Source organism: Mytilus trossulus, unplaced genomic scaffold (assembly GCF_036588685.1).
Source record: "Mytilus trossulus isolate FHL-02 unplaced genomic scaffold, PNRI_Mtr1.1.1.hap1 h1tg000024l__unscaffolded, whole genome shotgun sequence".
In the NCBI taxonomy this organism is placed as follows: Eukaryota; Metazoa; Mollusca; class Bivalvia; order Mytilida; family Mytilidae; genus Mytilus; species Mytilus trossulus.
In genome coordinates, this window is record NW_026963290.1 from 5,847,811 (window position 1) to 6,136,168 (window position 288,358).

Genomic DNA, 288,358 nt, shown 5'->3' on the forward strand with positions numbered 1-288,358 from the left:
GCTAAAGTGTGCAATAGTTGTGTACTAGTAAGATCGTACATAGCGTGTACTATGTTTTGCAAGCGAAACACAGTCTCCGAGATTTTATATTTAAGCTTTTAATGGTTTATTTCCTAGGTGTACCAGAGACACCAGGTAATTTTAGTAAGATAACAAATTCAGCATCTAGTATAACGATTATCTGGGATCCAAATTCTGGTGGCGAACATTCACAAACATTTTACATACAATATAGAGTCCAGGGATCTTTATCGTGGACTACAGAATTAGCTGGTGAAGAAGGTATAAATGAACAAAAGAGACCAAGAACATATGAAGTAAAGTATTTACAGGAAAAACAAGCATATGAGATGAGAATGTTTTCTAAGAATACAGCAGGAAAAAGAAGTAACTACACAGAAGTAATGATTGCCTTTACAGACAGTTCAGGTACACAATTTATGTTCAACATCAAGCGACATTTGCAGATTTTCAAAGAATCTATTAATGATTTTTAAATGGTATTACACGCTTATATTATAACGGGCCACGTCGACGAATATAAGAGGAAATGATACTTTTTCAAAATAAATCCAAACGAAGTAGTCAGTCTCATTCTAACCTCTTGGCTTAATTAGTTTCCATACACGTGAGAAAAATCTTCCCTGCAAAATTTAAAAAAATTTATCGTAAAAGCCTTGCGTAACGAAAAAGATTGGACAAGGACCCTGATTAAGGTAAAATGCATAAATATGTAAAAAAGAAATAAAAATATGTATTGATAATATTATAGTAAAAAATCGTTATTTGTTTTTATTTTATAAATAAACAAAAGGAACATTAAAGTGATATGTATATTAATGTATATACATGCATTTACTATCAAAATTATGTAATAAAAGTTTGGTTTTGTTATTAAATTACAATGATGAATAAGTATTTGATTTGAAGTCATAAAATGTATTTGATTGCAAAAAATACAGAATATTTACACATATTTTAATAGTGAAAAAAATAGTTTTGTCATCTTACTCATAGGATTAAGCATTTTTGTTGTAGAATAGAACCAATTAATTAGTGGTAAACATTTATACTGTTGTCAGGTCATTAAAGATTGCATAATTTAGCGTTAATATTGATTCGCTTAAAAGGTCTTTGCGTCGGAACTAAACACATTTATTCAAAAACCAGTTGTTGGCATGACACGCCTTATGCTCTTCTCATATATTTTATAATGGTATGATAACGTGAAGGATTGTGCCTGATGCTCATATGATGAAATCATAATCCTTCATTCGGTTTAATTGAAGTCTGGCGCTGGCATGTCAGTCAACTGATAGTAGTCTGTTTTTATTTATGTATTATTGTCATTTTGTTTATTTCTTTGGTTACTTCTTCTGACATCAGACTCGGACTTCTCTTGAACTGAATTTTAATGTGCGTATTGTTATGCATTTACTTTTCTACATTGGCTAGCGCTATAGGGGGAGGGTTGGAATCTCACAAACATGTTTAACCCCGCCGCATTTTGCGCCTGTTCCAAGTCAGGAGCCTCTGGATTTGTTAGGCTTGTATCATTTTAGTTTTAGTTTCTTGTGTACAATTTGGCAATTAGTATGGCGTTCATTATCACTGAACTAGTATATATTTGTTTAGGGGCCAGCTGAAGGACGCCTCCGGGTGCAGGAATTTCCCACAACATTGGAGACCTGTTGGTGACCTTCTGCTGTTGTTTTTGTCTACGGTCGGGTTGTTATCTCTTTGACACATTCCCCATTTCCATTCTCAATTTTATGTTTGATTTTAAAAACAATTGACGCGCACACGCATTTGTTCCGTTATTCTTTTCAAATGTATTGACAAATGCAGTATTTCACCATCATAAAAACATCAATATCGACGTACTTTGTTATTTTGTTATTTATTCATTACAGAAGTTTTGACAAGTACTGTTATTGGTGGAGTAGTAGGTGCGGTTGTTACAATAGGGATTGTATGTGCTTCTGTTATGGGAATCGTGTTCTTTAAAAGGAGAAAAGGTTTGCACTAATTCAAAGTTAGTTTAAGCTATGAAATAATTAAAGCAAATGCTAATTTATCCTGAACTACTCCAAAGACGGTGCACTTTCAAGTAAACAAAACAGTTGTCTTGGTCTTTATTTACGTATAAATTTTTCTTAAAACACTTTTTGGATAAAATTACTATACAAACATACATTTTTTTATATATCCCGTAACATGAATTTACTCTCGAAAAGAGGATAAGGAAATAGTTAAAGGCATTTATGTTTACCCATACGGTTTTGTATTATACGACTTTAAAACGACATCATTCATTAGATATCACAAATGACATCACAATCTATTGAATGTGGAATTCTATAAAAACATACGTTTACATGTGCATGTATAATTCATCCATAAAATGTTTTGTTAAGCCATTTTTCTATTTTTTCGATATGATTTATTTCTGAAGTACAATGGGCTTTGGACTAGTTTTGGAAGATGTGAGTCCAGTTAGATTTCAATACTTTGTGTGGGTTATTTATGCTTCATGGCCCACGAATCAAGCCCTTTTCGACATATGCGTCAGTTTTGTTTTTACTTTTTGCTGTCCTAGGTTAGAAAAAAAGTTGGGCGCCCACAAACATGTTAAGTTCTGCCATTTTTTAAATTACCTATCTAGGTCAACAACCAGTAAATCAGTGGTTGTCGTTGGTTACTGACTTTCATACATTGAAAAACGACAGTAACGTCTAGTTGCTGTGTATTCAATATATGTTTGTTTCCACTAATGTCAGTTTATGAAAGTTTATTGAAAAATTTCCAGACAACTGCTTGATTTCAAAACAACGTAGGGGCATAACCTGAAAAAAATATCAGAAAGAGTAACAATTTCGTACTCGACAAAAACTGGAAGGCATACAAACAACAAATAAAATGACATACAATGCCGACAATATTTAAACTCTATTTTATAATTTTCAAAGTATTTATTGGTAAACATAAGTTATAAAGATCCGTTTTCTTTTAATTTCGAGGCAGGATCAAACGGAAAAGTAAGATAAATATTTTGTTTATAAACTCTTAACAGTAGAAAATATAGGACCCAAAACAATATTAGTTTAAAAGGTAAAATTTGTTTTCCAAAAAGTTTATACGTACTGCTTCAATTGTGCTTGTAAAAGAGGGACGATAGATACCAGAGGGACAGTTAAACTCATAAATCGAAAATAAACCGCCATGACTAAAAATAAAAAGACAAACACACAAACAATAGTACACATGACATAACATAGAACACTAAAGAAATGTAAACTTTTCAGTGGTGTTGCAGAATTTCAAAAGAGAGGTAAAAATCATACCTATATATCTATCACATAAAAATTCGAAAAACGTCATACGAATAGATATTACAGAAACATACTTTACAAGAAATAGAAAACATGAACATCAAATACTGATATTTTGTTTCGATTCTATTCGTTTATTACTTTTTCATAAATCACGCCGTTATTGTTTGACATTTTGTCATGACAGGTCCGTTCATAGCTTACTAAGTAGGATTGAATTGTTTAAGACCGTACGATGGACATTCACTATATTTCAGTCTGATGGATATTTGTCTCAGTGGCTATAATATCCACATCTTTTTATGTTTTATATATCTTTTAAAATAATTTATAAAATTGAGAATGGAATTTAGACTACACTTATACAATAATCTATTCCCATGATTAATATTATTTCTTTTTCTTTAAGAAATGATCAATCTCATGAAAATACTGGATTCCAGGAAAAACAAAAGGAGAATGAGTACGAAGAAGTTGGAAATAAATGTGGTAAGTATTTGTATACAAAACTCCGCAATAATTGACACAAGACTGATGGAATCAAGTGGTAAATAAAAACTGCTCGATACATAATAGAGATTATAATATGTGGTATGAGTTTTATTGAGACAACACATTTTGTTAAAAGTAATCATTTATAGCTCATACGGTCATAAATACGAAGCCTTGGCTTACACCGAATAGCAAGTTATAAAGAGACCCAATATGAATAGTGTAAAACAATTATCAACAGGATATCCAATGTCCTAATCTACTAGTGTATAAAAAATGAGAGACAATTCCTTCAAGACAATACTTTATCTATCACGTGCTAATTTATTCATTGATGTTTATGTTTTAGATGTGCAACAAAAACAGTGAGTATATATAAGATTTGAATGAGAATTAAAATATTATATCACACAATGATAATATCTTATCTACCCCTCTCCCTATATCGTCAACTTTCATATGTTTATATGTTTGGTTCGCGTTTCGAAGCTTAATCATTCCACATCTGATGTTAAATATTCAGCGGACAAAGTACAATTCATTTCCCAATTTTGCATCCTCGCAAACAATTCTTTGTGATGCGTCTCTTCAAGAAAAAGGACCACGCTTTTTACACATATAGATATGTTTCTGAATATACAGTTCCTATTGTGGTTTTGGTTGGGATTCGTGTTGTTATGTTGTTTCTTGTGTACAATTATATGTCTGTTTGTATTTTTCCTTTTAAGCCATGGCGCTGTCCGTTTTTTTTTATCTATGAGTTTGAATATCCATCTTTTATCTTGCGCCCGTCTTTTGTTTAAGTTGTAGCATGTCTTATATATATATATCACTGCACATATATATTCATAAAAGACAGTATAAGAACCTTACAAAATGGCTTTTATTGTTTTATTATTTGATTCAATAAATGTAAAGATGAATCTATATTGTTGACTTATATTGTTTTCTTATTATAAACTTTATACATATTCAGTCATTTTAGTGCAAACAAAATATATCAAAAGTATTGATATATTACAAAATATGATAACAAAATTACTAAAATATCAAATTATGAATTTCATAATTACATGTAACTGTCACAAAGCAATTATTTCGATTTATAAAGTTAAAAAAACACATGATATCCTAACAAGAACCAATATGAAGGTGGCATTAACACATGTTTGTTTTCGCTTACAAGTGTTCAAAACAGGTATCTCTTAATTATGTTTACTTTAAATCTTGCACCGAGCGGATATACACGTTTTATTTGTGTATTAATTCTGTAAAATTCTGTTTTGAGGTTAAAAATATCAGTCCATAAACTTGACAACAGATCTGTCAAATAAAATACTACGGCGATCATTTTAAATTCAACAACATTTACATGATTTATATGTGATATAAAATATAATTTATATATAATCTATCAAAATTGAAAACAAAACTCCTGTTTATAGTTGATAGCCAGTTCTTCCGACGGTTAACTGGTTAACCGATTCATGGTTACCAACGGATATACATTTTGTGTAGACCAAATGTGCATCTGGTGTATAAAATCATAAAGTGGTATTTTGATTCATTTACAATCACTTATTGGAGTGGTATAACCCCCAAGAGAATCACCCGACTATTAGTCAAATCCTCTTGTCATAAATTGGAACGTTACTTATTAGCCCTTAGTAGACGAAACGGGTTTTTAACAAACATAATTATAAGCATAGTAACTTTGATAAAAAAAAGTTTGTTATCCAAACCTGGACGATGTGAAAGGGAACGCCGTTTTTTTTAACTTTATGTTAAAATGAATTATGATTTTACTATATAACAGATTAAGTAAAACATACGAATCACTTGGTATCAAAGACACGCTGAACGTTTATGATGATTTAGAGAATCCTAAAGGTGAGTTTGAAGACAGTCTATAAAGCTTAAACGAAAGGAAAACAAAAACATCTAACGTGAATATGATTATAGAAATTTGTAAATAGTTGTGGAAATTGCAGCTGCAAAAACATAAAAAAAAATAACGAAATTGTTTTGCTACTGACTTATAACATTTGCTGCTTGCAAGCAAATGTTGTATAGCAGTTCTTATTAGGGATATCAACTAAGTTAAAATTTACTAATCGAGTACTCTTGTACTTCCTCGTAAAAACATCTACAAAATAGATACACAATAGTATACCTATTTTATGTATCGTGGGTCCTTCTTTGTCCTACGGACGTAAAACTCTCAACATTATTACCTATAATTAGATAAAGTTCCAGTTTATTACATAATCATTAGCTCATTTACAACTTGTAATAATTAACCAGCAATAATATAGTCAATTAATTGGAAAACATCGTCAGAATTACAGTATTTGGGAACGGTAACAAACAGTTTTCTTATTTTAAAACATACTTGCTCTCACGGTACAAAGAAGGAGGTGTGTGTGTGTTTGTGTGTATGTGTGTGTGTGTGTTTGTGTGTATGTGTGTGTGTGTGGGGGGGGGGAGAGACTGAGGTTAATTTAAAATGTAAGTCATAAACTCTGTAAGATCCTCTCTTACATAGCATACCTCTGCTGAGGGATTTTAATTTCATATGACAATTAAACGCAAACTGTCAAAACTTAATTATATTTTGATTGATATTCAATATCCCGGAAAGCACTCTCAATAATATTTTATGCTTAAGCTTAAGAGAACAACCATAGGACACTGGTTAGATGAGTATTATTTTGGTATTGGATACCCGGTACGTCTAAGCGATATCAATCGGTTCCTAAATTGGACTTGGAAATTATCCCGTTCCGTTCTTGGGTTGCTGTCTTCTTGATTTGTATACTGACACACCATTGTATACGTGATCAAATAGTAATGTGTTTACATATGATATACAATTATAGCCTTTGTATGAGGTTGGTACAAGGACATATTGATATGAAACAACTATATTGACTGAGGGCGAAACCCGAGGTCGATATACTTTTTTTGGTTGATATGTCCTGTATTGACCTCATGTATGCACTATAATTGTTATATTATTGATTTCCAACCATATTTGTATAAATTGTAGTTTGACTTAGTTGAAAAATTATTAATATATTGTCAATAAAAACATATTAGTTGTTTATCAATTATTTTTTGTTTGTTTTTTAACATCTTATGTGTTCGAAGATTTTTTCTTAATCAATCATAGATATTTTTTAATAAAACATTTAAAAATATCATTATGATCATTAAACTCATTACATGATATCCAAAGTATATCGGTTTTTTGAATATTCTAAAAATAACCGTGCACTACGCTTTTTGCTATCCGCCGTTTTCTGTCTACCTTCGAAAATATAGTTTAACATGTGACTATCCCTTAATTAACTAATCAAATTAGTTAAACTATATACGAATTAATAATATCAACTCTTTATACTTTTAGGTCTCATACCATCCAAATCGTAAGTTTCACGATTTTATGTATAAATCTGGACATGAATGATCACATAAATTAACACAAATCGTACTTTCCTGTACACATATATGAAGATATTGCAGATGTTTTTTACTTATTTTTTGATAATCTATTTGTGTGTATCCTGAGTGAAATTAGACGACGTGAAAACATATGTAAACACATGTTTTGATATTTGATATTTACTGAAAAAGCAAAATGTACGAAAACGTCATCATGCGACGTCATCAAAACCTCATCTTTTTAAATTAGCAAATACAATAAATTATAAGTATCAATTTCGTAAAATATGAAGAGTAAGCATGAACTAATATCCAATTGTTCAAAATATTTGAAGAAATTAAACAAAAGTTCGGTTATGAGACTTTTGATGATGTGAATTTAAGCATGGATGCAATTTGGGTACTCCTCATTACAGAATCATGGATAGTTTGGAGGTTGATTCAAACCCATTTTTTTTACGACTCAATATGGATTAAAATTTAAATCGGTGTACCTATACAATAAAGAAGGATAGGGCTACAAAATAAGCACATTAATGACATTTATTTCTTGATCATTAAAAAAACCTAGGTGAAAAAACTGTCAAAATAGGTGCAATTTGGGAACCGTCACGTTACATACAGAGTAATGTTGTTTTTTTGTTATTGATACTGACTTTATCAGCAAGAATGTCAAGCGAGCCTACTTGTGCGAGCTGATATTCGCGTTAATGAAGTCAGTATTCTAAATTTGGCCCAACAATGTTAGATCTTCAAACTGCGATGAAAATCTTTTTGAATTCGATTTTGTGTCCTATACAACTTAACCAACAAGGATACATGCAATCGAACTACCGTTTATCGATTAATACCTAAATAATTACATAAGTTGTTTGTTTCATTACAATAGGTTTTTTTTTATCGGATAACATCAATCTCGAGTCATTCTGAAATTAACATTCATATCAAAATAAACTTTACCATTCATGATGACGCGTTTCCACAATATAGTGCACAGATAAATAAAAAAAAAAAGTTTTTTCAACTTTTCGTGATCATAGCGAAAAAGCGTTATAAAAAGTTTGATTGCTTCTTTTGTAATTTGAGGGTTGTGAAAGCGTTGACAGTCAACTTACAAGAATAAGCATTCAATTAAATTTAATTCTTAAGAACAACGATCACCGCATATGTGCAACTTAGACTTCTTAGCCTCCAATATCAACATGGATTGCATGAACTAGGCACCTAACTTATTACTGTGTGATTAGTATGTGAATAACAAACATGAACGACGCTGATAGAAAGAGAGTTCAGTGTAGTTTCACAGATAAACATAGAAAAGATAAAAAGTCCTGTATTTGTATATGATATAAGAAAAATAGACAAATACAATTGATGATCATAATCAAATCAAACTGATAATGTATATAGAACAACTCAAATCATGTCAGACAACCAACATGAGAAGAAATTTTGCAAGTGTAATCCAATAATATTTTATAGTTTACCTGAAGAACTTGTTTTCCTGCAGTGCATAACAATATATTTTGAGGTAGATTGATTCGGCCATTAAAATAATTGAATCAATTTTTTGTTTGCGTAATAATTCTTTATCTCATTGAATCATTTAGATTCATGTTGAATGAAACTAGCTAAATAAGACTAAAAAACCTAGTTGTTGGCAAGACACAGACGCTTATTTGTCATGCGTAAACGTTGGTAAAACACTTCGACGTCAACCTCTCATGTGAAGCGTAGCCAAAACTTAGCCTGTGTGTGTGTAAAAACTAAAGCTAACACGTCACTCCTCTCATCCAGCACCATAACATAAATCTATATGTTACTAATATGAAGTTTATTAGTAGTTTTTTCATACATTTTTTTCTTTTCCCTCTTTTTCATATCTAGCTCGTTGGGCCTCTACGAAGCATTAGGTAACCAAGATAAATCTAGCATGTATACTGCACTACAAAACCAGAAAGGTACTTATGAAATTATTACAAGAACGACTGTCAAAGTATATGAAATAGAATATGTTGAAATATAATACTTGCTACGTTTCATTTATTACAATTTACATGTCTTTTTTTGTTGTGTCATTATAATTTGAATTGTTTTGAAAACGTTACTAAAATAATGTTGTTAAAACAAAATCAATTTTGCCTGTTGTTCTGTTTCATTGTGAATTAAACAAAAAAAGTAATGTAAAGATGTTGTTACTCTATATAGTTGAAATAGATGAGATGCCTTCTTTATCATTTTAGAACAGACACAACTTAGCAAGTAAGTATGTTTGTTTATTACTTACATTGTACATGCAAATGTCATAAACACAACATTTGTTTTTTTATTCTGAAAAACCAATACATTTATTTTAATGTTGGGCTTGGTTTCATTTTGTCGGCATACATATATGTATATATACATCAAATTAGTTATAAAAATGACATAATAGTATTAATTTATTCACATGAATTGTATCAACTTGCTACACAAGCATCAATTGTCATACTCTCTTCCAGTCGCATTAAAACAAGTATATGTATGTGTAAGCTTTTTCCATCCAAATCCATTTCACATATAATTCATTTCTTTCTGTCTATTAGTTAGGGACACTTTTAATGCATGAACAAAGTTAAAACATAACAGCCTTTTTTAACTTATTTCCTGTATCACTTTTCTACAATTCCTTTACATTTTGACAGTATATATGCATAAGTCATTTGATACAATTCAAAGAAAATAATAACATGAATAGAAAATTATGAAAGGTAAATGGAAATGTGTTGAAATAATTTAGAATTTAAATATTATATCGGGAAAACGTCAATGACCAGGCAAGGAGTCGCACGAAAAAACACACCACCAGATAAGCAAAAGGTATTTATTAGCCATTAACTGTAAATAGAAGCATAACAGTTCTGAATCGTCCCTTGTATAATAGGTTGGGAATAATTTCAATACGTTGATCGAATAATTTTCGGAAAGAAGCAATATAACAAAATATATATTTAATAGAGTTTAATAATTTTAATCACAAACGAACGTTATTTTATTTGTTGTAGACCACAAGTAGCGACAAATACACAAAATGCATCAAATAATCCTAAGAAAAATATTGAACCATATACCAATCAAGGCAAGTGTCTTATAAAATAGTAATTGAGAGACGAATTTATCCTAGTATCTTTAATTTGAGATCCCTAACAGATATTCCGGCTTATAATTGGAAAGCAAATACATGTCTTTCATCAAAATGGAATTTTTTAGGACAGATGGATGTATGTATGCAACAGTTGTGTCAAAAAGCAAGGAGAATGCCATCTAACCCGCTTATATTTCTAACGTTTAGAATAAGTGTAACGATCTTTATATTAAAAAAAACACATATCATAAATATTTTGTTTGTTTTCTTAAATTGAAATTTTAAAGGATTTATTATTATTATTGCGATACTGAAAGAATATATACACAAACCATTACTGTTATAAAGATACATAGACAAATGAATACAGTAATTACCATTGATGATAGTTAAAACAAATCTGACAAATGTTCATAATTATTCAGTAACATTGCATTAAAAGTCGTAGTCTACGTTAGCTTTTTGATTTTCAATTTCAATTGTAAAAACGATAGATCTAGTTATATTCCTTTGCCGTTTTCAATCCTAATTATATAAAAATATTGTTAAACGTATTCAACAGATTTTTTCCACGATTTCAAATTAATAATTTTATTTTGTGGCAATTCTAAAAGCTAAATCTGATACTAAAATTAAAATAGCATTGCACGAGTTAACTTATTTTTGATTTCTTTGATTATTTCAGGACCAATAGAAAATGTTTATGACAATGCAGGATTCTGATGGAAATAAAGAAACAGTTCAGTGAATGTTCCCACCTATATATTCCATTACTGTTATGTTATGTTATAAGTAACTAAAAATCATTCCATATTTTTCTTTAGTAAATACGGCCTGTTGAATATGCAAGCTTTCGCACAAATTAGATATAGTCTTACGTTAACATGGGTTTCCTCTGTATCTACATGCAATATGAATAACATAATTCCTAATGCAAAAAGCAAATTATTTTTCCTTTTATGTCCAAAATGACGGTATGAAAACACAAAAGATATAAACGTGTTTGGAGTCAATCGAAAACAAAAATAAACAGAATCAGGAACTTTACTTACATTTGGCAAAATTATACTAGTATTGTTAGTTCATTAATTTTTGTTTAAATTTTTGAACTAACGTCATAAAGTAAAACTACAATTATATTCTCACCTGAAGTTACCAATTTTAAACTATATATAAAATCATAAGTTATCTTAAAAAGCTTTCTATTTGTTTTCCCTATTGACAATATGGCATGACCTTGGATTTATCTTTAATCTTGTTGAAGGATACCAATTCAATTCCAGTATCTGAAGCGTCTATCATCCAGGGAATGGATTAAATAGTTTTCAAAAAGGATGCAGGAAATTGGATCATTTCTTTACAAGAAATGCACAAAACAAACCAAACGAGGAGCGAAAAAAAATATGTTTATAATTTTGAACGCCAGTCTACTTGAGACTCGTCAGTTACGCACGAATCAATTGAGCAAATTGGAAAATAAAATACGAAGTTTGAGTACATTGACAAAATAAAATTACATTTTTTTGGCAAAATATAGCTATGGTGATCTATTCCTGGGGTAGAAAGTTTTTGGAACATTTCAACGTGAATTTACAGTGAATTTATATGATGATCCACATTAACACAGGCAGAAGTGCTGACAACAACACTTTGGTTAAGCCCCTTTATTCTCCCCCTATACATTAAAAAAGTGATTTTAATTGAGCATTTAAAAATCATTTTTGTTTTATTAATAATTGAACATGTTATATAATTTATACATTTAACATGTTTTAGTGCAGATATTGTATATTCATATCATTTGTGGCGTCATAAACATCAACATTTGCATATCTTGCATACAATGGCAATTCCCTGCCTATGTATGAGCAACAGCGTTAACCATAACGATATTCTACCATCATTTAAATTTGTTATTAGAATGGATTTTGTAGCAAAACCATAAAGGACGACTCAGAGTGCGTTGAAGACCCATTGGTGGCCTTCGGCTGTTGTCTGCTCTATGGTCGGGTTGTTGTCTCTTTGACATATTCCTATTTCCTTTCTCAATTTTATTATTGTGTTATTTGAGGATAAGATATTTGAAAATTTCAAATTTGTAATTTTGAGAAAAATTACTACATGTAAAGTTAAATAAAAAAACTACTTTATAACTTTATTACTCTTTACGAAAACAGCAGCAACTTTTAAGATCTTTGAGACTTTGAAATCATATTTACCAACCAAAATTAACACAACGTTTTACAACTTAACTGAATATATTGCATCACACGAGTGGCCGAATAATCCAAATTAAAGATATATCAATCTGATGACTCGACGACAAACTGTCAATGCCATGGCAAAAACAAAAAAGAAATAACAGTACAAACATTCATATACAAAACACAGCAAAAGAAACTAAAGACTGAAACGTGAGTGACAAAAAACACATTCTTAAGTCAAAAACGAAATGACAATGACATGATGACAATGCGAAAACCAATCGAATGAAAAATAGAAAACACTGAGCAACATGGACCTCACCGAAACCCGAGGCAGTCACTGTTTCTCAGTAAAGACTGACAGATTCAGATCCACATGTGACACCCGTCGTATCATTTGATATTGTTACAACAATCGATAGAACACATAAACGAATAACCTGATTATAATAGAAATAAGAAGATGTGGTATAAATACAAACTGTGAAAGTATCAAGGCATTTGTTTTAGTTCTCAAGACGCATGTTTTATTTACATAATACTCATAAATTGCAAATTGTTTTGGGGAAGTCGACAGTTCAAATCCAATACGGAGATAAACTCACGTAGAAAATGTAGAATAAAAGTCCAAAAGATCGTGCTAATGCTTTATTTAAAAAAAAAAAAGACAACAGACGACGACGGATGCCATGCGATGGCATTAGCTCACATGGGGCTCTTAGGGCCCCGGGTAGCTAAAACGAAAAATGAGAAACACCTATAAACAACCTTAAGAAATTGCAACCACTGAACAACAGGAAACCCCTAATAGATACGTGCAAATGCAGCGGGTTTAAAAGTGTTAACAAACAAACATTTGGAAATTAGATCTAACGGCAGGTATCTATAAGTTTTAATTAAAAAATGTCGATTATCAGTAGACATTCTATGTATTGGTTCGAGGTGTACTTTTATGATAATCATTCATCATGTTTATCGTAAGATATTACATTTTAACAATGCTGAAAGGTTGGGAATTGATATAAACATGATGAACGTTTTTGTTATCAAAGAAAATCACTAAGTTAAATCCTACAAATGTGTACTCTATTTTAATGTTATTTGGCTAAATGTGGTCAAACGCGTTTACAGTGCCAGCAATATATACAATAACTTGCCTGACATTTGAATCTCAGATGAAACAAAGTGATGAAAAAAAAGAAAAAAAAACAAATATTGGAGGGGAAACAAAAGAAAAGGTGATATGGAATAAAACCGTGGAGGATAAGACTGTATTTAATCTTGTTTTAAATGGAATGATATATTTTTGGAAATAGATATATACTGCACTTCCTTTGACATCCTGATACGATAGATCATTCATAGAAATATTTTTAATATCAATTTCTGAAATTGTTTAATCTATACTATTAAACGAGAAGACCTCATTTATGGTGTCGCTTCTCTTCCTACCACAATAAATCAATCATCATGCCTCTGTGTCCTATAGGTAACATGCATAGTCGCATTTGTCATCCATTCTTATGACTATTCAGATTGAGTTATTTTGGGAGAAAAACGACAAAAAAGGAGTCCGGATATGATTCCGTCATCAGACTAAATTCTAGTCATGGATAAGACTTCCGGTTTGAAACATGCACAAAAACAACCTATCGTATGATAGATTACAAAAATGAAAAATAAATAAGCCAATTAGGGCGTTCTCCATATCATGGTGTTTAGATCGCAAGAACCACAACTACTATACCTCCTTATACAGGACAATTGTTTTTCGCGTTTATCTACATGTAAACTACGATTATACTACTTTAATATATAGAGACTCTCTGTATTCTGTCTACTGTTTTCTTTGAAATGTTTACCATTTAAGGGGTCATACCAGTTGCATATAAAATAAGTAAAACATGTGACACAAGTACAACCCAGAGGCGGATTTAGGGGGGCGGCCCCCCTTTTTTGGGAAAAAATTGGTTGCTTATATAGGGAATCACTGAAGCATGACAGGAGCGGGCCCCCTCTTAGGTCAGTCAGTGGGCCCCCTCTTATGAAAATTCCTGGATCCGCCACTGAACCAATCGTATGATAGATAATAAAAATGAAAAACAAATAAGCGATTCAGAGCATTCTCTATATCATGGTGGTTAGATCGAAAGAATTACACCTATTAAACCTCCTAGAGAGGACAATTATTTTTCGCGTTTATCAACATGTAAACTACGATTGTAATACTTTAATATATAGAGACTCTGTATTCGACCTCGACCAAAAACTTTAACGTGAAGCGGGAGAGACGAGCGGACGGACGCACGGATGCACAGACTCGAAACATAATGCCCATGAAAGAGGCATACAAATTTATTGTTGAAAAGGAAAAAAGTGATTTGGCAAAAATGAAAGTAAGATAGAGATTAGAGGGAGGCATGACCTTATCGATACGTCGGGATTTGTGAATGATCCTTACGAGATCCGGGAATATATATTTTTTCGATTTCGGGATATGAATTTCTTTCAATTCTTCATTTCGGGATTTCATTGTTTATAGCCTGGACCCCTCCGACCACCCCTCAAATTAGGCTCAGTTGGTCTTAGTCATTTATACAAGATTCATATCATACCATTAGCATGTTAATAAGGCTCTCAAAAGAAAAAGTACCGATGGATTGTTCTAGAAGCATATTTTATTAGATTAAAAATGGTCTACATATAAGCAGTTACATTTATTTTATGTTTTAAACAATGCAAATTTTTTATTTGATTTGACTTTTACCAAAAGAAGCATTGTAGCAAAGGAAAAGAATAATTGCGGTCTGAGGCCAGAAACACGAAAATAATTGAATTTAACAGAAAGGAAACAAATATCGGACTTTAGGAAGAAGGCTTTTGATATCTTTTTATATTCTCCATACATAATATCTTTTACAAAGAATCATCCTACAACAGTTCAAAAGCTGTATAAGCCCGCGATTCCGCGGGTGTGTTCTAGTATATATAAAATTTCGAGATGACTTAAGAATATATCAATATTTATTTAAAATAGTAATGGTAATAGTTACCCAGATTTTAGATATGTATATGTATTCTATACACCAAATTACATACAATTTTTAATTCCTTATTGATTTTCTTATCAGTATCGATTCCTACTCGGTACGACATTCTTTAATTAAACCAATCGTCTGGATACAAGTATATTGATTTGATTATGTACTTCCTTTTTTGGGGGATTGTCAAATTAATGAAATTGATCTGCTTAATTTTTCAAACTGTATTGAACTTTTGAAGATTATGACGATACACTATGCAGATAAACTATTGTGAAAGGAAACAATATTGCCTTTATAATTCGCGGATCATTCTGAAATAAATTACCTAAACGCTAGAACATATCTTTTAAATAAAGGCAACAGTAGTATATTGATGTTCAAACGTCATAAATCGAGAGAGAGAAAAACAAAACAGGATGTTATACAAAAACCGAAGGGAACAGATCAACTATTAGAGGAAAACAAAGGAACACCGAAGTGCAACTAACATGGCAAATGTTACACAATAAACTGACTTGTTCTGTTTATCTAGACTCAAACTGTTTCTTTCTGTTCATTTTTATTTCATAAAATGTATAATAATCGTGGCAGCACATGGCGTATCTATATGAATCCTATATAACTACAAAAAAGTTCTTCAATTGTAGCAACATAGATCATCTAGATAGTCTAGATAATTTTATAATTCAGAAGTTAAAGAATTAAAATAAGAATTTCCTCTTGCCTTATTTTAAATACTGTTCAGCATAATATTTTTTTTGTCAAACAAACACTTCCAAGCTGTTGTCTGCCAATACGAATGATTTGTTTTATTTGAAATACCCTTGCAATCTTTTCCTGTACTGTTCACGAGGCTCAAAATCAACCGAAATGCTTGTTTTCACTCAGCCATATTCATTATACGTATGTTATTTAAAAATTGACTACCTCACACGTCTGACGTTTTTGACTTTTATGAATTGCAGTAACAACAAAGTCATGTAGCAACTGTTTTTTTTTAAGTTATACTCATATCGTATCAAACTTTGATATGAAAAACTGGTTTAGAATACCCATCAGGCAAGTTGACCTTAAATGCATTTGACTATTATTGTACGTTCGTTTTGTTTGTGTAGCTCTTCGACAGTTTTGATTCTTATACATCTTACCTTTCAAATGTTCAATGTTTCACGAATACTGTAAATTCAGATATTATTGCGAGGTTTTTATTATTGCAAAAAATGCGAAAGAGTTGTAAATGCAATGATTTTAACTCGCATTTTGAAATATTTTATCTAAATTAAACAGGATTTTTCTCAAAATCGTAAAAAAATCAAATCGTATTTGAGTCTAAAATGACAAAATCGCAATAATAAATGCATGCAATAATTTCTGAATTAACAGTAGTAAAGTGAGTCTATGCAGACAAGCGCTTCGGATGCATACAATTTATAAAATGGTGTTTTCGTTTTCTATCGTTTATACGAAACGAACTCGTAATTCTTTGTTTATTCCGTTACATTATTCATAGCATTGTTGTTCTGCTAAAGATATTTACAGTAAAGGCGGAAATGAGATCAACTATTGCAATGTAACAGCATCTGACTATTGGTCAAGAACGAATGACGACTATGTCTTCGCATTTTTGAAATACTAAGGCTCTACTACCTCAGGCATAGATTACCTTAACTGTTTTTTGCAAAACTTTTAGGAATTTTAGTCATCAATGCTCTTCAACTTCGTTCTTTATTTGGCCTTTTAACTTTTTTGGATTCGAGCGTCACTGATGAGTCTTATGTAGACGGAACGCGCGTCTGGCGTATATACAAAGTTTAGTCCTGGTATCTTTGATGAGTTTATTCAGAGTTTCATTGTCTAAAACATATATTCTAAACATGTTCACCCACTGAAAGGGAACTGAATATATATTTACATACAACTGTTCAAAAATCATATTTCTGAACTTTCGTTGATTAGGAAAGTTTTGGAAAAACTGGTTTAACCTCCCTCAGCCAAATTGGCAAATGAATGGTTTGGCTATGACTATTGTATATCTTTTGGTTATTTTGCTTGTCAAGTCTTTCCGGTAAGTTACATATATCTATACGGGAATCTTTCCGGTAAGTTACCTATATCTATATGGGAATCGCATGAGTTGAGCCGCGTCGGATAGAAATCGACCTTATGCAATTCGACGGCTAACGGGGTAAAGGTATGATAAAGATGATAAAAGTTTAGTAGATACCAGGTTGTTGCGGTATGGAGAGTAAGAAAAAATATAATAAAACATGATAATGATATTCACTGGCAACGCGATTATACGTACAGTAATGTCTTAGATTAGAATAATGATGTTGTTTTATAACGTTATATGTAACAAGGCAAATGTTAGAATATTACAACCTACAGAAAAAGTACCTATAGCAAAAAAATTTAATAAACAAAACTAAATACAAATATTTTAATTTGATCAGATATATGGCTCACATATGTACTGCAAAAATATTTGAGAAAATGCATAAAACGTTATTACAATAAGCATACATAGTAACACCATTTTTCCATGTTTCTATTTAAAAAGTAAAACAAAAGCCAATTCATATAAAAATATTACAAAAACAGTTATACATTCTAACTTAGGTGGTCAGAATTTTCCGTTGTAACATTGCTGTAAGATTTGAAAAGAAACAATTTGAATATTGCCTGCATATCATTTCGTTTTTTATTATGCACATTTTAAACAATTTTGCATAGTTTGCCCCAAAGAACTAGGTAAAATCACAAAATATTAAAACAAATTGAGTTAAATGTCAGAACAAAATACACAAGATAACCTTTGGTGTTTTTTAATGCTTTTACGAGTGGGAGTTGCACTTTGTTCGACAAAAATCAGCACATACTTATTTTCTTAAACTTTATTCATGAAATATAAAAAAAATAAAGTAACATATATCACCTAGAATATAATATTTCTAAACTCATAATACATTAAAGGATATAAGCTTAATAAATCATCTTTACTATACCGTCATACAAAAAATAAAAAGTAAAATAACAAAATACTGAACTCAAAGGAAATTAAAAAAAACCGGAAAGTCCCTTATAATAAAAGTTTAGCCAACTTATTCAAAGATAGTTTATAAACATTGATACGTGGGCTCTGCACATTAATTTCTTTCGTATGAATTATTGAGTAAAACATTACGATTTTTAAGTATCTGCATTTTAAATTTGATATTCCTGTTCAAATATATCTTAATCAAGCACCTCATCAAATCGTCATGTTATACCTCGGATTACTGAATCATAGGAGCATTTTCTGATAATGGTGAATGTTAATATTGATAAATAATTACATGTTTAATAAAAAAAAATACGTATATATTGTATTTGTATCATGTACATAATAAAGCATGCATACACGGAGTCATTTCATAGATCCAGACATGTGTTTCATTGAAGATTTATATGTAATTGCGAGTCATATGAATCTACATGTATCAAATATGCACATGTTATACTTTCGTTTGACACACATTTTTACTCACATGTAGAATATTGGTCTGGTTGACGTAAATGGACGGAGGAGATACAGTAGCTGAACTTTGGTTACTATATCACAATGTTGATTTATCTATTATAAAGAGTAACTATAATCAAAATTATAATTTCAACAGAAGGTTTGTCAAATTCTTAGCTGTATCAATATATCAAAAATATCTATTTTTCGATTAACCTTTTTGTGCTGTATTTACCATTTAAACAATGGTTTCTTCTTAAAAGTTACTCTCATCTGTCTTACTCTTGCATGTCATCTACCAAGAGTAGTATTGTCTGAATAAATAGTTGTTCGGTCTTCTAAATACATATTTTAGAAAAATATATATTTGTAAAGCGTAAAAAAATCACATATTTAAACAGCACGCTCTGAAGTATATATAAAAAAATCAAGCTTAACAAACAAAACAACACCACATGCATTTGCATTGAAATAATATTATGATCTTTATATGTCGCAATAATACGATATCTTAATTTTTGAACTCAGAAAAAAATTGCAGAGAAAAGCTGAAAAAGCCTCAACTTGATATGTGTTAATTGGCTATCCTAAAAATATATTTCACTGCAAGATATTTTGACATGTGGGCTGATAATTACTCCTATCTTACCATTCCCATTAAAGATATTTACTACTCTTACATTCTTTCTTTTGTAAGATTTTGAAAATTCTTTTGTGTTATACCATGTAAAGCCGTAATAAAAAATATGCCTACTACCACCTCATTTTCTGTTCATGATTAATTTACAAAGAGTTTTAAAAAAAGCAATCTAAAAATCTTATAAAATTCTCGTTATTTTGTCAATGATTTTTAAAGAAAACAGGTGATAATGTTAAAAGTATGATAAATCTAAAGAATATATTTTCCCGCCAAACTTTAAGTTGATTTTTCTCCCCCCCCCCCTCCCAAAAAAAAAAAGAACACAGGCGGCTTTTATTTTTCAGTTTTTTGTTTAGTTTCGTTATTTAAAAAGCATTAATTTATAAAAGTGTTTTGTAAATTTTTTTTAAGAGAAATCATCCTTAAAAATGCGGTCATATGAATAAAACTGTTTTTAAATATCAATCATTGTTATGAAACTAAAATTGCTGAAAATATCAAACAGAATGCTGTACTCTATCATTCATGTATAAAATATCCTTCATCTGTTGTGAATATATATGTACAGTATAATCATAATGCCTCCTGAGAAAGATTCTCCATTCTTGAATCAAATTATCAGGCGATCCATAATTATGAGCCGCAAGACAGCTGTCAAGGTTATCACTGGCGAAGGTCAATGCAAAACGGTCACTATGAGAGAGATTGATATTGAGTAAATAAACAACTATACCAATGTAAACATCGTCCACGTACAAATATCTTACGTATGCTAATGAGTTCTGTATAATCATAGCTGTTTTCATCGATAATAGCATTGCACCGCCACTAATATATGGTGGATAATGAAGGAAGGGATATTCAGGTTTTGTCATATACCATTGTGATTCAACATATCGGAAAACTCTTGCATTTTCAACCTTAAAGCCTACGAACAAATCATTTTCTAATGTGGCATTGACTTTAAGAAATTCTGTAACTGAATTTACATTAACGAAATAGTCATCATCGACAAATAGTACATATTTTGTTCCCGGACATGTCCGTACAGCCCAATTAAATGCCATAATTGTTTTAAGGGTGTTATTTCTATAGGCGTCGATAAAGTTTTCCTGTACTAAGTCATGGTATTTGTCATTTTCTCTTCTAACTAAATCTTCTATCGTTGAAGAGTATCCTAATAAAAATACGAGCTTTAATGAATTAATGGAAAAGTTTCCCCAGGTTGATCGTATGCCCATTCGATAACTAAAATGCGTTACATCAGACTTAACTAAAATCAAAAGTTCTGGATCTTCTGAATTACCATTTGCTTTACATATTTTTATTGGAGAATGTAAATAGTTGTATTCGTGAGGATTAATTTGTGTAACGTTGTGGAATGTACTAAGGAGACTCTCATAAGTGTATTCTTCAAACTCCGGAACACTTCTTGTATTTCTAGGCATGTCGCCTGCAGTTCTTGCTAAAATTAATACTGCTGTTCCAATCAACAAGAGTACTGGAATGGCCAAGCGACGCCGAGGTACTATGTAGCTCAAGATTTTTTCCATTCGACCCCTTTCTTTCATTCTTCTATAATGACGTGTAACGTTTCCTCAACATATACTTCGAGTAGATTTTATGAACAAATGACGTATTTCGATTTTAACCTGAAATAGAAATCGACATTTACTACCCTACAATATAAAATATGAAAATTAATTATCAAACAAATTTAAGTGATGTGCTTAGGGGTTCCAATTTTTTACTGCTCATCAACAACGAGTAAGATTAAACTAAGACTTTGAAAAGAGAGCATGCGTGTAACACCTAAGTACATGAGACCAAAACATCAGATTACCTAAAAATAAATATTTGAGGTGGTTTTATACAAGTGTTTCGATTTACCTTTAAAAATGCAAGCCCTGCCGTTAAATTGTACATTTTTACTTGTAAGACAAAAAGAAAAATATGTCATTGAATGTATTCCGTTTTGAAAATTGCGGACATCATTTGTCTCGTCCTGTAAAGCTCTTATTTCGTGATCGGTGTAGACAACTATTTTTTCCGGTTTATCAGCTCTCCAAAAGTTTGTTTTCAAAAAGTTAGCCTCTATAATCAACGAAGAAACATTTTATTGTTGACACACGCAACTTATACATCAGCATAGATAGCGTTAATTTCTCAACCATAAATACAGAATTTGATCTAAAACGGTTAATTTAATCTGCACAACATATGAAATGCCCAAAACGATAAATTATTCAGTCATGTTTAGTCCTTTTGTTAAACACATTACTGTTAAGATTAATAATTTGCGGTCGATTTAATACTGTTCAATACTTTTGTTTTCTTACAATTTTGTATGATGTTGAATTTTACAGGTCCAAAACAAATACTGAGCCGCCTGAACATAGACATAAAAATATTGATTGCCCGTTGCGAATATATTGACAGTACTGAATGCACCACACTAAAATTATGAAAATTCCTTAATAATTTAATGTTCAGACTTCTAGAATTATATTGAGCATAATTACTAATTAGGATCAAAATTACTCTATCATTGTTTCTACTATTGAGTCGATATAGGTAACACGAACTAAATAATTAGTACTTTGTAATTGGGTTGAACATACGGATTTTGTGTCATTGGAATTTGCCGTTCCAATTGCCCTCAAACTAGCATGAGTAATTTTTAAAATTCGGATAATTTTGATGTACTTTAACCTACAGTTTCATTGAACATACATTTGTTGTCAAAATTTGCATCCCATGTATAATGATAGTTTCCTTTACATTAATTTTACTGCTTAAAAGCGATCGCATGTAAACCCTGTATATTAAGTGGGGTCAGTAACCGTGGTTTATTTCAATATAAGGTGTAATTAGTAGTGTTACGTCCATTTAGTAAAACAAAAACACGACGCTGAGGAAAAATCTAAAACGTATCACTCGGAAAACAAACGAAGAAATAGGTGAATAACGATTGAAATATATTCAGAAAACATATTCAGAGTTAACATATTCTATAATTGGCACTTGTGTTATATAGACCAATGAAAGTATGTCCTTTATATTGAAGACTTGATCAATTTCAAAGGCTACTCGTTTTAATGCCACATGTTAAGATAGTCGGTAGGATAAATTATCTACAAGGTGTTAAAGTGACATAATATGATATAAAAATGAGGTCAGTTGATTTCGAAAGGTCTCACCCTCAACGAAATTTACTGACCCCATATATATCGCTTTAGAGTCAACAGATTATTGTGTTACTTTGATTAAAAGGAAAGTTCAAAGCGAATTTATCAAGGGATATCCCACTTCATGTAAGAGGTCATATTCATAGATGTCTATAATGAATTTTAACTATTGATGTATTTTACCTTCTTTTTACAAGAGGGAATTAAGCATATACGGAACCCTTGGTTGCGACTATTTTTACAAAGGAAAGTATAACATGTTAATGTATGCTATTTTACATAGCTTTTTTTTTTCACAAATCACTAAACAGAAAATACCAGTCACAGTATGTACCATAACAATTCATCAGAGTTCGTATTAGATGTCTGCATAGTAAATAAAAAATATATCACTATTTTACGTTCAATTGCGAATCAAGAATTATGAAAATAGTGGGTAACCATGGATAATTTTATAAATCAATCATAAATGCAGGAGCGACCCAACATTCCTCCCAATAAAAAAAAATCAATGAACATTTCTATAAATGTCCTCCTCTTACATAATACGTTGAGACCAATTAAAATGATATGTAAACTAAAGTAAATCAATAATTAGCGAGTTGGTTGACCTGTATGGAATAACCGTTTCTCAAATGATATCGGATATATTCCCTAAGTCGTAACTACAATCCCCTTTCCTTTCATGTATGTGACCTACCGAATTGGACTATTTAACCGATTGTTTATCACATAAGCAACACGACGGGTGCCACATGTGGGGCAGGATCTGCTTACCCTTCCGGAGCACCTGTTTGTCTTTTCATTTTTAGCCATGGTGTTGTCAGTTTATTTAAGATTTATGAGTTTGACTGTCCCTTTGGTACCTTTCGTCCCTTTTTTTTTTACCTTGGTTCCCTTTTTGTTGACAACTATGTTATCGTTTTAAGTGAAAATATTTAACTCTACATATTAAAACAAATCAAAATTCAAGATCTCTGCTCTTTAGAATTTCATCAATGGAACCTTAAATAAATCATAATAAACTTGTAATGGTAGGCATTGACATTATAAATACCATATCCTATTTTAGTTTACAAACTCTATTTTTAAAATGTTACGCTTCGAATGGTATGTGATGTAATGACATGCATTTAAAAAGAAAAACAACAATTTTTTAAAAATCTTTTAAAAAAAGTATTTTTTGACAAATTTTATTATAATTCTATTACAACAAATTTAAATTTCATTTTCTGAAAGAGAGCAATTAACTGTTTGTATTGTAGTAAATTCAATTTTGTATTTGTATCCGAACACGGTGTTGGAGATTACTACGCGTTAATATTTTATATATTTGTGCATTTAATAATTAAAATTCGTCATCGAATACAACTTGTAATTATGCAGATTTTATGAGAAGATTGATATAGTTTAATAGCTATTACAACAAATATGTCATAATGATGGAGATTGTTGGTAAAGTTTTGACTGGAAAGATATAAAAAAGTTTGATTCAAACAATATCACCAATAGGTTTAGAAATATTGTAGCTTTCTGTTGGTTTTTATTATCATTTATTAAGGCATATGTTTGTATAAATATTGAGTCAGTCAGAGTGACTTTGCATCAGAAATAAATACATTTATTCTAAAACTAGTTGTTGGCATGATACGTTTATGTTCTGTTCATATATGTTTTGATGGTATGACATTAAACCCCCAACAGGAGGGTTTGTGCTTGATTTCATATGAGGAAGACAGAATCTTTAAGTCAGTATTTTATTGAGGTGTGAACTATAGATCTTGCATGAAAGTTACAACAAGTAGCCCTTTGTTGATTTATGTATTATCATCATTTTGCTTTGTTTATTTTGTTAACTTATTCTGACATCGGACTCGGACTTTTTTTCACTGAATTTACTGTGCGTATTGCTATGTGTTTGTTTTTTCAACATTTGGGTAAAGCGGGAAGGTTTAGATCTCACAAATTATGTTCAACCCCGCCGCATTTTTACGTCTGTCCCAAGTGAGAAGCCTCTGGTTTTTGTTAGTTTTTTTTAGTTCATTTCTATGTTTATTGATTTTGAGTATGACGTCCATTTTCACAAGTTCAAATTTTGGAGTAGATACAAGATGAAGTCCTCTCCCGGTTGGGGATTCGTTTGGTGTGTTGAAGACCCATTGATAAACTTCGGATGTTGTATACATTTTTGTCGGGTTGGTGTCTCTTTGACACATTCCACATTTCCATTCTCAATTTCATTACACAGTTATAACTGCTGTATCACAACCATTCCCACGTTAATCAAGTAAGTTTATTTTCTAATGCTCATTTTTGTTGGCAATTAATATATTATCGTCCCGTAAAATGGTCTAATATCGGTAAATGGACATTGTCCATCAACTCTTATCATCTAAGATTACAAACCTTAAAAGCTAAAAGTATAATATATTTTTTTTGTTATCTATGTTGAATATGATAAATAATAGGAAATAGTGTGACCATAAACCGTAATGACTGGACATACATCATGTTCGGCAACTATATGAAACAACTGTTCTTTCAGGAACAAGAATACTTTAACTGATTATATTTTGAACAGCGGTATACTACTGTTGCCATTATTTATAGCAGTTTAATCGATGAGCAACACGACGGGTGCCACATGTTGAGCAGGATCTGCTTACCCTTTCGGAGCACCTGAGATCACCCATACTTTTTGGTAGGGTTCGTGTTGTTTATTCTTGTTGTGTCATGTGTACTATTGTTTGTCTGTTTGTCTTTTTCATTTTTAGCCATGGCGTTGTCAGTTCATTTCAGATTTATGAGTTTGACTGTCCCTTAGGTATCTTTCGTCCCTTTCAATCCAACTAATAGTTTTATCTTTTTTGTGATTTTACCACTTTCTTTTTAGTTTCATGATATTGAAAAATGAAAACTCTTTCGATATTCACATTTTATGTTTGAAGATAATGAACAATGAAAACGAATAACAAAAACATTTTCGAAAATTTGTATATCTAACTTATATATCTCAAAACTTAAAACAAATGGTCACAGATTTACACCAATAGGACAAAGGTAGAACCTGTAAGCCTACTCGCTTCATTGGTATTCTCTCAAAATCAATTTTTAAAAGCAAAATATCACAAAAAAAATAATATTACATACGAACGAAATTGTGCCCTTCGGTTATTTATCTTCATCATTGGGATTGGTATGATATATTTAAGTTCTTGGTTTAGTGCTATTATAATAAAATAAACCTATTTGTGTATGTATTTTTTTTATATTTTATGTTACTTCTAATGTCAAATATCGGTTAATCAATCAATAGAAGAACTATGATATCTTTATCTTTTTATCTATTACAATATAAAATTAAATCTTATAATATTTTGGTCATTAACACATAGTTGCTCACTACACAGACGACGTATGTAATATGACACTTGAAAGGCAGATTTAAGCAATGTAATTGGTTGAGAAGTTTTAATTATGTGCTAAGTATGAACTGAGGAAATAGCTTATAAAGGCAGAGAAGTATGTCATGTTCATAAGCGTTACACTGAAGATCTTCCTGAATTTTTTTATTACGTGTATCAGGAAGAAATAACACATCTATTTATTTGTCTGTTTTTTTTTACTTGTGTGTTTGTTAGTGCTGTATTTTTGTTACGTAGTGATGTCAGTTTAGCAATGGTACATTTGTGTTAACATAGCCAAATTAAAATACCTGTACTAAGTCAGGAATATTGCAGTTGTTATCAAATTGTTCGTTTCTTTGTTTTTTGCGTCGGCGTTCGTTTTTGTTGAACTTTAAGGGTTTCTGACGTTCTATTGTTTTCGTCTTATAGTTGAAGTGTTCCCTCGATTTTAGTTTTAAGCCCGGATTTGTGATTTTCGAAAAATGAAATACAACTGTTGCCTTTATTTATGTGCATACAATTTTCCTTTGTTGCATCTACTACAAACGATGTTTTATTAGTTAACAAAAAGCAACCAACCACTTAGTTTACGTGTTTACTGAAACATGCATGCTGACCAGAGTTTTGCACATTAAACTAATGCAGGGGCCAGCTGACGCTCACCTCCGAATTGCGGGATTTCAACGCTTTGTTGTATAACCATTGTTGGCATTCAGCTGTTTTCTGCTATTTAGTCGGGTTGTTGTCTCTTTTACACATTCCCCATTTCCATTCTCAATTTTAATAATTGCAAAATAATAGTTTCACTTAGCTTTAAAATAAAAACTATAAACAAAAAGGAGCATGCCCTTTTCTAAGTTTTATGATTTCATCACCGCTATGAAATACCCCTATGACAAAGTGTAAAAACAATTAAACTGAGAAAATAAAAATTCTGAATTTGTACAACAATTAAGGGAAACAACTGGTTGACAGATCACCGAGTTAAGCTATATTGATTTCACATATTTTACTAATCGTTATATATAAATACCTGCTTTTTGAAAAGTTATCCAGTTCTAAACATAATTAACTTCCGGAAACAGAATCATTGCCCACTTATCTAAAGCAAGTCCCTAAAAAACAATTATCATACGTCTATCATTTACGTCCTCATCTTAATATCAATTTAAAATCTCAATAGGCAAATTTTAAATTGATATTCTTTTAAACTAATAGAAGGAAGTTCAACTGTACAAAAACGTATAAATTATGTGAGCATACATATATACAGGAAATAGATTACAAATGTGATAATCAATATAAAAAAGCTTATCATGTACTTCATTTTTATAAACAATGGTTAATGACATGACTGATTGATAACCTTTATGGCTATTCACTAGTATTATTCTTACAAATACAGTTGATACAAATCCGGAAAATGTTTATACATGCTTACACTTTTCAACACTTGAAGTTTAATAGGATTTATTCGAATACTTAAATATGACCGTTTGGGGGTTATTCACACGTCTATTAATTTCATGTAAAATTGAAAATTCTTGTTTTAGTCTTTTTCAATAAGAGTATTTGAAACTTTAAAATCCGTACAATGACTTTGAAACTTAAAAAATGACATATTCATTTTTTAAAGCATGTCTTCATGACAATAACACTATTATTATCGATAATGTTTTTAACTGCAAACATTTTACTACTCGGAAATAGTAACTGCTGAAAAAATTCAAATACATATAAACGATAAGATAAAATATATACAAGAAAAGAAAGATAATTTAAAAAAAATTTAAACACACTCACGCTTTAAAACATCAATAATTTCTAAAATAAAAACTGTACCTTTCAACAGTTATCATTGTCCTCTGCACCTAATATTAGGCTTTAAGTGTTCCTGACGAAGGATAATCGTACAGATTTCATATGTCAATATGAACATATATTTATTAGCAGATGCATTTATACAACTAATATACCTTGAAATCAATATTTATTTTCCCACTCTTTTGTTGGTTATTAGCTTTTCTGTGGATTTAATTTAATCTATGAATAAAGGCAACAGTAGAATACCAATGTTCAAAAGTCATAAACATGTTGTTTATCGCATCACCTTATAAATTGAAAATTTAATATATCGTGAAATTATTTGTATATTACTTTTGAACTTGAGTTTACAAAATCTAAATCGTTAAGTGTCTATGCGTCAAATTAATAAGTGTATACATATAACATGCACTTAGGAACAGTAAGTATTTGTGAGCTATTTATTTGATCTAAATTGATTTCTCCATTTTGAATTGCATACATTGAAAGCGTTAATTTCGGATATATAACGTTGATGTAAAAAAATAAGTAGATAAGATATGATTGCAAATGAGATAACTATCAACCAGCGTTCAAAATGGTATTTACATAATAGTTATTGAAAAACTGGTCATTATCGTGATGTATGGACTGCACACAGGACAATGGTATTGACTGAGACAGTGATAATGTCTGAGCAAAAGGCGAGGTCATTATCACTGTCGCAGTCAATACCACCGTCCTACGGGCTATCCATATATCACGATAATGACCAGTTTTTCAATAACTATAATGTTTATTCCATTGAGAAACCATGTTTTAAAAAGAATTCATAAATTCAAATTGTTTAAAGTAACATCAAGATAATGTACGATTTCTTACGAAAAGAGTGAAGACTGGTCAAAGTTTTAGATGACTATATAAGTCACTTCAATATTTGAAATGCAAAACAAAGTGTACTATAATTGCATCAGTAGAAAAACGGTCCATGATAAGAGTTGGTTTCACTAGCAGACGTATCTTCCATTTTCCTAACTGTAAACTCAAACACGTTTGAATTGCAAACTGCGTTTTAGTACAGAACGTCACTCAAACAAACCAACCACGCCCTACCGGTCATTATCATGTAAAAGTATGTTAACGACCGGGCCTTTTTGTACTGTTAATGACCGATGGAACTTATTACTGAAGAATGAAGAATGGCATGTGGCCTCTTTTCATCCAATGAGATAAGATTATTCTTAACCGATATGAAATAAACACAATTATAAGTCAACATCCGCTTAATCAATGAACAGTTTTGATTATATCAAACATAAAAGACATCGAGTCTTCAATTAAATCAACAGGAACCATTTTAAGAGTATGCCGACGCTGATGATACGTTTATCAACTTGGCCAAACGTAAAAAGAAGGATAAAGATTAACTTCATAATTGTTTATGAAATTGCAGTTATATCAAAATTTTGAATTATTCTACATTTTACACTACTATTCCGATGTTAATTTGAAAGATCGACTACATTGTATCAATTAATGCAGCCTTTTCTGCATAAGTTTTGAAGCGTAAATACACGCTCTTTTGTTTTACAATCTCATTTCGTGAAGAACCACCACAAGGATGCCATTTTCAAATGTGTGCCCCGCCATGACATCATTAGGCTTATGGAGGTAAAACGTCATTTAAAACACCTCACCTTGGTTTCTTTTAATGTAAGCACTGAACTGTACATATTATATAAGTTCTGAAGATGCGTTACGTTATCGTTTGTAGTGAAAAATATTTCAATATACATTTTTAATCTCATCTCTATAGATGATCATAAATGGAGTCTAAAATATGTCCCTTATAAATTAAACGTATCTATTCATATATGAAAACAACTTATTATTAACTGTTCCGCACGCATCGCATACTATTTGAAGAGACATGCATCTAAGTTACAAAAAAACAAAATAAAAACCAAAGGAATTCTCTAAGCTTTCTTAGATAATTTTATACTGTTAATTCGACAGGTTTAAATTTTATTTTCTCAAATAGCTGCTTAGAACTGTTTGTATTGTACAGTAAATGAATATCCAAATACTATGTTAAAAACTGATAAGCACTAATGAAATATAATACATTCGTATCTTATAAATAAGTGTCAACCATGTCATAAATAGAACTGTCTCATCATCATACCGGCATTTGCAATTATCCGTTAGCCCTAATAGCATTAAAGCTCTTTTTATGGAAGAATGCTCTGGATAAAAATCCAACAAGAGGCTGTCAGAGCGACAGGAAACATGATTTTATTTATTTATTTGTGTCGTGACATTCTCAATATCACAAAGACCATAACCCCTGAACGATAACCTTGAACGAGTTTGACCTTGACCTAAATTTTGTCATCAGTAACAGCTTATTAAAATTTGTAAAGCTTTTGTCGAAAAGATTCAAAGTTAAAGCACTTACACGACTTTCAAGACATTTTTTCAACTTTAAAAAACCATGACTCTAAATGGTTAAATTACAAATAGTCAGTACTGAATTTATTGAACTCCATTTTTCTTCAGTAACAAGAAATTAAAATTTTAAAAAATATATGGTTAAACGGTTCAGGAGTTAAAGCACCGACACGACTTAAAAGACCATTTCTCAATCTTTGAAGAACCATAACTTTAAAACGGTGAAGTGAAAATCGTCAATATCGAACTTGACCTCAATTTTGTCTTCAGTAACACTATAATAACATTTGAAAAACTTTAAAAGGGGGACGAAAGATACCAGAAGGACAGACAAACTGATAAATCGAAAATAAACTGACAATGCCATGGCTAAGAATGAAAAAAACAACAACAGATAAACAAAAGACACAACATAGAAAACTAAAGAATAAGTAACACGAACTCCACCAAAAACTAAAGGTGATCTCAGGTGCCCCGAAAGGGTAATGAGCGGTTCATGAGTGAATATGTATGGCGGCTGATGCATGCATAGCAAGAGACGGGTACCTTGTCGGCGCAACCGGTATCTCCCATTTTTTAGATTGTGTGATCGCCACATGTTTTGCTTGTTACATTGATTTGTCCCTTTGTAATCAAGTACTAATAAATTTGCGGGATTTGAACATCGGTAAATCAGCATCAAACTTCAAGATTAGTTTTTTTTAATTATGTGTAACTGTAAATTCTTGAAGAGTTTAATTTCAAGTAAAGACACGTGTTCCTTCAATTTGTGTTAGCTCCAACATTTTGCTTGTGTCCACATTTTCAAATGATACTGCAAATTTCAGATATTCTTTGAAATCAAGATATGAAATTTAATTTACCTCTTTTTTACTTTCAAAACGTGATAAGACACTTCAATGGTTTGACTCTTCTGTCGTCATATTGATTGAAGTGTGTAAGCCATGTGTAAGAGAATAATTTGTATGGATGGTATTATTTTTGTAATTTTAGTAACATTTTGTTTTTGTTTACTGTTATACTAACAATGCTTACGTTTTTGAAATATGTACTTATATGTAGACGAATGTAAATTTTAATCTTACTGTGTACATTTATGTTTAAATACACGTGAAGATGAAAGGTGTACACTTAAGTAACCAGTTATCCCGCCCATGAAACAATCAAATACCTGTTTTTTCTATCTGATAATAAATAAAACATTCTTACTATCATTCGAGGCAAATAAATGTTTTGTGTTTATTATTTAATTGAATGATGAACGCGAGGTGAAAATATTTTTTTTAACGTCGAGCTGGATTGTGTCATTATCGGACAACGTCGTCCATTGATAAATAAACAACGTCGAAAGCAACTACCGGAAGTCCCCTCGACTAATCATATCAACGTATTCCCTTATATGCAAATCATATAAGAATTTTTCTCTTTCAATTTTTTTCACAGATTATCTAGACCATAACATTTAAAGTGATCGCTTTGCCTATCATATCAGATTTTATATAGTTTCCGTCTTTTGTCCTTATGTGTTGTAAAATTAATTCTGCGCAGTTATACACCTCAAAATCACCATGTTTTGTACAAGGTGTTCTGAAAATAAAGTCCAAACAAGAACAAAAAAAACATCTGATTTCTAGATGTTAAATGTACCCCACAGTTTGTTCAAGTTCTATTTTTTTTAACCTATAGTATGTAAAAATGTGCAGTCTTGTTATTTTTCTAATGGCCATATGTGATCTTAACATTTTCATTTTCTTATCTTTCGCCATTGCAAATAGGCAAACAACTCTGTATTTTACATTGAGTCAACGCGTCATTGAGGATAAATTTGGATGAGACATCAAGTGTCAATCATGAATCCTGACTAAATCCGGCCTACAAAGATCAATAAAAGTGAAGTGATATTTGTATTACAATAAATATAATTGTGGAAAAATAATTAAATGATATTCTATGTTTTATTTGCCATAAAAGCTAAAATAGTCTTTTCGACACGACTTTTGACACGACACCTCTCCTAGCTTAAAGTTAGCGTTTCATCACTCCTTTATAGTAAATGAAACTTGGACTTTTATTTTTTTTATTGCAGAATCTTATATTCAATTCTGTATGTTTAAAAATGTATTATAGAAAACGATATGTCTGAAAGTTATCATTCAAAATATTTCTGTTAGTACATAGACTCGATCTATTATCTGATATGATTTCATCATCATAATGTTTGGATTAATTCACCTAATATACAAATTCAAAGTGCTCTTATACTTGATTTCATGTTGAAATTACTTTTAAGATCTTGATGATATCTTTCAAGTATACTAATTTTCATTGAAAATCAAACAATCCACGCATTTATTTTTTAGAAATGATTTGATCTATAATGGTCATTTTCTAATTCATTTACTCATTGAATATCTATGAAGTGAGGAATGGACTTATAACATATCGATATTGAAATATACCACCTGTGAAATGTTGTCATCATATGTTAAATACGTTGATGTATATAACATAAGATCAAATAACTTCACTTTTAAAGTTCTTATTACATATCCTATCAGTTTCATTCCATATGTGAAGGGTCCGTCTGTGATATTATCATTGATATAAATATTAAATATTGATTTCAGTTGACTAAAAGAGGGACGAAAGACACCAAAGGGACAGTCAAACTCGTAAATCTAAAACAAACTGACAACGCCATGGCTAAAAATGAAAAAGACAAACAGAAAAACAATAGTACACATGACACAACATAGAAAACTAAAGAATAAACAACACGAACCCCACCAAAAACTAGGGGTGATCTCAGGTGCTCCGGAAGGGTAAGCAGATCCTGCTCCACATGCGGCACCCGTCGTGTTGCTTATGTGATTACAAATCCGGTAAATAGTCTAATTCGGTAGGTCAAATTCATGAAAGGGAAGGGGATTGTAGTTACGACGTAAGGAATATATCCGATATCATTTGTGAAACGGTTATTCCATAACGGTCAACCAACTCGTGATGGCGTCCGTAAAATTTACGAAGGGATGATTTCAACTTCACACTGTCTAGATATGCATTTAGTATGATACATGGTTAATAATATTCCCCATATATTGAAAACTGAAGATTTAATAATACGCCTGTACCAAGTCAGGAATATGACAGTTAGTGTCCATTCGTTTTTTTATATATTCTGTCATTTGATTTTGCAATGTGATTAGGGACTTTTCGATTGTATTTTCCCCGTAGTTCAGTATTTTTGTGATTTTGCATTTTATGACATCATATGACATAAAAACAAAATATTAAGCGCTATATAACAAAGCTCTATCTTTAATGCACACGGAGGCCACCAACAATATTTCATTTCTTGTATACACAAAAAGCAGACATCTGAAAATTGTCTTTTTGTTAATTGCTTAAATTGACCTGTTTATCTTTCCGGTTCTTGTTGTCAGGGGTTAAATGACGATTAGGTTTTACCCATTTCTATTGTACCTGTATGGATATTTGATTTTGTAAATATAGATGTAGTTGTATGTGTCTGCTATCAATACAACTGTAAAGAAAACACAAAACCGTTACTCAAAGGTAAACAACAATAAATACAGAATAAACAGATGTACTGAGGTAGAAATTGTTGATATAAAAGACCTGAGACTGAGGAAAAACTCTGAATTTGAACGTAAACCGTGTTTTATTCATTTATGTGATGAGCTGCATTAATGAAATTTCAATTGAATTTATATACAGTAGTTCGGTAATATGTGTTGCTTTTAGATAACAATTACTTTAGCCTATTCCTAATTCATATATCAAAGCTACAATTGGTTTCAAATTGTCTAAAAATAGTTTATACGGAATTTTTGATCTTTTAAGTTTTAATTGGCTTCATTTCAGAACTATTGTGGTTATCTCATCAACGCTGTAGTAAATGTTGCTTCCTGAAGCCTTCAGAGTAGTATCTAACAGTTTCTTACTGAAACCATATCACCGTAAAACAGTTAAGAACAGTTTTACACAAGAACCGATCCGAACAGATCTTATCAAGACTTAGTACAGAATTAATTATAACCAGTTTTAATCTAATTATAATACATTTCTATGACAGATAATTCTGGCTGCTCCTAAAAGAGAAGTAAATTATATCGAAGGGACATTCAAGAGGACCTGATTGTACAGTTGCACATCTCTAGTACGAATTCAATTTATCGGCAAATGTAGATTCTCTATTCTAGTCTTTTCGTTTCTATAGTCCAATATGATTTATGTATTTGTGAGGTCTGAAACGTTTATCTCGGTAGAATTGACAAATGCTATTCGAGAGACACATTCAAGGTTCACTTATATCAATGCATAGCTACCATACAATAAATCTAAATACAATCGGCTAGGATACAATTTAACACTCGAAACTGCCACTAGATAATACCTTTAATTTTATTCAATATTGATTCAAAATTATTACATAATCTTTACAACAAACTAAAAATATATCAAGAGAAATACTAGTTGCCCTATTGAAGGGTTTTGAATATTGATATGGCATATCTATGAATTGATCACGCCAAAAGATTTAGCCTTCCGTTTATAAATTGAAGCAGTTTGTTTTGATAATCTTTCACATTAACCTTAAAATTAGACAAATTCACTAAGGAAGCATTGCATCTTTATTGTTACTTAGCCCCCTAAAACTGTACTACAGTGCACAAACTCTTGTTAATATAACATATTAACAGGAAAGAGCAAGGATAGGGAAATTAAAAAAGATATGATAACGTCTTACATTCTTAGCAGACTGACAATTTAAACATCATAACCAGGAAGTGTATATATGATGTTAATTCAATTTCTAAATTAAAAGACACAGGAGGTCGCAAAGGGTAAATAAAAAATCTTTTAGAAAATGTTTTTTAAGTGTTAGACTGGTCTGAGAGAAGAATACATTTTAAAGATATATGTAATAACATACCATTGTTAAACAAAACTAGGAGCTTATATATGCAATACTAATTTATAAATCGGTTGAGTAGACAGTTCAAGGCATCACACAAAAACTGACGGAGGATAAACTCTAAATGCGAGACCAGATGCGTCGTAGGATATGTGACTATTATACCCGCAGTGTAAATCCTTAATCGGCCAAAATGTCACATTGGGGAATAAGAAAAAAATCGGGGAAATCACGTATTAGACCTCAGGTGCCTACAGACATTTTGGTTGTGAGTTGAGACACAGACATATAAAACCTTTGTAGACACCCTATCTATAAAATACGAATACAGCCAAATATCTTATGTAGAGTTGATTTTAGTGTGTCTTTCGCATGACTCAACCAAAAATAATGAAGTGGAAGGCATGAAAAATACCGTATAATATTGCTATGAACCAGTTACAGCGGGAGTTTTTTTTAGCAATAAAAACAGGTTCAACCCATCATTTGTTTTCTTTAAAAGTCCTATACCAAGTCAGGAATCGGGCAGTTGTCATAAAAAAGGTTCGTTTTTATGTACTTTTGTGTTTGCTCTTTAGTGTTTCTGTTGTTCTTTTGTTTTCCTCTCATTTCTAATGTGTTTCCCTCAGTTTTAGTTTGTAACACGGATTTGTTTTCTCTCAATCGGTTAATGACTTTTGAACAGCGGTTTACTACTGTTGTCTTTATTTAAGGCATCAATTTAGATATATAAACTCAATATCATCTACCAGATGATATGCGACTGTAGAGGTATCGGAATTTAAGAACAGGGAAGTTGAAGTCACAACTTTATCGTATACTCTAGTTTGAAATTGTCCATCTGTGTCAACTTCGGAGAAAAAATCAAGATATAAAGGAGACATTTTGGTTTCGGTATTTATATCCTCGATCACAAGTGTATTGTCTGTAATGTAAAGTAAAGTGTACAAGTGTCAATATATGCATGGGTATGTGAATGTATCAAATAAACGCTTATCAAAGCTACTAGGCAAATAAACGTGTACTCAAGACGAGTATTTTTGTCAACAAAACTTGACATCAGTGAGGCTAGAATAACACAAGTTAAAAGATCAAATGAATTACGAATTTGAAGAGTATCAAAAGTGAAAAATTGAACAATCACGATGCTGACTAAAGAAATAGTTTTTCGCGTTGCCAGCATATTATATTTAACAGTGTTTTTATAATAAAAGTAAAAATCAATTTAAACACGAAAGGCATTCGATCAAGAATCGCATTTTTTAAGGTTGTTTTACAAATATACCGGCTGTCTTCTACTTGATAGTTTATAACTGTTTATGAAAAAGAATTTCAAATGGTTATCATCGAGATAGTTTTTATATTTTTTTGGCAAAACTGTGAAAACAGGGTAATATGTAGGAACATAAATGTTAAGATCATCTATTAATGTTTAGCTGATTAAATGTGTCTGCATCTTACGAGACATATCTTCCCATGCTTTAGAAAATTATTTGGCTAAAATTGTATCGGTGGTATTCTACATCATTACATATAAATGCGACTGAACTCGTGAATGTTTCATTTTCAAGAGAAGACACTCACCACGTCAGCGCATTGAAAAAGGGCTCGCTCCTTTCAGAGTTCATGTTGTTTTCTCTTCGTTTGTTTAATGCTATGAACTTTTTTGAACATATGTAAGCAAAAATGATTCATTTATTTAAACGAGATAATAAAAAATTACAAAACATCTTTCGAGGCGAATCGAATTCATCGTCTGTGTTTTCTCCTTCATTATATAATTATTGATACGAGTAAATATATACATTTTGTAGTGATACACTGTTAGACAATTGTCATTACGCTGTGAGTAATTTCTGCTTTTAAAATAATAACTAAAACTCATAATTGTCAATACTGATATTTACTATTGAGTTACCAAAATTGTGTATTTTAAGAACCATGGACAACAGTATCTGAGAAATGCACTCTTAAGGATTGTCAGTGAAATTAAATCAGCACTCTGTCATCAAGGTTAGTTTCAAACGTAAACTTCGTGGATCTTATTTAATGGAAGATGTATTAAATGTTTAATACAATGTTGGTTGATGTGACATGCGCAGAATTAAGAAAATATATCACAGTCAAGAACATTGATGTCATGTAACGATAAACATGTCACAATGCTGTCGATCATTACACTTACGTTTTTGCGTTGCATGATTAAAACACTTACACTTTTGTAATAAAATATAAGATAACTCGTACTTATTTCAAAACATGCCTGTAAAAAAATAACAACAGTGTTTGATAGTATATATATTAATGGAGTCTTTTTAAGATTTAATTTATATCTGCACTATGTTTTCTCGAGATATTTCTCAAGACTACATTTTTGTGCACATGATCAACGTCAATACTATCGCGTTTGGTTGTCAGTGTTTCTTGGTGTTTCCTATTTCAGGTAAAGGAAGGTTTGTGGAACTTGAAGATGTCCACATAGTAGTCATTATATGAACTCTATTACCTCTCAAGGATTTAGCTTATTCAGGTGAAACAACATTATTTACAAATGAAAAAATTATATTTACTAGAATAAAATCTTGAAGACAAGACGACATATATTTTGTTATAGTAAATTGAGAATAAAAAACATACATTGATATGAATGTTGCAACAAGAAATGTATCGCAACGGAACGAAGAAGGTGCAACTATAGGTTTATATTTGGCCTAAAATTTAATGTCTATTACCTCTGATACTGCATAAGAGATTCGAATATTTCTACGCCCCTGTGACTGAATATTGACACGCCCCTGGACCATGTTCATCAAAATTGTAAAATATAATATAAAAAAAAATGTTGTTTGATTGCCAATGAAACAGCTCTCCACAAGAGACCAAAATTACACAGAAATTAACAACTATATTTCACCGTACGGCCTTCAACGATGAGTTAAGCCCATATCGCATAGCTGGCTATAAAAGCCCTGACATGACAATGTCAAACAATTCAAACGAGAAAACTAACGGCCTTATTTGTATACAAAAATGGATAAGATCGTTTAACCTGTTTTGATAAGGTGTAAGAGAATTTATTAACTAATAATTGAAATGTAATTTTTCAGTCAGTAGTAATTTTTTCACCAATCTACAAAATTTAATGTTCTAATCTCATGGCTTGAGCTTTACGAATAAAAGGTCTACTTTACAAATGTATATTGAATTTATCTTTTCTCCGTATTTATTTAACCTTGACTTAGAAGTAATCGATTGGTTAATAAGGAACAACCACATATTTGAATGCCCTACTGGTAACCATGGATTAGACGATCAGGGTTATAAAATAGATTTTGTTTGTTTTTACCCCTATACTGCAACGTTTTCCCCAATTTCATTTCATTTGCATATTTCTTGTTTATCATTCTGTAATTCGGTTAGAGAATTTCAAAAAATGTTTTGTTAGTGTAATAACAGTCATCTTTGTGCAATTGGTTTTCAAAATAGTATTACCCACGTCAGTTTAACTGGTACAGTACGTAGACAAACGTACTCGGTACTTTCATCGTTGTCACAATTTAAAATACAATTATACAGTCATCACCATTCTTATTTTCTGTAGTTTTTAATAATGAAAATTTTACAAAAATGAGGAGATGTTGTATGATTGTCAAAGAGACAGTTACAGTTTTGTATCAACGAAAGTTCAAATTAAAGGCATTCTAACGGTATTTTCCAATGAGAAAAACCCGAACTGTATCGTGTGCTATAAAAGGCTTCGACATGAAAAATATTAAAGTTCAATTAAAAGCATAATTTAAAAAGAAATAAAAATATGAGAGACAAGAACCATCTACAACTACTGAACTACAGGATCCTTACATGGGACAGGCACATAAAGAATGAGACAGAGCTAAACATGTTTTTGGGGCGCTCATCCTTCCTATAACCTTACCTGGTACAGTGGTGTAACAGCGCAACAAAAGAACGAACTATGAAATTAGTTGAAAAAGGAGTTAACTCGTCTGAAAGATATACAAAGAAAAACATCAAACAAAAAATGCAGATAGTATATCGATCGATCCCTCATCCCAGTTAAAAAAAGGAGCACCAAATAAAAAATCTTAAGAACTCGCAATTACTGATAGCTAGTTCAAATCCAATAACACTGACTTATACAAAAAAACATGTATCTAGGACATAAATATTATCATACATCCAACATCGAATGGATTTAGTGTAACGACGTCATCAACAGCCAGAGAAAAACACGCAATGAAATAGTATTTGATTCCGAAAATTAAAATAAACCAGAAAACGGATGGCACATAAGATAACTTAACAGGACTAACTACATGTATATACTTACATGCGATAGTTGTATTCTCTAAAGTTTAAATTTAATAACAATCAATATGATAAAATACCGCTTTTTAAATACAAAACGTAGTTACGTCTTCGGGATCGGTCTTACATTTTTCAGCACTTTTACTTATCCGGGTTTTAACTGAAGGCAGAATGTAATCTATATAACCTATTAATTCTAAACCTGACAGAGCTTCACCTTAAATGTAAACAATATTCCAATCATTTACATCAAATTCTTATCATATCTCAAACCCACAAATGTCAGACTTATTGCTTTAATTTTTTTAAATAGAATATTAGTCAATACCAGTCAAATATGACGACATAATGAATTAAAGGCTTTCGGATTCTTAATTAACAAATGTACGGACCAGAATCAGGGATGATGACGAAACGCTGTCGCCATATTTTTATTAATCTAAAACTTGTTCAAGGGAATATTCCGTTTTGATAATCCGAGATAACTTCCACCACACAAGATTAAGCTCTATTGAAAAGTAAATAAAGTTTTACAGCCCCATATCATGTTGGATTATAGAAGGAAGAAAACGGACAATAACAACTCTATGACCCGGCGGGGTTACCCCTTATATCAATTATCGAAACGAAAGGTTTAAAGAATTTAAACTGAATCTAAACATTTCCGAATGCTATAAAATAAACGTGATATATTCTCTATTAGTTGTTCTTAAATTATCTTTTATGTTCGGTTTCGTTTGATATATACTATACATGTATGTTTGCACCAAGAGCTCTACCGGTTCTATGAGTAAAATATGGCTACTTTAACAATCTGATGTCATTTCTGATGGGAAATTCGAAATGATTTACATTTTATTTATTAAAGCATATATCTATATGAGTAAGATATGGTCTGAGTGCATAGAAGACAACTCTATAATATATATGACTATGGTAAGGAGACAATAAATCTTTATAAACCATATCATAACCCGGGCGTATAGCCATTTGCTACACAAACATCAATAAATTGAACGTATCACGTACATTTGTACATGTAAATGTATTCTCCACAAACATCTAATTATTGCTCTGAACATTTATATTTAAAGAATGTAAGAAATCTAATATAATTGTGCTCTGTCTGAAATAGATATTGAAAAATAAAATGCATTCAATTTCCCTTTTCACAATTAGCCACATTAAAAATTTAGATGTGAGATATTTGTCTAAATGCAGTTTTCTGTTTTGTATGTTTAACTTATCTTAATTCCAATTGATTAAAACTTGAAATTATCTGTATAAGGTTATGGTTTTTTGTTTGAGTCAGAAGTTTATTTGTTCGCGCACGCGAATATTTTTATTTAGTTTTTTCAACGCTACTAATCATATCATTTTGTTCAAAATTTAACACTATAAGGTAGGAGAGAATCTGGATAAAAAAATATTATTATTTTTATGATTTATAGCGCGAATAAACAATTCTGACTCAAACAAAAAACCATACCCCCTCCCTTTAAAGTTAAATGCTTACTCCCGAATATGGTATCACAAATCCATTTGGCTACAAACTCGATTTTGTTTTCAAATTAACCTATAACTGGTATCATTGATAGATAACATTGTAAATAAACTAACTAGTAAATAAATATGTAAAGAGAAATCCTACCTGATACCAAGTAATGAAGTATACCAATATGTTGATAATTTTAGAAGTATTCAGGTTAATTCCTTATAGTTTGTTCACGCATGTCAAAGAAAAAACATGTTCTTAAAATAATACAATTTGTTATCTTGAGCAGAGAGTCTTGTTTTGGCAACATTAAATGGTTAACTTCAAGTTTGTCTCAGATAACATATCACATTCGATGACATTTAATAAATTTGAATTTAATATGAAACAGATTTGGAGTTTATTGATAAAAATGGACTTTCCGCGATGGTTAAAGGTTAAAAGTGAATGGGTCTTATATATATATTTACTATGTGCTTTTTAGTCGAAATGTGCCCGTGATACAAATGTTGCTTTGGGGTAGAACACATTTTTTTCTTGAAATATGTACTGTTTATAGTGTAAACGATCAAACGAAAAAATAATAATAGAGTTGTTTGGTCGTTGTGCTTTTTTACCTGTAAAACCAGAGACATAATACAATGTATTATTATGTCTCTGGTAAAACGATAGGATATTTGCGCTTCAAAACTATGGACATTTGCGCTTTAAATTTTGATTGACCTGTATTAAATTGACCGGACATTTGCGCTTTTTACCTATTGTTGTCAACCTGTAATTTTAATGAGAAGTAAATTACGTAGTTATATTTAATTAATATTTGTCATAATATTACGACAAATGGTCCAGAATTCTTTCATGCCATTATAATGAACAGTTCTACTCACTCATCCTGCTATTGTTGTAATCTTTTTGAAGAGTAGCATGTAACAACAGTCGGTGAAGTATGCTCTTCAACTTCGTACTCTATTTGACCTTTTTTTTTTACATTTTTTGGATTCGAGCGTCCTGATGAATCTATTGTAGACGAAACGCGCGTCTGGCGTATATACTAAATTTAGTCCTGGTATCTATGATGAGTTTATTTACATTAAGATTCGATATATTGATGAACATGCACCCCAGAATTGAGAAAGCGAACTTGATTATTTATTTGATATATTTCCAAAATACCAATCAGAACAGATAACAAGAGCTTAATTTGTTCAGTCCTTCTGCTTCAGATAGCAAGCGGAAACTGACCTGTGATGACTGTACGTGTTTATTATATGTCTTTATAATGCTCACTTTTACTAGTTTGAGCTGTATATAAACTCTTATACATGTATCAATGTGCTATGAAATGTGCTGTGATTTTTAAACTTTTAACTCTGCCAGGTCAAACCTGTCGGTCCCAAGCTCAGATAAAAGAGGAGGATAGTCATAAAAACCAAATATTGCAAAAGCGCAAATGTCCTTTGAAAAGGCGCAAACGTCCCGCGCCGGTTTGGTCTTTTCAATCTCTTTTCCTTGATATACCTTAAGAAGGCAAACAAAGGGAGCGATGGGATAGGAAGTGTATTAAGTGATTTTGTGTTGTTGATCACTTTAAAGCCCCTGAAGTTAACAAAACCTGCAGAAAACATAACAACCCCGAATATATCTCATTATTCTGAAAATCTATCCCCCTGGTCAGATCCTTATCTGTCGTTGTTTTGAAGAAAAAAAGACAAATATTGCATTTACACCTTATAAATATTGTTATTTCTATTTAAGGTCATATCGGCCATGTATGTTGGCTAGTGGAGTCATCGGACACATTTTTAAAATAATCAAACTCATTATTTATTAAGTTATTTCAAATTTGGCCCATGGTTTGAAAGAAGATGATCTTTGTAAAAGTTAACATGCGATGGACGACGACAGACGACGGACGCTTAAAGATGACATAGGCTATTTATAACACTAGGTTTACTTGAAAATTATGTTCGCTTTTATTCCACAATACATGTATATGAAAAATAAGATCAGTATAATCGACATGAATTTGCTGTTTCATCAACTGAGTCTGTTACAGAATAAGACTCGTTGTGGCATCTGGTTTGACAAGTCAATAAAAAAAAAAAACACGAATAAACTTAAAGATGTTTTTTATGCAAAATTAAATTAATGTAAATTATATACATGTATAGTAAAAGCATAAACAATCTGAAAAACAAATACACATGTATGTCAATAATACAAGGGGTGATATAAGCATAAATTATATTATTAACTCACGTGAACCAAGATCTGTGTATTACAAATAAAACATGCGAATCAATAAATTGATTCATAATAATTCTTAATAAGACTAAGGATATAACATTAATAATCTCTAGTTCGATTTTTCATTCTTGTACCATATTTCCAGCTAGAATAAATACAACAAAAATATAAAGAATATAAAACCATTTTCTCTAAATCGTTATTATTAGAAGTTAAAGAAATGATACAATAAACAACGCATGCCACATGTGGAGCATGATCTGCCTACCTTTCCAGAGCACCTGCGATCACCCCTAGTTTTTGGTGGGGTTCGTATTGATCAGTCTTTAGTTTTCTATGTTGTTCCTAAGTAGTATAAATAATATGTCGTATATACTTTCGAAAAACACGTTCTGCATTGAACATATATTTCAGCTAGGCCTCAATCCATATGTTGTGCGCACAATATATAATTTTGTGCACACACAATATTTTATTTTATTTTATTTTTTGGGTTTTAACGCCACTTTTAAGCACCGTTTTGGTTCTATTTCGTGGCGGAAAGTTTTTTTTGTTTGTTAAGGAAGCCGAAGTTTCCAGATAAAACTACCGACCTTCGATAGGGAAGTGTGCGCACAATATATTTTTTTCCATGTTTTTGAATGATATTTCCTAAACAAAATATTTACTACGTGATAAAGGATTGATCGATCGGTACTAATTAGTACTCACAAACAAAAGTTTGAAAAGACAAAAAAAAAAAACAATACAAAAAAACTGATTTAAGTAAAGTGAAAAACTTCTGTTACACGATCTGAAAAAAAATTCATATATAATACATGTATGCAATCGCAAGTGAATAATTTAAATAAACAATGATTTTGACTTGCACATTAGATAAACTCGCCTTAGAATGTTTAACATCGTCTGGCAAATGAAAAAGGAGGTGTGTTTAAAATATTTCAAATTTTAGTAATGAATTTGTTTAGTTTACCTTTAATTGATTGGGTTTCGAAATTCAAATATCATAGACTTGAGTGAATATCAACAATCGATCACAAGATAGCTACATAGATATAAGAAGATGTGGTATGCGCGCCAATGAGACAACTCTCCATCCATTTCACAATTTATAAAATTCAATTATTATAGATAAAAATACGATCTGCAACACAGAGCCTTGGATCATACCGAGCATGCAGCAAGCGATAAAGGGCCCAACAAATTACTAGTGTAATGTAGTAATGTAGTAACTATAAATTGAAAACCAAATTTCAAAACTTCAAGGCCAATATATCTCAGCTACTAAAAAGACATGTGGTTGGGTATCAAAATGAATTTTGCTTAAAAATAATTTACAAGTTACCTACGGGCTAGGCAATGTAATCTGCATAGGAATTGCACTTTTCAAACGCACAACATTCAATTTGGATAACATTCGTTCCGACAGGACGTGGCAGTATTTATAAACACATTATGTGCATTTTTATGACGCCATGTAAGTTTTGGTCTTGCTGATGGGATAAGTCCAAATGACCATATTAATTGTATTTGGTTAATTGATTGATTGCTTGATTGATTGATTGAATGTTTGCTTAAACTTCGTTACCAAAAGTTAAAGCTTATTCAAGACGAGGGAAAATAATCAATTTAAACTATAAACAAAAGGTTCTTAAACGTGGATCGGAATGAAGAACGAAAATTCAGTGGTGTTTTAGATAGAAGACATGTTGCCATGCACTTAGCCATTAATAAACCTTAAATGGCTGTTGCAAGGGATTTTTCTTAACTAGAAGAAAGAATGTCACTCGTCTTACACGGGTCATCGAGTTTGAGGTCCCCGTTTCTGCCGGACAAACATAGGTCTACATACAAACGCCCTTCTTTAGCAATATCTATTTTAGAGACGATCCTAGGTGACATGTTCCAATAAATATATAGAACAAGACTAATGTATATTAACAATATAATTTTTATATACATACACTTTATAGATATAAGTCAATCGAGTCGTTCATTCGTTTAAAAAAAAAAAAGTAGATAGTCAGTAATAGTCACTACGACGACCATCAATCAATCATACATGTATGTCTGTGAAATTATTGTTTTCATTCGACTACCCAATCCTGTCTGCATTCATTTCGTTAAAGAGTTGCAGTGTTTGTGGTTTTAAAATTCAATTCGCAGAGAACATGGTATAAGTTGTTCCAGTTGATGCAGCTTTTGAAGTTTCGGGGAATGTGAATATGTGTTCGAAAGTCTGAATAGCATCACTTAGGTCAGCTATGACTTACAAGTCTACGAATTAGTGGTAAGGATAGCTCGGGGAGATCATTGATAGATAATATAGAAAATAGATTAGACATGATTGTCAATGAGACAACTCTCCACAGGAGACTGAAATGACACAGTAATAAACAAGTAAAGGTCACAATAGGGCCTTAAACAATGAGCATAGCCCATACCACATAGTCAGCTATAGAACGCCCTGAAATGACAATTTAAAACGATTCAAACGAGAAAACTAACGGCCTCATTTCTATACAAAAAATGAACGAAAAACAAATATGTAAAACATATTAAACAAACGACATCCATTGAATTACAGAGTCCTGACCTGCGACAGGTACATACATTGAAATTGTGGAGGGATTACACACTATAGCGAGATTCCAACCCACCCATAACCTGGGCCAATGGTGTAAAACATAAGAACGAATTATAAAAATCAGTTGAAAAAGGCTTAACTCATCAGATAGATAAAAATACAAATACAAGGGAACGTGGCCGGGTAAGAATATTATTCTGTGTCCCGCCAAGTTTGTGTTAAAACATGTTACTATTTGTACTATTGAACTGGTTAGTTTAGATGACATTACTGTATTTTCTAGTAAAGTTTCGATTGATAAAATGACAAGCAATCCGGGCTATAGTAGAAAGTGATAGATAGGAATTCTCTGTCTACTGTTTACTCGAGTATAGAAATGTTTGATCTTTTGAACTTCTTTATACAGATAACGGGTGATCTCTATGAATGATTTAGAAATGTGGAATGTAAGGATTATCATTTCATACATATCTGACAATTCAATCTGGGGGTAGGGATATCGATATCAAGGAGTGTGTGTTTTGTCTTTATACAAACATTACTAGACATTACTAGAACAACTAAATATATATTACAGGCTCAGTTGTATTAGATAAATCTACATACTTGATCTTGCTTGAATTTTTGTAACGTCCTGTCCAAGTTTCCTAAAAGAACTGATTTAGAGAATTCGTCTGATTGTGTGTCCATATTGAAGTTGAAACGTTTGCTCCAGCTGTGAAGAGTAATGTAACGAAAACGACCACAAACGCCATGGCAAATGTGAAAGATTCCTTTTCATATGTATGTTTCTATGATTATTATGACACTTTGAAACATTTTATCATTACAAGTAACAGTATTTGCATTCAAATGATAACAATGTTATGGTAACTTTTGTTTTTAAGTACCCGATAAAAGGGTTATATTAAAATACAAGTACATTTATTTATAGAAAGTAATACTACTATCACATGAACGATCATGCTTTTCACTTGCATTTTTCCTTTAGTATGTATACCAATCGCATGATTTCGTATTATATTTTACCATTTAAAAAAAAAATGAAAATAGTGTCCTCCAGGTTTCATGAATAATATACATAACTGTTTAGATTAACTTGAATTTAAGAACATTTTTAGAAAGAACCTGGGACTATTAAACTGTTAATATAATAGTTCAAGAAGGAACATGATTGTAAGTTTTGTCAGTAGCTACACAAAAAAGAAGATGTAGTATGATTGCTAACAAGACAACTCTTCACAAGAGACCAAATGACACAGAAATTGACATAAATGCAATATGGCACTAAAACAAAAAGGCGTGAACCTTATTCATCAGGGGTCGGTATAACACGAAAAACGTACGCCTATGATTGATCGTATGACATGAACAACTTAGACTATTAACGAACATTCTTAGCTGCCAAATGCATGTTCACCGATTTGACTGAAATTCTAATATATTATTTATAACAATGTTAAACATTTTACCAATTTATCAAAAGTATAAAATAAACTATTTATAAGACATGGTCTCAATAAGATGTAGGTTGTTTCGTGAGAATTTTTGCCAAGACGCCATCTAATTAACTTTCGAGTTGACCTTCTATGACCATACAAGCGATGTAAACATAAACATAGATATAAAAAGAATAAACAACCCGTGCAATAAAATTTTCAAAGTTCTGTTAAATTTTGTTTTATAAATTATAAATTTATTTTTATCTTCGTTTTTACCTTTATAACTGGAATTTGTTTGTGTGGATCGAACTAGTCAATCAAAATATTTACGTTTGCTTCACTTTCAATTCTATAAATAACCATACACGGGCAAGGCATGCGTATTCTATCTCTTTATACGGGAGTTTTTCTCTTGCAAGTGAATAATTCATTATCAATGTTTATTAGCTTTATTTGACAAAATTGAACCATTTCAGCTGATAAAGGCAAATTATTATTTCACTATTTCACTTTCATTAATGATTGAACAAAAAAAAATCATACTTTAGATTTTTTATATATCTCGTAGGTAGTGCCCCTTAAAAAAATGTAAAATATAAAAAAAAAGTTCAATTGTGAAATCGACTTCAGAGTGGTTTACAAAACCCCTATAACGTCCGGTTGTCATGTACTTTAAGGAGAATTCCACTCTCTCAGGACGTTAATTGAACCCTTACAAGGTTCCTGAGATGGATGGCTGGAGTTTTGAAAAATCTTTCAACTAGAATAGAAGAGGGTATTCGTTCATGAAGCAGATAGCCATTATTAATTACATGTATAATAAACAATTAATCGTATTTCCTTGAAGCACAAGTTTTTCAGCTATGTAAATAATAGTGTAATTTATTTATTTTATCCCTTTGGAGGCTAGCTTTTTGTAATATTACTTTAATTTGTACATTTTACGGATTAATATACTTGGTCATACCGACCGCAGTTTGCATAAATTTAAATGACCAATGTAAACCTTCAGAAGCCAATACCGGTTCTAGTTTTCAGCATGTACAAATGGTAGCATAATTATGAATTTTGATTCAATTTGTATACCGATTTCAGCTTAAAAATGTAAGTAACTTATTTTATAATCATTATGATTGGGTCCGTTTTACATTTTGTGCTTATCTTTTAATAAATTAAAATTGAATTTTGTATAAAACAATATTTACATGGTTGTCAAGCAATTATACAGACTGATTGGTTTGCAAATCATAATAATCACTATTCACTTAGTTATGATCCTTATATCCTGATATCAATTTTTCATATATTTTTTGTTCACTGATAAAGAACGGAAATTTACCACCGTAAAATATAACATACGGTTCAAAGTTAATCTGCAAGTAAACATGTAAATTCAAACAATATTGAATTTTGTATAAATAGCTCACAGGTAGTTCCAATTTCTGACCTAATACAAAAACTATATATATATATTTCAATCAATATTGATGTTTAAAGGGTTCTCGGTATGATATAGTTGTAGATATACTTCGACTGAGTTTTGCGGATTTCCATATTTATGTTAAGTCTTTTTTCGTGCGATTTATTAGGACGGTAATTTATATTCTTACTGAAAAAATTCTCTACACGTACGGTCTTATATTGAATGTTTGAATATAATGCATTATACTTTCATAAAATCATCTGAACAATCATGAAAGAATTATCCACGTTTATTCTATTCTCATAATAGTAGATATATATACTGTATATTTTACAGTAAATTGTATACTATATTTGAGTTGTGTTGTTATAGAAAATAATGTAATATTATAATTATTATCAACAAATGATTAAAATTACTGATTTTTTTTTATGTTTCTACATTGTTCTCTAATTCATCAGACACGTTGCTTTAACATAATACTGTATAACTTGCCATACGCTGTTATTTTATATGTATTAAGCATAATATCTTATTTATTCGGGACAACAATTTTTGAGAGCATTGGAATATAATTGCAAAACAAAACAACAAAATTGGATATGTATGTCCCGCCAAAATAATTCGGATGTATATGATTCGTTTATCTACGTCCTACATTGGACGTTCGTCTCTGGGAACAAAAATATTATTATAATGATGGTATATTTTAACTTATTATAAGCCGACAGGTTATAAAAACCTTGGCAAAGTTGGAGTACGTTCTGCTTCTTGGATGTAAAAGTACGCAACCACGTCCGGTCAAAATGATTACTTTACATCCGATGCCTCGTGTACAGTGAAAGAGCTATGCCACGCTTCTGCACGTTAAGAATCACGGAAACAACTCTTTGAAGGGTACGAAGGTGGTCTGTTGCAAGGCATAATTTCCCCTAAAACTTGAAAGAACCAGAGCTGTAAACTGTGTTATATTGACGTGTTGATATAAGTATTATGTTGCAAATAGGAAACACAACACATTTTCACTCTGCGTGGCTGAAGTATCTCCAGTTTTGTCACGGTAGTATATATAGCAGATAATTCAACGAGTGTAACCTCTATCTATCATATATAGTGTATATAAGACACTTTACGACTGCCACGGGCTCATAACTGCAGTTGGAATCCGTGTAACTGAGAGCATTTTTTCAAACCTGGATTTTTAATTTGAATATAATCCTGATACACTAATTTCTATATCATAAAGCATGTGAAGCACGGTTTGTTTACCTTTTTGCAGCACCTTATATCACGCAGCAGATTTTCATGGTGTTCTTAATGCCCAATCGTGGTTATTATGCCCCAACTACGATAGGAGAGGGGGATTATGTTTTCTGGTTTGTGCGTCCGTTCGTCCGTCCGTTCGTTCGTTCGTCCGTCTGTCCCTCTCCATGTTAAAGTTTTTGGTCAAGATAGTTTTTGATGATGCTGAAGTCCAATCAGCCTGAAACTTAGTAGACATGTTCTTATGATATGATCTTTCTAATTTTAAAGCCAAATTAGACTTTTGTTATCAATTTCACGGTCCACTGAACATACACAATGAAAGTGCGAGTTTCAGGTTAAAGTTTTTGGTCAAGGTAGTTTTTGATGAAGTTGAAGTCAAATAAACTTGATACTTAGTACACATGTTCCATATGGTATGCTATTTCTTATTTTAATGGCAAATTAGATTGTTTACCCAATTTCACGGTCCATTGAACATGGAAAATGATAGTGCGAGTGGGGCATCCGTGTACTTTGGACACATTCTTGTTTTTATTGTGTTTTTATTATGTTTTGTAAACTGTTTATTTTTTTTCCCGATCTTTTGTCTGTCTTAAATCTACTTGCGAGTTTGAATATTCCTTTCTTATCTTCCGCCTCTTGTTTTACAAAAATTATACATAGATATAGGAAGATGTGGTATGAGAGCCAATGAGACAACTCTCCGTCCATATGACAAGTTATCAAAGTAGACCATTATAGGTCAAGGTAAGGCCTTCAACACGGAGCATTGGCTCACACCGAACAGCAAGCTATAAAGGACCTCAAAAATTACTAGTGTAAAACCATCCAAATAATTATATAAAAAATATTTTACTTTTTTGAATTAATTTAACATTTTTTATGACAGAGATATGTTCGCCCTCTGCAAGTCTAGAAGACTTAATCATAATTATTCTACCCTTTGAATATACAAGATGTCGAAACTTCCCATGAAAAACAAGAACTTGTCAACCTAGCAAGCTGTATGATATCGGGGATGCATTTTACCTCTTCCATGAATATCAAAATGAGGAGTCGCGTGATCGATAATATATCTTTTTAACATAAAAAGCAAGTTGACAACCTGAACGCAATCATTACCGTTAGGTTTTATATACCGCATCTGTGGGCATTATGTTTCTCATTCTGCGCGTTCGATTGTTCGTTCGTCCATTCGTCCGTCTGTCCCACCCTCTGTCCCGCTTCGGCTAAAAGGTTTTGGTCAAGTAAGTTTTCGTTGAAGTTGAAGTACTTGAAAACTGAGTTACATATTCCCTATGATATAATCTGTCTAATTTTAATGCCAAATTAATTTTTCCACGGCACACTGAACATAGAAAATGATAGTACAAGGGGGGTATCCGTGTAGTATGGACACAATTTTTTGTCATTCTGTTATGGTTATCTAGATATGCAGCCGCATCTTGCATTTCAACCAACATTTTCTTTATTGCAATTAAAGAAATGTTGGTCAATATACCCAGCATTCTGAAAGAAAAAATGGCCAAATATGAGTACGGCTAGGGTCATATCTATTCCTCGACCAGAACATCATTAGTAAAATTGAGAGTGGAAACGGGTCATGTGCCAAAGAGCCAACGTTTCCAAGGAGCAGAAAACACCCAGAGGAAGGTTTAATATGGCTCTTAAAAATTTATACTAGATCAGCGAAAATGTATCTTTGGACAATGTGGAATTAAAGTTACACAGCAATACGCATAGTTAAACTCAGTTTAAAGAAGTGTTTCGAAAAAATCAAATCAATCGCTTCAATGTTTTGTTAACAGTTAATCTATAATCATGACCATTTTAAAAACGATGCATGGCACACTGAATTCGAAGTGCCGACTACTGAAAGTGTGATACACAGTTCAGCTGGTCTTTACATCACTTCACGGATCAGTGCTCAATGTACTGCTTTCGTATTAAATTCATTTTTCAAGACACTGTATAATTACACGAATATAAGTTACATATTTTGCTACATGTATACGGAATAATTGATATTCAAGATGCAGAAGTCCGTTTGACCTTATCATGAATAATTGTTATTCTAATCCTTGACCTCATATGTATATATCATTGATAACATTATATAAGACAATGCGATATGGTATGATTGCCAATGAGATAACCATCCAACAGTCTAGTCTAAATGAAGCAGAGGTAATCAAATACATGTCACAATACGGCCTTCAACAACTAGCAAAATCCATACCATATAGACAGCCACTAAAGACTCCAAAATGACAAAATCTGGAACAGTTCCCACTAAATATTTAACGTCCTTATTTGATTTAAACGAAAAACAAAAATTAAAGACAGCCACAATCAATTTATTACAGGCTTTTGACTTGGGATGAGGCATATAAAATGTGGCGAATTAAAATAAATGTTGGGGAGATCTGAACCTTAACACTCATTTTAACATCAGACAGCGGTGTAACAGCACAACACATAGAATAGACAGTACACATCAGTTAGAAATTGCCGACTCATCAGGTCGGCACGAAGGACTTAAACACAATTGACATTAAGACAAAATACACAAAGAGCCGACATTTTAGTGATCACATTAAAATTGACTCCAAATAATAAAATTGATAATGGAAATTTGGAATGTACATGTATCAAAGAGACAACAACCGAATTAAAGCCATCAATGCGTCTGCAATGCAGTAGAAACTTTCGCACCCGGAGGCGTGTGTCAACTGAGCCCTAAATAAAAATGTATACGAATTCAGTGACATAATGAACTTTGAAATATACACGTCAAGAAACTGAAATAAAAATTTATACAATGCTTACAAAAACCAGAGACTACTAACTTGGGACAGACGGAAAAATGAGGCGGGGTTAAACATGTTTTTGAGATTTCAACCCTACCCATACACCTCTAGCCAATGTAGAAAAAAACACACAACACTACGCACAGATAAACTCAATTCAAAAGAAGTCCGAGTCCGATGTTAGAATAGGTTACAAAAGAAACTACACAAAATGACAATGATACATATATTTTCAAAGGACAACTAGTAGTTACTGACTTGCCAGCTCCAGACCTCAATTAAACTAATTGAAAGATTATGTCTTCATCATATGAATATCAAGTACAATACCTCTCGTTAGGAGTTTTGTATTTTACCATCATAAAATATACATGTATGGAAAGAACATAACCCGTATTTCCGATGCAAAGACCCTAACAGTGAATCCATATTAAAGCCAAAATACTCAATCTTTAATGAATTGACAACAGTATCGTAACTATAATATCCCTAATAAATAAGTCTGTTTAAAGGTTTTGTTAGCTTTTGATGTGAATGCCGACACCTTTGTGCTTTGAAACGAATATAACCATCAAAATTTGGATCGTAAAAGTTGAGATAAATAAACACCATAGGATGGTGACAAGGGAACGTCACCATCTAAAAATGGATAATTAACGGTAGGAAATGAAAAATCTTCTTTTTTATCATCAATTTTGGTTTTGAGTTTCCGGTTAATGATATAGATATCGAGCTCGAGGAAAGGACAGTGTTCATTATTAGTAATAGCTTTATTTAAAGTTAATTTAACAGGATACATTTCTTCAGTATACATACGTTTACTGAAGTCGTCATTATTGAGAGCCAATACATTATACAAATATCTAAAAGTATTGTTAAATGTTTGTATCAATTGTTGTTTCGATGGATCTTTGATAATTTTTGTCATATTTTTTTACTCATAACAATACAGAAACAGGTCCGCAAAAAGTTTACACTTCATCTTAATGATATATTTTGCAGTTTAGGTTGTCTAGCCCAGACGACCTACAATGTACATTTTGTTGTACGTTACGGGACCAACCTAATGTATGAATTGTTATTTGTTTCTCTTCCTTAATAGTTAAAAGGATGAAATATTGCAGGTGGTCAGTTGCTAGGCATATTTTATATCTCAATCCAACATAACTCCAAGTCCCAGTTGCATTCAAACATTTCTCTCCAATTACAGTCCAAACGGAGATTGTTTTTACTACCATTGGAAACGGGTCATGTTGCTGTTAATAAAATGCATCGTAACATGCCACATACGTTTTACAGAGAGAGTTGTTGTAAGGCTTTGTTGATGCTCAGAGAGTATAACAATCTCCTTTCGTGAGTTATCGGGTTTAACGTCCAAAATTCGGGCTTACGTGACAACATTTTCATACGCCATACGCCATACGTGTATAAAAGTTTAGGGATCAGACGTAGATTAGAACATATTCGTAACACAGTCAAACCGTTTGCTTTTTTTTTTAACATCTTTAGGATTTAAACGTGTTTTGAAATTTCTAGATTGCACCTGTAGTTGTTACATTTAATGAACAACAATATCAACGACCATAAGTCTGGGTTGCGTTCAATTTATCGTAGCAGCAACATATATATCTACATAGGGCTAAGTCGCTAGCTACACGTTCAGTAGTACAAAATCTACGTAGCCCTACATGTATGCTGTTGCTTCGATATTGAACGCAACCAACTACTGTAACAAATAAATCGGATTTTGAAAGGTGTTACAATATATATTATTTTGTTTATGAGATGTTAGTTTCACTAGCCTCTATTTTTTTCACTGCAGATAAAATTAATATTAAAATTATTAATGTTTTAAGCGGTAAATATGAATTCAAATAGTATAGGCTCTGGTGAATATATTTATCTCTTTTCAGAACCATAAAACCCTTTGTTAAACTGATGACGTAAACATGGGAAGTGGTTCTAGTAAAAGAGTAAGTATTTGTTTTCTATTTCTTGGCTTTGAATTATAATATAACTTCCTTATCCAACGATGCTGAGTGAGATAGATCTGTCTACATAGATTAATAAAAATAGCTTAGGAATTAGTCATGTGAACAATTATCGATAGACCAACTAAAACGTTAATCGTATAAGAGATAAAATATCCAGGGTTGCGTTAAATGTCGCAACGGCTACATAGGTCTACGTAAATTTATGACTATTGAACATGTAGCTAACTTAGCTGCTACATAGATAAAATAATGAATAGCAGCTAGGCTAGCTACATGTACATGCACCCGTTCAGTAGACAAAAATCTACGTAGCACAACGTAGCTGCTATGCTATTGAGCGCAACCATAGTAAACAAGTAGAAATAATACTTTAAAAAACAGTAATACAGTACTCCAGAAGTATTGTGTAAAAAATAACAATTGTTAAAGATATAACTGTGCGCTAAAATTAAATGTTAATATTTTGTTTAAATGATGATTGTACTAGGCAACACCTACAATCCTTAAAGGATACAGATCTGAGTCTGCAAAGCAAACAGTTTCTACGGAGAAGAGGACAGATGAACAAGTGTCTAACGGTGCAGAGGACAAGAAAACAGTATCGCCCCAAATTGCCTCAAATGAAAAGAAGACATCTGATGTGCGGACCAGCGAGTCAGTCATAGTGAATTCAAAAAATACGAATGGAGAAGATAGTAAGTCGGTAACGAATGGTATCGACGATAAATTGGTACAAACTACACCTGATGTACAGAACAATGATAACACAGTTGACGATTCAGGTTAGTGTCTGGGACGTCTATAGTCGAATGAATTATCAAGTTATGCAAGTGTTTCATATTTTCGTTTTTTTTTTCTTCAAATTATTATCTTACAAAAGTAAAAGCTTTTAAATATTACAAACGGACTGTTCCGAATAAAATTATCCGTGTTCATGGTATATCAATATAGCTATAGGAGAGGGAACGATAAGGCCGGTTTTTTGCTGCTTCTTCATTCCGAATATGAAGTAAATCATTTAATAAATTTCTTTCATATGAATGTCAATTAATATTTTTACATATATTTGAGTCTCATACACTCACCTTAGTCTAAGCTTCATAGTTTATGCATTCAATGCATACTACACACTACAAATTGATCATAGTTAATGCAATATGCCTTATCGTTATTTAGTCCAATCCGTGAAAAACAGCCATTCACACAACTTCCTGTTTGGGTCATGCCGCCGAAAATAGATGTCATCAGTAGTGATCTTGAGCTGAGGGAGTAAAAACTTTAGAAAGCGACCATTGAGAAACTTTGATAGAGTATGATCCACTTTTTCGAAATCAAAATTTAAGAAAAAAAAATTGTTTGAAGTATTTACGGTAGTTTGAACAGGTATCATTAAAGAGTATCATGCATGGTGCATTGTTTAAACAGGGTCCCCTATAGCTTCAACTGGATGAAAATGTTCTGTAATTATAGAACTTATCCGGAATGGAATAAATAGCCATTAGGTGTATTTTCGAGAGCGTGATCTATAACTTTTGCACTTTGTTAAATTGTTTACCATTTTTTTTTAAAACTTTATTATTGAATAGTGACATAATTTAAAGAGACTGTTGCATCTATAAATTTCCGCTGTGATTCAAATCTACCATAGTTCAGCTGTTCCTTTAATGTCATGATTGTAAAGCTTTCTTCGGTCAGGAGTTAAATGCATATGACATATACAGCAAATGGAAATTAGATGCTGACAATCTAGAATCACCCATTTAACATACACTTGGTTTTCCCGTTTGAATGGTTTTACAATAGTAATTTTGGGGCCCTTTATAGCTTGTTGTTCGGTGTGAGCCAAGGCTCCGTGTTGAAGGCCGTACTTTAACCTATAATGGTTTAATTTTTAAATTTTTTATTTGTTATTTGGATGGAGAGTTGTCTCATTGGCACTCACACCACATCTTCCTATATCTACTAAAAGTAAAATTGAAAAATGGCTTGCTAAATTCTGAAATTTTATCCAATATTTATATACCGTTCGAACCTGAGAAGGTTATATTAGCTAACTTTTTATTTAACAAAATACAATAGGGATCGTGAAGCTTTTTATCTTAGAATGAAATGCATATACCAAATTCAGCAATTGAACATTAAATATGGACAATCTTAAATCACCCAATGAACACCCACAAAAACTAAAATGATTGAAAAATGGCTTGCTAAATTCAGAAAATTAATCCGATGACATATTACTTATATACCGTTTAAATAAATCATAAAAATATATTGTATACTTTGATTCCAATTACGATTAACCACAATTGGAGCAAAAACACAAAATGTGGAGTAATTTTGAGGAAACTTGTTTGCAGACATTTTTTTTATGTTTTAAAAACAAGTTTTTTTTGGTTTTTTTTCAAAATTATTTAAATTAATTTGTGTGAGAAGTTTCCTTGAGTTACTTTGAAGTAAAAATATATTCGAATATGTATATTCTTTTTGGGTTTTTGATATTGTGGAAAGTGAAAATGAGGGTTAGCAGCCAGTTTCTGATGATTTACTTTCTTTGATATTCCATATGATCTATTAACGTAAGGGTTTATATTAAGATTGTTACCTTTTACAGAATTTATCAGGACGATTTATGGTCATTGCAGTTCCGCATGGCCTGTTAATTGCTACGGAAAACTTGACTTTAACGTCAATGCATACCACGGAGGTTGCACAGCTCTATGTTTTGTGTCATGCGCATTTAGTGGTAAAGCAGAGCAATCAAATGTAGAACTAAGACTTATACGATCTGGTTTTGACTGTAATCATGTGGAAGCCAAATCTATTGCTAAAATGCATGCTGGTCATTTTGGAGCTAATAACACACACATGGTTGATGAAGACGGAATGTTTATTGCAGATTGCATGTTTGGAGAAAATGATATTATGCTGTTAACAAACGATTCTCGTTATGGAAACCTTAGAAATGGAGTCTTTATGGAAATGGTAGAGGGTGAGGATCAAATAGCACTTCCGGTGAACGTTAATGGAGGAGAAAGTCCACGTGGATGTGGATTGTCACTTGTCTTATGTAGTGGAAAGAATGAAGAAAAAAGCATAAGTGCATTATACCTAATACGATTAGGTACGAGTGGTAACAACTTCCAGGCAAAAGTCCTATCAGGAGAAGACACATTTAAGTTCGGAGTAAAGGACGATGGACATCTGACCGTGTCTGGACCAAAAGCTAGTAAATTTGCAGTATTTCATAACAGAAACAATTTAATATCACATCCGGGTTATACGTATGTTAGTCAGACTCAATATACTGAAGGAATAGATGGAGGCATGTTGATGGTAAACCTTACAGGACATGCTACATTGATAATTTTATGTTCCAATAGTAACGGGACTGAAGAATCGACAGCATCTTCAATATACCACTTATCTGTCAACGATGGAAATATCAATTCTACAAAAGAGATCTCTGGTTGTCATGGGCCGTCTTATAAAAAGTCAGATTTATGGACCTTTGAAATAGCTTCTGGACAACTACTTGTTACTGGACCTACAGGTCCTTGCAAATATGGTGTACTATCCAATATTAAAACTGAAGCAGCAGATTTGTTACGGTCAATTAAACAAGACAATTGTTTAGCTACAGGGGAGCAGACTAAAACATCAGGACACGTGCAGGTAACCATAGACAACATTAAAGGAAATGTCAACAAATCATCGGAACTATGCATTATGATGAATCACAAGATTATTCGAACCATTCCTGTCAATGAATTAGAAATTAAGGCTGATCAGTATACATTTTCAGACCAATGGAAAGAAGAAGAAAAGGTGGTTGGATATCACATGATAAGAGTGTTTGCAGTAAGAAAACATTTAAAATGTAAGTTCTGTCGATAATGCGGTCATGTATCAAACTTGATTCCAAATGAACGTTCCCAATTTCCATTCTCAATTCTATGTATTAAATAAAAAAAAAGATTATTTCACTAAATTATAAGGGTACTGTTTACGGCTTCCTAGCACTACAGTAATGCCATATACATTGTACGTGTACCTAGCTGCAAATTTAAATGAAAACAGAAAAAAATTGCACGATCGAGAGATACATGTAAGAAAAAGAGATAATTAACCCTTTTTATCCTATTGAGAGACAAATCCATGAATGCAGTATTATTCAAATACAGTGTGTAATGTATCCGCGTATTTGTAAGCCATCCGCAATTCATCTTTTATTCGAAGGCATCGTACTTTTCTCTCTTTTTATGAAACAAGTGTTTAAAATTCGATGAAATGCGCATTTATAATTCATTTTTTTTAAATTTTCGATGGACAAAATCATTAGATATATTGGTTTCTACACCGAATTTTTATGCACAGCATACAATATATGTTTTATTGTTAACATATTTAATACTGTGTACCCATAGTAAAGACTCTATATTCGTCGTTTGTTTAGCTGGTGAAGACGTATACATTGAATTGTCTGGATCGCCATGTTCTTTAACCAGACAGAAACCAGGAGTTATTTATGCCCTTAATTGTGCAGGACCTGCATACCAAGATCTCAATGACATTGTATACTCCAGCGAGCACAAACAGTTTGCTAACTTCAGTTCTGACTTTATTAAAGGTCAGTATACTTTTTATTTTAAAACATAATGTGACGCATAACATTAGTTGTCTTTTTTGTGTATTTATAGTATTAAGCTCATTTATAAACAGATGAGTAGGTACGATAGAATTATGAAAAACGCTCAAAAAGAACAGTTATACCTTTTGGTCATGTTAATCTTCAAGTGTTTTGGTTCTTATTCATTCTTTGATATAAACTATTTGACTTTGATGTTCCCAATGAAGGTTAGTACAGAAAAGCGATTCGAACGCATGCAATATATAATAATATTGTCAGCAGCGTAATGATTTTTATCTTTCTAACATAAAACTACGTCTATGTCAATGTGTATATTTTGAAAGTACTAGAAGTTTCCGAATCAAGATATACTCCACGAAACATAAACTGATAACGTGAATAAAGTTTTCAATTTTAAAAATTGATACATCCTGCCATTGTGTTTTGGTCGTATTTTGTATAATTGTTTATGTGCTTTTTCTCTAGAGTGTCTAAATAAAGGCAACAGTAGTATACCGCTGTTCGAAACTCATAAATCCATGGACAAAAAACAAAATCGGGGCAACAAACCAAAACCGAGGGAAACGCATTACATATAAGAGGAGAACAACGACACAACACCGAAACGCAACAGCACACAGAAACGGACCAAGCAACAGACAATACACCACGAGAATACATCTCATTTGGTGTTTCTTTGTTGGCACAGATGTTGTTTTTATAGAGATGAAAGTGATATCACAATATTGACCCCGTATCGCAGCTTTCAAATGTTTGGCTATTATGTCATTTTTGTTGTGATCACATATTGTTAAATTTGACGCGACTGTTATACAGGCGAGAAGTTACCTGTTACTATAGAAACCATTTTCTACATACTGAATGTCTGTACCAATTCAGGGTTGTGAAATTTCTTTTCCATTCATTTGATGTGTTTGAGATTTTGATTTTGCCAGCTGTAATGATTTCCATTTTGAGATTTCCTCAGAGTTGAGTAGTTTTCTTATTTTACTTTTTTGAAATATTCATTACACAACACTGTCCTTTGCAGCCAATGCTGCTTATTCGAATTCAGTTTTATGTATAAAGATACAACAATTTTAAAAGTTGTTATCAATTTGTTGGTTTCTATTAGTGCTAGCGTTTGTTTTTGCCGCACTTCGGTGTTCCTGTTGTTTATTTGTTTTCCTCTTATAATTGATGTGTTTCCCTCGGTTGTGGTATGTTACCCAAGATCTCTTTTCTTGCAATCAATTTATGACTTTTGAACTTCGGTATACCTCTGTTGTCATTATTTGTTTTTTTGCCATTTAGACAGTAGGAAAAGACGTAAATATAACTTTTATGTCGTAAAACTTACTTTGATTTTAAGTTGAACCCATGAATACAAGGATTAGAATACTTTTATATAAAGGCTCAATGCAAAAATACTTACAAAATGATAAAAAGTTTATAAGATTCACAATAGCATAAACTGTTACAGGTATTAGAAGTAAAGCAAGGGGAGGATTTAAAAAGACAGCAAAACTACCTGCCTCAATGTTAAAGTCACATGACGGCTTTCTGTATGCGATTACCAGGTTAACGTTTACTCAAGATGAACATGATCAACGATTTCATTATCAGGTATGGTTTTGTCCTGCGTACATGTATATTACCACTGACTACACACAAGAAGTTGTTATTTCAGTGAGAAATACATTTCAGTTTCGACTATTGAATTAAAATGTATAAGTTTGAGTTTGTTTTTCTACGATTATCATTTCTTAACAACTCGGTAAATAAACTCATCATAGATACCAGGATCAAAATTTTATGTTAACGCCAGACGCCAGTGTCGTCTAAAAAAGAATAATCAGTGACGCTCGAATCAAAAAATGTTTAAAAGGCAAAATAGAGAACGAAGTTGAAGAGCATTAAGGACCAAAAAATTCCGAAAAAGATTTGCCAGATACAGCTCAGGTTGTCTATTCCTGATCAGGTAGAAAAGCCTTAGTATTTAAAAAATTCAATATTTTGTTTACAGTAAATTTATGATTATGAACATATTAATGATAACTCAAGTCAACACAGGAGTGTTGACTACTCGTTATTACGTGCTTGTCGTCGTGCACATGAAGTTGTTGATTCGACCACCGTCCTGGTTCAGCCAAGCTTGTTTGGTTCGGGTCCTGTTTGGTTTATTTGCTTAGCAATGCACATCAGGTGCAGTGACATTGTTACCGTTAAACTTATTTATGTTTAAATTTAAATTAGTACCTTTGTTAGGTGTATCCTCGTACTCATTTGAATTCGTATAATCATGCATCGGATATGGTTAGTGTATTATCGTGAACGTCTAGAGGTTATAGAAAAGTCCATTTATCAACACTTTGATTAAAACTGAAATGAAAACATCTTTTTTCCATGTATCATTTTTATGTAATAACTCAAATCTTGCACTTACCTTTGGAGGCTGGTGAATAGCCATAGCACTGTATCCTTTTTAAAGGTACTGTATCCCTTTAAAGGATATTTTTGTGTGGACAAGGCGCGTTTTTGGCGTATTTAATTTTAAACCTGATGCTTTTTGTTATCTATTAATCATGTTTTTCTTTGTCTAATATGTTCTCCTATTTATTTGTTTTGTAGTCCTGTAATATTATGTTGTCATCTCAATGTTATATTTAACTTTGCCATTAAAGTGCGAGGTTTGGCATGCCACAAAACCATGGCCATTGTTATATTATTGTTCGTTTATGTGTGTGTTGCATTTTAACGTTAGTCGTTTGTGTTTTCTCTTATTTTTGAGATATTGAGATAAGACGTGGCACGGTACTTGTCTATCCCAAATTCATGTATTTGGTTTTCATGTTATATTTGTTATTCTCGTGGTGTTTTGTCTGATGCTTGGTCCGTTTCTGTGTGTGTTACGTTTCGGTGTTATGTCGTTGTTCTCTTAAATTTAATGTGTTTCCCTCGGTTTTAGTTTGATACCCCGATTTTGTTTTTTGTCCATGGATTTATGAGTTTTGAACAGCGGTATACTACTGTTGCCTTTATGTAGTCTTATTGTGTTAAAGTATGTTATACAGATAACACAAATCTTGCCGACCGATTTGCTCCATCTATATCTCAGATGACAATAGATTATGTTCCGTTTGTCCTAATATCAGCCCGTTCTCGTTTTTAAAATCATGACAATACAAAATGTGCGAACTAACCAGCTTTTTAAATAATTAAATTCAACTGTTGAGAGTGGGGAATGTCTGTAATTGCAACAGAGATTTTAAAGTTTTAATCTTTAGCATTATACTCCAAATATACACAGAAAAAGTCCTATAAAATATAACTTGAGGAAGAAATTTAAAATTCCTATGGAGATTCGCATTGGAAAGGGAGATAACTCTTGCAAAAACGGCAGAAATATCAATAAAAATTGATACAAAATAATAACTTAACCGCTTCTATTCATCAGAATGTATTGATTCTTGATTTTATAGCGGTCTTTAAAGTAAAATAAACAACTCTTAAGCTGTTTTAATATGTTTTATCAAGCTGTAATCTAGATTAGGTAATTCATTAGTTGACCATTTATTGAATTTTTCAACATGTCAAGGTAAAGAATCTCTTATTTAATAAAAATAATTAAGAATATATTTATCTTTTTGTGGTTTAAAGTTTCTTAAGATAAGTATGTTACTGAAAAAGTATAATATACAGATATAAACAATACCAAATTTTCACATTATTTTTACAAAATGGTTACAAAGCTTCAAATTTGTAATTTCTTTAATGAAAAATTGCACAAAAAAATAAAACTTCCCACAACACTTCGGTTTTGTACACTTCATGATCAGGAGATTATATAATTTAGTCAAATACAAACTTATAACCCCATCAAAGTATCATACTTTACATAAATTTAAAGAAAAACAACCAAAAACTGACTTATTTTTGCAAGAGTTATCTCCCCTCGCAATGTAAATTTCAATAGGAAATTAAAAATGCTGATTTTGAGTTTTCCTCAAGTTAGATTTTATAGGGCTTTTTTCTGTATATATAAAGGGTATAATACTATAGATTAGAACTACAACATTCTCTGATGCTTTTAGTTTTAGGTTAAATCTTAGTTTAACTTAATAATGTGCGATGTTTTGTTACTGTTGTTTTCTAAAAATATTAAAAACATGGGATATATATATATACATATTTTATAAACCCAAACAAGAAAAACATTTTTTAAGCTAAAAACAAACCATTTTCATCGACTTGCAATTTTCACTCGATTGGTATATAATGCTGTGGCATAAACAAATGGAATATATTTACTTTTTTGCCAGACACTTGTATGCAAATTTGTCCGCCATTACGTAAAATCACACAGGTTCCCAAAAACTTTGACATCATAATTCAAATGATTCGACGTCACAATTTAAAAGTGATTGTTGCTTGACGTCAAAAGGTGTTTCGGAGTCGATCTAATGTCATTCGGAGGCAAGATACAGCTAAATACCAAAAGTGTAAATACGTTTGTTGTCCGTTTAATGTCTATACAAGTTTTATATACATTATTGTGTACTTTATTGTCAGATAAAAGACTTGCCGAATGGTAAATTCAAACTACGTTTACACTTGGCAACTATTCCCAAAGAGTTACAGCTAAATGGTAAATCAGTTGGTGAAACTCTTCAAAAGGTAAGCTACTTTTCATGTTTTTACAAAAAAACTTTGATATTTAAAAAATGATTTTTTTGGGGGGTATAAATGAATTAAAGATATTTGGAAATATCACTTTTAATATTCAGAATAGTTTAATCTTCAGTTTTCAATTTTAATCAACACTTATTGCATTTCCAAAATATTTCGAAAATCGTTTGCTCTATGGTATGGTTGTTGTCTCTTTGACACATTCCACATTTCCCATTCTCAATTTTATTGGTCAAATTCTCTAGATGGAATTGGAACTTTCAAAACAAAACAGACAACTTAGCAAAGATATGTTATAAAACGAAATGGATGATGTTATTTGTAATAATGTACCAATTTTTTTGTTTAATTTTATTTGTCGTTTACAGAAAATCGTGAGCTCACAAAAGCCAGGTGATCTGAAAGGACCAACGTGTTACTGCGTTGATATCGATGTAGAAATAATAAACAACAGCTTAGAAGTTTATAGCAAGAGTAATGATGTATATAAGCATATGGGTAAGAGCACCGTATTACACAAAATTGAAAAAAGTAAAATATTAATAGCATACATTTTTTCTCAAAAATTTATTTTCAATAATTCGCTCAACTTTATTTTGACATTATATCTAACATTTTAAAGAATTCAAAGGAACAGCATATGTTTTATAGATCTCGTAGGTGCCTTCGCACTACTTGACAAAACGTATAAGGATGAAGTTATATCTGAGACAACAATAAAAGATGAAGAAGTAGAGAAACAAAAGCTTGCAGACCAAGTTTTACCTATTGATACAGTAACAACAAGAAAAGAAATGACTGTGGTTGGCTGGTCACCGAATCTTCTGCAGAATGCGAGTGGCGAGGTATGTCTTATAATTACATATGTAACTATGTTTGCTCTTTCACGTTGCTATCACGAATGTGTCAGTACTATAATAAACAAGGCGATGGCTTGAAATATTGGGTAAGTTGTAATATTATTATCCCTCTTTGGTTGTGACATATATATTTCTTGTGTGACTTGTGAGTCTATAATGTTCTTTAATGAGAACTATTTAGATACTATAGGTGAAATAAAATTATTTATTATAAGGACATATCGTCACTGGGCTTCTAAAATGTCGTATATGACTTTTTTGGCTAAAAATACTTTTTGACACCAATGGTCTGGGCGGGAGGAAATATTTGGTATCACAAAATAGCATACAGTTAGACCAATCAAAATGTGTGAAATAAGACATATTACAAAATTGCCAATGTCAATTGTTTGTAAAGTTTGCTTCCGAAATGTTGTATGAAAACTTGAAAATCGTTGCAGAATGGCTTTGGCAAAAAATCGTTGTACATTTCTTTATTTCTGTGAAAATAATTTAAGTTCTTGGATAATCCAGAAATGTCAACGTTTTTATTTCACTGCTATTTACAAAAATGTTCAAGTTCACATACGACATTTTGGAAGCATGCATTTTGCCAAAATTTTCAAAGCCTGTTTGTGAGAATTTTTTTTCCTGAAAAATTTGTTATGTTACAACATTTTAGAAGCAGCCCAGCGACGATATGGGAGTCTTCAGTCTTCACAGATTGTAGAAAAAACCCGATTGGCCTAGAATTCTAACTAAATAGGCAACCAACATGTGTATGAGGTAGGATTTGAATTTATTTTGAAGACTTTCGTTTCATTTGAAGAACAACATTATGTGATTTTCTCTTAACATCATCAATAGTTTTTAAAAAAGGCGTTTCATTTTCAAACTGTAAATTATATAATAAGTAAAAGGAGTGGATGATTGAAAGTAAGTTCAAACCATTAGAAAACTGTTTTAACCAACAAAAACTTTGCTATATGACCACATTCAATTGTTATAGTGCACTAAAAGCCACTAAAAATAGACCAAGCTATGTAGTGGTACACCTTATTAAAATTCACGATAGGTTTTAAAATAACAATGAATTACAAACAAATACTAATTATAAAGTTTAAAAAAAACCTTGATTCCCTCACATTTATTGATACGCAAATTGAATAGTCAATAGATGCACAACTTACCCATATTTAATGTTCAATTATATGCTTGCTGTTTAAATTAGCGAGCACGTTGTTATATTTGTTTATTTGTTTTGTACAGAGTGGAGACATGAAGCACTGGAACACACAAGGTAATATGAAAGTTTCCGATAGTGGAGGGTTTGGTACTGAAGCCTGCTTTGTCACTGGACACATGTGGTGTTCAAAGTACCAGGAAGTAAACTTATTGGAAAATTTTAGTGCAGAGTATCTCGATAAAGCACCAGACATACAGGTAAGATGAATGTTATTTTTTATGGTATGGTTAAAACATAAAACATATTTAGTACTGTATGAAGCACATGTAAAACATGATCTAAGAATTGCTTCTCTATTCAAGCACTACGAATTAGATAAACGTCCGTACACTTCAGAAAAAAGCAGACTTTGGAATTGATACGTTATCTTAATTTTAGTCATCTTTCGGAAAAAGGGCATTATACTTGAAAAAATGTGTAGGGCCTGATTTAAAAAGAGCTCAGCTTTCGTAGCTACATACAAGGTCAACGCAAAGATCTTTTACAAGTCCCAATCATAACGTTGTCTTTCCAGAGGTCCATCGCTTTTACAGAAACATGATTCCCCACATGAATTCTAAAGCTGGTTAATTAATATCATAACAAAAAATTTGTCTAGTTAGAAAGTTTCTAGTGTGCTCTCATTTCATTCTAAAATAACGTCAGGACATTCGAAATTAGTTATACTTACTTAATTGTTAATTGTTAAGCATGTTAATGATTTTAGAATGATCAGATTATGACTATTTCCTCTTAACCATAAAAATGATACATGAAATATAACTCACAGGTTCCATCGTCCATTTTAAATTTATTATAAGTTAGTCTAATATGTCCCATAATAATCAAGGTTACAATTGGTTCGAACGTCAGGATGTCTCTATGTACATGGTATAGTAAACCAAAAAGGCAAATATTTAGACATTCAAATCTAAAGTCTTTGCTATCAAACAAATGAAACAACAAAAGGAAAACAGTATTGTTTGTGTAAACCTAATTCATCGTTCTTAAATATTTTGTTTGTACTGTAAACACAAGACTGCTTGCTGCCTTCTTTATATTCATTACGATATTTAGAGTATATGTTATGATAAGCATGAACAAGAAACACATCAATGACTACGGAAAATGGGATAGAACATTTTTATAAGATATAAACTCCTTATTAACGTTACATGTTATCTAATAAAAAATAATTTTATGTTGTTAAAAACGACATGCAAACAGTTATTATAGAAGCGTAAGCATCAGTTTATAAATTTGTATTTAGGTATTTGAAATGTACAGACAAGGGCATTGTGGCGGAGGATTCTATTGCTTAACGGCACAACTGATGTCTGAAAATGGAAAGGTGACTTTCATATTTAGGTTATTTAGGTTGAATATAGACTGAATCTGAGAGATACTTAAACAAGTGATGAAAGATACCAAATGAATACTTTAAACCAACTTATTTTCGCGGATACTTTATTTCACGTTTTACCCTTTGTAAACTATTTCGCGGCTATTTAATTTCGCGATTTTCTAATTTCTGGATAGACTTTGATAAGGAAAGATCTAAGTTTTACATATTCGCGACGATTTATGTTCGCGTTCATTTTCTTCTCGCGAAAGTCGCGAAAATAAATCGCTCGCGAAAATAAGTTGGTTTACAGTATTCAAAACTCTCCAGTCAATGATGTACGGTGAACGAAAAGAGAAACATGTATAAAACAAATACATAGGAAAAACTTATCAGCACCAACCCAACCAAATTATGGGGGTTATGTAATTCCTATACGAAATCAATTCCCTTTCATGATTTAATATGCAAGGTAGAAAAACCTTCATGTTTGAATTCTGATGTACCCGTGCAGATTGTTAATTGCTAAAGGTGTCTCAAAAGCTACTTAGAAAACTATAAATATGCATCTTTTATACAATCAAATTTATTTCTCGAAGTTTCAACTATTGTACAATTAGCTTTCGAAAACCATTTTAAACTGAGAAGGATATATTTTTCGTCTACCTTTCAATTTACTATAAATACCGATTATACTATGATGTACGTGTACGTTACTGTGTTTTACTGTTATAGGTATTGAAGGAGTATACGACTGGAGAGATTGGTTCCATTAATATTGCGAATGCTCCATGGAATGAAGCCTCTGTTCTATTTTCTGATTATGGACCTGGAGTTAGGATTGTGGCATTTACATCCAAAGGTAAGAACTGTTAATGTATTACTTATTTCTCCCTTAGTGTTAATATGGGAACTTTCATTATTGGTTTCTGTCGTCTTATTTAGACTTTCAAAAATTTACTGAAACCAATTGGTGTTTCAAACCAAATTTATATATAGTATAATCTCATGGGATCGTAGTTCAAAATTAGTTTATGACGTTGTCGCTGAGTTTCGAATATTTCAAAAACATTGAAAGTGGAAAGTTAAAACTAGCAAACTGGATCCGCTTTCCTTTTCTCAATTGCAGTGATCAGTAGTATTATATAAATCATCTAGAGAATAATGTTATAACTGGTTTACATTCAACCTTTATTGAATATGACTGTTGGAATTATAAACACCTCAAAATACATTGTTTTTCTTTTTGTAGTCTGTTCGTAGTAATATAAATGGTAATTTGTTAATTCCCACCAGAAACAGTTGCCCCCGGGTCACTCTGACCTATGTGTTTCTCTATACATAGTGATTAAACAATTGTAAAAGTAAATTAAAAAAAGATACAGATCGCATAGAAGATTCGTGTCAAATGACATATATTTACACTATGAAACTTTGATTGAAAATTGCTGTTCATTGGAAAGAAGATTTGGTTTCACGCATAAACATGATGAGACTATGTATTGAGACTGCTTTTAAAAATGAAACATCCGTACGTTTGATATCTAAAATCCTAAATGAATACAACAGAATTAACAGTTTATAAATTTATGGAACACTTCTTTCTTTATAAACACCAAAATTATAAATAGAAGGAGTAAGTACAAAGTAAAGAACAAAATAAGATTTCAATTAATAAAACAAATTAAAAACCAAGCCAAGCTTGTCTAATTCTAAAATCAATAGCAAAATTCACTCAAATAAGATATTCACAATAGAGGCTGCATATAATTATAAGAAAATGACTGTTTCAAGTCAGGAATATGTCAGTTGTTATAAATCTGTTTGATGCGTTTGAGCTTTTGATTTTGCCACTTGATTATGGACTTTCCGTTTTGAATTTTCCTCGGGGATAAGTATTTTTTTATTTATCTTTTTATATATGCAGTTATAATGACACTATTACATCCAGTTACAATGGTCAATTGCAACTACAAATCCTCAATAATTGCATATGGTGCCAAATTTTTATAATTTTTCTATCCAAACACGTTTGCGAGTGATTATCTCTTCCCTTGACCAAGCATTATTCTACTTTGGAAATTTGACCACAAATTCTAAAAGGGTCAATAATTGTTCAATTCAGTCGATTAAAATATATCTGAATCATTTAAACAAAGTCCTGTTGATCGGTCGTATTATAATAATTGTTTGGACATTTGAATGGTCTTCAGTCGATGAAATATTATCTTTTATTGGTCCATTTTCTCAGAACAGTCTTATAGTAACATATTGATACAGTTTCAAAGTAAAACATTGATACAATTTCGATGTACAAAACCGATGTAATTTGAAAAAAACGGCTTTGCATGTGAATGCAAAACCTGAAAAGCATTTGTAAGTTTACTCAATGATTGTTAAAAAAGGGTAACGTATGCAGGCTATTGTATTGTTTTGTACTTACAAGTTAACATTGTTTCAGTTATTCATCTTATTCATTATCCTATAGGAAAAGATGATAAATTTTGGGCCGGTCATTATGGCCCATTTATGTCTGCAGCACAAATTCGAGTAAGAAGAGAGAGCAATCCAGCTAAAGACGATAGCTTTACAGACATACTCCAGGTACATTTTAATTGTTGTAAAATTCCCATGATTGCATGACATAATATGTCAAAAAGTAATGAAATATTTGTTAATAACTAGTAGCCAAGAAAAAACCTCAAATTATTATTGATTTGATATGTAGAAATAGTGTGTTAATTTCTGGCTATGATCAAATAATGTCACAAGTTGTGTTCAAAAGAACAATATAGAAAATGACACATGTGACAATGCTTACGTCTGATACAACTATCATTACAGGAAAGATATATTATGTAATAAATTGCAATTTGACTTGTGGACTTCTACAATGAACAAAATAATTAATGTAACATGTGTAAAGTAAGGTATAAATATGTGTCAAAACAAATTAAAGAAAAAAAACCTTGGACAGTACAACAATCAACATAAAATGAGATTACTGAAGTACTGACTAGTGAACTGTTGATACCAACCGTGGTGAAGTCATATTTATTATATTTATCTATTCTAGGGCGACAATTCTGCTAATCGGCCAGTCATAGACAAACTTGTCACAACTATTTTAACAGACAATCAGGACTTGTTGGAAAATTTTGCTGAGGAAGAAAGTATGTTCTCGATAAAATTCTAAAGTTATTTGTACGGGCCACTTGTAGTCACGTATTATTCTACTTGGGAGATTTGACCCGAAATTTTGAAAGGGTCATCTATATTTAATAGTTAAAGTTTGTTCTTTGGAGATTTGATTTTTTTTGTACACTTTTACCTTAGAATAAATTAAATGTTGTTACATTCAACAATTCAGGTTATAGTAATACTTCAAGAATTTCACGCTTTTTGAATTTACTTATTTTTTAAATGTATATAGTGATAAAGTGTCGACAGGGTTTAAAAAAAAAGATGACGATTAAGGCGCTTCTTTGCCGTGAATACTCTTAAGCTTTATTTTTTTCCGCAGAAATGCCTGTTGACAAGGCTTTTGACAACCAAACAAAGGTAACAGTTAATCACGATTTTGTGCCATCAAAACAATGGCAGAGGCAAAGACAAACGCGCAAAAAGAGAGAAATAAGAGTTTTTGTGTCAAGTACATTTAGAGATTTTAAGGATGAAAGAGAAGAAATAATCAAAAAAGCATTCAGAGAGGTAAGTAGAATCAGGTATTCTGAATTAAACTCCCCCTTCCCCCAAATATAATTCTTATAAACCAAAAGGATTTTATATTATCTTACCTCCTATACATTTATAGGAAAATGATTGGTAAATAGCGACCTCGTGGAGACCGTGTATATTCAATATTAGGTTAGTAGGGAGAAGGGGATTATTTCAATACACGGGTAGTAGTGGATTTACAACTTAGGCATTGTTTGATTATTAAAAAGTATTGAAAGATCTGGTTAATATTGTTATATCAAGGTTGTTGATAATAGATATTTGTCGTTTACAGTTAGTTTTTTTAGTGCAGACCAATTGAAGAAGGTTCTAAAAATTGAACACTTGAACACTTTTTATACAAAAATAAAAAGATGTGTTATGATAGCAAAAAAGACAACTTTTGTCTAAATTCAACAAATAAAGATAGTCGGTAAGATAAATTCGTTACATAGTGTGCTAGTGATCTAATATAAGTTATCATGCTTTGACCCAACTAACATGGTTATTTAGACGGTGTCGAGAATTGTTGAACGGTGAGGGCTAAATAATCATGCTAGTTGGGAGTAGTATAGTACTTGAACGACTCCAGCGCACCCCCTCCAAAAAAAAAAAAAAATTTGACCCCCAAAAAATTACCCTCATTTCAAGTAAAAGAGCCCTAAATTTTCATAAAAAAGCAAAAAAACACCCCAAAAAACACCAAATTTTCTTACTCCCAAAAAATTTTTTTTTTTACTTTGGAAAAAAACGTTATTAAAAACACCCAAAAAACAACTAAAAAATTCCAAAAAAAATAAATAAAAAAAACCGGGAGAACAGGCGAAGAAAGAATTCTGTGGGATTTAAGAGAAAAATAAAATCAATTTTTACTTTTAAAAATGAAAGAAAAGCAAGCGAGCGGAGCGAGATACACTCCGGTTATCCTTAAAAAATGGAAGCGAACTGTTCCCCTTAAAAAATGGAAGCGAACGATTCCCTTTATGAATTACCAAAATATCCCCATTGTGCTATTATATGTGGACAAACAGGATGTGGAAAAACAGAGTTTGTTCTTGATTTATTAGAAGGAGAATATAGTGGAGTTTTCAAATATATAGTCATACTTTGTCCAACCATCCAATGGAACAAAGCATACAAAAATCGTGAATGGATTGATGATGTTAGAAAACCAAAAACAAAAAATCTAATAATTGTTAATCCTATTGTTGAAGTGAGAGAAGCGAACGGTTCCCTTAATGAAGAAGAGAAGCTACAAGAACTACTAAGAATGTTCTTTAAAAAATATGCTGGTCATCCAACATTATATATTATTGATGACTGCAGTGCAACAAAAGAACTAACAAAGAAAAAAGATATGCTGTCCGAGCTTGCATTTTCAGGAAGACATGCGGAACAATCAGTGTGGGTCATTTCACAGAGATACAACTCTGTTTTAAAAGATTTAAGAGAACAAACAAAATGGTTATGCATGTTCTACACAAAAGATAGAGATAGTTTTGATAATTGTCTAAGAGAAAATGATGTTATTCCTACTTTGGAAGAAAGACAAAGAATAAAGGAAGAACTTAAAAAAAAGAAACATCGTAAATTAATATTAAAGACAGATCAACCTACTGATTATTGGTTACTTAATTGATTTTTTTAGCAATTCTCAAGTAATGCTTAAGTAATGCTTAAGTAATGCTTAAGTAATGCTTAAGTAATTCTTAAGTAATTTAACCAAAATAAGTAATTCTTAAGTAATTTAACCAAAATAAGCAAAATAATACTTAAGTAATGCTTAAGTAATTCTTAAGTAATTTAACCAAAATAAGTAATTCTTAAGTAATTTAACCAAAATAAGCAATAAAAAAAAGCAATGCTGTTGGAAATACTAACAATTGCAACAAACACTGCAGTCTTATCATTAGTTGGATATGTTGTATTTAATTTTTTTAAAGTTAAAAATAAATTATATCCGTTTTTTGAAACGTATAAAATGAATGCTGAAGAATTATTAAGCGAGCAAATTGTGGAAAACATAAATATTGATGATGAAGCGAGCGAAGTGAACGGTTCCCTTCAAGAAAAAAAACGCGAAAGATTATCATCCGTTGTTGCTGGTGGGAGTAGTAAACAATATCTGGGTAAAGAATTACAACTGTCAGATATTGATAAAATGACAACAGAACAAATAAACAAACTATACTGTAAATATGAAGCAAAATTGGGAGCTAGTATGACCAAGACATTAGGAAACTCTTTTATAAATTTATATGTCATGGGTGTATCAAAGTTTTTCAAAGTTGTTAATCCACCAATTTTAATACAAGACTTAGAGGAAGATCCTTTTATCAATAATGCTTTAACTAATACATGTTGTGAACTGTACTATAGATATGGAATGTATCTTGCTCCTTTTACTGCAATATTAACAACAGCAAGACATATTGAACCACTCGCTTCGCTCGATTTCCGAAAAAAAGATGAAAATAATGACATAAAAAATGATGAATGAAAATCCTGAACAAAAAGAAGTATTTAAAAAACCCAAACCAAAAGACCCAAAAAGAGTAGCTGCTGGTAAGAAAGGTGCAGAAGTAAGAATAAGAAATGCAGAATTGAGAAAAAAAGAAGTGGAAAAATTAAAAAAAGAAAATTCAAAAATCAAACAAATAACAAAAGATTCTGATACAGAAACAGATTATGAATCAAACGAACATATCCCTTCAGTCAAGAAACACTCCAGTTCCCTAGTTGATTATAAATTTGTACTTTTTTCTATAAGTATTGTTGGATTGGGATTGTTTTTTTACAACCAAAGTAAGAAACCAGAAAGAATGATTAAAGAAATAACAAAACCAGAAAAACAAAAGAAAGAAATTGATCCTTTTGAATTTAATTAAATTTAGTACATTAAAATGACAACTCAAAAAGACGGAAAACAAATAGCAAATATGTTATATCATGCTGGAGTGGAAACATTGTTAACAGTTGGATATGCAGAAATAGGTAAAAAGGTATTAAGGAGGCCAGCACCAAAAGTGGATTTTAATATGAATGATGTTGTAATGTTATCCATTGATATATTACTTGCGATAGCAACAAAAGATATGTTGATTAAGCAAGGTATTATACCTGCTGATATTATGAAGTAATTTTTGTTTTTATAAAATGGCAAGTGCTTTAACAATGATGCTTGGTGGGGCAATAACAAATGCTTTTGCATTTTCAGGGAGTAATTATTTATTTTCACATATGGGTAGTAATGCAAATGAAGAGAAAATAAGACATGATAAAGCTATAGAAAAATTAGAAAAAGCACAATCCGAATGGAATAAAAAAAGAATACAAAGATTAGATTTTATAAATGAACAATTACAAAAGGAACATCATGCGGTTCAGACTTTTGATGATGTTGACCAGGCAATGAAACTATACTATCGTGTCACGAATAAAAAATTAACTTCATTATCACCTAAACCTACATTAAGTGATTTTTATACTCCATCAGAAGACCAGAAAAATAGAGAGATTGCATTTGTTGTTGGTGGTATGACATTAACTGGTTTTATTGTTTGGAAATTAAAATAAATTAAAATCCAAAAGGTTGAGTATCTATTCCATTATCTAAAATATATCTTTTGTCGTCGAATGAAGACATACTTATTTTATTTACTTCATTAACAAACATTTTGTGTTTGCTCGAGTTCATTGTACACATTTTATTCATTTTGGTTTTATTATTGAACAAACAATCTTTATAATCATCAAATTTAATATCTTTATTTATTGTAGTTTTTCCAATTCCTTTTAATTTTTTTTCTTCACTTAAACACATTGTGTCTGTTAATGTAAAAGAATATGCTTTACTTTTTAAATAAACTATTTCATTCATAATTTTCCCATTAAGTTCATCTTTAAATTTACCAATTACTTTTTTATTTTTTTCTGAATATAAAGGGTGATCTTTTGGATAACCAGACGTATCAAGTTCATCTATCATTTCTTCCATGTCTTTAAAAATATCTTTGGTTTTTACACTCAAAATCATACTATCAGTATCACTTGCAACTAATTCATTCTTTTCCCATAATTCATTAACAACATCATAATAAAAGCTATACATCAATTGTTTTGAGTAATCCAATATAGCCTGTCCTAAATAAATAGGTTTATTAAATTTAACAGAAGAAACATTATTTTCAATTGCAACAAAGTTATCATTAAATATTATTGAGTCTTTAAAATTTGGTTTTTTTATATATTTTTTTACTTCTTCCCTGTCTGTCAATAATTTTATTTCACTTCTTCCTCTGATATTTTCTAATGTTTTACCATAGAAACTATTGTTCATCAGTTTCCAAAGATCTTTTTCAAAATCTGATTTTGCTTTAGTTCTTTGTTCTGTATTGAAATTTATGTATTTTGCTAACCAATTTGATTCTTTAAATGAAATTGTTCTGTAAACTTTTGTTACCTTTATTCCAAGTTTTATATATTCTTTTAAAATGCTATCGTGAATTATATATTTTTTTTTATCTCTCAATGTTAAAAATAATTTTTCTTCATTACCTAATGGTTTGTCTCCCAATAGATTTAATTGGTAATCAGATAATTCTTCTTTTTTTATTTTCATCTTTTCTGGTGCTAAAGGATATTTATATGTTTTCTTTTTACATTTTTCTGTGTATTTTAAATCACATTCAATTAAACATCCTCTTCCTTTTGGAATTTCTTTATAATATTTTAAATCTTTTTCCCATTTAAAATCTCCTGTAGGAAGTTTTTGTGACATAGCCCATCCATATAAATTATTTGCATCTAGATACAACAAATAATTTTTTTCAAAAAATTTATTTAAATCTTTTCCTTCTTTTAATCTTTTTAAACACTCTTTTTTTTCATGTTCATCTATTATTCTATAATCTTTATCATAATTTGAAGTATATTTGTTGAAGGCTTTTACATGTCTAGGACCTAATACTCCAGAAAATCCTCCTCTTATTCCTTTCTCAAACATTTGTAACATATCAACATCAGTTAATAATTCTAGTTTTACTCCAGTAAATTTTAATCCACATTGCCATGTTAAACCTGGAGCAGAATAACAATAACATGGGTCTATTTCATGATATTTTATAAAGAAATTTCTAAATTTTTCGAATGCATCGGCTAAGATAAGAACATCAGTTTTTAGATATAAATTATGATAGTCTAATAAAGTTTTACAATTATAATGTTCCCAGACTCTTTGTGCATGTTTGTACTCTTCTTTTGTAATTGTTTCTTTTTTTAATTTAGAATAAAATTTTTCTATTTCAGGAAGTTTTTTATCTTCAAATTTTTTTATAGAATCTATGTATTCATATGGATAGAATCCTTTTTGTTTTAAATGAGCTATATTACCTTTAAACTCTTTTTCTAAAATAGGAAACTCATCCATTGATTTGGCAATATCTGATAAGCCTTTTAACATAAATCTATATGAATCTAGGAATCTTAATTTTTTATAATTTGATCCATAATCTATAGAAATATAATTTTCTGAGTTTTTAGAAAGAAGTTTTACTTTATTATATTCATCTTCATATTTCATTAACTCTTCTATTAAAAAGTGGAAATCATAATTCGATCCATTATGAAAGAACACGGGTATTAATTTTGTTGCTTTACCTTCTTTTGTGTTACACGATTGACACGCTGCTCCTCTATATTTACCTGAAAGATGATTATGTTCTCTTACTTTTTCGCTTTCTTTAAATTCTTCTCCACAAATATAACATCCGGTTGCTTCTTGAAATTCATCTTCTTCATGATTATTTAATATTGGTTTTTTTCTTTTCGTTAAGGTAAATCTTATAAGTTATTTCTTTGTATATCTTCATTACTTTTTCCACATATTTTTCTACTGCATCATCACCAACATAAGAAAAGTATTGTGGTTTATATATTTCTGGATAATCAGAATGAACATAAATACCATAACTATTTATTTCTTGTTTACTTATTGGTTTTATATAAGATTTATTAGGATCTGGAGTACAGGATTGTATAGGAATATTATATGCTTCGAAATCAGAGTAGATAACAAATGGTAATTTATTTTTAAAATGATGATTATTGAATTTAAGAATATTTTTTCCTGGTTTTGGCATTATGGTTTTACAATGTTTGTTATCATAACATATTTTTTTATGTTTTATTAGTGTTTCTTCTCTTTGAAATCCTTGCAAACAGTTTCTACATATAAACGATTTATTTCTATTCTTATCACACATAAAACTATTTAAATTTTTAATTAGACAATAATGAGTATTTTCGTTACTTTCAATGTATAAGAGATCAATTACGTTTTTACTTTCTACATTTGATATATAAACTGGATGTAAAGATTGTTTATTTGTTTGATCCTCTAAAGCAAATACATTTATACTTAGATTGTTTTGTTTCTCTACTTTTGGGATATCTTTTATTGAAACAGGATATTCAATTCCTTTCATGTTAATTTCATTTTCATATTCTTTATATTTTGTTACTCTTTGTTTGTCTTTATTGGCTGGAAATAAACTTGCTAATATTGACCAAAGAAAACACTTATTATCCTTTTTATTTTGGACATTAATAATATTACTTGATTTAAATTGAAGGGGAAAATAAGACGAAGCTCTTTGATATTCATATTTATATAGTTTTACTTTTACACTTTTGATACCATCGAAAACAAAACCAGATCCTCTTTCTTGAAATTTATCTACCCAAGCTTTAAATTTATCTAACAAATTATTGTAAAATGTAGATAAATTGTTTTGTGTTAGGACAACTTCAACAGGATGAGAGTAATGACTTTCTATTCTATCAAATGCCATAGGAGTTGTAAATTCACTTGTTATTATTATCTTTATTTTTAAAGGAAATTGATTAATAACTATTTTATCTTTTAATAAGTTTATGTATTTAGTTGCATTGATTTCTTCTATATCATCAATAGTAGTTTCAGTAATAAGATCTTTAAAGGATTTTTTAGATCCCATTTTGTAATATTTAATTTTCAATTATATTATTTTCTTGGATATAAATTCCAATAAAAAGGATTTCTTTCCATAAATTCTTTAAAAGCTTTTTTATATTTTTCTTTGTTATTTTGATAATGATTTTGTTTTGAAGGTTTTAAACATTCTTTACATGCAGATTTAACTCCCAGTGGTTTGTCTTTTGCTTTGTAATATTCACTTAGTAACTTGTATTCATTACATTTTGAACAATGTTTTCTTTCATCCATTTTTTAAGAAAACATTTTAGTTACTTCAAAATGTCTAAAACAAATCTAACAAATAAATTAGCAGATGAACTACATCATAGAGTTGTAAAATCTTTTCCTAAAAGACGTGTTTATGTTAATTCAATAGATCAAACATGGGCAGTTGATTTGATAGATATACAACAATATTCAAAACAAAATAAACACTATAAATATTTATTAGCAGTTATAGATGTTTTTAGTAAATATGGTTGGTTGATTCCATTGAAAAATAAAACAGGAGTAGCAGTGAGTGAAGCATTTAAAACATTATTTAAAGAAAGAAAACCAATATATATTTGGTCAGATAAAGGATCCGAATTTTATAATCGACAAGTAAAAGAATTGTTAAAAGATAATAACATAAAGTTATATTCAACTGAGAATGAAGAAAAATCCAGTGTAGTGGAACGATGGATAGGAACAATGAAACAACATATGTATAAATACTTTACTGCTAATGAAACTTTAAAATATTATGATATATTAGATAAATTAGTTAAAAATTATAATAATACAGTACATTCTTCAATTAAAATGACACCTGTTGAAGCAAGTAAATTAAAAAATGAATTAACAGTGTATAAAAATTTATATCCAGAAAAAGAAGAGAAAATTAAAAAACCTAAATTCGAAGTAGGTACTAGAGTAAGAATAACAAAAAAGAAGGGTAAATTTGAAAAGGGTTATACTACTCGTTGGACTAAAGAAATATTTGTAATTGAAAAAGTTTTAAATACAATTCCTTTTACTTATAAAATAATTGATTTAAAAGGCGACGAAATAACAGGTGCTTTCTATGAACAAGAATTACTTTTGACTAAGTTTTAGATCTCTAGGTAGATTTAAAATCCATTGAATAAATCCATTAAATCTTAAATGTCTGTTTTGCATAGCAAACAGTAATTACTGGTTTGAATAGTTGAAACGTTGTGAATTTGATATTTAAATCTAACTACAGTCAATTGTAATATTATATATATTAATAAAAGAACAAATTCAATAATATCGACAAAATGTAAGAAACATACTTGAATTCGTTTGTTAAATCATGCATCAAACTAATTAACTGCGTCAGTAAAAGTTAAATAGTTGTAAACAAAATTCTCAGGTAAAATTTACAATAACCTGTAGTTAAGTAAGTATTTACTGCATCTAAGGAGTTGTTTACTGCATCTAAGGAGTTGTTTACTGTAACTAAGTAAGTGTTCATTGTAACTAAGGAGATGTTTACTGTATCCAAGCAAACTGTTTATATTTAATTCAATAGGATATGACTTTTAAATAAACTAAATCGATCATTGTAAATATTTACAGGTAACAAAGTGCGGTTTTTAATTAAATTTGCCATTTAATATTGCTACAGTAACTTCAAAATGGAATCTGAATTGAGAAGATGTTATTTAATTAAAGTGTCGGATGAATTAGAAAAACTTGAAACATTATTAGTGAAACGTAATAATACGATAAATATACAAGATATGGATATAAACAGCATAAAAAAGGAAATTGAATATTTAACCGAGAGAATAAATAAAACTAAGGAAGATTTTGGTGACAGAAACAAGAGACGGATTTGGCTTCGATTAACAAGACAAAAAGTTAGTGCAAAGACTAAGCTTAAAAAATTCATAACAAAAAGAACCTGTGAGAATGAAGAAAAGACTATATTGGAAATAAAGAGAAGTGATTTAATTTCTGAACAGATTAGGATAACAGAACTTGTTCGTCAAGACAGTAATTCCTAGTAATTAACTTCTTTAAATCTTCCATCTTCAAAATTAATTTGTGCATCTTGTATAACAAACAGATAAACATTTATTAATTTATTTGCTCCTGCTGTTTTAGTTATTTGGATAGTAATACCTTCAGAAGCATTTTCAATTCTTCTACCTGAACCGTGTAATGAGTTGTCATCTGTTGAACGTAAATCTAACCATAATGCATAATTAGTTGTAAGATATTTTTCTAATGTTGTATAGGATAAATTTAAATCCTTTAAAACTTCTTCTGTTGTTTTATTTCTTTTTGAATTTAAAGCAAAGAATTTATTTATTTCATCCCATTGTTGATATGCTTTCATTCCTTGACTGTATAGTTGATTTGGAACACCTTCTATTGTCATTTCTACTTTTGTTATGTTAGGATTATAATAAGTTTCGGTACTTGTTCTTTCAGGATCTTCGAACAACATTAGAATTCCTTTCATACTTCTAGCTGGAACATTTAAATTTATATTCCACAATGTATCAGATTTGTTTTTGGTTATTTTTCTATGTCTTAGTATTCTATCGTACAAAATAACCATCTTACCATTAACTTGTTGTCTTATCTGTCTTGCTAATTCTGCATCAGTAACCATATCAAATTCTAAACAAATGTTTTTGATTGTATAACTTGCAGATGTATCTGTTGATTTAATAACATTGCTATAATTATTAAATGTAAGTTCATATTCAAGTCTATCACCAAGACCTGCTTGATAAAAAGGCATATGAGTTTCTAATAGTTCAAAATCAAGTGGGATACAAAATCTTGCACCATATGCAGTTGCAATTGCTTCATCCCCTATGTTTGATGCTTTATCATCCGTACCAACTCTGTGTTTTAACATGTTTGTTTCACCAATTCCTTGGTATGCCATATTTAAACGTTCAGATGTAGATTTCCATAAATCTACATAACAATGATAAATATCACTATCATCAATTGACATAATTTCATTTCCACTTATACGAATTGTTGTTTTTTTAACTATTGTTCTTCCTATGTTTTGATATATAGTTGCATTGTCGTCTGTAGATGTGAGTTCTATTTCAAATGCCAATCTGGTTGTTCCAGGAACAATAACATCATTATTGCTTAGATTGGGGAATCTCACTAATAGCTGTTGATTTTGATCAATAGTTGAAGGATTATTTGTTATTGATACACTTTGACGAATACCTTTCACACCACGGGGTTCTCTTATTTTTCTGTAAGGATTTAATTTGTTTCCGTATGCCGACATTTTTAAGGATTAAATTTGTTATAAAAATAATTCAATTACCACTGATACTAGAGTATTGATACATGTAGAATTATCACTCTCACTAACAAACCCTATAATATCTCCAGCCTTAACTTCAAAAGGTGTATAAAAGTTATGATAACTGTGTGTGTCACCATTACTTAAACTTATTCCGTAACTATATGTCTTATAATTATTAACAGTTATCATAACATCTATATTATCTGAGTTTGTTCTTAAACTTACTAAACTAATACCCAATATTTGTCCTGGAAAGTTCATTACATAATAACCACCACCACCATCACCAAAATTAAACTTTTGTCTTGCATGTATTGAACCATCAATTCCAGCATTTATACTTATTAATTTTTTGTCTGGTTTATTTTTAATATTACTAACTATATTTTCAACATTTAAAACTCTGATGGTTAGGGCAGCGACACTCCGGCGTAAATTTCTATCCTTAGTATCCCTTGTTCGAAGTTCACTCTTCATATTTAATATTTCCTTTTTTATTTCCGATGTATCTACGTTTTTTTTTTTGACACCAAGTATGCTCATTTTATTAAATAAATTATATAACTTCTAAAACACAATTAATTGGTAAATGATTAATTATCTTGTTATTATTTTCATCTCTTATTTCTAATTTCAATTCTGTTATAACATCATTTACTAAACACTTATATTCCGGTTGCTCAAATCTCGCTGTTATAACTTCACCAAACTCTTTATTCTCGACTGGAATAACAGCCAATAATGTACTTGGCTTACCATCAAGATAATTATGAGAAGTGCTAACTTGTTCCAAATGGATATATAATGATTTATGGATAGCAAAATCCACAAATTTGTTTCCATAATGTAATTCATTAGGTTCGAATTTACGTTTATTATTAAATCCTAACATATTTCCCAAACCCTTACTTATCTTTAACTCAGTAGTAGTGTTTAATGAAGCGATACCATTTGCTTCATTTACGGATAATACAATATTTTCTTTTTGAAATTCATCCACTATTTGTTGAAAACTATAATAACCATTCATAATCCTTTGCTGTTCCTCTCCGGTTTTTGTTATAAACCCATGATAAACATTATACCAACCTATGCTGTATCTTATAAATTTCAAACCAATACGTTTATTTCCATTTTTGTTATTTATGTATTGTTCTAAGTTTATTGTATTATCAATATTTGAAATAGTATGAAACATTTTTAATATAAAAAAATGATAACAAAAGAATTTAAATATAATCCTAATGTTTCATATAATCCAGGTATTAAATATTCTGAAAAAGATCATCAATTAAAAACAAATCTTGTAAATCAAACAATATTTGTAAATCAAAAAGAGAACTTTAAAACATCTTTTCCTGATTTATTTCAAAACTATCAAAACCCATCAATACACACTAACGAACCATGGAATGCCTGGATTCATTCTTCATTTGATTGGTGGCAATGTCAGTTAAATTTTGCAGTATGGTGTGCAAGTACAGGATGTGGGATTTCTTATAATGATCATATACAAAATACTTCAAATCTTACAAAGTCTTTTTATATGTTTCATTTATATTATTGTATTGCCAGAATTTTAAAAGAACTTAAATCACCTTTACCAACAGATTCTTCTTTCTGTTATTACAAGAACCCATATGACAAAGCTGCATATCAGAAATTATGTGATGAATTTAATATTTCTCCAAATACAAATTGGAGACAAAAACTAGAATCATCATGTCAAGGATTAGGAAGTTTTGAGCAATATTATAAACCAAGTGGAGAATATAGACAAAGAAATAAAATTAAAGGACCTTTCTTTAGTACTCATGATACTATTAAGCATGAAAAAGATATAAGTATGGCTTGGACTACTTTTATTTTAGATAATGGGAATGGATTTACACAATCTGGTGTTGAACGTATTAATGAAAGTATTAAAATTTATGTATGGGCTTTGTTAGGTGCACAATCACAAACAAAAACAGAAATTTTAAAAGTAGGAACAGGATTTGATGCACAAAAACAATTCTTAGCAAATGTACAAGATGTAATAAATAGTCCTATCGATTTACCCACCCAAATATCGAATTACGAAAATGTTTTAAAATACGCAAGAAGTAAAGTTGATTATGCTTATGGACTTGGTTTATATATGTCTCCCAGTGATATGGTTTTACAAATTGGAAGTATTGTTGGTTATAATAATAAAATTATAATTGCAACAGAAAATCAAACACTTGGGTTAAATGATGATTTAAATAATAAAAATTTTGATCATGTTGATTTTAAACCAAAAGAACCTGTAAAACCACAAGAACCTATAAAACCTGAAAAGCCTAAAGAACCAAAAATAGATCCAATAAAAAAAACTGAACATGAAGATCATGAAGATAATAAACAAGCAATAATATTTGTAAGTATTGTAATAGGATTTACAGCACTTTATTTTTTCAAATAATCTCTAGCAGCAGTAAACAATAAACTAACAACTAAAATAAGCAATGCCCATAAGTTGTTTGCAAACCAATTTACTACGTCTTTTGTTGCAGACAATAACCAAGAAACAATAGAACCTATAATACCTGGTAATGCAGCTGCTAATTTTCCTGCAAGAAAAGATAATAATTTTCCAAGATTTTTTAATTGTTTTTTTTATCCAGTCTTGTACACCACCACCTTTTGATGGAGGAGAAGGAGCAGGAGAAGGAGAACCAGTAAATGCTTCAACAATAACACCAATAATCATTCCAAAAGCAGTTAAAACACTAACTATTGTTATTCCTTGTTCTCTGAATAATGTTCTTATTCTTTCACCTAATGTTTTGTCTTCGTTTAACATTTTATGTATTGTTTGTTTAAATCTGTTTACTTGACTACGTAGTTTTTCTTTATTAATATTAATTACTTCTAGTCTTGCACTTCTCTCAGATTCCAACTCTCTTATTCGACTACTTATTCTATTTATTTGAAATTCATCATTGTCTTCTTTAGCTTGTTCTAATTTGGCGTTTTCTTTTGCTAAGTCTTTATTTGTTTCATTCAATTTTGCTAATTCATTTGCAATCTCTTCTTTTACTGATGTCATTGCACTGATTATACCATCCATCTCTCTTTTTGTCATATCTGTTTGTGTTTCTTCATTTATGAAAGATGTTCCTTGTTCAATAAATGAAGTTTCTATTTCTTTCACATGTGTTTCTTCATTACTTGCTATTTCTAATAATTCTTGTCCTTCTTGTTGTGTAGATATTTCTTGTAATGGAATTTCTATATTATCGAGTTCACGAATTGGTGCTTTTATCTTTTTTTGAAAATCTTGAAACACTGATCTACCTTCTTTTAAATAATCAGATATTTTATAATCATCTACACCTAAAACATCCCTGACAAAATTAACACCGTATTCTTTTTGAAGAGTACTAAATTTATAAAACTTTAATACTCCTTTTTGGTAATATGTTAATGCAATATCATTACCTTTTTCATCTTTTACATATAAGATTTGTCTTTCATTATGATCTTCCCTAACAAAAAAACCTACTTCATTACGTGTAGTTTCACCATTTTTTTTATAAAATTGTTTAATCATTTTTTTTGTAGTTTCTTTTTTACGAATTTTAGCTTCATTTTCTGATAAATCTCTTGATTTTTCAAATTCCTTATTTATATTATTTTGAAACTCTTCATCATCTTGAAAAGACGTTTCTTCTTCTTCTTCTTCATCATAATCATTATTTTTAAACTCAGGATTATCAAACTCATAACCTCCTTCAGCCATTTTATTCATCTAAAATATTAGATAATAAACAATAAAAAGAACCTGTTAAAAACAACTTAAGATAAAAATAATTAAATTTTTTATTTAACATTATTTTTACATTTTTTACTAATTTTTCTTTTGTTTCTTCATCCATTTATTTAATTAAAAATTGATTCATAGTTTGGTGGATTTCCCACGTTCACATAGTGGTGATTTTCAACTAAAGTTATTTTGTTTATAAAAATTATAGATTTTCCATTTTTTTTTTTATTTCATTTCTTACTCTATTTTCTGTTTCTTCTATAATTTTTCTTCTTTCATCTTCTGGTAAACTTTTTGAAGTTTTTAAATTTGCCATTTTTAAATTTTTTTTCATCTCATTAAATTTTTCTAGTTCTTCTAAAATAAGTTTAAATTCTTCTTCACTTATTTTATTGTCAGTTAAAGATCTAGAAATTAAATCTTTAATACTATTTAATTTACACTCTGCTAAAGTTTTTATTTCATAATGTTTTTTAGCTTTTGAAGTAAGCTTTCTTCTTATTAATTTTATTACACCCCCAACACTACCGCATGCGACTGCTGTAATCTGTAATGGTAATAAAATAGGAATAGCAATACCTATACCTGCAGAAATAACTGATGCTGAAATTAAAGTTGTATCTATTCCATCTGTAAAGTTTACTCCTCTTTTATATTTTTTATATAAAGAATTTCTTTTGTCTCTTTCATTTTTTAAAGAATTTTCTATTTCTGAAATTTTTTGTAATCTATAGTTTTGTCCATCTTCTATAGGTAATTCTGGATATAAATTAGGAGCTGTAGGTTGTTTCATTTTTTAAAGTAAAAATTGATTTTTTTATTTTTCTCTTAAATCCCACAGAATTCTTTCTCTGTCAGTTCTCCCGGTTTTTTTATTTATTTTTTTTTGGAATTTTTTTGTTGTTTTTTGGGTGTTTTTAATAACGTTTTTTTCCAAAGTAAAAAAAAAATTTTTTTGGGAGTAAGAAAATTTGGTGTTTTTTGGGGTGTTTTTTTGCTTTTTTATGAAAATTTAGGGCTCTTTTACTTGAAATGAGGGTAATTTTTTGGGGGTCAAATTTTTTTTTTTTTTTTGGAGGGGGTGCGCTGGAGTCGTTCAAGTACTATACTACTGTTGGGTCAAAGCATGATAACATTTTTGTGCGGTTATGCTAACCGTATTAGGTATATAATTAATTAAACGTTTAATACACAAGTGTCCTAGATTTCACTACGCAATATATACATGTTAACTCCGCCCACTGATCACGACCTCTCTCTTAATGTGTATCGTGTAACCTGATGATCTATTGATTTTCCATGTAGTGCATAGTTCATGTGTTTTTATTCAACTTAAGAGTTTGAGCACATTGGCTAAAGGTCACCATATTACAACGCGATTTTTGATTGGCTACAGGCACATGTTTTGTAAGAAGGTTTCTTCTATTGGGACAATTTGATTGGGATGTGTAAGGCGAACATGCTTATTTAGCTGATGGCAAGGCAGCCAGTAGAATTCAAGTTTACAACTGCATAACCGCACAATATGATATATACAGGTTAAGTAAATTCCATATGGAATTTACTGACCCTTTATATATCATATTAGGTCACTAGCACACTATGTAACTAATAATATCAAGACGCTTCGTGCTAGAAATTATCAGTGAATGCCATTTTTAGTTGCGTTATATCGCTATCTCAATATTTGTCCAAACATGTTAAGAAATTTGAAATTGTTAATACATGGACGACTTCATAATATAAATTGTCACATTGATCATCTATTGGAGTAAAATCATGATAACTAAATGAAGAATGATTGCCTTAAAACTAAGTGTTGAGAGTTATAATAATAGATCGATTTTTTTCTGCATCGGTAAAGTCCACTTACTTCTACAACCTCATATTTTTATCTTATGTAAACTAATATCAAGAATATAAAATCCTATGAAATATGAAAATAAAACTATCTCTTAAATTTGGTTTTAGATAAACCGAATGTGTACAGATCGTGGAGTTTTCTTCACATATGTAGATCTTAGATGGGGTATTACAAAAGAACAAACGAGTCATGGACAAACGATATCAATCTGTTTACAAGAGGTATTTATACATTTTTTCTGTCATATCTTATTCATAAAAGAGGATATGTTATACAGTTTCATCTCATAAAGACACAACTTAGGATGTTACAAGTATAAAAAGATGTGGTTACAACGATATTTGAATTCTGTGGATGAATTGAAGTGAATGTACATAATTTTAAAATCATTTAAATCTCAATGAATTGGGGCATATAAAGATTGAAAATATAACGCCAAGCTCTATGTTTTGACCTTTGAATTTTTTTTAGCGCATATCAACTTTCTGTTCTAGGGTATTTTTTTTACGAAACTTCAAAGCAAAGGTTGAAGACTTTTATTCCAAAGGGGAGTTTGTATAGGAAATTTCATTGTGCAACTTATAAAAGAAGAAACTGTATGAGTAATACCTAATTTCTTTATTTTTTTCTTTAAACATGTTGCCTTCTTTTTTTTTTCCTTTATTCCGTCTATTTTTACATAAAGAATGTAATGTATAAGTGAAGATTCACAAATAAGCCAACACAAACAAAGTTGTCTATCTTCTTTATGAAGAATTATTGCCCTTGAATGAGTATGTTAAGTATTTTAGTGTTTTGGGACAAAAGCTAGCATGTAGCTTAGGTAGATAGAGACAATCTGAAAGTAGAAAAAATATCGGCAATACTAGATCAAACAAAATTTTGTCATAAATCATTGTCTTTTCTGCAATATTAAAAAGTGGACATTGTAAAACATATTGACAAATCCAGCTGAGTGACACAATCTCTTTTAGAGCATATATTCGCCGTTTCAGAATGTAATGCATTCTGGATAATGATTTCAAAAGCGTACACCAAAGAGTCGTGATGGGATAAAGACGTACTAAACAATTGAAATACAACTAATAATATGACCTTATTTTCATTTTCGGATATGAATAATAAAATTACCCATAGTTCTTTATGTTCCAAAATAGTATATTCTCTAATCGACCTAGATATGAAGGATACTACATATACAGTTAAGTCGGCCTCATATCTTTACTTGCATCTTGCAATTGACAATGCGGGTCTGTTGAAAACGTAACTTTATGACAAAAGAGATGATTTCAGCTTCCCAATTGTGAATTTTACATTTCAATGTAGCAACATTTCAGCAGCGCCTGCACACGGTGTATATATCTCCCGATTGATACGATATTCCCGGGCTTGAATTTCCTATCAAGATTTTCTTGCGGACGCCATCACGAATTGGTTTACCGTTATGAAATAACTGCAATACCATTCCCTTTTCACGAATGTAACCTACTGAAGTAGACTGTTTACCGAATGTGTATTAACATTATAAACAGGACAGGGGCAACATGTGGAGTAGGATCTGCACACCCTTCTGGAGAACATGAAAAATCATCCGCTGATTTTGTTGGGGTTCGTGTTGCTTAGTCTTTAGTTTTCAATGTTGTGTCTTCTGTACTATTATTTATCTGTTTGTCTTTCTGTTTTTAGCCATGGCATTGTCAGTTTATTTTCAATCTATTAGTTTGAATGTACCTCTGGTATCTTTCATCCCACTCTTCTTAACTTGTCCATATTTTGCAAAAAACATTTTTATGTTTTAGATTGAGAGATGTCGTCCGTACTTTATCTGTCTCATGGGTGACAGGTTTGGATGGTGTCAAACAGAAGACAAACCAGATGATGTTCTGAATATGTCATATGATTATGCAATTGAAAACAATCCAAAACTTAAATGGATTGATAAATATAGATATGATACAAGCGTTACCCAAGTAAGCAATAGATTATTAAGGAGGATCGAGGGTAAAAACATTTCAGAAAAAAATACACATTAATTTTTCATTAATTTGTTTTATTTATAACCCTTAATCATTAAAAAAAATTCAAATCGTGTTGTCCCCAGATGACTTTTAAAATGTTAATATCATTGAAAAGGGTCCAAATTATCTCCCCTTTTGCAAATATGCCATTTTTGACATTAAAATTGAAAGATATTTTTTAACTCAACGTTGTGAACTATATTTTTTATTATAATTTTCAAATAAGCTGTACTTAAATTAATTTTTTGTAAAATTTAGCGATTTCTGTAATAAAGTTCTTTTTTTTATTATCTCTATTTTTCTTATTAGCAAATGATTAGTTCAACAAAAAAAAGTATTTAGACTGTCGAGCCCCCTTAACATGTAGTAAACAACTTATATAGTCAGCTGCCGCTTACAGTATTTAAAGTAGCACACTATTATATACAAAGCTGATATGGTATAAGTATATATTACATAATACAAGTTCATAACACATATTTGTAGTTTACCATTCCAAATTAAATTGATAAATAGTTCACCCCTGCATTCTTTTAAGTCTTTTCTAGATTTTAGCTCGTCCTCCTTTATTTCAAATTAACTTTTGATTTTTAAATATTTTTGAACAACCGAATCATTGACGAAACATTTGTTGTCTACTAAATATCTTTCCTGCGATTTGTTTATGGTACTTTACTATATGTTATTCGATATAATCCATCTCTAATACGGGTTTTTTCTTAGAAACACAGTAACACATATATAGTGCTGTTTGTTTATATTATTTAACAAAACTGTATATGCATTAGTTGTGAGCATAAAAATGATTCAATTCTTAGAATTTTAAACAATCTTAACTTAACTATTTGTGCAGTTGGAGGTGTTCCATGGAGTTTTGAACGACCCAGATTTGGTGAAAGATAAATGTTTCTTTTATCTTCGAGACCCTCCTTCAAAAGAAGATTTTTCAGAGGATGAGTATAAGGTAAACGTCATTTGTGCCTTGTTATATATTAACTTGATAACAGCAAGTGATCACAAAATGCTTCAATATTTTATGTTGATAAATAAAATGCTTATTATAAGTACAGTTTTTGTGTAGAATATAGGTATTTGCTAATGCCCGCTTCACACTGTCCCGATTTTTGTCGAGCCTTCGACTTTTGTCGAAAAAGCGAGACTAAACGATCCTACATTCCGTCGTCGTCGGTGTCGTCGTCGTCGGCGGCGGCGTCCACAAATATTCACTCTGTGGTTAAAGTTTTTGAAATTTTAATAACTTTCTTAAACTATACTGGATTTCTACCAAACTTGGACAGAAGCTTATTTATGATCATAAGATAGTATCCAGAAGTAAATGTTGTAAAAAAATAACTCTATTTATTCTGTATTTTGCTTTTAAATGGACTTGGATTTTCTTCCAGTTAGCATTACATACAGTCTGCAGTTAAAGTTTTCAAAACATTTATAAGATTTATTAACTATCCTTGATTTTTACCAAACTCGGACAGAAGCTTCTTACAATAAAAAGATAGTATCAAGAGGAATACTTTTATTGATTTTTTTCCTCATTTTTGTTGAGCTTGCGATTTACAGCAAAAGTAGGAGACACTGGGTTCTGCGGAACCCTTTCAAATTTTTATATACGATGGACACCCGAATGCGAAAATTGTAAGTTCGTATGAAGTTGGTCCCGATCTCGTTAAAATATAAAAAAAAGTGACGGAATCCAGTTCGATGAAAAACGAAGTCTATACGATGGTGCCGAAATTATATACAATAGCAAAAGATGGACATACGAAGGTTAACCGAAGACGGGTATGTAAGCTTCATATCTCAGCCGAAGCCTACACGATGGATTACGAAGATTACACGATGGATAACGATAGCTACACAATGGATTACGATGATGGCGCGATGGGCATACGATGTCTAAAAGACGTCGTGTACAGCTTACGATGCATTTAAATTATATGCCAAAGGCATTACGCGTTTTAAATTGTTTGATCAATATTAAAAATATATTATATTGTACGTTTCATTTCTGGTTTAATCATAAGACGGAAGACCATGATCTTGAAGGTTAAACCTTGACTCTGAGTCTCTTCGTATAATGCAACCCAAATCAGGGAGAGGGAGAGGAAGAGGAAAAGGGAGGGTATTAGTATAGCAGGAAAGTACACGACCAAAATAAAAATAGATATAGAAAGAGAAAGTTCGGAATCGGATACCCATAGCCAAGAGTAAAAGAGACAAAGAACTGGAAGTCCGATCGAAACTGAACAAGAAATCCATAAACAGGACCAAGAGCCCCAAGAAGACGGAACAACAAGCGTCGACGCCTCACCTTACTAATAGCAGACAATATGATTCTTCTTCTTTTTTCCAGGAGAATATCATAATAATATAGATGTGAGGAAAGCAACAAATGCGGCAAAATATGACATTTAGAAAACAAAATGAATATGGAGTAAACATTCGTGTGACAATACATAAAAAATCAGAATAATGAAGAAAAAGTTGGTTTCCCTATATCCATGTACCTGCAGTGTTGGGTTGGTGATTTTCATTATGTTACTTGATATGAAAAATTGCCAAAAAACAATATTTTATTTGTAAAAGTAAATCCTGAGCCTGTCATAACTGCTCTTCTTGTTGCATTGGAATTTGTGAACGTCTTTATTAACTGTCGTATTAGACTGACCAGTGCATATCGCGCATCGCACTTAAAATGTATTTTAGCGCGAAAATTAACTTACATTTAGCTGGATTTATTGCCGTCGTAGTTCCATCTTGTCGCCTTCGTACTTTTATTCGAATGCAACACGACGGGATTACGAGGTCTTTACGAAGTAGTGTTGCCATCGTAAGACATTCGGGTAGCTTCATGATTCATTCGTGTCATCATCGTAATGTCTAAACTGCCCGATGGAAACAATTGAAACACGAATGCAATACGATGTTCAAAGATGCATTCCCGGTAACATTACGATAATGAGGATGGTGATACGAACTCAATGCGAAACCTCAACATCGATCGCACCTTTGGGGATTTTTTAACATGTTAAAAAATTTAGAACTCTTCCAGAAGTTGTCGCCGAAGGCTAGAAAAAGTGGCCGATGGTTCTACGATGGTTAAAGATGGCACTACGAATAGCCCAATCAGGATACGATCAGTCCCGATTTTGAAAATTTCCATTATCGTGTTGCCATCGGCCTAAAAATCGGGACAGTATGACGCGGACATTAGAAATTTTTACTTTTTTTAAATTAAAAAAAAAAATATATTGATAAAGGTTGATGCTAGGGTTAGAAAAGCTGAATGTTTTGTTTGAAGATTTTAGTATATAAAGACATATGTGTGTTCACTGTTCTTGTTTTGCAATCAATTTCTTTTGAATGTTTACATATAATATTTTTAGCGACTGATATCTGAATCGGATTGGCATCGTACCCATCAAGATTGGTTGAAAGAACAAGTGACTAAGCACAAAGATTTAAATGTGAGAACATTCAAGAAACCATTGGAAGTGTCTGAATATATTAAAAAAGTAAGTTTTGAAGATTATTAACATAATCCACTGAAAAATTCGTATAGATAAAAAATTGGAATACCAGTACTGTAGTTAAAGATCTGTCGCCAAAAAATCTCAAATAGGCGGTGTCAACTTTCAAACTTCAGTACAATTTTTCTTCTTAATATGACTTCTCATTTGTAAAACATGATATTTGTAGGATTTAGAAAAATGCCTTGATGACGATTTCCCAAAAGGAACCGAGCTTTCCAAACTAGAACAACAGAGAGAGGCTCATGCAGCATTTTCATCGGCAAGATGTAGAGTTTATATTGGAAGTCAAGATTACTTTACAGAAATTAACAACAATAGAAGTCAAAATCAAACTACACCTTTTGTACTGCTGGGAGAGTCTGGTGAGTATCATTACAATATGTTTATTTTTCATCAATTTGATTGATCAGTTCCTACTTCCGATTTTTAAAATCAGTAAAAGTTTGTTACTAATTAGATGTCAATTAGCCAACAAAAATAAATTTCAGATGTTAATTAAGTAAAATTGCAAGGAAACATCTTTCCATATATTTTTTTGTAATGTAGGAATCAGTTGGTTAGGAATTTCCTATATAAATTCCTATCAAACTGCAGGAAGTAACATTTCAAAATTGAGTTTCATACTAGATTAGCAATTAGGGTTTAGCATTTAAATATTTCTGATGGACCTAAAGTGTAAAGAGTTACATATGAGTCAATTTTGTAATGACTTATTTCAATAAATGTTATTTGAAGAATAACACGACGGGTGTAATAAGTGTAACAGGACTATCCGACCCTTCCTGAGTTATTAATCAACAATGCCAACTTTAAAAATAGTCTCAAATGAATCAAGTAAAAAATTTGTATTTAATTTTTTTATGCCAAGAAACATAGATACTAAGGCTAAAATGCAACATATGAGTAAAATGCATTTATTTGCTTTTGAAAATATGACAGATTCAATGAATATTTAAATGGCATTTTTAAGCCACTCATTTATATATAATGAAAAGCAAAAATAATCATTGATGAAAGATGTAAGAAAAAAAATAACAAGTGAGCGATACGGGCTCTTGTATGTAATTACAATTAGTATTTAAATAAAAAAAAAACACATTAGCCTAACGAATACTTTTTAAATGAGTACTATTTAAATTCATCTTAAGGTTGTGGTAAATCAGCTTTGGTCGCTAACTGGGTCAAGCAGGTTGAAGAAGCAGAGCCGGCAACATTCATTTTTGTCCATTTTATTGGCAGCTCAGCTGACAGTGCCAATTATATTAAGTTGATTCGAAGGTAAATTTAATTGTATGCAAGTCATGCATAATGTAGAACGTTTTAATACTTATTCATTTGTGCACAAGAAAGTTTGTTACTATCATAGTTTAATAATAGCTGTTATAGTAATATTATAGTAAGTACATTATTAAAACATATGTGAGATTGAGGTATTAAAACATGAATCTATGCATACAAAAATGTATATAGTGTTGTTTTGATTGTATAGCTGATCGAATAAGTATAGAAGTAATATTATAAAACATATATAATTATTTTGGTCAATCAGTCGTAAATAACACAGTATTTCAAAGGAAAAACACCAATACGACCATTGAAAAATATTTCATATAGTTAGTCATTACATGACATTACAGTTTACTTTATGTTATTGAGACTTACAACTATAGGCATGAAATTTGAGATTTGTTAATTTTCTGCCTTATTTTCAAATACTTGTGAGTTCGTATAAAATGTGATATGTTATTTAAAAAGAGTCATTTTAAAATCTTTTTTATTAAAAACAAATATGTTTAATCATCCGGGTCCGGTAAAATTCATATTTTTAAATATAGTTACTATTGGAACTCAAATCTAATTATATGTGCTTGCAGGCTATTTGGAGAAATAAAAGTTTTCTTCAACTTTGACATGCAGATTCCGTCATCTGATTCTATCCTTATTCATGAGATTGGCAAGTGGCTTAGAATGGCTGGGTCATTGACAAAAGTTGTCATTGTATTTGATGCTTTAAATCAGCTTGACTCTGGCGAAGGAGGTAAAACATTATCAAATAAGAACAATAATCTGCATTTACCAATATGTAGATGCATATGATATATTTCTTGTGTGTACTCATGTCGTTAGCCGCACAAGATTCCAAATAAATATATAGTTGTTGAGTCCGTCTAATAAATATATTTGCATTACTTTTCGCAGATTAAACTACATAATCTACCCTTCTTTGATTAACATACATGCGTGGAACTTTGAGAGGATTTTATTTTTGTCTGTCAGACAAATACTTAATTTTTGCCGATACTATTTATTTTATATATGCTGAATGAATTTTAACTTTTCGCTGTACATTTCTCTAGTTCTACTGTATACAATGACTTCATATTTGATCAACAGTTTGGAAGATATAACATGTGAAGTATTTTGGAATCTATGAAATCTCTACTCATACTGCTTGTTTTCTGATAGTTTGTGCTACAAATTGGGTCAATGTAGCATAACATTGTTAACACGTGAATTTTTGTTTTCGTCAAAAATTTTAAAAATCCCTTTTCTCGTTTAACTCAGTAAATGCATGTATCAGTGTTACAAAAGTAAAAAAAATCGCAAATTCATCCAATATATATTTCAAAATGATGTCGTTATCATCTTATATAGAGTTAGAGGGAACGGAGCATGATCTTGATTGGATACCGTCAGAAATACCACCAAATGTTTTTGTTTTGTTGTCTACACTTCCAGGAAGGGTAAGTCAACATTTCAGGATAATAGTGTTTTTCAAACGCTTTCTACTTAAATGTTACCGTTATTTGCATTGCAGTTTCTCATGTTTAACAATAAAATCCATTTTTTTGGCTTCTTTTACTTGAATAAAGTACGTTTTGTTTTGTAAGAACAATTAAAACATGCTGAATATCTAAAATAGCAATATCATTCAGGTACTGGTAAGTGATATGAGTTGATTTCTGTTTAATGAAATATAGTCGATATTTAAATTTATTCAATTGTGTCCATTTATCGGTATAAATAACCCAGTTTCCTATTAAAGGGGACAATTTAAACTTGTAAAAACACACAAAACCTATCCATAAACTTTACTGTCAAAACGTACATTTTGGAACTTAAAGCTTTCATTAACTCATATTTTCATTGAGAATAATTTTTTTACAAAATTAATGTGTTTTTATATTTATTTATTCTACTTCACAGGATATCTAGCGTTTATATTTTGACATGCAATTGTGGTAAAAATAGTAATTGAGAGTACCTTTACTCCTACTTTTTGTTTTAGCTCACCTGGCCCAAAGGGCCAAGTGAACTTTTCACATTACGTGGCGTCCGGCGTCCGTCGAAGTCTGTCGTCTTCCGTCGTCGTTAACTTTTACAAAAATTTTCTCCTCTGAAACTACTGGGCCAAATTAATCAAACTTGGCCACAATCATCATCTAGTTTAAAAAAATGTGTCCGGTGACCCGGCCAACCAATCAAGATGGCCGCCATGGCTAAAAATAGAACATAGGGGTAAAATGCAGTTTTTGGCTTATACCTCAAAAACCAAAGCATTTAGAGCAAATCTGACTGGAAAAATGTTTATTGGCCGGGTCACGCCACACCTTTTTTAAACTAGATACCCCAATGATGATTGAAGTCAAGTCAAGTTTGGTTACATTAAGCCCAGTAGTTTCAGAGGAGAAGATTTTGTAAAAAACCAAAGCATTTAGAGCAAATCTGAATGAAGTTAAATTGTTTATCAGGTTAAGATCTATCTGCCCTAAAATTTTCAGATGAATCGGACAACCAGTTGTTGGGTTGCTGCCCCTGAATTGGTAATTTTAAGGAAATTTTGCTGTTTTTGGTTATTATCTTGAATATTATTATAGATAGAGATAAACTGTAAACAATAATAATGTTCAGCAAAGTCAGATTCACAAATAAGTCAACATGACCGAAATGGTCAATTGACCCCCTAAGGAGTAATTGTCCTTTACAGTCAATTTTTAACAATTTTCCACTGAAACTACTGGGTCAAGTTCATTATAGATAGAGATCATTGTAAGCAGCAAGAAAGTTCAGGCAAGTAAGATGTACAAACACATCACCATCACCAAAACACAATTTTGTCATGAATCCATCTGCGTCCTTTGTTTAATATTCACATAGACCAAGGTGAGCGACACAGGCTCTTTAGAGCCTCTAGTTTAGTAATATGAAATTACATGACTTATTGTGTTTTCTGGGGAACTAGAATGATTAAGAAAAACAGATTAATGGCGACAAATATACTCCCTGATATTAACATGGATAATTTCTTTTACATACACAGGCAATGGCAGCTTGTAATCAAGCTGGATGGCCAAGCATGAAAGTATTACCATTACAAGACTCACAGAAACTGCAGATAGTTACCGAGTACCTGGAAGGAATTTATGGTAAAACTCTAAACCAGCAACAAAAAGAAATGATTGTTTCCGTCAAACAGACATCAAATCCATTATATCTAAAATCGCTACTAGACGAGGTGAGTTTTGATTGTCTCATAATTTGAGGAATCCACAACTATGTCACTTTAACTTTAAACATGAAACTTTGAATTTTAGAAATACTTAGGCTTTTGTACCTCAGGCATAGATTACCTTAGCTTTATTTTGCAAAACATTAGGAGTTTTGGTTCTCAATGCTCTTCTTCTTCGAACTATATTTGACTTTTTTAACATTTTTGTATTTTAGCGTCACTGACGAGTCTTTGTAGACGAAATACGCGTCTGATGCAATAATAACATTTCAATCGTAGTATCTAGTTTATTAATTAACATTTATCAGTCATAGTTGTTTGGAATCCTGTATTTACAAAGTGAGTTTACATATTATCTATTTGCCCTTAATTGGTAAACTTATAAGGCCAGATAACTTACAGAATAATTATCAAAGGTACCAGACTTATAATTTGATATGCCAGACACGAATTTCGTCTACTTAAGACACATCAAAGACGCTCAGATAAAAAAAAGTAAGAAATCCAAACAAGTTTAAAGTTGAAGAACAGTGGGAACCTCGTCTAATGCTTAATGCCTTGAACAGGATAGTTATGAATATTTATATAATTTTTATTGATTTGTTAATCATGCAACACTATCTAAGGCACACTTCATCAATTCAAGTTTTGAAAACTGTCTACACTTATATTTACCCCTAATGCATATGTCAAGGAGAGATTACCAACATATGTGAGCATTTCAATAATGATTATCATAATTTATATAATCAAGAATGGCACAAACGCACCCCAGTTGTTGGTGGGTTTCGTGTTTCTTAGTCTTTAGTTTTCTATGTTGTGTCTTCTGTACTATCATTTGTCAGTGTAACTTTTTGTTTTTAGCCATGGCAATGAAAATTTATTTTCAATCTGTGAGTTTGACTGTCCTTCTGGTATCTTTCGTCCCTCTTTTCGCAGATGATGTAATTAATAATATCGTTATATTCTTGGCCTGTTTATCATTGCTTATCTGTTGTATGTCAGGAAACATTTAATTTTAACAAATCCGTTATAAAACACACAATTACATAGAATATATTTTAGGTTCGTATGTATGGCTCATTTCGAACACTCACAGAGAAAATCCAAGAATATTTGTCTGCAGATACTCCACAAGACTTGTTCGCCAAAATTTTGGACCGACTTGAGGAAGACTTTGAGAAGGGAGATAATGCAAGGTAAAGCTTCAAACTATATATTAATGGTGTTCTCTTGTCCATCGAAATATACAAAATCTTCATTGGCAGAAAATAAATTCATTGGTTATTTCTTTGTCTTTTCCCTTGAAAGATCAAGTTGGGATATTTCGTTCAAATGAAAGTCCATACATGAATGAAGTTAAGTATTTTTTTTATTATCATTTTATTTGATTGACCCATCTTGTTGTCGAATATCAGATTCGGTTTTGTTTGAAGACAGTCGTTATTGCGCTTTTTTTTTAGATTGCTGTATAGTTGATTCTCTTTTTATTCACATCTTTTATATTTGCTGTTTTGTTGTTTGTTTCAGCTACGCATAATTCACATAACACATAATTTATCTATATATCAAATTCAGGCATACCATATTCAACTATATCAGGATCGATAACTGTCGATAAATATTGGCGGATATTCTATGTTGACATGTATGCAATCACAAATGTTTGTACTCTAGTTAGAAATCCATATCGGTTTTTTTTTTATGTCTGGATTTTGCTTCAATTGAATTCAAAAAATAAATGACAAAAAGCGGATGCAATGAAGACTCGTTTTCTATAAGATAATAAAAAATTATTAACAATAAAATTTGAATTTAAGTATTTTGTTTTTCAAAAAAATTGTCGTGTAGCATTAATAAAAAAATTTAAGGAAAAAAGTCAACATATCGTGGAATTTTTTTATAATATTATATTTTTTTTTATCAATGTTTTTTTTATGGTATTTATTTCTTCAGATGTGTACACGGGTAAGAAAATGTATTCAATAGTAACTTACAGAAAACGTTTGTATATAACAAAATATACACTCTTGAAATAAGTGTGTACACTGGATTGTAATGTCACCTGGTTGCTTTTGATTTGACACGATTCCTGTGCAATACCTTACACTTTGATGTTATGTAACATTATAACCTTAATCTGATTTTCTCTGTTCGTCAACGGACATTTCCTTTAAAAGTACCGAGCATTTATCCATATAGCTGGGCATTATATTTTCTCTTTCTCTACTGTAAGGCCTCATTTTTTTCTTGCAAGTCGCTATCACATTTTTTCTAAAAAGAATTTATACGTTTTTTTCAATATTGAAATAAATCATATAGAAAAAGAAGATAAAAAAGGTAAAAATATGAAAAGTAGTTTTATAAATTTCAGTTTTAACTATTTTCCGGGAACAATATATCTGTCAAAATGTATGTTCCTGCTAAAGTATTAGATATTTTCTAGGAACAGTATAGCTGTTAAAATAATGTTCCTACTTTTATTCATTTCACACTTCAATTAATATTTTTTGCAATCAAACACATGCGCCATAATAATTGTGAAAAATGCCGAACCAATATTTTTTTTTAAATCGATGTAGAACAAAATTTACACTCAAAATTTAACATTTTTGTTTAAAATAGAATACTTCGCAAGATATATTTTTTAACATGCTAAATGGAGTTGAATTAACTTTTTTTTCAACTTATACATTGGAAGTACAAGTAGACGGGGTTCACTAGATTTAACATTGATCTAAGGAGGAAATATTTGGAAAAAGGCAATATTTAAAAATGTCCAAGGACGTAATTAAATCAATGAAAAAACTCTCATAACCAACATTGTTTTGTAGAATTATGTTCGAATACCAAATATAGAAATGCAAAAGAATGAAAACGGGTTAGAAATAAATAAGTAAATTGAACTTATGGAAGCACCTATGCATTTAATATTGGACAATACAACACAAAATAGCGACTTTTCTACGTCGTCTTAGAAACGTGATTTCTTACTAAGTTGGATATGAACACGTCTATAATATGAAGACAATTTAATTTTCTTTGCGGAAAATCGACCTATCAAATTAAACTATCTCTCAATCAGCTCCGAGGGAATAACTCTCATTCACGTTTTCAGCTCGCAGAAACTGCGACGTCATAAACCGCTATTGGTGTAATGCGCATAAACAATATAGTGATTTTTCTTTCATGTGGGACTCGTGGTGCTAAATATTTAGTCTATAATGTAGATAATTGTCAACTGATTCGTCTGTTCATTGTTTGGGTATTTCTAAAAAGGCGGTTTTTTTCTGTTTTTCTTCGTCTAAGGCGTTTTGATTTTCCCTTGTTATCTGAAATATTATTTTAGTTTTTTTTCTGTTAAAGACTATCGTTTTACTTATACATTTAAAGAAACATCATTACCATATGTTTATTTCCTTTTACAGGAAGCACCTTGTGCGTGATACGACAACAGCTTTATGGTGCGCAAATAAGGGAATGTCTGAGTCTGAAATAGTTGAGCTCTTGGATGTATGTATACATTGACGAATAAAACAAATGCTTAGATTAAATTGTTTTAAGTGAATTTTAATTACTTGATGCTATCTGAAATTGTGCGTTTGTGCTTATTCACCATTGATGTAATTGTGTGTTGTAAAAATTGGTTAATCCTACTTAAAATGGTAAATGTAAAAAAAAAACTGTTTTCGCTCGCTTATAAATTATTTTTTAAAAACTCGCAAAATGATAACAAAGTTACGTTGTTAATGATTCTGTAGAAACAATCAGAAAGTAGCAGCAACGTTTGTAATATTGAGATCAATATTTTGTCCTTTAAACAATTTTCATCATTTTTGTTTTGGTTTTAATTTTATATATATAAAAAAAAGAATGATAGGAACTGTAAAAATACAAAAATTACCAGCAAGACAAGGTCTTCAAATAAGTCAATATAGCTGAAGTTTGTCACTATTCTCCTACTTGAAATTTTGGCCGTAAGATGATGCTTAATTCCATTTTTTTCGTTATTGCTCTTTATCTTGAAAAATAATATATATTTATTGAAACGTTAAAAGCAAATTATTGACAAGACAATATCAACAAATAAATCGCATTCCCAAAATCGTCAGTTAATCCCTTATAGAATAGAAGAAAATGCTTTTAAATGACAATATTTACTTATTGTTTTCTGTTATTTATAATTTTATACTTTCAGGTAACAAGCGCTGTGTGGTCACCATTCTACCTATCACTTTATGAAAATCTGGTCAATCGGAATGGACTGCTGAATTTCTTCCATGACCATCTTCGACAAGCCGTCGAAAAGAAATACTTGTCTGATGCTGAAGCAAAACGGAATGGTTACCTACGTTTAGCTAATTTCTTTGTTTCAAAAGAAACCAGTAATAGGACAGTACGTATTTTATGAATAGATGTCGTATATATATATATATGTAAAATCACTGGTCATAATCAGGGATTTTATAAAATCACTAATTAGTTCAGTGATTTTACAAATTCCCTGAAATGTCAGTGATTTTACAAAATCCCTTATTTTACAAATTCCCTGTAACATATATATGACTTGTATGTTTTTATTTTGGTTTTGTTAAAATGTGCATTTGGTTAGTCGTGGCTACAATTATCAGTATATACTAAATTTTGTTTCTACCTTTTAGAAATATAATTTAAGTATATTTTTTTAATCATTTGAAGGAAAATAATATTTTCATTGATTTCCTTAATGTCTTTCCAACAATTGTCAATATGTAGCAATTTTACCTGACCATATCGGGAAATAGGTATTTAGTCGGATCTTAACACGTACGTGTGATTTGTTTAAACCGGTTTTCGATGAATATTCGAAGAAATGTCAAAATGTTTAGGACTTAATTAAATCCGTATTTCGGTAAGATTGTGCAAGCATACGATTTTTATTGCGTCTTACACTTTGTGAAGCGAATAATCTGTAACTACTTTATTCAAATATTCTGTAAAAACGTCAATTTTGAGCTATGAAAGTCAAGTGGCTAGAGAATTTTTCCTGAGGAAATTTTAAAAAAGTGCAAAAAAATATTTTTACAGTGGGTTAGCTTTCATTAGTCTTCACTATCTATAGATTAACAACTTCTGGTTATATTTATAATTCAGAATCATCATTGAAGGTGGAGCGCGATTGCGCAGTTAATTAATTATATTGATATGCCATCTGTATGATGAGTGACATTCCGTAGTATTATGTGCCAATTCGAAAAAGTTATACGAGAATTGTCTCCCCTTAACACGGTTCATTTTTTTTATAATTATGTTTAGGTTTCTGATATAATTTTGAATAATTACAAAATGAATCAATGCAATATATTTCAGTTTTTGTTATTGATGTATCAAAACAATTGATGTACGAATATAATTTCATAAATTTGAAACGTTTAAAATTTTTACATACCAATATAAAGAACTTTTTATCATTTTTAAAAAAGACTATGAATAAAAATTGCATGAATTGACTTCCTTTCATGATGGATTAATTGGGAAATGAGCCAGAGTTATCTGTTCGTGATGACAGAGAGGGACCAGCAAGCAAATTTTGATTGCAGCTAATTCATTGTTAAAACAATGTTCCGCTATAAACGAATGTTATTTTATACAAATATAAGGACTTAGTTAGCTAAATCTACAAATTTTATTTGAAATTATGAATTTGTATTGCAATAGATTAATATGCTACAATATGCAATACACTACTGTGTCTTCATTTGTTTTTCTGTGTTCTAATTTCGGGAAAATAAGAAAAATTTGGATAGTCCAGCTGAGTATTTGATCTCGTGGTGTGCCGTGTATGCATACAAGCCCCTTTAAAAATTGTACATTTATGATTTTTGCCGTTTACCCATATCTATACTATACCAAAAAGATTGGTATACCACGAATAATAAAGAATACACTATATCTATAAAATTTTCTATCAGGTAGAAGAACTACCGTTCCTTTTAACAAGAGCCAATGAATTAGAAAGACTTAAAACTACAGTATCGGGTCTAGATGTATTCCATAGGCTCTCAGACAATGAAGATGGCATTTTTGAGTTGGTCAAAGCATGGAAGACGGTAAATATTGAACTTAATTAAAAAAATTGAACATCAGTTAGTATTTATAGTAACATTGCTTCATAATTAATACGATTTGATTTGAAACACCTGATCACGAGTGCTTGATATTTTAAGAAGGTTGTTTTTCCAATGTGAACTAATTGGACAAACGTTTTGTACTAATATGAAACAGATTTCTGGCAAAATTACTTACGAATATCAAGGAAGAGACATATTGAGGATGTAAGGTCATTCAATTTCGTATATTCCAGTGAGAGTTTGAATCTCATGTACTCTATAAATCTTAGATTAAAGACCTAATCTAACTTTTTATTACAAATATCTTAGTCATTTTCGTGATATTGATATAATTGATTGAATTCAACTAAACATATGGCAAATGTAAGAATTACATTATTTTTTTTGTCAACTTCACATTTCTTGTTGTCAAATATCCTCTTTCAATTTTTTTGCAATTTGCATCTCAATATCTAAGAATATGGATCACACGTGTGTATGTTCTCATTATACAAAATTCATTTTAAGACTAAGTAGCAGACGCACAAACTGCCGTCCAGGTTATAATTAAAACAATTACTGACATCTACCCATTACAAGTTTTGCGGTCACCATAAAGATTTGTCTGAGTTTATATCTTCAGCTGGCATGCTTTCCCAGTCTGAACTCTTCAGAAACAAGAACAGTAGTCTATAGATTTCAAGCTGTGTGCAATCCATATGTTGTTTTAATTTGAGAGAACAAGTATTTGCATGGCGAGTAATGCGTAGCTTGAAATCCTTGTCCAGTGGATCTAATGTTAACTAAAAATGTGTAATGGAAGCTTCTTGATGCGTTCAAACTGATATTTTACACTGTATTGATCCTACCGATCATATCTATTTGTAGCTTGGTGGATTTTCATTGTCAGGAGAGGCATACATGTCTGCATTAGCAAAGGTTCCAAAGAGTGTAATAATGGAAAATGTTCCATACTACTGCAAACTGTACAGGTAATTTATTGAAACTCACCATTGAGATACACAATTAGATTCAAATTCATTTGATTCAAATTTGATAAGCTCTTATATATCATAAGATGAATCGATATATGTACAATCACAATTAATGAAACTGCCTTCATTAGTGCTTAAATTTGCAAGTTAAGAATACTAAATGCGTTTAAAGAAACGTTGAAGTTTAAAATCGCCAATTCTCAACTCTATAACTTTTTTTATATCATTTAAAATGGTATTTTGATAACATATGAATTGTTTCAGATACATTAAAGATCTACCTATATCAGTGGGCATGATAAAGACCATGGTAAATTCAACAAATTATACTATCATAACGGTTGGTTACCGCTTTTTCAGTATTTTTCCCATTGGCTTGACACCTGGAGATATAATTCAGGAGCGTAGCAACATTTATATTCAAATCAATATGTCCCTGTGTTGAGGCATAGAGCTAAATAATCATATTTGTATCAATTTATTATTTACAATTTATCTTATATTCATATTAATATATTGTCAGAAATCTTGGAAAGTTTTTCCTAAAACTAGGATTAATGGAAGCAGCCAAAACAGTATACAAGACTCTAATAAAACAACTTGAGATGAACTTTGGGGAATCACATGGAACTATTGTATACGACCCATTTAGTCAGAGTTGGGAATATCGCTGTAAACATCCTGATGTCATTACAGTAAGTTCAGCGTTGTCGAGAGTCGACATTTACAATTGTGATCTTTTATTTACCTTTATTAGTTATATAACTCAGTAAGAAATCCTTAACCATGTAAATGGAAAGTCAGAAATCAAACGGCAATATCAAATTCCCAAACACATTAAACGAATGGACAGTAGCTGTCACACGCCTCACCTGGCACAGGCATTTGACTGTGTGAAAATTGACAGATAATACCTGGTTCCATAGCTTCCCAAACCCTTCACCTGCATGACAGTTGCTCAAAGAGGTTCTTCGCCTGTTTATTGTTTTGACGCTCTTTAATTCTACGAGTTTCTTTTTTTTTGTCTATAATACCATCCACCAACGTGTGTCCTTTGTTCTTATCTTGAAAGTTAATGTCGAATTAAGTTTAAGACACTGTGAAATAGCAGTCATATGTGTTTGTTCTTTCAGGGATTACATGATCTAGGAACTGTATATCGTCAACTAGGAGAAAATGACAAGGCTGTTACAGTGTACAATGATGCAATAAATCGACAAAATAGAATTCGGTCTCCAAGTCAGAAGCTGCAGGTATGATTAATTCATATTTGTTTTTAACTGAGAGGGAAATATGGGTTATGCAAATAAGAGATAGCAATGTAAGGTACAGAATTTATTGCCTATACTTATTGTCTGCAACACACAAAACGTAAATGTTACTAATGAGACTGTTGAAAGTACAATTAAATAAATGCCAAGACAGATTTATTTATAAAAAAAAATGAAAACAACACGTATAATAATTCCATGCGTGCGAAGCGCAGCATGTAGCATGATATCCATAAAAGTGTTAAAATGAATAAATTTGGTTTGACATATAATTTCAAAAATAACTGTTGGTATCAAAAAAAGTTTTAGAACCCTCTTTTGTGTTTCTTATGAGATATGTCCTTCATACACATGTGATTTCAACAAATATGAACCTATGTTTTACTAGTTATATTTCTGAAATACGTTTTTGCAACAGAAGCATATAATTTTTTATAAAACCAACAAGGATAGAATATTTTATTATAGTGTGAGTATGCAATTCCTTTGTTTTAATATCTTTTAGTTGTGTGAAGGACTCCTTGGCTTGTCGACCGTTTACATCCAGAAGGAAGACATGTTTGAAGCTAAGATATTGATGACAAGAGCGTTGGAATTAGCAACATTTGTTCTGGGAAAGAAGCATCATTTTGTAGCTGCTATTTTGACAAAGGCAAGACACAATTAATTGCCAGATATTTATTCAACCTAATTGCACGGACATATTCAATAAATATTGAATAACCAGATTTTTGAGTTTTGGACATTCTTGGTTAGCTCATATTGTCCGGTGAATATATTTCATATGGTTTATTTTAGTTGTGTATTTTGCAATGTAATTAAGATTTTAAAACAAATTGTATTATAAGTATATAAACTGATCAATTTCGGATTGTTTAATGTCCATTTATACTTAAAAATTTCCAATTCACCACAAGTCACTTTGAGATCATTGGCTTAATCATACTGTTGCTATTTCTTTTCAGCTTGGACAGTTGTCATACAAACAAGGTCGTGTAGATGAGGCACTTGCCTATTACATGCAGGATTTGAAAGTTACGAGGAGTGAAGTTGGTACCAATCATCCCCGCACGGCTGTTGTATTAAACGAGATCGGACTGGTTTATGATGATAAGAATGACGTCATGGCAGGACAATTATATGAAGCAGCTTTGTCCATTATTCTAGAAACATACGGCAATAACTATTTAGGAACCGGATCCATTCGGTTTGTAATCATTTGTTTACATAGATATTTTTAACGAATAATCTTAAATATTTGAAAATTTGATCAATTTTAACCATCACTTAGTATTTAACTTATAATATTTCTAGAAAGAGGGAAGCTATTGTAAACAGGTTCGTACTGTAAGATTGCAATCATCTTTTTAAAGTATTGATGACACCTATTACGACTTAGTTGACAGTTATGGAATGACTGTGTCATAGATGATTCAGGACATGTACCGATATCCTTATTCGAGCTTGAATCTTGTTCTCGTTTCTTGATTGTGACTACTTAATCAAAGTACTGTGGATTCATTATTATTCGTTGGATACCAAATTTCGTGGTTTTCGTGGGTACTGGTGAACAACGAAGTTCAATTTTCAACGAATAACAATGTTTCTATAGGCTTGTATGCAGACTTCGGCAAAACCACGAAATTAAATATCCACGAACTAGCATTTTTCCCCTAATCCACGAAAATTGGTACTCACGAAAATAAATGAATCCACAGTAAACATCGAATTTGTAATGGCTATATGCTAAAAGTGGAACATAATTTGCCTTTTCTTACGGAGCCCATGATATCACACTGATTGTAAGTTGAGCTTGAGTTGCTTCTTAATGGTAAAAGTTAATAAGACTTAAGACTCGATAAAGGCCGTACGACGTCCTCTGGTTGCATTAATCCATTTATTTATTTTTTATAAATTGTCTCACTGTCGTATCAATATAAATGTAGGCGCTTATGTAGTATGATTTTGTTTCAGTTACAATCTAGGAGCTTTCTATTTTGGAACCAATCATTTTGAAAAGGCACGATTTCAGTTCACAGAGTCATACAAGATCCATGAAATGTTCCTAGGAGACAATCATCCCGATACAGTTGCTGTGAAAGAAGCACTGAATACTGTGTCGTCGATGACAAAAACGAAATAGGATTGGATGCAATAAGCTTGACATTGTATAACTCTTAGAGCATATATTTGGAAAAGAATACAGCTATATGTATGAAAGGAATAATACCAAAGACTTTTTTAATTTTATATTTAATCATTAACTAAAGACAATTCAAATAACAAATATTCCAGTTTTCAGTTAAAGAAATTTTGAATTTATGTAATATGTGAAATGTAAAATGTAAAATACTCAAAGAATTTTTTTTCGCTAATACAGTGTGGAAAATAAGAAGATCTACGAATTATTTTCTTGTGTCTGTTTACATTGATGAAACTTTTTTAAAATACTTAAGCATGTAGCATTATTAAAACTATTGTATTCTATTTCAAATGCTTCAGTTCGTCATATGTATCCTAGGCTTTATCATTGCTAAATTACTGTTTAAAATTGCAAGACATATTTTTTCCTACTCCTGCTTTCTTATACGAGGTTCTGGATTGGAGGAATGGTCTTAATTTATCTTTATTCTTTACATTTTTGGTTTACCATTTTTTGTTTCTGTTCTTTATTCATTTCGACAAATAATTATTATTCATTATATTTGATATTTTCTATTTCTAATTATTGTTGACAATTATTCTGTATGTTTTGTCCTTTTCCCCTATATTGTATAACCCCATCGAGACCATATGGAACAACACAAACCTACGCTGCAATCATTTAAACAGAGTTAAATTATATGCTGTGAAAGAAACCATGTTAAGATTGATGCAAAGTAGTATTATATAATTATTATATCATGTTGTTAGTTAAATATAGTTTACTCTTATTATATTTTTTATTCAATTTTAATTCTGTTATAATTTATCTTACAAATGTATTTCCTTTATTTACAAATTGGGAAGCAACCACATATCCTACACATATATGTAATTACGTTTTTTAAATTTTAATCTCCAGTGTTCTGATATTTTGCATAATATGATATTCATTTTATCGTTGTTTGAAATATTTTGAAATGAGCAATGTTCGCCTATGTATGGCAATTTTTGTTCTAACAGTTAATTCTGTTAGATAAGTGTGATATTTAATATGCACGATGGTGACGACATAAAACCTATGGGACCTCTTGTTCTTTATGTTAAACCATGGTGATTGTATCTCTGGAACGATATATATAGCAAAGAAAATTCGCTTGATAAATCATTTTGCTTGTGTTAGGTACTTTGTTTTTTTTAGGAACATTTCGTTTATAGTATCGAAGATTAATGTAGGAAACACATTTTACCTATCTTTTATAAATGAGATTCAGATCTTTTCATTCTAATATTGCTGTATGGACATAATGAGGAATGGACTGAACAAAAAATGATTTTCTAGCAATGCAATTTCAAACAATGAAATGGATTATTTCATAATGAGATATGTTATCATTAACTTTAGTGAATTTGATATGTGATTATTTGGATATTTTTATTACCCGAACGAAAGCATATTATCATTGCTGTGAAGCAGTAGATTTATGCGTTAAAGAATGACCATTTACTTTTAAGGGGGTTATTGTTTTTTTCCTGAAAATATGTTCTGATCTCCAATTTGATGAAGAACAAAAATAACGTCAAGCAGATGACAAAAAAATATTCTTAATTAACTTTTCCCAAATTTGATAGTGTTATATTTTGAAAAAGAATTAATATAATTAATAGCATTGAAAAACTTTGAAAAAAAATGTTTGAGAAATTTTGTTTTGACTTTGAAAAACAAATACAATAGTTACACCCGTAGCACGGAATCTCCAAGAGCGGATTTGATACAATCATACTATCATACTGAAACTTCAACAGTTACAATTCAAGCAGAACGTCGACTTTTAACAGAGCTCACACTGTATACCGAACAAAGCAATTTGCTAAAAAGTCAAAAATTGTGACATCTTCTGCGGGATATGAATCAGTGCAGTGCATGACGATGTAAAACTTGTTAGAGTAGCATTACGCATATATATATATATCGGAGTTTCTGATATTTTGTATTATTTTTTTTATTAAGCTATGATACTCATATTTATGGTTATTCTAATTGAGAATTATAAGATATAAGTTTGTTTTCATTCTATTTTTGTTTTAGTTTTCTGTTTTTTTTTGTATTCTTTCAATAAATACTCTACAAATACATGTGTAGTAATTCCGCCTTTTCAGTATATTTAGTGTTATGAAGGTAAAGTAACTAATGACAACATCTCAGTATGTGTTTTTGCGTTATGTGAACGAAGTTGACTGTCCCTTTGGTATCTTTCGTCCCTCTTTTATAAGTTTTACATGTTTACATAAGTATCTCTGTCTGTCTTTCGAAAATTGTTGTTGTAAAGTGTAGTGTTTCTGGTCTTTATATAAAAAATTTTGAAGGAATTGTTTATAACAATGTTAAGTCACTATTAATGACGTTAAAAATCGGTTTGTTTTGGAATTGGAGATCAGCAAAGGTACAGTCAGGAGGTATATCGTCAATAACAAATGCAAGCAATGTTTGTTCTTGAAAATTGTGGTCACATTGGTAAGATCCTGCAACAAATGTTTGTTATTGAAAATTGTGGTCACATTTGCTCGTTATGGGTATAAGAGATGATGAGTAATCTGATCTTGAAAGTAAGATGGGATTTTCTAGTAAACTGAATTATAATGAATATTATATTAACTCATCATAGATACCAGGCCTTGCGGTCATAAAGATTTCGAGCACGATTTTTGTACTCAGACTCAAGAATCAACCAATCAAAATGCTGGATTTCATGTTTCGAGCATGATTTTTGTGCTCCGAGCACTGAGCAATGACTTATGCCTTCAAGGCCAGGACTAGATTTATAGTATTTACACTAGACCCGATTTTCGTCTTCATACGAGTCAGAAGTGACGCTCGAATCCAAAACAAAGTTTAAAAAGCCAAATTAAGTACGAAGATAAAGAGCATTGAGGAACTAAATTCCTAAATCTTTTGCCAAATACATCTATAGTAATCTATTCCTGATGCAGAAAAGCCATAGTATTTTAAAAATTCAAACGTTTTGTAAACATCTAATTTATAAATATTACCATATCAATGATGATTCATATCAGAACAGTAGTGCTGACTACTTGGTTGGTGGTACCATCGGGGAATTAAAAATCCACCAGCAATAGTATCTCGACTCAGTGGTTGTAAATAATCTTATCATATACTGAACTACTTTAAAAATGCATCACTCTTTTTGTTGATTTTTTTACCAAATCTTGTTTGATTCTCTCATAACTACTTTTCATGCTTATCTTACTTCTTTCTCTTTACAAAAAAAATAAAAATCTGACTTACCTGTGGTTATTGAACATACCAAAATTTTGAAGTCGCACGAAATTCTTAAAGCGAACTTTTGGACCCATGAACGATTGTTTCAGTTTGTTTTTCTTTGTAAAACAGTTCTTTCAATCCTTTGCCTCACTTAAATCAGTTTAAAATGTTGCATCTCCATATTGCCAAGACTGAGGAATAACAAACTGAATTAGCCCTTATGAAAACTGCAAACATGAAAACATAAACGTGCTCCAACCATACTGTATGACTTCAGACAACGATACAAGTAGACAATATTTTTTGATGGCCATCAATGAATAGATCAACGTGTAGTGACAATGAAACGTCAACAGAATTTGATTACCCAACGTCATTTGCCAGACATGTTTACGCGGCCGCAACGTCAACTGCTAATCAAATTGCCGTGTGCCATTGCGTACAGATTCATGCCATAAATGTTTCCCATCAACTGAAATTGCCAAATAAACGACTGAAGGAAAACCTTTAAAGCCCTCAAGTTCCAACCGCATAATTGCCAAAACCATTTAATGGGTTGAACAAATGCAAAATCAGAAGGTGTAAAACAGAACCAAAAATATGTAAAACAGAATTTGTTGACCTTTCTGACAATCATTTTGGCGTTTGTAACAGGCAGTCATTGCTTTTGACGGTGACACATTCATTCAACAATAACAAAAAATTAATCTAGTGTTGCGTTTCAAAAGTCGGTCAGTATAGATACGAGGACTTAATTTACTTGTATTGCCCTGGAGTTTATGGTATCGAGACATTTGTAAGAAAAAGAAAACGGCAGAAGGTCAGGAACAGAAATATCACTGCAAGAAGGTAATGTATAATTGCGATGACCAAGACTGCGTCTATAATCGAGGAATTGAAAATGTTCACCACGTTCGACGCAAATTTACCGATCTAAGTATATAACATTGTTGGGCTGATGTTTAGACGAATCATATAATATATATATGTGTGTGTTCCTGAATCCAGCAGTCTTACTTTTGTCTAAGACAAGTACATGTAACAAGATGAGGATTATATATTTGTTCGATGATTATTGTTTCATGGACACTAATTTCTATGGTGTATACATATTGGTTAGATAATACTTGGGCATGTGTTATGAATAATTAAATATTGACCGATGCACACCCCAGAGATTTTGGTTCACTCATAGGAAACTTACACAGTTTAACCCTTAAATGTATGTCAATCTCTTTCATTGGAACGTTAACAGTTTTAGGCGATGTTTTTTAAAGATTATATTACTAGTAGCATGTTGCACCAAAAATATTCATAGTTAAGAACAAAACTGACTCCAATAAAACTAATTATGAAGGAAAAAAGGTCAGTTGCTAAAAAGTTCATTATAAATAAAACAGGTATATGCGATGCCGACTACTAAATAGCTATTGGCTCTCTCGTTTACAAAATGAAACGATATACGGCAGATATAGGCATAGCACGTGACAGGTGTTCATGTATAAGTAATAAATTCATCATGATCATATTAATTTATGGTAAGCCAGTAATATGCAATGATTGAATTTTAAATAAAAAACATTAAAAAAAAAAAAAAAGGAAATGAGGTTTTGTTGCCAATGAAACAACAATCCATCGCAATATAAACGAAGTATGTAAGCAATTATATGCAACCGTACGACATTTAAGAATAACAAAAACCCATACCTTATAGTCAATAATTCAATATAGAAAGCAAACGACAAATAGCTAAAATAGGACAAATATGAATCAACTACAACCACTGAAATACAAGCTTCTGACTTGGAACAGTCACAAAAAGAAAGTGGCGTGGTTAAGCATGTTTGAAGGCGCAACCCCATTCCTATCCTTGGATAGTAGTGTAACAGTACAACATAAGAACAATCTATTACAATCAGTTGAAAAGGGCTTGTCTCATCAGTTTGAAACAAGGCAGAAACATATCTAGTCATGCTCCGGTTCCCCTCTTCCTACCCTTTCATCCACCAAGTCTGACTCTGGTTATCTGAATTTTTTGTCTGAGTCAAACAATTTGTTTTTAACCGCTATCAATCAATGAAAAATCTGCCTTCAGATTACTTTTTGTCATCTGCTTGACCACAATAATCTTTTTTATATTATTAATTGCTCATCGAAATATTATTTTACGAAAAAAATATAACCCAATCTGTTATATACTGAGCCAAAAAAGTTTAGCAACAAAATTGTAAAATTTTATTTTATTAATAAGTCATAACAACATATAATTTTGATAATACCAAAATGGAATTATATGACATGAAAGAAGCAACATGAATGTTTATCACTCATATTTATTAGGATTTTCTTTGTATGGAACGCGGGAGTGTCAATATGCAAAAATGAGTTTAGTGTTATGAAGGATTGGCAGGCACACCAGCAGCTGCCCTTAGTCAATGCACTACCTTTTTGGCCGGAAAAAACTTGTCACATGTTGACGTAAAGCGAAGGTAGCACTCCTCCCTTAACGAGAGTTTTTTTGGTATACGAGATAACGATCTATCCTGTGCAGTTTTAATTTGTCGATTTCTGTTTGTTAGTCTCTAAACTGTTGCCTTATGCACATCAAATCGATCCACGATGTCGATCAGCAAGACTCATTCCGGCATCAACAATTCCAAAAGCTGTCTGACGGTCATTTTCGGGGATGCCTGGTTGACGCCCCGTGCATTTTTGTCAAATTTGTGTATGTTTTTCTTACCAATGGTGTGTTTCTGAACGTTAGTGAAAAAGAAATTTTTAATATCGTTATAAAAGTACAGGTACAGATGGTAACACATCAATTACACATGCAAAGCTGAAATGGCGCGAAATCAATCACCAGGAAAAAAAGGTACGACTGTTTTAAATTTCAGATAAAACTAAGGATTATATCAATAATTTTTGAATAATTTTTTTTCCAGAAACAACCAAAAAAAATAAATTAAAAAAAGTGTTGCTAAACTTTTTTACTCAGTATATTAATTTTTTTTACCTGTGAAAACGGACTCGGAACGGACGCGTAAAAATTTGGATTTGGATGTTATTGGATATATGGTGTAACAATGTACGTATATATATACATATATATGCAAAATACAACATAATCGTTTACCAAATTTATAACATGTATTTATTGCCTCTGTTATTAATGATAAATCATCACTGAACAAATTGCATTTTAATCAAACCTCATCTTCTTCAAACGATAAGTTTTATGTTGACTTGTTTACATTTGGTAGTCATATACATATCTGTAACTGTGCACTTATTTTTCAGTATTTTAAAAGAATATTTTTTTCTCTATATTTAGAAGTTACCAGTTTTACTATCAATTTGTTTACGAATTATATAGCATAGTAATAGTACACAAAACAAAATATCTCAAAACAAAAAGGTTAAATTCTATGACGATTATTGATTTTATATACCCGTTTAAATATAGTATTGCAATTCACTACTGATCATAAAAAGTACTTACAGGTAAGTTTCAATCAATATAACGGTAAATATATTTACAAAAATAAACAATTGCAAAAGCAAATCTATGATCAATTCAAGCTTTTCATTATTAAGCACAGTATGAGCAGTTGATTGTCAAAGTCTATACCTACACTTATACATTTTGTAAATACCCAAGTAAAAGGTTTTTTTTATTCCGAATGTATTAAATATTGATTAAATTCTTGAATTGTATGATCAAATAACTCAGAAATATTATACGTTAACTGACAATTCAAGGACATTATTATAAAAGAAGAAAAATACTGAAGTATTTCAATTTCAGTTCATGTGATGTTTGAATCAAATCTATAATTTTTAAAAGAAGGCCCGGCCTAATACATACAATTTCCCAATACAATAATTGGTTTTTAGATATTACACTAAATTATTTATCAGTTTGTGTCAAATGTGATATTATATAAATAACACATAGCTGAGAGGGTGATAGAGTAGATTGGTACCCCGAGAAAACATTGTCAACCGCGGCGAAGTTACGGGCATTAGAAAAAACAAAACAAAAGTCAAACAAGATGTTTTATTTTATTTATTTTAACAGTCGATAATAAAATCTGAGCCAAAACGTAGAACTTAAGCATTGTTTTTAATTCCTTCGTGTAAATTCAATTCATTGTTCTTTGAATTATCGATTTCTGATTGGTCTAGACGAGAGGGTAACATTAAAAAAAAATCACCCGCTCAGCTATGTGATAGAGTAAATTGACACCCTCGTCTTAGCCAATCAAAAAATGGCATTTTAACGTGAAGTATAATAAATGGGAATAGTCACCCGCATTTTCGCTCGTAGAGTGATACTTAACTCTTGTGTGTATTCACATGTTATGCTTGAAATGGAAAATACAAAAAAATCTCGAAAAGATGTGAAAATTCATAAACTGAATTACCAACAAGCTATAATGTATTTGTCCATGAAAACCTTGACAAAATGGCAATTTGTCCAATATTTATAAATTTATGCCGTTTTCTAGAAAAATACTCCAATAAGATATACACAATTGAGGGATTGATACTGATGTGGAAGGTTGCTGCCAACCTATTCAATGTGAGGAGCTTTCCCTAACCACTTGTCCGATTTCCATGGATACGCCACTGGCGGTATGAAGACCATGGTGACTGGGTAATAAAAATATTGTCAATAAGGGTTTTCTGCTGACTGGCAGTGAACCACTTGACAAAGGCGGGCCTCCATTTTTGCCTTACGGAATGTATAACAACGTCCGGTCTGAATGGGAACTTTAAATCCGGTCCATAGTGTAGAGAGAGTGTAACGCTCACTTCAAGTTACAAACGCTTGAAAACACCTCGGTGGGTCTGTAGGTGGCCTGTTGCAATTAAAAAGGTTTGAATACGTCTCTATCAAATAAACCCTCATTTTTCGGTGGCAGTCCTTTGAATTTCCCCGATATTCATCCTGGTCGCCCTTTATTGCAGGACCTACCTATTGTATTTTTTGTTAATGAATAAGCTAGAAATATTTAAAACAACCACTAATCAATATATCAATATATATGCATGATATTAACATATAGAAGTATTTCATATCATAATTGTATTTCTTGTATTCTTTACAGATACACGTAACTCTTCTTCATGGTTCGTTTCAAGTATAAATATCGAGAGATAAAACAATGGCTCAACGACTGTCGTCCAAGTCAAAAAAGGTAAAATATTTTTTTTTTAAATTGAGCATTCAAGTTTAAGGAAGCAATTGTGTAAATCTTAATTATACACTTATAAGTATCGTAAATTGACCAATTTGATTGCAATAGTGTGCATAAGTAAAATCGTGCAAACTTACGTACGAAAACTTTTCATGGAACTACAATTTATTATTTTTCAATATAAAACTTGTTTGGTCATGAATTGTCTTAAAGCATTATGCGACGGATCAGTTTATATATTAATGAATTTTATTACATTAAATAAATATAATACATGTATTACTATTATATATTGCAACTGTAGATTACATGTAACTTAAAATGTAACTAACATGAACTATTCAAGTTTTACTCATGAGCATCTAAAGTATTAGGTCTATATATAGATATAGGAAGATGTGGTGTGAGTGCCAATGAGACAACTCTCCATCCAAATAACAATTTAAAAAGTAAACCATATGTCCGCTTTTGAAAAAATCTAAATACGAATGAATGAAGAAAACGAATGCATGGTCACATTGGAAGCTTGTGAAGGGTAACTGTACTATGATCAAATATATAAAAAGCAAAGCCTTTGTTATGATCACATATACATAAAGCCATGGTAAATAAAATGGTAAAAAAAAAATACCAGTTCGATGGACGTTGACTAGATTGTATGCAGTTCTAGGCAGCTTTACAGGCGGTATAAATTAGCTATTGAAAGTTGGTATTCGGATAACAAAAACATTCTTAAAACATTTCTTCAGTCAATGATATCTTATTTCCGAAATTGTTTAATATAACAAAAGAAGATGTGGTATGATTGCTAATGAGTCAACTCTCAACAAGAGACCAAAATGATCATTATTGAACATTGTTTAAACATTCTGTAGTTGTCGTCTGTTTATTATTTGGTTCATAAGTGTTTTTCGGTTTTCGTTTTTATATTATAGATTAGACCGTTGGTTTCCCCGTTTGAATGGTTTTACACTAGTTATTTGTGGGGCCCTTTATAGGTTGCTGTTCGATGTGAGCCAAGACTCTGTGTTGAAGGCCGTACTTTGACCTAGTATAATGGTTTACTTTTATAAATTGTTACTTGAATGGAGAGTTGTTTCATTGGCACTCATACCACACCTTCCTTTATCTATTGAATATACATTCTACATAAAATTAAATGTTAAATAATAAGGTGGAAAACGGCTGTGTGTGATTTGTATTCATAGTCTTATTATTATAATTCCTCAAGGAACTTTAAGATCAGTTGTTTTATAGTGTCCGGGTTTGTATCAACTATTTGCCACTGGACGCCAACACAACAATATTATATCAAATCAGTCAGTCAATACCTTTTTTAAATAGTGAACTCTTACACAATAACAGTTACTCTACTTAACCCTAGATTTATATTGTTTCATTTCATATGTTTTCTTTATTTTATCATTGATACAATTTTGAAGGCTGGACCTAACATCATACGGGGATTTCGCCGAGAACTTACGTATTTTGAGGTCCCTGTGAGAAGTGACATCCCAAAGTCATCATATGCTGACCGAGGGGCCATTAAAGAAGTATTTAATGAAGTAGACGAAGAAGCTATTGCACAGTTAGCAAGTGAGAGAGAAAATTCAACGAATCATGATGGACAGAAGGATAGTACAGTTAGCGATGGTAGGCTTTAAACATATGATTTTTTATGAGAAGTTATAATATTGGCCACAAACTAGTGTTTATAGTTACTGAGAGTACTCTCAGATCTGTACTCTGTACCTTAAGTGTTTTGTTAGTTGTATTTGTGCTTTGCATCAATATATATTATGCTAGTATACCACTGTCCATGGTTGTGAGAGGATTACGTGCCTTACAAACATGTTTAATACTCAGATATTCTGTCTTTGTCTGTAATTCAGTGATTGTCGTTTGTTGTTGTACATAATATTTGTATTTCTTTTATTATTCGTACATACATTGGATCGTTAGTTTTTTTTTATAAGTATCAGACGCTTGTCATGTCTGGGCATTTATAGTTTTCTATATATATGCGGTATGAATTTGGCTCATTGTCGAAGGCCGTACAGATACTTACAGTTGTATATGAGGCCTTGCAATTTTATTTTTACAAAAAAATGAATATATGTTTTTACGGTAGATAATGATATTGAATTATCTTTTGATTTTTTTAATTCTTAATTTTGACTGTATTCTCTTTCATCAGATTTTGTGGAGACGATATACGGCCATTGCTCTTCCAAGATACCGATTCGAAGCTATGGAAAACTTAATTACAACGTGAATGCCTACTATGGTGGATGTACTGCCCTCTACTTTGTGTCGAATGCATCCGGAAACAATAAGAATGAAACATGCGTAGAGCTGTTATTGGTGAGATCAGGGTTTGACTGTAACCATGTTGAAGTAAGTCCTATTGCATCGTCTCAGGATGGTTACTTTAACCCTGCTAACAGTCATTATGTAGACGAGGAGGGAACATTTATTGGTGACTGTCAATACGGCAACAATTATCTAATGTTGTTGACCAATGACTGTTGCTATGGTAATCTCAGAAATGGAATTTACATAGAGAGTCAAAACAAAAAGGTTCTTCTTCAGCTGCCTATACCAGTGTGTGAGGAAGACAGCTGTGGACTTACATTAATACTCTGTAGTGGTTCCGATGGTGTGAAATGCTACAATGCTGTCTACATTCTCCGCACTGGAGTAAGCAATACAAAGTTCGAATCAAAGCTTGTATCAGGGGAAGATAAATTCATATTTGACATCGGAGAAAGTCACATAGTAACTGTTCATGGGCCACCTAACAGTCGGTATGGTATATTCCATAATGCAAATAATCCTACCTCAAAACAGAATCACGTCCTGGTAACGCAGACACAGTGTTTGACAGGCAAACAAACTTTACTGACTAGATTACCCGAACAATGTACTCTCGTCGTTCTTTGCTCAAACAGCTACGGAGTAGAAGATTGTACTATTTCTTCTGTGTACTTTCTGGCGATCAACAATCAAAAACTTGAAGATGTTCAAGAGGTTGCAGGTAGTTTTGGAACGGATTGCAAAAAATCAAATGTATGGAAATTCGAAATCGAAGATGGAGAATTAATGGTTATTGGACCAAACGAACCATGCAAATATTCTGTTTTGTCAAATGTCAAAGCAAGTAAGGTAGATCTTATTTCATGTATTACTCAAGATGGTTGCTTAGCAACGGTTGAACCAACAAGGACAACAGGCAATGTGAAGGTCACCATGGAAGAAGTAGTCGGTCACGTGAATAAATCGTCAACCATTCGTATTATGTTGGACCACAACTTCGTACATACGATTTCTATCGACGAATTGACGTATAGAGATGGCGAATACACATTTTCCTATCAATGGCAGGAGAATGAAAAATATGTCGGATATCATAAAGTCAGAATATTTGTCATACGAAAGAATTTAAACAGTAAGATTATATTCTTTAACTTTATAAGTTAGCTTCCATATACATTTTCATTGGCGACCGTTTGCTTTTATAAAGTCGCCCTATTATATGTATAGAAATATTTTGTCATTTAGTGAGAGACGTACTACACTTAATATATATGTAAAATACTCACAAGTAGAGTTGTCGCGTACCTCGTTATTTTGGTTTAAGATCGTGTCAACTAAATTTTTAAGATTGATAGCTTTTGCTTCTCCGGCTACGAGTGTAGTATTTAGGATCAAGATCAAATACTGGTCGGTTCCATACGGTCAAAATAACGTGTTCTGCAGTGAGAACACAACTTGATTTAATCTAATAAGCAAGCACTTGAACATCAAAGGTCGTCGTGTCGATGTAGCTTACCATTGAAAGTTTAATATGTTATCGTCCTGAACATGATTGCAAGATTTGCCACTGGACGTTTTATATTTATATCGGTTGACAAATGTCTCCTTAAATGATTATAGAAGGGTTAGATTGCTACAGATCAAGTGATTTAGTGTCATTGGTTTAATCCTTTTATCGCATTCATGAATAATTGATGATAACGTTCAGAAAGCATCAACACTGTTTATCTATTAAGGCTGACTAGGTTAATAAAATCATGAGTATTTACTAATTATTAGGAAATCTATAATTATATCTTTATTATCAACTTTCCCCACGAAAAAGAAATCTGCTGATAAAGATAGAAGAGATGTAATAGATATTTTTCTATTTAGCTGACGAAGATGTGTTTATTGAGTTACCTGGTTCACCCTGTTCCTTAACCAGACAAAAACCAGGAGTTGTTTATGCATTAAACTGCGCAGGTCCAGCATATCAAGATCTCAATGATATCGTGTATTCAAGTGAACACCTTCAGTTTGCTAACTTCGACAACAAATTTCTTTCTGGTAAGATTAGTTAAAGAAAATCAATAAAGTTTTTGATAGTGACGATTTGATAAAATCCCAGAAGATACGACTAAATTGAGCAGATGCTCAGCTTTGTGCCCAAACTGCCTAGTTTTGTTTGCGTATAAAAGTGTCAAAAGTCAAAGAGAAGAAACCAAAGTCAAATAAAACCGACAAGTCGTAGTTTAAAAAAAAACATACAACTTAAAGGGTTATAACAACACTTCATGCACTGTGACATATTAAAAATTTAGCTAAACCTAAGACTACTTTAGCAGTCTCAGGCAAAACTAACCCCACCAAATAAACGCAAATGAACTTACAATATGTGTTGTCCCGATAGGAACAGTTCCTGCTTCACTTAGTGTCAGCCTCAAGTTTACCCACCTGTTAAAATACGTTGATTAGACATATTCTAATCATTAGACATAATCTGACGTAAGGCTCGCACAGTAGCGGATTGATAATGACATGTGTCTAATATGAAAAGAGCATGCAATTAAATTGACATTTTTGTTTTAGATTTCATCTTTTTTTCAATTCCATGTTAACATGGTAAACGTAATACTATCAAGTGTATGTGCCTTTTTTATCAGTTGTAATTTTGCATTTGCAAACCAATGATACAATAACACACCAAAGATCAAAGGACAATGATTCAAACAATTACTAAATGGTCACCACACGACCTTGAACAATCAGCAAAAATTATACGTACATTTATTTAGCTATATAAGACACCGATTTGACCAAATGACACTTTTAAAGGAAAAAGAAACACTGATTTATTCTTGAACGACAAACCAAAAATGAATATAGTAGACAATAAACAGTAGCCACTCCTGAATTAAAGAAATGCAGGTCTGAAACTATCACATACAAATTGATACAGGGTTAACATGTTTTTATGAACTCTAACGCTCCCTAATGATAAACAATTGGGAACATAAGAGGAAATTGTACATATTGGAAAGGGCCTGTCTAAACAGATCAGCACGATCGAAGCATACACAAAAGAAACACCTTACCGATCTTTGAATACTGACAGATACAGATAATTGCCAAAAGTCTAGTTCTCCTGAGCTTTTAGAATGTAAATGTTAAAACGACTATTTGATATTCATATTATTATACGTTTAATTATATGGTCTAATAGTATTCGTATTCTTTAAGCTATGCCGTATTCCACGATGCCTATTTTCAAATGCATCCACTCGTTTATCGAAATTCGCGGTTACAAATGTGCATGCTTAAACAAGTAGATTGAACTACCTTTATTTCATAGGTATGCAGAGTAAAGCTGTTGGTTCTGTAAAGACACAGACAATACTACCCACTTCAATGTTGAACTCACATGACGGCTTTTTGTATTCAGTGTCACGATCAGCATACACGGAACTTAAATCTGAACAACGGTTTAAGTATAAGGTAAGGTGGATTTTATTAGATTTTATCCGGGTTATCTGACGGGAGTAGTTTTTAATTTGTGATATGCAGGGTGAGCGGATAGAAGACTGTTTCCGTACAACACCTAGAGAATTCAAACACTTAAACTGTTCTTTTTAACCATAGATAATATGTTTTTCCTGAAGCCTTATTGAAGTTATGTTATTAAATGATAAAAAATATTGAAATTACTCTTTATGTCTGAGTGTGTGATTACTTTTTAAGCATACAACACATCTTTTCAACTTGTAATATTAATAACTTTAAATAAAGGCTACAATGATACTGTTTTTTGTTCAATCACTACATTTCGTTTTTTTTGTTATGAAGAAACAAATCAATAAACTTCTTTATAATAGTTTGAGCAAAACTAGTATAATGTTTCTTTTGTTGTTTTGTATGATTTATGTATTGCATAGCGAATGTCTTCCTTTACCGGTGCTTTGGATTGTTGCATGGGCTTTTATATGAAGTCTTGTAATAGTGTGAAAATGACTGTTTCTGTGATATAGTATAGACTCATGACGATAGAGAGATTGATGAATTGTTTCAAGTTTGTCTGTTAATGAAAACGTTGTTCCCTTTAATCCCGCCTTTAATGTATTTTGGTCATTAAAATCAATTGGTGGATGTTTCAAACTCACACGAAAAGTAAGAGAGACCAAAAACAGATTATATCTCTAAGCATATTTATAAGTTTTGAATATAAATTTATATTCCACCTCCTCATGTAATTGTGTTCATACCAAACAGAGCTAAGTTAATATTTGCTGTCATTTATAATAGGAATTAAGGGCCGAATATCCCATGCAAAATCTTATAGAATAGTACTATCCAATTATCATGTATGAAATACACATCTATGACTATCTTTGCCGAGGTTCTATTTAATTCAATTGAATCTTGCCTTTTAACGATAAATGATTTACTTTTTAGTTTTCTCTCTCACTTATATTTTTTGTCTGTGTTGATCTACAAATTCTTATTGCTAACATTTTCTGTTTCAAATAGGTAAATGGTATAACGAATGGAAGCTACAAATTCTTATTACTAACGTTTTCTGTTTCAAATAGGTAAATGGTATAACGAATGGAAGCTACAAATTCTTATTAATAACGTTTTCTGTTTCAAATAGGTAAATGGTATAACGAATGGAAGCTACAAATTCTTATTACTAACATTTTCTGTTTCAAATAGGTAAATGGTATAACGAATGGAAGCTACAAATTCTTATTACTAACATTTTCTGTTTCAAATAGGTAAATGGTATAACGAATGGAAGCTACAAATTCTTATTACTAACATTTTCTGTTTCAAATAGGTAAATGGTATAACGAATGGAAGCTACAAATTCTTATTACTAACATTTTCTGTTTCAAATAAGTAAATGGTATAACGAATGGAAGCTACAAATTCTTATTACTAACGTTGTATGTTTCAAATAGGTAAATGGTATACCCAATGGAAGCTACAAATTACGCTTGCATTTAGTTGATGTACCAGAAGACATGACTTTTAATGGCAGACCAATAAGCAAAGACATCCAAGAGGTTTGGTCATATTAATTATAATTTTAATGAAAGTATTTAATCCACGATGAAAGTCACAGTAATATAAAATTTGTCTATATAAAAAAAACAAAATTCCACTGATTCCGGTAAGGAAAAAACTCTATGTAATGAGTTAAATGTGCTTGCATAATTTTTCTTACTCTAAAACAATCATTATTTATAAACCACAGGCTATAAAAATGCTTAATCAGTACAAAGAAAACCCCTTTGAAAAGCGAACAAATATATCTAACGTCACATTCCCCAGAGGATAGATAATTTTATTATTTGAGAATTTGTCACTAAATATTAGGGAGGAAACTTATAATTTAACTCTTTTTAAACTTTAACATTGAACACTCTTTATTATGAATTATACATTTCCAAGAGAAACTTCCAAAAAAGGTTCATCATAAAAGGTCCATCATCCACATTATCAATCTGGTAGTACATAGTGGTAAGAAAACCAAACCAATGTAGGCCATTCGACAAGCTTGCCTGGACAAACCTATATATGAAACTTTGAAGCCAAATACTTGACTATGTGAACACTGTGTCTTGCAGCTAATTACAATATGTGAACATTGTTTTATTCTTTCTTGTAGAAAATAGAAGCAATGAAGAAGCCAGGAGATTTTGTTGGCCCAACTTGTTACTGTGTTGATATAAACGTTGATATCAATAGTAACTTTTTACAAATTGAAAGTGAAAGTAAAGACGTCCACAGACATGCTGGTTTGTTTTTGTTTTTGTATTCAGTGAATTCATGTTCATACATTCATAAATTTGACAAAATATTGTAAAAATATTTAGAGAGGAAAATTTGATTTTCGGTTAACTTTCCTACTTCTTAAATAAGGCCATTATTTGTCCCTTTTGAACTTTTGGGATTTCAACGTTCTTCAATTTCTTAATATATTTTGCCTACCGAATGAAGTTAACATAAATGTGAATGTGATTTACTAAAATACTATTATATTTTTTTTCTTTGTATTTCAGACCAGATTTGTGCTTTCGCTTTACTTGACATGACATATAGTGATAAAATCGTTACTGAATCACAAAGGAAACAAGAATATATAGAAAGACAAAAAGTAATAGACAAAATTCCACCATTGACGACTATCAACACCCGAAAGAATATGAGTATCGTTGGATGGTCTCAAAATCTACTTCATAATCCTACTGGAGAGGTATGGTTAATGGGTACTCTACTCGGCAAAAAAAAATCAGAAGTCCTCGCTTCTGTAATTACATAAAATTTACTGTTCCTCAATTGTTAAAACTATTCAATACACATAGGCTTTTTTTACCACCAGCCATTGACGGACAAAGCAGACCTTGGTTTCAATTGAATGATATTTTTTTTCAATGATATCCAACTTTTTTTATTGATTTTGCCTTGGGGACGACATCATAAGTCAATGTAGGATAACAAACTTAATTCATTTAGTTTTTTTCACTGACAGCCCCCCCCCCCCCCCTAACCCCCTCTTAACTTTATTTGGGAAAAATTAATTGACCGATAATGATATATATGAAATCGATGTCAATTGAACAAAACTTGCTGCAATATTGACCCCCCACCCAAAACTATTTGAATTTCGTTTTTCATCCTTCATTGATTATTTTTATGTCGTCCCTTAGTGACTTACCGTTTTGAATTTTCCTCAGAGTTCGGTATATTTGTAAATTTACTATTTGTTTTAATTATATCCCAATTGACGGCTCTTACGTAGACGAAACTCGATTAAATTATAGACAATTTATTTTAAATGTTTTTAATCTATGTTTTCTTCATTTTTCGGTAACACTGAGTTTTGAATTGTCCTTTTGTCCAGATTCGTACGCCATATCGGGTCATTTCTCTTGTTTTGGGGGTTTTCATTCATTTGAAATATTTTGTCATTTTGTGTTTTTTAAGAATGGAGATTTGACGTTTTGGAAGACAGAGGGAGATATAAAAGTTTGTGATGGTGGTTATGATACAGATACATGTTTTGTTACATCACATATATGGGGTTGTAAATATCAAGAAGTCAATCTTCTCGATTATTTCACTGAGGAGTACTTGGACACATCACCTGGCATTATGGTATCGTATACTATAAAGTTACTATAATATTGTTCTTATATGATTAGAGTTCATTATTTTGGAAGAGAGAAAAAAAACATATTCTTTAGAGCGAAGTGTATCATTGCCTAATAGTCATTTCAGATACTTGCAATGACCAAAAGAATGTTAGCGCAATTGACGGTATACTTGTTTCTATTAGTAGAGGTTAATAGTGTGTACATATGTGTAGACGAGCCTTAGTACAATTGTTGTCAGCGTCATCAAAAACCATTATGAAAAGAATAATAGATCAAACCGTCCGAAATAAAGAAATAAATCAACTTATTCGAAATACAGGAACAGATCGACCGGTCCGAAATACAAAACTAGATCAACCCATTTAAAATACAGGAATAGATCAACCCATTCGAAATACAGAAAATTAGATCAACCCATGTGTAATATAGGAATATATCAACCCATGTGAAATACAGGAATAGATCAACCCATTTGAAATACAGGAAATTAGATCAACCCATCTGAAATACAGGAATAGATCAACCCATTTGAAATACATAAATAGATCAACCCATCTGTAATATAGGAATAGATCAACCCTTGTGAAATACAGGAATAGATCAACCCATTTGAAATACAGGAATATATCAACCCATCTAAAATACAGGAATAGATCAACCCGTTTGAAATACAAGAATAGATAAACCCTTCTTAAATACAGGAATATTTCAACCCATCAGAAATACAGGAATAGTTTAACCCATCAGAAATACAGGATTAAATCAACATATTTGAAATTCATGAATATATCAATCCATCCGAAATACAAATTCGTTTTTGGCAGTTGTATAAGACTTTTCAAGTTTAAATCTTGGATATTTTGATATTTTAATGTTTTCTTCCTTCGTTAAAATTCGTTTTCTTGCAACATATCATTTTAAAATGCATGACTTCATCAGAGAATAGCAAATAGTAGTTTTTTATTTTTATTTTTATTTTTGTTTACTTGACTTCAAATATCATGTTTGCTTCAAAAGAGTTACTGTTCTTATAAGGTTCTGGAAGATTACAAAGAAGGAGATTTTGGTGGTGGTAATTACTGCTTTACTGCACAGTTGCTGTCTGCTGATCGAAAGGTGAGAGTTATTAAATGTACTATCAAATTGAATAATGAAAGGTTTTTTTCTAAATCATATGTTCTTTAATATTTTCCTTTAGTTATTAGAAATGCAAAATTTGAAATATATTCTAACTTATTCCTTAGTTCAATTTATTTTAATCTTAAATTAAATATACCGTTACATGATTAAAACTAATTGAAAAACACGTTTAATAATTTCTTTCGTCCGAAGCGCTTTTCTGTCAGGAATTAAAATGATTAAATTTGTTTCAAGAAATTATTATTTGTATTTGAAAGTTATGCAGAATGAATAGCAATATTTGTATATGTTTAGGTGTTGAAAGAATATACAACGGGAGAGGTAGGACCTTTATATTACCTCCACAGTGAATGGGAAGAGGCAAACATCATATTTTCAGACTATGGTTCTGGTGTTCGTTTTGTTGCATTCTCTTCAAAAGGTAAGAGCTTTTTGAATATTTAATGTATTTGATTTCGTTAAAAAATGTGATCACAAATATAAGGTATGCTTAATATATCTGCATAGGTTTGTTGAATACTGATTTATATTTTGACACGTGATTCTGGCAACTGCATTAACAATTGATTCCTTGTGATAAACTATGAAAAACTATTTGACATTTTTCTATAATTCATTGTACATGTCCCTCTTTTCTCTCCCTCTTTTATATATGAACTAATTTTTGGATGCTGTTTTGAGGAAGTAGTGTTTGAAAATGAAGCTGTTCATGACTTGCGTTTTTCATATTTGACAGTAATTGGTAATTCTGATAAAACATAAAACAAAGAACCCCTGTAAAATTACCAAAAAAAAACCCAACGTCATTGTACAGAAATTTGATTTTTGGAGGTGCAAGATTGTGATTGTTTTAATACAGCATTATAATCAACAATTAAGATTATATGACAAACTGTCGATATTAATATTAAAAAAAAAATAATAGACATATATACGCGATGGCAAACACATATTTCTTTGGTTGGGTATGAACTATTTTGTTTTATTCAACGAGTTTGCCATTTATGGACAGATAACTAAGTTAACGAAATATTTTATATCAAATGATGTTTTTAGTAACTTCTTCTAGCCTGAATTACTTACGGTACAACATTGTACAAATCTCAATAGTAGTTATGTTTTCGTGTTCACCTGAAATCTTTCATACTTGATTTATATCATTTCATTTGACTTAAAAGTAAACAATATCCACACGGACTATTTATTATGGTTCATTTCTGTTTATCATAATTTCGAGAGGCGGTGGCCCAGTGGTCTAAATTTCTGTTGTTTTAACTGACTATATGTATCTGTCTGTTTATGATACCAGATACTGCTTGGAGAAATTTTCATTGTACATAATTGAATTAAATTTTATATAGAGAAAAAGTAGTTCTACAATTGTAATTATTAGCCAGTCAACACTGAGGTTATCAGTTCGAACACTGCTTGTGCAGGCTCTAGGACTAGGATTGTCAGTTATTTTATCGAAGGCTGGTTGTTTTCTCTGGTCACTCCAGCTTCCACGAAAAACAAAACTAGCCGCCACGAAATAGCCAAAAAGTGGATCGTTAAGTGTGTAAAAACAACAATCAACCATAATCTCGTGTGTTACTTGTTCTCGTGAGGATTATCACAAAAATTGATTTACAGTTACTGCTGTATTTGTATTTTTTTATTGAAAACTTTCAATATAATATTGCACAGGTAAAGATAGCAAATCGAGGGCTGGATTTTTTGGGCCCTATATATCTGGAGCCGAAGTGCGTGTCAAAAAGAAGTATACACAGGCAGAACATGATAGCTATGCAGATATTCCACAGGTTTGTACTTTTAATTGATATACTATTCTCCTTTTCAAATACACATATTAGGGATTTAGAATAATGAAAAAAAATATCTTTTGATAATTATTGCGCAGCACTTTAAAATTTACAAGTTTGAAACCCTAATACAACTTAGAAATTGTTGTGCAGGCATATGACCAATAATTTTGTTGAGATAGTTATCAAAGGTACCAGATGTATAATTTTATATGCCATACACGCATGTTTCGTCTACGTAAGATGCTCAGTGACGCTCAGATCAAACCAGTTATTAAGCCAAACAAGCACAGAATTAAAGAGCATTTAAGACCCAAAATTCCAAAAACATTGTGCCAAATACGGCTAAGGTAATCCATTACTGGGATAAGAACATCCTTAGTTTTTTCGAAAATGTTCCAAGTTTTGTAACAGGAAATTTATAAAAAAAAAACCGACCATTTAATTGATATTTATGTCAACATCGAAGTGCTGAATACTGGGCTTGTGATACCCTAGGGGACTAAACGTCCAACAGTAGTGCCAATAGACTAAATGTGAAGTTCTGTGAAGTATCTGATAAATGAATAGAGCAACATTTATTCTTTTTATATTGCTTACAGATGGACAAGGCAGTCAGCAAATCAGCTGCTGAGAGGTTGGTCTCAAAAGTTCTAACGGATAATGCTGCCTTAATGGAACAATTCATTAAAGAAGGTAAATATGCATAAAATATTATTGTTTGATAAAGATTCTCGCACTCTTTAAATATCACAACATGGGATAAAAAAAACTATTCTGATTCATGCACATATCAATTGATGAGGCAATGATGAGGACCAAAGATATAAAAATTGAAATAGGTAAGACATTTCAATAAGTACGAAGTTTCTGGAGTTTAACGTTGTTTTAATCTAGTAAACCAATGTGAACTTTACACTCATCGACAAACAGAAGATAGAAACTGATGCAAAGAAGGCACATTTGTCTCATGCTGTGCATGAAACATCCTCCATGCCAATCCTGACGCACTATAATTTCCCCTAAATGTCCCTAAATTGGATTAAAGACACACGATTTTAGGAGTTATTAAATTTTCTAAATGCTATCATTTATTTTTGACAAACTTATCCGATCGCAATGTTGTTTTTTTGGCAAAAATCAAAACATCGCACCAATATCAAAATTAAGAGATCTGTCTGAACTAGATAACTATTGATCTTTGATTTGACGTGTATTCATTTAGATGACGTCACAGATTTGCCAAAAGTAAAATCTTTCAAGGCATTAGAAGACGAAATAGGACAAGAATCAAAATGGGCAACCCTAAAAAGATTTTTGACGAAACAGAAGTTAGAAAAGAAGAGAGAAATTCGTGTTTTTGTTTCCAGTACATTTAAAGACTTTGCCAAAGAGAGAGATGAAATAATAAAAACGGCCTTCAGTGAGGTAAATTTTAATACCTAGAGTTGTATGAATGAACATAACTGTAACAATGTAAGCGTTAATGAAAAACTATTTCAGCTTCCCAATTGTAAACTTTCCATTTCTATATGTAGCAATATTCTAGCAGCGCCTGCATACATGAGTATATATCTGCCACTTGATACGATATTCCCGGGTTTGTGTTACCTATCATGATTTACTTGATAGAGGATTTCTTCTACCAAAGTAGCTGTTAAAATAAAAAATCCTTTCTAATTTTATGGACGCCATCACGAGCAAATTGACCGTTATGGAATATCCATTTCACGGATGTTAGCAAAACTGTCACTTTTCCCCGAACATGACCACCAGTTACAGGTTTTTTACCGGGTTCGTACTAACAAAGACTTTACGATGTGAGCCACAAGTGTAGCAGGGTTGGCTCATCCAGTAATTCTTCTGGAACTCATGAGATCACCGTTAGTTTTTGGTGGAATTCGTGTTACTCAGGAAGGGTTGAGATCTCATAAACATGTTTAACCCCGCCGCAAATTTGCGCCTGTCCCAAGTCAGGAGCCTCTGGCCTTTGTTAGTCTTGTATGATTTTTAATTTAAGTTTCTTGTGTATAATTCGGAGTTTAGTAAGACGTCCATTATCACTGTACTAGTTTACATATTGTTTAAGGGGCCAGCTGAAGGACACCTACGGGTGTGGGAGTTTCTTGCTACATTGAAGACCCATTGGTGGCCTTCTGCTGTTGTCTGCTCTATGGTCGGGTTGATGTCGCTTTCTCAATTTTATTTATTTTATATGTTGCATTTTGTAAATTATTGTTTTCATGTTTTATCTATGATGTTGTCAGTTTTAGACTGAAAAGTTTGACGTCACCAGTAATCTATTTTATAAATAAATTTTTATAAAAACACTGTTGCTCTTTTTGAATTTGACAATAAGCAACAGCATATACATACAAGTAATGCACAACATGTATGTTAACATAGTGACATTACTCTGATGAGAACCCAGAAGATAGCAAAAAAAAAACAAATATGATAAGAAAAGAAAAAAATATCGCTAAAACGAAAAATGACGAAAAGACATACAACAATATATAAATCACTAAAAGCAGAAAAAGTAGCAACACAGACCCAATCCAAATCGGGGTCAATCTCATGTGCTCCGGTAGGGCAATCATAGTCTGCATTACAAGGTGCACCCTTGTTGTTGTTCATTACTTGTTTTTTTCGGGAATGAGTCGCATAAAGGGATGTAATAATCGAGAAAAGTAGACATAATGATGACTACTACAATTGGAGTTGTTATGAGTGACTCAGAATTCAACTGCTTGAAGCAAAAAATGTAATTATGATAATAGCACTATATAAGATATAAGAACACTACATTGTGTTCATAATACAAACGGAAGGTATTGAGAGCCACCAAATGTGATAATATCTAAAAAAAAAATTGGTTAGCATTGCTGTGTAACTGTTGTAATCATTTTGCAGATACGCCGTTTTTGTACGGAAAGAGGAGTATTCTTCACATATGTAGATCTTAGATGGGGAATAACGTCAGAACAAACTAGCGATGGCAAAACAATAGCAATTTGTTTACAGGAGGTAAACTCATTTGAAATAATCTTAATAACAAACAATTTGAATAGAAGCTACTACAGTATTTAAAAAGTCATCATAAAATGCTTCCATTTTGTTCCAATAATAGCATTAAAACACATTTTCTCTAAAAAAATTTGGTGAAAAATTAAAAAAAACAAAACATTTATTATGTTAATTCAATTATTTGGTTTTAAACTTCCTTTATCTTTATATTTTCAAAACTGATATTTGCGAAATACACTAAAAATAATCCATGCAATGTATTGTAATGATTAAACGCCGAAATACTTAGCATTGGAATCAAATCTTAAAAAGTCAAGAACCACAGTGTGGTTATGAATCATTTTAGAAACAGTATTTTGTCATTACACTCATTTTTCTAAATTGATTTTTCGAATATTAAGTAATCACATTAAGTTTATATTAAAGAAAACTGCAAGATCTGACATTTTGTACACCATGGGTTTATTAAATTCACATGAAAAGTAAAACATTAGTTTAAAGTAAGAAGCATTTATTTTTGTATAAATACAGATTGATAGATGTAGACCCTTCTTCATCTGTCTGATGGGAGAGAGGTATGGATGGTCTCAAAGGAAGGAAGCTCCAGATGAAGTTTTGAATTCGACATTTGACTACGCAATAGAAAGCTACCCAAATCTTAAATGGATAGATGAGTTTAGATATGGATCAAGCGTCACACAGGTATATTCTTTGTTCTGATTATTCATAACGGGTTCTTAAGTAATTACAATACAGCACTTCTAATGTGTTGTCAAAACAAGGGTGTAGACAACAAGCCACAGTTTGTCCCTAAAAATTATAACAGCAACAAACTAATTATGTTACCATTAAAAAAACTGTGTTATTTGTGTCATCACAGTATGCCAATAGTCATAGTAATGTTAACGATGACACTTTCCATTATATCTCATACTTTTTATTGAAGTTCCTGATACTGCATCAAAACCTTTAGTCTTATAAAGACATCAAAATAAACCTATTTAATTTGAAAAATACACGTTCGTAAAGTACTGTGTAAGATAATCGGTTAGAAAATAGTACATGTGATTTATTGATATGAATTATATTGTTCTTACCTTTCAGTTAGAAGTATTACAGGGAGTTCTGAATAATCCAAATGTGTCAAAAGATAAATGTTTCTTCTACATGAGGGAGCCTCCATCAAAGGAAAAAGTCTCAAGTCTGGAATATAAGGTTTTAAAATATTTATACCAATTTGGCATTAACTTAATTGTTGTGTGTTGTTTTTATCTCTAGGATTACATTTTATATACAAAAATATATTGATACCATAACAAAATGGAAAAGATGGGAATGTGGGAAGAAAATTTGCAATACAAGAAGCCAATACACAGTTAAAAAAAATATATTACAAATTTAAAGGTTATTGCTGATCACTTTGTCAAATGTCTAATGTTGATATTTCACACTCTCACTGAAATCTTCAATTGATATTAATAAGTATGTCTAGAGAATCAATTGAAATCTTAATACAAACAACTCGTAAAAGTTGACGTTAAGGCTTATGAAATTACCAAAACATGTTGTTTTTATCTTGAAAAAATGTTAATAATCTAACTGTTGACACAATTTAAATATTTTTCAGAATCTTTCCTCTGAATCGGAATGGCATCACCAGCAACAAGAAAGGTTAAAAACCCAAGTTAAGGAACATCCACTGGGGCTTAACATTACTACATTTAAATCTGCCATAGAAGTTGCCAACATTATTAAAAGGGTAAACAGTTTCTTGTGTTGTATATTTTATATTGTTAGTTTCTGAATAAAAGGCACATTTTACTTGACTAGTTCCGAACAGAGTTCCACAATATGAATATATTTTAGAAGAAACTCACATATTATGTAAATGCTTGCATTGGATAACAGTCCAAACTGTTGTTTATTCTTTGTTGAAAATAAAGGATGGTGTAATGTCATCATTTCAAGAATTTAACCTTCATTTAGGATAAAGGTTCTCTCATACATCTAAAATATTCAGTATGCCATAAAAAAAACATATGCTTAAGTTTGGTTTATATATTCGTTCTTGCATTGTTTCAAATAAGAAGTTCAATATCTTCTAATATTTTAATCCATGACCTTTATACAACACATATTTTAGGATCTAGAACAATGCATCAACATTGATTTCCCTAAAGGTACAGAATTAACGCAATTAGAACGCATGCGAGAGGCTCATAATGCGTTTGGTGAAGCTCGACAACGTGTGTACATAGGACGACAAGATTATTTCAAAAACATTACCGAAGCAAGAGACAAAGGGATAACAAAACCATTTATTATACTGGGGGAATCAGGTATGAATTAAAGTCAGCTCATTAGATGTTAGTTCTTTATGTTTTTATTACTTTTTTACTTTTTTTATACTATACTTTTATTTACAGGATTTGAAATAAAGCACTATTTTAATGTTTATCTGATAGTTAAATACCTTACGTACTGAACTTTAAAATGACTGTAGATGGCTGTAAAACTTCAGTCAACAATCAAACAATAGGTCCCACAGATGAATTACAAAAGCTACCAGAAGCGGCTGTAATCGTTTCAGTTCCAAGCCTTAAACATTTGGATCACAATAATGACTTATATTGTTTGGGATGAGATTTGTATAGGTGGTAAACTATTACAACCTCATTTGGTGATATTTGTTTACTTTGAATTAAGGAAGTGGAAAGTCTTCACTGATTGCTAACTGGGCTAAAAAGATTGAAGATGCAGAAGCTACAACCTTTGTATTTGTGCATTTCATAGGAAGCTCTGCGGATAGCTCAGATTACATCAAGCTCATTAGAAGGTAGTAATATTTACTAAATATGTGCTGTATTTCAATACTGTTGATAACTCGATTCTTAAGACCCTATATGTACCAGTTGTTATTCCAATTTTCTGATCCTTCACATAGCAATCTCGTTTTCAACAATACATTGTAGGTCAAAATAGCTAAACGATTCAACTGCTTTGCTTACAATGTTCTACTAGTAAATACATAGTTAATTGATTCTGTAAAATAAAGTTGACGTTTGATTAGCAATATCGATATTATTGTTCCATGAGATTTTCAATAGCTCAATAGGCAGGCCTTCGACTCTTACAAGGTATCAAACACAATTAAAGACATGTAAAATTTCAAATATGAACAAAACTTGATATATTTTATAAACCTGAATGGCTCAGTTTTATTATAAAACAAGTGCAGTGAACATTCTTGTAAAAGAAAATCTTTTTTACATTAGCAAAATCGTATTGAATGTACTGCTGTTGAAATATTGTCTCCCTTATTCGCCGATTTAATGTTGACTTTTAATGACACCTCGTTTTACCCATGTTTACTTTTTTGTAGATTGTTTGAAGAAATGAATATATTCTATGATTTTGATATGCAAATTCCAACATCCGATTCTTTGCTTATCAATGATATTGGAAAGTGGCTAAGGATGGCAGGGTCTAGAACAAAGGTCGTTATTGTTTTGGACGCACTTAATCAGCTGGATGATGGCACTGGGGAAGACGGTATATACTTTTTGATTATAAGTTTTCAAAGAATTATTCTTTAGCCTTCAAGAATATTTCATGCAATGGTTGAGATGCATAGAAATCTAAGGATGTATTGTCATCTCAACACACAACGATATTGCATTATATTATTATATTATTATATTGATTATATTTCGCTGCAAACGTACGACTCAAACTTCGTATGTAGTGGGTGTCTGAATAGTGTGTATATGGTACTAGTATATTGTCGGAAGTTATATTGATCTTACAAATTTGCATTCTTTTCGTTTATTTTTCTACTTATATTTGTCACTAGCAAAACAATTGATGAAGGTTGTTTTGCACAATTTTTTCTTGATTTTAAAAGGCTTAAACTTTATAAAAAAAAACCAAAAAAAACACCAAAAAACAAGGCACATACGATAATACATACAGTCTGTCATCTGAATGCATCGGTCCAATACCTTACAAATTTCACATTGAATTACTATTACTTGTTTGAAACTATTCTAATAATAATTACTATTCAAGATACGTGTGATATTATTATTAATATATGACTCTGCAGCCTTAAATTTCAGGTTCAGAACATGATTTAATGTGGATACCAGATGAATTACCATCAAATGTTTTCATGCTGTGTTCAACTCTTCCAGGAAGGGTAAACCAAATAACATAATTTCATAATTTCATAATTTCATAATTTCATATTTTCATAATTTCATAGTGTCATAATGTCATAATGTCATAATGTCATATTGTCATAATGTCATAATGTCATAATGATTGATATCTAGTCTTAAAATGCATTGAAATATTTAATAGTCAAATAATTTTTCCTTTATAATTTAAAGTAGAAAATCATATTTATTAAGTCTAAATTGAAAACTACGTTCAAACCTATGATTGCGTTGGATAAAAACCGCAATTTTAATACGTGTGCATGTAAAACAAATTTCGTTGTAGAAGGGTCTAAACACATCACAAACAACATTTTCCAGAAGACCAAAAAAGTGAAAAAGTATATTTAAACAAAACTCATTTGACTAACAGGTCGAACAACTGATGTTCTTTAACCCTGCTGACTGCCATTGGCGATTGCCAAAATAAAATTGATCACAAGATGTAACAAAATGGATCTTAATATTTTAATACTAAACAGTTTTTTTTTACTTGTGGCCACGATGTTATGCCACAAACATAAGGTGTCAATATATTTTTAGTACACCAGATCCGGATTTCGACAATAAAATGTCTCTTCAGTGTATTAAGGATCGAAACAGTATTACCATATATATATACGATTAGAATACTTTTGTACACTGTATCAATTAATTTTCCAAGACTGTATCTTTTTTTAAGGATGGCCATACAAATATATTATGTGAAAAGCTGTGCAGCCAATAAATGTTAACTATCAATTTCAAACTATTTTAGGCAATGCAATCTTGTTTACGTAACAAATGGCCAAATATGAAAGTAGAACCACTGCAGGAATCACAAAAGATGCAAATAATTACAGACTACTTGCAAGGTGTTTATGGGAAAACTCTTAACAGTGAACAGAAAATAATGCTGGTGAATGCTCAACAGACGTCTAATCCTTTGTACCTCAAATCGCTGCTTGATGAGGTAGAGTAATCTTCTCTTCAGAGACTAGTGCTAATGTTCTGGTACATGTATACACACTCCGTCTCACACCTTCTGGAATTCATGTGATTCCCTATTTATTTGTTTGTGTTACCTTGAATAAAAAAGTAAAATCACAAAAATACTGAGATTCGAGGAAAATTCCCTAATCAAATAGCAATACCAAAAAGCTGCAACACATTAAACGAAGGTATAACGACTGTCATATCTTCTTACACTATTTATAAGATTTGAACATTGGTAAACTACTGTTGCCAGATTTTATACCATGTTCTTGGTTTTTGTAATTGAATTTTGAATTTGCATATTATAGTGATGAGCCTGTCCAAAGGCAAATACTGACACTGGTTAACATTTTATCAGACTTTAAAATTGAGAATCGAAACAGGGAATGTTTCAACGAGACAACAACCCGACCATAAAAAAGACAACATATATATAGAAATGTCTTTTATAGAATTGTATATTCCATAAATCCAAGAATAAAAAATGTTTTTTTATAATTCAGTAAAGTTTATCAGATCGTTGACACATAGCTAATAACGCTATGTTATAAAGCAGATCTTTTACAATGATACACTTCTATAGCATTTTCCATTAATTTAAAAATACATTTGTGTGTAGTTACAGTTAGTATCTATAAGTTAGATGATGTTTACACACAGTTTCCAGAAATATATGAATACAATACATCAATCATGACAATAGTGACTTGATACAAGACACTACAATAATGACGTCTACACACCAAACTTTGGAAACATTTACCATAGTATGGCTGTACTAGATATATCAAAAATCCAGTTCCCATGACGGAAACACAGTTGTTTTTATTATTGAGTCATACATCTTGTAGAGAAATGACTGCATCATTTAATCTTTATAAATTATGCACGATGGACAGGCAAACATAGTGTTTTCATATTTCTGTAAGTTTATTTAATAAAAATGTTTTTATTTCAATATTCCAACATTGAATATTATTTTTAAAACTATTTTGTCTGCAGATACGTATATTTGGATCATTTCGCCAATTAACAGACAAAATTAAGGAATATCTGTCTGCTAGAAATCCACAAGAATTGTTTGCGAAGATTCTGGAGAGATTGGAACATGATTTTGAAACAGGGACAAATCCAAGGTTTACTTTTTTGCAAATCTATATATTTGGTATTTACTTGCTTATAGCATCCGTTGTAAATCAAGCACTCAACGATTATTCTGTCGCACTTTTTAATCTATTTTCCACAAGTAGACTACTCATACCTTTCTACTCTTTTTAACAAAGTCTTTGAAGGTTGATAATTAAAACCTTTCAATTATTGACACACTAACACCAGCCTGAGGTATACTGTGCTGTATTAAAATGACATAAGCTTTCAATGAATGACTATTTGTCCTGCAGTCATATTATTTAGCCAGTTTTGTCTTTATACGTCTTATTGCTAATCCCGGCTGACCCGCCCGCTTGAACTTTTGACGTCAACAACAATCAATTTTCCTTTGTGGAGTCAGATATTTTGTTTTTTGATGTCAACATTTTACGGGAACCTGTGTGGTGTCCAGTAATGGCGGACAAATAGCGATAAGAAGTATTAGAATGAAAATTAAAGTTGTTTCATAAATTCAATTTTATTATTAAAGCATTGTATTATACAACGGGATTATATTCTTTACATTTCTAATTTTCTATTTTTGTCTTTATTATGCATAAAATTTACAAATATTAAATTTCTATTACAACAAATTTAATTCCTAAAAACAAGTTGAAATTATAAATGAATGTTTTGTTTCATCTGTAATAAATTTATATAATTTTAAGTTTAATAAATATTCATTGACGCAACCTTTTATAATTACTAAACAATCTTTACTTAATGCAATAATAAAGATATTTTTCCTGGTAATACTAGTATTTCACAACAAACTAACAGTCATTTATAGTCTTCAATTCCACCGATTACATTAATACCTTGAAATTGAAAAAGAAAAAAAACACATTTAAACAAAAATGTGACATTCATAAACAAGCATAAATACTGTGATATCATGAACTCCCCGAGGGTTATAATAGACATGTTAGATAAATAACTATTGTTGACAATTGAGAGTCGAGAGTCTATTGTTGAGACATTTAAATTAGGGACCATTTAAAAAAAAAAAAAATTATTATTGATTTACACGTTACAACAACAACTTTATCATTGCTATCTAAGCGCGTATCCAGCCAATTTAACAAGAGGAATCCATAACCCGGAACACCACGAAACGTTCACATAATTAAATGATTTTTAACAGAACGTAAAAAAGAGGGAGTGCCTACTGCTAGAATACCCCCATTTGGGGTCCGCCAATGCTACTTCACTCGATGATAATATTTTCCAGTTCGGAGAAAAAAACTCAAAGTACATATAATGAATTTGAACGTCTGTATATCTGTATATTTTTTTGACATAGCGACATATTAACAAAAACATTTGCATCAGCGTTCTCGTCTTTGGTTGCGTTTTCATTTATCAAATCAGCGACAGCTTCAACTGCGAGAATATTTGAGTCAATTTACTGCAACTTGTTGTTGGTCTTCTCGAAATGTTTCTCATTTCCAGCCGGTTTAAAAAAAAAAAATCATTTCTAAACAAAACAAAACGTATTTTTTTGGTAAATTACTTGATAACTTTTAATATTAAAAATTGTGTTAAAAAAGTGTATAGGTTGGTCACAGAAGAGTTGAAAAGAAATTATGGAATTAACCCAAAAACTAATGAATGAAAAGGAAACAAGATAAACAAAAAAGAAGAGATTTGATCTTAAGCTTTCAGTTATGTGTTGATTATAATTAGTCATTGTTTTATTTTGTCCTCGTGTCAAATTTTAAAATCCTTACTTTAAAATGTTTCATTTGAGTTAACGTAATGAATCATAATAAAATATGTTATCAATAGAAAACAAATCAATACGTCTTTTGATAAGCACCTTTTAAATGTATATGGTCTCTCGAGGCTCGTTTGTTGTTTGTAAAAAGTATTCATTTATCTAACACGTCTTATAAGAATACATGGATACCAAGTGTGAACCCCTATAAGACAACCTGTAGTTTTATTTATTCAACAGCAGCTGGGTTCATTCAAACTCAAATAAAATAGAAACGGCATCTTGAAAATTTCTTTAATGTCTCGTTATGAGATGTTGATAAAAGAAACTATCCACATTTTATCGTCACGTTATTTCATGAATGATCTGTGAATTCGAATTAATTCTTATTTCAGATATGATCTGTGACTTCGAATTCAATCTTATTTCAGAAATGATCTGTGACTTCGAATTCAATCTTATTTCAGAAATGATCTGTGACTTCGAGTTGAATCTTATTCTAGAAATGATCATTGACTTCGAATTGAATCTTATTTCAAAATTGATCAGTGACGTCGAATTGAATCTTTTTTTCAAAAATGATCCGCGATTTCGAGTTGAATCTTATTTCAAAACACCAGCTTTCTTACCTTATGTCAACTTATAATTTTCATTAGAAACTGTTCATCATCTTTATTATATTGTGTACAACAAAATATATGATGCTCTTCTATGGCACACATTGAAATATGTTTGATAAACAAATTTGTCTCATTATACAAATATGCACCTTGAAAGATTTAATTTATGTTTTATATTTCGTACTGTTACGAGATCTTAAAAGAGAGGGCATCTGAATGTTTCTAAGAACTAAAACGGTTCTTTTTTTCTTCTTTTTGTAGTGATACTTTCATCATAACACTAAAATATAACATTGCTTGCACTATCATAACGCTCTTTGTCATGTTATTTGTTATGTTTTTGTTTTTGTTTTTGTTTTTTCTGTCTTTTTTGTCTTATCGTTTTTGTGTATGTTTTATTTCCATTTTTTATCTTTTTTAGCTGAAAGAATGTTATGAGGGGTATTTTTTTGGTTTGCATACACATACTTACATTATTTATTTATTTTTATTTGCACCAGTCATAATGAATAGCTATATAAAAATTTCAGAAATTATAAAAAAATCTATAATATATTTGTTCTATCGAGAGTGATTAAAAGAGACCGAAGAATAAGTTATGTTTGTAATGTCAAATGCAATACAGGCTAATCTTGAAAAATACCTGGTCGGTTTATATGTCAGTTAATATGTATAAAGAATAATTTAAGTACTGAAGTTGCAAAAACTAACTTCTTATAATTTTAGTTAGATTGATTTTATACAATCCTTTAGTTGTAAATGTTCTTTGTCATAGGAAATATCTTGTTAGAGATGCAACTACTGCATTATGGTGTTCTAATAGAGGAATGTCAGAATCTGAATTAATAGAATTATTAGATGTAAGTATATTTATGCATTGATATTTTAACCTAATCAAATCTATAAATTATGATGGTTGCATTCTAGTTACTCGATATGCACATTTTGCAATACAGTGAATGATTATACATCAATTAATTATCAATTTCGTCCTAAAAGAGGTACACAAATTATCAGAGGAACAGTCAAATTCATAGATTAGAAATAATGTGACAACGGCATGGCTATAAATAAAAAGACATTCAGACAAATAATAACACAGAAGACACAACATAGAAAACTAAAGACTTAGCAACACGAACCCAACCAAAAACTGGGGGTGATCTCAGGTGTTTCGGAAGGGTAAGCAGATCCTGCTCCACATGTGGCACCAGTCGTGTTGCTTGTGTTATTACAAATTCGGTACATAGTCTAATTCGGTAGATCACATTTGTGAAAAAGGCAGGGTATTGTAGTTACGACATAAGGAACATATCCGATATCACCTGTGAAAGGGTAATTCAATAACGGACAACTAACTCGTGATGGCGTCCGTAAAATTTACGAAGCGATGATTTCCTTTGGAACTTTTTTTACATAGAAATGGAAAGTGGATAACGGAGAAGCTGATATTATCTCTTTTGTCTTCAAGTTTTTTTTTCAAACGTCCCTCATTGTCAATTTCTAGATGTAATTCAATATATGAGGCAGACTTTACTGTATCTCTAGTTTTCTACATTTTTTTATATTATTTTATCAACTCGCCATAAGCAATGGTAGAGATATTCCTACTTACAATGGTAACACTGATCTGAAAATTGCAGTCTGTAATTGAAAAAAAAAACACGAAATGTTTTATTATTTAATATATTTATTTAGTTATGAATCAAGTCTTTCGTCGGTTAATGTTTTGAAGATGAGGGGCAGCAATATTTAATCAAAATGAGTTTTCATACAAATGGGAATTAATCAAAATTTCATTGATCTTGTTCACTTCACAGATCTTGCTTTTGTGTTAGGGTTCTATTTATAAGATCTTCAAAAACAATTGTGTTTATGCCCCACCTACGATAGTAGAGGGGCATTATGTTTTCTGGTCTGTGCCTCCGTTCGTTCGTCCGTTCGTTCGTCCCGCTTCAGGTTAAAGTTTTTGGTCGAGGTAGTTTTTGACGAAGTTGAAGTCCAATCAATTTGAAACTTAGTACACATGTTCCCTATGATATGATATTTCTAATTGTAATGTTAAATTAGAGTATTGACCCCAATTCCATGGTCCACTGAACAAAGAAAAAGATAGTGTGAAGCTCAGGTTAAAGTTTTTGGTCAAGGTAGTTTTTGATGAGGTTGAAGTCCAATCAACTTGAAACTTAGTACACATGTTCCCTATGATATGATCTTTCTAATTTTAATGTCAAATTAAAGTATTGACCTCAATTTCATGGTCCACTGAACAAAGAAAAAGATAGTGTGAAGCTCAGGTTAAAGTTTTTGTTCAAGGTAGTTTTTGATGAAGTTTCGGATATATATCAATTAATGGCAATAATTGTATTGTATTGTGATTTGTTTTGACACTTCGATTTCAGATCCCTAGTGCAATTTGGTCACCATTTTATTTGTCTCTGTATGAAAATCTAGTAAATCGCAATGGAATCCTTAATTTCTTCCACGACCATCTTCGGCAAGCTGTGGCAAAGAAATATCATTCAACGAAGGAAGATAAAATTGAAGGTTACTCACGATTAGCTGACTACTTTAGTTCAAAGGAAACGAGCAATCGTACGGTATGTACACAAATTAGAGAGAACTCGTCCTTTTGGGTGTCTAAAGGTAAACGATGTGACAGTCATGATTGAACTCAAATTATGTGTATATTGAGGTTTTTAAATATTAACAAAAACAATTAAAAGGTAGATATTTGACTAATTTGCCTACAGTTTTTTCTCACATCATGTTTAACTGCTGATATATAGTATATTCTAATCTTCCTCAATACAGAAGAGGTTCGTGTCAGAGACTGGACAAGTCTGGTAATTAAAGAAAGGAGAATACTATATAAGTTTGATCAACTTGTTTTTCATCCCTTTTGCACATTTACGCAAATAAAATATGTCTAAACGATAGATTACAGAAAGACAACTTACGAATGATTTTTTTTCTTTGTTGACATATTTCTTTGTTTTATTATGATTAACACAATGTTAACGGCTGTGCCTTTTTTTGTCATTTTACATACTATGTGTGTTTGGTTTGTTAACACATCGTTGTCAATACGATGGAATTTTATTCGACTCGCATACAAGAAAGAGGTTAGGTTAGCTATAAAACCAAGTTTCATCTACCATTTTCACATATGAAAATGTCTGTACAAGTTTAGGAATATGACATTTATTATTCATTTCTTTGATGTGTTTGAGCTTTTGATTTCACCATGTCTATGTTTTACACAGGTTGAAGAGATGCCGTTTTTGTTGTTGAAAGCAAAGAAGATGGATCGATTGAAAGCAACCGTTTCTGACTTTGATGTGTTTTATAGACTAGCTGATGATGAAGATGGAATTTTTGAATTGATAAAAGCTTGGCGAAAGGTGGATTTCTATTCATTATGATGTTTATTTTTTTAATTGTATTACAAGCACTGTACCTTTTTCTGTGCTTGATCGTGTTGTGGTATTTATACTTTGCTTTTTAATTTCGTACATGGGTACTATTTTTTACCTACAAGATGATATGGTTACCTCCACTCAATAAATCAGTAAAGGATCAGTTTTTCTTAATGTTTACATTAACTATTTTATAACGTCGAAATGTTATCCAATTATGTTAATTTACTTTAAAATGTCAGCGCATCACTCTTAACTGGTTGGTTTATCAAACATATTCATAAAAGGTGTTCGAACATTTCCACCTTTTATGTGTTTTCATATTGTCTACGATCAACAAACAAATCAAGCGTAGCAATGTGAAAGATGTTATTTCAATCAATTTGCAACATATTTCATATACATTTGTTTATCAACGGGTTTTTTTTTGTTTTGTATTTTCATGATTTAACCGTCTTAAAGGGGCACTAGTTGCGAGATATAAGAAAAACCTAATATATTATTTTCTTTGGCTCAATCAGTAATGGAATACACATAATGAAATAATAATTCCTTTCTAGAAGCCATGCACTAAGGTTCAATTTTGTCAAAATAAACAAACAAACATTGATTATGAATTATTCACTTGCAAGTGAATAATTTGACCTCATTGAATTCGTCTTCATGTGAACTTTAATTTAACCCCTTAGCTTGAGACAAATAACCATTCTCATATAGGTAATAACAATGATAAACATGTATTTTTAATCTGTAATATGAAATTAAATAGACCTAGAAAAATTCGACAGCACGTGTTTGCTTAATCTATTTATGTCTATATTTATGTTTACATCGCTTATATGGTCATCAGATGACTATAGAGGTCAACTCGATAAATATTTAGATGGTGTCTACACTCAAACACACACGAAACAAAGCTTCGTATTTTCATCCCTGTGACTTTGTTATTGTTTTATTTAGACTTTTAATATTTTGGATAAATGTTTAACATTGTTATAAATCAAAAATATGAGAATTTGATTAGAATCGGTGAACCTGAATTTGACAGCTAGTGTCCCTTTCAAAACACGTATTTTGCGTTATCATGGTATATTCCGTTCCTTTGTGTGTTAAAATCATTTTTTTTTCTAAACGTTTAAACATTTGAATATACGACTAAAAATCATGTGACGCAAGTAATATTTTTTTTTATACAGCTTGGAGGATATTCATTAGCAGAAGAAGCGTACATGTCCGAATTGTTAAAAATACCAAAGACAACTATAAGGGATGATATGAAGTACTATTGTAAACTTTTCAGGTACTTACATTATAATCAAACTAGTAGGTTTTGGGTTAAACTATATAAGATTGAAAAAAAACAGACATTGCTCCACATAATAAACTTTTGACATTAAGTATTAACATGATGTGATGATGTGTTCCCTGACTCTATGAAAAAAATGTATCATTTTGTAAACTATAGTAAAGTATCTACTGATGTTGTACTGTGGAAGCTATTTATTTTTTATTATATTTTTTATTTTGTTTTCCAATAATTAAACCGACAATGAACAGCGTGAAACGATTAGGTCATATGTTAAAGAATATATTTTAACCGAGAAGTGATTGAAGAGACTGAAAGAACATAGTTCGCACATAATTGCAATTTTTTTATGTATATAAACCATTTGCAAATAGTTCTCGCATTCATTTAACGATCATGAGAAATACATTGATCTGCTTCGGTAGAAAAAAACAACTTCTTGATTCGTAACATTTTGCTTTATAATTTTAAACAAGTCTACTCGGAAACTTTTTCCAAACACTTGGATTGACTCATGCAGCAAAGAAGGTCTATAAGACTTTAGTAAAACAATTGGAGCTAAGCTACGACGAAACGCACGACACCATTGTGTACAGTGCTTATGGCCAGAGTTGGAAATATCGCTGTAATCATCCAGAAGTGATAAAGGTATTTCTTTTTTCTTTGATTCTGTCATGAAACTTGGGTAACTGAACCTGCTAATCAGATAGCATAGATCAAAGAAGAAAATTGTATGACATCATATTCGAAAAAAATTGATTGGTGACGAAATTTTTTTGGAATTTTGGATCCTCAATGCTCTTCAACTTTGTACTTGTTTTACAAATATTTTGATATGAGCTTCACTGATGAGTCTTATATAGACGAAACGCGCGTCTGGCGTACTAAATTATCATCCTGGTACCTTTGAGAACTATTTAAAGATATATGTTTATGGAATACGAATTAGAAAAGTTTCAAATTAGTACTTATTTATCAAAGTGATAAAATAAAACAATCAAACTGAATACAATCAAACTGTTAATTGTGCAATTTATCATACTATTGTAACGGCCTTGATATTCTTTTCGTTTAACTCCTTTTTTTAACTTCAATTTATGCCCTATGCAGTTATCTGTTATATGGACTTCGGTTCTATTAATTTAACTTAGAGAACTGTAATAGATAGTAACAGTAACTTTGCAAATATATTACTACGGTTTAATTATTAATTAAAGGAGATATTGGTTAAAAGCAATAGACCACTTTCGAGTTCATCCGTCACCGGAAAAAAACTCGTCAATTATACGCGCCTTTATCATCGTCATTTGTGCGTTTAGGGGCGTCGTCACTTCCTTCCAATGTTGAGCGAGTGGTTGGAAAACTATAATTCTATATTGTACGAATTATTCGGCAAATTGAATTCTCAAAATTGACAATCAACACTGCTGTCATTGGGGAAATGTCAGTAAGTACCTACAGAGCAACCATTATTTCTAGTTTATCCTGCACAAAGACGATCACTAAGACGCTTGATGAACGTAAGTAGTGCAGGGATACAGGCGAGCCCCTCTATCTGGTAAATGACGTCATAAAGGCGTGTATAATTGACGAGTTTTTGCCGGTGACGGATGAACTCGAAAGTGGTCTATTAGACAACAACCAAACCACAAAACATTAGAAGAAATCTATTATACAATATACTTGTATCGACAGTAGACATATTTTTAGAAACTTAACAGCATTACAATATTTTATTCAAAGTTCCGCTTCGTGAAATATGAAATTACGAATAAAAATATAGCCTTTTAGCAGAATAAATCTTTTATCAAATATTTATTCAGTCATTGTAGTCTATACTTTGTACTTATTTTGGTTTTCTAACTATTTTGATCTGAGCGTCACTGGTGAGTCATTTGTAGACGAAATGCGCGTCTGGCGTATTAAATTATAATCCTAGTACCTTTGATAACTATATTCTCTTTTGAAGATGTCCACACATAACTATATTCTCTTTTGAAGATGTCTACACATAACTATATTCTCTTTTGAAGATGTCCACACATAACTATATTCTCTTTTGAAGATGTCTACACATAACTATATTCTCTTTTGAAGATGTCTACACATAACTATTTTCTCTTTTGAAGATGTCCACACATTTTTTTTAAAGTCATATCATACGGGAAATACCTTGCATAACTAGTAAAATGTAAATCTATGACCCCTAGAAATGACACTTTAAATATGATTTTGGGATAAATTCGTAACTACATGTATTTTAATTTTTTTTTAACAGGCATTACAGAATTTAGGAACGGTATACACACAGCTTGGGAGATATGATAAGGCCATATCTGTTTACAAAGATGCAATATGTCGTCAAAATAAAATCGAAACACCAAGTCAAAAGATACAGGTACGATTTACGTCATTTTTAAATACGTTATCTATGAATGCTGCAGCATTGAATGATTGACTGATTGATTTTTGGTGTTTTGTCGCCACTTTTAAACACAGCATTTAGGCTACTTCGTGGCGACCAGTTTTTATTGGTGGAGGAAGCCGACGTGCCCGGACAAAACCACGACCTTCGATAGGAAAACTGACAATCCTAGTCAATTAAGATTGGAGTCGAGTGCACCCGCACGAACAGGGTTCGAACTCACAACATCGGTGTTGACTGGCTAGTGATTTCAGTAATCATACTTAGGCCACTCGTCCATCAAGATTGTTATAACAACTTAAGCAGTGATATTGCCTAATAATTATTGTTTTTTTCATAATACATTTTTATTTTTTTTTTGCTTGATAGGTTTGTGATGGATTGCTTGGTTTGGCAACATTGTACTTTTATAAAGACAACATGTTGGAGGCAAAAAAGCTGACGACAAGAGCATTAGAATTAGCAACAAATGTGATTGGAAGGAAACACCATTTTGTTTCAGATATTTACACAAAGGTAATGCTATATTTCTGTTTTCTCATATAAGAAATTATTTCCTTTTAATTGTAACCAGGTACAACTGAAGTCAACAGTTTGTCCGATCCAAATATATCCGAAAGGTACACGGAAAACTTGCTGAAGGTCGATTGGAGTTCAACATGATTATCACCGTTTTACTTATGAATTCATATTTTTGAGAAAAAAATGTGACTTGCCTTTTACTGATGTTATATCTTATGATTTGAATATCTATTAAAAAAATGTGTCTTTTTTTATTATTTTAATAGTTATGCAATCAGTTTAAAAAAATGAACTGCTGTGTTATTTCAAGAAAAGTATACTTATATTATAGTCATATGAAACCTCAAATTAAAAAAAAAAGGTGATGCATGTTTTTTTTTAAAAATAACATGGATAGTTTTCATTATAAAACTTATGTACATATACGTTTTCTGGACAAAATTCATTAGTTTTTTCATATTTAGAAGAAGTTATTTTTTTAATTGCTAGCTTCCAGAAAGCAATTCGCCGACATATTTTCCATATGCAAAATTACCTTAGTTGAACCTTTTTGTAAAATCTGGTGATCGCAATACGCATGGATCTGTCACTGAAATAAACTATTATCTGATTACACATGTCAAACACGGGCTCAATATCCATGCCTTTTTGTTGATTGTTTACTATAAGGCGACAATCGGTAAACTTCGAAGTCAAAACACGGATTTAATGAGCTGCCATATTTGTTAAATCATAACAGACAAAGAGAAGAAAAAAACACGATTATACGATATATTTGCGTAAAAAATGATAAAATCGTGCACATAAGACTAAGTTTATGATATATACATGCATTGGTTCAAGAATTAGATAAACATTATTTTTCACCAGTCACTCGTTTCATATAACTTTAACTAACCTTGTCTGAAAGCAGTGAAATCGTGCATATATATATATGTCTTGGAATATTTTTTTCACATTTGCCCTTGCCAACCCTTCAAAAGTTTTGAACCATGTCGTATTTTTTGTTGATTTGCTTGATTTTGACGGTCTAAGTGGTCACTAAAACATTCTAACGAGACCTTTCATTATTATTTGTCTGAAACTTAAAATAACTTATTTTTGGCAATTAAATGTTTTGTTTACATTTTCATCCGTCGCATTGTGTGTTTGATTTATTTCAGGTGTGTGTCTTTTTGAATGACCTGTTGCTTTTTTTGTATATATAGTCTCCGTCGCCCACTGTAAATAAATATCTTGACATCAAAAATGTGTGTAATGTAAAACAAAACTGTCTGTGCAGTATGATTATATATTTCCAGCTTGGACAGTTAAATTACGAGCAGCATCGCTTAGATGAAGCTTTGCCATACTATGTGCAAGATCTGAAAGTAACTCGTAGTGAAGTTGGGACAAATCATCCTTACACAGCTAATGTCTTAAATGAGATTGGACTGGTCTATGATGACAAAAATCACCAAATTGCTGGAGAGCTATTTGAAGAAGCTTTGCGGATTTTCCTGGACGCATATGGGAACAATTACCTTGTCACTGGAGTTATCAGGTTCTAAACTATTTTGTAGTTATATTTTGATTTAAAAAGTTAGGATTTATATCCATGTACTATATGCATTTAGTCTGATTCCTAGATTTTCTTATGAAACCTATAAGTCATATGCAGATGAAGGTATTGGTTATGCAAGATAAACCTCAGCTTTAATATATTGTGTTGACATTGGAATTAACCGATATCTGGCTTTAAACATATGAAATGTAAACAAAGAAACAGTAGCAACCCTCCATCAAGAAAATTATGATAGGAAATGCAAAACTATTTTGAATATCGTATCAACCTTAGGTACACTATACATACTCGATATGCAGGCGTACTGGAATGTTGCTATGTGAAAAACTAAGACACAAACGGGACATGCAAACGCATAGTTAAACGAGAACAGACAACGCAATGGTAAAAAAGAAAGACAACAAAAAGACAACCATTTAGTCAGGTACTTTATATCGAAACATATTGATTAAAAATCAAATCAAAACAAAACAAGATACTACTGATGATTTTGTTTGTTAGATGTTTGTAACATTTTTATTCTTTTCTAGGTTCAATCTTGGAGCATTCTACTATGGTGATAACCATTTTGCAAAAGCTAAATATCAGTTTGAAGAAGCATACAGAATACATGTAATGTTCCTTGGAGAAAATCATCCAGATACCATACGTGTGAAAGGAGCCCTTGATTTAGTGAAATAAAAATGATCTGGATTATTAATTAGATTTTACATTTACATATATACATAAAGTGCTAGCTATAGGTAATTCATATTTGTACATTGGCAAAGGTAGACTGATATTCATAAGGGTAAAACAGTTTTGATATTAAATTCGTGCATTATGATCATCTACCGGGGTAATATTTAATCATCATGATCATCATATGTTTTTGCATTCCAACAACTGGCCCAAAGCAATATATTTTATCTAATCCCGGTACATATATCATCTTGAAGCCATATACATATAGCTTTTAAATTTAACATGTATTCATGTTTGTACAAAAATATGCACATTCTCTAAAATTGAATGTTGATTATATGATTTATAACTGAAAAAACAACAAAACACAATCAATCATATATATATATGTATAAATACAACGAAAGAAATTGTTCTTTTAAAATGTTACTGTATCTCCTTTGATTATTAATCTTTTAATGTCGTGCAGTATATGTTGGACAAATGTAGGCATAATATTTCTTATATTTTAGTGTTTACTTTTAGACAAGCTAGTTAATGCCTGATTAAATAGATAAAGACAAAGTTAATTTCCTCATTTGTGATGTGATGTAATCCTTCTATTTAATAAAGAGGTAGGACATAAGGTTGAAATATTGAAAACCCTTCTGTAACAAATGTGCTTATAAATACTATAGGATTCATCACATACGCTTTAATTTATTATCTTTTTAAAATAGCTATGTATGTTTTGGGTAAATAACAAAAACTTCGAATTCTACCTCATATTCATTTTTGTACAATGTTTTTAGAATGATTTTCATTCAAAACTTTTTTAGCACAATCATTTTTTTTACACTTTAATCATGTTTATATGTTTATACTTATAGTCTATTATCTGTTATGCTGTCAGAATAAACTATGGCTATTTTAGTTTAAGATATATTTGAAAATGATAATTGAAAAAAATTTGTTTCAAATAATTGCATGGCAGTGAAAATAAGGCAACTAGTTTTTAAATATTCATAGTTTTTCCTTTTTATTTATTTAAATGATGTATTTAATATTTTACTTTTTTATAGACATGCACTTTTGATAGTACTACTTCTACTTGAAACGGGTTATTATAAGAAGTATATTTATGTATCTGATATATTTATTGACAGAAGACAACTAGTTACAAATAAAAAAATATATTTTTTACAATATTCTTGTATGATATACTGCCTTGACTTTGCCATCTTGTAACAGACAGTTGTTTTGATGGTTGCAAGGTATCAAATTTGTTTATATTTCTTAATATAAAAAAAAAAACAAAAATTTTTTTTTTCGCATGCACTGAGGCTTCCTCCATCAATAAAAACTGGCCGCCAAGAAATAGCCTAAATGTGGTGCTTAATAACATTACGGTACCAATTTTCCTGCACCAGATGCGCATTTGGACAATACATGTCTCTTCAGTGATGCTTGTGGCCAAAATATAAAAGGTGAAGAGCTATAATCCAAAAGGTCAAAAAGTATATCCAAATCCGTGGAAGGAATCAGAGCTTTGCATAAGGGAGATACATTCCTTAATTTATAATAATTTCTAACATTTTGTAACAGCAAATTAAAAAGTGGCGTGAAAATACCAAAAATCAAATCAAATCTAAAAAAATAATAAAGGACATCACTTGGTAAAACAATAAAACAAAACAGTATGTCTACTAGGGTAGTAAGACCCAGTCTACATTAAATACTTGATAATTAAAGAGCTAAAGACCTTGAGAAACTTAAAAAGAAGCCAAATTAATTTACAGTCAACTTTGTCTAAGAGATTGTTTGGAAAGGCTTCAAATCATTATCCTTCCATTGTTTATAATACAACTGAGTGGGATTTATAAATAGGTGTTGAAATGCCAAATGAAACACTACATGTGCTATTAGTGGATAGACACAAGTTCACTGTTGTGTAGGTATTGTTGGCTTCACATGTATTTCAGTTTCTATGTAGTATTTTACAAACTTGTTTGTTGAACTTTTTTCTGGATTTGGGTTTATTGAAAACCAACTTGTTAAATACTTCCATATCAACATAGAACACTTTACAAAATAGACAATGAAAAAGCTTGGTTACGAAATGGAAGGCAAATTCATCCATTTAGCCACAGTGACAGATATACTGTAATGTATCTTTCTATCAACCAGTAACTCTTTATTTTATCTCAATCTACACATTTATCAAATACAAAGCTTAATGAGGAAAAAATAACAATTGTGATTTCTACTATATTTTTTATTTCTTTTCACGTAGGTACATTTTCTTCAGTTTTCTTTTCAACATTAGTATCTACTGAAAATATAGATTCTGTTGTTTGTCCTATATTTTCTGAAACATCAGATTCCTGTGTACCTTCTTCAACATTTGACTTTCTCTCGCTGGCTACATTTTGCAATCTAAGTTCTGCATGAATGGTTTCTGTCAAATTTTCTGGCAACTGGTGTAATTTGTACTGAAATATAATCAAAATATCATTAATTTCAATAATGTTTTATATTATAGGGTTATTGCATGAATATTGGGGAATATTGTCCTGAGAAGAATTTTATATTGCACAAGCTGGCTTTCTTTAATATTAGAAAAAATAATTAAATCTAATGCTTTTGAGATTTAATATGCATCTTCCACCAGTAAGTTTGAATGAAACCACTAAACAACTTTTCTAAGACTAAGTTAAAAGACATTAGTAGTATATCATCATCGAAGGTGTCCAGTGATCTAAAGAATTGACTTTAAAATTTATGGGAAAAAAGAGGCAGATCTTTTCAAAATAATGGTGTTGTTGAAAAAAAATCAGAAAAAGGTCTGAACTGCACAATGAAAAATGTCAAGAAGGCAGAATCACAGCTCAATGAACACAAGGACCCAGATAAAAAAAAGGTAGGTGTTCACCCTATCCAGCTGAAACACTGATTCGTTCCATACACCAACCATATATGATCTATTGCATACAGTATGAGAGAAAGGGACATAACCAATGAAGCCATAGGTCGTGATTAGATGAACCCTTGTAGACATTACAATCACCCCATAGATAAAATTTCTTATAGTATCTGAGAAAAAGAACAGACTACAAAAAAATAACTGTGACCAATGAACTATGAAAATAAGTTCCAAGGTCAGACACACCTTCTTTAAGATGGACATGAAAACCTTCAAGTTATTCACTACATAGAAAATAGTTGACCTATTACTTATGTTATCTGCCATCCAGCTGGTAAACAAAAATTAAACCTTAATCACTGATCTATGAAATAAGTCCAAGGTCAGGTGAATCCTGCCTGATTTAAAGAAAGACCATGCAAGAATCAAATATACATATATAGATAATCTATAACCCATAATTAGTGAAGAATTCACATAACAAAAATGTATTGCTAAGCCTTATATACAGCATTTAGTAAATAGTTACACCAAGAATTTCTGCCAGATTAGTATCCCTTTGTCCCCACAGGTGTGACAAAAAGACTTGATGCTAAAAGATCCGTTTTCTTACCTTTGTTACCTTCATAGCACAGCCTTCAGGAAGATTTCTCTGGATATATTCTATGAAAACACTAGCTGTTGATCCAGTCAGCTTTCTAGCCTACAAAAATATACAATCATTTTAAAAGTCCGTATATTTGATTTTTTGAAAGAAAGAAAATAATTACATAGTGGTTTTAGTTAAAATGTGTTTTTAGAACAGTTTTCTTAATTTTTTATGTTATCTTTTAAAGCATTAAAATGTATCAATTGAGTGCAGTAACTGTGTGAGATTTACTCCTATAAAAAGTTAAATATTCACTTTAAATAACATTGTAACATGCAAATGATTATTCCTTTATAGCATGAAAAAAAAACATGCTTTCTCTGATCATCAGTAAAACTTCCAGATTACATGAGCTTAAACAGCTGATAGTACAAGTACAATATAGACCAATCTCCCCAAATTAAAGAAATGCAGATGACATACCCCAAGTGATATGTCAAACAGCAAATCACCAGGTGGGCTAAAGATAATATTTATAAATTATCGTTGATTATCTCAACGAGATTGATTTTCAAACTTGAGCTGGTACAGTGAAAGTGAGAAAAGCAATCGAGTTGAGATGACCAATGATAATCTGTTTATCGCTATTTTACCTATGACTACATTGTCAATTTCAATGTCAATTTTGTTAGCAATGCCACATGGCCTCCTTAGTTTCTAGCGATAATTTTTCCATCTCAAGCGAGAAGCATGATATGAAAATTATCACAAAATTGATCAAAGGAAAAATGCACAAAAAAGCGATAAACTCTATCCTATCAAAGCTCAGTCTTTTAATCCTGATCTGTCACATACAAACAACACACAGAAAACAAACCTCAAAAACTTTGTAATGTGTTCTTATTTCATACTGCACTTTTGCTCTCTTGCTTGCAAACACTGCTTTGTTTAGTGTGCGTCTATGAAAATGGGTTTCTGGCTGCTTTTGTCTAAATAAAAGTAAAACATACATCATGTACATGAAATCAACAAATTGCTCTTGAAAGAAGCACTGCAAATATATGTCGCTCACCTTGGTCTAAGTGCATATTAGAACAAAAGACACAGATGGATTAATGACAAAATTGTGTTTTGGTGATGGTGATGTGTTTGTAGATCTGAACATTCTTGCTACTTACAATTATCTCTATCTATAATGAACTTGGCCCATTAGTTACAGAGGAAATTATTTAGTTAAAAATTTACAAAAAATTTACAAAATTGTTAAAAATTGTTAAAAATTGACTGTGAAGGGCAATAACCCCTTGGGAGATCAACTGACCATTTTGGTCATGTTGACATATTTGTAGATCTTACTTTGCTGAACATAATTGCTGTTTACAGTTTATCTCTTTAGCATGTTTAGTTATCTATAATAATATTCAAGATAATAACTGAAAAACTGCAAAATTTCCTTAAAAATTACCAATTCAGGGGCAGAGACCCAACAACCAGAATTCCGATTCATCTGAAAATTTCAAGGCAGATAGATCTTGCCTTGATAAACTATTTTACCCCATGCCTGATTTGCTCTTAATTCTTTGGTTTCAGTAATAAGCCAAAATCTACATTTTACCCCTATGGTCTATATGTAGCCATGGCGGCTATCTTGGTTTGTTTGCTGGGTCACCACACACATTTTTTAAACTAAATAGCTCAATGATGATTGTGACCAAGTATGGTTAAATATGGCCCAGTAATTTCAGAGGAGAAGATTTTTGTAAAAGATTAAAAAAAAATTACGAAAAATTTGAAAAAATGACTATGAAGAGCAATAACTCCTTTAAAAGCGTCCACTGACCATTTTGGTCATGTTGACTTATTTGTAGATCTTACTTTGCTGAATATTATTGCTGTTTACAGTTTATCTCTATCTATAATAATATTCAAGTTAATAACCAAAAACAACAAAATTTCCTTAAAATTGCCAATTCAGGGGCAGCAACCTCACAAGGTGTTGTCCAATTCATCTGAAAATTTCAGGGCAGATAGATCTTGACTTGATAAACAATTTAACTACTGTCAGATTTGCTCTAAATGCCGGACACAATTTTTTAACTAGATACCCTAATAATGATTTTGGCCATGTTGGTTAGATTTGGCCAAGTAGTTTCTGAGGAGAAGATTTTTGTAAAAGATTACAGACACTGGACAGCTTGGCATTGACAGCTATTATTCTGTCACACTAATTACAGTTTTAAACAGCCATAAATCTGGAATAAGCAGGAAAATTTAAGCAGTGTTAAATTTTCTAGTTTTTTTTCAGTAGCTATAAAAAACTAGAGGCTCTTAAGAGCCTGTCGCTCACCTTGGTCTATGTGAATATGTGTTTTGGTGATGCTAATGTGTTTGTTCATCTTACTTTACTGAAAATTCTTGCTGTTTACAGTTTATCTCTATCTATAATAATATTCAAGATAATAACCAAAAACAGCCAAATTTCCTTAAAATTACCAATTCAGGGGCAGCAACCCAACAACGGTAATTTTGATTCATCTGAAAATTATAGGGCAGATAGATCTTGACCTGATAAACAATTTAATCCCTTGTCAGGTTTGCTCAAAATGCTTTGGTTTTTGAGTTAATAGCCAAAACTGCATTTTACCCCTATGTTCTATTTTTAGCCATGGCGGCCATCTTTGTTGGATGGCCGGGTCAATGGACACATTTTTTAAACTTGATACCACAATGTTGATTGTTTCCAAGTTTGGATTAATTTAGCCCAGTAGTTTCAGAGGAAAAGATTTTTGTAAAAGATTACTAAGATTTACGTAAAATGGTTAAAAATGGACTATACAGGGCAATAACTCTTAAAGGGGTCGACTGACCATTTCGGTCATGTTGACTTATTTGTAAATCTTACTTTGCTGAACATTATTGCTGTTTACAGTTTATCTCTATCTATAATAATATTCAAGATAATAACCAAACACAGTAAAATTTCCTTAAAATTACCAATTTAGGGACAGCAACCCAACAACAGGTTGTCCGATTCATCTGAAAATTTCAGGGCAGATAGATCTTGACCTGATAAACAGTTTTACCCACGTCAGATTTGCTCTAAATGCTTTGGTTTCAGAGTTATAAGCCAAAAACTGCATTTTACCCCTATGTTCTATTTTTAGCCATGGCGGCCATCTTGGTTGGTAAGCGGGGTCATCGGACACAATTTTTGAACTAGATACCCCAATGATGATTGTGGCCAAGTTTGATTTAATTTGGCCCAGTAATTTCAGAGGAGAAGATTTTTGTAAAAGCTAACGATGGACGACGACGACGGATGCCAAGTGATGAGAAAAGCTCACTTGGCCCTTTGAGCAAGGTGAGCTAAAAAAGCATAAAAAGACTTTCAAAACACTAAATATTTTATAAATGGCAATATTTATACTTACGGCACATTATATTTTATATCTAATTCTGTTGCAGCTGCAACTAGAAACTTGGTGTAGCTGTTTAAAACTTCTTTATCATGACCTTTGACCTCAACCGTAATTTGTCTATACAGATCATCAAGTTCTTCCTCTACTGCCTATAAAATATCTTACAAATATTATCTATGACAGAAATAGCCAATGAAAACTAGACTGTGGATTCATTTATTATTTTGTGGATACCAATTTTCATGGTTTTAGGAAAAGTAACAGAAGTGTGGATATCTAATTGCATGCTTTTTGTAAAGTGTGTGGCACACTCATTTCTTTAGAAAATTTGTAATTCAATGAGCATTTATATTTTTGGGTTCTCCTGTACTTATGTAATCTATTAAAATTGGTATCCAAAGAATATTAATAAATTGGATTTATTAATATTCGTAGGATACCAATATTGTCAAAAGAAAGTTGTACAGTAATTGCAAGGTCAACTGCATTGTATTTAAATTCTCTCTCAGAAACAGTGAATGAAAAACACATAGATTATCCACAGTAGTTATATTACAATAATCATATAATGATAGATTAGCGGTGATCATCTCAATGAGATTAATTTTCTCCCTTGAGCCAGGACGTCAAAAGTGAGAAAGGCAATCAAGTTGAGATGAACAATGATAATCTTTTTATCGCTATTTTATCTATGACGACGTTGTCAGTTTCGTGTCAATTTCATATCAACGCCATGTGCATGCATGCTTAGTTTCTAGCGATAATTTTCCATCTCATGCGAGTAGCATGATATGAAATTTATCACAAAAAAAGATCAAAAGAAAAATGCAAAAAATAGCGACAATTATAGTATAACTAATCGCCATATTTGTATATCAAAAATAAGACAAGGCGTGACCGAACGACGCATGGATTAAACGAGTGTGCAGCACCAGTTTAATCCATAGCAGCGTTCGGTCACAAGTTGTCTTATTTTTGATATTCAAATACGGCGATTAGTTATACTTTTTATTACATTGGCTAATGGCTTTTTTTTATGAAATTTTTGTAGAAAATGTAAGGAACTATATGTTTTTCCTACACATTCACAATTTGTTTTGATCCCACGTTATCGACGTCTTGACAACACCTATTGTTGTATGACATCAGAGAGTGAAATAACCACGTTTATTTCACTTGTGAAATTATCGGTTTTCATCTAACTGGGAAATCAATGTAATTTATTGCAACCAATGTAATAATAACATCTACGTCATTGGGTCTTTGGTGGATATTTGTCTCATTGGCGATCATACCTAATCTCAAAACTTTCATAAATGTTCTAGCTAAACATGGTAAAAGATGATATAATGGGTGCTTTATTATTCTCATTAATTACAACTGATTAAGGACTTGTATTGAATTTCAATATTCAAAGTTTCTTTTTTCTACTTAAACATTTTAACCTTTATCATGTTTATTGCTGGAACCTTCAAACTTTAAAAACTAAAAGCATCATGAAATTTAAAGCAAATGCTGCAATAAACCGGAAAAAAATTAAACATTTTCTTTTATAAACATCAACATGATGTTCTGTTTACAAATCAATTTAACACTACTATAATATTGTTAAAGGTAAAAAAAATCCCTTAAAGGGGCACTAGCTGTCAAATTCATTGTAACCGATTTGACTCAAATTCTCATATTTGGTTTATAACAATGTAAAACATTTTTCCAAACTATCAAAAGTCTAAAATAAACAGTTTACAGAGCATGGGGTAGATAATATATAGGTTCGTTTCGTGTGTATTTTAGTCCAGACGCCATCTAATTAACTATCGATTTGACCTAAGATGACCATATAAGCGATGTAAACAAAAATAAAGATACGAATAGATTAAAACAACACGTGCAATTGCATATTTATAGGTCTGTTTGATTTGATTTTATAGATTAAAAATAGATGTTTCTAATTGTTTTTAACCATATAAGAATGATTTTATGTGCATCGAATTAGTAATCAAATGATTTACCGTAGTTTCACTTTCATTGTTGACATTCTTTTTATTTAAATAACCAGTACACGTACAATGCAGGCGTTGTCAATCTCTAGCTAGGGGTTAACTTGAAGTTCCCATGAATACCGGTTAGAATGATGATGACGTTTTCACTTGCAAGCGAATCAGTCAAAAATTATGTTTGATCGCTTATTTCAACAAAATTAAAGGAAATTGATTGCTAAGACAAATTATTATTCCATTATTCCAATTTGATTAATGATTGATCTAAAAAAAATCATACTTTATTTTTTTATATATATCGTAGCTAGTGCCCCTTTAAATAGATTAGCAAAATGTATACTAACACATTTTCTTATTTGTCTATTCATTCTTACCAAACCATATACATATATATATAGATATCTATTTAAATGTGTTTTGTTTTGATAAACATTATAAATGCTCAAAGTGAAGTTATTTTTATGTTCAATATTTCAATAGATTACTGGCGTGTTTCACTGACGTGTACAACACATTTCCTTTTATTCATACATTGTATGTGTCATTTCTTTTACTGTTGAAGGCCATATGATGTCCTGTAGATGCCTTTCTTATTTTCCTTGGTTTGTTGGGCAGCAGTCTTGTTGATTCACAACCAACATCTCTTTTATTTCTATCATGATTCTTACCTGTGTTTGAGTAAAGGTTGTAAAATGACTTTTCCGAACTATCCGTGGTAAATTACATCTGAAAAATTAAAATTCTAATGTTCTTTTACATGTTTAATGTAGTTAGATTTCAACATTTTCAAGGGTTCCTGATATTTACAGAAAAGCTAGTCCAAAAAATGGTACATTGATTTTGTTTTAAATGGAAATGCTGCTATTTCATATAATTTACTTCAAACATAAATTATATTATACATGTTATAAACATGAGAACTATTTTGAAATGCAAAATGATTGAAATTTTTTATTAAAAAAAAAACATAAAATCAACTGAATTTCAAAGTGAGAAAATGATAAGTCAGTATCCTAGTGTTATCGGTTCTCGATAGTGTAACACATTTTTGCTTTATTATGGCCAGTTCTTTAAATAAATGTGGTCAAAGCTAATTGTGTTAATTAAGTAGATTTTATTCATTTCCTATTATCCTCACGATTTTCTCTTGCATAAATCAAAACATCTGTTGTGTTCAATTTTGACAGTGTGTCCTCTAAGTCATCAGTTCTCCATAGAAGTGAAAAATATAGTATGGTAAACATGTTTGATATTAATAGAAGATTTAAAATTATGCAAATTGAAGAAAAGTATCAATTTTACTATCTTTTGTTTGAGAAACATATTTTTTTATGAATTTTACCCTATTTGATCAATTAAGGCATCTTTAACCAATAGCCTAAGAGTTATCATTCAAGGACAAAAATATGCATTGAATATAAATTTTTAATATATTTTAAATTATTGAACCAATTCTTATAATTTCGATAATTGAAATGAATTAAACTTCATAAGATATAGCCCAAAGGGCATTCAATAGATTTTTTTCCATAGCGACTTTACACCACATCTTACAATTGTGTATCATGTGTATTACACATGTGGACTTGACCTTCTTTTCAAGCTAAGTTTTGTTAACATTTGAAAACGTCGATTTATGAACTTACATGACTAAGGGGATGAAGTTGGGGTTGTTTTGGGAATACTTGAAAAGTAGTAGGTTAAAATTGGAAAATATTATTTTTCCTGTTGTAAAATGTCTGAAAACTTGAAATGTTGAAATTAATGTATTAGGTGTAATACCACTATTGATTTTCCCCTATTAGTCTTTGTTAAATTTGCACTTTTCAAAAAATTGTGCAGAATTTATCTTTGTTTCAAATAAAGAAATACTTGGCATGAGTAAAGTTTTATCCTGTCCAGTTCTATAGAAAAAGTTTCACATAACATTTCATTGCATATAAGAAAATAACCATCATTGGAAGTTAACCAATCAAATTTCTCCCGTACAAGGTTTAGTCACCATGTAACCTCAAGATTACAATTTTTTTTATAGAAATCACAAATAAAAAATAGTGGTGTTTTGAAATACCCAAGACATATGTTTATGACACAGAAATATTTTTACTGCAATAAAATTACCTACAACGGTAATTCAAGGGAATATTTTTTTAGACCTACTTTGGTATGCAACCGGATGTGACGTACCATGATTTGGTGGTATTACACCTGCATGCTTGTAGCGAGTTTTTATTCTGTCCTTGAAATACCGACAAATATAAAGCATGTCATGCATGTGCGATTTAGCAAACTACTTTTATTTTAAACATGCGCATTGCTATCGAGAACTGATAACTATCGAGAACAGATGACTACACGATACATATACTTTAATACAAGTTATAAACCATGTTGACTCGAAAAGATTTACTATATATTTTCTTCCTTTTTACTCACATTAAAGCATCATGTAGTCTTGGATGGAACATGTGAATTGACGACTTCCTGTCTAAACTTGAACTGTTTCCTGCACAACATGCTTGCCTTTGAATCTAAAATAATTTAAAAAAGCTACAAACATCATGATCATTGTCCACATTCTCACTATCTTTTGTGCACTTTCGTATCAACTACCTGTGGGGCCTCTGAGGCCAAGACTTAGTGGTGTGATTAGTCGAACTACTGTATCACTAGCCAGTCAACACTGGGGTTGTGAGTTCAAATCCTGCATGGGGCAAGTGCATTCAACTCCATTATTAATTGACTAGGATTGTTAAAGTCTGAATTAACAAAACCAGGGTTTGAACCCACAACATTCCTGCACTCATGGGCCAACAAGCTACCACATGACCATATGTCTGTGGTGGTGTATATACAAAGTACATGAAGTATAAGTTAATAATGATTACATAAATACATACATACTGGCATATATACAAATGTATCCTTTCAAAACATCTCGGATAAGTGCCCCTGTGCACATACTAGTCACGTGCAGGGCTGCCACAGGGGTTAAGAAATCCACTAGACTGACGCCCAGGACTACAAGATTTAGACCTCGGGCAACACAAACTTGTAACCTAATATGTCAGACGGACTAGTAACAAAAAAATCTTGGCGTTTCTAAAATAGAACATGTGTAGAAAGGGGAAACTCCTACATCACTTTTCTATCTTTAATAGCAAATCAGATTCGACTATACGTCTTCCAGGATTCTCAGAATTTGAACGGATTTTGTACAAGTTTTAAAATAGAATAAATATTAAACTCTGATGTGTCAGTACAGGTGGGGGGAGGGTTCATGAAAAGTTTGCAGAACTGCAACTGTCATATATAATTTTGCACCTGCCAAACGTCTATGGGTCCCTGTGTGAGGGGCCTTTCAAGACGTCATAACTGTGCTGAGTATACACTTTTGTACATGTTGATCTCAGGCGCTTGTTTCAATTCATTGGAAGACCCACTATCAACATGTAAATATTTGTTGACAGTGGGCGGGTTGGTCTTCAAAGTGCCTGTGATGTTGCAGTAGTAGACAAATGGTAAAGCTGTAGCACATGCACTTGTTTCTATCCATTGGAAGCCCTACTATCAACGTATATTTACGAGTATACGTTGATAGTAGGGCTTCCAATGGATAGACACAAGTGCCTGTGAGCTGTAGAGGTCAATTATTTGTATAACCAAAAAATAGAAACATTTCAACACTCAAGATAATTAAAAAAAGTTTTTTCCGTTAAATGAAAACCTTTAAAATGCTCCTATTGCTGGAAATTCTACAAATCTTTTCTAAACACTTGTACATGATTTTTTTCGCAAATAAATAAGGGCGACAACCGTGTATTTTTTTTTTAAAGAAATGTCAGACCAATATCGGAGCATCTACAATAATCCGGACTGACATTTTTGTTCATTGATTTGATGACTTTGATCGTTGCATAGTTTGAAACTGCAAGCCTTTAAAGAAATAAAGCGATTACTTATATGAATTGAAGTCGAAAACGTATTTTGGGGGTTTGCTATTACTTTCTAATATTTCGCTTTTTTTGGTATAAAATGCACATAAATATACTATAATCAAGGATTTGTATAGTAACTATACAAATTCCTTGGCTATAATTAAGTTGTATTATAGAGATAATATACCGTGGGGCAGTGTCCGCCGTGAATAGTAATAATATATTGGAATTGATAGCGGTATAGAGGACAAATAGACCTACATTTTTCTTCTAGTTATTGGACTATAGATCGTTTTTAGTCTTTTATTTGAGCAGAGACACATAATACAATGTTGTCTCTGATTTTTAAGTAAGAATGTTTTATGTTATTGCTTGGAACATTTTGATGTCGAGACTTTTCTAGTGTTAATTATTTTGTCACGAATCTTTTGCATGTTTTGGGGACAATTTCTCGGGCTACGGGGTGTAATTTCGAAATTTATTTACACACATGACTTGATTGATTGATTGGTGTTAAACGTCACTTAGGGGGCTACCATTTGATTTTTAGGGGGGGGAGGGCTAGGATGAAAAATGTTGTCCTGCATTTTTTTAGTTGTAATCTCTGTCCTGCCTTTTTATTTTTCTCTCTATCCGGTCCTGCTTTTTTTTTTCAAGTAGTTTATCCTGACTTTTTTTACATAAATTGTCATCCCGGCTTTTTTTTTCTTGGCAAGTGTCTCAACCTGCCTTTTTTTACTCAAAAATCCTGTCCTGCCTATTTTTTTCAAATTTCATTCTAGCCGCCGTTTTTAACACTATAAAATTAAAATTACCTTATGAAAACCACAATGGTGAATTATTGGTTAGTTCTGTCAGAGACGTATTATATGTCTCTGGTTCTGTTCACTGAGTGTTTTCATTAACGACATATATGTATTAAATTTTGTATAAAATAACACATTTATGATTATGTTCATAATGACACTACACTATAACGGTTATTATGATACAGAATGATAACGTTATTAAAATAGTTGGCCTTTTGATTTTTCTCTTTATTCGTGCATCTGACATATATTATAAAATAATACAAAAAGTGCGTCTAACATACTTTGTTTGAAAGTGTGATGATGTGATCATTTGAAAGAAGAGGATGGCGCTATTTCCATCTTTCGAACGACACTTTGGACCTTAAAGAATGCTTACCCCAAAAATGTTTAACCCACCCGTTAATTAATCTGATCTAGAATCTAATAGCTATTTACAAGACCAGAATCTATAACCTAGCAATATAGAACGAACTAGATAATGGGTCGAAAGGTGGATGACCCCAAATTAAATGCGTATTTTATTAAATTTGACTTTTTCCGTATGAGGACGAAATTTTCGGTCTTTAAGATTGCTTACCTAAATTTTTTTTACATACACGTTGTCACGTACTATCCACTAACTATTTAGTTTTGCAGCGTGTATAATTCCTTTCAGAATGCTTACCCTAGAAATTCTTTACCCTCCTGCTGTAGTACAATTCAAAAGCTATTTACTTGAGCGAAATCTATTAATCCTAGCGATATAGAATTGACAATCGAGGCAATGGGTCAAAAGGTGGGTAACCTAAATGCGCATTTTATTTAATTTGACTTTTTGCCGTGTTACGGACAAAATTGTCGGCATTGAAGGATGCTTACCCCAGATATTCTGTATTTACACTTTGTAGTACTCGGTGAACCAGTGCATTACGTTTGCTCGCATTACCATTACATTTGAGCGCAAAAATCATTACATTTGCGCGCATAATGCCATTTATTCGACGGGTAAACGCAGGTAAATTTGTTAATTTATTCAATCATTTACAAGTAGAAGTATTAATTCCATTATTCTAAGTCTCTTGCTCACTATAGAGAAAGTGTTCAAAACATATACCAGTAGCAAATATAAAAAGTAAAATAAAAGAACTGATAAAGCATGGTTTTAGTATGTCGGCCGTAGTCGGCACGTGCCTAAAATTTGAAGCCAATTGCTTTTGGAAAATGAAAGTCTGTTCATTTTTCCAACCTGGTATTCTATGATTTGCTCCATCAAATGATCTGGGTTTTTTTCTTTTTTATTTCTATGCACTATTACTGGTGTCAAGTATATTTACTAATTTAAAAGCAATCACTATTGTGTGTTACAATTTTCACTCTGAATTATTCGCAATGAAGTTACATGTATGCATTAATCTATAACGGGATTAAAACTATTACTTTATAGTATCAGTTTGTTATACAATTCAATATGTTAGTGATTTGAATTATCAAATATTTTCAAAATTGATGATCTATAGTCATATCAATTATGAAAATTAACAAAGCACATTCAGGTTTATATTTTCATATTACCTGTTTATTTTACTTGAGTTTACCTGTAAAATAAATGCGCGCAAATGTAAGCAAAAGATGCGCGCAAACGTAACAAAATTTAATCCCCAAATTCGCGCAAACGAAATACGCCCGTAGTACTATACCCACTAACTATTCATTAATGATTATGGAAGCGTCGATAGTCCTTAGCCATGACGACCTACCGAGACAATGGTCGGAATGTTGGTGTCACCAATGCGTTTTTTTTTTTTTATCGAATTTGGCTTTATTTCTATATGTTTCGGACGAAATGCTTGGCCTTGAAAAATGCTTACCACAGAAATTATTTATCCTCCCGTTGTAGTACAGTAACAACTGATTATTTACGGCAACGTCTTTATCACTAACCATAAAGAACTACCTAGAAAATAGGTCGAAAAATATAGGTGTCCCAAATGCGTATTTGGTCGAATTTGGCTTTATTTCTATGTTTCAGACGACATTTCGCGCCTTTTAGAAAGCATTCCATAGAAATTCTTTAACCTCTTGTTGTAGTACTATTCAATAGCTATCTATTTGGGCAGAGTTTATCTTCCTTATCAATACAGAACTACAAATCGCGAGGTAGTGAGTAATGAAGTTTGAAATAGAAGTTGGATTGCCATGAAACAATTTATTTTACAGTTGTTTCATTAGTGTCAAGCTATCCGGCATTTTTCATCCTGCAATTCTCTTTATATAAGATATCCTGTAATTCTCTTTAGAAATAGAATAAATTTCATGATGACGATAAAAAAAAAGTAAAGTTAAAGCATTGTGAATGGAAACATTTTACGACCATTCTGATAAATTGCTGCAAACATGGGATCCAAATAAAAGCTCACGACTGTGCTGTGCATACACGATTATAATGTGTTTATGTCTGTGCTGTGTTATTCTTTATTTTTTAAGCACTGGCTATGGTTACATGGAAATGTAACAATGATACAAATACAATTGTTACATTACTAATTGCCAGAATGGAAAGTTGTGTAAGGAACCGATTAATTACGAATGTAACAATAATTATTGAGGCTACGGTTTCATTGAGTTATTGTTACCTGAAAAACAGCAATGTATGTACGCTAAATTAATTAAACTTAAATCTAAAGTTTTATTGACTGCTTGTTAGTTGCTTTCATCTGCTGTGCTGATCATTCAAGCTTTTGCTATAACTATTTGAAGATATCCTTTTTTATGCATACTATCAAATTATTTTGATCAAATTTTGTGTCATCTATGATATCTCACCATGCACTGTATGTTTAAAATTAAAGTTTGTTTTTGTATGTGTGCATATATTTTGTTATTCAATGGATTTGAAAAGCTCACTATAGCTTCGCTCTTTAGTTTGCCTTTTGATTTTTTCATTTGACGTGCATCTGACATACAAAAAAATGTAAGTACATCTGACATACAAAATTATAAACCTGGTATATATATAGGTGTGAAATTTTTTTTGAAAGTGTGATGGTGTAATCAATGTTTCAAGGTGTGATGAATGTTGGAAGCCAAGGTGAAATTTGTTTGAAGGTGTTATCAACCACCATGGAGAAAAGTACAGATTTTTATTAAAACAAAACAAAAAAATAATGTATTTATAAGAAAGGGGAGAGATAAAAAATTACCTTGTCCCCAAGAATATATATGATCAACAAATGGGATAAATTGTTAATCAGGAAATGGTGCTTCACAGTTTCAACAGCTAAATTTGCCCCTCTTAGGCAGTCAGTGGACTCCCTCTTATGAAATTTCTGGATCTGTCACTGCTGTATGCTACAAAAGTTACCTCTCACAAACTGTATGAACCTTGATTGAAGCCAACTATTGATGGTTATGCACAAGGCACATTTTATACTTTCATATATCTATAAACGTTTTCGCTAAATTTATGCTGTGGCGAGACATACAAATACATAGAAAATGAATATATTTTGTAGCAGCACTAGAGTGCATTGTAAGAGGAAATTAAGAGGCGTTTTTGTTTGTTGTGTTGTGTCATGTTATGATGTTAGCCAACGCTGTTGGCTTTACTTTGACCTTGAATTTTTCACTTTTTTTAAAAAACATTGTTTGTAGGATGCAGAGTTGTCTAACTGGCATTTATGCCGCATCTTCTTATTTCTGTATAATATAATATAAACTTTTTTCCAAGGTTTAGATCTGAAAAAGCAATAATTGATGTTTTATCTTTTTATTACGCAGATTATAACAGAATTTTGTTTCTCTTTAAACAATTACAATACAAGCATAACCACAAAACATATATATCTCCAATTATGTGATTATAACAGTCAACTGATGATAGCAATAATATAAGAATTAAATAAAATGGAATTTATGCTGAACTGTGAAGTTGTCTGTATCAACTGTGTTTAAATTTCTCAATTTTAAATGCTAGTTTTTGATTTTGATACCTCTTTTACAAATATCAAATAAAACACTTCAGTCTGAAACTTTTCAACTACAAAGCTATAACATAATGAACATGATAAAATCCTTCACTGCATTTACTTGATTGTCTTTTTTCATTAAAAAAAACCTAATAATTAAATGTCATGTTATTTATCTAAAATCTCAATTCTATTTGAACATTGAACATGATGATAGATATATATGGAAATTATTTTATAAACGGCCTATGGACAAAAAAATAATTTCATACATGTTGTAAGGAGAACATGTCATAAATAGTAGCCTTTCTCAAAGTATTAACTAACCCATTCATCAATCACAGAGGTTATAAATACTTTTTTTCCTCTGTTGGATTAAAATGTAAACTTTGTCCAAACATTGTTGTCTATCGTGAATACTTTATGGAGACAGATATATCATTGCATTGTTTGAAATCACATTTTATCACACGGTATATAGCTGAGAAAACAGTTCATTTTTTTAAGTGTGGAGCATGCACAATGTATGTCCTTCAATCATATTCTTTTATTCCATTGTTTACAAGGAGTCAACTCTATAAGTAACATAATAAACTCCATATAATTTGAGACTTGAAAAGAAGGTGACTACTGTTTGTACAAATTCAAATTCTGTTAAACATATTCATAGAGAGTCTGATAACAACAAAAACCTTAATTTTACAAATAAAAACAAGCATATCAAACAATAAGTAATTATCCTGTCAGATAAAATTTTGAGTGAAAAAATGTGTGATTAAAACCTGATATTCCCGAATTTCCAGTTAATTCTTGTAATAATTCATTCTAATCACTATGATAAAAAAGATTTGTTATCTCAAACTTCAGTTATAAAATTGTCATACTTCAAGATTTTATTTGTAAATGTAAATCTTCACAATATCCAATCAACGAGTCTAATGGACAATCCATGAACAGTCCCATATCTGAACATATATGCTTGAGAAAGCCTTTAATTAACAGGATTGTTATTCCAAGTCTGACAATAAAATACAAAATATACATCAAATTAGAATTTGAATTTACAAATGAAATCACAGACATTTGAGCAACACACTTCTCATAGAAAGTGTGTTTCATTTTACAGTCATAACGCTGATCATGTGACATCAGGGTATCATGTGATCATATCAAGTACCAAGCTGTTGAGTTGTAAGGATCCATCAAGGGAGAGGGACAGAAACCTCTCTGCAGCCTTAGCACTCACACTCCTCAAAGATGGTAAACGTAACAATATTTTACTGTAACGACGTGGATCATTTGGATACTGAGTTGCAGTGTAGCGTCGCAATGATTCCAAGATTTTACCTTGCATTGCAAGAATCTTTGGCTTATCTTTAAGCCCTGCAGCATCTGTAATATAAATAAGATCATCCTGTTATCATATAGAATGGTATACATACCTCAATGTTGACTGTTTTACCCCTATTTTTGTCATTTTCACCTTTTATATCTGTTTGTTTTGTTCACACAATGTTGTCAATGTAATGGAATTTTAAGCTACATACAAGTTAGAGGTTAAGCTAGCTATAAAACCAGGTTTAATCCACACACTGTACCTAGTCAGGAGTGTCCATTTGTTTGAAGTGTTTTGAGTTTTTGATTTTGCCATTTAGTTATCTACTTTCCGTTTAGGGTTTTTCTCAGTGAGTGAGTTCCGTGTTGTTTGGGGTTTTTTTCTCACTTTTAATGCCTAATAAAGTACTCTGCTTTGAAAAACCTCAAAAAGCAATATACCATCTATCAGTAAATTACAGAAATTAAGGTTTGACAATCCTAAATATCTAGAAAAACTTTATCTATCAATAAAAATCAAAAAGTAAAAAATTGTTTCTCAATAAAATACAGACAAAAAAAAATGAGATTATTTTATTTGGTTTTTGGACCCAGGCGATTTTCCTTGAATATTGATCACAAAGGGATAGTTGAGGTTAAAAACTCAAGAATCATAAAAAGGTCTTTCAGTTCATTGTCAGATACATTAAGGTAATGAATGAATGGTCTTAGGTTCAATAAAATTAAACCTACCTGGATATGTAAGAACAATTGCATTCAAACAACAAAATTCTGTTAAGTCAATATCTATTTCTTTTAAACGAGATGCAAATTCTGTTGTGGCATTCACCAATTCCTTGCCAAAACCAACACCCTGGGCTAATTCTGTAGGAACTATCAAACCCTCTGCAAACTTTATACAGTTTGACGTCTCCATTGACCTATAAATGGATAAATTCATAAAGTTAAGGTGGTACCTAACACTTCAGGGAGATAACTACGTTGTGTTGTAAAAGGAATATTAAGCTTCTCAATGATCAAAATTGGTGTTTGTCAAACTGGTATATGGCCTCAGATCACAATTAATTCCCTTTGTTCATGGTCTAGGAATATAGTTCCCAATTATTATATAGGGTATTTATTCCCAAGTAATCTGTCTACTGTTTTCTTTGAAATGTTTACTATTTAAGTGGTCCTATCAGTTGCATATATATTGAAATAAGTAAAACATGTTGAAAAAAATTATTGTTGAATGTGATTTGGCCAAAATGAAAGTAGGGTAAAAAATAGCCTCCGTCATTTATTCAAGATTCAAATCCTACCATTGGCATATTAATAGGGCCCTCAAAAGAAAAAGCACTGATGGATTGTCCAGGGACATTCATATTTTATTAGAATAATAATGGTCTATAAGCAGTTAAATTTATTTCATGTTTGTGGCGGTGCAAATTTTTTAATTCAATTTGACTTTAACTAAAAAATGCATTGTAGCCAAGGGGAAGAATAATTGTGTTCTGATCATGAGGCCATATAACCAGTGTAATTTTTCTGACAAAACGGTTGGTGAAATTTTTGAAATTTTTGTATTTTTGTTAAAGGGTCAAAGTAAATATTTATGAAAATTAAACGAGCCAAATTAATTTTAGTTAAAGTGTTGGGTACCACCTTAATTGACATTGTAAAATATTTCTTTTGTTCATACACTTTAATGAAGTAAACAATTGTATGTCTGAAGTCTGTTACACATTCTTCATGAGCTATTTTTAAAGTCTGTTACATAAATTGCATGAGCTTTTTCTGAAGTCTGTTATACATTCTTCATGAGCTATTTTTAAAGTCTGTTACATAAATTGCATGAGCTTTTTCTGAAGTCTGTTATACATTCTTCATGAGCTATTTTTAAAGTCTGTTACATAAATTGCATGAGCTTTTTCTGAAGTCTGTTATACATTCTTCATGAGCTATTTTTAAAGTCTGTTACATAAATTGCATAAGCTTTTTCTGAAGTCTGTTATACATTCTTCATGAGCTATTTTTAAAGTCTGTTACATAAATTGCATGAGCTTTTTCTGAAGTCTGTTATACATTCTTCATGAGCTATTTTTAAAGTCTGTTACATAAATTGCATGAGCTTTTTCTGAAGTCTGTTATACATTCTTCATGAGCTATTTTTAAAGTCTGTTACATAAATTGCATGAGCTTTTTCTGAAGTCTGTTATACATTCTTCATGAGCTATTTTTAAAGTCTGTTACATAAATTGCATGAGCTTTTTCTGAAGTCTGTTAAATATTTCATGAGCAACTTTACCTCTGTAACAGTTTTATGGAGAACAAAAATAAGTGATTCTAGTAAGCTTGTGCTTGATCTCTCAAAAACATTTTTAGGAATATGTGTGGCATTCTGATATTACATAAAATATTTGCAATAAAATACCTGTATGACAGTCTCAATACATTAAGCTCCATGAAGGCTGCTTTTAACAATGACATTTGATCATCAATACATAGTGCTTTAAAACCTAAAAGAAAATTGTCATATTTATGTCGTTTATTTAACATTAAAAAGTCTATTTTATAATAAATGCATACTCAGATCAGGGGAAATTGTGAATTGTGTTACCTTTTTTAATTGGTAGAGTTATGGTTCTTGTCTCAAAGAAAGAAAAAAAAAAGGTGCATTCCAGCACTGTGAAAGTGAAAAAAACATTCAAATTTTATAAATTTGTGGAGAATTGTCAGTTGTATGGTATTTAATGGAAACAGAACATGAGGAAATCATGAATTCACCTCCTACTGCAGAATCTTTGACATCCCTCAACACTCTGTCGCTCCCAAAGGTTGGTTGGTATGGCAATGAATGGCTTTCTACTTTACTTCTAAAAATCACAGAAGAAGCATGCACCACTAGGCTTAAATAATTTTCAATTGGATGTCATGCTTTTTCGTTCTTTACAAAACCTTTTAAGAACTGACCTGGAACTTTCTTGGCCCAGTCAATGATAAACTTTAACTCTGCATAACCATGCTGCATTATCTGATTGATGTCAATATATTCAGAATCCAAGTTACCTGAAAATAAAAACAAACACAATTTAATAAATAGTTCTCAACAATGTTTGGCTAAATTTGGCCCAATGGTTTCAAGAGAAGATTTTTGTAAAAGTTAAGGACAACAGACACAAAGTGTTTAGAAAATCTCACTTAACTTTTCAGGTCAGGTGAGCTAAAAAGACAAGATTCCCTATTTCCATTCTTAATTTTATAAAATCACTAAATGTTCATAGATTTGGAACAACTTGGGCATGTTGAACATTAACTGATATTAAAAATAAACTAGATACCAATGAGATGGGAGCCATCTCTGTGGCCCCGCTGTCAATAATGTGGGGTAAATAAGTTGTATGGATAATCTGATATGAAGCATTATTTGAAGTTATTACATAGTCTCATGTGTGATTTTATTCTAAGATTTTAAGTTAAAACTGATAAATATTCTCAACACACTTTCATAGTATAATAGTGATATGACTGCATGATGTGAACTCATTGTTGACTACTCTAAGGTGACTTCTGGATATATGGATTGATGTTTGAACAATATGTTTAAAGGTGCTGCCCAATTGATATTTGTCACATACTTTTAGAATTATGCCTTCAATATATTATGACCCACCAAGTTTAAAGTATGAAATAATAACGGTTCTCGAGAGGTAGAGCAGACACAGTTTGTTAAGAACAACGAACGGATGGGATGACCGACGGACTGACCTTTGACCTAGGATGCATACATTATGACACATTCTCTGGTGTTGGTTAATATATATGTTAAGTTGAAAATGTTTGTCAGGTATAAAGTATGAAATAATAACAGCTGTCCTCTCAAAATATAGTGTGGATCAAATTTGTTAGCGATGGACAGACCAACAGACAGACAGACAGACCTTTGACCTAGGAAGTTGTACATACATCATGACACACCCTCTGGTGTTGGTAAAAATGGATGTCAAGTATAATATTTGAAATCATAACGGTTCTCAAGATATAGAGCAGACACGATCTTCACCACAGGACATGGGGTTGTCAACTGAAACCAAAGTTTTTTTGACCTTGACCTTTGACCTAGGAAGTTGTACATACATCATGACACACCCTCTGGTGTTGGTTAAAATGGATGTCAAGTATAAACTTTAAAATCATAACGGTTCTCAAGATATTGAGCGGACACGATCTTCACCACAGGACACAGGGTTGTCAACTGAAACCAAAGTTTTTTTACCTTGACCTTTGTGCCCGCTCCATATCTAGAGAACCATTATGATTTCATACTTTATACTTTACATGTTTATTAACCACCACCAGAGGGGGTGTCATGATGTATGTACAACTTCCTAGGTCAAAGGTCAAGGTCAAAAAAACTTTGGTTTCAGTTGACAACCCCAAGTCCTGTGGTGAAGATCATTTCCGCTCCAAAATAATTAGATGGCGTCTAGACTCAAATACACCAAAAAAAAGTGTTACGGACAGACAGACTGATCACTATAGGGGGAACAGCCTAAGGCGGGGCCCTAATAACTCAATTCATTTTATTAAAGGGGCACTAGCTGTCAAATTCGTGTAAACCCATTCTAAACAAATTCTCATATTTGATTTATAACAATGTAAAACATTTATCCAAACTATTAAAAGTCTAAATAAAACAATAAACAAAGCACTGGCTTCAAAGTACTTAATAGCTTTTTTTCTTGTGTATTTAGAGTCTAGACGCCATCTAATTATTTATCGAGTTGACCTCTATAGTCATCCAATGACTATTTAAGCGATGTAAAACATAAATTAAGATATAAATAGATTAAGCAACCACATGCTGTTGAATTATTCTAGGTCTAAATGTTTATTATTGTTTTTACCTGTATTAGAATGTTTAATTGTGGATCGAAATCAGTCAATCAAATGATTGACCTTTGTTTCACTTTCAATGTTGGCATTCTCTTTCTTTGAATAACTATACACATACAATTCACATGTTATCCATCTCAAGCTTAGAGGTTATATTAAAGTTCACATGAAAACGGATTCAATGAGGTTGAATTATTCACTTGCAAGTGAATAAGTCATAATCAATATTTTTTTGCTTATTTTGACAAAATTGAACCCTATTGGCTACTAAAAATGAAATATTCTTTCACTATTTGTATTTCATTACTGATTGAGCCAAAAAAATAATATATTAGGTTTTCCATATATCTCGTAGCTAGTGCCCCTTTAAATTATGGTAATATACTAAAATGAACTGAAGGAAGAAGAATTAGTGTGTCTGCAATATCTGACACCTATTCATCATGTTCATAGGTAAGGTTAACCATAAAAAAAAAGAATTTAATAGGCTAATATCATGATAAATCAGCCATAACAATGACTACATATAGTATGCATTTACAAAGGCATACTTTTGTTTAAAATTTACATAAAATCAACATTTTTGTACGAATTCATTATATAATTATACAAATTCAAGAAAAAAAATGTAGATTTCAATAAGATTTTGATATATTAAACATCGAACATAGAGTGCATTATCCGTAGTTTGTTTGTTATAACACAAGAACTATTGATCATGTATATCTACATTGTAATTATATCAAAGAGCTGCCTCTTTGTTTCTGTGGTTTTATCGTGGAATTTCAAAAGACTTGGTCCATTTTCACAAAATTCTCTATTTTTGACATTTATAACAGAAACCAGACCATTGCAGACAGAAATTTCAAATTTAAAGATAAAGTATCTGCATATAAGATAGAAAGAACTCAAGCATGTCTTCTACTTTCTTAAAAATAAAATTTTCTATAATAAGATTATGCAGTGCTGACTGATAAGCATATTTATGTCTCACATTTACGCCTTTTGGTCACATGCAGGACATAAACTTGGTGATAGATTTTGTCTCTGCTATAAAATACATGATAAAATACATGATAAACAGGTATCCATGTAGCAAACTGATACACAATATAAATTCAGAAATTAATGTGTTTGTTTTATTATTGCGAAAAATGCGGCATGTTTATATTCGCAATAATCATGATAATTTAAACTTGTATTTAGATATTATTTTTATATGATTTTTTTCTCAATATTTCAACAACAAAAATCGTATTTTTGTCTCAAATGACAAAATTGCAATAATAAATGTAGGCAATAATTTCTGAATTTACATTAAAACTAAATTTATGTTCACCAAGCAATATTATGCATGTAAACAAGTGCCAGAAGATTTCTTATCTTATTACCACTTTCAAATTTAGGGGTTAGATCAGGTTTAGCTTGTACCAGTCCTACAATTAGGTTATCTTCTTCTGGTTCTATACTCTCTGGTATAATGTTAATGGTACCATCTGGATTAATCAAACCTGGAATATCTTCTAATCGTTGTCTCTTGTTCCTGTTCTTACCACCAGGGGATCTGTCATCACGAACAGCTGTATACAAATTTTTCATTTTAACAACAAATTTGTCAAAGAATTTCTATGAGAGATAAATACAAAACAGACAACATGGAGAAGTTGACAATAGACAAATTGTCAAAAATGTATTACTACAAACAGAATAAAATTAGATATATGTCCTGGCTTGCAACCTTCATAAGTAAAAAGCTTCATAAGTAAAAATAAATGAAAAAGTACAGTATCAATTTATAAATAATTGTCTAGCCAATAATGTGTTTATCTAACTTCTGTGGTCCAATTTAAGCAGAAATGGTGTGCTACTGTGTATGAATCACCTAAATGTCTCAATTATAGAATTTTTAAAAGAAAGCATTGTTTTGAAAAATATTTAATAGAACTTCCTACAGATTTAAGGAAATCTTTATGTAATTTTAGATGTGTTAATAATAAACTGCCAGTTGAAAAGGGCAGGTTTTGGGGAATAGCAAGAGATGATAGAATTTGTGATATTTGTGACTGTAACTCATTAGGTGATGAATTTCATTATTTATTCCAATGTTCTTATTTCAAAAACGAGAGGAAAATGTTATTGCCAAAAGAATTCACTACAAATCCAAATGTTGATAAATTTCATGCTTTGTTTAACTCAGACAATTATAATGTAATATTCAAAGCTGCAAAATTTTGTAAAATCATACTTTCTTTAGTAAAATGATTGTAGTTACTGTTTATATAATATGTTCGTCTTCCATATATTTGGAAATGTATATCATGTATATATGTTAACTTGTTCATTTAATCAACCTATTTTGTTATATTGTGTTAAATTGTATTCAATTGTATTTGTTCACATACCCTGGTTAAGGGTCTTGAGAAATAAAAACTTGAAACTTGAAACTTGTGGTCACCATATCATGGTCACTAGTAAATGAATTTTTTACTTTCGTTTGTGGTTTGCTGTCTCTTTTTTTATTTTATTAAATTTTACAATGTCATCAAAACTCTCAACCATTACCTTGTTCATTTTTGTGTACTTAATATTGTATTGTTACATTTATACATATTTCTTACATTTAAATTTCTTAAACCATAATACTGCAAGATTTATCTCCCCTCAAGGACACACATAGTATAAACCAACTTATTTTTGCAACTTTCGTGGGTAGAAAACCAACGCAAATATAAATCGTTGCAAATATGTAAAACTTGGATCTTTCCATATTAAAGTACATCAAATAAATCAAGTAATTGCAAAATTAAATAGCCGCGAAGTGGTCTTCACAGTTTAAAACGCGAAATAAAGTATCCGCGAAAATTAGTTGGTTTACAGTAATTGAACAGTATTCATATCATCATACCTTCTTTCTTCATACCAGCCTCCAAACATTTCTGAAATCGGCAAGCTTGACAGTTGTTACGTGTGAACTTGCTCACATTACAATTCCCTGATCCTTTACATGTGTATGACAAAAACTTTTGAACGGTTCTCTTGAAAAAGCCTTTACAACCTTCACAGGAGAATACAGAGTAGTGGTATCCTGATCCTTTATCTCCACACACCAGACATGGGGCTATAGGCTCTTGGAACTGTGAGCTCTGTCCAGAGTCTGAAGAATGGAGATCTACTGTTGTAGAAACCTTCAAAACAAGTTGCATACATTGTACATAGTTTACATAGTAGAAGAATCTATAGCTAGTAATCTTAATTCAAATTCAGTTTTCTAATCCCCTCATATTGTTCATTGCAATGGGCAGCCTCAGATCAGTGGCCAATGTCCTCATTGGTTTATCTACAGTAATCACCAGTCTGTCAACACTAAGATTGAGAGTTTGAACCCCGCTCATGGCAGGTGGGTTCGACACTCATCTTTATGGTCTTAATGGACTAAGATTACACATTATTTATCTTGCCAAAGGTTGTGGATCTCTCCAACTTCCTTTCCACAAGAAAACTGACCACTCCTATATAGTTCTGAAAATCGTGTTAAGCAATCAAACAATCTTTTTAAAATATACATTTTGTACATGTAACTCATACATTGTACTATGTTTGACTTTCTCACTATGCAGGCTATAACCAAATGTATCAAAGAACCAAGCATGAAAAACACAAAGCACTCCATTTCTGACTTCTGACATTTTGTCTGAAGAAAAAATATTTAATTTTGATATAATATCAACTCAGTGATCAGGTGGTCTTATAATCATGATAAAAGGTGCTATGATGTCTCAACATAATGACTAAATTGACAGTGTTACAGTTAATTTCAGGATGTCTGTTACTCTTGTTTCTGACTTTATGACAGATTTTCAGAACCATCCTTTATCATGTTCATTATCAATGAAGTCCCAAAAAATAATTTACCTGCTAATCCTTACTTTTTATCACATATAGTTTTAATGTTATTTAAGAAAATCTTCTAAAATCCTTCTTATTTTTCAGAGTTTTTGAAAGATCAAAGGTGCAAAGGTTAAGTGCATTTATAATCTAGACAAGGTCATCTCCCACCAAAATTTAAATTGATTATGTCTCAAGAACAAAGGACAAGATCCGTTACTTTTTTTCTACTTTTAAGATCCAATATTTATCAAGAACTGAAAAAAATATATTAAATAATTTCATGCGTTCGAAAAGCTTATCTGGATTTACGTTTAATGGGATCACTCAAATTCAAATATACATGTATATATATATATATATCAACTATCATTTTAAAACAGTCTGTCTTTCAAAAAGCTTGCTCTGTTGAAAAGAGAGTTGAACATCCTTAACCATGTTAACCATGTTACAAAAACAAGGCTATATTTCTCATAAGAATTACTATTTAATCACATCAATTTGCAGTCAATATAATAACATCTTAGTACATTAAGTACCTGTGGTGTTGGTGATATTTGCTGTCCCATCATTTGTTCTCCTATGTACAGGGTACCAGGATTATCGTGTGAATCTCCCATATCTGAAACAGATAACTGTTCCATTTTGGTGGCAGATAATTGTGAAGGCTGCACTATTATGGATGCTGTCATTTGTGAATTTCCCATCGTAGATGATGACATATCTGTATGATACAGATCTTGAGCAACAGATTGTTCATCTGAAAACATCTGTGATGGTCTGTCAACTAAAAACAGAAGAAAAACAAGTTACTATTCATGTTATTTAAGGTAAAAGAGATAATAAAAACAATAATACTATGGTCCATATTAATCAAGGTTGACATTACTAATATTGACCGTGATGGCAGTAAATACATTTGAACCAGTAAATTCTGGCAAATAAAAAGCTGTTGTTATATTAGCACATGTACTTTAATGTTCACACCTAGAAATATCAGGTGAAAGGCCATAAGACACCTGTTATTTCATTTACCTGCAGTTTTATTTACATATATATTATACGGTATACCTGTTGAAATCAAACCTTTTAGCAGAAAAAAATCTTGATTTAAAAATGTTGAAATAGTTAATATATAAAATTAATAAAAAATATCAAATTCATTTAGGTATATATATACATGTTTAAGCTGAAATATATGCAAAATGAAATAATTCTTTTTATCAAGTTTTACATCAACAAATAGTAAAAAAAAAAAAACCATGAAAATTCAATCACCCAGTATTTACCAAAATTTACCACTTGACAATGCTTGTAGGATTGTTGGGGCAATATTTGGTATTCATCTGAGAGAGAAATATCACAAAAATTACTAGCATTATGATGTAAATTTTACTGCAAAGCAGGATTGATGACATAATCTAAATGTGCTAGCTGACAATGTGCGTACTTTCAGGCAGAATCTTAGTCTGTGACCTTACCCCATAAATCAGATTGACCTTTCTATTTGTATTTGTTCACCATTATTCACTCTTACCAGCGTCTGTTTGCCCATATTAATATTGTGTGTTGTTGTATACTTTGTGCATTGTGATGGTTTAATGGTATATTTTTTTATACTGCACTCGTTCTATTTGAGCAGTCAAAATGTGTTGACTGTATATTTCTATGTCATATACTGTCACTGACCATATACAATTGTGGGGTTATCCAGACACTTCCTTGATAGAAATCAACATAAAAGGTAATTTAAATAGTGTAAATAAGTGGACTGTATTAAATAAAACTCTGATGACTGTTTTTTTACCATCTACCATGTCTACTGTGGCAAGGAAAGAAAACATTCATGAACATCCATAACAGTTTTCCAGCAAGGTCCTTTTCACAGGGAGGTCCCCCTGTCCTTTCCCCCCCGAGTGCTGCCCTCTGCCATTTTTTTTACGCCATGTGCCCTTTTTAAGACGCCCTGCCCTTTTTCTTAAGTCCATGCCTTTATTGCCGTAATATTTTGATCAAAATATAACTATTCTACCTATCTTGACTTCATAGTTATGACAAGTTTATGACCCTCAGATAATTTACCTTTACAGCAGGTGACACATTATTGAGCTGTAATTAGTTGCGAATACAGATAATCCACTTATTGTCATCCAATGGGTCATTACTCCATTATTTAAACTTCATATAATTGACCATTGTAATAATTTTTCTCATTAAATTCTGCCAGTCAGCATTCATTTTTTTTTATCATGTTTATTGACCTTTCATCATGTTCATATCCTTTTCATGCTTTTAAACTAGTCATTGTAGTTTTAATCAAGAAGAGAGTCATGAAAGTAAAATTAATGCTAGACTTTTCCTTTCATTAAATATTTATATTCAAATTAAATTAATTAAAACTGTAATCCATGATCACAAATTTAATGCTTTGTTTTATATACTTGTTGAAAGCCGTCATATGTCATGTATGTACTTTTTGGACTGAAATTCAGAAAATCCCTTTAACAAGAAACAGTTATATATTTCATTGTTATTTATAGCAACATGTATCATGCATATGGCTATATACATGTACAGTATGAATTCAATTTTGATTAACTGCTCAGATTGTTTCATTAAAAATGAATACTTTCTTGGGGTGAAACTGACAATTCTTTAATACTATACATCTAGGGGTGGGTAAAATTGAAGGGGGTAGGGTGGGGGCATTTATATATGTTTTTTTTTTAATATCACAAATACAAGTTTACCAGTCTGAAAAACATGGTTAAATGGATTTTAACACTGAAAAACTCAATGTAGTTTATTAATTCCTTTATTATTTCTATCATAATCAGAAGCAAGCTCTACATCCGTACATGTACATGTAAATTTATATATAAGACATTTCAAACATATTTTATTGGCTTTATAAGAACATTCAAGACTATTAATAAGTTTGTAAGTACAAATGTATTTACCTGTAGTAAAAACTTCCTGTTAGGGCCATAAAAAAAAATAGGTTTGTTTGCCCAAATGCTACATGTATGTACCTACCCAGAAAAAAGCTGCTTTTTTTTTTAATCAGATAGGTATGAAGACTAATAAACACCCGATAATTCAATTTTTCTTTTTGAACAAAAAAAAAAAATGACTACCCACTGTCTCAACCTTTGGGTAAGGTTTGGGCAAACCAAAATATTTTTAATTGTGGCCTAGGGCCTTAAAATTTCTTCAAGGCCCTTGGAAAAAAGTTTTGGGGTCCAGGTTGGCCCCTGGAGAAAATATTGGATATTTTTCCTGACTGTATTGTAGATTTAAGTGTAGTATTTTAATTGACATGCACAATTCATATCACTAGAATTAAATAAACATAATTCTACAAAATGACGCTGCACTCTGCATCGCAACTTAACCTTTGTACATGTTTGAACCACCATGAATAAACAAAAATTATAGATTAGGGAATACAGAGCTTGTAATATACATTGTACATCCTTCGTCACTTTAATCATGTTAATACTTATAGCTAAAATAAGGTTGATTTTCACCTCAAGTAAAAGTACATGTAACTAAACCCCTCAAAACTCCTAGCTAAAACCCCTGCAGTTTACCTTAAGACACCGTTTGACATGCCCTTTTTGAAATATCAATCCTCGTGCTAAAGTGCCCTTTTCATGATTGGTTCCCTGCCCTTTTGAAATCCTAGCCGGAACACTGCATAAACATGATAAAGGTTTTTAACCTTTTAAAACATAAAATGGACATCTATTTATCTAGGAGCTGCCTAGTCCAAATAATTATGACGTCTTGAAAGGCTATTATATTTTTTTTCTTTGATGCCTTACATCGATGTAAGGCGTCAATTGCAAAGAAAAAAAATATAATAGCCTTTCGAGACGTCATAATTATTTGGACTAGGAGCTGCCATGCTTTTAAACTTTTCGAGTGGTACAGCTTTGTCTGTACACAGAGAAATGTTATGGTGTAAACGCAGGTGTTGGCAATGATTTGTATAGTAAGACTATACAAATCCTTGGTGTTGGTGAACCCAAGTATTTGTACTGAATACATTTATGGAAAATCAGAGTAAGATTTTGTTTCTGGCTAATATTTTACATAATTTCTTTTCACAATGCAAGACATTCTTGGAATGAACATATGTCAAATCATGCATAACAAAGCTTAAAGCTATCTGACAGATATATGTATAACCTGATTGAAAATAATTCGTCAACAACAACAAAAGTATTTGGTTTTGGTTTAACCGGAAGTGTGTTTCCAATAACCCTGAAGTGTTGATTTTATTATCAACGGTAACCTCGTTTCTCGTGTCCTCATATTCATTGACATTATCGTACGCAACGACAAAATCACACACCCAACCAGTTAAAGAAAGTTCTGAGTTACAATATATATCAAAAGTTTATGTTGTTCATATCGTTCCCTCTTCTACATTAAGTATATAGATTCTAGTAAAGATTAATATTAACTTATATCATATATAATAATTTATGTTTCCCCGAATTAAATTTTCAAATTTGACAAAATGAAGCTTTAACCAGGGGCGGATCCAGACATTTAAAAAAGGGGGAGTTCCTAACCAGGACAAAAAGGGGGGTGGGGGGGGGTGTGTCCAACTAGATTTCCCCATTCAAATGCATTTAAAATTGATCGTCAAAAAAGATGGGTTCCAACCCCCGGCTCCCCTCTGGATCCGCGCCTAGGTATAACTATGCTCTTTAAAAAAATATAATAGAAAGGATGGGTCACCTTGCTATTTTTCAAGCTATGAGCTGAAAATTGCCTACCTTTGCTTAGAATGATCACGCCAAAGCACATTTTGTGCTTCTAAATAAACCAATGAGCCGTATATAATTTTGAAATAAATTGTGGAAAGATAATTTTTAAAATATGCTTTAAGAAAAATAGAAATACAAATGTTGTCACTGAATTTGTTTTCTTGCTACACATATTTTTTTTTATTTCCCTAGTACCCGGTGTTATTCCCGGCAGTATATTTTTTTTACTAAAAGAGTTATCTCCCCTTAAATGTCTTAGCTGAAAAAAAAATAATTCAAACACAAATGTTTGGTATTTGTTTAAATATTTTGGATAATACAATAAATCAGCAAGTTTTCTTTATATAAATAAACAGTCTAACTAATGATATTGCACATCTGTCTACAAATTTGCAGATGTGGGCAAATAACTAGACTGATTGTGAACTGCGTTAGTACAATCCAAGATGGCTGTATACCATGAATCTACATTAAGATATATTGACTCATAAAGTTCATAAAACTTAAATTACTTAAATCGTATATCATGGTAAAGGTCATTAACTGATACAGGTTAAGCATCAAAATGACACCAGCTAAACTGTTACTGACTGCAATCAAAAATGAACAATTTTAAGCAATATTCAGTTTTTGACAGCGAAAAGGCCCTCATACAATCATGGCATTGCCGGCTGAAATGTAAACCATCACGTATGTATCCTGACAAAATTGGATAGTTTCGAAGTGGATACTTTTATTTATCATGCTAGCGAACAATTGTAGCGAACAATAGGAGGGCATAACTAAAGACAAAAATTTCACATAACATCTGATTTTGAACACAAACCACTCTGGTTATTTCCCTAAACGACGTGCCAATATCTCTTCTACAACACATGTACAGTAGTCGTTGCCAGTCACACTCTCTATAAATGGATCCAAAATTAACTAAAATTGGCCTACCCCCTCCCCCTAATCTCATTTTGTCATTTTTTTCAATTGAAGAACATGAGGTCAAAACGGTATATTATTCGTTAAAGGTCTCTATAAATGTTCGTTAGATCAGATACAAACCTGATTGTCTAATGCAATGTTGTTTTGAGTTATACTTTCTAATTGTTTGCTGGCGTGAATTGTTCGCTACAATTGTTTCGCGCTAGCTTGAGTCAAGTTTGTATTAATCAAAGTGTCTCGCACATGGTCACTAGTCAAAATTGTTTCTACGAACTTCTTTAATGTTTAAACGAAGTTTATCAGCGATTGTTGACGACAACAGCCATAAGTAAAGTTTCACCTCTTAATCGAATCGATCATTGCTATACAAATGATTGATGAATTTGTAAAGTCCTTCATGTAAACCTCCATAATTATAAAAAAAGAAATATAAAAATTGACACATTTAATATCCTTTTCTCTTTTGTCATTAGCTAGTCCATTCTCTTCCAGTGGAAAAGCGAATATTTCGCCACTAACTCGAAATTATTCAGGAAAAAGAATAAAACTCGGAAATAACTCTTTAAATCAGACAAAATTTAAGTTACATAACACAAATGTACAAGTCAATAATTTGCTTTAAGGCCTTTCCTATTTTTATATTTGCGAGTTGTTTAGCTTATTTTTGTTTCGTGTAAACTCTGAATAGGCGGATTCAGGAGGTGGTTTTGTGGACCGGCCCCCCTTTTGCGGAAAAAAGTTGGGTTTATTAATCACTGAAACATGATTTGAGTGGCCCCTCAGGTCAGTCAATAGCCCCCTTATGCCTTATCATATTTATCAACAACTAATGAAAGTAAGATACAGGGAAGCCCATCTTATTGCTGTAATATGTCAAAATCGGACATCTAAGATTTAGTATAAGGACCTGTTTTTAGATGGATTATTTAAGGACGGATATAGGGGCTTGACAGGGTTGCCAAGAAAGATGGTGTCTGTCACAGCGTAGGTCTCTCATTGACGGATATAGGGACTTGATAGGGTTGCCAAGAAAGATGGTGTCTGTCACTATAGCGTAGGTCTCTTATTGATGTCATTTCAATGCATAGTTATAAATGTTTCCTTATCTATCTTATGTATGATGTGTTTATCTATAATTTCTTGTTTAATCGATATACATTTTTGTACATTTAATTAATTCTATTATGACTAACACTTGTGTAAAAAGTAAAATCTCAAAAATACTGAAAACAGAGGAAAATCAATTCGGAAAGTCCATAATCACATGGCAAAATCAAAAAACAAAACGCATCAAAAACGAATGGACAAGAACTGTCATATTCCTGACTTGGCACAGGCATTTTCAAATGTAGAAAATGGTGGATTAAACCTGGTTCTATAGCGCTAACCCTCTCACTTTAATAACAGTTGTGTTAATAACTTTGTGTAGTATATGTGCTACCTGATATTTTAGTTTGAAAATATACATTGTAAAGAAGATCTATACGTGCTTAAGGGTTTTGCAAACCCCTGCTTCACTGGTTTACTTTTCATGTGGTGCAGTAAGTATTTAAGATTGAGAATAGGAATGGGGAATATGTCAAAGGGACAACAAACCGACCAAAGGGCAGACTGGAACATGGCTAACCGAAGGCCCCTAAAGAAATTTTGTACTTGTTCTTCAGGGATAATGGACGTCATAATAAACTCCAACACATATAAATGAACTAAAATTCAAAATCATACAACTTAATTGAAGACTAACAAAGTCCACAGGCTACTGACACTGCTGACTTGGGACACATCATATCGACGCATGCGACGCACATACCATATCGAGACACCCAATCTCGCTCCTTTTTGAGTTCATGCGATTATCCATCTTTCTTACTTTGATTTTTCTTAATTCTTGATGGATGTATGAGATTTGATCGTTTGCCTTAATTATGTCAAAATTAAATAAAATATGAAATACGCATTAAAAAAGTTTTTGTTTTCAAATATTTTATAGGATTTAAAATCTTCCAACATGCATTCAAAATGAAATGCATGTGCATTATTTATCAATATGTATTAGATACAATACATAGGTAACAACGAAACAGGCAGGTAACAACCGTTGCCAGATAGTTATCTACGCAAGTAGTCAGTCAGGTCAAGGTCCGAGGCGATAGCATAGATATAGAAAAAAATATCACGAAAGGTAAAAAACACACAGTCGGTTTAACAGGCGCAAACGTTTTTTTTGTAGACTGAAATTATAGTAATATATCATCATTTTTTTTTAAGTCAATCAATTTTGATATAAAGTACTTAACGCTTTTTAAGATGAGATATTCACATAATTATGCTGTTTGAATTTGAATTTGTGTTGAAAATTTAAAAAACTTTCGGAATGCCTCTTTCAACTGTTTGCAAAAATAATTTTCACAAAATGAAATTATATGTCATTTCATTTCAAAAGTTTTAAGAATAATTCAACATTTAAGGAATAACGGTAATATTTTTCTGTCTATGAAGAAATAACGCGCGTAGCGCCGGGGTTATTATACAGTGTGCATCACAAGTTACATTTTAAACCGTAGAAAACCATGAAAAAACGTTGTTGATGTCACGGTCACATGACAAAATTATGTCTATGGGCTGATAACAAACTATGATAACGTCAGCCAATCAGAGAGAGTGTTACGTCCAAAATTAAATTATTCTATAATATACAATTGTTTCTATGAGTGGTCGAAACAGCAATTATACTTCACTCAGAATAATCGTTAAAACAACAACAAGGGTATGATTTATGCCATATCAGAATTGATTGCTCATTTTGAGGACGTTTAAGACATACAAATGTGCAGTAACATAATTCAGATTTTGTAATAAGTAGAACATGATAATAAGACAAAAGTTGACTGCATGGCATTTTATTTCATGCAGTACTGTATATTATATTTATCTAACATTTTGACAGTAGAAAATACAATACATTACCCTACCGCTTTGTCAATTTCTCTCTGCTAATAGTACGATTTATAATATTATAGTGCTACTTTTACTAAAAGCGACTATTATATTTATATAATTTCACACGTCCTAGATATTTGTGATATTTACTTTCTATGTTTGGGAAAATATGTCTGGATGTGACGTAATATATTACGTCAAAATGATCGAGTTCAATATTATATAAATGTTATAAATACTAATTAACAAGATGGCAGTTTACTCATCCAATCGAAGTTATGTTTGCTATTCTTTTCAACACTATTGGTTATGTATATATCCTATCGTGGTTTCAGTTTCTTTTTGGCTGTCGCATTGGAAATTATAGTGTTTCTTTTCAAATAAACAAAGACATGGGCATACATTGAAAAAGCATATTTTGAAAATATCAAGATCAATGTTTATGTAAATCAGGGAATATTATATATCAAAGGTTTATAAACTATAAGCTCCTTCCGATTGATTTTTATATATAATACTGAAGAGATGTGATATGGTTTTGATTACTAATATGAAAATTAGCCACGGAAGATTAGAACGACAACAAAACTATGTTCTGAAACCATAATATAGTTAGCTACATGTAAAAAGACATATGCAAATTGACAAAAATGTAAAACGAGTAAACCAAAAATCTGATAAATATAAAAAAAAAAGAAAAACGAAAAACAAGAATGGATGACAGAGCCAACAACAAACAATCTAAATTCAAGAATGGATGACAGAACCAACAACAAACAATATAAAAACAAGAATGGATGACAAAACCAACAACAAACAATCTAAAAGAAGAATTGATGTCAGAACCAAAAACAAATAATCTAAAAACAAGACTGTATGTCAGAATAAACAACAAACAATCTAAAAACAAGTCAGAATGGATGTCAGAACCAACAACAAATAATCTAAAAACAAGAATGGATGTCAGAACCAACAACAAACAATCTAAAAGCAAGAATGGATGTCAGAACCAACAAAAAACAATCTAAAAGCAAGAATGGATGTCAGAACCAACAACAAACAATCTAAAAACAAGAATGGATGTCAGAACCAACAACAAATAATCTAAAAACAAGACTGTATGTCAGAATAAACAACAAACAATCTAAAAACAAGTCAGAATGGATGTCAGAACCAACAACAAATAATCTAAAAACAAGAATGGATGTCAGAACCAACAACAAACAATCTAAAAGCAAGAATGGATGTCAGAACCAACAAAAAACAATCTAAAAGCAAGAATGGATGTCAGAACCAACAAAAAACAATCTAAAAACAAGAATGGATGACAAAACCAACAACAAACAATCTAAAAACAAGAATGGATGTCAGAACCAACAACAAATAATCTAAAAACAAGACTGTATGTCAGAATAAACAACAAACAATCTAAAAACAAGTCAGAATGGATGTCAGAACCAACAATAAATAATCTAAAAACAAGAATGGATGTCAGAACCAACAACAAACAATCTAAAAGCAAGAATGGATGTCAGAACCAACAAAAAACAATCTAAAAGCAAGAATGGATGTCAAAACCAGCAATTCTGACGGGGTTAAACCATGTTTGACATGATAGCTCAACCATCCACACCACATTAGTCAGTCATGAAACAGCACAACTGCAAAAGATAGAAAAAACAAGTAAAAAGCAGTCAGACAAGATATTTCTTGCAGCATTGTCCCTTGTTTTAGGTGACGGGTTAAAATTCACTGACATGGATCCCTATAGGAACGTTTACTTCAAAGGTTGTCGTTGGGTGCAGTCTACTGCAATTAATATATTCATTTCATTAATTGTTTGTAGTATTAATCATTCAGTTGATTTTTCTCCTGAATTGTTTCACATTTGTTATACTGTGACATATTAAAGCTTATTATACGATGTAGGCTTTTTCAGTTGACGACCGAACGGGACACAAAGACAATGTTCACAATTTTGTAATTTGGTCGAATCTGTATGCATAGTTGTCTCGTTGTCAATCACGACAATACCCCACCTCCACATTTTCTTTTAATCAAAATATATTGTCTTGAATATTTATCATATGTATTTAAACAAAACATGATGTATGTTTGTGATGTATATTACACACGTTTGTTTTTGTCAATATCTATATACCATGTATGTTGCAAATCATCGTAATAATCCAATAGCCAGATTTTCATATCTATTTTCAAAATTTTGATGCTTTTGATTGATATGTCTAAAAATTATTGCGTTGTCAATATCGATTGCAATATGTCAGGTGAATACGCTAAATATTTAATAATTACAATCTTAATTTGTATTTGATTTTTGTCTTTTCTTTCCATTTTCATTAATAGTTATCCCACAAGGACGCGGTGTGTCAGTGTAAGATCACCTCGATGGCCGGAGGCAAGAGGGTGACCTAACACTGACACACCAACACCGAATAATTATACATCCCTGCTGTTTTAGATTAAACGAAAAACGATTCACAATTCATAAAATCTAGCTAAGAACGTCACACAATCATTATAAAATACTGTATATACATGTATTACTGTATGATGTGTACCCTTTATGACCCCCGAACACGATGAGTAGATATCAAACAATATCAACTCGCCCCACTAGCCAATCGGCAAACACTTTATCGACACTTTATAATAAATCTCCCCACTCTTGTTTACCGACTCGCCCCACTTTTGAAAAAGCGTAAAATCAAATTGAACAATCAGTCTGACAACTCAATTATTAACGAAAAAGGTTTAAACCCCACTGCACAAAGGTCTGCTAACTCGCCCCACTTATAAAAAATTTTTTTGCTTCCTTGAAGTATGTTAATTTACTGTTAGTTCGTATCCAGTCGTCCTGGTGTAGTGGTATTTGTCGTGGTTTGATATACTAAAGGGTTATGCTCGAATCCCAGCATATACACTAGAGTTTATTTCGACGTGAATTTTTATATAGACAGATATTGTTTCAGAAAAAGGGAGAAGGTTTGGGCCCATTAAAACGTTTAATCCCGCTGCAAATGTTTGCACCTGTCCTAAGTCAGGAATCTGATGTACAGTAGTTGTCGTTTGTTTATGTAATATATACGTGTTTCTCGTTTCTCGTTTTGTTTATATAGATTAGACCGTTGGTTTTCCCGTTTGAATGGTTTTACACTAGTTATTTTGGGGCCCTTTATAGCTTGTTGTTCGGTGTGAGCCAAGGCTCCGTGTTGAAGGCCGTACTTTAACCTATAATGGTTTAATTTTTGAATTGTTGTTTGGATGGAGAGTTGTCTCATTGGCACTCACACCACATCTTCCTATATCTAGATAGATAGTCTTTTCCATATAATTAATTATAAGTTTTATAGTGGATTTGACATTCCCGCCAAAATGTTACAGAACAAAGGTAAGCATGCATAACAAAGAAACTCAAACAGGGTGATCTGCTAGGGGTGATCCGGCTTAGATCACCCCTGTTATAACAAAGGAGCTGGGATGTAATAACAAAGAAACTCAAGCTGGGATGATCTAGTAGGGGTGATCCGGCTCAGATCACCCCTGTTAGAACAAAGGAGCTGGGATGTAATTATAACTTTTACATATGAAAATATGAATAGCAGAAACTAATTACCGAGTGTTAATATGACGTTTTAATTTACACATTTAAATGTGTTTTGTACGAACATATTCGCATACACTAGAATTAATATTAGGTTTAGCAATTTTCTCATAATATAATGTTTTTATTTAATAAACCAAATCTAACATGATTTCTTATAATAATGAGGAACAGACAAAACAAAACGTACCAGTACAATATTTCAACTTTACTACGAACAACAACAGCGTTGGTCCAAGGACACAGTTTGAATATAGTCCCTAATGTGAACAGTGTATAACTTGCATTTCTTATTTGATTCACTTTCCCAATTTATTTCTTAATATTTAATGAATGAAATATTAAGAAGGGGGTTGTAATTACATGTTATAAACATTTTGGTACTGAATCTTTTTGGTAAGTAGGGATTTGGTCAGGTTAAAAAAAAGTAAAATTTTATTACGTCGAAAGCTGTCAAACTGAATTTTAGACCCCCTTAACACAGAATTGTCAATATTTTGAGTTAGAGCTGGTAGGAGTTTCTATAAATTTTATATTATTTGTCCCACTAGTAGCACACTACACTATTTTTTTTTTTGAGAAAGAACAGGTGCGATTTTTTTAATTTGAATTTATTGTCTAAAAGAAATGTACTACGAAATAACTGTGTACTCGGGACAGTTAATGCATGTGGCTATAAATATACCTCTAATCCCCTTGCATTTTCGCAATATACTAGTACCATTTCGTTTCGCTTCGAAGAATCCAGATATCCCCAAGTTTTCGAAATTCCAATAGGGAATTCCTGTGCACCATTTACTGCAGACTTGCCCCTGTATTGTAATTAGTTACAATTAGTAAATAAAATCAGCAAAGACCCATCGAAACAACATCTGTACAAAACTTTATTAATACTTTAAGACATTTGGATGATATAATGGTTCTCAATAGTGACGACTTCAGTTTATACATTAAAGATATTTATCCTCTTGAACTAACTTTAAAAAAAAGCTAATACTAGCATGGAACACTGCCCTATCCGGGATCTTGATATCTATATCATGAACGGCAACCTTTATACCAAAATTTATGGGAAAAGAAACGATTTTTGTATTGCCTAATGCAGATTCTCTTGTCACCGTCTTATGGTGTTTATATATATTACAACAGGGTTTTCGATACCACAAAATAGTCAAAACAGACTTATTAAGAAGCGATATAGTTAGATATTAAATACTAAACTCGTTCAAAGGGTATCTACACGTCTCAATCTTCAAAATCGGTTATTTAAAAATACTACCATCGCTAACATTTTTAACAACACTTCTATCGATAAGTGCCATGCCAAAAAATGACTTATATGTCCCCGTCTTTCCACTAAAAATACGGTAAGTCGATGTTAAATGGTGGCACATTTTATACAAATGTTGAAACTGATATAACTTGAAAAACAAACAATATTATTTTTTACTCACATGAAACAAACCGGGATGTGGTATTCAGTACGTAGGTGAAACTGGACGATATTTATTTAAACGCACTCAAGAACATCTGTATCGTTTTAAAATACCCAACAAAATTCAAAAGTATCATTTATCAACACCTTAAGAAGCACAATCATGAAGGCCGTACTTTAACCTATAATGGTTTACTTTTTAAATTGTTATTTGGATGGAGAGTTGTCTCATTGGCACTCACACCACATCTTCCTATATCTATTAAATATTTAGCAGTTCAACCTTTAGAAGCACTAAATAAGCAGCCTGGTGAACCTCATTCAAAGTTTGTACGATCACGGAAAATAATTGAATTAAAATGGATTAAAAAATTACAGGTAGTCTACCATCTCTGTCTTAATGATAATATCATGGGAATTGGTAATATATCAAGAACCGATTCCGTTAACATTTTGGATGTAATTTCTAAAACTTTTCGTAAAAACTGTTCTCACGGTGGTAGAAGAAATCGCAATCAAAAAAAAATTCGGACGAATCATACCAATATTTCGGACCTAATTTCTATTTCAAAAAATCAACGGCAGACATTATCTATTAACAAAGCTCTGTTCATAACCGGTTAATAAGTAAAATAAAATTTTGAAGGATTGCAACACAATTTCATATAACAGTCCTAATTATGAAATTGTTCAAATTATAATTGCATATTGTTATTCTAAACTGTTTCCCAACATTGATCGCCCTGAAGATCATAAAAAATATTTAAGAATGTCAATAAAGGTTTTGATTTTGTAAATATTGCCGGTATATTTAACGGCCATTCTGTTAAAGAACAAAAACCTGGATATTATGATAATACTGAACTCTCTCTTATTTGTTGTATTTACAAGAAGTCTACCCGAAAATTTGTGTTTAATTATAGACAATTGTGTAAAGATGATAATATCAGTGAAAATACATATACTTCATGTAATTGTTACAGTAGTAATTGCGAATACATTTATGGGCCCATTTCCCATGTTATAACAGGAGATCTTAACATCGTTCAAGACCGAGAGTTAAAATCATTCTTCAGTAAAGGACCTAAATATCGTCCCCCGTCAATTATTATATGGAATGAGTGTCGTAATATCATCCACGACTCACTCCGTAGTTACTGTTTAAAATGGATGAAACGGGAAAAAGCTGACAAAAACAATCTGTGTACTATTTTTTATACAGTAATGAACATAGTTGATATATACGTATTCAACATTATAAAGGAACATTTTACTATAACAATAACAATAACCACAATAAACCTATTTCTCGTATCAAACATAAACTAAAAGAACTAGCCAATGGATTTGTTTTGTCCCGGCCGATAAGCTGCAAATAATATTATTATTGTTTGACGTAAATTTTACATTGAGGTTCTGAAAAAGGAAATCACCAATTCACCAACATTCTAACTGACTTCATTTTCTCAAAACGACATCTTAAACATAAATTTTTTGCTACCGTTTTACAAGCAGAATCAAATACAATGAAAGTCCCAACTATGTATTGGCTTCCGAAACTACACAAAACACCTTACAAATATAGATTTATTTCGTCTTCAAGCCATTGTTCCACTATGAAATTGTCGATTGTTCTTACCAATACACTTGGTACAATCAAAACCCTGATAATAAATTGTTCAAATAAGGCCTTCGAAAATAATGGAATTAATTACTTTTGGAGTGTCAAGAACCCGTTGGAAGTACTTGATAAATTGCATGCTTATATGGGTGATTTTGAATCTGTTCAAAGCTTTGATTTTTTACCCTGTATACCACATTGCCTCACATTCTCATTAAAAAAAAATTCACACACCTAATTAAATGGGCATTTAAAAAGTCAGAATGTGAAAATATATCATCAAACTCTTTTAGGTCATTTTTTAGTAGCAATAAAAAAAAAAAACTATGTCAATTGGACATGCTTTGATACTATATCTGCCCTTGAATTTTTACTAGATAACATTTTTGTTCGCTTTGGAGATTCCGTATATCGTCAGGTTATCGGAATTCCAATGGGGACTTACTGTGCACCACTTATTGCGGACCTGTTTTTGTATTGCTATGAGTTACAATTTATGAAAAAATTCAGCATAGACCCATCAAACCAACATCTGATAAACAAATTTATTAATGTTTTTAGATTATTTGGATGATATTTTGGCTCTCAATAATGATGACTTCAGTATGTATACTAAAGAAATTTATTCTGTTGAACTTACTTTAAATAAAGGTAATACTAACAATGACCACCGCCCTTTCCTCGATCTTGATATCTTTATCACTAACGAAAAGCTTAATACTAAAATTTATGATAAAAGAGATAATTTTTCATTTCCTATCGTTAATTATCCATTTTTAGATGGTGACGTTCCATTGTCACCATCTTACGGTGTTTATATATCTCAACTTGTACGATTCACTCGTGCATGTAACAATATTTTACTTTTTAACGAGAGAAATTTATGTATTACTGAAAAATTATTACACCTAGTCAAAACTTTTACTAAATTTTATCATCGGTATAAGGACATCATTCGTAAAAATAGCTCAACAAGCAGACTTCTTATACGTTCAGGTATTTCACATCTATTTTGTTTATGGAAATATTCTTTATAAAGCACAAAAATGTCTGTATTCACCTCAGAAACTAACGAAACCTTTAAATAGACTTATTAGGAAGGGATATAGTAGCTTGTAGTTGTATTGCTGAAAGGATAAAGTCAGTTCTAAATAGAATTATTGATTGTGATCACACAGGCTTTACTACGGGTAGATTTATTGCGGAGAACTGTAGATTTATATATGATATTTTACAATTTACAGAAGAAAATGATATCCCTGGTTTATTATTACTCATTGATTGTGAGAAGACCTTTGACTTTATATCTTGGGCCTTTTTTTTAAACACTGAAGTATTTTTTAATTTTGGAGACTCTATTATGAACTGGATAAAAACATTTTATAACGATATTACATCTACTGTCTACCAGAACTGCTGTCTGTCAGACTTTTCCGTGTGGAGAGAGGCTGTAGACATGGTGATCCTTTGTCTCCTTCCTTTTCTTGTTATGTGCTGAAATATTAGGCATTTTAGTGAGAAACAGTGATGAGATCAAGGGTATTACTATAGACGATACTATTTTAAATCAAGGAATTTTACCTACAAATTTTGTAGCAGAAAAAAACGAAGTTGTAGAAAATTGGGAAAAAAATACAATTGTGTGTTACCAATGTTTCAAAAAACACTAGGTTATGTTTGTTTCAATATAGAATTATTCATTAGGTACACATGCTTTACTATATAAAATGAAGCTTGTTAATTGTAAATTCTGTACATTTTGCAAGGAAGAGCCTGAAACTATAGCACATTTACTTTGGGGTTGTTATATTGTAGCCGACATTTGGCATAATCTAAATTCATGGATTTTCGATAAGGTTCTTATCAAAACTCCACCTAATTTGAAAATTGTGATTTTTGGCATTTTATTAAGAATAAAGTTATCTTACTGACGAAGTACTGTAAGATGCAAGATATAAAACTTATATAAAAGGTCTTCACAATTACATTATAGAAAACTTGATTTTAGAGAAACATAATAATTCTTCAAAATACTTAAGTGTGGATGAGCACAATTTGTACTGGAACCCCTGGGCTAAGGTCATTGATTAAATAAAAACATGTAATGAATTTGAGCATTTGAAATTATTTGTATACTGTTATACCATATCATATGTATGTTCATGTTTTTTTCTTGCACTACTATTACTATATGAATGAAAATGTTATTACTATACTTAATCCATGGATTTCTAATAGTTAGTTCATAGAATGCTTATTATGCTCATTTATTTCATTTGCTTGCCTATTTTGCACAAGATAACTATATGTTGATACTTGTAAATTCGTGAAGAAAATAAATATATAAAAAAGAAGGGATATAGTTACGATACTGTTGTCAGGTCATTAAAGATTGTTTATTTTGGCGTTATAATATTGATTCACTTATAGGGTCTTTGCATCGGAATTAAACACATTTATTAAAAAAACAGTTGTTGGCATGACACGGGTTATGTTCGTCTAATATATGTTATGATGGTATGATACTAAACCATTAACAGGAAGGATTGTGTCTGATATTCATATGATAAAATCATAATCTTTCAATCAGTTTAATTGAAGTCTGGAGCTGACATGTCAGTTAACTGCTGGTATTAGTCTGTTGTTATTTATGCACTATTGTCATTTTGTTTATTTTCTTTGGTTACATCATCTGACATCAGACTCGGACTTCTCTTGAACTGGATTTTAATGTACGTATCGTTATGCGTTTACTTTTCTACATTGGATAGAAGTATATGGGGAGTGTTGAGACCTCATAAACATAGTTAACCCCGCCGCATTTTTTGCGCCTGTCCCAAGTCAGGAGCCAGTAGCCTTTGTTTGTCTTGGATTATTTTAATATTAGTTTTTTGTGTACAAAAGTTAAGTTAAGTATGGAGTTTATTATCACTGATCAGAACTAGTATACTTGTATATTTGTTTCGGGGCCAGCTGAAGGACGCCTCCGGATGCGGGAATTTCTCGCTACATTGAAGACCTGTTGGTAACCTTCTGCTGTTGTTTTTTCTATGGTCGGGTTGTTGTCTCTTTGACATATTCCCCATTTCCATTCTCAGTTTTATTTACGATACAGTTAACTGGTTATTAAAGATGTCATATTTTGGCTTGATATTGATTCACTTTCACAGTAGGGTATTTGTATTGTAAATGAACAAACTTATTCCAAAAACCAGTTGATGATACGGGTTATGTTCTTCCCATATATTAAAAGATGGTATGCCACTAAATCTCTAACGGAAGGAATTGTGCTTGGTAAGATGCCATGAGGGATGTTATGTTTGATTTACAGCGATGTACTTTTAAAATGACGCTTGGTTAGTAGTCAGGACTCCTGCGTAGACATGAATGATTATCATTGTAATGGTCATAATTAAAAATAAACTGTTTCCAAAACTTTTCTACGCCAGGAAAAGATTAACGTAGCTGTATTTGGCAAAACCTTTAGGAATTTTAGGTCCTCAATGCTCATCAACTTCCTACTTTAGTTGGCCTTTTTTTAATATTTGTAGACGAAACGCACGTCTGGCGCAAATATACAATTTCGATCCTTGTATCTGTGTTGAGCTTACTGAGAAAATCAGTATGAACTTTTTGAAGATTTTGATTTCATTTTACTATACTTATGTGTGTAGTTGTAAATAACTTCACGCTTAACCGGTTCGAAGATGGGATATACAGTTCTTATTTGTTTTGGACGTTTAAAGTCCAAACATGCTACTGTTTTACACACTCCAATGAGAGATCTATAGGCAATCCAAATGCAGACAAAGAGATTTTTGTTCTTCTACATTCGATTGTTTATAATATGCTGATAATTACAAAATTTATATACTAATATATTAGAACAGTTCTCATTATATCCTTTTTTGATTAACTTTTCACACATTTCTGTGATATGTACTGGTCACTGTTATTGAATCTCAGGCAATTCGATTGGATATAATTGTTTTTTTTTATTTAGTTATTTAAAAAAAAATGTCTACATTTCTCCTTTATGTCAGAACATGATATATTTTTATGTAAAAAATTATTTTTGTAAAGACAAAAAATAAATTCTCCTGTTTCAAAATGACAAAAAAGGCTGTTTTTCGATTACTGTTTCTAATTTATTATATAAAATGAATAAATCGGTAGGATTCAATGATTAATTTACTAAGTTAATATATGAGAAAACAAAGTTTCTATCATGCTTTAACTTAATAAGGCAATTAATTATTTGATAAATTACAAAATATGAAATGCTTAACCTTTTGAAAGTTAATTCAATACTGTTACGAGAACCCGTGTAGAGTGACTTGATTGCCCTTCAAACACTTAAATCAGTAAATAAAATAATCTTTTTATCCTTTATATTAAGGATTGCCTATTTAGTAATGGTAATTTCCTGTTTAGTTGTGCTGTTTATAAAATGAAAATTAGGTCGGTTTTGGTCATCTTTTATATGTTATATATATATACAAAAAGACATTGAACAGGATGTTTAAGTTTGTAATGATTATTTATATATTAACACACACTTTGTAGTGCCACATAAAGATAATGAAAGAGAAGTTGGAGTGTACAGTTTACATCTTAGATACTTCTTTTCTTTTGGTTCCTATGTTTCTTTGTTTTTTTTTCAATTGACGGCGTGATATGACGAGGATCGTGTGATATAATGAACTTACCACCATTTGCCAATCTCCGCCATCATATGTGTCTGTATGAAAATAAGTTAAACATTGGTAAATATGTGTTGTCTCCCCCATGAATGTTGATTACTAAAATGGCTTCCATTTCACGATGTTATGAAATTCGGTTGTACAAAGCTTATCACTTCGGTCTTGTTTAGCAAATACGTCTTAATTTCTGAATAAAAAGTATATTATTTTTTATGTACAGCCCGTAACAGAGAAGTGATCGAATTGATGTTTCTTTACCGTCAAAATTAGCTACGTTATCGACAAACTTAATTGAGTGTAGTGACCGAACTATTGGTACTTAAACGTTAAAAAGATTTACAATGCTGACAAAATTTCATGTGCAGATAATAAAGTTTAATACCGATAAAATTGAAAATAATTCTAATAATATGAAACAAAATATGTCATGCACCATTTCGATTAGGTGAAAAGTGGTCATTTCTTCAAAGTCAGAACATATAAAAAAAAAGATTTATGGACGGACGTTTTGCTAGTATCATTTCCTTTACAATTTTACCGAAAACTAATAGAAATATACTGGTAAACAATTAAAAAGGTGTTTGATAGGAATGAAGTCCTTTATATTTTCGGACTACAATGTATACCGTATGTATGATGGATTTGAATTCAATCAATAACTTTCAAATGTTTTCTCATATGTATACACAAAAGGGAGTACTGGTATTTGTGCTTCTGTTAGAATATGTCTTCGTCCGTTTCACATGCCAAACTTTTTTTCTAGTACAGTTTAAACAGGAAAATTTGTTGAGAATTTCTTTCAATATGTCAAAATAAAGAGGAAAACTATTTCTTGCAGAGAATATTTTTTTGTAAAAATCAGTAAAAATAAATTTCTCCAAAATATACTATGGCCAGTACCTGACAGTTTTTAGCAGTGTACAAATGAAAATCGTCTGGAAAACTGCGCTTCCTGTCATTTTGGGGGATCATGCAACATTTCACCTATTACCCATAAACAACATAGGTTCTCAATTACTAAAAAAGTTCTAAAAGATAGTTTCAAATCAGAGTAAACATATTAACTTCCTTATATACAGTCGAATTTGTCTATAGGTTACACAAACCTGATTCTTAAAACGTTTGTATCAGGGAAATCATTTTCTTTGACTTTAAAACATGTAGGGGAAACGGATTTCCTAACCATTTACATATAATATTCCTTATTTCTGATTTTTTGTTCGATAACGTAAATTATACGACTTTTTTTTATGACTACGTGAACTTGTGCGATTTATTTTTGCTGGTCTTTAAGAAGACAATTTACAATTTTGCAGTGAACGGAGGCACTTATACATGACCTTATAATTCTGTTTGGAAACAAACATAAATTCCCAATATATAAATATACGTGTATGTACAACTCGTCTAAACATCAACCCAACAATGTTAGATCTGTAAATTTGCTTTCGCAAATTTTTGGTTCTTCCCTCGCCGGGATTCGAACCCATGCTACTGTGATATCGTGACACCAAATCGCCTGCACTGCAGCCGTCCCGCTAGACCACACGACCACCTGGGCTCTAAAAAAAAAGCTTTCGATGGCTATGTGTAACCTTTCCACGTCAGTTTTAATCTAGCGGCGTACTACAGTACATGATATATAAGGCATGAAGATGTTATTGTGACAGATCAGCTTAATTATCTATAGTAAATGATCCTGCAAATTAATGTAAGATACAGTCACAGAAAATAAATATATTCATAAGTACGGCTGAGTCAGTGACAACCCTACAACATATGTATCCATCGGATCGCCATCAATGATGGTGATACATGGCTGTGTACATAATGTATATACAACTCGTCTAAACATCAACCCAACAATGTTAGATCTGCAAATTTTTGGTTCTTCCCTCGCCGGGATTCGAACCCATGCTACTGTGATGTCGTGACACCAAATCGCCTGCACTGCAGCCGTCCCGCTAGACCACACGACCACCTGGGCTCTCGTGTATATACGTGTATGAATATACATGTATTATATGTCGTGTACACGATTGGATTTTGAAGATATAACTACCGCACAGAAAAAGTATCATGGATTTCATATTTAAGGTTTTGAATTCTACACTTGTTGAAAACCTGTGGAGACCTCTACAGTTCCTTAAAACATCAATTATTTTTTTGTAAATTGAGTGCCGTCTCCCTGAACATGCTAACACTTAAGTCATATCTTTTCATTTTCATATTTTTCCCTGTTTGTCTCTGTTGTCTTGATTGTTGGAACGATTAGTGGTATCTAACAATATTTACGAAAATTTTCTGAGAATTATGAATATTTCTTCTCTGTCAGATATGGATCATTACCAATGATAAAATGAAATGCCCTACATCGCATCTTATAGAGGTTTAAATTTCAAATATTCGTCAATAACTTAAGAACAGATGAACCGGGCCAAGCTTAGTAACTTACCGACTACTGTAACATTGACGCACTCGTCGAACTGTTTAAAAGATTTGTGTGTATGACCAAAAATTTATATACAACTTCATTTATAAATTAATCTGAATTTCATAGCGCTTGTCACAATAATGAAAGTTATAAAAAAATCTGTAACCAGCAGATCTATACTTCTATAAAGAAAGTATTCTTGTTAAAAAGTGTATTTATTACAAAATGGTCCTAACTATAGAATAGATAGTTTACCACAGAATTCTTAAACGGAAGAGATTAAAAAATAAATTTACCTTTAAATAAACACTGAAATAATTTTAATACCTCGAAGTTGTAGAGAATAAACCAACAATCTCAATCTTTAAAAGTGTCTTCATTGCACTAACCGATGAGTTCATGTTTACAGTAGAAACAATGGATGTGACTCCAATAAATTCATTATCATTGTAGTCATGAATATTTATCGCTTATATTTTATAAAATTTTATCGAGGTCGCACCAACTATTTCTACAGCTTAGATCAGTTACATGTAACATGATCTCGTCGATTCGCACGACGAAGCCATTGTTTATGACAGAACACACATTCTAGATTATGTATTTTTGTTTCCGTCAGTTCGAAAGTATTTGATCATTTCAACTCCTTTGTATTTCATAATATGTGTCATGAACAAAGACATATGTTCGATCATGAAAGTATTATATTGACAATAAAAGATCACGTCATAAGATCAGTTTCTGTAAACTACACACGTGAGGGCGGCATCGCAGATACCCCACAAAGGAGTTATCACATACTTGACATACTTAGTCGGAACCTTTTATTTTCCTAAAGAAATCAGTGGGGTGCGAATGTGCTAATTTTTCGTAGGAGTTCCTGTCAATATAATACTTCCATGGTTCGATTGAATAATGATTTCCTCGTAACAAATGATAGAAATTCCCGTATTTGATCCTTTACCGTTAAAATGAAAAAAATGCCAATGACAGAGGTTGATTATAAAAAACTGTTTTACTGTGTTTAAAAAACTTCGACTTAAACAATGAAAACTTACACGTTGGACATGAAATATTTTGTCGATGAAGAAAATTAAATTATGTCACTTCTGAAATAAGTTCGATAACGTAACTTATTCTGACGGTAAAGAAACGCGAATTCGATCACTACTCTGTTACGGGCTGTAACACTTAACCAGCTGTCTAGTTGTTATGAATAAGGAGACGACCTTTACTTATTTGTAGGAAAGGCCATGATGTTTTTTAAAAAAGGGAATAAATTACCACTCTTGCAAATGACTATTAAAAATCTTTCAATACATCGAATTTAAAAAACAAAATCATGATCCACAAAATAATTTCTTAAAACCCCACAAATTTGTTGAACCAGTAGTGAGATATTGAGATTGTCATGAGGATAAGGATACAACTTAAAAACGATGATGCTAGACATCCACTTTAAGTGTCAAATGTAGCAACCTTTATTATTATAAAACAAGCTAACGTTTCCCCTTAAAAGCGTAATTTCATCTGAAGTGTTCCGTCCAATAGTTGCTTACTGGTAAGCCCATAATTGTAAAGCACAACGACCAAAAAGTCCGCTCTACATTTGGCTGTAAATACTTATAGCCAAATTCGTTTAATATTAAAATAGTTATAAAGCTGACGTCTAAAGTATCAAAAATATAAAAACTTATTTTTTTTTCATATTATGCCACTCGTATATAACCATTTTGTATTTTTGATATGGTTTCTACTATAACCCTCTGAATTTCGAAAATACTAAATACAACTTTAGAAAATGTACTGACACCAGATTACTTAGCATTGCTAAATATTAATTATGTTGCACACTACATCTTACGATCTCTAACTAATAATGATCTTTTGGTTCAAATACCAACTACAATTATTTTAGATAAAAAATCTTTTCATTATTCTGCAACCAAGGTATGGAATAATTTACCACTGACAAATAAGAAAATTGGTGGAATTATTCAACAACATTGTTATAATCATTTTCTTGATAATTCGAATAATTTGGTTTTTTTCTTTAATCACAACTTTATTTTTTTTGCCATTTGAATGTTTGAATGATTGAATTGTATATATATATATACAGCTCGTCTAAACATTAACCCAACAATGTAAGATTTGTAAATTTGCTTTCGCAGATTTTTTGTTCTTCCCTCGCCGGGATTCGAACCCATGCTACTCTATATATACTAGTAATACATATTGTATTTTTAATGTATGCATGTTAAATGTTTTATTAATTATTATTTAGATTTTATTGCATTAGTTACTTTCTATCGAGCAAAACCAGTGACCAAGTAGAACATAATTATAACACTTGATATTTGACTGGGATATACACAAATAATATTTATTTAACGGTCCTTTAAATATACATTCTATGATGTTGAATTATGATGTATTTTTGTGTATTTTAAATGTGAAATTGATCGACTTAAATTTGATCAGGAAGTTATAAAATCATTCAGGTTTCAGAACATTTTGTACATAAATTCTATGGATTTTGTTTTTCGCTTTATGGTTGTTTCACTGTTCCCTTTATACAGTAAGTTATCTATTATTGCATACATAAACGTATATATATCCATTCACAAATAAACGTATATATATCCATTCACAAATTGTAGGTCGTGGGCAGAATAGTATTTTGAAAGAGCAGTGTTTGCTGTGGGCGATTTTTTTTAAGGAAGTGGATTTTTGTTTACCGTAATTTGTTATGTTCTGATAATTTTAGTCCGCAGTGAAGTATCGGCGTTTCACTGGTACTTTTTTCTCTATATCATAACCGTTCATAATTGTGTCCAATATTTCTTTACACAATTACCCAAGCATTATACAAATATGTACGTCAACTGAAACGCCACAGTATCATAAGTTAGGAACAAATGCACTATCAAATAACAGCAATGACAATTTCGTCGAATGAATTTAAGGAATGACTGTAATATTTTTTCTGTCTATGAAGAAATAACATAAAAAATGTGGCGCACATTGAACAAACCGCGTAGTGGGTTATTATTAAGTGCGCACCACATTTTTTACGTTATTTTGAATAGACAGTTTTTTTTACAGTCATCTCTTATAATTATATTCTGAATTCAAATTAAACCGGCGTAATTCATGAACTGATGAACAAAATAACGTCAGCCAATCAGAAGAAGCGCTACATCAAAAATTCAATAATTGTTAAACATGTAATTACTAATTACGATGGTACAGACACGATTATAGTGGAATAACTAGCGAGTAATGACAACCGAGCACAATCTAACCAATACCACAAGAAAGTGAAATTTTTTTTTAAATACGATCATCACTCATACATAATTGTGATAGTCATTTCGAATCAAGTATACTGTTTTTTTTCGTTTTTTTCGTTTAAGTTGAAACATAAGATGATGCAGTACGATTGTCAATGACAATACATGTGTTCACTTGGAAAGACAGAGTTTTCAAACATAATGGAGTCTAAAATCAAAATACATTATAAATTGACGTGGTAAAAAAAAAATGTTTGAATCAAATAATTAATTTAAACATATTCATTTATAGTGGATTGGGAAACAAGTTTTGCAACTTATAATTATCCCTTTCAACTTTGAGGGTGCGAGTGCTGCCTTGTAGCGGCATTAGCCTACTCTTTTTCGAAATCTACAAGGGTGTCTTTAACGAGCAAGAGATATGGCTCTCTCTTAACACGGGTCAGCCATTTATCGTCCTCTTCCGACGGACTATCATCGTTTCCTCAAGACCATACTCGCACATGGTGTCAAGGGAGAGCCTACAAGTAAGTCCCTGAAATTTTCATCCCAGACGGGAATCGAACCAGAAACCTTTGTGTTAGTAGTCCGATGCACTAACCACTACACCACGGATCAAATAATTGCAATGATATGTTTTTAAATATTGTTAATTCCTAGTATTTCTGATTTCATATTATCTGTTACCTATAGGTGTCAGATCACCAATTAAAAATCACTATTTGTTCAACCAAATTTTGCAATTTTCGAAGCTTTCTAAATATTTCACCTTAAGTTTAACTTCATAGAAACCAGGTATATCCTGCATTGAAATGTATCAGCTTTCTACATGCCAATTTTCAACATACTTTTAAATCCGTTAAGAAGAAAACATCTGAAAATAACCCCTTATTTCTGGAAATCTTAGATAAGTATATAAGCACATTTATCCTCACTTTTTTAAGCAAACTGATAAATTTTGGCTCAGAATGGTTTAAATATATTTCTCTTTCACTAAATGTTTCACCTCTGCAAATTTTCGAGATTAGGTACACAAGGACAACGAAAAGCACTACTTCGTGTCAGAGAAGTGCTTCTTTTACATACATTCTAAATTAAAGGGAATTATTGGTGGTCTGACACTTAAAATCAATATTAATTCCAATTGCATTATATCAGATATGATATAATTATAAATAGTGTATCAAGTATTACAATATCTTCTTTAATATATCTGCTTATAACAGGCATGGAACAGTCAACCAGTGTTTCATTTTATGGGAGGCCAAATTCGACTATCATACTAAATAGTACTTTCACAAAGCAGCTAAATCCTATCGAATGGAGATTCAATGGTTTGATTTACACTAGTGATTTTTTTTTTAATCGGAATTTACCTGAAGAGACAAGAGTCCGACTAAAAATTGTCAACAACTATGATTTACGTATATCTAATATACAAACGGAAGATGAAGGCAACTATGTCTGCAGCACAAACAGCGGAGGTGTATTAAAAACTCATTATGTCAATCTTACCATTTTCAGTAAGTAAAAATTACTTACTAGAGTAAACTATAGTGTTCTATAAAAAGGTCAAAGATATGACCCGCTATCGTTTACATATATGCTAATAACAATATTACTATCAAATACTAGTATGGCTCAGTTAGTTCAAAATAAAATAGTATTGACAAATTCACAATTTATTCAGATATTTATAGCGATTTTGATAGTCCCAAAAATAAATATGTAAGACACGTCTAGATAATATGGATATAAGTATCTTACGGACTTAAAAGAGAGGCGAAAGATACCAGAGGGACAGTCAAACATATAAATCGAAAATAAACTGACAAAGCCTGGCTAAAAATGAAAAAAGACAAACAGACAAACATGAACAAATAGAACACATGACACAACATCGAAAACTAGAAAATAAGCAACACGAACCCCATCAAAAACTAGGGGTGATCTCAAGTGCTCCGCAAGGGTTAATGATCACGAACAAATATTGATTCACAATTATTTATAGTGGACTATTTTTGTAGATCTCGTTGGATTAATGATATAATTTTATATAAAAGTTTTAACAAAATGCAAATAATTTTGAAGTATTGTATGCAAAACTTGGTAATACAAAAAGAAAATATGTACCCAAGTTGGAAAGTTAACGTATATCTTAGAGTACTGAGATGTCCAAAACACATTATCGTATTAGTATGCAATGTTCAAGATTCAAAGTAAGAAACACTAATAAATTATAATTAGAGAGTCGAAAGATAATTCAAGGAGTATATGAAAAATATTATTGTTTTAGTTTTTTACACTTGAACAATTTTTGTTGAAAATCACTTTAATATGATTTACCTTGAATTAAACAGGGGAAGTATTAATCGCCCAGGGTTAAACGATAGTCTCTTATTATGAAACAAAAGTAAAATCACAAAAAAACTGAACTTAGAGGAAAATCAATTCGGAAAGTCCATAATCAAATGGCAAAATCATATAACAATTCGCATCAAAAACGAATGGACAAAAACTGTTATATTCCTGACTTGGTACAGACATTTTCAAATGTAGAAAATGGTGGATTAAACCTGGGTTTATAGCTCCAATTCTCTCACTTTGATGACAGTCTCATCAAATTCCGTTATATTTTCATTGATGCGGTAACTAAACAGTCACAATAAATACAATAGTCAAAATATGGATACATCAGTCATCATTGTATTTAATATTTTTAAAGGAACAGTTTAACAGAACACAAAAACATCTATTTACAAACACCTTATAGTGTTTTGATGATAATGATATATTCATAAATTTGATTAAACTGCCGAGTTCCCGTTATGTACTTAATATATGATATCACTAGACTAGAATTCAAAATTTTAGACTGATATTTGATAACATTCCTTTATTTCTAAAAAATGTATTTCACTGTTCATATGATGATTTTGAAAAATATCTTTAACAAGGGGTAACAGCAAATAGACCTGGAAATATTTTTTTATCGTTCTATTATAGAGCAGCCCACACAATTAGCATTTCAAAATGCCTCCGCATTTAACAGAATAATAGGTACAGAGGGACAAGATCTGCTCATCAAATGCATAGCCGTTGGAGGACAACCTGCTCCTATGTTATCTCTTGTGGTACTTGGAACACCCGTTAAAACTGACGTCCAAAAATTGAAATACCTTTTGCGAAATACACCTAGAATTTATGATAGAACAAATGTTTCTTGTGAAGCAAACAGTGATGCTTTAGATATACCAATGACAACTACTGCCCTTATAGATCTAAATCGTAGGTATCAATGTGTTTCTATATTAGGCTTTCTTAATATTTTCGATCATTGTCGAACACATTTATTGATAACAAATATATTAATATTAGCATTGACTACGGAAGTAGGTAACTTTTTATATGTTTTTTTTATAAACAACTTGCATTTCTTTGCATTGCACACAATTTCAAATACACGTTTGACTTGTTAACTTGACGATTTGTGAAAAAAATATTGTTTGATAAACTTGAGATAGGTTACTATCAAATGCGTTGTTACCACTTCAAAGGTTCAATACAATTATTTTAGACATTGACCATATTTTGGGGAATCATTTTTCGATATTAAACTGTAATATTCTGTTAACAATTATTTTGCAAATTTAAAAGCAGATTTTTCTTAATGTTCGTTTCCTTCCTTGAATAAATTTACCTTTTCATCAGTGATAAGTAACTATTGATCATCTTCTTATAGAGAATGCTACATAAATCGTGTAGAATTTTTTCTCCATACATATAAAAATTGCACTCTTAAATTTCAGGCACACGAACATAAGTTTTACATCATAAAATTGAGAATGGAAATGGGGAATGTGTCAAAGAGACAACAACCCGACCAAATAAAAAAACAACAGCAGAAGGTCACCAACAGGTCTTCAATGTAGCGAGAAATTCCCGCAACCGGAGGCGTCCTTCAGCTGGCCCCTAAACAAATATATACTAGTTCAGTGATAATGAACGCCATACTAATTTCCAAATTGTACCCAATAAACAATAATATAGTTACTCTTACTTTACGCAACATTACAAAGAGCTACAAATGGTTAGATTGGAACCCCTGAACCCTTTTATATGCATCTAAAAATGCAAACGAACATAAGTTTTACATAAATATAGTTACTCTTACTTTTCTTTAGAAAAACACAACATTACTAAAAACTAAACTACAGATGGTTAGATTGGAACCCCTAAACCCTTATATATTCATCTAAAAATGCTATTGTGTTATCTAAAAACCAAAACAACTACAATCCTTTGAATAAGTTATAAGACACGTATCAAACTGAAAGATAATAAACACCATCGATATGCAAAAAACCTAGGTATAAGCACATATCAGCACAGATGAACATGAGTATCGATTTTTGTTTAAAGTCTATAATCGTTCTATAATCAATCTTATACTTCAGTAATGCCTTTGATGCCAGTTTTCAGTGCACCACTTGTAAATACAATGGAAATGGCTCCATTTTCTATAACTTGTACATCAAGCGGAAGCCGCCCTGCTGCCACCATTTGGTGGATGGTAGGCCAAACCGATGTAACTAATTTAGCATCATCACAAGGAAAACAATGGGTCGATGAAACGTTCACGGTGACCTCCACGCTAAATTATACGGTGGATAGAAAATTCAACTTACAATCGATAAAATGTACAGCAAACAACACCATTGGTGGAATTTCAAACCTTATAAATTTATTCGTAAGATGTGAGTTATCTAAAACTACAGTTCTGTGATAAAATAGGAAATGTACAGGCTTAACACACCATCTACATTTGGTTTATTATAATAAAGTATCGTAATTTCAAAATTTACGTCTTTGTATATATACAAAAAATAAATTGATGCATCTACAAGCAGTAATATTAAACTTGTTTCGAATTATTCTATTACACTAGCGTTTTACACATCTTTACAAGTAGAAATGGGTTATAGCAATTCATTCGAATTAATAACTTGTTTATCCGCAAACTCTTCAATGGATATTTGCGTATGTTATAGACTATAGGAAACAATTTTAAAAACGGTATATTTATGTATTTAAACACTTCTCATTATATTGGCATACAGATATTTAAAAGCGTTGTGAGCGATTCTTTAAATTTGAATTGCATGTCTTACAGTTCCGCCAGATGTTTCTGTTTCTAATGTGACCTATGAAATGACAGATCCAACAAGAACAATAAATTGTACAGCTGATGGTTATCCTGATACATACACATTTTATAAATGGCAGCATAGGTCTTTGTATGGGCATATTATTCGGGAACTGGACGGTGATACTATATTAACACTGCCTGTAGTTCCTACAATACTTAGATACCAAGACAATGGTGAATATGTATGTACAGTTAGTAATGGTATTCAAGGACCGGATGGTGTAGAAAAGCGACAAGGAGCGGCAGAAATTATTGCTTATGGTATTCTATGCTTAGTTTTAATACAGTTTTTATTGTTATGCCTTGTAAAGTGTCGGTATTAAAAATGCCATCAACTGTTCGCCAATGATTGCAAACTGACGCTTGTACTCATTTAAAGAATAATTTATTTCATTAAAAGCGGGATACTAGGATTTATTAATTACAATCAATGTATAAAGTTTTTCTGTTACCAACAACCTCTTCATTTGAGTTAAAAGAGAGGCAAACCATACATTATAATTCACAACCCTAGTACCTCTGAGAAATATTAAAACATGGAAACCAGCGACAGTTCTGACAACGTTAGTATACAAAACACAACATACAAAACTAACAAATCATTTAACTAAGTCCACTATTGTTTATGTTCTAAGGGAATAAGAAAGGCAAGAAATTGTCCCTCTGGTAAATTGAACTGTACTCTATCTTAAAACATTGAGTAAGCTTACTTAAATCTCGTGAACCTATTACTGTGCTTTTACAATTTATATCGGATTTGACGTCGAATTGATAATGAAAATGTATGCTAGGCAAATAATGTGTAACTTGTAAACACATCTAATGTTCATTCTTTTGCAGTTCCTGCAGTTCGAAAGTGGTGTAATCCCCTTATTTATATATACATTTTACCTGACCTAATAAATCGGTAAATGACTTCATATTTAGTTTTCAGATTCGTAATTTATCATAAATCAATTTTTTGCGCCTGTCCCAAGTCAGAAGCCTCTGGTCTTTCTTAGTCTTGTATGATATTTGATTTTAGTTCATTTATATATTTCTGACTCAAATATGACGTCCACTATCAGTGAACTAGTACACATTTTTCTTTAGTGGCAACATGAAGCACGACTCAGGGTGTGTTTCCCTTCTTTTTTATTTTGTAACCAGGTTTTGTTTTTTCTCATCGACTTATGACTTTCAAACAGCTGTATACTACTGTTGCTTTTAATTTATTCGTTGTTGTGAAGACCCATCGGTGGCCTTCAGCTGTTTTCCGCTCTTTGGTAGGGTTGTTGTGTCTGAAGTCCTAGGATTTAGTTAATTTTTCCGGATTTTTTTTTATTTCAGCTACTTTCATTACATCTATTCTTTATCACTGATAGGCTATCACAACGAGAAGATTAACAACCATTCCAATGCTGCATAATGTTTTGATAGTTATATTCTTTTTATTCGAGTGTCACTGATGAGTCTTTGAGACCTTATTTTTTTTAATTATATAGCACAACCAGTATTTACTGCAGACAACGATGAAAGAAATATACAGTATGGGGAGATTGGAAAAACTGTTGACCTAGTTATTCACGTGTTTAGTGTTCCTAAGTACATATACACTGCTTGGTTCAATAATGGAAAACAGATCCAAACGTCAACTAAATTTTTTGTTTCGGAATCCTCTGCCGAGGTGGAAGATGTTTTCCATGGAAAGACTGTTAAAGTGGAAGGTTATAAATTAACTCTTACAATACATGGTTTAACAAACGAGGACTTCACTAATTATACGTTAATTTTAGAAAATGGTATTGGAAAACCAGTTGAACAAACGGTGGTTTTGGAACGATCAAGTGAGACATTATTTATTTATGAAATTAAATAAGTGTTTATGAGTAAAGATTAATGCACTTTATATTATAATAACTATAAGGGAAAACTTATTCAAAACGAATACAGAGAACAACTGGTATATTTATATATATATATATATATATATATATATTTTTGGGGGTAAAAGAGAGAACGCCAAAAATGAAAATACTTCTGGTATAAATACAACTGTACTTTAAAAAAAAAAGGCGATAAAGATATGTGTTTGCTTCAATAGACTTACTGATTAAGGTTTCGAAAAAGGATTACTTCGTGTAATTCCTGCATTTTGCTACTATTCGGTACTCATATATTCATGGCTCTCAAAATATTTGGTCTCGAGAAATGTAGAAAAGCGCATCGCATTTGTAAAGTATTTTCTTATAATAATGTTTTGAATGTTTTGTGTATGTCCTCTTTTCTACAATTGAAAGAGTTTAAGCGTTGCTTGTCGTGATTAAACTTTATGTAAAATAATATATTAATCGTTAGTTTAAATATATGTATGTATAGTGGGTTGCAATTGGGAAACAAGTTATTACAAATTATATTACTTTTTATTCCATTTGGCGGGTGAAAGTGCTGCCTTATAGTGGTATTGTCCTATTTTTTCTCTGAAATCTACAAGGGTGTCTTCTACATGCGAGATACATTGCTCTCTCTAAAAAATTACATTTTGAAAATGTTAACTTTCGGAATTTGAGAGATCTCGAAAGTACAACCCATTTATAAATGTTTTAAAGAATACGTACGGTATTCCCAAATTACTGGTTGGGTGCGTCCACTACAAATTTCAGACAATTGATGACCCAAATTATGCTTTTGTAAATCATCTTATTATATACGATATTTCTTTTGAATATATAGTTTAGAGCTGACGAACAAAACACAACGGTATATCATTTGATGCATGCAGGAATTATTTAGATACATGTGACAAATTATTGCATGTTGTTTTATATCATACAAATGAAATAAATACGTGCATGTACCGTACACATCTCTTTTAAACGTTCTGCTGTCATATAAGTAGAGTATCGTTATAGCATCAAGATACTGAGTTTATAATGCAACACATTGTCAGATCATCGTTAATTTAGGATATAGCATAGATGTTATTACGTAGACATTGAAGTTGTGCTTTATTTTATATTTTTTAAGCTCCACTTAAAACAGAACATGTGTCATCAGGAATAATTATTGGTGCTGTGTGTGGAAGTCTGGTATCAATACTTGTTTTAATGGTGGTTTTGGTTTTTATTATCATTAAGAAACGAAAAGGTAAGTGTCTAAGGCATGTCAAACTTTTCTTTTTTTTCTTTAAATATACATTTCGTATATAAAATTCATGAAACGATTCATAGCTTGATAATCATCATTTTTTCCTTAAGTTCTTCGCATATGGTTTAAATATACAATTAATCGAGAGTAACATAACAATAAATTGAAGTCACAATACTTTATCAAAATGACGAAGTTCGTAATGATATACTAAAACATCTTAGAAACATTAGACAAAATATAAAAAGGCACGCTTCAAAGTGACAGCAAGTAACAGAGAAACCAAACTGAAGCAACCGGTATCGCTAGTAAAGAACAAGCTATGCATACATTTCCGGACAATTATGAGACAACTCTCCAAAAGAGACCAAATGACGTCTAGCGTCTCACGTACTCAATTATGTAGGCATCCTTGGCATTATAGTTTTTGATTGTAGCTGTTTACCCATGATATAATTTAGAAACTAGCGTCGGGCGCACACAATATATATTTTATCTTTGATCTTTGTGCTTTGTTGCCATGATATTGTCAGATATTTTTCTTGACTTATGAGATTTAATGCCCCTTGAGCATCTTTGACTTATCTTATGTAGTGCTATTTTATATAAAATACACAGAGTATAGATATCAGCACTAAATGTTTTATGCAAGACGCACGTTTAGTCTCCTATCGATTCATCAGTGACGCTCAAATCAGATATCTGAAATAAAGAAGTTACCTGTTTTCGTTTTGATTTCTTCTGAAGGCTATGCATAAGAATACGAATATATCTTTTTTTTTATTTTAGGACATCAACATGGTGAAACGTAAGTTTGTTTTCATTTTTATTATAATCACACTTTCTATATACATATCACAGGTTACAACTACATATATATTAAACATTGATATCGATTATTATCATATACTTAGACTAAATAACATATGATTTTTACTGTTTGATAATAGCATTTAATTAACGTAAATTCCATATTTTTCGAATTGGTGCTTCGCGGGCTGATATGAAAAGTTTATCACACGCTTAGAGTGTTATCACATGCCTTTCCGTAACGTTATCGCATGGCATTCCGGTGAAACTCTGCAAACTCCGGAAAATACACCTCAATGCTACGTTTTCACTGAAAAACATTACAAAGTAGTGTACAACACAATTATTTGGATATTAGAAAGTATATTTTGTAAAATAATAAAAAAAACAAACCAAAAAACAACAATCAAATTATTAATTAAATACCTTTTTTAAAAGTTTCAAACATAATTCGTTAGAAATTTACTTTTAAAAAAAAGTTGACTTTTCCAAACAGTGTTCATTATGTATATTTTTGACTTATTTTTTTTGTTGTTTCGACAAAATCTAAATGTTTTTCTTCTCTGCTGAGGCATATGATAGAAAGATTTCATATCGAATGTTCTAAGTTTGGGATCCGACGTCCGTGAACTTTTCACTTCTTGAACTTCTATTTGGGAACCACGTAAAAGGATCAATATATGAATCTGTGATGTTTCTCCATCGTTGAAGCATATGATAAAAAGATCATAACATGTCATTTTTCATATCGCATGTATTATCAGCCCTCGGTCAATATCAGCCATCAAGCCATGCGGCTCTTGGGCTGATATTGAACCTAGGGCTGATAATACATGCGATATGAAAAATGCCATGTAATAATCTGATACTATCAATTGGTAAAACGTAAAACACAAATAAATAATTAATACAAAATCTTATTATAAGGCAAAAGTCTACCAGTTTTAGTTTTAAACCACAAATAACATATACCGAAACATTAATGTTTCAATTGTTTTTAAAACATGCAGTGCCTTATTTACTTTAACATTTCTTTTAACGATTTCGTCACAGCTACGTATAATAAAACATTTATAAATTAGAAGAAATTTTATAATTTAAGATATAAACTTAACATTAACTTTTTTAAAAGTGAATCTGTTGTATGTCATAAGTTATTTTATTCTTTGTCAAATCGTGCATCGTTATTAAGATGTGGTATAAAACACAAAACACAAAAGTCTATTAAAATAATGTTTGTACATATTTAGCACAGTGACTTTTGAAAAGTCTGATTCTGATGATCACACACACGGTTATGAAGAAGTACAAAACAGTAGCGGTTTACAAAATGGTATGAATAAAATAAACAAATGTATGAAATATTTATCATTTTGCAATTGTCGAATATTGTATTATCAATAAATTCTCAAAAGAGCATAAACAGCAAATCTGTAAATAGCAGAGATGGGTCTGATCACTTTCAATGTAATTGATTAAATTACAATTACTTTATCATTTGTACGATTTTAAATTAATGATTACATCATTTCTGAAAGTGTCTGATTGAATTAATGATAACATTGACGAAGTAATCATGATTACATCTGATTACAATGAATTAAAAAAAAAACATTTTGAATGATGTTAATGAATTTACGTTTAATTCAACTATAGCCCTTTTTAGAAAGTTTTTTGTTTCAATTTTTTTTAAATGATAACCTCAAACTTCATCTATCTAATAAACCACAAAAGTTCACTACATACACAGATACATACATGAATATTGTGTCACCCTTTTCTCTTTATAATAATTGATCTCTGACTTATTTTGACTTCAATTCAATTGAATATATGGCTATATAAAGAGTTTGATATTTGTCTTTTGACCTCTTCCAGACTTTATTTGTATTTCAAGGTGCAGTTTATGGAAGTTAAAATATGGATAAAATAAAGTTACCAGATAAAGACTATGTAAAATTTTAATAGAATTATTTAAACAAATTGTAAACAAAATACAAGTACTATAAATCAATGCACTTTACATGTCCAATCAAAGTACATACAAAATTTACTTATTTTAAACAAGATTCTTTTAATTTATTCCAATTAGATAAACTTTAACATGTCTGATTAATCTTTTATCTTATATATTGTCCTACAGCTATACTTAATTGGAAATTGCAATAAAAAAAACCTTAGTTGGTTTCCTACCTGTCAATTCAGAATTGACAAAAATCACAATATTAACAAAAGATTATAATTCAGGGTTACAGAAAAGTATAATATTACTTAAATATAATATTTGTTTTTATCAAATATATATATATTGTGAAAATATGTACAATATCTTTTACTATGGCCAGAGACTTAAAATTGTATTTTATGTCTCTTCTAAGGCTAATGATGACTTTTCAATACTGTAATAGTTTATTGTTTATTGTCAGAAGTATACAGATCAATTAACATGCTTTTAAAGTAAACCAAACTATCCTAACTTGTAGAATATTCATCAAATAAGAATAACAAAAGGGTTCTTTTATTTACCATAAACACAGTTCAAGATTTTTTCATTGTAATCAGAATGTAATCATAAAGTAATCAGGATTACAAGGCATTTTGAAAAGTAATTGATTAAATTAAATAATGTAATCAGATTTTTTGCTGATTAATGATTACAATGATTACTTGAAAAATTGTAATCAATTACAGATGATTTACGATTACAATTACAATTACCCAAAGTCTGGTAAATAGTAAACCGTCAAATCACACGTAGTCATAGATTACACTCTCATCAATTTTGTACACAAAACTGTATATGTATTATCTAGTGGTTTATATCGAAGAGGAATTGGTACTTTAAAATTGTATTCAGTATAAGAACACTTATCAACTAAACAAAGACAGTTGCTATAAAAGATGATGATGATGATGAAGACTTATTTTACTCATTATGTATCTTTAACAACCTTTTGAGTGACAACTCTTTAATATTCCTGACGTACAATAATGGCTAAATGTAGATTGCCTGTCAATTGAATTTAGTTTTGCATTGAAATATTTCTTTTGTCTTTTAACAGCTTCAAACAAAAACAGAGATCAAAGGTATGACATTTTTAATAGATTTCCTCCCTTCTTTAAATGGATGAATAATTTTTCTGTTGCTCAATATAAAAGTATATTCTTAAAACAGATAATGGAAATTACCAATGATATTGAAAAAGTATATTCCATTAATGTCCGACCACTTAATAACGAAAAACTTTGGTCCAGATTGTATAACTTCGTTTAGATGAGCTACGTGATGTGGATTTATCATTTTGTTTTGTGAATCTTCGTTTTCCTATCGAAACTTTATGTGGAAAAAGTACATTACACATTTACAAACTGTACAACCAAGGCACAAAATGTACTTCCATATCCTTGAGCAAAGACAAAAAGCTATTGGCTATTGGTCCAAATGGAATCACTACTATACATAGCTAGGTAAGGTAGTCACGTATTTTGGAATAATAATATGTAGACAAACAAATATTTCTTCTAATGTGCTTTAATGAGTAGCTTTTAAATTTGATAATAGTAAGTTTATTTTTAGTTATCTTTTTCACAAATTGAGGAATCTGAAAATACATACGAAATGTGGTTTACATTTCATTTTGTATTAATTTTTGTTTCAGGCCGACTACAAATTATGAAGCACTTGGTCTGCAAGATGTTCCAAATGCTTATGACAATTTTAGCAATGAAGGTGAGATCAATGGTATTTAAATCTTTTTTTCTAAAAATTATTGATAAAAAACTTGCTCTGTATATTCAGAAGAAATATATTGGTCATCCCCAAATAATCAATGTATATGATTCTGCACTTCTTCAATATAAAAAGGTATTTGATTCAAATGCTCTATATATGAAATTGAAAGAAATAACTATATTTTGAACTGCGCGTTCTTATCTATATTTACTGCTACTTTATTATCTGAGATCAAAAGTGAATTTTGGACAACCGAACATTCTTTTTTATTCATATTTCTTGCCAGTTCAACATATTTCATAGCCTTGATAAGTTTTTCCTCGTTGATAATATATTGATTTTATTTGATTGTTCAGATGAGTCAGTACTAAATAACTAAACAATACGGATTATCAGGTACGTTAGTAACACTGACCTTTTCTATTAGAGTTACCATATCTGTTTTATGTTCCTTGTAATGTTGTGATTTTAATTGTTTTGTATTTTACAGCGCAATATGCAAACAAAGACCTAAGGTATAGTACTATTTTATCGAAACATTTTATATCATTCTTTTTTGTGCGTATTCTTTTTTAAAGGGTGTACTTCTGTAGACCGAACTTATGTTGTCTTATCTACACTTTTCCCACCTTTAAGCATTCTCTATCGTTATTTGGCATATAGATACGAAGATAATGAACAGTTAAATATTAGAACGGTGTGCGAATATACGAAATTTATCGAGGCTAAATAAATAAAAAAGGAACCAAAGTCAACAGATAAACGCAGAGCATTAAGAATAATCTATGTGAGTAGGGTTTCTGAATTCCAAAATTAGACTTGAAAACTGTAGATAAATTAAATGAATTTGTATTCAGTTTCTGATATTCACGATATTCTGTAAACATAGAAGCATATGTTGTACTACATAATGACAAACATGTTTGTTTATTTATTTTTACAGCTCTTCAAAAAATTATGAAAAACTGGGTTTGAAAGATGCTCATAATGTTTATGAAGATTTGACTGATAAAGGTGATGTCACATTTATCTTTATAAAAATTATCAATACAAAAGATATTAATTCTAAACAGAAAAATATATATATATATATATATATTTTTTGTTTATTGTTGAAAATAAAACAATTAATGAGATAAGTTTGATTGATGAGAGGATAAATGAATGTTTAACGTCTGGTGGCGAATATAATACGTATTATGGACAATAATATGATTATGAGATATTATATACATAACCAAAGCTGAATGGGTGATAGAGCATACTGTTATAGCGATGATACATTGTCAACTGAGGAGGAGGCGAGTTTGTAAATGTTTTTTCGAGGGATACCATGCAATCTCCTCTATCACTCTCTCACCTATGTGTAATTAAATTTATCACCCGAAATGTTCTATTATCATTGTCTTTTACTGTAAAATTTTATATTGAAACTACTTAACGATTATGACACTCACTTAATAACGGAACAGCTATTACAAAAAAAAAAACAGATTGGAAGCAAGACATTTTCATTTTTTTTACAGTCTACGTACTTAACGTTGTCTTGAGGCCAAAATAAATGCCCTGATGATTGTCTTTAATTTATTGATGTAAATTAACTTTATTGTCCTTTGAATTATCGATTTTTGATTGGTCTGCATTACAAGGTACTATTAAGAGAATTGTTTCCCGCTTAGCAAAGGAACAGAGAAAATTATATCCCTTGTATAATTAAAAAAAAAATCTGTCAGTTTGACGTTAAACATTTTAGTTTATATTAACCAGGCTCCGTGTTGAAGACTGTACTTTTACCCATGATGGTTAACTTGTTTAAATTCTGACTTGTTTAAAGAGATGTCTCATTGTCACTAATACCACATATTCTTATATGTTTTTGTACTAAACCGAAACACTGAGCCGCAGTTTTAACCTTCAATGTCACACTAACCGAGGCGAGCACGCTACCACGAGACCAGCGACGAAATTAGAAGAATTAGAGACGAAAATGTATCTTAATTTTATCACAGGCTAAGTTCCTTTCAATTTCTTTTGTGATCTATCACTTTTCGAATAATTATCCTGCGCGCCGGCAATTGAATTGCCTAATTTCTGTGATCTAATAGATATTAAGGAACACGACGTATGTAAATATGGGCATATTCAGTTTAAGTAACACCTTAATTGGATACAATACGTTATTTATTTTACTTTACAGCGTCACAGGAAATGGAAGGTTCAAGGTAATTTCTAATTTCTTTAAACAATTAATAAAATAATTAAAAGGCCTGCTTTAGACCAATTTAACATTGGAGTGAATAAAGATAAAGATGTTTTATTATTTGCTTCTTCCTTACATTCATACACTATTCCCCCTTTTCTCTTTTAGTAAACTGAATTTCTTTTGTTTTTGAATATCAATGTGATAATCTTGCCATATCTACGGATATGAACGTAGATAACGAATATATCCCCAATCTAAGTCCAAATTTGATAAATGTGAGCACAAACGTTAACGTAAAAGCAACGTTGTTTTTATCATTTCAAAAATAAAAAAAAAAAAATTTGACACATTTTCAAAGATATATTAGAAGCTATATATGTTAGATAACTACAGAGTCAAATATAAGGCGTTTTAAATCCAGAGACCGAGAAACTGACAATTATGTGGTATTCAAATGATGCATTTCCTAAATTTACTTCAAAAGATTGACTAATTAAGATAAATTCGTAAGTGGATTTATCTACTAACTGATATCCTGGATAATTTACAGACCTCAATATTTGGAAAACCATCGACAATGCACATGACATTTCGCGAGGTAAAGGGACGCAACGTCCGAGTATATTGGTTAAAAACATCTGAGGCTATGGGTATAATAACGACGCATTTTAGCCAATCAAAATCCGACAAATATATTAAGTCAAGACTATTCAATACTAACAGAAAGATATTATAAGTATTCGCTAGATATCAAAGGTACGAGGATTATAATTTAGTACGCAAGACGCGAGTTTCGTCTACATAAGACTCATCAGTGACACTTACAAAATATTAATAAAGCCAAACAAGTACAAAGTTGAAGAGCACTGAGGATATAAAATTCCAAAAAGAAGGTATACCATTTATTTAAAATTCTCTATTCTATAGTCTTTTGAAAAATGTAACAGCACATCAAAACATTATGATGCACTTGACAGATTGAATACATCGTAACTTTAAACAGCTCTTTAAAAATTAAAATTGTAGCTGGAAATTTCATGTTAGATCAAATATCAATTTCAATAGCCGTATTGAGGCCAAAAATCAAACACACCGACAATTATTGTGTACTCTTAGTTGCCGAATAATTTTTGTACAACTATTAGGCATAATGGGAACAAGACATTCTCAAACATCGAAAGAACTTTTACTTAAGATTGAGAATTCTACAAAAACTAGGAGGTCTGCCTCTTATTTTGACTTTTCCGCGACGATGACACATATGAGAGACTTCAAACTAAAATATATGCAAATTTGATGATTGCAGTAACAAACAATTGTACGGCCTTCACATGTTCCAAATGATTTTAAAAGAGGGACGAAAGATACTAGAGTGACAGTCAAACTCATCAATCGAAATAAACTGACAACGCCATGCCAAAAAAGAAAAGGACAAACAGACAAACAATAGTACACATGACACAACATAGAAAAATAAAGAGTAAACAACACGAACCTAAAAAACTAGGGTTGACCTCAGATGCTCCGGAAGGGTAAGCAGATCGTGTTCCACATGTGACAATCGTCGTGTTGCTTATGTTATAACACATCCGGTATATAGTCTAATTCGATAGGTCACATTCATGAAAGGGAAGAGGATTGTAGTTACGACGTAAGGAACATAAAATTATCCGATATGATTTGTGAAACGGTTATTCCATTATGGTCAACGATTCCATTATGGTCAACGATTCCATAACGGTCAACGATTCTTTACGTTCGTGCATGTTCACACTATATATTGGATCACTGTTATTTGTAAAAACTACCAACATCGACTATTAAAAGATATACGGTTCCACCAAATAAGCGGTACAACGACATGTTACGTCTGTATCCCACCTTATTATCGACATATTTTGCAGTCATATAACTTAATACAGTAAAAAAGTCGTATGGTATGCACTTTTACCTACAGCTAGTGTGTCACATTCCCGAATGTGATTTTGACTGAGAAAGAACTTATGCATATGTTGTGTACAAGTTCTTATTTTGTACAATTTTTTTTCTTCTAATTTGTAATATATGAACGTCTTTTTCTAAAAAAAAATGTATCATTCAATAGTACTGCTTGATTAGTTCATATCGTTATTTTGAGGTTATTTTTTTCAATCAGAAACTTTGCAAACGCTTATATTTGTAAAATTTCATATTTTGTATCGTGAAAGATCGTGTACAGCGTCTTGATGATCGTGAAAAGGATCTCAAAAGATTTTTTGCCACTTATTCGTTATTGTTAAAAGTCCATGAAAGCAATCAAATCTTTCTTTCAGCAAGTGATAATTTATATTTGTAATTTGTACATCAAAAGATTGGATTTACATGACTTAATTCGCTTCACTTTTGTTTGTGAAATGATTGATGGTTCAATGTCATTGGGTCTGATGATTTTATAATACTACACCAACAAGTTTTCTTATAAAATAAAAGTCCGTCTGTCTGGTCTGCATACATTTATTTTGTTTTTAAAGTTTAGATTGTCTCAACTGATTTCTGTTAAGTGTTAGGCACAGTTTTAAAACAAAGATCCTTGTTGAAAAAAAAACATTGATAAAAAAACGGCAAAAAACCAACTGACATATTCCTGACTTTAGCATACACAGCTACTTTTGCATAGGTACTATTTCTGTACTAAAAATTTGTAGTACTGGAAATCTACTTTTAAAATTCAGTACTATTTTGTTACTCTAAAATTATTGTAATATTTAGGTACCTGTATTTTACAGTACTTTATTTGTACTTGAAATTTAGGTACTACAGATTTTTGGTTACTACCGTTACATTCTCAGCATTTTGAAAGTTTTTCTATTTCAAATCTCTGATTTTCAACCATAGAATATAGTATTATTTCTGTACCAAAATATTTAGTACAAATAAAGTACTGTAAATTACAAGTACCTAAATATTACAATTGTTTTAAAGTAAAGAAATAGTACTAAATATTAAAAGTAAATTTCCTGAACTGCATTTTTTTTAGTACAGAAATAGTATCTATGCAAAAGCAGCTGTGTAGTTATATTCCTAACCAAATGGGGTGTTTAATCTTCTGGGATATTTATTTTGTCTTAAAGTCTAACTGAAGCAGTTAAATACACATATTTATTCACAGACACGGTTCCTGAGCTCGCTATATGAAACAGTTAAAATGTCTGTAACACATCCCAAGAAAAATCAATGTACAAGTTATAAGTGAATTTTTATCCTATTTTGTACAAATTGTAATTTGTACAATCACTTTGTTTACAAATTACAATTCGTACACAGTCAAAATACAAATTATAATTTGTACAATATTTTTGTACAAAATATAATTTGTACTAAATGATAACTTGTACATAACAAATATATAGAAGATTATGCTGTCGACGAACTCTCTGTCCTTTTATATTTCATGCGATACTCTAATTTTATTTGTTTCACTGATTTTCTTCTCATTGTATGAGATTTCTGCTTAAATTAACAGCCCTGGAGCACATTATAAAGATCTTGGTCGAAAGAACGCAGCATATGTATATGATGATTTGAAAGGTGACGGTCGAACGATTTTGGGGTATATTTAAATCATATAGTCATGACAGACATAAATTTAAACTGCTGATGCATATTTTGAAGTTATAATTTGGTAATTGAAAAATGGTACCAAAAAGGATAACAAATAGTGAATTGGTCTTGTCTTGGTATTGTAAATGTAATTCTTAATTGTTTTGAATGCTATGTTTTTCGAGTGAGGTTTAGAAAGCACTTTAAACAGGCGAATGTTTATGTTTTTTAAATTGTTTTCTCCAATAAAAAAAAACCAACACGTTTAAAAATTTAATTCGTCCGAAGCACTTTTCTGGATTTACCTTCATCAGGAACGCTCAAAGCCAAAGATATAAAATCCGAAGATGTATAAAGTACCGAAACCGTTGAAGAGCTATACGTCAAAAATGCCTAAAAAGACAGTCAAATTCATCTGAAGCCAGCAATAAATTTTGGTTGCTTCATTCTTATTATTTTTCATTACAGATTGTGGAGGAACCACAGCTAATAGGTAATAGTTGTAATTCATTTCTGTGAAAGAAGATTTAATGGATTGGTTTTGCAAAAAAACATTCAGTATAAACCAAAACAAAAATCCTACCAATTGTTCACATTTATATTAAAAACACCAAGTTACTTGATAAATGTAATAAAGGAAAGTTTCATTTTAATTGACCAAACAAGTACATTGGGATTATATAAAGATATCTAATATCTAAGTGAACACATCTTAATATTTCATTTTAGCCAGACACAACATTATGAGGATCTTGGTGTGAAAAACAACCCCACTGTTTACGATGATTTAATAAATGAGGGTGAGTCATCTATTATAAAAAAAAACCATGAATGTCTAAGGCAATTTTATTCTATGGGTGATAAAATAACACATATATGCAAAAGATCAAAGCACATCATGTTATTATTAGAACGTATTGTATAAAGAATCAGAAAAGACGTTTATATTGTACAATATTAATTGCATTGAGGTAAGTCTGCAGTTTAATAATAAAAACTTTAGGAACTGCAATAATTCCTATCAATTATCTATTTGGATTACAATTAATGTAATATTATAAGTGCTAACCACTAGAAATAATTTATGCTTTGCAAATCATTTGTTTTTCTTTTTTTGTTAATTATTTCAAACCGTTTATATTCAGCTGCTGATTAGTTGTTTTTCCAAGAGAGTACAACTCAGTACGTAGTTTCTAAAATGATTGATAACATACCTTTCATTAATTTTCCGTTGATAAATTTTTAATTATATGGAAACTGCAGTTGCAGTTACCTCAGAGAAAGTTGTTCTCAGGAGTGGCTGGTTGTTAATATACAGAAAATAAGGTCAAAAGGAATATGTGTCATGTTGACGGCGAATTAATCTTTTTTTTCAAATTGACTCAAAATTTGGCAAAGACAGTTTAAGATTGTTGTTTGATATGTTATATATTTCAGACGCTGAAAATAAAGTGTATGAAAACGAATCAAAACAATGGACACAGGGAAACTGATTAACTGAATATCATGATGAGATGAAAATTAAATACTGACAATTTTCTAAAGGCACTATTTGTCAATTGACAACCAGCTAATGGATTCGTATCATATTACATGACAATTCGTCATATTTTCGTTTAGGACATAGTATATGATATCGTTATACAACTTCGTTTCAAAATAGGAAATAACAGAAAAGATGTTAAGGACACTTTTCATCTTGGCTTTAAAAGAGTATTCTTTAATATTTTCTCATTCAGAGTGGTTCTATCAAAACGATAATAAAATGTGTACGACCAGCAGCAATACATTTCATATGTTTATGCTTAAAAACTTGCAATTTTCAGCTCACCTGACCCAAAGGGCCAAGTGAGCTTTTCTCATCACTTGGCGTCCGTCGTCCGACGTCGTCCGTCGTTAGCTTTTACAAAAATCTTCTCCTCTGAAACTACTGGGCCAAATTATACCAAACTTGGCCACAATCATCATTGGGGTATCTAGTCTAAAAAATGTGTCCGGTGACCCGGCCAACCATTGAAGATGGCTAAAAAAAGAACATAGGGGTGAAATGCAGTTAAAAGATACAGTTCTGTTGTTTCCATTTTGGTCAGGGTCATTCCTAAATCTCCTGGGCAGGGGACATTGCCTGGCAAAATGACCAACTTGATCACAATTATAACATCTCTTGTCTTTCAGAGGCCTGGAATCAAATTGCCTCTGTACAAAATCTTGCTGCTGGATCTGACGAATGGGCTTTCGGTTAACCTGGTTGAAACCTTTGGAGAAATTAAAGTCTTCGTTAGGGTAGCGACAAGTTTCTTGGTAGTGTACAGTAAAATACACGGCTTCTTCTATGGAGCTGGGCTCTTTATTCAGTTCCACATGTATCCTGGCACTCTCATCTAGAAGCCCTAAAAGGAAAGTTCTTAGTAAGTCTTCTTGTCTGGTCCTTTTGTCTCTGTGGGGGTAACCTTTGTCATAAAGCATTTTCAATTCAGCAGCAAAATTCTGTACTGACTCATCATTATGCTGGCGTCTACCATAGAACCTAGAAATGTAAATTTTAGTCGTATCTATCTCTCCAAATCTATTTTCCAGTTCTTTAACCAGTCTTCTGTAGGATTGAGTAACTTTGCTAGGCAACTGGTCATAGACAAAGTCACCGGCTGTCCCCTGCAATCTGGGTAATAATTCGGCCAACTTCTCTTTCTTGGACCAGCTGAACAGGTTGGCAACAGCTTCAAACCTGTTGAACCAAACCTTCCACTTTTCTTTTCCTGTAAAAAAGTGTAGTCTGTTACCATTCTGTTGTTTACTTTTGGAGACCCTGGGGCTCCTATCTTCATCACTGCTGGAGTCACTGTCACTATAACTACTACTGGACGTGCTTATATGACCGTTTCGATTACTTCTTCCTGGGGACTTTATAGCTGATTGGAAAGAGGACCTGCCTCTGTGGCTCTTCCGCGTCAGTTGCCTTACTGAAGATCCTGTTTGACCCTGCAAACTAGAAATTATTGTTTCAGTCATGTTTCTCATGACCTGCATGTTTTCTGTCATCATACCTCTCATGACACTGGTGAGACCTTCCAGGAGCTCCATACTTTCAGTTCTCTTGGATCGGTCTGGGCTCTCCGGCACACCGTGTAGGGTAGGGGGGGGGGGTGACCTAGCTTCTCTAAGTGTTGTGGACTGCAACCTAAGATTTCTAGCTGTTCTCGTTTTCTTTCTCAAATTCAGCACAGGAGCACTCTGGCTTGTGGTTGGTCTTTGAATGATTGTGGTATCTTCTGTACACTCGTCAGATGACTCAAAATCTTCACTGTACTCAGTATTTATCTCTGTGTCATAGGTGACTTCACCACTGTGGTCTCTGGTTGATCTTGTTTTCACCATCTCTGTTTATTCGTATTACTATTTCTAGGTATGGGTTCGTATCACTGGATACTCGTGTAACTGTTGAGTATCCCACCGCTGCCACCAATGTAATAACTGGCCAAACGGGTGTATTTTACTTTGCTGCCACCACCTGTGTTCACAGGTACACAGGGAACCTCAATAGACTAGAATAACTAGTCTAAAACAGAGAATGGTTTAAACACGGGTGTACTTTATATTTTATCAGACCAACAGGGTTGAAATACTTCTGACACGTTAACTTCACTTTATATTTAACAAGAAACTCAAATAGCGAGAACAATAGGGGTAAAGAATATTCAAATACGTAATAGTCTGTGTATCTAAACGCACTTACTATCGTGTAGTTTATAGAACAGCATGACACTGTAAAATAGAGGCTGCACCTCTATAAACTGGAATCGCATATAAACACTCAAGAAGCGGAAACTTCCAGGACAGTACCATCAGACTATTCCACAAATGAATATTATCTATCTGATAATCAAATAGTCTCTTGTCTCGTTCTAACAAGAAGATCTATTCTCTCATGAGACAGTGTAATGACAACAACCAGAAACCAGTTGGACAACTATGGCGTATTATGTGTTTTCAGGAAGGAAAAGTAAGATAATTATGAGCATAAAGATGTTTTATCAGTTAATTCATGAATTGTTCAGTTAACAATATTACACAGTTTTCAATCGACTATTAAATATGCTATAACATTAACATATATTATATCTATGCCTTCTAATAAATTATACATTAAAAATAACCGTACTTTGTTATATCTAATACTATGACTTCAGCCTCCTGGAGTAAGCACAGGAAGACAACTTCAATCGTTGAGATTGAGATTATTTAAAAAGCAGTTTAATTATTCTAGTTTCTTACAATTCCTAACCTAACAAATATTCTCTCTGAATGCTGGAAAACTCAGCAAACAGGATACTTAACAAAATGTCCTTAACACAATGGGAGTGGGAATGGGGAAGGCATGTAACTTTAATCCTTTTACCTTAAAGAAACAGGTTAGCCAAAAAATCTAGCCTGAATAAATAGACCAGCTATTTATATGTACGTGTACAATTATATTAAATCCATTTTTGATTCTGATCTAAGTCTTAGAATACAAAGACTTATAATGAACAGAAAACGTCCAACATGTTCTAAACTGCAGTAAAACTGCTTAAACTACATGAAAATCATTATAGAAATATGATAAATTTCAGCTATCAATTGACCGAAAATCTGGCAACATATCTGTAGGTCTGACAAAGTAGAAAGAGCCCCTGACAAACGGGTGCAAGCTTTATATACATCACGGGGCTATCGGGGTAACGAACGGTTCTTAACGGGGAAAAGAACTGTGAACGGGCCTGACAAGAACGAAAATAATCCCCGCTTGCTAGAATTAAGTACATGAAAACGTAAACAACATGTTAACGGAACATAAAAATCATCTTAGTATCATTTACAATCACAAACAATATCGTTTTAATACAATAATCCTGGAATAATCAATCTACGGCGCTGTAGTATTCATACACTGTTTTACGCTAGTGGTACATAAAGTTCACTGAGGTTACACACAGGTCACCTCATTTGCATAATCAATACACTAAAATCATTGTGCCGGAAATGGCGACTGAAGTGAAAGTGAAAGTTTACTACAAAAGTTATCTCGTTTATACAACAATAAAAATGGTTTTACACTTGGAAAACGGATTACATAGAACACTGAAAACATAATGAATTGAATTAAAAAGGTGAGAACCGGTGTCAAACTTTAAAATAGCCAAACATCGAATCATAGGCGATAACAGGTGCTCGACATGAAAATACACATGTTTTCCAAGGAATTTCGCTTGGCCAAGTCATTACAATAACCCTTTAAAGTAAATTTTTGTCCATTTTTCGTAAATCTTAGTAATCTTTTACAAAAATCTTCTCCTCTGAAACTACTGGGCCAAATTAAACCAAACTTGGCCACAATCATCATTTGGGTATCTAGTTAAAAAATGTGTCCGGTGACCCAGCCAACCATCCAAGATGGCTGCCATGGCTAAAAATAGAACATATGGGTAAAATGCAGTTTTTGGCTTTTAACTCAAAAACCAAAGCATTTACAGCAATCTGACATGGGGTAAAATTGTTTATCAGGTCATGATCTATCTGCCCTGAAATTTTCAGATGAATCGGACAACCCGTTGTTGGGTTGCTGCCCCTGATTTGGTAGTTTTAAGGAAATTTTGCTGTTTTTGGTTATTATCTTGAATATTATAATAGATAGAGATAAACTGTAAACAGCATTAATGTTCAGCAAAGTAAGATTTAAAAATAAGTCAACATGACCAAAATGGTCAGTTGACCCCTTTAGGAGTAATTGCTCTTTATAGTCAATTTTTAAGCATTTTTCGTAAATCTTTATCTTTTACAAAAATCTTCTCCTCTGAAACTACTGGGCCGATTTAATCCAACCTTGGCCACAATCATCTTTTGGGTATCTAGTTTGAAAAATGTGTCCGATGACCCGGTCAACCAACCAAGATGGCCGCCACGGCTAAAAATAGAGCAAAGGTGTAAAATGTAGTTTTTGGCTTTTAACTTAAAAATCAAAGCATTTAGAGCAAATCTGGCTCAGGAAAATTGTTTATCAGGTGAATATCTATCTGCCGTGAAATTTTCAGATGGATTGGATATTCTGTTGTTAGGTTGCTGCCCCTGAATTGGTAAATTTCAGGAAATTTGGCCATTTTTGGTTATTATTTTGAATACTATTATAGATAGAGACAAACTGTAAAAAAACAATAATGTACAGCAAAGTGATACCTTAAAATTAGTCAACATGACCAAAATGGTCAATTGAACCTCTAAGGAGTTATTGTCCTTTATAGTCAACTTTTAACAATTTTCATAGAATTTGTAAATCTTTACTAACATTTTCCACTAAAACTACTGGGCCAAGTTCATTATAGATAGAGATAATTGTAAGCAGCAAGAATGTACAGTAAAGTAAGATGTACAAACACATTACCATCATCAAAACACAAAGTTGTCATGAATCCATCTGCGTCCTTTGTTTAATATTCACATGGAGCAAGGTGAGCGACACAGGCTCTTTAGAGCCTCAAGTTATTCTGAAGCTAAGATTGTATTACCGATGTTTTTCAACTGATCGGGCGGAGATTACGTTTTAATTCGCACAGGGACTGTCTATTTGATGATGTGTATGATACGGATGATTGCCGTTATAATTATCATTCAATTCTATTCACTTAGCAGTGTCACCAGACTGATATGAACATTACCTGAGTGTATACGTATGATATCAGACGAATAAAATAGTTAAAACCTGGTTTAAGGTAAATCATAAGTATATACTTTTTGAGATAGAATTTTCTATAATTTGCCAAAATGAAGACTTTACTCTGCTTTTTAAAAAAATATAATAAAACGTATTGGTCACCGTGCTATTATTCAAGCTATGAGTCGTTGAAAATTGCCTAAATTTGGTTAGATTGTTCATGAAAAAACACATGTGTGTAATAAAAAATATTCTATGAGATAGAATTTTGAAATAAATTGTGAAAAGACAGGTTTTATTACATGTTTTAAGAAAAGAAAAATAAAAAAGGGGGTCACCGAACTTGACTTCTTGCTACAAGTAATAATAAAAAAATTCCCTATATGCCCAGTATACATTTTTTACTTAAAGAGTTATCTCCCCTTAAATGGCTCATTTGAAAAAATGATTCTAAAAACGAAAGAAAATGATATTTGTTTAAATAATTTGGATAAAACAATAAATCACCAAGTTTTCCTTGTATAAATAAATAGTCTAACAATCAAATTGCAAATCTGTCTAAAAGTTTGCAGATATGGGCAAATAACTAGACCGATTTTGTACTGTGATTGTACAATCCAAGATGGCGATATACCATGTATCTACCTTAAATCAGAATTTGTCCGGATAATTCTGTATCTGATTTATTGGTAGTTGTTACTTAAATATTTTAATTTCCTTTTGTTTCATTTAATATGCTTCAAGTAATATTTTCAAGAATTCAAAGTTCAAAGATTCTAAAAACATTTAGATTTTGGAAACATTTGCAACAAGTGACAACTACTAATGAATAATGTGACGATAATTTTGTTTTCGCCAGTAAGGTCGGGGGATTATGAAAATAGGAAATAGATTACCTAAATTGCAACAAAATGTACATACGACAAAAAGCTTGAACAAAAATTACTTGATCTACAAAATGTTCGAATTTGTTTTAGATGAAATCCTAGCATGATAATATAATTGAAATCCTTGACAAAAAATCCTTCTCGTCTTTTAAGTTATTATTAAGACGAGAAGGATATTTATGAGACAATCACTTGATATAAGACTCTTATATCAAGTGATTGTCTCATAAATATAAGGTGTGCACAATGACCAATTTGGATCAGTCATACTCATAATTCTGAAAAGGATACATGTCTATGTTACTTAAAATTATATTGTCACGTGAACTAACATTGATTGGATGATTATTTGTACTAACCACAACCTTCGCACTTTTTTCATTTAAGGTGTGCTTGGATTGTATAAATTGGGGATGTGTCTTGTGATATATATTAGCCTTTGACAGGACAAATAACAGTCGTATTCAATTGAGATTGGAGTCGGCCATACATGCCACAAGCGGGATTCGAACTCGCAATCTCAGTGTTGATTAGTTGAGATAAATTACTCAGATCACTCAACCAGTAAGGTTGAGTTGTTTGTATTCGCCATACAAAATTGTATTACAATGATCATACTTTTTATTTTCAAATAAAAAATTTTAAAATCTACCTTTCAAGTCAATTTTTATCTTGTCTTCAAAAAGTATATGTCTATCATTCTGTCATTTAGAGTGGTTCTTTTAAAACAGAAAAAAGTGTTTACGACCAGCAGCAAGTCTTTTAATATTATTATGCTGGAATTCTTGGAATTATCATATTGAATCTAAGATTATAATACCAATGTTATTTCAACTGATCGGGCTAACGTTTTAATTTGCATGATGGCAGTCGTTTTGTAGATGTGTGTGATAGGATGAATGCCGTTATCAATATTATTGAATTCTAATCACCTATATATCAGGGTCACTAGACGGATATACACAAGACCTGACTGTATGTTATTAGACCAAGATATTAGTAATCTAGTAATCTGTCTTAATTATACACACATCTCATTTTCTAAACATTTTTAAATACTATGAGGCCGTTTCTCTTTGGGTATGGCTTATAAGTTACAAAGTTCCCTTGGTATCTTTTGTAATAAATGCTCAAACATGTACTTTTATGTTTTACGATTTTAGTGTAACTGCCATCCATCTAAGTTTTAAATACTGCCTATATTCCCACGTGTCAGGAAGTACGACCAGACAAAACAATTCATAACAAGATGACAGGAAATGTCATTTCTTTGACAAACGAATATTTAGTGAAGGCAATACATTTGTTTTATATCTATCTCTCGAAACATAAACGATTGTTTTAAAAATATCTTTCCGGTTATAACAAATACAATATTAAGTAATTCAAACTTTTACAAAATTATGTTGAAACTATTGTTATTTTACCATTTTCTATTCTTTTTTCTATAATTGTTTTCAATATGCACAATGCAATGACGACCTCACATATATCTAATATAAACTATTGTCCCTTCAGTTGCAATAAGATGCAAAGTTAGTTTAAACAACCCAAATTTCCATACCACAAAATTGAATTCAATGCGTATAAAATGCATCTACTGCCAAAAAGCAATTTTTGACTACGAGTAAGTAAAGAGAGGTAAAAGAGACGTTTATGATATGAATCAGTCGCTTGTTACGCTTTGTACCCTTATCATTGTTACTTAAAAATAAAAGATAAATACCATTGTCTTTTTATATAGTCTATGTTTGGTTTTCTTTACTTTTAAAGAGATACTGAGCCAAAAAAGTAAAGCAACACTTTTATTTTTAAATATTTTGTGTTGTTTTTGAAAAAAAATATTTAAACATCATTGATATAATCTCTAATTTTACCTGTTATTTAAAACAGTCGTACTTTTTTCCTTGTGATTGATTTTGTGCCATGTCAGCTTTGCACGGGTAATTGATGTTCTCCCTTCTGTATGTGTACTTTTAAAACGAACGTTCAGAAACACACCAATGGTAATAAAAACACATACACCTTTGAAAAAATCCACCAGGCCTCCCCGAAAATGACCGTCAGAAAGCTCTTCGAATGGTTTATGCCGGAATAAGTGTTGCTGACATTGTGGCTCGATTTAGTATGCACAAGGCAACAGTTAAAGGGACTAACAAACAGATATCGACAAATTGCAACTGCACAGGATAGGTCGATATCTCGTAGACCAAAAAAATTATCGTCAAGGAAGGAGCGCAACATTTGCTTTACGTAAACACGTGACAATTTTTTTTCCGGCCACAAGAGTAGTGCATTTAATAAAGGCTGCTGCTGGTGTGCCTGTCAAACCTTCATTGGTGTACTTAAGGCATGGCTGAGAAATATATATTGAATAACACTATACTCCTTTCCGCATTTTGACCCTCCCGTGCTCCCTCCAAAGAAAATCCTAATGAATGTGAGTGATAAACATTCATGTTGCTTCTGGCATGTCAAAATTCCATTTTGTTATTATTAAAATTATATGTTGTTATGATTTTGTAATAAAATAAAATTTCACATTTCTGTTGCTTAACTTTTTTGGCTCAGTTTATTATGCTGTTATCTGTGGGCAAGCACAAGGAATCTGTTTTACCATGTCTCCTTGATATAATTCAAGTCACTTCCTTGAAAATTAACTGAAACAATCATGACAGGGTAGAATATAACAAATTGTGACGGAGATGGCAAAGTAAAATCACAAAAATGCTGAACTCCAAGGAAAATTCAAAATGGAAAGTCCCTAATCAAATACCAAAATCAAATGCATGAATACCAACTGGCATTTTACTGACTTGGTACATATATTATCATATGCTAAAAAGGATGGATTTAATCTACTTGATAACCTTAATGTAAACCTCAACTGATCTATATTCAAACGAAGTCAAAAACCCGTCTTTTTTTCTAATTCCGCTCTTTCGGATTTTAGTTTCATTGTATGTATAAAAAGTAACACGAAAGACTGCTTTTTAAAACAGACTATGGAGAATTGTCTCATTGGCACTCACACCACATCTTCTATATCTATAAAAGCTTTCGTTATTTTTCTTAATAATATTTATGTTCGTGTTGTTTGTGGAGATGCACTTTATCAGTAAGGAATTGATATTTCAATGGGCATTATTTGAACCCTTTTTGCATATAATTGTATTTACCTTTGTAAATCACTGGTTATAATTTCTTAATTTTATTGAGCCTCAACGAAACCCAAGTTTGTTCTATATTCTGATAGTTCGAAACAAAACCATCAGGTATTTGGACGTCGTGTTCCCTGTACAGAGTGTAAAGAGCAAAATTCTGTAAAACATTTGTCATGTAGAGTCTTTCTGAAACGAGATAAGAATTCTACACAATTATTTAATAAATGCCAAATGTAATTACTAGTAAGTAAAACAATATTGATAACACTCTTAAACATCAATGCTGAATAGTTAAACATCTGCAATTTAGGGTTAAGTCGCTTTTCAGTATTAATCCTTTGATACTGAACCGTAATAAATATATAATATTAGTGAAAGAAAGTAAGCGCTGACATTTCTTAAACAGATCAATACAGGAATCATACTTCTAGTGCGAGTAGTATAATTGTATTCACTGAAATTCCTCTCCTTCACTATTAATTGATGTCCACTTATATTTAAACGGACCATAAAACTTCAAATAAATAGACAAATTTACATATCATAAACATGATTTACGACTTTAAATGTTTACAAATTAACAGAATATTATGGTTTCTATTTTCAATTGTATTACTGTCATTTATGGTAAATTTACATATATTTCTTTGCACGTTTTTGCAAGTATTTTGATCCTACATTATATTATATCTTTATTTATCTTTTGTTAATAACACTGTAGTGTGTGTAATTTAAATATCAAATATTTTGTATGTGTTGTAACAGGAAGTTTTATCACAACATTGAAAAGAAAATACATCTACATATGGATCTAGCTTACTCCTTTATGATTGTTTTTCATATTGCTGCTTTCAGTAAGTATAATAATATCGGAGTAATTAGTCATTTCCAGCAGCATGGGTTTGTTTGAGTTGTAAACACAACTTTTCTGTCCAATTAATTGTTAAGATGAAGTTCGATTTTCTTTTCAAAAGCTAAGGTCTATCCGCCTATTTGATTTTGTTTATTTGAAAATAACATGGTTATGCACTTTTGTACAGTAGATGTAGAATTGTATCAATGCAATTCAACCGAGGTACGTCTTAGGTACAAAAGTATTTTCAACCAAATGCAAGTTGTTAAATCACTGTAGGCATTTCCTCAAAACAAATTCTATGACCTCAATGTTTTGCACTTAAGATCAGATGAATTATTGAAATAAATATTATAATAAATTATATAACATTTTTATACATTATATACGATTATAAACAATTAGAGTTTGTAAGCGACACTTCATTGGTTTATCATGAGTGAAAACAACTTATTTGTACAAATCGCCTTGTTTCGATGTCGAAGGGACTAGACAAAAGTATTTGACTGATCCGAGGTTCGACTAATCCGAGATATAGTGTGTCGTCATGAATTGAGAATGCGTGAAATACAGTATGAGAGTTGAGTAAACTAGATACTTCAAAAAGTTTGTCTATTTTCATTTCTTATTAAACACACACGTACAGATGAAAAGCAAAATCAATATCCTTCAGAAATATTTAAAAAGGTCAGTCACTATCAATTATGAAATTATCCGTGGAACGAAATAAATTCTGAATATCCTTATAAGGTCGTTTGCTTTTCAATAAATTATCATGAATAAACATAATTGCTCAAATCCTGCATACACACCTACAGCAAATTTAGTCAGGTTTATACTGTGCAAACACAATAAAAGGGAGGACAGTAGTTGAAATTTGGTTAGGATTTTACTTCTGCTTATTGAAAAACATGATCTCGAGTAAACACGGTCGATATTTAAGAAAATTTTGACAAAACTCATGGTGCCAATTTTACGTGACGGCGAATTTAGTAAATAGTTCTGACGTCGTAAGAGCATTTAATTGAAAGTCTTTTAATACCGTCTTAAACATGAGAAACGTTTCGACTAGTATTGTGAAAATATTTGGCTGAATTTCAAGATTAAATGTTCGTTACAAAATAAGTCATTGTTTGTGATGTCCTATACTTTTGTTAAGATGTTCCTTGTCTATCTAATGTTTTCATGTTGTAACGACTATTGTATCATGTATTTGTTCGTTTCTCTATGCTTAGCTGTCTTTCGTTTGTTAGTGCTGTATTGCTGTCACGTAGTGTTGTCATCTTACTGAATTTTCTTAACATTACCTTACGAACGACAGGTTCGGCTAGCTATAGAACCAGAATCAATTCTACATTTTTTCTGAAAATGTCCTGTACTAATTCAGGAATATGACAGCTGTGATCACATACTCCGATTATCAAACAATTCGTTTCTATGTATGTTGGTGGTTGTTTTCGTTGCACTTCAGTGTTTCTGTTGTTACGTTGTTTTCCTTTTAATGTTAGAGTATTTGACGTACATGTATCAACCTTCAACAAAAAAGCCACAACCAATAGTGTACAGATATACGACACGTAATGCGTAAAAACTTTGTGACCAAATGAGGCATACAGATAAATAGGGTTCATAATCGACTATTTGAGAAAGATATGTTTTAAACTCACATTGTTTGTTCTGTAAGTTATCATTTTCTTATATAATTATTCATCTACCAAAGAATCATCATGCTGATTTGTAAGGATGTTGAAGGGATGTATTGATATTTTTAAACCAAACTATAGTTCGTTATTTCCTTTTCACTGTTCATTCTAATCTAACAATTGATGTTTTAATTCATTTCATAGATACATTTGTATTAAAAGTTGATGCAACAGGTTCAGGTACTTCGGCAGATCCTTTTCAACAGTATGCTAAACGAGGACAGGAGGCAGTTCTACAGTGTACATATGAAAGGGAGTTCCTAAAATGGTACAAAAATGTGACAATTATATCTAATAGGAATTCTGTCATTGATTCTACAAAGTACAAAGTATCAGCCACAAGCACTGGTTTGTACTACAGATTACATATACTGAACGTTCACCTCGGTGATAAGGGGATTTACATATGTCGAGGAGGGATAGGTGAATCATACTACATTCATCTGATTTTATATGGTACGCAGTTGTATACTTATAAATAATAGTATTATAAATCAACCAAATGACATATTTCTCGTACTATGAACAACAATATTAAAAAAAATATTTCCGTACTCCTACGAACAAAGTTATTTTATTTATAGTTACCTGCGTACGCCATACTGTCCTAGTTTATATTTGTCCTTATGACATTGCTTTTTATATTTTATATCATTTTGTGTCATAGATATAATTTATTTCGTGCTGTGTATGTGTTCTTGTTTTTTTAATATTTCTTATTGATTCAGTTAAGCATTTCATTTGATATTTCTTTATATATTTTTTTTCTATACTAAGATATACTAAGACATTTAGAATATGCAAATGTTTCAAGTAAGGTTGTCCCTTAGGTGTAGTTCGTGACCCTGAATTTGTTCAAGTTCAATCGATTTAGGACTATTGTACAGCGATATAATACTTTTGTCGTAATTTAAAGCAATGTGGACGAAAATAAAGTCAGAAGAAAATACAAAAGTCAAATAAATTAATCTTGTTCTTTACTTTAGAGCAGCCTTTGCGTTTGACTATACAAAATGCCTCTACAGATAACACATTGATTGGAACAGAAGGACATGACCTGCATATTGAATGTGTTGCAGTTCAAGGAATTCCTGTTCCTTTGTTATCCCTTGTAGTACTTGGTACAACTGTTCAAACTGACTTCCAGGAATTGCGATACGTTTTGCGAAACATACCTAGAATTTATGATACAACAAATGTATCATGTATAGCAAACAGTTCTGCTTTGGATAATCCAATGACAACTACTGCTTTAATATATCTTAATCGTAGGTATCAATATATTTCTATAATAAGTTATGTTGATTTGTCCAATCAATTTTGAACAGAATGATTGGTTAAAAAAATAATTTGTTCGCCACAGGAAGAGCTTCAGTAAGACCCTTTTGAACCCAAAATATATCAGTTTTACAAAATTTGTATAATGTAAACTTTTAGCCAATTTTTAGAATGTTGACTACTTCTGCTTCATAAATATGAAATGTTTTTGACAATATGATGCGCATATATCAGGTACTAGCATCATTAAGTCATGCTAAATTACTGAAATCTTCGCAATTTTAGTATGGCAGTAAAATTTTAGATTTTTGTCTTAAATGGAAGTGGCCACATTTTTGTTCATTCTTTGTATTACATGTAAGTTGTATTTGATGATAATACATAACATATATAAAGACTGAGGGTGAACATGGATGCGGCAACATTCATTGTTTTCCCACAAACTAATCGAATCGACTGAAGTAGACAAATAAGTGTTTAAAAATGTACAAAATCGTTCTTCATAGGAACCTAATATGTGAGGCCAAAATCGGCCCTTACCAGATCTACTCCTTTACATCTTAAGAACCGAGTTCTGGATGTAGATTACTTCTTATAGAGGTTTACGTATAAAAAAAATCAGTGAGAAATAACTATAGAGTATCTTATTATGAAACGTGCTACTTCAAATACTTTCAAAGCGGTTTGTGTTTGTACCGGCCGACAAAGCAGCCAGCAATGTAGTTGTGGTATGACGTAAATACTACACGGACGTTCTTAAGAATGAAATTATAAATTCATCTACTTTTAAGTCCATCCGCTTCACAGAGATTCATATCGTAAACAAGCATATCACAACCACATCAAAGCTTAAGGCTTCTTCGTAACATTTGACTACTATAAATTGGCTACCTAAACCAAAAATCATTTAAATATCGTTTCAAATCGGCCTCTAGTAAGTGTTCTACAACTTATCTGCCAGTGCTCTTGACTAGTTCATTAACTACTATTAAAGAGCTTATCATAAATTATTGTAATAAAATATATGAACATAGTGGTATAAACCATTTTTGGAGTCTAAACAATTCTTTGGATGTTTTAGATAAATTGCGGGCTTTTGATGGTCCTTTTGATTCTGTTAATAGTTTTGATTTTTCTACTCTTTACACTACACTTCCAAACTATCTTATTAAACAAAAGTTTCCTATTTAATATTTAAATGGTCGTTTGGTAAAGCTGAATGTAGATATATTTGCTGCAACTCATGTAAAGCCTTCTTCTCTAATAAGAAAGGTGAATATGCTAAATATACTTACTGGAGGTGTGATGAGATGATTGAGGCTGTTAATTTTCTCCTTGATAATATTTACTTACGTTTCGGCAACAAAGTTTATCAACAGGTTGTAGGTATCCCCATGGGCACTAATTGTGCCCCTTTAATAGCAGACTTGTTTTTGTACTGTTACGAATCACAGTTTATGACTAAACTCAGTTGATAAATTCAACAACACCTACCGTTATCTTGATGTTATTTTTTCGTTAAATAATCAAGAATTTTCTCAATATACTGCTGAAATTTACCCCAAGGAACTTACTTTAAATAAATCAAATGTATTCGGTAATAACTTCCTTTCCTGGATTTAGATATTTCGGTTTAAACGGGAAACTACACACTAAAATTTACGACAAAAGAGATGATTTTTCGTTCCCTATCGTTAATTTTCCATTTTTAGATGGTGATGTTCCTTTGGCACCATCTTACGGTGTTTATATTTCAAAACTTGTTCGCTATGCCCGTGTCTGTTGTGACGTTTTTGATTTTAACGAACGCAACCTATGTATATCTGGTAAATTATTAAACCAGGGATATCGTTACCATAAATTACTTTAAACCTTTACTAAATTTTTCCTAGATATAAAGATTTGGTTTTGAAGTTTGGTTGTACCTGTAGAAAACTTATTTCAAACGGGATAGCACATCCTCATTTTTACGGAAATGTTGTTAACCGTGCCCTGAAATTTAGAAATGATCCATGTAAACTTGTTGCTCCTTTAAATAAACTTATTCTTAAAGGTGACCTATTCAACACTGTGATAAGATCATTGAATATTGTTTTTTTTGGTATAAATATTGACTTTGTTATAAGTAGATTAAAAGCTAACTAATTATAACTAGTATGTTATATACATATACATTTTCATGGACTTACAATCTGTCGATACCTGTAACTTGGCATTGCACAAGGTCATGTTTTTCTCTGGCTGTTTATAACGTCTTTACACTAAATCCATTGTATGTTGGATGTGTACGGATTGATTGCTTAGTCTTAGAGGCATGATTTTTTTATTAGTTGTTAATGGCTTTGAACTAGCTGTCAGATAACTGCGAGTACTCTCAGATCTGTTCATTGTGTCTTTTTATGTCGGGATGTATAAGTACCCGGCCACGTCAACTTTTATGTTTTGTCTATCTGATGAGTTAAGCCTTTTCAACTGATTTTTATAGTTCGTTCTTATGTTGTACTGTTAAACCACTGTCCCAGGTTAGGGGGAGGGTTGGGATCCCGCTAACATGTTTAATCCCGCCACATAATTTATGTATGTGCCTGTCCTAAGTCAGGAGCCTGTAATTCAGTGGTTGTCGTATGTTTATGTGTTACAATTTTGTTTTCGTTAATTTTTTTTACATAAATAAGGCCGTTAGTTTTCTCGTTTGAATTGTTTTACATTGTTTTATCGGGGCCTTTTATAGCTGACTATATGCGGTATGGGCTTTGCTCATTGTTGAAGGCCGTACGGTGACCTATAATTGTTAATGTTTGTGTCATTTTAGTCTTTTGTGGATAGTTGTCTCATTGGCAATCATACCACATCTTCTTTTTTTATACATATTCAGATAGAGGTTTTTTTTCTATCCTTACATAGAACACATGCATGCATAGACATATATGAGTATCGATTTTTGTTTAAAGTCAAAAATATTCTCATATGTTTTCAATTTCAGTAATGCCTTTGATGCCAGTGTTAAGTGTACCTCTCGTAAATACATTGGAGATGGTTCTATTTTCTATATCATGCACATCAACCGGAAGCCGCCCTGCTGCCGCCATTTGGTGGATGATAGGCGAAACTGATGTAACAAATTTAGCATCGTCACAAGAAAAACAAGGGGTCGATGAGACTTTCACGGTTACATCCACGTTAGAATACACGGTGGACAGAAAATTTAACTTGCAACCGATAATATGTACAGCGAACAATACAATTGGTGGATTTACCAACCAAATAAACTTGTTCGTAAGATGTAAGTTTTCTCACAATACAGTTCGTTTATTTGATATTTTAAATGTAAAGATTTTATCATACTTTAAGACCATCCAAATTTGATTCATAATGATGAGTTATTGTAATACATGTTAAAAGCAAAATTGACGAATATAACGTTTTTGCTAAAATAAACAGCCATTAAACGGTGACCTGTTGTAGTAAATTTCTGTGTGATTTGGTCTCTGTTGAAGAGTTGTATCGAAATTAAAATAATGTTCCGTTCGATGTCTATGACACAAGTGTGCTACAAATCTTTACAAGTATAAATGGGTTAAAGCAATTTATTCGAATTTAAAGTAGTTGAACCGAAAACTCTGCAATCGAAAATTGCGTCAAAATGTATGTAAAGTGGTGTTATCGGTTCTTTGAACTTGAATTGAATATATTACAGTTCCGCCAGATGTTTCAGTTTATAATGTTACCTATAACATGACAGATCCAACACGAACAATAAATTGTACAGCTCATGGTTATCCTGATACATATACATTTTATAAATGGAAGCATAGGTTGTATGGACACATTATTCGGGAACTTGACGGTGACACTATCTTAACACTGCCTGTGGTTCCTACACAACTTATATATCAAGACAATGGTGAATATGTGTGTATAGTTAGTAATGGTATTCAAGGTACGGATGGAAAAGAGAAGCGGCAAGGAGCGGCACAAATTACTGTCTATGGTTATCTATGCTTTGTTGTTATACAATCAATATTACAAATTGAAAACTACTCTCTAACGATTGCATGTTTACGTTTGTACTTTATTGAATAACAATGCATTTCATTATATTTAATTTGATGATCATCTAAAACGGAATAGTAATAATAATAACAATCAACGGTTACAGTTTTCTTGTCGTCCACAACTTCTTTATGTTAAGTAAAAGAAAGTCAAAAGATACAGTTCGAAAACTGACAAACTGACATCATACAAGACAAACATCTTCACGGTCTACAACAACAACAAACAAAACTAACATATCACTTGCCTAATTCAACCATCGTTCAAGTTCTTATAGACAATAAGAAAAGTCAGGGATTGTAGATGAATCGAGGTTAACTTTTTTTAAACACGTTGTGTAATTTCACTTGAATCGCATTAATTGATTGACCTTACATTATACCTGTATGTTCAAATTAAAAACTTTTTACCACTTCGATCGGATTAAACTTCAGATTGTCATTTGAGATAAACATGATAAATGCAAGGTAAATAAAGATTACCCATTTGATGTTCATTTGTTTGTAGTTCCTAAAGTTCGATTGCGTTATGCTCAATTGTTTTTTTTCTGTGATCATTTTTCCTGGCCTAATAATATGCATGTATAGACCGAACTGTAAAAAGCTGACTTTCTATTTTGGCTTTTCTGATTTGCTATTTTTTCCCGATCTTAACAAAAAGCTGTTCATGAATATATATTCTTTGAAAATTAGAGGCAGTAGAAAATTATTGCTATTCAAATCTCATGAGTTTATTAATAAAATACAAAAAATCAATAAGCCTCGTCGCAGGATACTAAATCTTGGCGATTTCGGTCCTGATAGTATTTGAATTGCATGAAATAATTGCTTTTGCAATAGAAGATTTTTCTAACAATTAAGGATCAGTAACCTATTATAGTGTTTATCCGAAATTTGCTTTTTTTGATCCGAGGAAAAGAATGCACAAGCTGCAGTTTGTATTGCATCTATTCTTTGGCATTTATTTGCAGAAAGGTAAACACAAATAGAGGATTAGCAACAATTTAAATCTCTATCATATTTCAATACCTATAAGCATTTTTTATTCGAGCTTGCCGAATGAATATTTTTCACATACTTTTTTTCTAATTTAGCACAACCAGTTTTTACTGCAGACAATGACGAAAGGAATATACAGTATGGAGAGATTGGAAAAACTATCGAAATTGTTGTGCATGTGTACAGTGTTCCTAGGTTCATATACAATGCTTGGTTCAATAATGGAAAACAGATTCAAGCATCTACTAAATATTTTTTTTCGGAATCAACCGTCAAGGTTGAAGATATTTTCCATGGAAAGACTGTTATGGTTAATGGCTATAAATCGGTTCTTACAATAAATAGTTTAACAAACGAAGACTTCACTAACTACACGTTAATATTAGAAAATGGTATCGGAAAATCTGTTGAACACACTGTGGTTTTAGAACGATCAAGTAAGACATTATTTATTTACACATTTACAATGAGTATATACGAAAAGGAATTAATGCAGTTCATAGAATAATAAATGAGGGGGATAGGAGGGGTCCTGATCCCGAAATCCCAGACTTTAAAAAACGAAATCCCGAGGTCCCGACTTTAAATAAAGTAAATTCCGAAGTCCCGAAATCCGTAAAAAAGGATTCCCGGATCACAAAAGGGTCAATCCCGAAATCCCGATAAAGGTCATATCAAAAATAAATATAAGCGTTATAAATATTCAAAATGAATACAGAGAACAACTGGTATATATAAAAATAAATTGGGAAAAAAAGGAAACACAACAAATGAAAATACTTCTAGTATAAATATAGCTGTACTATTGAAAAAAGCCATTTATATATATATATATAAAAGTACGTCTGAGTCAGTGACAACCCTACAACAGATGTATCCATCGGATCGCCATCAATGATGGTGATACATGGCTGTGTACATAATGTATATACAACTCGTCTAAACATCAACCCAACAATGTAATGTGTGGTCTAGCGGGACGGCTGCAGTGCAGGCGATTTGGTGTCACGATATCGCAGTAGCATGGGTTCGAATCCCGGCGAGGGAAGAACCAAAAATTTACAGATCTAACATTGTTAGGTTGATGTTTAGACGAGTTGTATATATATATATATATATATGTGTGTGTTTTTGTAAATAGACTAACTGGTTAAGGTTTAAATGATGACTTTATTCAATCGCTCCATTCTTCTGTTATTAGGTACTCATAAATCCATGTTTTTTTTAAATATTTGGTCACGGGAAGTAGAATAGCGCATCGGACGCAAACAATTTGTAATGGACATGTATTATAATTTCCTTATAATAATGTTAAGGATGGTTTCTTAAGTTCACGTAAGGTATCCCCAAGTTTGTTCCGCACATATTTTAAACCTTTGCTGACACATGTTATGCTTATTTTTATTTATTTTGTTTTTTTGCCAAGCATTGTCAGTTCATCGTTAATTTATGTCATTGGATAGATGATAGTTGTCGTTACGTATAAATAAAGGGGATGTTTTGTTGAAAATGTTTTTATTTTTTAAGCTCCACTAAAACCGGAACCTTCGTCATTAGGGATGATTATTGGTGCTGTGTGTGGAAGTCTGATATCTGGTCTTGTTTTACTGGCGGTTTTTGTCATTGTAATCCTTAAAAAACGGAAAGGTTAGTCGTGTTGGCTATTATGAAACTTGTAATGCAAATCTATTAAAAAAACATAACAAAAATAAAGAACTCCAAGGAAAAACTCAAAACAGAAAGTATCTAATCAATTGGAAAATGTATGCTATTACGCATCAAACTAATGGAAAACAACTGTCGTATTCCTAACTTTTTACAGTCACCTATTTCATTATGTATAAAATGATGAATTAAACCCAGGTACATGAGTCATTATACGAAAATCTGACGTGTAAAAACAATTCACTTTTACTTAATTCCGTCCCTATTCATTTATAACCACATTAACAATATTAAAACCGGTACGCTTCAAAGTGGCGGAAAAAATCAGAAAAAACGAAAAATGAAGCAGTGGTTGGCACTAGCACGGTTAGAAATACCTTCGGCAGCACAAAATATCAATTCAGTATTTTGGTGTGGTTTGTGTTTCTCAGTATTTTGCTTTCTATGTAGTGTTTTGTGAATTTTTTTTTGATTGCCTTTAATTTGTCTTTCGTTTTTTCTGCCATGGCGTTTTAAGATGTTCTCTACTTTTGCTTCTATATATATTCTTATACAGTTAATAATATCTATACACGAATAAATATGTAAGAAAGACACACTTGTATCAATAAGATAAAATTCTGATATTCAAGTGAAATTAGAATTGTTGGTGTTGATGTTATTTTTCTTTCGTCTTTTACTTGTACATTAAAAAAAATCAATTTAGACAACCTTTCTAAATAATTTCAATTACCATGATAAAGTCGAAAGCTCATAACGCATGACCTTAATCTTTACAGATAAGGATTGCAAAACAAACTAGTAAAAGTGTTTACATTTAAAATAATAGAGATTCATATGTATTCGAGATTAATTTTATCATGCTTTTTTTTTAAAAAGAAATCAATGAATGGGGTGCCCCAATTTGTGTCGATTACATCGGATCTGGAAGAAATATATTTTTGTAGTATTTCTAAAGTTTATCTTACAACTTTCATCGTTGTGTCGTTATTTCCGGTGTTGAAATGCCAGTATCCGAAGACAAGACACGCGTTTTGTGAAGCTCGAAGCAGATATCTCGAATAAAGGAGAAATTTTGTTCCGTCATAATTTTTTAGAAATTAAGATATATGAATGAGAAAATTACATCGATCTTTTACATAAGTTTTTTGTATTGTTTTAGGGCATCAACAATGCGAAAAGTAAGTACATATTTAAAATAACAAATGTTGAATAAAATGTCAAACATTGTAGGCAAATTCAAACCGTAGATGTAATCTGCCGACAAAGTCATACAATTGCTACATGTATCATGATGCCTAAAAAATTACGTTGCCTTATTCAGTTCATTAGTTTTGGTAGCGATGTCGTTGCCGCTACGTTATAGTAAACATTCAAAAACTGAACTTTTATAATTTCAGATAATACTGCATCAAAGACACAAATCATCAGAAAATATGATACATTTTGTTTGTCTTTTGAATCCCCATATAGTTACAGAAAAAAAAGGATTCACATCCACATTCATTAAAGTGCACCTGTTTTATTGTAGTAGATTTGTTTTATTCTATGTTTAACTGTGTATGTAACGTATAATAATATGTTTTAGAAATTAAAAATGTCAAAATCTACTTAAATATCTTTTGAACATATTTAGCACAGTAACTTTTGAAAAGACTGATTCTGATGATCACGCAAACGGTTATGAAGAAGTACAAAACAGCAGGGAAACACAAAATGGTATGATTAAAATTAACAAATGTAAAAAATATTAAAACAATCAATTATTTTGATTAAAAAGGCAAAAAATCGTATACGCAACTTATCTATAAATATTGAATCATTGAATCACATGCACAGTGTACGATAGACAAATTAATTATTATTGGATCTAGAACTACAAGTCGGATATAACATTTGCTCACATCATTTAATAATGAAACGTATATTACACATCCATTAATGTACAAACAAGGTGCAATAAATACATCCACACTGGATCAAGGATACAAAGCTTCTAATTTGGAAAGAGTGGTACAAATCTTATCACTACTGTAGGAAGCAGTCACATTTGTTTATTGGATAAAGAATCTGGAACTGCAGACGACTTTGGCTTACATTTTATTTTCTATTTTTTGTTGTATTCATTGTTTGTTCAGCATGACTAAGCATTTCGAGGCACTTGCTGTGCAAGATGTCCCAAAAGCTTATGACAGTTTGAGTAAAGAATTTGAGACCAATTTCAGATGCATCAATATTTCTAAAAATGATTGAAACACAATTTGCTCTGCTTATTTAGAATTTATTTACTAGATCACCATAAAAAAATCAATGTATATGATTTAGCATTTATTCAAAATAAAAAAGCATTATATTTCTTGTGCTAAAAATGATTAAATTAAATGTAATAACTATACTTTGAATTTGCACGTTCTTCTCTGTGTCGGCTGTTACTTTAATATCTGAGATAACGAGTACAGATTGACATACTGAACACATTAATGTAGTCTTTCCAGTTCGAGACACTTCATTTCCTTAATAAGTTGCCTCTGATTGATGATTGAATGCTTTAATTTGATTGTTCAAATGCTTTTTACTAAATATTGCATATTATCTGGTTCGTACCACTGAGTTCTTTTATTCAAGCAACCACGCATGTTGTATAAATTTTGCAGTTTTTTAAATTTGTTTTGTTTTTTACAGCTCAACATGTAAACAGGGATCTAAGGTATAATACTATTGTATAAAATATTATATTGCTCATTCTAATGCAATTTGTTTGTAACGATAATTTTCATTGGACGTTGATAAATATTTTGAGGGGTTGAATTCCGCGTTCTACCAGTCCGTAACTAAGAAAGCCACCATTTTGAATTCCGATTTTTTGTGGGATATGTAATTTCTCAAAAAATAAACAAGATTGTCACTTTTTGAGCCTCAAAATCTTCTTTTTGTCTATATTGAAACTATTCTGAAGCGTACGAAAAGAAAAAAATACGTTTAGTTTTCACGTTTGAAATGCAGAGTATACTTATGACGTCATATTGTTTAGATGCTAAAGACGATGCAACAGTTTCGCCGACTTTTTCATTTCTGGCATTGTTAAGCCAAAATATTTATTAAATGAAATTTATTTTAATATGTGGCATTAGAATGGAAATAACAATATTGTATTTTAAGCTTAGCCTTCGTAAAACTTGATTTTACTGTCGCAAACATCCGTTTACCTATCTCCGCTCTGCGTCGCTAGGTAAACTCAATTTGCGACAGTAAAATCGACGTTTTTCGAAAGCCAAGCTTAAAATACAATACAGTTATCTCCTAATTCGTATGATGATTTTTGTCTATTTGAAATGCTTGAAAAACGGCTTCCATGTTGAAATCTGTGAATAAAGTAAGATTTTGTGTGATTCTTTGTTTTGTTCACAAATTGGTATCCATATAATGGAATTTTGTACGACTGTCATACAAGTGTTTGGTTAAGTTCTCTATAAAACAAGGTGTAATCCACAGTTTTCGACAGTAGAAAAGCGCTGTACCAAGCCAGGAGTATGACAATTGTTGTCAATTCATTTGAGCTTTTATGTTTGTCATTTGATTAATTAGGGACTTTCAAAATTGAATTTTCATCGGAGTTCAGTTTTTAATGATTTTACTTGATACCGCTGTTCAAAGGTCAAAAATTGATTCAGAGAAAACAAATCAAGATTATAAACTAAAAATCGAGGAAAACAAATCAACTATACAAAGAGGACAACAGCGAAACAATAGAACACACTGGTTGTAACAAAAAACAGTTTTCTGTCTATATCCCTTTCAGGTAGGCTCCAGACAAATTCATCCTCATTTGATGGAAAAATACTAAGATATCAAACGGTTCAATATTATACAGTTATGTGAATATAAAAATTTGAGCAAGGTCAAATAAAAAAAATATCGAACCAAAGTCAACAGATAATTTCAAACACTTAGAGAAATAAAATATGGATAAGAACATCTTTCTCCTTATTCTTAATTTAATTTAAGAATTGAAACCTTCAATAGACTTTGACACATTCCCCATTTCCATACTCAATTTCTATTAAATACATGTGTTACATTTCTATTCAGTTTTCTCGTATTGATGATATTCAGTCAATATAGAAGCATATGTTGTTCTACAGAAAGGCAAACATGTTGATATTTATTTTATTTATTTTACAGTCATTCAAGAAATTACGAAAAACTTGGATTAAAAGATGCCCCTAATGTTTATGAAGATTTAACTAATAAAGGTGATTTCACGTGTATCACTATGAAATTTGTTAATACAAAATATATCATTTACAAGAAAGAAAATAATACATACAATAAAGAGGTTACTTTGATAGGTTGATGCATATATTACCGTTAAATGTCATGTGGGAATTATATTACAAATTCAGAACAAGAACATGAGTATGTGATAGTTAAGATTGACCAGGCTTTGAACTAATCCGATACACTGAGCCGGAAGTATAACGTTCAATGACACCCTAACCAAGCGAAAATGTGAAGCGCCTTCTACTGATTGCTTTTCAAAGAATGATAATTATTTTTAAAGACTAAAGAAGTTAGAACCCGATACAATCCAAATTCCAGGCATGCACGCTCCTACAAAAGACTGTGGCAGTTAGGTAACTAATAGAGGAAACATTACTGAAATCCTATTGCAGGCCAATTCCCATTAAATTTCTTATTCTTTCTAGCACTTTTCCAACAATCAATTTGCGCGCGAGCACTAACATTGGTGTATTTCCATCATTCAATAGAATATTAAAGGTAGAACAAGACGTATTGTAAACATTGGCATATTTAGTTTTAGTTAAACCTGCATTTGATATTATTTCTTTCATTTTACAGAATCAAAGGAAATAGAAGGTCAAAGGTATTTTCTATATCGATAGATTTTTTAAAATAATAAGTTTTGAAACTTTTGATATTTGTGTAAATAAAGATGAACATGTTTTATCCTATGCTCTCTGAGTTAAAATTATTTCTTGTGTTTATAAATATCATTGTAATAAACTAAGTACCAGAATATGACGATAAACAGCTGGAAAGACATTATAAATATATTATGTATACTACACTTTATATCACAAATTATCTATGTTATATTCTATTTCAAAATAAACGTGTTGCTGTTGCAGCACAACAAGACATTATGATGCACTTGGAAAGAAAGAGGTACCTAATGTTTATGACGAGTTGAACAATGAAGGTAATGTGACTATATATGCTTCAATTTATAACAAAATAAATAAACAAGTAATAATCGTGACTAACGTTATGTAAAACAAAACAAAAAGCAAAAAAAAGGGCATTAGTCGGACTAGACAGAACAAGTTATTGTATTTCTTAAACCAGTCAGAAGGTCAATTTATCAATTAAAAAGATTCATGGTTAAATTTCATAAATGATGATGTTTAACAACAAACTATAACTGTGTAGTAATATTTTGCACTGAAATATTAATTTTGTATATATTTACAGCACAATATGAAAACAGATCTCAAAGGTATTTAGATTTGATATGGAATTAATGTTTTGTTTATTTAAAAAAAAAATAACTTAGCAATACATATTTCATACTTATATAAAAAAATCGCAGACACTAGTGCTGAATCTTCAAAATATTGTTTTGAATTTGATGGATTGATATTTAAACAGACAGTCAGTTTTCAGATGGGTATTTATTCCCCCCTAGTAGCCGTTTTATTTGTTGTAAATTAGTAAGAATAATTCAAACAAATTATTCTCTAATATGAAAAGAACAAAATATCTTGCAAATTATTTAATTGAAATTAGGAATTTGACCAAAACAAGAAGCTCAGTTTCATATCTTGATATTTTCCGCGATGATGAGACATATGAAAGACTTAAAACTAAAATATATAACAAACCTGATGAGTTCAGTGACATTGTAACTATGGTCTTCATATGTGTGCAATGATACGATACCATCGTGCAATTTCACACTTTACATTTTAATACAGTTAATAATAAAAAACTACTAACATCGGCAATAATAAGTTTTACGGTTCCGTCGAGAATTACATATAGGAGTTAAAGCTTATCATGTCGACGAACTCACTGTCTTTTTAGAGTTCATGCTATTCTTTAGTTTTGTTTAACATGTTTAAGACCCTGAATCCTATCTTTATTTATCTATGAAATTTCCTCATTGGTTAATTACTTTTGTCTTTATGTCCAGCTCTAGAAACCATTATGAAGATCTTGGTCAAAAGAACGCAGCTTATGTTTATGACGATTTAAAAAGTGAAGGTAAGACGATTTTCGGATTAATTGAAACCATAAAGTCATGATAAATGTAAATTGAAACTGCTCATGCAGCAAATAAAAACAGAACGATTTATATTGTTTTGGAGTTATACTTTGGCAATGGAAGCGGGAAAAAAACCACACTATATACAGGATTGATAATGACTTGACTCGTCTTGTACATATACCATAAAATTGTTATTACACATTATATGTGAATTTTAGTAAGCGCTTTAAACAGGACAATTTTGGTCTTATATTAGTTTTTTCACCAATTAACTTTGGTAGTTGTAATCTTACTTTTATTCATTACAGCTTGTGAAGAAACCAAAGCTAATAGGTAATATTTTTTTAATTAATTCTTTTGAAAGAATATCTTTTATTTTTGCAAAAAAATATTCAGTATGAACAAAAGTTAATGTAGTTTTCAAAGGTTAACAATTCGAACCAGAAATATCTGTTCTCGATTATCTAAAATATATCCATTCTTTATCGAAAGAAAAGAGGGATGAAACATACCTGAGAGACAGTTAACTCATAGATAGAAAAATAAACTGATAATACCAAGGCTAAAAACAAAAAGACAAACACACAAATAATAGTACACAAGACACAACATAGAAATCTTATCTAAGCAACACGAACCCCACCAAAACTGATCTCAGGTGCACCAGATGGTATGCAGATCCTGCTCCATATGTAACACCCTCCTGTTATTACAAACCCATTATATAGTCTAATTCAGTAGGTCACATTCGTCGTGATAAGGGAAGTGGATTGTAGATACGACAAACGCAACGTATCCGATATCATATGTGAAACGGTTAATCTATAACGGTCAACCAACTCGCGAAGAAATCTACCATTTAAGTGATCAAATTAGTATATATATATAGTGTGGTTGCATAATTATATCTGATTTCAATGAAAACATATCTTAATCTTACATTTTAGCCCGACACAACATTATGAGGACCTTGGTGTGAAAAGCAACCAAACTGTATATGATCATTTAATAAATGAGGGTGAGTCAACTTTGAAAATGTTTTTTTTATTTCTAAAACCAATTAAAACAAAAAATGTAATTGATAGAAACCATTGTATAAATAAATAAAAAGATGTTTACATTTGAAATAATATATACAACTGTCATTTAAGTAAGTCTGCAGTTTAATATATAAAAAAAACTTTAGGAAAATCAAGAATTTACATCACTAATCAGTTTGGATTACAATTAAAGAAGATTTATTATATTTAGCCACTAAAATAAATCATGATTTGCTTATCGTTTTTATTATTTGTTTATTATTTGAAACCGTTTCAATTCTTCCGCTGATTCGGCCACACCAATTTAATTTCTTGTACTACGGATTTTGGAATCCAAAAATGGGGCGAGCGAGCGATTTTAAAATTTTAATAAACAAATATTCAATTTTAAAATTTTTGAGGCGAAGCTAGAAAAGTAAAGGCGAGCGATTATAACTGTTTTTGGTAAACATAAAATAGTAGATTTTGACAATATTAAAACTTGATTTATTACATGTACTTTGACATTTCTTTAATCAATGAAGTATTTTTCCCTGTATATTAAGAAATAATTGAATAATTAAATCTTATCAATTCATACATGTATGTCAGAATGTGTGACTGACAATGAGACAATTCTCCATCCAAGTAAATAAAGGCAAAAGTAGTATACCGCTGTTCAAAACTCATAAATCCATGGACAAAAAACAAAATCGGGGTAACAAACTAAAATCGAGGGAAACGCATTAAATATAAGAGGAGAACAACGACATAATACCGAAACGTAACACACACAGAAACGGACCAAGCATCAGTCAAAACACCACGAGAATAACAAATATAACATGAAAACCAAATACATGAATTTGGGATGGACAAGTACCGTGCCACGTCTTATCTCAATATCTCAAAAATAAGAGAAAACACAAACGACTCAACGTTAAAATTCAACACACACATAAACGAACAATAATATAACAATGGCCATCTTCCTGACTTGGTACAGGACACTTTTAAAGGGGAATAAAAGTGTTGGGTTGAACCTGGTTTTGTGGCATGCCAAACCTCGGAAATCAGGTTCCATACTTTTAAAAGGCCACTTTATGAATCTTATGTTAAAATTCATGTATGTTCCGTCTACCTGAGGCTATTCATATTCATGTTTCTGATTTATAAGTTGCACTTTTAGCACAAATGTGGACTTGGAAAATTAAAATCGGTTGAAACTTGGTTTTCTGGAGGGGTGGGCTTCACATATGTGTCTTACACAGGAAGCTCAGAGGCATAAAACTTACTTTTAAAATAGTGTAAACCCAAGCCCATATCACTACTGATCGTTATTATTAGTGACATATGCATAGGAAACGACTACTTCCGATTTCAGGTTCTTTTAAAGTAAAAAATTCGCCAAATCGTGAAATTCCGTATTTTTGGTCCAAATGACCTTTTGTATTCTGCTGAACCAAGATCAGATTCACTCCCACCTAACAACTATTGGTGTCAATTTGTTAACTAGGGCCCACTCTACATGCCGGCTACAGCTGGATACCTTTACCAGCACCCGTAAGTCTTCTGGGTCAAGATAAAGGACGAAAAGTCGTCAAAATTGATGCTTTTTGCACCTGTTGAACAACTTTGGGGCATATTTTTGCAAATAACCGAAAATTATACATTTTCTGAAAACAATTCAGCATGGTAGGGGTTAAATGGTGAAAACATGTCGAAGAATTTTGTAATATTTTTGGACTTTAACCATGTTAACACATTTACTTTAACAGTTTAATATTATTTATTAAGTAATTGGACCCCTCTTTTAGAATACTTGTTTAAAATATTATGTATTTCTCCTCTTTTTGAGTAAAAAATTCTAAGTTTTCAAAGGTTTTTGCTACTATACAAATCTTTTGAATTTCCATTTTCTTTTCTACAATAGTAAAATGACCCCTTGTCAGAGGAAGGGTTGTTCCCAACCTTATACTAACAAACACAGGTCAAAGTACGGCCTTTTATACAGGGCTTTGATCCAGACAAAATAGCAAACTCTAAGGGACCATATAATTATTAGTATTCACAATTTGAACAGGAAAACCAACGATCTAATTTCTACTAAACGGGAAAATACCAATGAACAACATCATGCACATCAACAAACGATAACTGCCGAATAACATACCCTGAATCAATCAGGACAGGTGCATACACATGCGGCGGCTACGGATATGTTTGTTTCGCCAGCATACAAAATAATTGCAGTTGAAGGCAAATCATTTAGAAGTTCTTTGTACTTTATTCTAACAACGACAACAACGAACATTTTTCAACAGGGAATATAAGTAAGAGGGAAAGAAATCAATTTTTTGTTCTGTAGGCTACAGGTATTTCCGCTGTTATATATTTATTTCGGAGCACGCCCACTTGGGATAAATTGGTTTCATGCTGAAACAAAAATTCTCACAGATATTTACATGGTGTGTTTGGGTGCTTATAGGTTTAAAATCGTTATATACAGGTTAGACTGTGATTTTAAAAACAAATGTTGATATCTTTGTATAATATTTACAAAAAAAACGGTTCGGGAAATTTACATGATTACATTTCCGGATGCGGGGTTATAAAAAAAAAAAAACGGTTTTGAAAAAATAGGTGCGGGCGGGTCCGTCGAACAAGGTATCAAATTGGTGTGGCCTAAAGATGCAACTACCTCAGAAAAGTTTCAACTGATCGAGTTCCAAACCTTTGGAAAGAACGATATATACATTTTCAAACTGTATAGCGGATTTCCTGAATTTTCACCAACCTGCAAAATAATTATATATTTTATAATTTTGTTAAATCGGTTAATTTACATAAACAAAGGTCGACAAGACTCTATGTAATGTGACGGCGAATACATCTTTCTAATACAATTTACTCAAAATTTGGCAAAGAAAGTTTAAGATTGTTAAATGTCATGTTATATATATTTCAGACGCTGTAAATAAAGTGTATGAAAACGCTTCAAAACAATGGACACAGGAAAACTGATTTACTGAATATCATGTTCAAATGAAAATAGAATACTGACAATTTTCTAATGAAGTATTTTGTCAATTGACAACCAGTTAATATATTCGTATCATATGACATGAAATTCGTCATTGATGTCAGATGAAATGAGCAAAAAACCTACATTGCGAAATCCTTTACAAAAAACTACTATGGAAAGGACACGAAAACTTCTGGACTACAACTGATAGTTTTCCACACTACGCATCAGTATTTACGTTTACGAAAGAATCATTTTTAGTAGATTGCTCCGAATGTGTCTGAATAATCAATACACACATCAAGTTTCATTTAGTAAGGCTGAAAGAAAGAAATATAACTTCATGTTTCATATGAATCGAAAAGTGAAAAAGTACAATTATATATATATATAATTTCAATTTAACTGTAACTAAAATAGTAACAAGCTTACTTTGTTCACATGCCAGATGTATATTGCTTGAAATAAAAGTTGGAAAGTTACTTATCTTGGAAAAAGAAATATAAAAAACAAAAAGAGACTTAGCAGTAAAGGTTAAACTTTACAAAGACAACACAAGGAAACTTTTATTCAGATGAAAAACGTCAGTACCTAGGACCATCATGCATCAAATGTGAAATAGATACGAACTAGGGTTGGCAACGAGTACTCGAGTGCTCGGGTACTCGATCGGAAGGTCGAGTAATTTTAAGTCCAATATTGTTTGTTGACAAATTAATTAAAAAGTCATATCATAAAAAAACCTAACTCCCTAGGAACAGATGCTACATATATTGTCTACCTTGTCGGAAAATATTTTGATTTTATTTGAATTTGTTAATTCGGTAATTCATTGTTTAATTGACTAAAAAAAAACAGAGGAGCAAGCTATGTGTGTAGTACGTTTGTCTTATGTTTATGAAAGGTAATAACAAAAAGACTGCATCACACCTAAAATCTAAACTTTTCAATAGACGTTGAAGATTCATCCGAGTACTGGCGAGTACTCGAGTATCTTGACCTAGTATCCGAGTATTAAATCTCAGATTTTTTGACATCCCTACAAAGAACATTTTAATCATCATCGTACAGAAATCGTCCCAAGAATTTTTCTATGAAAAGTACCGAAAATTCTCTGAAATAACCTTCTTGCTCACCAACGTTCTGCCCAGACACTGATAACGTTTTGTATAGTCTGAAAACAGAAACAAAAAAATTGAGAAACTAAAATCTAAAACTATAGTAAAGAAAACGAGATATTCAGCACAATGAACCTAACAAAGAGGTTTGCACGTACTCCTGAAGGGTCAACAGTTCCTGTTTCACTCGCATGATCTGTCGCATCTAACTTGTTCAATAACCAACATCCGATATCATATTGATATATAGTATAACAAACAGACTTAATCAAACTAATCCAATAATATTTCATAAACAATTCTTGTAGTTATTGTCCATTTGATGTGGTTTATCATTTGCTTTTGCCATTTGAATAGGGACTTTCCGTTTTGAATTTTTCTTGGAGTTGAAGTTTTGTTGTGATTGTACTATTTTTTGGAGTATGCTTCTTTCAATCTACTTTCAATTTAATTTTAGATTTTTTTTTGCAATGGTTATGTAGTTACTTTACACGCTGGAACTTTATATACATGGTTAGGACTTAAATTCTTGAGATATGTCGGGCAGCTTGCAATCCTTTTTTTTGTGTCGATACATTATTGTTTTATACTAAAGATACAATACAAGTATGTTTACTGTTCTAAAATTTGAGAAAAAAATACAAATTATGTAATGAACAATTGATACATTAATTTAAGTAATATTTCTTAATTATAAAAGATCTCAACATACAAAAAAATATGGACGTTTGTAATATAATGACATTGTCAGTTTGTCCTTGGTTTTTAAAGTTACGAATTTCCCTTGGTTTCTTTTGTCTTAAATCTTCAAATTTGTAATGTTATGTTTAAAGATTTAAGAGAAACCACCATTAGTCTCAGTTTTAAATATTGTCTATCCTCTCACAGGTCAGGAAGTAAAAACAGAAAAAAACATTCATAACAAGATGACAGGAAATGTCATTGTTTCGTTAAAAGAATATTAAGTGACGACAATAAATTTGTATATATTCATTTCTCTAAATAAAAACGATTGTTAAAATTTTCTTCCTGTTATCTTATTGACACTCTTGAATATCTTATTAAATACAATATTAAGTATTTCAAGTGTTTACAAAACGATGTTAAAACTATTGTGTTTCTAATATTTTCTATAATGGTCTTTCCTTTACGAAAATGTCAATTGAAACAAGGAAAACAATGATCATATAATTGAAAACTACGTTCAAACATATGATTGCATATATATATATAAATGAGACGACTTTTAATACCCACAGTAAACACGAACAATCATTGTTACGACCATTTTTGTAAAAGAGGGATGCAAGATACCGAAGGGACAGTCAACTTTTCTGTTTATGTTACATTCAAATCATCCAAGACAAATTAAGTTTGTTGTAATCCTTTGCGTATTTGTTATCACAACTAAGGATTAATCACAGATCAAAGTACACGGCAGATATCATAATGTTTGTTTTTGTTTGTTGAGATGGGAATATTTTATTCGAAAAAATATCACACATTCTAATTACTAGAGAAAAAAATACTGCTTACTTTTCGTTAAGGTGAACATCTTCCTGATAATAAATTAAATCATTTCGTTGTCTTTCGACGAATATTTTGTTTTGTTCTGCTATAAGAAGTAAATCATAGTTACCACTACTTTTATAACAAAAGGTCAAAGACCATTTGAGTTTTTACTATTCATGTGGAATTTGTTTGTTATTTGGCAACGTTTAGTTGAAAATATGTAAATTAATGTGGAACAAGACAAACAAACTATCTTGGGCCTTTCAAGGGGAAGATTATGCATTTGTTAATTAATCAATCTGAAACATATGACATTCAAACTTACGACGGAATCAAATATTGGATACAATACAAAGAATGCTCTCTTCCTTACCTGAAATTTAATATACTACTGTTTCATCGGCATACTGTCATATTTCTTCTCGTTTATTTTTTTGTGGTATTAAAAAGTTCCTGTCTTTAACAATATACTTCACGAAATACATTGAAACAGAAGATATATTGGGACTTTATCATGTTTGGTACTTCTTTTGTTCTGTTTTAAATTGGCACCACCAGAGGGACATTCCTAGATCGAAAAAAAAAATGACAACTTCATGGCTGAAAAAGAAAAAGACAAACAGATAAACAATAGTACACACGACGAAAAATAGAAAACTTAAGACTAAGCAACATGAACCACACAAAAATGGGAGAGGGTGATCTCAGGTGTTCCAGAAGAGTGGGTAGATCCTGGATCCGTCGTGTTGCTCATATTATTAAAAACCCGGTAAAAAGTATAGTTCGGTAGGTCACAATTGTGAAAAGGGAACGGGATTGTCGTTAAGACATCATGACCATATCCGATATTATCTGTGAAACTGATATTCCATAACGGTCAACAAACTTGTGATGGCATCCGTAAATACTTGCAATTATTCTGCAGAAGCTTAGATTGCAACTTCTACGAAAAAATATGTACAAAAACCGCGTTTATGTAGCGACATGTATCAGTTATAATAACAAAAATATCATTTCCTCTAAATAAAATTCTTATCTTTTGTGGGTTGTCCTTTGTGGTCTCATATTCTTGGGAGTATTGTTGTATTTTGATTTATTATATGTGGAGGCATATTTGATTTTTTTAGGGTAACAGCGAAGCACATGTATCTAAAATGTGTGTTTCTATGTATGTTGCATTGTCGATTGGTTTTTACTACACTTCGATGTTCTGTTGATGCGTTGTTTTCCTCCAATAGTTGATGTGTTTTCCTCGGTTTTGTAACCTGTATCGGAGTTCAGCATTTTAGTGATTTTACTTTATACCGCTGTTAAAAAGTCAGTAATCGATTGAGAGAAAACAAATCTGGGTTACAAACTTGAAATCAAGGGGAAAACACCAACTATAAAAAGAGGACAACAACGAAACAACAGAAAACACTGATTGATACAAAAACAAACGTCGAGCTTTAATGTTTCTATCTGTACCTTTCTGGTCCGGACAAATTCATCTTCATTTGATATAGAAATCTAAGATATATCACGGTTAAATTTAAAAATAGTTATGTGGCTATAAGAATTTGAGCAAGGCGAAATAATAAACAAATATCGAACCAAAGTCAACAGATGAGTGCAAACACTTAGAGAAAAAAAACTAAGATAAGAAGAACATCTTTCTCCCTAATTTGAATTTAAGAATTATACATAAAACCCACATTGAACTTCAATACATGTGTTACATTTTTTATTCATTTATTTTCATATTTATGATATTCAGTCAATACAGAAGCATATATTTGTACTACAGAAATGGAAACGTGTTGATATTTATTTTATTTATGTTACAGCCTTTCAAAGAATTATGAAAAACTTGGATTAAAAGATGACTCCAATGTTTATGAAGATTTGACTAATAAAGGTGATTTCACGTGTATCGCTATGAAATTTTTAATACAAATTATATCGTTTACAATTTTTTTTTAATAATAAATACAATACAGAGGTTATTGTGATGGATAGATGAACAGATGACTGTTTAACGTCTAGTGGCAATTATAATGCATATCCAGGACCAGAATATGAATATGTAATATTAAAAATAAGGCTCACTTAACCGAAACACTGAGCCGGATTATAACGTTCAATGTCACTCTAGCTTTTACGCCTGATTGCCGCGTGGTTTTCAACGAATCAAATATCAATTCTAAAGGCTTAAGTCGTTTGAATCCACTGCACCAAAAATTTCGAGGCAATCACACTAACACGAAAACACTGAGGCAGTTATGTACCTTAGAGACAAGGCATTACTAAATTCATGTCTCGGGGCAGTTTCTCTCAAATTTCTAATGCGGTCTAGCACTTTTGAATAATCATTTTCAGCGCAAGCATTTAAAATGCTTTATTTCTTTTATTCAGTACGATTTGATCGTACATGACATATTGTAAACATTGACATATTTAGTTTTAGTTACATCTGCATTTGATGTAATTTCTTTCATTTTACAGACACAAAGGAAATCGGTGGTCAAAGGTAATTTCTATATTTTTTATTATCGCTATATGTAATGAAAGGACAGGTTTTTTGATACCTTTGAAATTTGTGTGAATAATTATTAACATGTTCTATCCAGTGCTTATTTAATGTTTTACCCCTTTTCCTTTGAATCATTTCTTTTTTTATATAAATGTAATTAAAATAAAATAAGTACCAGTATATGACTATTAACAGCTGGAAAGATGTTTTTATTATATTCTGTATACTACACTCTATATTACAAAAATCTATTTTATAGTCTTTTTTAAAATACATATTTTGTTTTTACAGCACAACAAGACATTATGATGCACTTGGACAGAGAGAGGCACCGAATGTTTATGACGAATTGACCAATGAAGGTAAGGTGATTATATTTGCTTCAATGTCTGAAAAATTCAAACAATTAATAAGTTTGACTGAAGTTATGTTAAGGTAGCACAATACAAAGATTTTATAACTCCAACTCCCAAGTTTTAAAACGCAGTAACTTTCTTAATAATGATTGAACATTTATAAAAGTGGTAGTTATGGATAGCTAACAGATTACTCTTTCAAAAAATTGCAATGTTAGTATGATGCAACAATTATGTAACCAATTATAATGTTATCTGTGTCTAAAATATTTTCCCTCAAATTTCCACTTTCAATTGAAATTAGCTTCCTCATAGGTATTCCTATGTTCCTATGGTCATTACCTACAAAAGGGTGCTTTAGATTTCAGATAGAATATATAGAACAAATTTTACACCTAATTGAACATTATCTTCTTTTATGTGGTTAGGATGTTCACACTAATTAGAGATTTATGAGAGAATGAAATACCATAGGGACAATTTGAGACACCCTTATGAAGCCCATGATGTTTTGATAAAAATTTCGTTAAAATTTTCTGTATAGTTAAAGAGATGAAAGAGCTAAATTCGTTCAAGTGAACTTACCGAGATTTTGCCACTAGTTACATAATAATTGATTACATAATGATTGCATAATTAAAATATTGCATTCATTTAAAAGTTTAATCTTTTATCTATCTATATATACCTCTTTTATTATTTTGTATGCATTCATAAGAAAGTTGCAGCATTTTAAAGGTAAGTGATTGGAAGTAAACAAATCTTTGTATTGTGCTTCCTTAAACAACGCAAAACACAAAAAGGAAAGCAAAGCCGGACTTAGCACAATAAACTTTTGTATCTCTTAGATTAGCCAGAAAGATAATTTGTTAAAAAAAGGTCCATTGTTTTAAATAAAAATGTCATAAATGATGATGCACAACAGCATGATATAACAGCGTAGTAATAGTTTGCACTGAAATATTAATTTTGTATATTTACAGCACAATATGAAAACAGATGTCAAAGGTATTTAGACTTAATATGGAACTAAGATTTAATTTATTCAACAGGGAATTAACATAGAAATGTTTCACTTTGAGAAAAAAATCTTTTATAGTTTTAGTTGGGTCTTGTTGATAATATTTTGAAGGGGACATTAAGTTCTAAATAAAAAAATATATACTTATTAAACACGAAATATTCAAATTTTGAATACAATATTTTTGTGATGTCTCACTAAAGTATTTTCAGCATTGTATACCCCTACATCATGTACGAACAAGATATTAGTATTTTAGTTAACCAAAATTCGCATTTTACTCTCTTTTGGTATATGAACATATGTTATTAACATGAACGAAGACAATGATAATCTCCTAACTTGATAGTAGACTGTCTCCTTTACTTCACACAAATTAATATAAAGAACGATATATTTCAGGATGTTCAAGATTTCCGACATAACACCTGCCTTGGTAAAGATATTGAGATGCGTTATATTCTACCATCCGTTTCAAACCCTAAATATTTATTGCAAAATCTTAAATCACTATTTGTTTTTCAGTTTCATCAATATTTTTAAAAACTGCTTTTTTTAAGCTTTACACTATTATTCCCTTTGAAAAAGTTAAAGATCACGTCCATTGTTACTTTTAACAGCTTTAAAATAAAAAAGGAACACTAGCTATCAATTTCATTTTCAGGTTAAATATTACTTGTTACAAACCGAACTGATTAACCTGAAAAATGAAACACACCGACGGTTGTATCTTGTGAAATGCTTGCCTTTTTATTTATCAAATTATTTGTTAAGTTCGGTCGATTGATCTTTAAGCATGCAGTCGTTATTCATATTGGTACCTATTGTACACCCCAGGTAGTCGATTTATATTTGTACAACTAGTAGGCAAATATAAAAAAACAAATATTGCAAAGAACCTAACTTGAAATTAAGAGTTCTACCAAATCAAGAAGGTCTGCTTCATTTCTTAAATATTTTTTACAATAATGGAACATAAGAAAGACTACAAGCAAAAATATTTAGCACACGGGATGATTTCAATAGCCTAAAATTATACGGCCTTCGCATATTCTACTTGATTTGATACGCTCGTGCATGTTCACACTTTATATTGTTATAAGTAAAAACTACTAACATTGTCAATAAAACATTTTAACACGGTTCTATTAAAAACCCGATAGGACGACACGTTACGTGTGTCTGTGTCTCACGTTCCTAGCGACATGTTAGTTCACATGTAGATCTTGAGATAGTAGAAAATTAAGCTGGTATGTAGTTTATCTGGTGTGTTCTATTCCCGATTGGATTGTGACTTAGAGTGCATTGATACATATAAAAAAGGTTAAGCTTATTCTGTTGACGAACTCCCGGTCATTGCTATTCTTTAGTTTTGTTGAATAACCTTACCAAACTTTCTATAAGATTTGAATATAGGTAAACTGCTTTTCTAAATTTACAGCTCTGGAAAACATTATGAAGATCTTGGTAAAAAAAACGCAGCCTATATTTATGAAGATTTGAACAATGAAGGTAGGACGAGTTTTGGGTATATTTAAAAGAGGAACAAAAAATACCAAAGGGACAGTCAAACTCATAAATCTAAAATAAACTGACAACGACATGGCTTAAAATGAAAAAAAAAACCAAACAGACAAACAAACAATACTAGAAGTACACTTGACACAACATAGAAAACTAAAGAATAAACAGCACCAAAAACTAGGGGTGATCTCAGGTGTTCTGGAAGGGTAAGCAGATTCTGCTCCACATGTGGCACCCGTCGTGTTGCTTATGTGATACCAAATCCGGTGAATATTCTAATTCGGTAGGTCACATTCATGAAAGGGAAGGGGATTGTAGTTACGACGAAACTATTTAGTCACGAAACTTGTAAATATACACAAGATATAACAAAATAAAAAATTGACGTTTTACATTGTTTTTATGTGATAATTAGGCAAATTAGTATAAAAATCAATCAAAAAGAGGATTATTCTTGTCATGTCTTGTGATTATACTATCTACTTGCTTGTAATGTTTCAAATTGAACTTTTAGTAGCACTTTAAACAGGAGAATGAATGTCTAATATGAGTCATTTCTCCAAACAATTTTAATAGCTTCGTTCTTATTTCTATTCATTACAGCTTTCGGAGAAACCAAAGTTAAAAGGTAATATTTTAATTAATTCCTTTGAAAGAAGATTTTTATTGATTTTTTGGGCAAAATATCATTCAATATAAAAAAACAAAAAAAGCAAAATTGCTATAAATGGTTAACATTTCAAAATAGAAAGTTTCTCGATTATATGTTCTCTATTCAATCTTTATCGAAGGACAATTTCGATTTAATCGAACAAACTGGTATATATAGTGTGATTATATAATTTTATCTAATATTAAAGTAAACATATCTTTTTTTTTTCATTTTAGCCCGACACAACTTTATGAGGAACTTGGTGTGAACAACGACTCAACTGTATATGATGATTTGACAAATGAGGGTGAGTCAACTATGATATTTATGTTTATTTCTTAAAAGGTGCTATATAAATACACATAAGCAAAATATTGAATAATATATTGTTATTGTTAGAACGTATTGTGTAAAGAAAAAAAGGAAAGATGTTTATATTTGACAATGATATATCAATGTCCCTGAAATAAGTCTGCAGTATCATAATTCAAGTGCAATAATTTCTATCCATTATTTATTGGGATTACAATTAAAGAAATATTTTTTTAGTTTTAACTATCAAATAAATATTGCTTTTTATTGTTTTATATATTGTTTCAAACCATTTCGACACACCTGCAGGTAGGTTGTGTATCCAAAAGGGTATCATCAGCTCAGTACTTAGCTTCTCACATGATTTATAGCATATACCTTTGAATAATTGTCCATTCATAAAATTTTAATTATTTTAAAACTACTGATGCAACTTCCTCATACAAAGTTGTTCAAAGTACAAATCATGTTTCGGTTGATTTGTCAACTAATCGAGCTCAACCTAAACATGCTAAAAAGGGAATGATATCCATTTTGTTAACCCTGCAGTGTATCTCTTGAATCTTCAAATACCTGCAAACTAATTAAAGTATCAGAACGTTTTATTTACATAAAACAAGGTCGACAAGACTCTGTAATGTGGATTGCGATTTAATCTTTATGCCCCATTTATGGGCATTATGTTTTCTGGTCTGTGTGTCCGTTCCTACATCAGTTCGTGCGTTCGTCCGTTCGTCGCGGTAGAAGTAGAAGTCCAATCAACTCGAAAATTAGTACACATGTTCCCTATGATTTTCGAATTTAAATGCGAATCGGGCTTCCGTGTACAGGGAACTCATTCTTGTTCTATTTAACTTGACTAAAGTTTTGGCAAATAAAGATTAAGATTTTTATATGACATGTTTTATATTTATTTCAGACGCTAAAAATAAAGTGTATGAACACGACGCAAAACAATAAACACAGGAAAACTGATTTACTTAATATTATGGTCAGATGAAAATAGAATACTGACAACTTTCTAATGACATCTTTTGTCAATTGACAACCAGTTAATGCATTCGTATCATATGACATGAAATTCGTCATTGATGTCAGATGAGATGAGTAACAAAACTTCATCGAGATTTCCTTTAAATATGGAAAGAACAAGAAAGCTTCTAGCCAACAAATGGAATTTTCCACACTATACGCAATGATATATGAGGAAAATTTCCCAATTAAAAAATCCCTGAAGAAAATTTTGTAGATTGCTTTGAATGTGTCTGGACAAACAATACACATAATCGTTAAAAAAAATAGCTCACAACATCTTTCATATGAATCGCAAAATGTAAATTTACAATTTTGTATATGAAAATTTTAATTTCTATTGTAACTGCAATTGTAAAAAGCTAACTTTGTATCAAATGTCAAATATATATTGCTAAAAACTTGTTGAATTAAAAGTTGGAAATTTGCTATTCTTTGAGATAAACTATCAAAATAAAAACATCATGTTTTGTAGAAAATATTGCAGCGGTTTGTTTCGATTGGTATGGATATTTGTTATGAAATAAGCAAATGAATTATTTGCATTATAATTTTTTGAGTTGTCTTTCTTTCCACAATAAAATAGTATCATATATACACGTGGAATGTTATTTAACTATATAAGAAAGGTATTATCAAGAATACCATTCAAACGTATACGTACTATTGATGTTATTATGAAACTGCTTTTGGATAGTCAGTATTATATGATACTTCCCATTATAATCCTTTTTCTGCGTGTATGGTTTGTAAACCTTATGTTTACTTGGTTTTTGTTACCAATGCAACTAATGTACCCTCAATATTTAACAACATAGCAATGCAAATATACTTGCAAAATGATTCTTGCATTAATCTGGCGGCAGGTTTGGAATGCCACAAAACCAAGTTCAACCTACCATTTTTATTTAAATGCCCTGTACCAAGTCAAGAAAATGGCCATTGTTATATTATAGTTCATCTCTTTGTTTGTTACATTTTAATGTGGTGTTTTTGTTGTATCGTAGTTCTCTTATATTTGATACGTTCCCTCAGTTTTTGTTTGTAACCCGGATTTGTTTTCGTGCCTGGGACAAGAACATCCTTATCATTTAGAATATTTCATAATTTAGCAAACAGTAAAGATAAATATAAAATGACTATATTATAAATATACATGATTAAACTAAAGTGGTGAATAGCTACAGAATAAAAACGGATACATTACAAAAATACAGAGCCATGTTAGCTGATGATACATTTTGTACCTGAAAATATAAGTGTATATCTTTAATATCAGCTAAATTCCGTTATGCAGATGATCAATCGCCTGAAATCTTCATTTTGTTCATGAATTCCGGAATGTTATAAGTATACAATAAATAATTTAGAGTTTTGTTTTCAATTATGAATGTTCCATTGGTACTCTTTATTCATACGCATTTTATAAACTAATAAAACTTTTAAACAAAATGTGCAAGGAATCCGAAAGTAGCCATATAATATTGTAATTGCCTTTGCAATTAATTTGAATATCTGGAGAAAACAATGACAATTGTTTTACTGATTTAAACTGTTTGGTTCGCTCATAGACGAATTTAGTATATCGGACAACTATTTTCTAGATATTTTTCAAGGAATCAAGATACTGTATCCAATGTGCATACATATTAGTATGTTCATTAACACAAATAAATATTGCTAATACTACTTTTTTCAGCTGTTTTTTGTTGTTGTTGAATAATTATACGATTATAATGTGTCATCTCCCCGCCAAATAAACGAATACTTATACATGTAAAGTGATTCGAACTCTGAGGGTTCGAAACTACATGTACGTCATTTGGGATAACTTACAGGTTCTAAATTAAATATGTTAAAGTTTAAGTCAAAGAAAAAGTTTAATCAAAGTAATGTGCAGGTTTGATAAGACAGGAATACACACCAATCAATCATCACCACAGCTGTCTGATAAAGATAGCCCGGACATTAGTTATAGTTAGATAAAACTGTCAATGTCGCATTATCAAAATTAATTGAAGCATTGCACTTTTTTTTATGAAAACCACCTGGATTCGTCATTTTGTTTTTTTCTATTTAAAATTTTTAGAGAGAAAAATATCTTCATATTGAATTTCTGAAAAACAAAAATACTACACGCGATGATGTAACATGGTCTTCCATAGTTTCGGTATAATTTAATCACACATTTCCATATATACGTGACGATTTAGATCTAGTTTGCAATTGACATGTTGTACAAACATCAGTCTATTGTTGAAATCCATATCTATTCTAATTTTGCTATTTTTGTTGTTGTATTGCTGTCACATTGACTTTTATCAGAGCTTACACATTTGAAGTCTCATTTGTCACAAATTATGTAATCTTACTCCGAGTTTGCAATAAGATAATAAAAATACTAGGTTCGATTGTAATGACACATGTTTTTTTTAAAATATTTATAAGAATACAAAATGTTGTTTGGAATAAACGTATTTTTAAAGTGTGAACCTATTACACTCCAATATTTTAGTGAGTGATTATATACGGTAGTAAAGAGCAAGGCAAACATAAAATTATGAATATTCTGGAAACCAAAAGGTTTGCGACTATTTTCACACAACATCTTGCAAGTAAAAGACTAGTGAGTCATGCACATTTCAGTAAGACTTACGATCATTTTTAGTTGCAAGGTGTTTTGCGAAAGTGCATACACTTCTTCATATCTTAATCTTTTTTTATTGGCATTGAAACAGATATGCAGCTTGAATTTATGCAAACAAGTCGATTCAGCTGTTCAATCGTCAACTTTCTCTGCTGTAAATTTTATCTTTGCCATATCGAACGACTTTTTTTATATTTCAATTCATGCGTGTACACACTTTGCTGACAAGTCCCCCTGACACAAAAACTGCCCTAATAAAGTTATTAGAAGAATAACTGAAATCACAGACAGAAAGTTTTACGGTTTTAATCCAGAAAATGGTAGACCAATGCGATGCGTCGGTGTCTCTAATCGCAACCTTTTTGTTTTTTCTCGATTGGATTCTTAATGTACAAAAATAAACTCCTGACATTGATTATATATCCTTTTTGTGGCATTTTGATTAAGGTGGATATGCATTGTGTGAATGATATTTTATGCTGATAATCTTATTTTGTTAACAAATAGGAGCTTGCATGAAACAAATAAACAACACAAACTGTGCATTCTTGCTTAACTACAGATAAAATATTTTACAAAAACACTTAATAAAATCTACAAATTGAGAAAAAAGTGTACAGCTTAATTGTAATGTAAACTCAAACCTTTTTATACAGACAGCATGACAAAGCTTCATTGATCTAATTTGTGAATTTTGTCTAATACTTTAGTAACGAGCAATAAAATTGAAAAAATATTTATTAAATATTTCTATGATAAGTATTATACATTGTAGTGCTGAAAGTTTAAAAAAAAAAGAGGTCAATCAAGACGATTTAAATGGTTTGAAATGTAAATCATACCCATTTTTGACCTGATCTTAATAACTTTTAAAAAATCTAAATTATTTTTATCTGTCTGCACAACATCGGTAAATCAATAGTAAATTGCATATATTCATGCAAAGAGAAGTTGACAAATTAAGATCACTCTTAAGAAAGCGTGGTTTTTGATAAATCGAAGACATGATATGGCAGCGTGCTTAAGAAGGAGCCATGAAGTTATTATGTTAGCAACGTTCTCAAAAGGTCATATGAACATCTAAATGATATATCATTCAATTGACATTTAGATAATGTCTGCTAATCAGCCTAGTATATTTTAAGAGTCTACAAAATGTATTTTAAATCATGCATGGTAATAAATCAAATTATATATTCATTTTTGCTGACGAAAATATACTGAGTGCCAATGAAAACGCAACACTTGGTTTTTCCAAAAAAAATATATTAGAAATGATAATCTTTCAAAATAAATTGTTCTTGAAAATTAACAATTTTAACAATAGACCGATATCAAACAAAAGTGTTTCATTATCATCTTTCGGACGCAATAGGTAAACGAAGCATCCATTGTCGAATCATCAACTCACAGTCTTAACAAAAAATGTTACAATGTGGTGCAGCGCAATCTCGACAGCGACGTGGAATTGATAATCCTTGACATTTAATGTGATCCCGAGGAATGATATTCCACTTGTTCTACAAAGCAAATAAAGTTGACTTTATAATAATGGTAGTGGCTTTCATCGTTTAAATCATGTCAAATCTGATGCAAAATTTGCTCGATGGGACCAAAATCCAAAAGGCGGTGTGCCAAATGTATATGTAACCACCACTGACAGTTTTTTGGTACATAATGAATGATTTATGGTCTACAGAATTCGATTTTTACGCCAGACGGTCGTTTAGATGTCACTAAGGAAAGACTGTGGAGCTATTTAACAATTTCTGCGCAAATCGTGATTTACTGAAATTGCTCCAAAGGTTCTACCGTGACCACCATTGAAATCTTGTAACCTTTGGACAGCCATCTGAGTCGATATCGGATATATCAAAGATTAAATGTATCGCTCTTGCTGAGCGTTACTTGTTTTTTGTACCCCTTGATGTGGCTTAACAATTAATGATCCATTTTGGTTGAATTTGTGGATGATAGGGTTATTGCAGATGCTACAACTTCAGTCCTCTCGTAATTGTATGCTGTGATGGCTTCATTGGATCATGCCAAAAACTGCATGTTGCTGGTTGTCAGAAAGTCTTGGCATTTACTCAGATGTTTATTGAAGTTTCTTAACAATAAGGCCGGGAAAATTTCATGCCATTTTTGCCAAGCTTTAAATGACAAAATCGTGAAAATGGTGCGTATGTTGAAAAACGGTGATTTCGGCTAATGTCCGTTCAAAATAACCCTTACAATAAAGAAACAGTTGAATTCGTGTGAAATTCTGTGTATACCCAGTTTACGGTTGTTCATAATGTGAGAAGTGCCGTCTGATGTTATTCTGTGGTTTAAATGTTCCCTTATATTATGTATGTATGTATTTCTCTGTCATAAGTGTTCTTGTGTTCATTTGTACTGTTTTCCTGTGAAGTAATGTGTCATTTTAGCAGAATTTTTAACATAAGAATAAGATTGAGAAGTTTGACTAGCCATGAAACTAGGTTCAACTTACTATTTTTCTTTAAATGTTCAGTATCAAATCAGGAATATGACAGTTATTATAAATTAGTACGTTTCTATGAATTTTGGTGTTTGTTTTCGTTGAAAATAAGTATTTCTGTTGTTTCTTTGATTATATGTATTCCCCATTTTCGGAATATTTTTTCTATTTTCACTTATTTGAGATGTTCTTGCTCTTATACTAAAGATATGTCAAAAGAGTTATGTATATTTCTTTTATTTAATGCGTTCCCCTTAACGCTTAACCGATTTATATCTATAGAACAGCGGTATACTACTGTCGCCTTTTTGCAGTATTCTTTTTTTGTTGTCCGTTACTGACCTCTTTCTAAACAAAATTTCTTTTTTCTCCATTAAACCTCATTTTCCAATGACATTCCTAATTAAGCTGTTTTAAAAGTGGTGCGAACGATACCAGATGGACAGTCAAACTCGTATTTTGAAACACCATGGCTACAAAAGAAACACAAACACACAATTAAAAGTACACAAGACACAACACAAAGATTTTAGGTTATTACCCAGCATTTTACATTGCCCCAGGGTGTTAAGCAAACAACAACAGTCAAACAACAATCATATGTATTTGTCTATTCATATTGTGATATTTTGACTGATTGATGATTTACCTGACTAGGTATGGCTGTTTTACGAAATGCTTACCCCGTCTAAAACATGCAGACTAGTTTTTTTTTTTTAATTTGAACGATTCCCCCAAATTTTCATTATTCATTTGAGTTGAACAGTTTTAACGCATTTGCGATATTTGAATATCGGTTTACAACTGTTGCCTCATATTTATATTCTTAAGTCTAACGGTCAAAATAATGACTAATGGAATTGGCCTCTTATCTGTTAAACAGTTGTAATATTTTGTTTACTAGTCTGCACGTTTTATTATGCAAATACACAGTGACAGTTTAGTAGCAATTGATAATTTAATATTAATATTTTAATTTCACGTACCGAATAAAATTTATACGTTTGTATTAATAATACCTCAGTTATTAATTATTGAATATTAAGTCAACTGTTTCTTTGATCGGTTTCTTGTTGACATTTACATTTAAATAAAATTACATATAAACACAGAATTTAATTACTGTTATAAGGAGTAAAAAAAAGAAAATGCAAGTAGTTTAATCATCAATAAGATTGATTGTACTTTAAGGTCCAAATTCGTGATTAAAATCTATTCGAATATAAGATGTGATGTCTACACGCAACAAGTTAACGAAGAAATCTGTAAACTAATAATGATTTCTGCTAAATATCTGTCTTCAAGCAATTGTAAATTACCTGATGAAACGAGATTTTGTACAGTTTTTATAATTGGATTGTACTTTACCAATTGTAAGTTGATCAATCCATAAAGATTGTTGTGAAATGATTGATAGACATTCCCTGGGACAGATAAATCATTGCAATACAAATATCTAAATAGAAAACAATTGGATAATTCGTTGGAAAAACAACTTTTATTTAGATCACATTTAGTGAAAGGTTTTTAATTTAATATAATGGTTTATAGACTGCAATCTTAAAGGCAGCTTGGTCTCTTTTAAAAATTCCATAACAGATTTCTGGTAGTTTTGAAAATAAATTACATTAATTATCAAATTCCAATTTTTTATTTAATTATGTTATAACACACATAAGGGAACAAAAATCTTTATTGAAAACCGCATCGGTGGTCTTGGTGAGGTAATCATGTATCCAATAAGGACGGTTGTGGATATAACACCGACTTGATCAAGTGTCCGTTAAGCATGCTCATTTAGTATCGATAATGATGTCTGGTCATGATGTCGTGGCATGTCTTCAAGGCCTGTTGACTGTTACCTCATGAACTAACTCGTTAAAGATCGTTCTCAGCATGTCTGTTTTGTTCAAAGCAGGGTTCATGTTCATATCACTTTCTAAAGATGCAAGGTTGAACGATGGGCTATAGTTACCAATTGCGGTTTATTTCTGAACACGTGTAACCGAATTGAATAAAATACGAAGTATGCTTTAATTGCCTTGGGCTGATTCTGCTCTTTGGTCAGGTTGTTATCTCTTTGATGCATTCGCTATTACCACTCCAAATTATATGTAATACATTGTTAGCAAAGTGTTGAGAATTTATGAAAATTTGTACATTGTGTAGGAACTCTTCACCCAGTACCATACCTCATGTTCAATCGATAGAATCGTCAACAAATTATATTTTTTCATGATATAAGTTGATAAGTTGCATTTTGTCACACAACTGCAATGTAAAACATTTGTAAAACGGCTGCACAATAATATTTTAAAATCAATAATTATATAACTATGTGCAATTGTTGAAAAATATATCAGTTTATTTTGTAAATTTCTTGAAGAACCAAACTGTAAGTTGTTTCAGGACAATTTTAATTTTGATCTTGCGAGTTACACTATTACAAATGATTTTGACCCTACCTCTTTGACAGATAATTAAGTGAAAACGAATGATGTATCAATTCAAATGTACGCATCCAAACTTTAAAACTATGTTTATTGCATTTTCCTTCCATCATTTTAGAAGGTTGTAATGAATTGAATCACAATCTATCAATCTATAAGATAAATTTCACATGTCACAAAGCCATTTGCGATTTATTTGTTGATATATTCACCATGTCAATGGGTTTCTTCTCTAAGAAATGAAATGGGAATACTTTTTTTTATAAAGTGTGTATCCATTATGTTAGGCAGAAGATTTTTGATGGTTTTTCTATCCATTGAATGTAGCATTGATACATTGAATAATTGTACATCAGGTATTGGTAATGAAGTGAATCTTATATACAGATAGCGGTTAATTGTCGTCCTCTAGCCCGTATATTTGAATGCACTCAGAACCTTTCGAGAAATAAAATACAGACATCAGAAAAAACAAAAATACATGCATAAAAAGGATTTATTGTAATGCAATCACCGTTCATATCTAATCAAAAACATTCTTTGATGCTGTGTTCGTGGTAATATCTCAAAATAAAATAATTTGTAGATGCTTAAGTATTTGACCCAGTAACACCATCACGCAAATTACGTATTAATATAAATAATTTCTTTTTTAATATCGACAAACATGTTTCATGTAAACCGATATTAGCAATCAAAGAATTCTTAATTGTTTGTTGTGTTTAATGGCTATTGTAAGTACTTGTTGCTTACAGAGTATACACACACATTGGTATCTATGTCTTTGAAACGAAATTCAGTTATAATTTATTGTCATCATTAGTCATTGGTCATAATTCTTCAAGTTTTGTAATGAGAACAATACTTCAGACATGAAAAATAAGCTACATAACCAAACATTGTAAAAGACTATGTATGTCTTCGAATGAAACCCATTCATTGGAATTTCTTAGAGAATAACATTCGTAGGGAGACATTTAACCCGCATTTTTTAGCTTAGCAACATATTATCCCTAAACGATGATTTACATCATCCTTTTGAACATTTTTACATTTGGACAGGTTTTTTTCGATATTTTTCAGATTTTTTAAAGTAAGAAATCGCCAAAAATCAAAAGATCCAAATATTCGGAAAATTTGGAAATACTTCGCTTGTCTCGTCTTATTCTCGGTTTATACTAATAAACAAGCTTAAAATCTCGTTACTCTTTTCTTTGCAGAGTTTTATAAGTTACTTGAGTATTGATTTTTATTTTTTTGTATGGTTTGACTCTTGCGACTGAACTTCACTAAACATCTTTTAAAAAACGTTGATCCCAATTCACAACCAATGTGATTTTTGGGGCGTTATCTTTTGACTCAATGGATATTAATGTCTTAAATTTAAAACTGTTTAAACTTCTCAACATTAAACATACGCAAGATTGAGTTTTATACTTCTAAATTGTTTATTTTCAAAAAGTATATCAAGTGATTTGTAATAACACGAAGTATATAAAGCTTTGTATGTTTAGTCAAAGTGTTACGGTTATAGCGTAATGTTTGTTTGAACTGACGTCATATTCCTAATGATTACAAACATTACAGTATAAATTTATAAACTTGCTTCTTCTGACGTAACGTTCATATTTATGTTTCATCAAGATCATCAATATACCGAGGAAAATTCAAACATGTTTACAAGAGATAATATATTAATACAAGACACATGTTCAGCATTTCAGTTTCAGGAATGTAGAAAAAAATTAAATCGAAGATAACTATTGACAGCTTAATGAAAGTCTTAAATTTTTATTCATCTTCAACGTGAACCTCACGGGCTGATCGTCATTTTTAAAATTCTTTAACTAGTATTGTCTGCAAGATGTGTATGCTTAGCTGAAAAAATGACTTGTCTTTTGATATTTAATTTTGTATTTCCCGCCAGAAAAATTATTCGAATCAATTGCCATATTATAAAGTGATCGCCTATTTATTAGATTTCCATATGGTAGGTATTAATCACTATTAATCAAAACTGTTCAAACCTCTGAACATTATATAAACGCAAGATCGAGTTTTAATACTTCTAAGTTGTTTATTTTCCAAAAGTATATCAAGTGATTTGTAATAACACGAAGTATATAAAGTGTTGTATGTTTAGTCAAAGTGTTACAGTTATAACGTAATGTTTGTTAGAACCGACGTTATATTCTTAACGATTACGATTACGAACGCCATCACGAGTTGGTTGACCGTTATAGAATAACCCTTTCACAAATGATATCGGATATGTTCCTTACGTCGTAACTACAATCCCCTTCCCTTTCATGAATTTGACATACCGAATTAGACTATTTACCGGATTTGTAATCACATAAGCAACACGACGGGTGCCGCATGTGGAGCAGGATCTGCTTACCCTTCCGGATCACCTGAGATCACCCCTAGTTTTTGGTGGAGTTCTTGTTGTTTATTTTTTAGTTTTCTATGTTGTGTCATGTGTACTATTGTTTTTCTGTTTGTCTTTTTTATTTTTAGCCATGGCGTTGTCAGTTTGTTTTAGATTTACGAGTTTGACTGTCCCTCTGGTATCTTTCGTCCCTCTTTTACAAACATCTATAATACTAAAATTACGAGGTCCAGTTTATCAGCCGTCATCGGGTATAAACGACAAATCAAAGAATTCAACTTTAAATATAACTAATATAGGGCAATGGTGTAGATTAAAAATTACACCACTCCAGACCCTTTTGTTTTCCACATAATTAATATTGCCAATAAATAACAAGTTCTGGGTCGAGTCCGATACCGATACCAATATTATATTCACCTGGCTGTTACCTATAACCTTATCTGCACGTTCCGCATTTGACTGGCGCACCACCAAAAGATGTATTAGGCAAACGGGTCATAATCACAGGGTTTACACTCCTAAATTCAATCATTGTCAAATTGTTCCCCATTGTTATCAGTAAGACTCCCTAAGATAACAATACGGATACTAAAAATCTGGACTTAAAATAAAGCGTATACACAGGTACAGTTTTCAATTTGTTAGCGGGCATGACGTAAACAGCGAATACAAGAATTCAACTTTATTTACAATTAATGCTGTTATTAAAAAATACTCCATTCCAGGACCTTTTGTTTTCCAAATAATTAATAAATACCAATAATTCACAAGTTCCAGGTCGACGGGTTCAAACAGAAATATCTTGCAAAAGCAGAGAAAACTGTGTATCTTATAATCGGCATGACTTTATCAGATGATAATACCAATACTAAAATAAGGCTTACGCATTGTTATATACTTTAATTCAGTCACGGACCCGCATTTTCGCGGGTGTGTTCTAGTAACAGTATAAATTTATATACTTGCTTTTTGTGACGTAACGTTCATATTTATGATTCATCCAGATCATAAATAAACCGAGGAAAATTCAAACAGTTTTACAAGAGATAATTTATTAATACAAGACACATGTTCAGAATTTCAGTGCCAGGAATGTAGAAAATATAAAATCGAAGATAGCTATTGACAGCTTTATGAAAGTCTTAAATTTTCATGCATCTTCAACGAGAACCTACAGGGCTGATCGTCATGTTAAAAATTCGTTAACTAGTATTATCTGCAAGATGTATATGCTAAGCTGAAAAAATGTCATGTCTTTTGATATTTAATTTTATATTTCCCGCCAGAAAAATTCTTCGAATCAATTGCTCCATTATAAAGTGATCGCCTATTTATTGGATTTTCATATGGTAGGTATTTAAAATCACTATTAGTCAAAACTGTTCAAACCTCTCAACATTATAAATACGCAAGATGGAGTTTTAATACTCCTAAGTTGTTTATTTTTCAAAAGTATATCAAGTGATTTGTAATAACACGAAGTATATAAAGCGTTGTATGTTTAGTCAAAGTGTTACGGTTATAGCGTGTTGTTTGTTTTATTTGACGTCATATTCGTTATGATTACAAACATTACAGTATACATTTATATACTTGCTTCTTCTGACGTAACGTTCATATTTATGTTTCATCCAGATCATAAATAAACTGAGAAAATTTCAAACAAGTTAACAAGAGATAATATATTAATACAAGACACATGTTCAACGTTTCGGTGTCAAGAATTTAGGAAAAAATGAAATCGACGATAGCTGTTGACAGCTTTATGAAAGTCTTAAATATTCATGCAGCTTCAACGTGAACCTCAAGTGGTGATCGTCATGTTAATATTTCTATAATTATCTGCAAAATGTTTATGCAATTTGATTTTTCGTTATATATTGCCCGTAAATAAATAGACCAGTTTTAAGACAAAGACTTGCTTTGTATAATCACCGCCTATTGAATTTTAGATAAAATAGTGAAAAGGGGAAGGTGTAAAAGGCAATACAGAGATACAAGATACGAGATACGAGATACAGCGATACGAGAAACGAGATACGAGATATGAGAAACAATTATAAGTAATATGAAAAAAATAAGTCAAGTGTGTTGAACTACACTAATTTCATTTAGACAAACTGTTAAAATTGTAAACTCTGGGAACTAATAGATAAATTTGTCAACATCAATTTAAAACACAAGCATTACAATAAATAAAAGCATCTGAAGATTATACACTTTAATTTTATTTGAGGTTACTGGCCTGTGCCATAATTTGATACTACCATGGTCAAACATAAAAATTCTTTAGTGATTTATTTATTTAAAACAGATAAACATCTTGTTAATTATATAAATGAAGACTATTTCAACATAGATTTTTAAATTGATTTCTTAATCATTTGTTTATTGTCATCTTATTTAAAAATAATAAAGTCATATTAATATTCACTATAACAATTATGTTTTTGTGTACCTTATAATTTGTAAAAGACTTTCTGTTTTCTACTGGAGTTAAAATGACACACACAAATACTTCTGTGGAATTTTATCTCATTCATCTTTGTGAAATTATGCTTTAATGAGTTATCTGTTAACTATTTTTTTTTTCACAATCATAAAAATTACCATTTAACAATTGGGTTAAAACTTATTTATAAGGGTCTGGAGTGTGGGGGTGGGGGTCTGTTATTCTGTAAACATTTAATTTTCACCCCTTTTTATACGACCGCAAAAAATTTGCGTTCGTATATAGCTATATATCACGTCGTCGTCGTCCGTAGACAGATTGGTTTCCGGACAATAACTTTAGTTTAAGTGAATGGATCTCTATGAAACTTAAACAAAAGGTTCAATACCACAAAAGGAAGGTTTGGATTGTAGGACTGTGTAGATAAGATACACCTACTTGGGTTAACCCCCTCATGGTGTATCTATTATAATACATACACTATATAGTACCTGTCGCGAGACGGGAGGGTGTAATTTTACTGGTTGTCGCTTGTTGCTGTTCCTCATATTGGTTTTTCGTTTAAAGTTTTTTAAATAAATCTGGCCTTTGGTTTGTCCTGTAGGAATTGTTTTACACTTATTTTGGGGCCATTTATTGCTTACTACAAGTCTTTGCAGTGTGAAGCTCCATGTTGAAGGCTGTGACATATGATTATAACCTATAATTGCTTATATTTACTTCTATACATGTATGTATAGGTCTTGGACGGAGGGTTGTCTTATTGGCAATCATACCATATCTTCATGTGTTTATATGTATAAAAATGTTAGGTAGAAGATGTTTCTGTTAATTTTGCATATGCTGACTTCACAGGGTCTGATAGTGTTAATGAACCAAATGTGCAATCATGCACTATTATTTGAATATATAATATTTGAAATTTATGTACGTTCAGCCACACATTTTACACCCACCATGGCAGACATGTTTATTCACCTTTCAGGAACAAATTAACAACACTTAAAAAGGACATTGACAGGAACATATCTGCAAAGTTTGGTGAAATTATATTTAGTGGTTCTCAAAACAAATATAAAATCATGAAAACTTAAGGAATGACACAGACGACAGACTTCAAGTGATGACAATAGCTCACAGTGTAAAAGTCTAATAATAAGAAAAAAACTTACCTTTCATTTCTCGTTCTGGTAAACCCCTAAGGGCTTCTGCATAAGTTTTCTTTAAAAAAAATTTCTTCGACATGTTGCTTTGCTGAACCAGTATCTAGCAGTGGCTTATTTATTGTCCAACATTGGAACCATTCCCATAACCTCAGTTTATTATATTTTTAAGATGTAAAGTGACACTATTAACCTCTGTACTGTTTCAAAATTGTTTAATTGCTGACATTGTGATAAAAAGTTTACTGATAAAAAATGCAATTTTATTACCTTTTCCACATACACTTTCAACAAATTGTCAGTATATTTTTTTATTTTTGAAAGGGACCTATGGTTTGTTAATTTGATATGCTACATTTCATGAGTGTTACAAGGTTGTGTCTTAAATATTGAAAAACATAAAACATTTTTTTTTTAATTCTGATAACAACAATTAAATGTATACATATTATGTCATTAAGATAAATATGATTCTTCAATTCAAAATAACTGAAATAATTGATAGATATTCATCAATGCAAGTTTTTATCTTGCAAGATCTGTCACCAAATAAGCAATTTTATATAATTTTTTTCAAATGAACCATAGAGAATTTAAAATTTTTTTTTTTTGCATAAGACTGTGTCCTCTTTATGCCATTGTATTAGAATAACTGAAATTTGTAAAAACATTAATATCAATGATTAATGCATTAACAAGTTTCATGTATTTCCATAATATACATTTTTTTAGCTTTAATTAATTATTATATAATTTTCAGTTATTTTGTATCTCGTATCTCGTATCTCGTATCTTGTATCGCTGTATCTCGTATCTCTGTATTGCCTTTTACACCTTCCCAGAGAAAAGGGTGTAAAAAAAATTAGAAAACAGATTGTTCCAACACTTATATCCAAAAAAACCAAAGTGTTTATGGGACGTCCGCTTTAGATGTGTATACACCAGCATAGTCGTTTTATCTGTAATTTTGCTGATAGTGTCTATTCCCGATTGTAACATTATAACTAAATCTGTATTTGCATGGAGGTACATGTATGCATAACATGATAAGATATCCTTGCAGATGCACCAGGACTTGCTCATTTCAATATAGTTCTTTTAATTTGTAAGGTTTGAACATCGGTTAACAAATGTTGCGTAAATTTGCCTATATCAGCACTATGAAGTCTTTGCAGCGCAGCTACTAATTGAATGGCGACCAACTTGAACAACGAATAAAAAACCTGAACAAACTTTAAAAGCAGGAACATATTAAGCTGGCTACAACAGAAAGCTGGATAATTAGCTACAGCAACATGACGGATGGTTACTAACCGGTCCGTACCACCTGATATTACCCTCGGATTTTTGGTTGGATTAATGTTGCACAGTCTTCAGTTTGCTATGCTGTGTTTTGTGTTCTTTTGTTTGTATTTTAATCGTTTGGGTTTTTTTCATGGCATCATCATTTTTTTCAAACCTTTGCTTTTGTATATTCCATCTAACTTCCACAGCGGCACCTTACTGTCGGTTGAATATTTCTTCCATTAAAGGACACAAAAATAAACACGAGACTTACAAGATGCTTTATAGAGTCTAATCATTGAATTGAGTTAAAAGTTGTAGCATTTGTAAGAGGCCAGTAAGTGATTAATTCCTTAGTATAAACGCGTAGAACTTAGTATAGGAATTTTCACGTGTTTTAATTCATCATTTGTCAATGTGTTAATTAAAAAAAATTACAATAGAAGGAAAGATGTGAAATACATCTAATGTTGTTTATACAATTAATAATTTCCAATTTTGAAGCTTTCCATGAACACAGATTAATAACACACAATAAAGTAAAAAGATCTGCAACCCTTTAGGAATTCAGATTATTTTACAATTTATAATTGTCATAAGGGACAAAAGTATTGGTAGTCGATGATTTCAAAGCCTTGAGTAGTTTATTTGCTCTAAAAGTACAACAAAACACATATAATTCTCATGGGACACTCTATAATTTGTAATGCATATTGTATTAAAGTGCATAAACATTTTTTTAAACTAAATATTTCAATATAAAATTGCACGTTACAATTTTAGCACTGCATACAGGGGTTGTAGAATTTACTAGTGGTATATATGTTTCCTAATGCCTTCAAGCTAGACTTATACAATATACATTTATTTGTCTTTGGGTGTGTGCCGCGTTTTCATCCGAATTATAGCAAGTCAATATCTAGAGTAACACGATGGAACATGAGCAGATAAAAAATGACTTACTAGAATCCCAAGCATTTGGGTTCATTTGCCGTATTTTGTTGATGAGCGGATTTTTTTTCACATAGTGTTGTCATTTTAGCCGGAGGGTTGGCCTGCTATAAAACCAGGCTCAACCCATTATGTTTTTCTTAAATTGTCCTGTACCAAGTCTTGAATATGACAGTTGTTATCTAATACTAGTACAACATTTTGGAATTTTGGGTCCTCAATGCTCTTCAACTTTGTATTTGTTTGGCTTTTTAACTATTTTGATCTGAGCGTCACTGATGAGTCTTATGTAGACGAAACGCGCGTCTGGCGTATAAAATTATAATCCTGGTACTTTTGATAACTATTTACACCACTGGGTCGATGCCACTGCTGGTGGACGTTTCGTCCCCGAGGGTATCACCAGCCCAGTAGTCAGCACTTCGGTGTTGACATGAATATCAATTATATGGTAATTTTTATAAATTTTCTGTTTACAAAACTTTGAATTATTCGAAAAACTAAGGATTTTACAATTTATAATTGTCATAAGGGACAAAAGTATTGGTAGTCGATGATTTCAAAGCCTTGAGTAGTTTATTTGCTCTAAAAGTACAACAAAACACATATAATTCTCATGGGACACTCTATAATTTGTAATGCATATTGTATTAAAGTGCATAAACATTTTTTAAACTAAATATTTCAATATAAAATTGCACGTTACAATTTTAGCACTGCATACAGGGGTTGTAGAATTTACTAGTGGTATATATGTTTCCTAATGCCTTCAAGCTTGACTTATACAATATACATTTATTTGTCTTTGGGTGTGTGCCGCGTTTTCATCCGAATTATAGCAAGTCAATATCTAGAGTAACACGATGGAACATGAGCAGATAAAAAATGACTTACTAGTATCCCAAGCATTTGGGTTCATTTGCCGTATTTTGTTGATGAGCGGATTTTTTTTCACATAGTGTTGTCATTTTAGCCGGAGGGTTGGCCTGCTATAAAACCAGGCTCAACCCATTATGTTTTTCTTAAATTGTCCTGTACCAAGTCTTGAATATGACAGTTGTTATCTAATACTAGTAGTTCGTTTCTATGTATGTTAGCGTTTGTTTGTGTTACACTTCAGTGTTCCTGTTGTTATAAATAAAAAAAAGAAGATGTGATATGATAGCAAATGAGAAAACTCTCCACAAGAGACCAAAATTAACAACAATAGGCCACCTTATTGCCTTCAATAATTAGCAAAGCCAATACTACGGGGCGCCGAATGGGACTCTTGTGGTTTTGTACTCAAAATTCAAATTTGTACGGACAAAAGTGACTTTTGTTCAACAAAAATGAGTTCAGTTTAACAAAATTTGTATCATACTACAAATTTGAAATTTTGTCATACAAAATTATCTATCAGCGGACAAAAGTCACTTTTGTCATGACAAAATTCATTTTTGTTACACAGACTTGACTTTTGTTACCTAATTTGAAAATTGACCGACAAAAGTCAATTTTGTATTTAAATTAGTGTAGTTTGGTTTCTGTGAACTAATTTGCATAAAAAATCGACTTTTGTTACACAAAATTTACTTTTGTTACACAAAATTTACTTTTGTTACACAAAATTTACTTTTGTTACACAAAAATTACTTTTGTTACACATAATTGACTTTTGTTACACAAAATTGACTTTTGTTACACAAAATTGACTTTTGTTACACAAAATTGACTTTTGTTACACAAAATTGACTTTTGTCTCAACAAAATTGACAAAATTGACTTTTGTCTCAACAAAATTGACAAAATTGAATTTTGTCTCAACAAAATTGACAAAATTGAATTTTGTCTCAACAAAATTGACAAATTGAATTTTGTCTCAACAAAATTGACAAAATTGAATTTTGTCTTAACAAAATTGACAAAATTGAATTTTGTCTCAACAAAATTAACAAAATTGAATTTTGTCTCAACAAAATTGATTTTTGTCTCACAAAAGTCAATTTTGTCTCACGAAAGTCAATTTTGTCTCATAAAAGTCAATTTTGTTGTTACAAAATTGAATTTTGTCATCACAAAAATGAATTTTGTCGTCACAAAATTGACTTTTGTCTCAACAAAATTGACAAAATTGACTTTTGTCTCAACAAAATTTACAAAATTGACTTTTGTCTCAACAAAAATGACAAAATTGAATTTTGTCTCAACAAAAATGACAAAATTGAATTTTGTCTCAACAAAAATGACAAAATTGAATTTTGTCTCACAAAAGTCAATTTTGTCTCACAAAAGTCAATTTTGTCTCACAAAAGTCAATTTAGTCTCACAAAAGTTAATTTTGTTTCACAAAAGTCAATTTTGTCTCACAAAATTGAATCTTACCGTACACAATTGACTTTTGTGATTTAATTTCCATATCAGGTAACAAAAGTCAATTTTGTATGCAAATATGTTTATATTTGCATACCTTTAAGACAAAATTGACTTTTGTCATGACAAATATGAATTTTGTCTACAAAAATTAATTTTGTCATAACAAAAATTAATTTTGTCTACACAAATGAATTTTGTCATCACAAAATTGAAGTTCTCACAAAACAAGTCTGTAGCACAGAATTGAATTTTGTACAAAACCACAAGAGTCCCATTCGGCGCCCTGTAAATACCGTATAGTCAGATTTAAAAACAATTCAAACGAGAAAACTAACGGCCTTATTTATTTAAAAAAAAAATTGAACGAAAAACAAATGACAACCACTGAGTTACAGGTTCATAAAAACTTTTTTCCTATAATAGTTGATGTTTTCCCCTCGGTTTAAGTTTGTAACACTGAAATGTTATCTTTTATTAGATTTATGACTTTTGAACACTGGTATTCTATACGTACTGTTGCCTTTATTTATATAAATCTTTAACTGCACTTGCTGTGGGTTTTTTTTATGACTGTTTTATCATATTTTCTAGTCATATCTAGTTTATATCTTACATGTGTATTTTCATTTATTGTTTTATATTGCCTTCTTAGTAACTTCACTATTTTTGTAATACTGATGATTAATTTTGATCCCTAAATTGTATTTTTCCGGCTTATTAGTATTTTATCTATAAATCATGCTAACAGCAAATAATATTGTTTTCATCCGTAGAGAAGTGCTATTTGTAGATTGTCTGGTATGCTATTTTAGAAATCAAACATCAATGCCTTTATATGACATTTATTGAAATAGAACGTTTGTAAAAATATATTTAACGTTTCCTTATATTACTATTTAATTACATCCATAGTCTAACGCAGACGTATTAGCCAACTGATTTGCTATTTTGAAAACATCCATACACGATTAACAAACTATTTTTGTCAAATAGCCCTTCACCTGTTTTAATACTTATACATCCTTGGTTAAGAGATATTCTGCTTTGCGGGTTTCAGATAAAGTTAAAGTAAAAAAAGCTCTTCTAATGCAACGGTCAAATCGATATTAAAATGAGAAACGAAAAACATGTCGTACGAACCCCATCAACAAACGACAACTGTTAAACACCAGGTTCCTGACTAGGGACAGATGCAAACAAATTAATCTGGTTTAAACGTTTTAACATGAATATCAATTATATGGTAATTTTTATAAATTTTCTGTTTACAAAACTTTGAATTATTCGAAAAACTAAGGATTTTCTTACCCCAGGAGTAGATTACCTTAGCCGTATTTGGCACAACATTTTGGAATTTTGGGTCCTCAATGCTCTTCAACTTTGTATTTGTTTGGCTTTTTAACTATTTTGATCTGAGCGTCACTGATGAGTCTTATGTAGACGAAACGCGCGTCTGGCGTATAAAATTATAATCCTGGTACTTTTGATAACTATTTACACCACTGGGTCGATGCCACTGCTGGTGGACGTTTCGTCCCCGAGGGTATCACCAGCCCAGTAGTCAGCACTTCGGTGTTGACATGAATATCAATTATATGGTAATTTTTATAAATTTTCTGTTTACAAAACTTTGAATTATTCGAAAAACTAAGGATTTTCTTACCCCAGGAGTAGATTACCTTAGCCGTATTTGGCACAACATTTTGGAATTTTGGGTCCTCAATGCTCTTCAACTTTGTATTTGTTTGGCTTTTTAACTATTTTGATCTGAGCGTCACTGATGAGTCTTATGTAGACGAAACGCGCGTCTGGCATATAAAATTATAATCCTGGTACTTTTGATAACTATTTACACCACTGGGTCGATGCCACTGCTGGTGGACGTTTCGTCTCCGAGGGTATCACCAGCCCAGTAGTCAGCACTTCGGTGTTGACATGAATATCAATTATATGGTAATTTTTATAAATTTTCTGTTTACAAAACTTTGAATTATTCGAAAAACTAAGGATTTTCTTACCCCAGGAGTAGATTACCTTAGCCGTATTTGGCACAACATTTTGGAATTTTGGGTCCTCAATGCTCTTCAACTTTGTATTTGTTTGGCTTTTTAACTATTTTAATCTGAGCGTCACTGATGAGTCTTATGTAGACGAAACGCGCGTCTGGCGTATAAAATTATAATCCTGGTACTTTTGATAACTATTTACACCACTGGGTCGATGCCACTGCTGGTGGACGTTTCGTCCCCGAGGGTATCACCAGCCCAGTAGTCAGCACTTCGGTGTTGACATGAATATCAATTATATGGTAATTTTTATAAATTTTCTGTTTACAAAACTTTGAATTATTCGAAAAACTAAGGATTTTCTTACCCCAGGAGTAGATTACCTTAGCCGTATTTGGCACAACATTTTGGAATTTTGGGTCCTCAATGCTCTTCAACTTTGTATTTGTTTGGCTTTTTAACTATTTTGATCTGAGCGTCACTGATGAGTCTTATGTAGACGAAACGCGCGTCTGGCGTATAAAATTATAATCCTGGTACTTTTGATAACTATTTACACCACTGGGTCGATGCCACTCCTGGTGGACGTTTCGTCCCCGAGGGTATCACCAGCCCAGTAGTCAGCACTTCGGTGTTGACATGAATATCAATTATATGGTAATTTTTATAAATTTTCTGTTTACAAAACTTTGAATTATTCGAAAAACTAAGGATTGTCTTACCCCAGGAGTAGATTACCTTAGCCGTATTTGGCACAACATTTTGGAATTTTGGGTCCTCAATGCTCTTCAACTTTGTATTTGTTTGGCTTTTTAACTATTTTGATCTGAGCGTCACTGATGAGTCTTATGTAGACGAAACGCGCGTCTGGCGTATAAAATTATAATCCTGGTACTAGTACTTTTGATAACTATTTAATAGGTACCTATAGTTACCCTTACCCGAAACAATAGTGTAACATCGCAACATTAAATAAATAAGATAAATGATAATCAAGCTGAAATACGCGACACTTGATTTTTTGCTGTTCATTTTTCAATTTAATGCTCATGGGTTGCACTCTTTTTATCAACTCAGATAAATAGATCAAACCAGCATATTTTCGACGTTACATTTGTCTTCCTACCATCATATCATTTGGTCGAGAGTAATCAAGTTACAATATGTAATTAGGTGCTACAAATGTATATAATACCTGCATAAATGTATTAATTGTGTAGTTGTCATTCAGATGCATTATGTCAGTAATATAGTAAGTGATAAGCCCGCATGATAGGTACAGATATTTCAGATTGTATGACTTTTGTTTTGTACCAGATAAGACTTAGTAATTAACATGGAAGGAAAAGCCAACAAACTCAGTTTGAACGACGTTTCCATTAAATTGAATAATTTAGAAGATACATTGTATAAACACTTAAAAACTGTTGTTTTCAGTAAACAGAGTTTTCAGAAGTAATAAAAATATTACTTAAGAATTGAATGCTTCTTTTTGTAAATTTATTGGGGTGTAAAAGCGTTGACCGTAGTACATTTTGTATGAAGCGCGGAAAGCTTCATACTAAAAATGTGCGCACGGTCAACGCTTTTACAACCCTATAAAGTTACAAAAAGAAGCATTCAATACTGATAATTACATTTTTTAGCTATGATCATGAAAACACAAATTTAATAAATTTGGTATTTTATTCACCTGTGCACTTTATTGTTGGACCACGTGCTATCATGAATGAAAATTGTTATTGAGTGATGCAATTGCCTACGGAATAACACGTGATGTGCAGTTAGCCAATCAAAATAAGGTATTATAATGAAACATACATCTAATGTAATTATTACCAAATAAAGCGATAATATAAAGTGACGGGACACTATAAACGTATGACTTTGCATATAGATGAAGGCCTTACAGTGGCCTATAGTTGTTAATTTCTGTCACTTTGTCCCCTGTTAAGAGTTGTCTCATTTGCAACACTCAACATATTCTTTTTTTTTATATGAAAACTTCTAACAAACAAAAAATGTTGTAAACGTGTTTTGTTTTAAATTAATATAAACATGATGGACGCCATAAAAAAAAGAATTAAAACTGCATTAAAAAATTTGTTCAGGTTGATAACTATCCATGGTGATCAAATATAATACCAGACATATTACACTCGCCACATTCTACATGACTCGGTATGTCCTAATAAAGGCAACAGTAGTATACCTTTGTTCGAAAGTCATAAATCGATTAAGACAAAACCCAATCCGGGTTACAAACTAAAACCGAAGGAAACACATCAGGTATAAGAGGAAAACGAAGGAATAACAGACACAGAAGTGAACAAAAAACAAACGACAAAACAACACACAGAAGCAAACTATAAGGTTACAACTGCCATTTTCCAGACTTGGTACAGGACATTTTAAGAAAATGGTTGGTTGAACCTAGTTTTGTGGCTAGCCTTACCTCGCGCTTTTATGGCAATGTTAAATGTAACTATAAATAGTTGAAAAAGGTTTCAAATTATAATTTAATACGCCAGACGCGCGTTTCGTCTTCATAAAACTCATCAGTGACGCTCAGATCAAAATAGTTATAAAGCAAAACAAGTACAAAAATGAAGAGCATTGAGAACCCACAATTCCAAAAAGTTGTGATAAATACGGCTTAGGTAATATAAACTAAATAATCTAAATAAAATGACACCATTACATGACAGGAATACAGTACAAATAAATGCAAAAACATTAAAGACAGAGAACTACACAATTAAACAATACAATAGTACAATATTAAAGTACATTTCGACATGCTAACCACTGAAGAAAAAAACGAACACGTAAAACAAGTCAGGAGCATGCAATTTAGTGTTTTTCGTTTATTATTTGTTTATATTGTTTTCTCTCGTGTTGTGCCGTGCAATCAATGTTCTACGTTAGAGGGGGTTGGAGACATCAAACATGTTTAACCCTACTCTATTCTTGATATGTGTTCATGTCCCGCCAGGTGCCTGAATTCAATGGTTGTCGTTGATACATGTTTGTCATATTTGTTATTGTTTTGTCATTAATTAGATCGTTAGTTTACTTGGATTGGTGTTTAATTGGTATTAAATTGTATCACATGTGTTAAGTCGGTGCCATTTATATAAGCCGACTCTACAGCATCGTGTTACTCATTGTAGAAGGTCGTACGGTTGCCTATAGTTGCCAACATCCACATCGTTTACACTTTGGTAAATAGGAGTCACTTGGGCAGTCATACCATATGTCTTCGTTTCATATATAAAAGGACCAGGTACAATGTATAACGTCCTTGGAATAATTAAAGAGTGGACTAAGAGAATAGAATAATGAAGTTGTCTATGTATGCAGCCTTCGTGTCAATAGAGATATAGAGAGACAGATAGTAAGTGTCATGTCCGATAACTATTTTCTATATAATTCTAATATAATTCTCGAAATGATGTCCTGTCGTATCGTAGTATGTTTTCAGACGTATTTAAGGTCGTCTTTTTATTAACTATCATGCTTGACAGGACGCGGTTTTCATGAACATCCATCCATTTCATCACAAGTCAGCACATTAATTAAATTCTCAGCATAATGTAAATATATGTGGCCTCCTTGTCATGTGTTATAACAAACATGGTAACTCGAAATGATTTTTTTAGACAGATTTACAAATGGATCAGCATGTTGAACTGCTTTTAATGTCCCCAAAGTATTTTGAGATTGGCAGTTTAATTGCATAT

At 31.3% G+C, this 288,358-nt stretch overlaps 7 protein-coding genes and 1 long non-coding RNA gene across 11 annotated transcripts; 5 read left to right on the forward strand and 3 right to left on the reverse strand.

Moving 5' to 3' along the window:
• The first annotated feature begins 9,155 nt into the window (after positions 1–9,155).
• Positions 9,156–10,387, forward strand: LOC134698908 (uncharacterized). Its single transcript, XR_010103501.1, has 3 exons — positions 9,156–9,229; positions 9,512–9,530; positions 10,313–10,387. It is a non-coding gene; the product is annotated as an uncharacterized LOC134698908 (long non-coding RNA).
• Positions 10,388–20,110: 9,723 nt separating this feature from the next.
• LOC134698967 (beta-1,3-galactosyltransferase brn-like) lies at positions 20,111–41,710 on the reverse strand. 2 transcript variants are annotated; one of them, XM_063560651.1, is made up of 3 exons: positions 41,545–41,710; positions 27,408–27,489; positions 20,111–21,431 (listed from the first exon to the last, which is right to left on the reverse strand). In XM_063560651.1, exon 3 carries the CDS (start codon positions 21,348–21,350, stop codon positions 20,277–20,279), a length of 1,074 nt encoding a protein of 357 aa, XP_063416721.1. In that variant the 5' UTR covers positions 21,351–21,431; positions 27,408–27,489; positions 41,545–41,710; the 3' UTR covers positions 20,111–20,276. The 2 variants fall into 2 exon arrangements, with proteins under 2 accessions (XP_063416721.1, XP_063416722.1); XM_063560652.1 differs by lacking the exon at positions 41,545–41,710 and having other exon boundaries at positions 27,408–27,599.
• A 13,940-nt stretch (positions 41,711–55,650) lies between these two features.
• Positions 55,651–108,289, forward strand: LOC134698849 (TPR repeat-containing protein DDB_G0287407-like). 2 transcript variants are annotated; one of them, XM_063560516.1, is made up of 33 exons: positions 55,651–55,939; positions 57,772–59,037; positions 59,614–59,787; positions 61,271–61,413; positions 64,360–64,464; positions 64,845–64,974; positions 65,128–65,321; positions 66,585–66,758; positions 67,811–67,891; positions 68,618–68,744; positions 70,371–70,486; positions 70,959–71,055; positions 71,406–71,593; positions 87,674–87,787; positions 89,366–89,536; positions 90,438–90,548; positions 92,986–93,114; positions 93,299–93,494; positions 94,281–94,410; positions 95,007–95,170; positions 95,788–95,876; positions 97,454–97,648; positions 98,708–98,841; positions 99,599–99,610; positions 101,071–101,155; positions 101,841–102,038; positions 103,594–103,731; positions 104,620–104,723; positions 105,250–105,421; positions 105,860–105,979; positions 106,503–106,649; positions 106,963–107,204; positions 107,972–108,289. In XM_063560516.1, the coding sequence occupies exons 2-33, from the start codon at positions 57,990–57,992 to the stop codon at positions 108,138–108,140; spliced, it is 5,397 nt and encodes a 1,798-aa protein (XP_063416586.1). In that variant the 5' UTR covers positions 55,651–55,939; positions 57,772–57,989; the 3' UTR covers positions 108,141–108,289. The 2 variants fall into 2 exon arrangements, with proteins under 2 accessions (XP_063416586.1, XP_063416587.1); XM_063560517.1 differs by lacking the exon at positions 99,599–99,610.
• Positions 108,290–114,444: 6,155 nt separating this feature from the next.
• Positions 114,445–151,757, forward strand: LOC134699089 (uncharacterized). Of its 2 annotated transcripts, XM_063560775.1 has the most exons (34): positions 114,445–114,507; positions 116,534–116,623; positions 118,066–118,276; positions 118,821–120,071; positions 120,815–120,988; positions 122,274–122,416; positions 123,880–123,984; positions 124,590–124,719; positions 124,984–125,177; positions 125,909–126,079; positions 127,114–127,194; positions 127,513–127,639; positions 128,905–129,020; positions 129,623–129,716; positions 130,246–130,448; positions 131,934–132,047; positions 132,579–132,749; positions 133,152–133,262; positions 133,675–133,806; positions 134,191–134,386; positions 134,754–134,883; positions 135,430–135,599; positions 136,166–136,245; positions 137,022–137,216; positions 138,242–138,375; positions 141,501–141,585; positions 143,128–143,325; positions 143,992–144,129; positions 145,341–145,444; positions 145,927–146,098; positions 147,729–147,848; positions 148,245–148,391; positions 149,699–149,940; positions 150,492–151,757. In XM_063560775.1, exons 2-34 carry the CDS (start codon positions 116,591–116,593, stop codon positions 150,640–150,642), a joined length of 5,823 nt encoding a protein of 1,940 aa, XP_063416845.1. In that variant the 5' UTR covers positions 114,445–114,507; positions 116,534–116,590; the 3' UTR covers positions 150,643–151,757. The 2 variants fall into 2 exon arrangements, with proteins under 2 accessions (XP_063416845.1, XP_063416846.1); XM_063560776.1 differs by lacking the exons at positions 149,699–149,940; positions 150,492–151,757 and adding an exon at positions 149,561–149,671.
• Positions 151,758–152,759: 1,002 nt separating this feature from the next.
• On the reverse strand, positions 152,760–163,384 carry LOC134699090 (small ribosomal subunit protein uS10m-like). Its single transcript, XM_063560777.1, has 7 exons — positions 163,283–163,384; positions 161,992–162,086; positions 160,224–160,281; positions 157,568–157,704; positions 155,014–155,125; positions 154,161–154,250; positions 152,760–153,116 (listed from the first exon to the last, which is right to left on the reverse strand). The coding sequence occupies exons 1-7, from the start codon at positions 163,337–163,339 to the stop codon at positions 152,910–152,912; spliced, it is 756 nt and encodes a 251-aa protein (XP_063416847.1). The 5' UTR covers positions 163,340–163,384; the 3' UTR covers positions 152,760–152,909.
• Positions 163,385–168,034: 4,650 nt separating this feature from the next.
• Positions 168,035–182,656, reverse strand: LOC134698852 (retinoic acid receptor RXR-alpha-B-like). Its single transcript, XM_063560520.1, has 8 exons — positions 182,539–182,656; positions 178,884–179,131; positions 177,365–177,644; positions 175,851–176,039; positions 172,537–172,632; positions 171,998–172,082; positions 170,317–170,504; positions 168,035–169,641 (listed from the first exon to the last, which is right to left on the reverse strand). Exons 2-8 carry the CDS (start codon positions 179,112–179,114, stop codon positions 169,406–169,408), a joined length of 1,305 nt encoding a protein of 434 aa, XP_063416590.1. The 5' UTR covers positions 179,115–179,131; positions 182,539–182,656; the 3' UTR covers positions 168,035–169,405.
• A 24,480-nt stretch (positions 182,657–207,136) lies between these two features.
• On the forward strand, positions 207,137–210,729 carry LOC134699073 (cell adhesion molecule 2-like). Its single transcript, XM_063560760.1, has 4 exons — positions 207,137–207,400; positions 208,570–208,869; positions 209,286–209,582; positions 210,686–210,729. The coding sequence occupies exons 1-4, from the start codon at positions 207,232–207,234 to the stop codon at positions 210,727–210,729; spliced, it is 810 nt and encodes a 269-aa protein (XP_063416830.1). The 5' UTR covers positions 207,137–207,231.
• A 23,675-nt stretch (positions 210,730–234,404) lies between these two features.
• LOC134699074 (neural cell adhesion molecule 1-B-like) lies at positions 234,405–254,812 on the forward strand. Its single transcript, XM_063560761.1, has 18 exons — positions 234,405–234,408; positions 236,209–236,520; positions 237,051–237,332; positions 240,326–240,625; positions 241,040–241,333; positions 242,489–242,830; positions 243,921–244,040; positions 245,221–245,239; positions 245,695–245,777; positions 246,741–246,765; positions 248,241–248,311; positions 248,919–248,943; positions 249,209–249,279; positions 249,552–249,576; positions 250,273–250,343; positions 250,656–250,680; positions 251,295–251,365; positions 254,335–254,812. Exons 1-18 carry the CDS (start codon positions 234,405–234,407, stop codon positions 254,388–254,390), a joined length of 2,196 nt encoding a protein of 731 aa, XP_063416831.1. The 3' UTR covers positions 254,391–254,812.
• The last annotated feature ends 33,546 nt before the right edge of the window (positions 254,813–288,358 follow it).

Bases quoted from the DNA above. Each gene is read 5' to 3' on its own strand.
- LOC134699073 (XM_063560760.1), top strand. From the start codon at position 207,232: ATGTTATCTCTTGTGGTACTTGGAACACCCGTTAAAACTGACGTCCAA. The intron at 208,870-209,285 runs GTGAGTTATCTA...CATGTCTTACAG, and splicing joins TATAAATTTATTCGTAAGAT to TTCCGCCAGATGTTTCTGTT. The intron at 209,583-210,685 runs GTATTCTATGCT...TATCACTGATAG, and splicing joins GGCAGAAATTATTGCTTATG to GCTATCACAACGAGAAGATT.
- LOC134699074 (XM_063560761.1), top strand. The intron at 245,778-246,740 runs GTATGATTAAAA...TGTTTTTTACAG, and splicing joins CAGCAGGGAAACACAAAATG to CTCAACATGTAAACAGGGAT. The intron at 246,766-248,240 runs GTATAATACTAT...TTTATTTTACAG, and splicing joins CATGTAAACAGGGATCTAAG to TCATTCAAGAAATTACGAAA.
- LOC134699090 (XM_063560777.1), bottom strand. From the start codon at position 163,339: ATGTACAAGTGTTTAGAAAAGATTTGTAGAATTTCCAGCAATAGGAGC. The intron at 160,282-161,991 runs GTGAGTAAAAAG...TTAATTTTTCAG, and splicing joins AGACTACATGATGCTTTAAT to ATGTAATTTACCACGGATAG. The intron at 157,705-160,223 runs GTAAGAATCATG...GATATTTTATAG, and splicing joins CAACCTTTACTCAAACACAG to GCAGTAGAGGAAGAACTTGA.
- LOC134699089 (XM_063560775.1), top strand. From the start codon at position 116,591: ATGGCTCAACGACTGTCGTCCAAGTCAAAAAAG. The intron at 130,449-131,933 runs GTAAATTTTAAT...ATCATTTTGCAG, and splicing joins TAAAAACGGCCTTCAGTGAG to ATACGCCGTTTTTGTACGGA. The intron at 136,246-137,021 runs GTAAACCAAATA...AAACTATTTTAG, and splicing joins GTTCAACTCTTCCAGGAAGG to GCAATGCAATCTTGTTTACG.
- LOC134698852 (XM_063560520.1), bottom strand. From the start codon at position 179,114: ATGTTTTCAGATGAACAATCTGTTGCTCAAGATCTGTATCATACAGAT. The intron at 172,633-175,850 runs GTAATAAGATAA...TTTTATTTTCAG, and splicing joins AACCCCTAAATTTGAAAGTG to GTAACTTGGATTCTGAATAT. The intron at 169,642-170,316 runs GTAGGTTTAATT...TTTATATTACAG, and splicing joins AATTGTTCTTACATATCCAG to ATGCTGCAGGGCTTAAAGAT.
- LOC134698967 (XM_063560651.1), bottom strand. From the start codon at position 21,350: ATGAAAGAAAGGGGTCGAATGGAAAAAATCTTGAGCTACATAGTACCT.
- LOC134698849 (XM_063560516.1), top strand. From the start codon at position 57,990: ATGCATGCTGGTCATTTTGGAGCTAATAACACACACATGGTTGATGAA. The intron at 95,171-95,787 runs GTAAAACATTAT...CATCTTATATAG, and splicing joins GCTTGACTCTGGCGAAGGAG to AGTTAGAGGGAACGGAGCAT. The intron at 95,877-97,453 runs GTAAGTCAACAT...TTACATACACAG, and splicing joins TGTCTACACTTCCAGGAAGG to GCAATGGCAGCTTGTAATCA.